We start from the raw sequence: 251073 nt of genomic DNA, 5'->3' as shown, positions 1-251073 counted from the left end.
TAAGAAAAAACTGTAAAATCCAGTTGTAATTGGCTTAACTAAAAAACTGGTAACACAATTTCGGGATACGAAGTTTCTTTAAATTTTTCTCAAATTTGGAAATACCTAAAGACGTCCCCATTTGATGCAACTTCAGCAAGAAAAAAGTTCCTATTTTCACGTTTAAATTTCTAGACATTTAGTTTTTTACAAACAAGTAATAACTCTAAGGTTTTACATCTTGCTTGTACTGTCTTTTGTAATTGAGCCGCGTAAGGGATATTGACCAAACTGAAGTATAGTTTCAATCGCCGAGTACAGCAAACAATCGTTTTCATTTATAAAAAGAGAGCCGAAAGATACCAAAGGGATATTCAAACTCATAACTCGAAAATAAAAAAATGAAAACAACACGTTATAAATTTCATGCGTCCAAAGCGTTTTTCTGGATTTACCTTCATCAGGAACGCTCAAAACGGATTATTTGAAATCCATGGCTGGATTAAACCGAAACAGTTGAGGAGGAGCTATATAACTAAAAAGGAACTAAAAATAGCCAAATCCATCTAAGGCCAACTCTGCCTGACAAATTACCAAAAACTAGAAGGTCGATCTCATATCGTAATCTTTTCTTGATATTGACAGAATTCGACGACTACAAATATGATGATTTCATCTTTTCAAAATATATACACTGTTTAAGAAAAAACAATCATAAACGGTCATTTAATAAAATCATATTGCTATTCTATAGTCTAATGGAAATTAAGACGTCAGTGTCGCGAAACTTCGCAACGAACTGGTCATAAAAGATACCGATTCAGACATCTATGTTGTATGCCTACGGGATTATTTGGATGTAGTTGTCCTGTAGTTTGCATATTTCAAGCACCATCTATTTGGTACTGCCTTTAAAACAACGATTCTTTTTTTATAAAAATATGAAGATGTGGTATGATTGCCAACGACACAACTCTCAGCAAGAGACCAAAAGACACAGAATATTAACAACTATAGGTCACCGTACGGCCTTCAAAAATGAGTAAAACCAATACCGCATAGTCAGCTATAAAAGGCCCCGAAATGAAAAATGTAAAACAATTCAAACGAGCAAAGTAACAGCCTATTTATGTACTAAATAATGAACGAAAAACAAATATGATATACATCAACAATCGACAACCACTGAATAACAGGCTCCTGACTTGGGACAGACACATACATAATGTGGCGGGGTTAAACTAGTTTGAAAGCGCCAACCCTCCCCTAACCTAGGACAGTGTTGTAACAGTACAACATAAGACCAAACTACATGTATGAAAATCAGTTGAAAAGGGCTTAACTCATCAGATCGATCGTAAGCAGAAATACACTTAACAAAAACACAGAGTATTAGTGGCATGGAACTTATACATCCCGACAACAGAAAGACACTAAGTGCAGATCTGATCTATCATGATTTAATGAAAAAAAATTCAACTGAACTTCTGATGGACTCTGGCAACAGTTACAATACACTGGACTTTAAGCAACCAACAATAAATCAATCAGTTACAATACATTGAAACTATCATTTATTTTCTTTTGATCAAAGGTATTGGTGATATGTAAACACTTCTAAAGCATGGAAGAACTGAAACTTGTATGTTTTCAAGTTTGCTTCTCCCTCAAAATTTTGGAAACCTTTATCATGGCAAATTCTTTGCCAATTCTTCTCCCAATGATGCTGATGTTTCGTTGACTTTTTCTAAAAACGTGCTTGTTTTGTTTTCACGAATTTGCAGTGATTTCCAATATTGCAATGAACATGACATGAAAATTAATTAATCAACTTTCGAAACAGAGATGAAGCAATTATATACTTGTCAAAACATTAGCTCAAAAAATTATTCTGTTTGCACGGCGTGAATATTTTCACCAAATGAAAGTTACACTTTATAACTTTATGTTTTATACATATTTATGTGATTTATATTGATTCGCAGGTTGTCTATCAATTTATGAAAGTGTGTCATTCTCTTATTAGAGCATCCTGGTGTTCTTATTCTGTGATCAATGCTTTTCAACGTTTCAAATCTTTTCGTATTTCCTTATTTTTTTTTTTTTAGTTCCATCAGTGAAAACATATTTTAAAATTAACATTCTATGCACCTAATTAATTGTGTACTTGGAGTTTGTATTTTAATTTTAGTTGTTTGTATCTTACTAGAAATAGATTTTTGATTATTTCGGTGTTCACGACTTTTTTTTTATAAATTGCACTTTTTAAGAAGATTTAATATATTTTTCTTGAAACAAATATAAACTTCAAACAATTTTTACAATTATGGTTTGACAAGGAAAGTATGATATTGGTTTTTTACCATTTTTCTTGATCAGATCAAAACAACGGATCTTCTTTTGGTTGAAACGACCTTTGCGCACAAGAGCATTTCATTCAACGAAAAAACCCAATACCGTATAGTCAGCTATAAAAGACCCCACCATCAGAAATTTTGATTTAAGAATAGCCCATTTTTCCGTTACCGAAATTGAGTCTTTTATTAGAATACTGTAGTCAAAAGGAAAACAACTACTACAACTACTACTACATGAGACAAACTGGTTTGTTGCGTTAAGCCACAGGAGCGTGTCTCTTATTATATCTAACCCCTACATCTTTATATAACGTCTAGGTTAAAAAATCTGAGACAAGTGCGTATGCATTAAACCTATACACAGGACGTATTAGTTTTGTTTTATTTTTTTATTCTAACGTACAAGTATTTTAAGTCTTTCGAATAAAAGATTGAAATTCAAAACTAGGAAGATGTCAAATTTCGGATTTCAAATGTTTGGCTTTGAGCGTTCCTGATTAAGGTAAATCCAGAAAACGCTTCGGACGCATGAAATTATTAAACGTGTTGTTTTCAATTTTTTTCCAACACCGACAGTTTCTGTAGAAGCAAGAAGCTTTATTTTCCTGTAAGCTATAAAGCAAAACGAACCAGTGGGGGAAAAAAGGCATCATAAGGAGGGACCAACGGCATAACATCGTTTTCAAATTGAAAATAAACAATAGGGAAAGAAAACCCGTCTCTTTTTAGTAAACATTGCATGCAGTTTTATCTGTGAAACTGAAATATTGAAACTAAGAAAAGGACAAATATTGTTCTTCATTTATATCTTTTGTTTTTAAAGTGTGTTTCCTGGAGACAAATGTCAGCTGTAAAATTAAAGCATTTTTGGTTACTTAAACCATACACATAATTAAGTGACCGTGTTATATTTTGTTACCTATCAAATAGATCAAGACGGATCTTTAAAGGGCTTGGCAAAAACAGGTGATTTATAACAATACCGTAAAAAAAATGTTATCAAAGTGACGCAATCCGTACCCATTGGAATATTACTTAAAATGTTTAACTTGATTACCGAAACGTACGTACACAATACAGTTGTTGTTAAGGACAAAAATGTATCATCTCATCACTCAAAGTGGTCTCTAGCTTATCAATTCTTATTTTCCTCGACAAAATTTCAGGAAAATACAATAATCGCATTGTGAGTCCGTCATTCCATCCATCCGTCTGTCCGTCTGTCCGTCATGTGTCCGAAACAAATGGTTTTCGGAAGACAACTTGAATATCCATTGCTAAATTTGAATGAAACTTACCGAGATGAAAAATACATGGAATGGAAAGAAGCCTATTGATATTTGGGCAATAAGTCACAGATCTAGGTCACTGTTACTAAAACACGGATGTTTTGGTGGAAAAAGGGTATCCAGATTAAAACTCTGAGGTCAATATGTCAATGGTTAAGGTAACTTTTGCTCTCAAACGACCTTCCTTGATTTTTGAATAAGACGGACTAACCTAAAATTAGATGTTCGCATTTTTAGTGTCAAATCCTGACATGTTTTTAGCCACGGAAGACATTTTTCCAGCGGACCATGAGTTAATGCATTGTTTCTGGTAACCTGGTTTTGTCAAGACGTCGCAGAGATCTTTCCAATGTCTTTGCGATCGTAGTTTTTTGCGGTCTCAGTGACGTCATATCGCGGTTGCAACGTCTATACAACTGGTGTTTTAGCAAAGGGGGAATATACAGTTTAGGACAAAAAGCTAATTTATTCAAGCAAAAAGCAATAATGGACTTTACGCAATGTCGTACAAAACGCAACGTCAACAAAACACAACGTCAGACAAAAAAGCAAATATTCGACAAAAAGCGGTGTAATAAAAGCATTGACCATACATTTGATGAAAATAGTGGTACTATGTATAATTGAATCAAAAACTAAAAATTAAAAATAAAATATAATTTTTTGTAAACGTTTTAATAGTATATACTATCTGTATTTCTATTTCAAGAGTTGTTTTATCAATGTACATATCACGATCTTGAAATATGGGAAATTACTATAAATTTGTGAATAGAAAACCATTCTTACGGTTGTTTTAAACAAATTAAAGGGGATTGGGGGAACCAACTTCATAACATACGAGTTATTAGTAACTCCATGAATTATCAGTGTTAAAATTTCACCTTAACGTTTTGTTTTTTTTATTAAAGGAAAATAATTAATGGTTCCATATTTATGTACCAGATCTAGAGCGCCAGTAAGTATTCGAATACGGAGACCTTTAAGTTAGATTGAATTGTTGATTTATAAGGCGATACGTTAGGCAATATGAAACAGATGGTGTTTAAAATATACATAATACAAGAAAATCTGACACAAATAATCATGAAGCAAACACGTTTGTACCGGTATCAATTATGTTTGTTTTAATAAATTCATTCAGATGATGCAATGCTTTTAAACAAACATAAGACTCTAGTTCACAATAGACATGCGATTTCAGTTTATATCATTAGTGTCCGATTGTAACCTTAAAACAGTGCATTCAAGTGCTGAATAGATTTAGAATGAATACCTATTTATTTAGAAGCATTAGATTTTCATGTCTTTGGAAATTCAATGAAAAAAAATAAATTTAAGTCGTTACTGAGGATGATCAGCAACAAAAAAAAATGTTAACACACAAATCTGAAGTATCAGAGTTTAAGCCTAGTATCTTTAATTAGTTGTTCCAACTAACGTGATGTTACAATATTAACTTATGGATGGCCCGGTAAACGTTGTGTTTTATGTCCAAAGAAAGTGTATGCCCATCCTTGTAAAAGGGTCTGCCGAGCAAAATTTATGGTGTATATATGGCTATGAACTGGTTGACACTGCTAGTAAAATCAGAATCTTCTTTTTTGAAGACTCAATTCTCCTAAACTATAATCATTGTAAGGAAATTGAAAAAAAAAAGTTTTATTTGAACTTCTTCAGGGTACTGCTATGTTTCGTTCTTCATTTGAATAGCGGTGTAATTTGTTCGTTTTACTCATTCTGCAGATTTCTGTGCAGTAATTATTTGTTGTTCTATTTTTGGACTGTGTTTATAGCTGTATTCTTTTTCATATTTGTATCCAAATATAAAGAAGATCTACATCCTATTTCGAATAAAACCACTTATTCATAGTCCCATTGCTTGCTATATTATGCCTTCTTCTAGCATTTATAGCTATTTTTTCTAAAGTTCAAATAAAGTTGCAGTTATTTCATAGAAAAACTATTCCTTATCCTGATATGTGCTGAATATTCAACATACCTTCCATTAAAAATATTGTGGAAAACTGTTGCCGCGCATTTATATGTAAACCGTAAAATAAGTTAAATACGAAAATATCAAGATATTTATGACGTCATGGTGACATCACAAATTACTGTTGTTCACTAAAGTAACAAGATTATATCAACCTGTTCGAGTATCAATAATATTCAGATTTTTCAAAGTTTGAGAGGATTTGCAAATATTTACATACAATTAACTAAACATTCGTGTTTTCCAACTGCAAATCAATCGACCACAACAATAATGATGGATTGATACATACAAAAAGTAATTAAGAGGAAACACAAATAAAGCTTTATTTATCTATCATTCATATCAATATTGATATCTTTCTTGTTTCAGTACTAATACAGATAGCCTTTGTTTCCCTAATATGAACTAATATCCTCCCCATGGACCGTTATTCCAGCCCTTATTCCAGCCATAACGTCCGTGATATCCATTGTATCCATTATAGCCATAGTAACCATTGTTGTATGGCCATGGTGCATTATATCCTAGATCATAACCCTGAAATTAAAAAAAAAAAAAAAACCATAAACTTTGAATTAATTATGATGTAGACATATAAAACAATTCAAAACCGATGCGTAACATCAGTTAATAAGATGAAGATATATTAACTATGTGGTCGATGATTTAAGTCAAGTCGAAAAAAGGAGACAAAACCATGGCAAAAACAAAACGTAAAAAGAAAAAAAGAAAAAAAGAAAAACAACAGTATACAAAACGCAACAGGGAATGAAGACTGACCAACACGAACCCCAACAAAAACCGTGGGGATCTCAAGTCCTCCTAAAGGGTAAGCAGACCCTGTTCCACATTTGGCATCCAACATGTTACTCATGAACGTACATATCTGGAGATAAATCGTATTCAGTAGGTCACATTCGAGAAAAAGAGGACGGGATTATGGGTACGACAATTTGTACATATCTGATGTCATCTGTGAACTAGATATTCCATAACAGTCAAACCAACTGGTGATGGCGTCCGTTAAATTTTAGAAGGGACGGTTTCAACTTCACTACTTGGAACTCTTTGTTTAATACCTCCAGGGAAATCATGATACCAAATGCAAGGTCTGGAATATCGTATCAACTAGGAGAATCATATCCATATACAGGCGCTAATTGAATGTTTCTACGAGAAATGGAAAGTTCACAATTAATATAAAAATCTGAAATCATCTCGTTGTTAAGTCTTTTTTTCAAACAATCCTCATTGTCAATTTTTATATGAAAGTCAAAATATGAGGCCGACTTAATAATAATAACGGTACCAATTTTGCTGCACTAGATGGGCATTTCGACAATAAATGTCTTTTCAGTGATGCTCGAATCCAAAATGTTTGAAAATTAAAAAAACTTATTAAAAAAATGAAGAGCTTACAAACTACAGAGGTCAACAAGTATAACCTTAACTGTATTTGTTGTATTCTTTATTTCATGTCATTGGGATACATGTGTTCAACAAAGTCATATTTTTTTTAATTATTCAGTGTGAGGACATCATCTTTATAGCGAAAGTGAAGTTAAAGGATAATGCTATCTTCTTTTCATTCTTCCTAAGAACCTCTTGAATGCAGTCAGCTTCATATAAATAAAAGAGGAACATGTCAGCAAAAAGAGGTGTACAGTTGGTTCCATCAAAATATTTATACATTAAAGGCGATGTGGCTTATACGTCAATCAATGGCAACACCAACCAATGCGACATATAGTATTTAAAATACCTTAAACAGTTGACAAATTTGTAAATACAATCTGTACCTAATCAAATCGCAGCTAAGCAGTAATGAAAACTATCAAACAGGGACGTAAAAATGTATTATAACATCAGATCCAAAGAAGGACATTACGATATACATATTAATCGATGACGAGGATTCTGATCATGAATTTGAAAAAAAACATTTGAACATAAAACAAGGTTAAACATTTTTTAAGCACATAACAAAAAGGCCATTTATGAAAATTTGAAGAGGTTTGCTTCCAAATTGAGACATCTATCCAACAAGACAGAAAGACAAAGACCGTACGGCATGCAACTCTAGTTTAGTTCATTTTTTTTTTATATATTTGAAAATATTTGAACATGAGTTATATACCCAATAATAGATAAGACTGTTATAGTTGATTGATATATTATTAATAAGTTTATAACGTGACGTTACCACTAACACCGTTTATTTTGAACAAATTATATCAACGTTACCTTCTTTGTTGCGAAGAGTAAATGTAACGTGACTTTACCACTAACAAAGTTTATTTTGAAAGATTGTATATATGTTTACCATGAATATCTTCCGTGAGGAGTGAAACCGGTAGTAACAATGTGAACAATGTAGACTATGTGAACGATTTTTGATACAACGATATATATGCATTTTCTTCTTTTTTTTCTCTTGTATATATATACTACTGTATAGAGTGCGCAATCTCACGTCTATAGTTTTTTTCAATATTACACACTGAGGGCTTATTGGTTGCAGGTTGATACGTAGAGTGCTATGGAAAAAAACCATCTCATTTGAAAAAGTGTTTGCCGTTTATTTATGTCCCTAAATTAGATGATTATCACGTATCAATTAGACTTTGTAACCGTGACTGAATCGTCACGGATGTTGGACACCGAACGATTTTCATTCATTGTATTATAAATAACGTTGACTTGTATTAACTGTTAAGTTTATGATAAAACTAAATATCTTGATGCCATACCATAACAAACTTCAAATATTTTTAAACTTACATAACCTGCATCTGAAAAAAAACGTTATCAATTATAATTAATCTTTATTTAGTCTTGAAAATAATATACTTGTAATCATTGTCTGAAACTTTTATCTTTAAATAAAAATATATTTCTTATTATTTATGTGCCAGTAAATGATAATTTGTATAATTTATATATAAGAATTATGGAAAACTTTAAGAAGACAAACAATAGCAGAGCTATAATACATAACAAATTTTTCAACAACATCAAAATAATGACAAATAGTCAGGAAAAAAATACTCACTTTAAGAAAACAAATTATAACTTTCTTCCTGTTTTCCCATCCCTTTGATGTTTTTGTAATTGCCTATTTTGGTAGGACATAAAGACTTAATTTAATTGTTTCAAGAGTTTGTTTGCTATTTTGAAAATGACGAAACCTGTTCACAACGAAATTGATAGCTAGTATTTTTGCATGTAGCTACTGTCTTTATTAAATAAAAAATCCGACATAACATATATATCAAGAGTTACGTACATACATATTGTTTGAAAATTAAAGAAAATATTAAGAAAATTAAATTTAATGAACCGCTTTAATAAGTCAAACCTTTACTTACCACTCTGAACGGCAAATAATCCAATAAGGACTAAAGCCAGCAAAACTGTGACACTGAATTTATTCATTGCTACTAAATCAAGTTTTCTGCAGGGATAATCTGATTGCTGAGAAATATTCTTTATATACATTTCGCAATCAAACCACTGCAAATCAAGAGGAAAAAACAATCACACTCATGTTCCTATTACAATAAGATTAAAATAAAAATAAAAATTTCAGTGTATTACATAATCCGTATTCCTTGTCATATTAGATGCAAGAATGAAAATAAAAAAAATAAAAAATTACCAAAAGAATGAAGAATATGTTAACTCTATGATTCATTCAAAGAAAAAGAAAATCATTAAACTGCTGTTGTAATAAAAAGTAAAATAAAAAAAAAAAAAAAAAAAACTGAACTCCAAAGGAAATTCAAAGTGGAAAGTTCTTTAATAAAGACAAAACATATCAGGCTCTAAACAAAATGGGGAAAATGATTAAAATTACCCAGAGAGAATGAGAGAGAGAGAATTCGTCTTGAAGTAAAAATTTATAACGATAAGCGTAGAGTTAAGCGTGCAAGTAACGACTGCATTGCGAAAACATTGACGTGCCTTTGATGATGCAAACTTAGAAGAATCGTTTGAAATTTCTATCGCTAAACAATCGCTATTTCTTTATATAAAACAGGAATCGTAGGAAATGAGTCCTTTTTTGTGTTTGGAAATAACCGTTTGGTAGCAGATGCAATAGAAATAGAAAAGAAAGGAAAAGTCCAAAAAGTATATACTGATTAACAATTTCTATAGATTATTTATACAATCTATTATACATAAAATAACACCCTGACTTTTCTTGTCGAGGATCACCATTCTAAACTAAAAGAGAGGCAAAAGAAACCATAGGGATATTCAAAACTCATAAGTCGAAAACAAAAGAGAGGTGAAAGATGCCAAAGGGACATTCAAACAGTCAAAAATAAACTGACAACGACATTGCTAAAAAAAAACCAACAGACAAACAACAGTACACAACACACAGCATAGAAACTAAAGACTGAGCAACACGAACCCCACCAAAAAACAGGGGTGATCTCAAGTGCTCCGGAAGGGTAAGCAGATCCTGCTTCACATCTGGCTACCAAACAGTGTCATGGCTAAAAAACGAAAAACGACGAGAAGACAAACAACATACACAAAACACATCTGAGTTTGCTACATTTGAAGAACTTAGCTTCGTTCTGATATGTTTATTTTACTTATCCATTCTTTTTCATTAGATGAAGAAAACAAAATTTAATTTAATTTTCTTTAGAATTGATAACGTATCGTCGGTTATCTTCAAGAAGGATGCCGTGCTCGCATAAGATATGGTATAGTTCTTACCAATAACATTTTAAAATTCACAGAGAAATAATTAGTAAGCTGAGCAATTTCATAAAAGGTTGTTATCGATTTTTTATATTGATTTCTTCATATTTGATAAACTTTCAATACCGTCAATCCTTTCTTTTCCCGACACAAACCACGAAAATAGAAAACCCTATAAAATACACACCTACATTATGATATGAGAAAAGTAATTAACAGTTTCAATTAAGTACACATTGTTCCGTGGCAAAACAGTTACTATACGAGTCCATCTTATTTTTTTTAAGTTAGATAGTAGGTAAAAATCGGTAAGATTTGCCAGTTCTTAGATATTCACAAATTTTAAAATCTCAGTCAGATATCATAAAGAAATTTTTAGTTGCATTCCATTATAAAGTTTGCAAATTTATTCATATCGTTCTTTGCCTTTAACAAGTTTGTTGAAATATATTCTACGCACTGCAAAATATATTCTGTGTCTTAATGCAATTTTGCAATTTTCAATGTTTATAACTTATCATGCTGCCATTTGAATTCTTCCCATACGAATGAAGCTGGTAAAATACAGAAGAAACGACCTGTCTTAATCTGTCTATGGACATTATAAGACCGTTGGGTGGGGTTTGTTTTGCTCGATCTTTAGTTTTCTGTATTGTGTTTTAAATACTTTAGCATGTCTTTAATTCGTTTTTCGTTTTCGTCATGACGTTCTCAATTTGTCATCGACTAATCAGTTTGAATATCTTTTTGGTATCTTTCACCACTCCTTTGATCACATATATAAAGCAATATTGATTCATAAAAATAATACAGTACCTTTCTGCATGTTTTTACTGTTTATTTTGAACTTAGAACAGAAAACCTATATTTTTTCTCTCTTTCAATCCTAAAAGGTCTTTTAATATGACATTAAAATTAAAAAAAAGACTAAAACAATATAAATTATAGTTAGTTTATGCAATTTTCAGGCTCACATTCAAGTACCTAGTCTAAGTGAATGAAATCTTACGTGTGATACCTACAAATGCTGTCAATGAAAAGAACTTTTCATCAAAGGTAAACGGTATTCGGCATGGAATTACAATGATTTTGGTCATTTAAATTATAAAGATCATTATCAAGCGAATATCTTTTTTGATTTAAGAACTTTATAGAAATCCCTTCTTATACAAGATCGTGTCATTTTTGTTGAGCCTACAACGAAAGTCACGGAAGCGAGACATAGCGATCGTACACCTCGTTGTCGTCGGCAACATTTATGTTTAATCTATGTTTGACAAGTTTTTCAGCATACATATCTCTGTTCAACTCTCTATGGAAACTGAGACAAACATTTCTTCTTTATCAAATGAAAGTCAGTTAAAAGAGTAAAAGAGGTAGGGTCAATTTCCCTTGCATTTATTTTACAACAGGTCCATATTCAAAAATGCTTTCACTTATGACTTTTATTCATGGTATCACCGCACAATGTGTGTAACGTTTTAAAACATAATGTCTCATTTCTTAACAAATCAACATATTATAATTTCCTGAATTAAGCCCAAAACTCAATTGTAATAGATTTTGCCAAAAATCAAGTATTTTTCCTAAAAATATTTAAAAATGAGTTCGGGAATTTGACCATTTTCATTTATCACTGACATACAATCGAACGATAAATTTTAAGACATAAACAACTGTGTTAGACCATCCATCCATGTTACGACACTGATACTGTAAATAAAGAAATAGCATCTAAACAAAAAAGCTTCTATTTTTTTCCTGTTTTTGGCAGTCAACTTTACACTTTTACACAGACAGAAGCAATCGTAGGCGAGACACGTCTGCCGCAAATACCTTTACGAATATTTGACAATGTAAACATGAAAAAATCGCTACTTCTATCCCTTTATCAAAATAATGTAGAACAGAACTCTGATCAATTAAAGAATTTTTAATTAGCAGAAAATAAAATGTTTTACCTACTGACTTCCTTATAACTTCGTCAAGTAAACAGCAGTACGTGATCGTATCTGTTGCTTTTATTTAAAGATATGACACGGGTCGGTTGAACAGCACTGTATTTATACAACAATACACACATATCATAGTAAGAATAATAAGGAAAACGCATTCATTTTCAAAATATAACTCCAATTACAGATCTCACAGACTAGTATTTTTGTCATTGTAAGACGGGTACATGTTTACCGAGGATAACGTATCATAAGATCCCATAATTACTTTTAAACTAAATATGCCGGAGAAAAGTTCCGAATCTTGGATAGAACAAACAAACACTGCCTTCCAAAGTGCGGACGTGACATAAGACACCTTTATGTAGAATTTACAAGAGCCAATAACAAATAATGATGAAAACAACGAACATTACATTTTCATACTGATACTTTGAAATAAGTATTTTCACCTACATGTAGATGGGCAAATGTGTCTCAGGATAATGATAAAATATCGCACAATATGAGTGCATATGCCTACCCAGCTGCTTCCAGTTATGTTTCTTGTATCTTAACAAATTATCCTTGGATTATTGTTTTTGAAACAAGAGACAGGATCATATGACACATTTTTGAATATAGATTTATCAAGGATGATTATGGCACCCTCAATGGAGTTGGGGTGACGTATTGTTATTCCACGTTTCTTTTTTTCTTCCACTTTTTTTGTCCAGCTTATATCTTAGAATTCTTTGAACCAAATGTTATGGACCTATACCATAATGTTAACCAGCATGTGCAAATTTGCAATCGGGATATGGCATTTTCAAGATGGCCGCCGTTAGCAAGGAAACAGCAAAAATGCGAAAAAAATCAAATTGTTCCAAACTGCAGGAAACTTCACAGATCTAGTGACTGGCATTTGCTGATTTGCAGTTTGACGTTGGAATTTTCAAAATGGCCGCCGTTACCATGGAAACCGCTAAAATGTCCAAAATTTGAAAATGCTTCAAACTTAATGAAACTTTACAAAATTGTTAATTTGGATGTGTAGATGCACTCTTTGACTTTGGAATTTCAAAATGGCTGCCGTTTCCCTAACAATGGGGTAAGGGTGTCATCCGTATTGCTAGCAACTACAAATCTACTTATTACTTAGTTTGGTTCCCATTGGCCAAGTAGTTTAAGAGGATTTTTGTAAAATTGAACTGACGACGGACGCCAAGTGATGAGAAAAGCTAACTAAGGCATTTTGTAAATTGAGCTAATAATGAAATGCACTGCTAATCTGGTGTTATTGGTTTTCATACTTACAAAAATCTGTATTTCTGGCCGGCAAATATTTCAAAAAAATATCAAGCCTTTATTAACAGTCAATAGGTTTAACCGTAAATGTGAATACATATTGTAAATCTGAAACGATGATAATTTCTTTGCAATAACATTGAGAATGGAAATGGGGAATATGTCAAAGAGACAACAACCCGACCAAAGAGCAGATAACACCAATCAGCCTTCAATGGACCGAGAAAATCCCGCACATGGAGGTGGGCCTCAGCTGGCCCCTAAATAAAAATGTGTACTAGTTCAGTGAAAATGGACGTCATACTAAACCCCAAAACATATAAATGAACTAAAATTAAAAAACATACAAGACTAACAAAGGCCAGAGGCTCATGACTTGGGACAGCCGCAACAATGCGGCGGGTTTAAACATGTTTCCTGAGATCTCAACCCTCCCCCTATACCTCTAGCCAATGTAAAATAAAGAAACACACAGCAATACGCACAGTAAAACTCAGTTAAAAAAAGTCCGAGTCCGATGTCAGAATAAGTAACAAAAGAAACTTAGGAAAATGACAATGATACATAAATAAACAAAGGACTACTAGCAGTTACTGACATGCCAGCTCCAGACCTCAATTAAACTGATTGAAAGATTATGTCTTCATCATATGAAGATAAAGCACAATCCCTCCCGTTAGGGGTTTAGTATCATACCATCATAAAATATATGAGAAGAACATAATCCGTATCATGCCAACAACTGGTTTTAGAATAAATGTGTTTATTTCCGATGCAAAGACCCTATCAGTGAATCAATATTAGTACCAAAATATGCCATTCTTAATGATTTGAAAAAAGTATCGTAGCTATATCCATTCTGAATAAGACTGTTTAAAGGTTTGGTTAGCTTTTGAGGTGATGCCGACATTTTTGTGCTTTGTAAAGAATATTACCATAAAAAATTGGATGTGAAATACCTGAACGTATAAGATATCTGCATGTTGATTTATATTTACGAATGATGTCCTTGTACCTATAAAATTTAGTAAATGTTTTGACTAGTTTGTGATATCGAAAACCGTGGTGTAATAATTTTTATAAATGTATTCCTAAAATAAACCATCCAAGTTTGATACAGATTTAACAATGAATTATTTGTAATTAATAAAAAACATTAAATTTTGTAAATTATTATTTGATATATTTTTTCGTAAAATATCACAAAGCTTTAGATGAGAAAAAAAAAATGGGTTTAATACCAACGGACAACACAAATAGTCATAATATTTGATAAATGCATCAGTTCAACATGCGATGTTATTTCATATTTTCATTTTTGAGAGTCAATAAAAACACATACATTGTAATTACAATAAAACAAAATTTCTAAGTTGATCTGAATTCTCCAATTTTTAGTTCTTTATTCAATGATACATACCTCTACCACTATTTTCATCAAATATAAGGTCAACGCCTTTGATAAAGCCTATTTGTTCGCTATTTGCTAATTTTATGATGTTGCATTTTGTCTGATGTTGCGCTTTGTCTGACGTTTTGTTTTGTCCGACATTGCTTTTTGTTATATATATATATAGACGTTACGATCGCGATATGACCTATCTGAGATCGCATTTAATTACAGTCGCAAAGAAACTTGAAAGATCTGTGCGATCTCTTGACTAGATTAGGTTACCAGAAAACAGTGCATTAAACCATGATCAGCTGAAAAAATATCTTCCATGGTTAAAAAAAAAAAGGGAAACATGTGATACTAAAACTGCAAAACATCTAAGTTTATGTAAGCTCGTCTTATTTTAAAATCATGGAAGGTCGGGAGCAACATTGACCTTAATCTTACCTTATTTACCTCTTATTAACTTTTCATCTGGAAACCATTTTCCCAACAAAAAATCCGTTTTAAGTAAAAGCGACCTTGATCTTTGACTTATTGACCCTAATATCAATAGGATTCTTTCCATTCCCCGTATTTTTCATCTGTATAAGATTAATCAAATTAAAGAAGGAATGGTCAAGTTGTATTCCGGAAACCATTATTTTCGGTCACACAACAGAAGGATGGAATGACGGATTGACAATTCTCTTGAAAATATTTCGAGGAACTTAAACATTTATACGTTAGAGACCACTATGAACGATGAGATGAATACATTTTGTCCCTTACAGCATCTATATTGTGTACGTACGTTCCCTATTCAATTTGTTAATTTTCAATTTGAAAACGATGATGTGCCTTTTGTCCCTTATTATGGTGCTTTATTTCCGTCCTGGTTCGTTATGCCCGCGTCAAAACAAAAGATAACAAAAATACCGAACTCCAAGGAAAATTCAATCGGAAAGTCCCTTATCAAATGGCAAAATCAAAAGCTCAAATACATCAAACGAATGGAATAGATAAAAGATACCAATAAACATGCTCTATATATATAACTGGTAAATTATCAAGTCAGGGATATTGCTACCACAAATGTAATTACACCTTTACTTGTCATGATCAATGCTATTGTTTTCACTAGTGGTGCATGATCTAAACCTTTCCCGAGCACCATCAATCATTTCTGTGGTTTTGTTGTTCTCAGTCTTTAGTTTTCTGTGTAATGCTTTGTAAAACTGTATTTTTCTCTTCAACTTAAAGTTTTTTTTATTGTAATCCTTTGGTTTTCAGTCTTCGTTTTTAAAAACAATATACCAAACGTTCCCTTACATAGAAAATAGTCGTTATATATTGATATTTTAAATTGAACGTTCTGAGGAGTAAATTTCATATTTCATTTTCAAATTACTATGGTAAGAACAATTAAGATTTACAATTTTGACCCGTCTTAATTGAACTACATTTTTCGAATTGGTCTGAAACACTCACGTTCATGACCCCTTTTTCTTTCTCAGCTTATGTGTTCTTTAGTCAGTTTTCTCTGATATTTCAACTTATTTTTCTTTATTCAATATTTGTTACTCTTGTTCTATTGCTTTATTTAAACTGCCAATGGCACGAAAAGATAAGTCTTTTATCAGTTGAATCGTTGGAGGTTGATTTTCCCGTGAAATGAGTGCACTGTCGGAACAAATCAACTGTATCATAGTCATAAACACTAGAAGATGTGTTATAATTGACAATGAGACAACTCTCCACAAGAGACCAAATGACGTAGAAGTTAACAATTTACTACAAGTTCTGATATGTATTCTCAATGCAAAGCATCTGCCGGAAACGAACGAATGTATGATATATAAATGTTTGTTCTTTCCTGTCTTGCGGAGCAAAAAGAGGGACAACATGATACCTTTATGTTTTGCATGATTGAATGCATAGAATCATGTACATATGAAATATGATCAAATAAGTTGAAATATATTTTTTTTACCAAATGCACAATAATATTTGAACAGATGAGACCATACATATAATTATTTAACTTATTTTCCGAGAAGGTCTTTTTGCAGGTAAAAAATTAAAGAACAAAAATACAGAACTCGGAAAGTCCTTTATAAGATGTCAAAATAAAAAGCTCAAACACACCAAACGAATGGAAGGCAACTGTCATATTAAAAGAGTATTTGTAAAATATGTTGGGGTCTTTGGAGTCATGTTTTAAAGCAATAATTCTTATCTTTCCCTGAGAACTTTTTAAATGTCGATCCTCTGTTCCAAAATTTCTCACAAATTTGTTGAATTCTAATCGTCATTAATACTTGATATATTGCCCTCTGTATTTAAAAAAATATATAAATACTTCTACCAGTTATACGGGGATCGTTTGATGCTTAAGAAATAATTATTTCATGCCATGCTCTATGCTCATTTAAATATGGGTAGGCATTATATTTGTCAATATCTTTATACCTAGCGTCAGCATACCCATGTTAAAATGAGCATAGAACATGACATGCTAGAATTATTTCGATTCTAATGGGGAAATTTAGAATTTTTGTACTTCAAAGTTGGCCTATAATAAACATTTGAAAGGCAGCCATTATGATTTATGAAGCCAAAACGATTTAGAAAATCTACCGTTTCAAGGTAGAAAATGAACAGATGCATGTTAACTTACTTTTAATATTACTTTTAATATTATTTTATTTAATTTCCTAGCGAGATACACCAACACAAATGTCCATTTTGTTTTCCGGCGTTGTTCAAAATACAGACTTCAATTTCAATTGTGACGTCAATCACGTGCATCCCATATTCTATTGCAATTATAACATTGGTTTGCTTCCAAAGCGAAAGAAGAACGTCATATTAGAACTATTTGTATTGATTTATTCGTCCGAGTAAACAGTACTATAGTACTTTGATAAGTCCCCTGCCGGAAAATCATTTTGTACGTTTCGTCATTTAGAATGTCCTTTCATATCATAAGAACGTATTAGATTGAGTTAAGTGCAGGTAAAGAATTTTGCATAAATTGTTACATTGGAAATACAAAATCGCTTTGAAAAAAAAAATGCTTGCAAATATAAATTTTTAATCTTTTTTTCTGTAATGCCCTAATCTATTGATATATTGTTTTCTATTCAATCACACAGTAAGAAGTTACAGCTGTAGTATTATTATACTTAAGATGTGGCCTGGGAAAAGGAATTTTGGTTAAAAATTAGGAGATTTAAGAATTGAGTACTTATAAATTTGCGAGTTTTAATTGGCGATTTGATGGTAACAAATTGAGTTGAGCAGCGACGCTTTGGTGTTCGGTATTTTGTCATAGTTTATGTTTAGCTTACTATGTGGTATGGGGTTTGCTCATTGTAAAATGTCGTACTGCAAACTGTTATTGTCATTGTTCACATCTTTGATGGTTGGTTTTTTTGGAAAGTTATCTTTTTGAAAATTATACTTAACCTCTTTATCTTTTGGTAAAGGGTAAAGTGTTGCTTTGTTCTAATTTTCGCAACGCTTATCACACAGTTCAATCGTTCATCTTAAATACGACATAAAAGGCTTAGTAAAGACGCTATATAGCGCAGAGAGCCAAAAGCGCGTGAACAAATAGTCATGAAAGTTAAAAAGTTTAATTATGTGGTGCGAACGCACAGTTTGTCTTAAAAAAATCTCCCGGCAATGTGGAATCTACATGTATCCAACATCGTAATGCCAAATATGACTAAAAGACGATTTTATAAAAAGTTAAAATTACCGAAAAATACATCTTCCCGATGTGTAAAAATCACATCACTTATTACCCGATTTAGCTTTAGCATATTTTCTTTTCAAACGTATATTCATATTGGTAGATACAGAAATAAATAGCGTTTATATATGTACCTTATATACAAATCCGTCTCATTGGTAAATACTCTTAAAATTCGAACACAGAGCTTGAAATAAATAAAACCAACAATTTATTAGACAGTTTATTTCCAATCACCGTCAAAGGGAAAGAGCCACTAGGTCAGGCTAACTGGTGTACTGCCTCAACTACGGGAAAATAGTTTCTGGCTGTGCCGAAGGGACACATATGTCCATGTTTTAATTAATGCAAGGTTTTCATCGTTGCTGTATATTTTTCAAATGAAATACCGAATATTAAGCTGGTCGGGATGTCTTCCTCCATCTTGGATTTTGAATAGCAGATAACAATAGGTCAAGATCTTTAATAATAAGTGCAAATTTCGAGAGTAGTATGTAATTAATTTTCGTGTTAATATAGAAAATAGTGTGTATTATCATATTTTACGGCTGTATTTTACAAAAAAAAACCAGAATGTTTTTGTTTGATTCAATTTTTTTCAACTGTAAGGGGAGATAACTCAGATAAAGTAACTTTTATAATAGAATGTGTTATGAATTTACCTATTCTATGATGTAGCAAGAAAACGAGTTCAATGACACCACTTTTTCTTTTTCTTATCTGAAAGCATATTATTAGAGCTATCTTCTCATATTTTATCTTAAAATTCTATGGTTTAGTTTTCTTTCTATCATAAAAAATGGGGTTTTACATGCATAATCTATACAAAATCTGACAATTTTGCACAACCTGTAGCTCGAAAAAAAGCCGCGTGACCTATACGTTTTATTATATTTTTGAAAAAAGCATGACATAAAGTACTTTTTGACAGATTATTAAAAAATTCTATGGATTTTAATTGAGACCCCCTTCCATCTACCTAAAACAGTATACTATTCTTCTTCAATGGGTCCCAAACGTTACTTCATTAGGGCGTGACGTCATGCATATCGAATGACGGCATTTTAAGGCATATAACGTCACAATTGTCCAGCTGTCGTATTTTCTGGCTGACGAAATGCAACCATATAACACTACCGGCAGGAAGAGGTTTAAAAAGTAGTTAATCAAAATATTTCTAACTTTCTTATGTGAATAAAACATTGAAACTAAAAGATGAAACTTTTGGTAGATTTTACTAATCAAATTATAAACCTTACCGGGTACCTTAAAATAAAATCCCTGATTGGTCGACACAAAGTTATTATGGTTTAAAAGTTTATGGCTACCAAAATTGCGTTTAGAGTAACGGTTGAGTCTAAATTTCCTGAAATTTAATCAATTTCTTTCACGTTAGTACATAAACATGAAGAGGTGTGGTATGATATATAGCTAATGGAACAACTTTCCACAAGAGTCCAAATGACGAGTCCACGAACCTACATTGGTTCAGTTATTAGAATCCTAAACAAATATTAGACATACTGGTTCGCTGCTCCTTACAAACTTGCATGAAAATAAAGCCTATTGCTTCTATAGAAACTGTCGGTGTTGGAAATTTTGTAACGCCCTAGATAGGAAACGCATGCTCTGTAAGATTATCTACACTGGGAGATATATAGTACACATATGAAGCCGCTGCTGGAATGTTGATACATAGAAATGGAAAGTTAACAATATGAAAGCTTAGATCATGTCTTTTATTGTAAAGTTCAGTTCTCAAACTATCCTCATTGTCAATTGCTAGATGTAGATTGAGATATAAGGCAGGTTATTTATATCAGTGGACTACCTTTATATTCAGTTCCATGGGATAGATGCGTTTAGCAAAGTCACCATATTTATCAGCTGTAAAATTTGCCAGAAAGTGTACCAAGACTACACAATAGCTGTATTGGATCGTATAATACATTATAAACAGATGGTGACTAAAAGACAAAAATTACACGACAAATGAAAGCGGATAATAATTTAAAACATGTAAGTGTTCGCTTGACTCTGCATGATTTTACAGTATTATTATAATAACATAATGTTTACATCATAATTATAGTGTTATCTATATTGTAAAACAATTCTAATAAAATTCCATTGTTTGATTATTCGACAAGGAAATTGTTCAAAACACGTGCTGGCATGGTTTCATTTCACTACAAATAATTCATTGTTAAATCTGTATCAAACTTGTATGGTTTATTTTAGGAATACATTTATAAAAATTATTACACCAGGGTTTTAGATATCACAAACTAGTCAAAACATTTACTAAATTTTATCATCGGTACAAGGACATCATTTGTAAATATAAACTAACATGCAGACATCTTATACGTTCAGGTATTTCACATCCAATCTTTTATGGTAATATTCTTTGCAAAGCACAAAAATGTCGGCATCACCTCAAAAGCTAGCAAAACCTTTAAACAGACTTATTCAGAATGGACATAGCTACGATACTGTTGTCAAATCATTAAGAATGGCATATTTTGGTACTAATATTGATTTACTGATAGGGTCTTTGCATCGGAAATAAACACATTTATACTAAAACCAGTTGTTTGCATGATACGGGTTATGTTCTTCTCATATATTTTATGATGATATGATACTAAACCGCTAACGGCAGGGATTGTGCTTGATCTTCCAATGATGAAGACATAATCTTTCAATCAGTTTAATTGAGGTCTGGAGCTGGCATGTCAGTAACTGCTAGTAGTTCTTTGTTTATTGATGTATCATTGTCATTTTCCTAAGTTTCTTTTGTTACTTATTCTGACATCGGACTCGGACTTCTTTTGAACTGAGTTTTACTGTGCGTATTGCTGTGTGTTTCTTTATTTTACATTGGCTAGAGTTATAGGGGGAGGGTTGAGATCTCAGAAAACATGTGTAACCCCGCCGCATTTTTGCGCCTGTCCCATGTCATGAGCCTATGGCCTTTTTTAGTCTTGTATGTTTTTTAATTTTAGTTCATTTATATGTTTTGGAGTTTAGTATGACGTCCATTTTCACTGAACTAGTACACATTTTTATTCAGGGGCCAGCTGAGGCCGACCTCCGGGTGCGGAATTTTCACGGTCCATTGAAGACTCATTGGTGACCTTTGGCTGTTATCTGCTCTTTGGTCGGGTTGTTGTCTCATTGACATATTCTCTATTTCCATTCTCAATGTTATTGCAAAGAAATTATCATTGATTCAAATTTACAATATGTATTCACATTTACGGTTAAACCTATTGACTGTTAATAAAGGCTTGATATTTTTTTTTTGAAATATTAGCCGGCCAGAAATACAGATTTTTGTTAGTAAGAAAACCAATAACACCAGATTAGCAGTGCATTTCATTATTAGCTCAATTTACAAAATGCCTTAGTTACCTTAGTTAGTTGACACTTGGTGTCCGTCGTCCGTTCAATTTTATAAAAATCCTCTTACACCACTTGGCCAATGGGAACCAAACTAAGTAATAAGTAGATTTGTAGTTGCTAGCAATAACGGATGGCACCCTTCCCCCATTGCCAGGGAAACGGCATCCATTTTGAAATTCCAAAGTCAAAGAGTGCATCTACACATCCAAATTAACAAATTTGTAAAGTTTCATTAAGTTTTGAGCATTTTAAAATTTTGGACATTTTAGCGGTTTCCATGGTAACGGCGGCCATTTTGAAAATTCCAACGTTCAACTGCAAATCAGCAAATGCCAGTCACTAGATCTGTGAAGTTTCCTGCAGTTTGGAGCAATTTGATTTTTTTCGCATTTTTGCTGTTTCCATGGTAACGGCGGCCATCTTGAAAATGCCATACCCCGATTGCAAATCTGCAAATGCTTGTTAACATTATGGTATAGTTCCATAACATTTTGTTCATAGACTTCTAAGATATAAGCTGGACAAAAAAAGTGGGATAAAAAAAGAAACGTGGAATAACAATACGTCACCCCAACTCCGTTGAGGGTGCCATAATCATCCTTGATAAATCTATATTCAAAAATGTGTCATATGATCCTGTCTCTTGTCTCAAAAACAATAATCCAAGGATAGATTTTTTAGATACAAGAAACATTACTGGAAGCAGCTGGGTAGCAATATGCACTCATATTGTGCGATATTTTATCATTATCATGAGACACATTTACATCAAGGTGAAAATACTTATTTCAAAGTATCAGTATGAAAATGTAATGTTCGTTGTTTTCATCATTATTTGTTATTGGCTCTTGTAAATTCTACATTAAGGTGTCTTCTGTCACGTCCGCACTTTGGAAATCAGTGCTTGTTTGTTCTATCCAAGATTCGGAACTTTTCTCCGGCATGTTTAGTTTAAAAGTAATTATGGGATCTTATGATACGTTATCCTCGGTAAACATATACCCGTCTTACAATGACAAAACTACTAGACTGTGAGATCTGTAATTAGAGTTATATTTTGAAAATGAATGCGTTTTCCTTATTATTCTTACTATAATATGTGTGTTTTGTTGTATAAATACAGTGCTGTTCAACCGACCCGTGTCATATCTTTAAATAAAAGCAACAGATACGATCACGTACTGCTGTTTACTTGACGAAGTTGTAAGGAAGTCAGTAGACAAAACATTTTATTTTCTGCTAATTAAAAAATCAATAATTGATCAGAGTTCTGTTCTACATTTTTTTGATAAAGGGACAGAAGTAGCGATTCGATGTAATTTTTGTAAATCTTGTTTACGTTGTTAAATATTCGTAAAGGTTTTCGCGGCATACGTGTCTCGCCTACGATTGCTTCTGTCTTTGTAAAAGTGTAAAGTTGACTGCCAAAAACACGAAAAAAAATAGAAGCTTTTTTGTTTAGATGCTATTTCTTTATTTACAGTATCAGTGTCGTAACATGGATGGATGGTCTAACACAGTTGTTTATGTCTTAAAATTTATCGTTCGATTGTATGTCAGTGATAAATGAAAATGGTAAAAATATAAAAAGTATTTAATCCTGCTAGACATTGAAAATACCATTATCTAAATTTTTTGGAAAAAATGGACAGGTCAATATATCATATACGTAACATATAATTTTTTACCAATTTTACTTTGTTCATTTCCATAAAATAAAAATGCTATTTTGCGCTACATGATCCTGTTTTAAGAATTTTGATATACAACTGAAATTCAAAAGGGGTTTTATTTATCAGATTTTGACATCAAAAGACATTGCTCACCAAAGTGAATTAATTTGTATATTAAAAACAATTCATGGCTTACTTTCAACAGAATTTAAGTTTTGGTTCCCGAACTCCTTTTTAAATATTTTTTAGGAAAAATACTTGATATTTGGCAAAATCTGTTACAATTGAGTTTTTGGCTTCATTCAGGAAATTATAATTTGTTGATTTGTTAAGAAGGAGACATTATGTTTGAAAACGTTACACACATTGCGCGGTGATACCATGAATAAAAGTCATAAGTGAAAGCATTTTTGAATATGATCCTGTTGTAAAATAAATACAAGGGAAATTGACCCTACCTCTTTTACTCTTTTAACTGACTTTCATTTGATAAAGAAGAAATTTTTGTCTTAGTTTCCATAGAGAGTTGAACAGAGATATGTATGCTGAATAATTTTGTAACCATAGATTAAACATAAATGTTGCCGACGACAACGAGGTGTACGATCGCTATGTCTCGCTTCCGTGACTTTTGTTGTAGGCTCAACAAAAATGACACGATCTTGTATAAAAAGGGATTTCTATAAAGTTCTTTAATCAAATAAGATATTCGCTTGATAATGATCTTTATAATTTAAATGACCAAAATCATTGTAATTCCATGCCGAATACCGTTTACCTTTGATGCAAAGTTCTTTTAATTGACAGCATTTGTAGGTATCACACGTAAGATTTCATTCACTAAGACTAGGTACCTGAATGTGAGCCTGAAAATTGCATAAACTAACTATAATTTATATTGTTTTAGTCTTTTTTTTAATTTTAATGTCATATGAAAAGACCTTTTAGGATTGAAAGAGAGAAAAAACATAGGTTTTCTGTTATAAGTTAAAAATAAACAGTAAAAACATGCAGAAAGGTACTGTATTATTCTTATGAATCAATATTGCTTTATATATGTGATCAAAGGAGTGGTGAAAGATACCAAAAAGAAATTCAAACTGATTAGTCGATGACAAATTGAGAACGTCATGACAAAAACGAAAAACGAATTAAAGACATGCTAAAGTATTAAAAACACAATACAGAAAACTAAAGATCGAGCAAAACAAACCCCACCCAACGGTCTTATAATGTCCATAGACAGATTAAAACAGGTCGTTTCTTCTGTATTTTACCAGCTTCATTCGTATGGGAAGAATTCAAATGGCAGCATGATAAGTTATAAACATTGAAAATTGCAAAATTGCATTAAGACACAGCTTATATTTTGCAGTGCGTAGAATATATTTCAACAAACTTGTTAAAGGCAAAGAACAATATGAATAAATTTGCAAACTTTATAATGGAATGCAACTGAAAAATTATTCATGATATCTGACTGAGTTTTCAAACATTTGTGAATATCTAAGAACTGGCAAATTTTACCGATTTTTACCTACTATCTAACTTATAAAACAAATAAGATGGACTCGTATAGTAACTGTTTTGCCACGGAACAATGTGTACTCAATTGAAACTGTTAATTACTTTTCTCATATTATATTGCAGGTGCGTATTTTATAGGGTTTCTATTTGCGTGGTTTGTGTCGGGAAAAGGAAGGATTGACGGTATTGAAAGTTTATCAAATATGAAGATATCAATATAAAAAATCGATAACAACCTTTTTTGAAATTGCTGTTTAAAATTAACTTTTTTCTATTTTGAATAACTGAATGGGTGTGGTAGCAAAGAAATGCTTAAAAGTAACTTTGCCTTTGTTTGAAATAAAAATGTGGTGTCACCTTATTATATAACAATGTTGACTGCTGTACTTCATTTTTTGACATTTTTACCTATTATGTTTGTTTGTTTTGCTCACACATTGTTGTCAATATAATGACATTCTATGCAACTGTCATACAAGTGAGATGTTTAGCTAGCTATAAAACCAGGTTTTATCCACCATTTTCTACATCAGGAAATGCTTGTACCAAATCCGGAATATGACAGTTGTTTTTTTTCCCATTCGTTTGATATGGTTGAGCTTTTCACTTTATTAAAGAACTTTCCACTTTGAATTTCTCTTTGAGTTCAGTTTTTTTTTTTATTCTTTTTTTTATTTTACTTTTTATTACAACAGCAGTTTAATGATTTTCTTTTTTTCTTTTAATGAATCATAGAATTAACATATTCTTAATTCTTTTGGTATTTCTAATTTTTTTATTTTCATTCTTGCATCTAATATGACAATGAATGGGGATTATGTAGTTCACTGAAATTTTTATTTTTATTTTAATCTTATTGTAATAGGAACATGTGTGTGATTGTTTTTTCCTCTTGATTTACAGTGGTTTGATTGCGAAATGTATATAAAGAGTATTTCTCAGCAATCAGATTATCCCTGCAGAAAACTTGATTTAGTAGCAATGAATAAATTCAGTGTCACAGTTTTGCTGGCTTTAGTCCTTATTGGATTATTTGCCGTTCAGAGTGGTAAGTAAAGGTTTGACTTATTAAAGCGTTCATTAAATTTAATTTTTTTAATATTTTTATTAATTGTCAAACAATATGTATGTACGTAACTCTTGATATATATGTTATGTCGGATTTTTTAAATAGAGACAGTAGCTACATGCAAAAATACTAGATATCAATTTCGTCATTTTTAAATTGGAAACAAACTCTTGAAACAATTAAATTAAGTCTTTATATCCTACCAAAATTGGCAATTACAACAACATCAAAGGGATGGGAAAACAGGAAGAAAGCTATAATTTGTATTCTTAAAGTGAGTATTTTTCCTTACTATTTGTCATTATTTTGATGTTGTTGAAAAATTTGTTATATATTATAGCTCTGCTATTGTTTGTCTTCTTATAGTTATAGTTTCCCATAATTCTTATATATAATATACAAATTATCATTTACTGGCACATAAATAATAAGAAATATTTTTATTTATTTAAAGATAAAAGTTTCAGACAATGATTACAAGTATATTATTTTCAAGACTAAATAAAGATTAATTATAATTGATAACGTTTTTTTTTTCTCAGATGCAGGTTATGTAAGTTTAAAAATATTTGAAGTTTGTTATGGTATGGCATCAAGATATTTGGTTTTATCATAAACTTAACAGTTAATACAAGTCAACGTTATTTATAATACAATGAATGAAAATCGTTCGGTGTCCAACATCCGTGACAATTCAGTCACGGTTACAAAGTCTAATTGATACGTGATAAACATCTAATTTAGGGACATAAATAAACGGCAAACACTTTTTCAAATGAGATGGTTTTTTTCCATATCACTCTACGTATCAATCTTCAACCAATAAGCCCTCAGTGTGTAATATTGAAAAAACTATAGACGTGAGATTGCGCACTCTATACAGTAATATATATATATAAGAAAAAAAAGAAGAAAATGCATATATATCGTTGTATCAAAAATTGTTCACATAGTCTACTTTGTTCACATAGTCTACATTGTTCACATTGTTACTACCGGTTTCACTCCTCACGGAAGATATTCATGGTAAACATATAGACAATCTTTCAAAATAAACTTTGTTAGTCGTAAAGTCACGTTACATTTATTCTTCGCAACAAAGGAGGTAACGTTGATATAAATTGTTCAAAATAAACGTTGTTAGTGGTAACGTCACGTTATAAACATATTAACTTATTAATAATATATCAATCAACTATAACAGTCTTATTTATTATTGGGTATATAACTCATGTTCAAATATTTTCAAATATATAAAAAAAAAAAAATGGACTAAACTAGAGTTGCATGCCGTACGGCGACTATAGGTCATTCACATCCTTGTCTTTCTGTCTTGTTGGATAGATGACTCAATTTGGATGCAAACCTATCAAATTTTCATAAATGGCCTTTTTGTTATGTGCTTAAAAAATGTTTAATCTTGTTTTATGTTCAAATGTTTTTTTCAAATTCATGATCAGAATCCTCGTTATCGATTAATAGATGTATCGTAATGTCCTTCTTTGAATCTAATGTTATAATACATTTTTACGTCCCTGTTTGATAGTTTTCATTACTGCTTAGTTGCGATATGATTAGGTACAGATTGTATATACAAATTTGTCAACTGTTAAAGGTATTTTGAATACTATATGTCGCATTGGTTGGTGTTGCCATTGATTGACGGATAAGCCGCATCGCCTTTAATGTATATATATTCTGATGGAACCAACTGTACGCCTCTTTTTGTTGACATGTTCCTCTTTTATTTATATGAAGCTGACTGCATTCAAGAGGTTCTTAGGAAGAATAAAAAGAAGATAGCATTATCCTTTAACTTCACTTTCGCTATAAAGATGATGTCCTCACCCTGAATAATTAAAAAAATTATGACTTTGTTGAACACATGTATCCCAATGACATGAAATAAAGAATACAACAAATACAGTTAAGGTTATACTTGTTGACCTCTGTAGTTTGTACGCTCTTCATTTTTTTAATAAGTATTTTAATTTTCAAATATTTTGGATTCGAGCATCACTGAAAAGACATTTATTGTCGAAATGCCCATCTAGTGCAGCAACATTGGTACCGTTAATATTATTAAGTCGGCCTCATATTTTGACTTGTATATATAAATTGACAATGAGGATTGTTTGAAAAAAGACTTAACAACAAAAGAGATCATTTCAGATTTTTATATTAATTGTGAACTTTCCATTTCTCGTAGCAACATTCAATTAGCGCCTGTATATGGTTATGATTCTCCTAGTTGATACGATACTCTAGACCTTGCATTTCGTATCATGATTTCCTTGAAGGTATTAAACAAAGAGTTCCAAGAAGTGAAGTTGAAACCCTCCCTTCTAAAATTTAACGGACGCCATCACCAGTTGGTTGACTGTTATGGAATATCTAGTTCACAGATGACAACAGATATGTACAAATTGTTGTAACCATAATTCCGTCCTCTTTTCCTCGAATGTGATCTACTGAATACGATTTTTGACCGGGTATGTACGTTCATGAGTAACATGTTGGATGCCAAATGTGGAACAGGGTCTGCTTACCCTTTAGGAGGACTTGAGATCCCCACGATTTTTGTTGGGGTTCGTGTTGGGCAGTCTTCATTCCCTGTTGCGTTTTGTATACTGTTGTTTTTCTTTTTTTTCTTTTTACGTTTTTTTTTGCCATGGTTTTGTCTCTTTATTTTCGATTGGACTTAAATCATCGACTACATAGTTAATATATTTTCATCTTATTAACTGATGTTACGCCATAAAAGCGGGAGGTCTGGCATGCCACAAAATCAGGTTCAACCCACCATTGTTTTCTTAAAATGTCCTGTACCAAGTCAGGAAAATGGCCATTGTTATATTATAGCTCGTTTCTGTGTGTGTGTTACATTTTAATGTTGTGTTTTTGTTGTGTCGTTGTTCTCCTCTTATATTTGATGCGTTTTCCTCAGTTTTAGTTTGTAACCCGGATTTGTTTTTATCTCTATCGATTTATGAGTTTCAAACAGCGGTATACTACTGTTGCCTTTATTTACGCATCGGTTTTGAATTGTTTTATATGTCTACGTCATAATTAATTCAAAATTTAATGTTTTTTTTATAATTTCAGGGTTATGATCAAGGATATAATGCACCATGGCCATACAACAATGGTTACTATGGCTATAATGGATACAATGGATACCACGGACGTTATGGTTGGAATAAGGGCTGGAATAACGGTCCATATTTAGGATCATATTCGGGAAACAAAGGCTATCTGTATTAGTACTGAAACAAGAAAGATATCAATATTGATATGAATGATAGATAAATAAAGCTTTATTTGTGTTTCCTCTTAGTTACTTTTTGTATGTATCAATCCATCGTTATTATTGTGGTCGATTGATTTGCAGTTGGAAAAACACGAATGTTTAGTTAATTGTATGTAAATATTTGCAAATCCTCTCAAACTTTGAAAAATCTGAATTTTATTGATACATGAACAGGTTGATATAATCTTGTTACTTTAGTAAACAACAGTAATTTGTGATGTCACCATGACGTCATAAATATCTTGATATTTTCGTATTTTACTTATTTTACGCTAAGTTTTTGGTCAACATATAAATGCGCAGCAACAGTTTTACACAAAAAGGCATTTTACAAACATTTTTGGGTAATTCGGTTAATCATACAAGTATCTAATAATAATCAAAAGATATCAAAATGAGGTTATTTTGGACACATTTACTGTTTTTGCACCAAATGTAATATGTTTGGAGCCCTATCTAGGAGATACATCAATTGCTCGAGTTTATCCATGTTATTACATATACAGAAAAGTGTGGTGTGCACCAAAAATATCCTTTTTCATAAAATAGGAGGGACAAAACTCTCAATTTTTTTTTCTGTTTGCACTTTTATATCTATATTCAATAACCAAATTCTGTTCAGATAAAGACTTAAGGTAAGAACAATATTGTTGAATGAGTAGATATTTATATACTATGACTCTTATTATTAATAATGGAAAAAGTCTCATATCGGTCACTACAATACTATCCATATGCTGTTTTCTTTGGACAAAATGTTGCTACCAGTTTATGAATTAAGTGAAACAATGTTGGTACACTTTTTTATGTACTTTTTTTTTGCTTGGAATAAAGCATAATGATATTGAGGAAAGGAGAAGTCAATGTAGCAAGTGTGGTTCTGTTTTAGGTATAGAACCACTAATCTGTGCTCGGTCACAAAGAATATACAAATTCACATAAAATAGTTCCTACGCATAGCTGCAACTTTGTCAAAGAGAAAACTGTTTGGATAATTTTAGTATCAAATGGAAGCTTATGGACTTTGGATCACTGTAGAACCATTTTTTAAATATTCTTTTAAATATTGAAATAGAAATATATGAAATTATGATATGATGCCATATTTGCACTGTTGCCAAGATCAGAAGTACCTGATTAGTACTACCAAACTTCCTGAAACCAGCGAGCCCTTATTTGTAATGGAAGGTATGTTGAATATTCAGCACATATCAGGATAAGGAATAGTTTTTCTATGAAATAACTGCAACTTTATTTGAACTTTAGAAAAAATAGCTATAAATGCTTGAAAGAGGCATACTATAGCATAGAAAGCAATGGGGCTATGAATAAGTGGTTTTATTCGAAATGGGATGTAGATCTTCTTTATATTTGAGTACAATAAACAGTCCAAAAATAGAACAAATGATTACTACACAGAAATCTGAAGAATGAGTAAAACGAACAAATTACAACGTTATTCAAATGAAGAACGAAACATAGCAGTACCCTAAAGATGTTCAAATAAAACATTTTTTTTTCAATTTCCTTACAATGATTATAGTTTAGGAGAATTGAGACTTCAAAAAAGAAGATTCTGATTTTACTAGCAGAGACAATCAGTTCATGGCCATATATACACCATAAATTTTGCTCGGCAGACCCTTTTGAAAGAATGGGCATACACTTTCTTTAGACATAAAACACAACGTTTACCAGGCCATCCATAAGATAAATATTGTAACATCACTTTAGTTTGAACAACTAATTAAAGATACTAGGCTTAAACTCTGATACTTCAGATGCGTGTTTTAACAGGTTTTTTTTTTGTTGTTGATCATCCTCAGTAACGAGTTAAATTTAGTTTTTTTTTTCATTGAATTTCCAAAGACATGAAAATCTAATGCTTCTAAATAAATAGGTATTCATTCTAACTCTATTCAGCACTTGAATGCACTGTTTTAAGGTTACAATCGGACACTAACAACACAATTTAATGATATAAACAGAAATCGCATGTCTATTGTAAACAAGAGTCTTATGATTATTTAAAAGCATTGAATCATCTGAATGAATTTATTAAAACAAACATAATTGATACCGGTACAAATGTGTTTCTTCATGATTATTTGTGTCAGATTTTTTTGTATTATGAATATTTTAGACACGATCTGTTTCATATTGCCTAAAATAATGCCTTATCAATCAACAATTCAATCTAACATAAAGGTCTCCGTTCCCGAATACTTACTGGCTCAAGATCTGGTACATAAATATGGAACCATTAATTCTTTTCCTTTAATAAAAAAAACAAAACGTTAAGGTGAAATTTTAACACTGATAATTCATGGAGTTACTAATAACTCGTATGTTATGAAGTTGGGTCCCCAAATCCCCTTTAATTTGTTTAAAACAACCTTGAGCATGGTTTTCTATTCACAAATTTATAGTGATTTCCCATATTTCAAGATCGTGATATGTACATTGATAGAACAACTCTTGCAACAGAGATACAGATAGTATATACTGTTAAGACGTTTACAAAAAATTATATTTTATTTTTAATTTTTAGGTTTTTCATTCAATCATACATAGTACCACTATTTTCATCAAATGTATGGTCAATGCTTTTATTACACCGCTTTTTGTCGAATATTTGCTTTTTGTCTGACGTTGTCTTTTGTTGACGTTGCGTTTTGTACGACGTTGCGTAAAGTCCATTATTGTTTTTTGCTAGAATAAATTAGCTTTTTGTCCTAAACTGTATATTCCCCCTTTGCTAAAACACCAGTTGTATAGACGTTGCAACCGCGATATGACGTCTCTGAGACCGCAAAAAAAATACGTCGCAAAGACATTGGAACGATCTCTGCGACGTCTTGACAAAACCTGGTTAGCAACAGTGCATTACCTCATGGTACGCTGGAAAAATGTCTTCCGTGGTTAAATATATGTCAGCATTTGACACTAGAACTGCGAAACATCTAATTTTAGGTTAGTCCGTCTTATTTAAAAATCAAGGAGGGTCGGTTGAGAGCAACAGTTACCTTAACCATTGACATATTGACCTCCGAGTTTTCATCTGGATACCCTTTTTCCACCAAAACATCCGTGTTTTAGTAACAGTGACCTAGATCTTTGACATATTGCCCAAATATTAATAGGCTTCTTTCCATTCCATGTATTTTTGATCCCTGTAAGTTTCATTCAAAGTTAGCAATGGATATTCAGGTTGTCTTCCGAAAACCATTTGTTTCGGTCACATGACGGACAGACGGACAGACGGATGGAATGACGGACTGACAATGCGATTATTGTATTTTCCTGAAATTTTGTCGAGGAAAATAAGAATTAATAAGCTAGAGACCACTGTGAGTGATGAGATGATTCATTTCTGTCCTTAGCAACAACTGTATTGTGTACGTACGTTTCGGTAATCAAATTAAACATTTTAAGTGATATTCCAATGGGTACGGATTGCGTCACTTTGATAACATTTTTGTTACGGTATTGTTATAAAATTACCTTTTTTTGCCAAGCCCTTTAAAGATCCGTCTTAATTTATTTGAAAGGTAACAATATATATCACGGTCGCTTAATGGTATGTATGCCATTGGTTTAAGTAACCAAAAATGCTTTAATTTTACAGCTGACATTTGCCTCCAGGAAACACACTTTAAAAACAAAAGATATAAAAGAAGAACAATATTTGTCCTTTTCTTGGTTTCAATATTTCAGTTTCACACATAAAACTGCATGCAATGTTTACTAAAAAGAGACGATTTTTCCTTCCCTATTGTTTATTTTCAATTTGAAAATGATGTTGTGCCGTTGGTCCCTACTTATGATGCTTTTATTTCCCCACTGGTTCGTTTTGCTTTATAGCTTACAGGAAAATAAAGTTTCTTGCTGCTACAGAAACTGTCGGTGTTGGAAATTTGGCATCTACCTAGTTTTGATTTCATTCGAAAGGCTTAAAATACTTGTACGTTAGAATAAAAAAAACAAAACAAAACTAATTCGTCCTGCGTATAGGTTTAATGCATACGCACTTGTCTCAGATTTTTTAACCTAGACTTTTTATAAAGATGTAGGGGTTAGATATAATAAGAGACACGCTCCTGTGGCTTAACGCAACAAGCCAGTTTGTCTCATGTAGTAGTAGTTGTAGTAGTTGTTTTCCTTTTGACCACAGTATTTTAATGAAAGACTCAATTTCGGTAACGGAAAAATGGGCTATTCTTCAATCAGAATTTCTGCTGGTGGGGTCTTTTATAGCTGACTATACGGTATTGGGTTTTCTCGTTGAATGAAATGCTCTTGTGCGCAAAGGTCGTTTCAACCAAAAGAAGATCCGTTGTTTTGATCTGATCAACAAAAATAATAAAAAACCAATATCATATTTTCCTTGTCAAACCATAATTGTAAAAATTGTTTGAAGTTTATATCTGTTTCAAGAAAAAAATATTAAATCTTCTTAAAAAGTGCAATTTATAAGAAAAAAGTCGTGAACACCAAAATAATCAAAAATCTATTTCTAGTAAGATACAAACAACAAAAATTAAGATACAAACTCCAAGTACACAATTAATTAGGTGCATAAAATGTGAATTTTAAAATATGTTTTCACTGATGGAGCTAGAAACAAAATAAGGAAATACGAAAAGATTTGAAACGTTGAAAAGCATTGATCACAGAATAAGAACACCAGGATGCTCTAATTAGAGAATGACACACTTTCATAAATTGATAGACAACCTGCGAATCAATATAAATCACAGAAATATGTATAAAACATAAAGTTATAAAGTGATATTTTCATTTGGTGAAAATATTCACGCCGTGCAAACAGAATAAATTTTTAAGCAAATGTTTTGACAAGTATATAATTGCTTCATCTCTGTTTCGAAAGTTGATTAATTAATTTTCATGTCATGTTCATTGCAATATGGGAAATTACTGCAAATTCGTGAAAACAAAACAAGCAATAGACGTTTTTAGAAGAAGTCAACGAAACATCAGCATCATTTGGAGAAGAATTGTGTATCATACATTTTCATTTGCCATGATAAAGGTTTCCAAAATGTTGAGGGAGAAGCAAACTTGAAAACATACAAGTTTCAGGTCTTCCATGCTTTAGAAGTGTTTACATTTCACCAATACCTTTGATCATAAGAAAATAAATGATAGTCTCAATGTATTGTAACTGATTGATTGATTGCTGGTTGCTTAAAGTCCAGTGTATTGTAACTGTTGCCAGAGTCAATCAGAAGTTCAGTCCGTTAAGGTAGATGGAAGGTCTAAATTTTTATTCATAGATTTTTTTATTTTCTTAGGAAACTTCTTAGTGATATGTACTTCGAAATTATCAAATAAAAACATGGTGTCACCAGTGTTCCAAGCTCAAAATTTTGATTTGAAAATTTAAGGTAAAATGAACATTTTGACGCAAATTTCATATAGACAATGAAGGAAAAAACGTTGATTGATACATTTATTGAATAAAAAGTGTCATTTCTAATCCATAGAATTTTCTTATTTTTTGTAATTGAATTCTCCAAATGTTAATTTAAAAGTTGAAATTAAAAAAAAATGGTAGGTCACCGTCCATATAAGAAAGATACGAGTTAATTGAGACAAGAAAATAGACAAAAAAGGGAGTTAATTTTTAATTCATAAATTGAATAAATTTGAAAATTAACTATTTTTCTTGTTCAAATTTTTATTTGTTTCTTTAGATATATCAATGGAATTTGGTATGTTAGTGTCTAATATTGAGAGGGTGAGTTGTGTACCAAAAAGACCACATTTTTAACTTGACCTTTGATTTCAAGGTCAAATAATTGAAACTTACGAAGTGTTATATTATAAACCTGTAGTTAATTGTGCGAGCCTTAACATTTTAGTCTTTTGAGATAAATCAATGATGTATTGTATGTTTTTGTAAAACCATGGGACAGCTTGTTATATACCATCATGACAGCTAGCAATTAAGCCTTGACATTTGGCTTCAAGGTTAAATAATTGATATTTCAAGTATGCATGATTGATTGGATGTCAACAATTTTGTTTGCATTGTTATATAAATTAATATGAAGTTTGTTATGTATGTGTATAATCAAATGAGGGTAGGTCATGTGCTAAGGACTGCATGTGTCCTTGACCTTTGAACCCAAGGTCAATAATTGATATTTTTAGTATTGACATGTGAAGCTAGAGTATTGCATTTTCATAAAAACAATTTTTGGTATATCCTTTTACGGGAAATAAGTGGACGCATTGTCAAAACCGTAGACAACCATCTTACTTCTGACTGTGTAATGACATTTGCATGTGCAATTTGTGGGTAAAACCAGGTTTACAGTGCACTTATCCAGTTTCTTATATAATTACTGGACGAATTCATAACAATCTTTATCACTCCTTCAACAACATCAAAAAGGGGGACTTAAGATCCGTCTTGAATATAATTGAATAGATAGTTTTGAAATGGGAAAAAAATGATAATTTTCTGTGATCAATTAATGTTTTGAGTAACAGCTACAGACTATAGTACACTGGATAAGTTTGGATATGTATCCTTCAGTCGGTGTGGAAGGAATTTAGTATTGTTGATCAGATCACACATGTCACACTCATTTTGTGTGTTTCTGAAATGAAATAAATGGCAACAGATTTGAACCATGTACGATTATTTATTTTCTCATCAGGAAATGAGGATATATTTGACATTTTCCAACAAATACAAAGCATATTTTTTTATACTATAAAACAGTCATTAGAAATTACATCATCATAAATCTTCTTATTTAAACCAAATAGAATTTATTTCTTGATTCTCAGACTCTACCTCATGTAAACTTTATCATGTTTATGGTTCAAAACATTTCTTTTTAATTTGGCAAAAACTTTTAATATTGAAAGAAAAGTTTGCTTTTTTAAAATTAATTTGGTGTAAAATGGACCCTCAAATACCCTAGATTCATTGCTATACCATGTATATGTCTAGGAAACAGACATATATACACAACAAGACAAATACTGGGTCAGGACCTGCGTCTGCATTCAATTGATTGAGGTAATATGTATTCCATAGCATAAATAATCAATCCCAGAACAAATATTAAATCATTTGCATTCTCTGTCATAAAAGCCAAGAAAACATTGACGAAAGTTTTCTATCCGTTGAACTCCAGTAGTATAAACTGAACCAATATCATTACATACAAATGTATAAGGATAAACATAAATGATGCTTTTTGCAACGCAGGTAAAAAATTAACCAAGATCAGGACATATGGAAGGACAAGGGTAAATCTAAACGGTCCTTTCCCTTTTTTTTCCTTCCTCCTGTATCATTTAGTAAACCTCAGAACCAGGTAATTTTTCATGACCTTATTGTTACATGTTATTTCAATCTTCATGCAGAAAATCAAACAGTTTTTGAATAACTCTTGTACATTTAGTTACTATCACACTTCCCTTGTTAGACCAATCAGCAAGTAAGGCTTTAAGTCCATCTATACCATCTCGATGTACTGCTAACTTTAAGTGAGACAATTTAAGGTTAGATTTTGATGCCTTCAGCGCACAAGATTTTGAAATAGCTTTACAATTTATAGCATGAGAAAAAGTGTTCAAGTTTTCTTGGATAACATGTGAATCATAAGGATAACTAACAGGTAATGAAAATTCTACCACATTATCTTGAAAATTCCCTCTTTCAATTACAAGTTTGTACAATACTTTGGTGTCATGTATAGCATTATGAGCACCTTAAGTTTCACCTAAGAGCTCTCTTACAAGAGATGTTTGGCTGTATGAAGACATACTAGGAACAACACTTTTGAATAAATCTAAGGTGTCACAGAAAGCACAAATCTGTAAGCAAAATTCATTCCACATGTTATGAATATACAATTGGTTATATAACACATGGCTGTCAAAGCGTTTGATATTATGACCTACAAGAATACATTTTCTAGAAACTTGATAAAAATATAATAAAGTTCATCAATGCTTCATGGGCCATCTTGTATTGGACTGCAGTACTGTTGTGAAACATCTGATTACCGTTCACAAAAATTTGTGTGACCTCTGATGCTTCTTTGGATATTGCCTGGGACGGAAAAATGTAAGTGCTAAAGTTCACTGTTTCTGAATAGGCTACTAATTGGGTAATGTCAGATTTCCTACCTACAATAGAACAATAAATAAAATGAATCTTTGATGACAAGGAGTAAGTGAAATATCAAAACAACTTTTATCTGGCTTCATACATACACATTTACACACTTATAAAGCCACAAAATCTTGCATTTAATTATTATTGACACATGCATGTCAAGGTGAATATAAAATATAATAAATAATGAAAATGGGCTATGTATGAAAGAGACAGCAACTAACCAAAAAAAAAAATGATGCATGTTTGACACTAAATCTGTTCTGGACAAACCAATTGACATCAAACAATAAACTCAAAAAGTTTCTATTTAATAGTGCACGCAACTTTGTGATTCAAATTTTCCTGTTGTATTAAAAATAAACAAATCGCTTTGTGCTGATAACAATTTTTTGTTCATGTACTGTAAGCAAAACATTTTTTAAACTCATGGACTTTTTTTTACCATGCATACAATATTCATGTACAAGTATAATTTGCATTTTTCACATCAAAGTGACGTGTATCACAAAATTAAACTTAGATTAAAACATTAGACGTTAATTTTACACTTACTGAGGCCAGTTGTCTCTAAATCAAAAATTACTACTGGTGCTTTGATAACCTTTTGTTCATTCAAAGAGATCTTTGTGATGTCTTGTATTTCAGGAATCTCCTGGGACTCCTTGTCTGTTACTTCAGGTTTTAATCCTATAATTTGATCATAAATTATTGAAGGATTAACATGTACATTGTGCACCTTGTATAATTCAAATAGCAGATAATATAATATGTAATGTACCACAGATTTTTATCCCTGCATAGAGTAAGTATCTATTGTAGTAATCCTCTTAAATTAACTTTTCTCATCGGCACCCATACCCCATCTCCTTATATCTTTTATTTAAATTTTGAAACAACATTTTTAATTAACTCAATACGTTTAAATAAAAAATTCACACAGACTGTAGTAATCACAAAGAAGAACCAGAAGTGGGAGTGTCTCTAAAATATTTACATACATGCATGTTTTTGACTTTTAACTAGCTGTCAGTAACTGCGAGTACTCTCAAATCGTACTTTCTTGTTTATTTGACCTGTTGATACTAATTGTAATGCTTTTTTGTTATTTAATGCTAATCAGGGTTATATCTGTTCTATATACCAGCTTTGATAAGTGTTTGGTATTACTATAAATTTTCACTTCTTCGTACTATGAACATCAAAATTATTAATTTTGTAAAAATATTTCCGTTCTCTATTTGAACTGTACATTATACCTAACAACAAAATTATTTTCATTTACCTATGTTTAAAGTAATTGCAAATGGCTGATATTTTTGTTCAAGGATATTGTTTTTCTTAAATTGTTTAACATTTCACAGCGGTATAACATGTTACTTTAATTATTCTTCCCTTAATTTATTTGTTTTGTATTTACATTGTATCATAGATCAAATTTTTTTGTTCAGTGTATGTTCACTGGTGTTAATATGTCTTTTGATTGAGTTAAGCCATTTCAATTGATATCTTATAGTGTGTCTTTCTATGTTGTGATGTTACACTGTTGTTTCAGATAAGGGTGAAGGTTTGGTACCATTAAAACATTTAAACCCGCTGCAATTGTTTGAACCTGTTCTAAGTCAGGAATCTGATGTTCAGTAGTTGTCGTTTGTTGATGTGGTTCATAAGTGTTTTCGTTTTTCGTATTTTATATACTAGTAGATTAGACCATTGGTTTTCCCGTTTGAATGGTTTTACACTAGTAATTTTTGGGGCCCTCTATAGCTTGCTGTTTGGTGTGAGCCAGGGCTCCGTATTGAAGACCGTACTTTGACCAATAACGGTTTACTTTTATAAATTTTGACTTAGATGTAGAGTTGTCTCATTGGCACTCATACCCCATCTTCTTATAACTATATTTTTCCCCTACACAAGACAACATTCTTTTAATATTTATTGATAACATACAAATGTATAAAACATGTGTATTGAATTGGCATAGTTGTGGTCATTTTTAAGATTCTGAAGATCTCATCGTATTTAGGCATATACATATGAAGATTGGTTGTTTCAACATTAAAATCTATAAATAAGCAAAGTCCCAATTCATCCAAATACAATTTTAAAGTTCATAATAACAGTATAAATAAATCTTACTAAATGAAATATTTAAGGTACAGGGCAAAAAAAGGGGGGGGGGAAGGGGGGGGGGGGGGGGGCGATGCAAACTAAAAAAAAATGACAAGGAGAGGGGGGCGCAGATTTTTTTGGTAAAATTATTGAAATTAAGCTTTGGACAACCCATACTTTACAAATTATAGGGGGCGCATGCCAACCACGCCCCCGCCTTATTCTGCCCTTGATGTTAGAAACTCTGTTCATTATGTAAGATTTATTTAAATATTATATTTCAGAAAACATTAATGGTGGCTTTTTAGTAGTAATATATACCTATTTCACTTTCGTAAGTTTTTCCTTCCCTTATTTCTTTACTAGAAGTCTTATATGTTCTTGTCTGCTCTTGGCTTCTTTGGTTTTTGCCTTTTTTTTTGTTGTTTTTTGTTCCTTTTCATGTTGATTCTGGAGCTTCTTTTTTTTTTTTTTTCCTTTCCAGGAGACAGTCCCATGGATGCATGAACCTTCAAAGATATATAAAATAAAGAAAATAAGACAAAGTTTTGAATTATATTTTTTCATACTGATTAAGATATGAATAGAGACATAGCATATAAACTTAGATGTAGTTGTAAATAAAGCGACAAGTCGTAACTGATGTAATATTCCATATCCATGCATTCAAGTTGATTTATCTTGCATATATTTTGTTGATATATCTGCCTAAATTTTTATTCACCTAATATGAAAAAAAAATGTTCTTTCTCAGACCATTCAAATAATTATCTCCATAGAGAATGTTTGTAGTTTTTTTCCAATGAATGAAAGTTATAACAACAAGCTTCAAGAAGCTTGAATTAATTGGTCACCTGGAAATCCGGAGCCACTGCAATAAATCGCAGTTATTAATATCGCATTAGCGTTTATTTCTCAAAAATCGCAATAATAAATGCATGCAATAATATCTGCATTTACAGTAGTTTGGGATTAAAAAACTGCTAAAAGTAATATTTCCAGAGTAGTAACTCTTAGACTGTAGTATACATTGATCATCTATCTTTTAAATTTTTCAAAGAGCTAATAAAAGGTGCATATAGTTACACCTCACTAACATAGGCATATCCTTCATTCTTTTGCAAGATAGAAGAATCTACCCTGTAGCCCAAGCTTGCTTATGAGGAGTAGTGCTTCGCTTTTGGAGCTTTTGCAGCAATCATGTTGTTAAAGTTTTCATTTGCTTGTGAGCTTGACAGTGATGCAAGCTTCCTTGGATTGACTGACTCATTCCCAAAAAATATCTTCTCCATGTCTGTCCGTAATGAATCAGACGTCAGGTCTTTTCCATGAGGTAAATTACTGTGCTTATATTGTTCTTCGTCTTTAAGAAATCCACACCATGATCTATTACAATTAGTGTGGTCCACATACATGTGCTCTACTATAGTTTTTAGGCCATTTTCCATTCCTTCAACATCACCTTTGTTTTGATCTATCATGAATGAAAAAATCTTTAGTAAAGAATTCATAACCATTTAAGAGAGCTGCTTAATATGTTTTAATTGCATATAACTTTATAATGACATTCGTTTTGACATGATTTCTGTCACTGGTTTTAATCATGTTTGATTGGAGATATGTCTTTTTCAGCCTGTCGAATCCAGTCGTATCATCATCACCTGCAATTTCATCTATGTTGATCCCTTTGTTCTTCACATCCATTACCATCTGAACTAGCATATCAGGCACCATAGCCTTCGCTGAGCCTGTCCAATTTTTCTTACAATTGTGCTCTTTATGCTGAATCCCCCTTTTTGTTGCACTGTCACAGATTCTGCATTGCTGACATCTTATTGCATGATGGACAACTCCTCCTGTATTTTTAGCGATCAATGTTGATACCCCTGAAATTATTTATTTCAATTTAAACTAGCTTAAATAAAATTTTGAGTTTAAAGGACATAAATGCCCCATATTGTAATATTGTAAGAAATAAGCAATATCTGCATTAGCCCAAACTATAATTATTTTGATCAAGCTCACAGAAGAAAACACCCTCCTCCTTGTCTATTCTGCCATTTATTGTCCAAGCTTTATATTTCTCGTTAAAATCAGTTAAAACCTTCAAGTTGAATTGTCTCCCCTTTCAAAAATTTCACAACATTATCTTCCCTTGTAATATTCTGACAAAAAATGTTTTCCTTCGTGTATATCTACATAATATGCCTTTCACGGAAATAAACTGTCATTATTATAAATTAGAAGGATTTGAAAACCAAAATTCATCTTCAAACTCATCTTTCATATAAAGGTTTCATGAAAATTCAGTTTAACTAAAATATTTGCAGAGAAATTATGAGATCTACAAGAGACTTTTGTATGACAGTTAAGAATGGTAATGTTAAGGATGTATTAATGTGAAATTAAAAAAATAAATAAGGACCAAATGACCTAATATATCTAGCTTAACAGAAAAATAGTTTTTATAATAAAATAAATTATCTGATTGTTTGTTCATGTTGTTTAAGCTCAATTAATATCATGCCTGACAAACTGTTATATGCCCTTCCAGAACCTTTTTTTTTGACAGCAAGTGTCTGCAGATACTGTGATTCCTTTTTTTCTTCATTTTCTATTGTATAAAAATAAAGCTTTCATCTATCATGTTTATATATATATATATATATATATATATATATATATATATATATATTCAAATTGTTACCATGACAGTAAAGATTGCATCTGTAATTTGACTATTAACTCTATTTGAAAATTATCCTGTACATTTGTATCAATATGCTGAAAATATGTATTACTGGTAATTTTTCACAAATTTGTAATGACGGTAGGTATACTGATCTCAAACTAAATCTTTGATGTATTATTAAAACTGCGTTCTTTTGTGCAATCTGTTCATTTGAACATATACCCGATTATGTCCCTTTTAACTTAACATGGTACTTTTTGAGTGAACAGAATTTCCTTATAAATTTTAATGTGGTTAATTATAACCACTTACATAACTTGAAAATAAACAAGGACTAAATTATGAAATTTTCGAAAAAGAGATCAATGGTACATGTATTATAGAGCTTTTGAAGGATTAAGGCGGAATATTGTCCAAAAAAGAATCTCATTTTGCATTAAAATTTTCAAAGCAAGCTTAAAAAATAAAATTTATTTTTGTTTTGTTGTTTATAATAGACGCAATTAATTTTTAAGGTATATTGCACTAGTGCAAAATGGGTATACAACATATAGGTCAATATATTATAGGAATTTGTTTCATACATTTTTGTTGTTGGTTTCGGTGCTATACAGAAAAAATAGTTCCTAGCATGTTTGTTGTTACAAATGATACCAGTGTATCCCAAACTTTCTGTCTGAACATATATATAGCATGTATAGTAGATAAAATGCTTCGCTGAGCGCAGCTGGATACGACCGCAGAGGTCCAACCCTGAACAGTTGGGGCGAAAAAGGACACAATATTCGCACTTGATACAGGTCTGAATTTGGATTGTAATTAAATATATGACACATAAACTTAGAATTGGTTATATGACTTGAATTTATATTCAATTTTTTGCTTTTGTGCAATACACTATGCTGTTGCAAATTGACCCTAAAAAAATAAATATTTGAAGAAGTTTTCTTTTTAATTTCTGAAATCTGAAATGAAAAAAAAAAAATTGCCCTCACAATTTCTTTTTTAACCCCCTCCCCCTTTTCAAAAAAAAATTCCTTCCATCAAGATATGGTCATAATCTCAATTCAAATTTCCAATGGAGTTTGCATCCATAATTACCAATTTCAATACATCATAAAAGTCTTAAATAGATAATTTGAAAGCAGTGTAAGGGAGGTAATCCAACATTGTACAACAGTGTACAATTTTTTTTTGTATTACCTACCTTACACTGCTTTTAAATTGTCCATTAACCAGGAAACCCTTGTTTTTTCCCAATTTGTGTCCCTAATTCCTAAACTGTTTGAGAAATAACCCCTAAAGCCAATCCTAACCATCCCTTTGTGGTATGAAAACCAGCGGTACCAGCGGTAAGGCATATGTGTGGTCAAGATTGACAAGAACCTCTACATGTACAGAAGGCATCTCAGAAGCTGTGTCTTCATTATGATAAGAAGTAGAGGGGTCTGAAAGTGAGTCTTTGTCGTCAGTGTTAATAAAATTATTTGCCCTAGAGTACGTTTTTGCTTTTTTGAATCTTCCTGATGGAGATCTTTCGGCCATAATTTGTAAGATTATTGCAGACGATACGATATAAATTATACTTACGGCAGGCAGTAACACAAAAAATCAAATCATCGTCGATGTTGTGATCCAGCCATATTCATAGCTAGTCTGATATTCTTTCTGACCATACTTTTTTCAATATTTTTTTCTCTTTTCATTTCCAATCTTACTATAAAATTTCGCAATACTGATGCAAATATTGATATTATAATCTTAGACTCTGTCAGATTTTTTTTATAAATATTTGCAATTGAATGGTATAAGCAAAAATGGAAAGGGAAATCGTCAAACAAGTAATATATTTTTTATATGCCATTAATAATAACTGGCTTAATAATTTTCCAGAAAGTGGCCTTGGAAATCCAATTTCTCAACAACAAAAATTAAAGAAAATAATAACTATTTTTTATCTAAATTGGTGTTCATTCTGTAGTAGAGAATTGATAAGAAGTAGTGGATTCGTAAACGATAATCAACGAGCGACTTTAGTCGCAAGTTGATTATCATTTCAACCAATTTTTTGATAAGTGTGACTAATTAATAAGAACTTGATTATTGACTTATGTCAGATGATACCCAGTCAACAGAGTAACAGTTGGCCAACGTTGGCAAATTGTCGGTCCGTTGGTCGACCGTTGGTGTTGGCTGCACAACATTGGCCCAACGTTGGCAAATTGTCGGTCCGTTGGTCGACCATTAGTTGTTGGCTGCACAACATTGGCCCAACGTTGGCAAATTGTCGGTCCGTTAGTCGCACGTTGGTGTTGCCTGCACAACATTGGTCCAACGTTGACCTGCTGTTGTAAATCCATATTATTATCTCATGTTGGTTATAAATAATCGGGCCAACGTTGGCATTACGTTAGTAGCAAAATAGGGCCGATATGAAATTTTGTTAATAAAAATTGATTATGAAATATTTTACGCTTTATTTCTCTTGGGAAGACGGATGATTTCGATTGCTGCATGCTTTATGAAAAGTTAATGTTATACCGAAAGGGTTCAACAACTGAAATTACATTTACAACTCTATGTTGGGCCAATGCTGGGCCAACGTTGATCCTATATTATACTCAATATATAAGTCAGGTAAAATTTATACTGGAATATCATTACTGTAATAAAAAAAAATATATCGTTAACATAGATTGCCTGGTTAAAAGTTTAAATTTATTGCAATCATTATTTATTATAACTTTATTCATTAAACGTTGTGAATCATAATGATTTAGCAATTATATACAGAGTGATATTTGATACAGCCAGTCTGTTAATCAAGCACATTCTGATAAGGTTGACCATATGTTAGACAAATTTCAAAGATAGTTGCTATGGTAATTAAGTTTATAGGCAATCTGAATGTAATGGGATGGTCACTTTTGTGGTTATTTCCTGTTGTGTATTTGTAAGAAAGCAGTGAAACGAAGAAAACAAAAAGAGAAAATCATATTATCTGAGGTTCAAAGAAAAAGAAAGTGACATGTAAGTAATAACTTTAAAAATTCTGTTATATATACGATTGTGAATGACAAACATATATGATTTTTTTTAATCTGAGGGATGTTGTTCAAAATTAAAACATATAATTTCTATCATTTTATAATGTTGATCTTGAAGTTTATACGTTTCTGGCGAAATATTTTCTAGATTTTGTTTAAACCATTTTAATCCTAAATAATCATGACATACTTGCCACTGAACATTAGTATCATCAAACAAATTGTATATTGCTAATATTTTAATGTTTTATTTGTGAAATCTATAACGATTGCATTTATCACTATTACTGAAGTTAATGGAAAAAATCTGTCTTAAGATGTACCTTGTTCCGTAATGTTTCAGAAATGTGGTATAATGATTTCTACTTCATAGAAATATAAATGAATTTGTTAGTTTTATTATTTCTAAATCGCATGCAAACATATACGATATATTTGTGAAACCTGATCATATACACACTTGCATGTGTAACAGTGTTTTAGATATCAAATAGAGTATTTATGTATCAAATTCATTGCAAGAATGTTGTAATTTATATATAATTATACGGACTCGACTGAATTTAGTTTTTTGTCCTCGGCAAAACTTTTTCAAAAGAAAACGGATATTTGAATAGTTTGTAGGAGTAAATATCAGTCACAAAAAGCTGACGCTTGAAATATAAAAAAAAATAAATAGGGGGGATGTAAAAAAAGACTATACCACACATAAGGATATTTATAAAAGAAAAAGACTATAAAGATTATTGTCTGAATTACTTGAAGTACCTTTTCTTTTTAATATACAATTTTACATTTAAATATAAATTTATAGGTTAGATATTTGAGTACTACAGAAGACAAAATAATTCAGAGGGCAAAAGGAATAATACAGAGCTAGGAATAATAGAAATTATTGACAACATCCTGGCTATAAAATGCATGGGAATGGAGATGGGAAAAATGCATTCTACCATTTGATAGCCCAGAATGAATAAGTTTAAGAAAGTAAGTTAACATAATAGCCATCATTTATGCTACATCGGATTCGAATTTCACAGATATATATGCATAAAATGTTTAATACTACCGTTAATGCTAGTGTATTTAGATTTGACTTTGTGTTTTTTTTTCAACTCGTTTTATTTATTTACTTAGAACGTTTTTTGACAAAGTTTCCTGTATCCATTTCTTCACTCAATTTTCCTGCTTAACCTAGCTTAGGCGAGGTTAAGTCTAGCCATTATAGTAAAGCATGCAATATGCCTTTTGCCTTGGATTGTATAGGCTAGGGCAAATATCAAAAAAGAGTATTTTTTCTAACTATTGTAATGTACCAGGACACCAGAAACAATGCATTTTTTGTCTCTTTGTTTATTTTTTAGGATTTAATATATTCTAAATATACATACATTGAGTACTCATTTATTCATCACTTTATTACAGAGGTACATGTAGTGAAATAACTTTTATGAAGATATGCTAAACTGGATATTAAAAGGATGTAACATTAGACGGAGCCAGAAATAGTGACAAAACAAAGTGTAGCAGAAAACAAAAGTAACACTCTTGTGAATAAAAACCATGTTGGAATACAGAACTAGAAAAATAGCTGTATACAATGAATTATCAAACCGTCATACAGTGCTTGGATATTGCAACATAAACTGTAATGATATTATACAAATGGGATAAATGAATTATCATGAATAGACTTTAAAATTTTCATTCTATAGATCTGATTTAGCAACGTATAGATACAAAAAAGACTTTTTTTTAAATTTGCTGGTTGTCTAGCTAATAATAAATTATATTTAATCATACCTTTGTATTTATATTATTTAAAAAAAATAGGTAACATGGATACGTTGATTAAGTTCATACAAATATAGGTATAAAATTCAGAAGTACAATTCCTGGAGAAAGATTGATTGGTTGTTGGTAACTGAAACGTCCATTGACAAATATTTCATGCATGTTCAGGAAGATTGAGAGAAAGTGGCAAAATACAAAATTTTCGGGTAGTATGTAAGACACAACATGGTATAGTGGATCTGTAAAACGCAATAATTGCAACATTTAAAAAAAGTATTACTTTCGCCATTTTGAGCTGATGTAAGAACTAGGAATTATTGCAGTTGTTGTCTGGAAGGGATTTTAGTATCGTTCATATGGATAGGAAAGTTTACAGATTGAACCAACGGAGTGCCAACGTTTGTTAACAGTTTGTTTTACTACGTTGGCCCAACGTTTGTTCAACATCGGCAAGTATTATTCCATCATTGGACCAACGTTGGGCCAATGTATTGTATAAAACCTTACAACGTTGTGCCAACGTTTAGCCATCACGTTGGGCCAACATAGGGCCACTTTGCACTTATACATTGGGCCAACGTTTAAAAACAACGTCGGGCCAATGCATGTAGGTACGTTGGGCCAATGTTGTGCCAACGTACCAATGTTGTCTGGGTAATGACACTGATTTTACTTGTGAAATAAAATTTGCTTGCATTTTTTTTACATATTTTTTTTTCATTTTTTGTCTTTTCTTTGAAAAAAACCCACATCTGATTAATCATTCAGCTAGCTAGCAAAATTAACAGAATATTTTAAATTAGTGTAGATCAAAATAAATAATACATTTGTAGGTTTACTATTAAGGTCAAGAATGTGTGTATTCAGTTAGGTGTGTAATAAATTGTGTCTATTTAATTACGTAACAGGTCATGAGATATTAACTGTGGTGAGTTAAGACTGGGGTTGTTTTTAATTAATACTGACACCTTTGAGTGTAATTATTTGAAAATCATGACAGTTGATAATCATACTGACTCTTACTTGCCTATGGAAAGAATTGGAGTAATACCATTTCAAAAAAGTGTGGGAATCAACTTAGATATATTTATACACATGTTGACCTAAATTTCATTGAACAATAACTTACTCAAGCATAAGATACTAATATAATACTTTCAAAATTATTATCAACTGATTCAATTGATGTACAAGTACTTTTTCAAATTAATTCATAAATAGTGAATCATAATAAATTTTGATTTACAAAGGAACTATATGCAAGTGTATATCTAAAATAAAAGGGTTGTTCGACCAATCTTTCCTTAATTTAAGGGCAAATAACATGTCAAAAGTTGTCAGTTCATGATTAAAATAGTGTAGAAAGTTTCTGCAAGTTGTAAAAACACATAATTAGTTCCATGATATATCTTCAACTTAGTATTCTGCACAATCTCCAAAACCAGAGTGATCGCATAGATCCAGCATGGTTGAATCAAAAATTAACTTGTTTACCTCAGATTTTTTCTGTCGTCTATTTTTTGTGCAGAATCTGTGTGGAATTGCTTCATACGCTACCAGGACGAAGATCATATTGTTAATATACAATTCTACATCACAGTATTTATCAAAAGCAGTCCACTGTATCACGATCACAGTTTATTTTTCATTTTTTTTTCCATTCTTGACCATGTTGTGCGGGTCGCCATAAACGGAAGTAAACAATTTGCAGCAATCAAACTGAAATGAGATTATTATTTTGATGATTGAGTGAATAAAATACTATTTAAAAAACGTTTCTGATAATTTTCACAGAAATTAAAAAATAATAAGTCATGGAATATCTTACTTTGTTCAGAACCAAATAATTTCCCCCCCCAAAAAGCCGCCTCAAATAAAAAGAACGAAATTAATAAAAACATTAAATTTTGTAAATTATTTTTTAATATATTTTTTGGTAAAATATCACAAAGCTTTAGATGAGAAAAAAATGGGTATAATACCAATGGACAACACAAATAGTCATAATATTTGATAAATGCATCAATTCAACATGCGACGTTATTTTATATTTTCATTTTTGAAAGTCGATAAAGCACACATAATAACTATAAAACAAAAGGTCTAAGTTGATCTGAATTCTCCAATTTTTAGTTCTTTTTTCAATGATACATACCTCTACCACTATATTCATCAAATATAAGGTCAATGCCTTTGATTAAGCGCTTTTTGTCCGCTATTTGCTAATTTTATGATGTTGCGTTTTGTCTGATGTTGCGCTTTTTCTGACTTTGATTTTTGTCCGACATTGCTTTTTGTTATATATATAGATGTTACGATTGCGATATGTCCTATCTGAGATCGTCTTTAATTACAGTCTCAAAGAAACTTGATAGATCTGTGTGATGTCTTGACTAGACCAGGTTACCAGAAAACAGTGCATTAAACCATGATAAGCTGAAAAAATATCTTCCGTGGTTAAAAAAAAAGGTAAATATATGATACTTAAACTGCGAAACATCTAAGTTTATGTAAGCTTGTCTTATTTTAAAATCATGGAAGGTCGGGAGCATTATTGACCTTAATCTTACCTTATTTACCTCAAACTTTTTATTCCGGAAACCATTTTCCCCAAAAAAAATCCGTTTTAAGTAACAGAGACCTTGATCTTTGACTTATTGACCCCAATATCAATAGGATCTTTCCATTCCCCGTATTTTTCATCTGTATAAGATTAATCAAATTAAAGAAGGAATGGTCAAGTTGTATTCCGGAAACCATTATTTTCGGTCACACAACAGAAGGATGGAATGACGGATTGACAATTCTCTTGAAAAAATTTCGAGGAACTTAAACATTAATATAGAGACCACTATGAGCGATGAGATGAATACATTTTGTCCCTTACAGCATCTATATTGTGTACGTACGTTCCCTATTCAATTTGTTAATTTTCAATTTGAAAACGATGATGTTCCTTTGGTCCCTTATTATGGTGTTTTATTTCCCTACTGGTTCGTTATGCCCGTGTCTGTAGTTACGTAAAAAAATAAGATAACAAAAAATACCGAACTCCAAGGAAAATTCAAATCGGAAAGTCCCTTATCAAATGGCAAAATCAAAAGCTCAAATACATCAAACGAATGGAATAGATAAAAGATACCAATAAACATGCTCTATATATAACTGGTAAATGATCAAGTCAGAGATATTGCTACCACAAATGTAATTACACCTTTACTTGTCATGTTCAATGCTATGGTTTTCACAAGTGGTGCATGATCTAAACCTTTCCCGAGCACCATCAATCATTTCTGTGGTTTTGTTGTTCTCAGTCTTTAGTTTTCTGTGTAATGCTTTGTAAAACTGTATTTTTCTCTTCAGCTTAAATTTTTTTTTATTGTAATCCTTAGGTTTTCAGTCTTTGTTTTAAAAAAAAGATACCAAGCGTTCCCTTACGTTAAAATTCATAGAAAATAGTCGTTATATATTAATATTTTAAAATGAACGTTCTGAGGAGTAAATTTCATATTTCATTTTCAAATTACTATGATAAGAACAATTAAGATTTACAATTTTGACCCGTCTTAATTGAACTACATTTTTCGAATTGGTCTGAAACATCCAAGTTCGTGACCTCTTTTTTTCTCAGCGTATGTGTTCTTTAGTCAATTTGCTCTAATATTCCAACTTATTTTCTTTATTCAATGTTTGTTACTCTTGTTCTATGGCTTTATTAAAACTGCCAACGGCACGAAAAGGTAAGTTTTTTATCAGTTGAATCGTTGGAGGTTGATTTTCCCGTGAAATGAGTCCACTGTCGGAACAAATCAACTGTATCATAGTCATAAACACTAGAAGAGGTGTTATAATTGCCAATGAGACAACTCTCCACCAGAGACCAAACGACGTAGAAGTTAACAGTTTACTACAAGTTCTGATATGTATTCTAAGTGCAAAGCATCTGCCGGAAACGAACGAATGTATGATATATAAATGTTTGTTCTTTCCTGTCTTGCGGAGCAAAAAGAGGGACAACATGATACCTTTATGTTTTGCAAGATTGAATACATAGAATCATGAACATATGAAATATGGTCAAATAAGTTGAAATATTATTTTTTTACCAAAATGCACAATAATATTGGAACAGATGAGACCATACATATAATTATTTCACTTATTTTCCGAGAAGGTCTTTTTGCAGGTAAAAAATTAAATAACAAAAATACAGAACTCGGAAAGTCTTTTATAAGATGTCAAGATAAAAAGCTCAAACACACCAAACGAATAAAAGAGTATTTGTAAAATATGTTGGGGTCTTTGGAGTCATGTTGTAAAGCAATAATTCTGACCCTTCCCTGAAAACTTTTTAAATGTCGATCCTCTGTGCCAAAATTTCTCACAAATTTGTTGAATTCTAATCGTTATTAATACTTGATATATTGCCCTATGTATTTAAAAACAATTAAAATACTTCTACCAGTTATACGGGGATCAGTAGATGCTTAAGAAATAATTATTTCATGCCACGCTCTATGCTCATTTTAATATTGGTAGGCATTATATTTGTCAATATCTTTATACCTAGCGTCAGCATACCCATGTTAAAATGAGCATAGAACATGGCATGATAGAATTATTTCGATTCTAATGGGAAAATTTAGAACTTTTGTACTTCGAAGTTGACCTATAATACACATTTGAATGGCAGCCATTATGATTTATGAAACCAAAACAATTTAGAAAATCTACCGTTTCAAGGTAAAATATGAACAGATGCATGTTAACTTACTTTTAATATGATTTTATTTTATTTCCTAGCGAGATACGCCAACACAAATGTCCATTTTGTTTTCAGGCGTTGTTCAAAATACAGACTTGCAACTTCAATTGTGACGTCAATCACGTGCAGCCCATATTCTATTGTAATTGTAACATTTTGATTCCAAAGCGAAAGAAGAACGTCATATTAGAACTATCTGTATTGATTAATTCGTCCGAGTAAACAGTACTATAGTACTTTGATAAGGCCCTTGCCGGAAAATCATTTTGAACGTTTTGTTATTGAGGACGTCCTTTCATATCATAAGAACTTATAAGATTTAGTTACGTGCAGATAAAGAATTTTGCATAAATTGTTACATTGGAAATACAAAATCGCTTTGAAAAAAAAAATGCTTGTAAATATAAGTTTTCAATCTTTTTTTCTGTAATGCCTAATCTATTGATATATTGTTTTCTATTCAATCACACGGTAAGAAGTTACAGCTGTTGTATTATAATTATGTGGCCTGGGAAAAGGAATTTTGGTTGAAAATTAGGAGATTTAAGTATTGAGTACTTAAAAATTTGCGAGTTTCAATTGGCGATTTGATGGTAACAAATTGAGTTGAGCAACGACGCTTTGGTGTTCGGTATTTTGTCATAGTTAAAGTTTAGCTTACTATGTGGTATGGGGTTTGCTCTTTGTAAAATGTCGTACTGCAAAATGTTATTGTCATTGTTCACATCTTTGATCGTTGGTTTTTTTGGAAAGTTATCTCTTTGAAAGAGGGACGAAAGATACCAGAGGGACAGTCAAACTCATAGATCGAAAACAAACTGACAACGCCATGGCCAAAACTAAAAAGACAAAGAGACAAATAATAGTACAGATGACACAACATAGAAAACTAAAGACTAAGCAACACGAACCCCACCAAAAACTGGGGCTGATCTCAGGTGCTCTGGAAGGGTAAGCAGATCCTGCTCCACATGTGGCACCCGTCGTGTTGCTTAGGTTTTTACAAATCCGGTAAATAGTCTAATTCGGTAAGTCACATTCGTGAAAAGGGAAGTGTATTGTAGTTACGACGTAAGGAACATATCCAATATCATTTGTGAAACGGTTATTCCATAACGGTCAACCAACTCGTGATGGCGTCCGTAAAATTTACGAAGGGATGATTTCAACTTCACCATTTGGAACTCTTGGCTTAATAGCTTCCTTGTGAGCAGCAATCCTCTATCAAGGAAATCATGATAGGAAACACAAGCCCGGGAATATCGTATCAATTGGGAGATATATACTCCGTATGCAGGCGCTGCCGGAATGTTGCTACATAGAAATGGAAAGTTCACAATTGGGAAGCTGAAATCATTGAAAGTTATACTTAACCTCTTCATTTTTTTAAATTGGAATAGGGTAAAGTGTTGCTTTGTTCTAATTTTTGCAACGCTTATCACACAGTTCAACTCGTTCAACTTAAATACAGCATAAAAGGCTTAGTAAAGACGCTATAGAGCGCAGAAAGCCACAAGCGCGTGAACAAATAGTCATGAAAATTTAAAAGTTTAATAATGGGGTGCGAACGCACAGTTTGTCTTAAAAAAAATCCCGGCAATGTGGAATACACATGTATCCAACATCGTAATGCCAAATATGACTAAAAGACGATTTTATAAAAAGTTAAAATAACTGAAAAATACATCTCCCCGATGTGTAAAAATCACATCAAATAAATTTCAACAATGTTTTCATACACTTATTACGCGATGTAGCTTTAGCCTATTTTTTTATAAAAAAAGTATATTCATATTGGTAGATACAGAAATAAATAGCGTTGGTATATGTACCTTATATACAAATCCGTCTCATTGGTAAATACTCTTAAAATTCTAACACAGAAACAAAGCTTGAAATAAATAAAATCAACAATTTATTAGACAGTTTATTTCCAATCACCGCCAAAGGGAAAGAGCTACTAGGTCAGGCTAACTGGTTTACTGCCTCCAACTACGGGAAAATAGTTTCTGGCTGTGCCGAAGAGACACATACGTCCATGTTTTAATTAAAGCAAGGTTCTCATCGTTGCTGTATATTTTTCAAATGAAATACCGAATATTAAGCTGGCCGGGGTGTCTTCCTCCATCTTGAATTTTGAATAGCAGATAACAATAGGTCTAGATCTTTAATAAAAAGTGCAAATTTGGAGAGTAGTATGTAATTCATGTGTAAGACTTTTCGTGTTAATATAGAAAAATATGTGTTTTATCATATTTTACGGCTGTATTTTACAAAAAAAAACAGAATGTTTTTGTTTGATTCAATTTTTTTCAACTGTAAGGGGAGATAACTCAGATAAAGTAACTTTTATAATAGAATGTGTTATGAATTTACCTATTCTATGATGTAGCAAGAAAACGAGTTCGGTGACACCACTTTTTCTTTTTTCTTATCTGAAAGCATATTATTAGAGCTATCTTATCATATTTTATCTTAAAATTCTATGGTTTAGTTTTCTTTCTATCACAAAAAATTGGGTTTTCCATGTATAATCTATACAAAATCTGACAATTTTGCACAACCTGTAGCTCGAAAAAAAGCCCCGTGACCTATACTTTTTATTATATTTTTGAAAAAAAACATGACATGAACTACTTTTTGACAAATTATTAAAAAATTCTATGGATTTTAATTTAGACCCCCATCTACCTAAAACAATATACTATTCTTCTTCAATGAGTCCCTAATATTACGTCATTAGGGCGTGACGTCATACATATCGAATGACGTCATCTTAAGGCATATGACGTCACAATTGTCCAGCTGTCGTATTTTCTGGCTGACGAAATGCAACCATATAAAACTACCGGCAGCAAGAGAGTTAAAAATTAGTTTTCCAAAATATTTCTAACTTTCTAATGTGAATAAAACATTGAAACTAAAAGATAAATCTTTTGGTAGATTTTACTAATCAAGTTATAAACCTTACCTTAAAATAAAAGCCCTGATTGGTCGACACAAAGTTATTATGGTTTAAAAATTGCGTCTAGAGTAACGGTTTGGCCTAAATTTCCTGAGATTTATTCAATTTCTTACACGTTAGTACATAAACATGAGGAGATGTTGTAATGGAACAACTTTCCACAAGAGTCCAAAATGACGAGTCCACAAACCTACATTGGTTCAGTTATTAGAATCCTAAACAAATATTAGACATACTGGTTCGCTGCTCCTTAAAAACTTACATGAACATAAAGCCTATTGCTTCTATAGAAACTGTCGGTGTTGGAAATTTGGTAACGCCCTAGATAGGAGACGCAAGCTCTGTAAGATTATATACACTGGGAGATATATAGTACATATGAAGCCGCTGGTGGAATGTTGAAATATAGAAATGGAAAGTTAACAATATGAAAGCTTAGATCATGTCTTTTACTGTACAGTTCAGTACTCAAACTATCCTCATTGTCCATTGCTAGATGTAGATTTAGATATAAGGCAGGTTATCTATATCAGTGGACTACCTTTATATTCAGTTCCATGGGATGAATGCGTTCAGCAAAGTCATCATATTCATCAGCTGTAAAAGTTGCCAGAAAGAGTACCAAGACTACACAATAGCTGTATTGCATCGTATAATACATTATAAACAGATGGTGACTAAAACAAACATTACACGACAAATGAAAGCGGATAATAATTTAAAACATGTAATTGTTCGCTTGACTCTGCATGATTTTACAGTATAATTATTATAACATAACATTTACATCATAATTATAGTGTTATCTATATTGTAGAACAATGCTAATAAAATTCCATTGTTTGATTATTCGACAAGTAAATTGTTCAAAACACGTGCTGGCATGGTTTGATTTCACTACAAATAATTCATTGTTAAATCTGTATCAAACTTGGATGGTTTATTTTTGGGAATACTTTTATAAAAAATATTACACCAGGGTTTTCGATATCACAAACTAGTCAATACCTTTACTAAATTTTATCATCGGTACAAAGACACATTCGTAAATATAAATCAACATGCAGACATCTTATACGTTCAGGTATTTCACATCCAATCTTTTATGGTAATATTCTTTACAAAGCACAAAAATGTCGGCATTCACCTCAAAAGCTAATCCAAACCTTTAAACAGACTTATTCAGAATGGATATAGCTACGATACTGTTGTCAAGTCATTAAGAATGGCATATTTTGGTACTAATATTGATTCACTGATAGGATCTTTGCATCGGAAATAAACACATTTATTCTAAAACCAGTTGTTGGCATGATACGGGTTATGTTCTTCTCATATATGTTATGATGGTATGATACTAAACCCCTAACGGAAGGGATTGTGCTTGTTCTTCATATGATGAAGACATAATCTTTCAATCAGTTTAATTGAGGTCTGGAGCTGGCATGTCAGTAACTGCTAGTAGTCCTTTGTTTATTGATGTATCATTGTCATTTTCCTTAGTTTCTTTTGTTACTTATTCTGACATCGGACTCGGACTTCTTCTTGAACTGAGTTTTACTGTGCGTATTGCTGTGTGTTTCTTTATTCTACATTGCCTAGAGGTATAGGGGGAGGGTTGAGATCTCAGAAAACATGTTTAACCCCACCGCATTTTTGCACCTGTCCCAAGTCATGAGCCTCTGGTCTTTGGTGGTCTTGTATATTTTTTAATTTAAGTTCATTTATATGTTTTGGAGTTTAGTATGACGTCCATTTCTCTGAACGAGTACACATTTTTATTTAGCGCCAGCTGAGGCCCACTTCGGATGCGTGATTTTCTCGCTCCATTGAAGACTCATTGGTGGCCTTTGGCTGTTATCTGCTCTATGGTCGGGTTGTTGTCTCTTTGACATATTCCCCATTCCCATTCTCAATGTTATTGCAAAGAAATTATCATCGTTTCAAATTTACAATATATATTCACATTTACGGTTAAACCTATTGACTGTTAATAAAGGCTTGAAATTTGTTTTGAAATATTAGCCGGCCAGAAATACAGTTTTTTTTTGTTAGTAAGAAAACCAATAACACCAGATTAGCAGTGCATTTCATTATTAGCTCAATTTACAAAATTCCTTAGTTAGCTTTTCTCATCACTTGGCGTCCGTCATCCGTTTAATTTTACAAAAATCCTCTTAAACTACTTTTCCAATGGGAACCAAACTAAGTAATAATCATCCTTGATAAATCTATATTAAAAAAATGTGTCATATGATTCTGTCCGCCAACCAACACGGTCGACATGGCTAGAAAATAACATGAGGATATAATACGTTTTGTGTTTACTTTCTTCAAAGCCCCTTCAGAATGAGAAAATCTGACTGGCAGAAATTTGCAATACAATTCGAGCTACCTACTGTCAATGTATATAAAATGGCGACTTCGTATAGAAGTGATTGCTGTTTAATTGCAGATTTTATCTTTTTTTAATTTTTGCCTATAATTTTGTAAACTAAAACAGATAAAGAAAACTTTAAGAGCAAAACTGATCAGAAGACAAGATCTACAGATAATCTGACATGGCTGATATCTGCAGAATACTCCTTAATAGAGTTATTGTCCTTAAATGACGATTTTTACCATTTTTTGGCGTTTTTGTCTCTTGTCTCAAAAACAATAATCCAAGGATAGATTTTTTAGATACAAGAAACATAACTGGAAGCAGCTGGGTAGGCCTATGCACTCATATTGTGTGATATTTTATCATTATCATAAGACACATTTGCCCATCTAGGTAAAAATACTTATTTCAAAGTAGTATGAAAATGTAATGTACGTTGTTTTCATCATTATTTGTTATTGGCTCTTGTAAATGCTACATTAAGGTGTCTTCTGTCACGTCCGCACTTTGGAAGGGAGTGTTTGTTTGTTCTATCCAAGATTTGGAACTTTTCTCCGGCATATTTAGTTTAAAAGTAATTATGGGATCTTATGATACGTTATCCTCGGTAAACATGTACCCGTCTTACAATGACAAAAATACTAGTCTGTGAGATCTGTAATTGGAATTATATTTTGAAAATGAATGCGTTTTTCCTTATTATTCTTACTATAATATGTGTGTATTATTGTATAAATACAGTGCTTTTTAACCGACCCGTGTCATATCTTTAGATAAAAGCAACAGGTACGATCACGTACTGCTGTTTACTTGACGAAGTTGTAAGAAAGTCAGTAGGTAAAACATTTTATTTTCTACTAATTAAAAATTCTTTAATTGATCAGAGTTCTGTTCTACATTTTTTTAATAAAGGGACAAAAGTAGCGATTCGATGTTATATTTTCTTGTTTACATTGTCAAATATTCGTAAAGGCCTTCGCCGCATACGTCTCTCGCCTACGATTGCTTCTGTCTGTGTAAAAGTGTAAAGTTGACTGCCAAAAACACGGCCCATTTATAAGTGAAACACGAAAAAAATAGAAGCTTTTTTGTTTAGATGCTACTTCTTTATTTACAGTATCAGTGTCGTAACATTGAAGGATGATCTAACACAGTTGTTTATGTCTTAAAATTTATCGTTCGATTGTATGTCAGTGATAAATGAAAAAACAACCTGAAAATTGAAAACAAAAATATGTTTTTAAATTTGGCCAAAAAATATGTCAAAGTAGGTAGGGCCAATTACTTCTGTATTTGATTTACTTACATGGTCAAAATATAAAAAGTATTTAATCCTGATAGACATTGAAAATACCATTATCTAAATTTTTTGGAAAAAATGGACAGGTCAATATATCATATACGTAACATATATTTTTTTTACCAATTTTACTTTATTCATTTCCATAAAATCAAAATGCTATTTTGCGCTACGTGATGCTGTTTTAAGAATTTTGATATACAACTGAAGTTCAAAAGGGGTTTTATTTATCAGATTTTTCATCGAAGGACATTGCTGACCATAATGAATTATTTTGTATATTAAAGACAATTCATGGCTTACTTTCAACAGAATTTAAGTTTTGGTTCCCGAACTCCTTTTTAAATATTTTTAGGAAAAATACTTGATATTTGGCAAAATCTGTTACAATTGAGTTTTTGGCTTCATTCAGGAAATTATAATTTGTTGATTTGTTAAGAAATGAGACATTATGTTTTAAAACGTTAAACACATTGTGCGGCGATACCATGAATAAAAGTCATAAGTGAAAGCATTTTTGAATATGGCCCTGTTGTAAAATAAATACAAGGGAAATTGACCCTACCTCTTTTACTTATTTAACTGCCTTTCATTTGATAAAGAAGAAATTTTTGTCTTAGTTTCCATAGAGATATGTATGCTGAATAATTTTGTAACCATAGATTAAACATAAATGTTGCCGACGACAACGAGGTGTACGATCGCTATGTCTCGCTTCCGTGACTTTCGTTGTAGGCTCAATAAAAATGACACGATCTTGTATAAAAAGGGATTTCTATAACGTTTTTTAATCAAATAAGATATTCGCTTCTTTTTTATCAACCAGTTGAGAGTTGAGTTAAATAGTAATGATCTTTATAATTTAAATGACCAAAATCATTGTAATTCCATGCCGAATACCGTTTACCTTTGATGCATAGTTCTTTTCATTGACGGCCTTTGTAGGTATACCACGTAAAATTTCATTCACTAAGAATAGGTACCTGAATGTGAGCCTGAAAATGGCATAAACTAACTATAATTTATATTGTTTTAGTCTTTTTTTTAATTTTAATGTCATATTAAAAGACCTTTTAGAATTGAAAGAGAAAAAAAATATAGGTTTTCTGTTCTTAATTCAAAATAAAGATAAAATAAAACATGCAGAAAGGTACTGTATTATTTTTATGAATCAATATTGCTTTTATATATGTGATCAAAGGAGTGGTAAAAGATACCAAAAGGACATTCAAACTGATTAGTCGATGACAAATTGAGAACGTTATGACAAAAACGAAAAACGAATTAAAGACATGCTAAAGTATTTAAAACACAATACAGAAAACTAAAGATCGAGCAAAACAAACCCCACCAAACGGTCTTATAATGTCCATAGACAGATTAAGACAGGTCGTTTCTTCTGTATTTTACCAGCTTCATTCGTATGGGAAGAATTCAAATGGCAGCATGATAAGTTATAAATATTGAAAATTGCAAAATTGCATTAAGACACAGCTTATATTTTGCAGTGCGTAGAATATATTTCAACAAACTTGTTAAAGGCCAACAACAATATGAATAAATTTGCAAACTTTATAATGGAATGCAACTGAAAAATTCTTTATGATATCTGACTGAGTTTTCAAAAAATTGTGAATATCTAAGAACTGGCAAATTTTACCGATTTTTACCTACTATCTAACTTATAAAACAAATAAGATGGACTCGTATAGTAACTGTTTTGCCACGGAACAATGTGTACTCAATTGAAACTGTTAATTACTTTTCTCATATTATATTGTAGGTGCGTATTTTATAGGGTTTTCTATTTGCGTGGTTTGTGGCTGTCATACAAGTGAAATGTTTAGCTAGCTATAAAGCCAGGTTTTATCCACCATTTTCTACATCAGGAAATGCTTGTACCAAATCCGGAATATGACAGTTGTTGTTTTTCCATTCGTTTGATATGGTTGAGCTTTTGACTTTATTAAAGAACTTTCCACTTTGAATTTCCCTTGGAGTTCAGGTTTTTTTTTTTATTCTTTTTTTTATTTTACTTTTTATTACAACAGCAGTTTAATGATTTTCTTTTTTCTTTTAATGAATCATAGAATTAACATATTCTTAATTCTTTTGGTATTTTTAATTTTTTTTATTTTCATTCTTGCATCTAATATGACAATGAATGCGGATTATGTAATTCACTGAAATTTTTATTTTAATTTTAATCTTATTGTAATAGAAACATGTGTGTGATTGTTTTTTCCTCTTGATTTACAGTGGTTTGATTGCGAAATGTATATAAAGAGTATTTCTCAGCAATCAGATTATCCCTGCAGAAAACTTGATTTAGTAGCAATGAATAAATTCAGTGTCACAGTTTTGTTGGCTTTAGTCCTTATTGGATTATTTGCCGTTCAGAGTGGTAAGTAAAGGTTTGACTTATTAAAGCGTTCATTAAATTTAATTTTTTAATATTTTTATTAATTGTCAAACATTATGTATGTACGTAACACTTGATATATATGTTATGTCAGATTTTTTAAATAGAGACAGTAGCTACATGCAAAAATACTAGCTATCAATTTCTTCATTTTTAAATTGGAAACAAACTCTTGAAACAATTAAATTAAGTCTTTATATCCTACCAAAATTGGCAATTACAACAACATCAAAGGGATGGGAAAACAGGAAGAAAGCTATAATTTGTATTCTTGAAGTGAGTATTTTTTCCTTACTATTTGTCATTATTTTGATGTTGTTGAAAAATTTGTTATATATTGTTTGTCTTCTTATAGTTTTCCATAATTCTTATATATAAATTATACAAATTATCATTTACTGGCACATAAATAAGAGGAAATATTTTTTTTATTTAAAGTTATAATTGATAACGTTTTTTTTTTCAGATGCAGGTTATGTAAGTTTAAAAATATTTGAAGTTTGTTATGGTATGGCATCAAGATATTTGGTTTTATCATAAACTTAACAGTTAATACAAGTCAACGTTATTTATAATACAATGAATGAAAATCGTTCGGTGTCCAACATCCGTGACGATTCAGTCACGGTTACAAAGTCTAATTGATACCTGATAGACATCTGATATAGGGACATAAATAAACGGCAAACACTTTTTCAAATGAGATGGTTTTTTTCCATATCACTCTACGTATCAACCTTCAACCAATAAGCCCTCAGTGTGTAATATTGAAAAAAACTATAGACGTGAGATTGCGCACTCTATACAGTAATATATGTATATAAGAAAAAAAAAAGAAGAAAATGCATATATATCGTTGTATCAAAAATTGTTCACATAGTCTACATTGTTCACATTGTTACTACCGGTTTCACTCCTCACGGAAGATATTCATGGTAAACATATATACAATCTTTCAAAATAAACTTTGTTAGTGGTAAAGTCACGTTACATTTACTCTTCGCAACAAAGGAGGTAACGTTGATATAAATTGTTCAAAATAAACGTTGTTAGTGGTAACGTCACGTTATAAACATATTAACTTATTTATAATATATCAATCAACTATAACAGTCTTATCTATTATTGGGTATATAACTCATGTTCAAATATTTTCAAATATATATAAAATAAAAAAAAATTGGACTAAACTAGAGTTGCATGCCGTACGGCGACTATAGGTCATTCACATCCTTGTCTTTCTGTCTTGTTGGATAGATGTCTCAATTTGGATGCAAACCTATCAAATTTTCATAAATGGACTTTTTGTTATGTGCTTAAAAAATGTTTAACCTTGTTTTATGTTCAAATGTTTTTTTCAAATTCATGATCAGAATCCTCGTTATCGATTAATAGATGTATCGTAATGTCCTTCTTTGAATCTAATGTTATAATATATTTTTACGTCCCTGTTTGATAGTTTTCATTACTGCTTAGTTGCGATATGATTAGGTACAGATTGAATATACAAATTTGTCAACTGTTAAAGGTATTTTGAATACTATATGTCGCATTGGTTGGTGTTGCCATTGATTGACGTATAAGCCGCATCGCCTTTAATGTATATATATTCTGATGGAACCAAATGTACGCCTCTTTTTGTTGACATGTTCCTCTTTTATTTATATGAAGCTGACTGCATTCAAGAGGTTCTTAGGAAGAATGAAAAGAAGATAGCATTATCCTTTAACTTCACTTTCGCTATAAAGATGATAACCTCACACTGAATAACTAAAACAATTATGACTTTGTTGAACACATGTATCCCAATGACATGAAATAAAGAATACAACAAATACAGTTAAGGTTATACGTGTTGACATCTGTAGTTTGTTAGCTCTTTTTTTTAAATAAGTTTTTTAATTTTCAAATATTTTGGATTCGAGCATCACTGAAAAGACATTTATTGTCGAAATGCCCATCTAGTGCAGCAAAATTGGTACCGTTAATATTATTAAGTCGGCCTCATATTTTGACTTGTATATATAAATTGACAATGAGGATTGTTTGAAAAAAAGACTTAACAACAAAAGAGATGATTTCAGATTTTTATATTAATTGTGAACTTTCCATTTCTCGTAGCAACATTCAATTAGCGCCTGTATATGGTTATGATTCTCCTAGTTGATACGATACTCTAGACCTTGCATTTCGTATCATGATTTCCTTGAAGGTATTAAACAAAGAGTTCCAAGAAGTGAAGTTGAAACCCTCCCTTCTAAAATTTAACGGACGCCATCACCAGTTGGTTGACTGTTATGGAATATCTAGTTCACAGATGACAACAGATATGTACAAATTGTCGTACCCATAATTCCGTCCTCTTTTCCTCGAATGTGACCTACTGCATACGATTTTTGACCGGGTATGTACGTTCATGAGTAACATGTTGGATGCCAAATGTGGAACAGGGTCTGCTTACCCTTTAGGAGGACTTGAGATCCCCACGATTTTTGTTGGGGTTCGTGTTGGGCAGTCTTCATTCCCTGTTGCTTTTTGTATACTGTTGTTTTTCTTTTTTTCTTTTTACGTTTTTTTGCCATGGTTTTGTCTCCTTTTTTTCGATTGGACTTAAATCATCGACTACATAGTTAATATATTTTCATCTTATTAACTGATGTTACGCCATCAAAGCGGGAGGTTTGGCATGCCACAAAACCAGGTTCAACCCACCATTTTTTTTCATAAAATGTCCTGTACCAAGTGAGGAAAATGACCATTGTTATATTATAGTTCGTTTCTGTGTGTGTGTTACATTTTAATGTTGTGTTTTTGTTGTGTCGTTGTTCTCCTCTTATATTTGATGCGTTTCCCTCAGTTTTAGTTTGTAACCCGGATTTGTTTTTATCTCTATCGATTTATGAGTTTCAAACAGCGGTATACTACTGTTGCCTTTATTTACGCATCGGTTTTGAATTGTTTTATATGTCTACATCATAATTAATTCAAAATTTAATGTTTTTTTTTTAATTTCAGGGTTATGATCAAGGATATAATGCACCATGGCCATACAACAATGGTTACTATGGCTATAATGGATACAATGGATACCACGGACGTTATGGTTGGAATAAGGGCTGGAATAACGGTCCATATTTAGGATCATATTCGGGAAACAAAGGCTATCTGTATTAGTACTGAAACAAGAAAGTTATCAATATTGATATGAATGATAGATAAATAAAGCTTTATTTGTGTTTCCTCTTAGTTACTTTTTGTATGTATCAATCCATCGTTATTATTGTGGTCGATTGATTTGCAGTTGGAAAAACACGAATGTTTAGTTAATTGTATGTAAATATTTGCAAATCCTCTCAAACTTTGAAAAATCTGAATTTTATTGATACATGAACAGGTTGATATAATCTTGTTACTTTAGTAAACAACAGTAATTTGTGGTGTCACCATGACGTCATAAATATCTTGATATTTTCGTATTTTACATATTTTACGCTAAGTTTTTGGTCAACATATAAATGCACAGCAACAGTTTTACACAAAAAGGCATTTTACAAACATTTTTGGGTAAATCGGTTAATCATACAAATATCTAATAATAATCACAAGATATCAAAATGAGGTTATTTTGGACACATTTACTGTTTTTGCACCAAATGTAATATGTTTGGAGCCCTATCTAGGAGATACATCAATTGCTCGAGTTTATCCATGTTATTACATATACAGAAAAGTGTGGTGTGCACCAAAAATATCCTTTTTCATAAAATAGGAGGGACAAAATTCTCAATTTCTTTTTCTGTTTGCACTTTTATATCTATATTCAATAACCAAATTCTGTTCAGATAAAGACTTAAGGTAAGAACAATATTGTTGAATGAGTAGATATTTATATACTATGCCTCTTATTATTAATAATGGAAAAAGTCTCATATCGGTCACTACAATACTATCCATATGCTGTTTTCTTTGGATAAAATGTTGCTACCAGTTTAGTGTTAACTTGAATTAAGTGAAACAATGTTGGTACAAATTTTTTATGTATTTTTTTTTTGCTTGAAATAAAGCATAATGATATTGAGGAAAGGAGAAGTCAATGTAGCAAGTGTGGTTCTGTTTTAGGTATAGAACCTCTAATCTGTGCTCGGTCACAAAGAATATACAAATTCATACAAAATAGTTCCTACGCATAGCTGCAACTTTGTCAAAGAGAAAACTGTTTGGATAATTTTAGTATCAAATGGAAGCTTATGGACTTTGGATCACTGTAGAACCATTTTTTAAATATTCTTTTAAATATTGAAATAGAAATATATGAAATTATGATATGATGCCATATTTGCACTGTTGCCAAGATCAGAAGTACCTGATTAGTACTACCAAACTTCCTGAAACCAGCGAGCCCTTATTTGTAATGGAAGGTATGTTGAATATTCAGCACATATCATGATAAGGAATGGTTTTTCTATGAAATAACTGCAATTTTATTTGAACTTTAGAAAAAATAGCTATAAATGCTTCAAAGAGGCATACTATAGCATAGAAAGCAATTGGGCTATGAATAAGTGGTTTTATTCGAAATGGGATGTAGATCTTCTTTATATTTGAGTACAATGAACAGTCCAAAAATAGAACAAATAATTACTACACAGAAATCTGAAGAATGAGTAAAACGAACAAATTACAACGTTATTCAAATGAAGAACGAAACATAGCAGTACCCTAAAGATGTTCAAATAAAACATTTTTTTTCAATTTCCTTACAATGATTATAGTTTAGGAGAATTGGGACTTCAAAAAAGAAGATTCTGATTTTACTAGCAGAGACAATCAGTTCATGGCCATATATACACCATAAAATTTGCTCGGCAGACCCTTTTAAAAGAATGGGCATACACTTTCTTTAGACATAAAACACAACGTTTACCAGGCCATCCATAAGTTAAATATTGTAACATCACTTTAGTTGGAACAACTAATTAAAGATACTGGGCTTAAATTCTGATACTTCAGATGCGTGTTTTAACAGTTTTTTTTTTGTTGTTGATCATCCTCAGTAACGACTTAAATTTTTTTTTTTTTTCATTGAATTTCCAAAGACATGAAAATCTAATGCTTCTAAATAAATAGGTATTCATTCTAAATCTATTCAGCACTTGAATGCACTGTTTCAAGGTTACAATTGAACACTAACAACACAATTTAATGATATTAACAGAAATCGCATGTCTATTGTAAACAAGAGTCTTATGTTTAATTAAAAGCATTGCATCATCTGAATGAATTTATTAAAACAAACATAATTGATACCGGTACAAACGTGTTTGCTTCATGATTATTTGTGTCAGATTTTTTTGTATTTTTGCATATTTTAGACACCATCTGTTTCATATTGCCTAAAATAATGCCTTATCAATCAACAATTCAATCTAACATAAAGGTCTCCGTTCCCAAATACTTACTGGCTCAAGATCTGGTACATAAATATGGAACCATTAATTCTTTTCCTTTAATAAAAGAAAAACAAAACGTTAAGGTGAAATTTTAACACTGATAATTCATGGAGTTACTAATAACTCGTATGTTATGAAGTTGGGTCCCCCAATCCCCTTTAATTTGTTTAAAACAGCCTTAAGCATGGTTTTCTATTCACAAATTTATAGTGATTTCCCATATTTCAAGATCGTGATTTGTACATTGATAGAACAACTCTTGCAACAGAGATACAGATAGTATATACTGTAAAGACGTTTACAAAAAATTATATTTTATTTTTAATTTTTAGTTTTTCATTCAATCATACATAGTACCACTATTTTCATCAAATGTATGGTCAATGCTTTTATTACACCGCTTTTTGTCGAATATTTGCTTTTTGTCTGACGTTGTCTTTTGTTGACGTTGCGTTTTGTACGGCGTTGCGTAAAGTCCATTATTGTTTTTTGCTAGAATAAATTAGCTTTTTGTCCTAAACTGTATATTCCCCCTTTGCTAAAACAACAGTTGTATAGACGTTGCAACCGCGATATGACGTCTCTGAGACCGCAAAAAAAAAAATACGATCGCAAAGACATTGGAAAGATCTCTGCGACGTCTTGACAAAACCTGGTTAGCAACAGTGCATTAATTCATTGTACGCTGGAAAAATGTCTTCCGTGGTTAAAAACATGTCAGCATTTGACACTAGAACTGCGAAACATCTAATTTTAGGTTAGTCTGTCTTATTTAAAAATCAAGGGAGGTCGGTTGAGAGCAACAGTTACCTTAACCATTGACATATTGACCTCAGAGTTTTCATCTGGATACCCTTTTTCCACCAAAACATCCGTGTTTTAGTACCAGTGACCTAGATCTTTGACATATTGCCCAAATATTAATAGGCTTCTTTCCATTCCATGTATTTTTGATCCCTGTAAGTTTCATTCAAAGTTAGCAATGGATATTCAAGTTGTCTTCCGAAAACCATTTGTTTCGGTCACATGACGGACAGACGGACAGACGGATGGAATGACGGACTGACAATGCGATTATTGTATTTTCCTGAAATTTTGTCGAGGAAAATAAGAATTGATAAGCTAGAGACCACTGTGAGTGATGAGATGATTCATTTTTGTCCTTAACAACAACTGTATTGTGTACGTGCGTTTCGGTAATCAAGTTAAACATTTTAAGTGATATTCCAATGGGTACGGATTGCGTCACTTTGATAACATTTTTGTTACGGTATTGTTATAAAATTACCTTTTTTTGCCAAGCCCTTTAAAGATCCGTCTTAATTTATTTGAAAGGTAACAAAATATAACACGGTCACTTGATGGTATGTATGCCATTGGTTTAAGTAACCAAAAATGCTTTAATTTTACAGCTGACATTTGCCTCCAGGAAACACACTTTAAAAACAAAAGATATAAATGAAGAACAATACTTGTCCTTTTCTTGGTTTCAATATTTCAGTTTCACACATAAAACTGCATGCAATGTTTACTAAAAAGAGACGATTTATCTTTCCCTATTGTTTATTTTCAATTTGAAAATGATGTGCCGTTGGTCTCTACTTATGATGCTTTTATTTCCCCACTGGTACGTTTTGCTTTATAGCTTACAGGAAAATAAAGTTTCTTGCTTCTACAGAAACTGTCGGTGTTGGAAATTTGGCATCTACCTAGTTTTGAATTTCATTCGAAAGACTTAAAATACTTGTACGTTAGAATAAAAAAAACAAAAATAAATAAAAAACAAAACAAAACTAATTCGTCCTGCGTATGGGTTTAATGCATACGCACTTGTCTCAGATTTTTTAACCTAGACGTTATATAAAGATGTAGGGGTTAAATATAATAAGAGACACACTCCTGTGGCTTAACGCAACAAACCACTTTGTCTCATGTAGTAGTAGTTGTAGTAGTTGTAGTAGTTGTAGTAGTTGTTTTCCTTTTGACCACAGTATTCTAATGAAAGACTCAATTTCGGTAAGGGAAAAATGGGCTATTCTTCAAACAGAATTTCTGATGGTGGGGTCATTTATAGCTGACTATACGGTATTGGGTTTTCTCGTTGAATGAAATGCTCTTGTGCGCAAAGGTCGCTTCAACCAAAAGAAGATCCGTTGTTTTGATCTGATCAACAAAAATGATAAAAAACCAATATCATATTTTCCTTGTCAAACCATAATTGTAAAAATTGTTTGAAGTTTATATCTGTTTCAGGAAAAAAATATTAAATCTTCTTAAAAAGTGCAATTTTTAAAAAAAAGTCGTGAACACCAAAATAATCAAAAATCTATTTCTAGTAAGATACAAACAACAAAAATTAAAATACAAACTCCAAGTAAACAATTAATTAGGTGCATAAAATGTGAATTTTAAAATATGTTTTCACTGATGGAGCTAGAAACAAAATAAGGAAATACGAAAAGATTTGAAACGTTGAAAAGCATTGATCACAGAATAAGAACACCAGGATGCTCTAATAAGAGAATGACACACTTTCATAAATTGATAGACAACCTGCGAATCAATATAAATCACAGAAATATGTATAAAACATAAAGTTATAAAGTGTAATTTTCATTTGGTGAAAATGTTCACGCCGTGCAAACAGAATAAATTTTTAAGCAAATGTTTTGACAAGTATATAATTGCTTCATCTCTGTTTCGAAAGTTGATTAATTAATTTTCATGTCATGTTCATTGCAATATGGGAAATTACTGCAAATTCGTGAAAACAAAACAAGCAATAGACGTTTTTAGAAGAAGTCAACGAAACATCAGCATCATTTTGAGAAGAATTGTGTATCATACATTTTCATTTGCCATGATAAAGGTTTCCAAAATGTTGAGGGAGAAGCAAACTTGAAAACATACAAGTTTCAGTTCTTCCATGCTTTAGAAGTGTTTACATTTCACCAATACCTTTGATCATAAGAAAATAAATGATAGTTTCAATGTATTGTAACTGATTGATTGATTGCTGGTTGCTTAAAGCCCAGTGTATTGTAACTGTTGCCAGAGTCAATCAGAAGTTCAGTCCGTTAAGGTAGATGGGGGGTCTAAATTTTTATTCATAGGTTTTTTTATTTTCTAAGGAAAACTTCTTAGTGATATGTACTTCGAAATTATCAAATAAAAAAATGGGGTCACCAGTGTTCCAAGCTCAAAATTTTGATATGAAAATTTAAGGTAAAATGAACATTTTGACGCAAATTTCATATAGACAATGAAGGAAAAAACGTTATTTGATACATTTATTGAATAAAAAGTGGCATTTCTAATCCATAGAATTTTTTTATTTTTTGTAATTGAATTCTCCAAATGTTAATTTAAAAGTTGAAAATAAAAAAAATGGTAGGTCACCGTCCATATAAGAAAGATACGAGTTAATTGAGACAAGAAAATAGACAAAAAAGGGAGTTAACTTTTAATTCATAAATTGAATAAATTTGAAGATTTACTATTTTTCTTGTTCAGATTTTATTTGTTTCTTTAGATATATCAATGGAATTTGGTATGTTAGTGTCTAATATTGAGAGGGTGAGTTGTGTACCAAAAAGACCACATTTTTCACTTGACCTTTGATTTCAAGGTCAAATAATTGAACTTACGAAGTGTTATATTATAAACCTGTAGTTAATTGTGCGAGCCTTAACATTTTAGTCTTTTGAGATAAATCAATTATGTATCGTATGTTTTTGTAAAACCATGGGACAGCTTGTTATATACCATCATGACAGCTAGCAATTAAGCCTTGACATTTGGCTTCAAGGTTAAATAATTGATATTTCAAGTATGCATGATTGATTGGATGTCAACAATTTTGTTTGCATTGTTATATATATTAATATGAAGTTTGTTATGTATGTGTATAATCAAATGAGGGTAGGTCATGTGCTATAAGGACTGCATGTGTCCTTGACCTTTGAACCCAAGGTCAATAATTGATATTTTTAGTATTGACATGTGAAGCTAGAGCTTGTATTGCATTTTCATAAAAACAATTTTTGGTATATCCTTTTACGGGTAATAAGTGGACGCATTGTCAAAACCGTAGACAACCATCTTACTTCTGACTGTGTAATGACATTTGCATGTGCAATTTGTGGGTAAAACCAGGTTTACAGTGCACTTATCCAGTTTCTTATATAATTACTCGACGAATTCATAACAATCTTTATCACTCCTTCAACAACATCAAAAAGGGGGACTTAAGATCCATCTTGAATATAATTGAATAGATAGTTTTGAAATGGGAAAAAAATGATAATTTTCTGTGATCAATTAATTTTTTGAGTAACAGCTACAGACTATAGTACACTGGATAAGTTTGGATATGTATCCTTCAGTCGGTGTGGAAGGAATTTAGTAATGTTGATCAGATCACACATGTCACACTCATATTGTGTGTTTTTGAAATGAAAAAAATGGCAACAAATTTGAACCATGTACGATTATTTATTTTCTCATCAGGAAATGAGTATATATTTGACATTTTCCAACAAATACAAAGCATATTTTCTTATACTATAAAACAGTCATTAGAAATTACATCATCATAAATCTTCTTATTCAAACCAAATAGAATTTATTTCTTGATCCTCAGACTCTACCTCATGTAAACTTTATCACGTTTATGGTTCAAATCATTTCTTTTTAATTTGGCAAAACTTTTTAAAAATTAAAAAATGTTGGCTTTTTTAAAATTTATTTGGTGTAAAATGGACCCTCAAATACCCTAGATTCATTGCTATACCATGTATATGTCTAGGAAACAGACATATATACACAACAAGACAAATATTGGGTCAGGACCTGCGTCTGCATTCAATTGATTGAGGTAATATGTATTCCATAGCATAAATAATCATTCCCAGAACAAATATTAAAATCATTTGCATTCTCTGTCATAAAAGCCAAGAAAACATTGACGAAAGTTTTCTATCCGTTGAACTCCAGTAGTATAAACTGAACCAATATCATTACATACAAATGTATAAGGATAAACATAAATGATGCTTTTTGCAAAGCAGGTAAAAAATTAACCAAGATCAGGATATATGGAAGGACAAGGGTAAATCTAAATGGTCCTTTCCCTTTTTATGATTGGGGCATAATAAAATTCCTTCCCCCTGTATCATTTGGTAAACCTGAGAACCAGGTAATTTTTCATGACTTGATTGTTACATGTTATTTCAATCTTCATGCAGAAAATCAAACAGTTTTTGAATAACTCTTGTACATTTAGTTACTATCACACTTCCCTTGTTAGACCTTTCAGCAAGTAAGGCTTTAAGTCCATCCATACCATCTCGATGTGCTGCTAATTTCAAATGAGACAATTTAAGGTTAGAATTTGATGCCTTCAGCGCACAAGATTTTGAAATTGCTTTACAATTTATAGCATGAGAAAAAGTGTTCAAGTTTTCTTGGATAACATGTGAATCATAAGGATAACTAACAGGTAATGAAAATTTTACCACATTATCCTGAAAATTCCCTCTTTCAATTACAAGTTTGTACAATACTTTGGTGTCATGTATAGCATTATAAGCACCTTAAGTTTCATCACCTAAGAGCTCTCTTACAAGAGATGTTTGGCTGTATGAAGACATACTAGGAACAACACTTTTGAATAAATCTAAGGTGTCACAGAAAGCACAAACATGTAAGCAAAATTCATTCCACATGTTATGAATATGCAATTGGTTATATTACACATGAGTGTCAAAGCGTTTGATATTATGACCTACAAGAATACATTTTCTAGAAACTTGATAAAAATATAATAAAGTTCATCAATGCTTCATGGGCCATCTTGTATTGGACTGCAGTACTGTTGTGAAACATCTGATTACCGTTCACAAAAATTTGTGTGACCTCTGATGCTTCTTTGGATATTGCCTGGGACGGAAAAATGTAAGTGCTAAAGTTCACTGTTTCTGAATAGGCTGCTAATTGGGTAATATCAGATTTCCAACCTACAATAGAACAATAAATAAAATGAATCTTTGATGACAAGGAGTAAGTGAAATATCAAAACAACTTTTATCTGGCTTCATACATACACATTTACACACTTATAAAACCACAAAAACTTGCATTTAATTATTATTGACACATGCATGTCAAGGTGAATATAAAATATAATAAATAATGAAAATGGGCTATGTATGAAAGAGACAGCAACTAACCAAGGAAAAATGATGCATGTTTGACACTAAATCTGTTCTGGACAAACCAATTGACATCAAACAATAAACTCAAAAAGTTTCTATTTAATAGTGCACGCAACTTTGTGATTCAAATTTTCCTGTTGTATTAAAAAATAAACAAATCGCTTTGTGCTGATAACAATTTTTTGTTGATGTACTGTAAGCAAAACATTTTTTAACTCATGGATTTTTTTTTACCATGCATACAATATTCATGTACAAGTATAATTTGCATTTTTCACATCAAAGTGACGTGCATCACTAAATTAAACTTAGATTAAAACATTAGACGTTAATTTTACACTTACTGAGGCCAGTTGTCTCTAAATCAAAAATTATTACTGGTGCTTTGATAACCTCTTGTTCATTCAAAGGGATCTTTGTGATGTCTTGTATTTCAGGAATCTCCTGGGACTCCTTGTCTGTTACTTCAGGTTTTAATCCTATAATTTGATCATAAATTATTGAAGGATTAACATGTACATTGTGCACCTTGTATAATTCAAATAGCAGATAATATAAAATGTAATGTACCACAGATTTTTATCCCTGCATAGAGTAAGTATCTATTGTAGTAATCCTCTTAAATTAACTTTTCTCATCGGCACCCATACCCCATCTCCTTATATCTTTTATTTAAATTTTGAAACAACATTTTTAATTAACTCAATACATTTAAATAAAAAATTCACACAGACTGTAGTAATCACAAAGAAGAACCAGAAGTGGAAGTGTCTCTAAAATATTTACATACATGCATGTTTTTGGCTTTTAACTAGCTGTCAAAAACATGTGTATTGAATTGGCATAGTTGTGGTCATTTTTAAGATTCTGAAGATCTCATCGTATTTAGGCATATACATATGAAGATTGGTGGTTTCAACATTAAAATCTATAAATAAGCAAAGTCCCAATTTATCCAAATACAATTTTAAAGTTCATAATAACAGTATAAATGAATCTTACTAAATGAAATATTTAAGGTACAGGGCAAAAAAAAGGGGGAGGGGCGGTGCAAACTAAAAAAAAAATGACAAGGAGAGGGGGGCGCAGATTTTTTTGGTAAAATTATTGAAATTAAGCTTTGGACAACCCATACTTTACAAATTATAGGGGCGCACATGCCAACTACGTCCCCGCCTGATTCTGCCCTTGATGTTAGAAACTCTGTTCATTATGTAAGATTTATTTAAATATTATATTTCAGAAAACATTAATGGTGGCTTTTTAGTACTAATATATACCTATTTCACTTTCGTAAGTTTTTCCTTCCCTTATTTCTTTACTAGAAGTCATATGTTCTTGTCTGCTTTAAGAAGAAACGTCTTCTCTTGGCTTCTTTGGTTTTTGCCTTTTTTTTTGTTTTTAGTTCCTTTTCATGTTGATTCTGGAGTTTCTTTGTTTTTGTTTCCTTTCCAGGAGACAGTCCCATGGATGCATGAACCTTCAAAGATATATAAAATAAAGAAAATAAGACAAAGTTTTGAATTATGTTTTTTTCATACTGATTAAGATATGAATAGAGACATAGCATATAAACTTAGATGTAGTTGTAAATAAAGCGACAAGTCGTAACTGATGTAATATTCCATATCCATGCATTCAAGTTGATTTATCTTGCATATATTTTGTTGATATATCTGCCTAAATTTTTATTCACCTAATATGAAAAAAAAATGTTCTTTCTCAGACCATTCAAATAATTATCTCCATAGAGAATGTTTGTAGTGTTTTTCCAATGAATGAAAGTTATAACAACAAGCTTCAAGAAGCTTAAATTATTTGGTCACCTGGAAATCCGGAGCCACTGCAATAAATCGCAGTTATTAATCTCGCAGTAGCGTTTATTTCTCAAAAATCGCAATAATAAATGCATGCAATAATTTCTGAATTTACAGTAGTTTGGGATTAAAAGCCAAAAACTGCTAAAGTTAATATTTCCAGAGTAGTAACTCTTAGACTGTAGTATACATTGATCATCTATCTTTTAAATTTTTCAAAGAGCTAATAAAAGGTGCATATAGTTACACCTCACTAACATAGGCATATCCTTCATTCTTTTGCAAGATAGAAGAATCTACCCTGTAGCCCAAGCTTGCTTATGAGGAGTAGTGCTTCGCTTTTGGAGCTTTTGCAGCAATCATGTTGTTAAAGTTTTCATTTGCTTGTGAGCTTGACAGGGATGCAAGCTTGCTTGGATTAACTGACTCATTCCCAAAAAATATCTTCTCCATGTCTGTCCGTAATGAATCAGACGTCAGGTCTTTTCCATGAGGTAAATTACTGTGCTTATATTTTTCTCCGTCTTTAAGAAATCCACACCATGATCTATTACAATTAGTGTGGTCCACATACATGTGCTCTACTATAGCTTTTAGGCCATTTTCCATTCCTTCAACATCACCTTTGTTTTGATCTATCATGAATGAAAAAATCTTTAGTAAAGAATTCATAACCTTTAAGAGCTGCTTCTTTTTGACATGATTTCTGTCACTGGTTTTAATCATGTTTGATTGGGGATATATCTTTTTCAGCCTGTCGAATCCAGTCGTATCATCATCACCTGCAATTTCATCTATGTTGATCCCTTTGTTCTTCACATCCATTACCATCTGAACTAGCATATCAGGCACCATAGCCTTTGCTGAGCCTGTCCACTTTTTCTTACAATTGTGCTCTTTGGGCTGAATCCCCCTTTTTGTTGCACTGTCACAGATTCTGCATTGCTGACATCTTATTGCATGATGGACAACTCCTCCTGTATTTTTAGCGATCAATGTTGATACCCCTGAAATTATTTATTTCAATTTAAACTAGCTTAAATAAAATTTTGAGTTTAAAGGACATAAATGCCCCATATTGTAATATTGTAAGAAATAAGCAATATCTGCATTAGCCCAAACTATAATCATTAGAAGAAAACACCCTCCTCCTTGTCTATTCTGCCATTTATTGTCCAAGCTTTATATTTCTCGTTAAAGTCAGTTAAAACCTTCAAGCTGAATTGTCTCCCCTTTCAAAAATTTCACAACATTATCTTCCCTTGTAATATTCTGGCAAAAAATGTTTTCCTTCGTGTATATCTACATAATATGCCTTTCACGGAAATAAACTGTCATTATTATAAATTAGAAGAATTTGAAAACCAAAATTAATCTTCAAACTCATCTTTCATATAAAGGTTTCATGAAAATTCAGTTTAACTAAAATATTTGCAGAGAAATTATGAGATCTACAAGAGACTTTTGTATGACAGTTAAGAATGGTAATGTTAAGGATGTATTAATGTGAAATTAAAAAAAAAAAATAGGACCCTATGACCTAATATATCTAGCTTAACAGAAAAATAGTTTTTATAATAAAATAAATTATCTGATTGTTTGTTCATGTTGATTAAGCTCAATTAATATCATGCCTGACAAACTATTATATGCCCTTCCAGAACCTTTTTTTTGCCAACAAGTGTCTGCAGATACTGTGATTCCTTTTTTTCTTCATTTTCTATTGTATAAAAATAAAGCTTTCATCTATCATGTTTATATATATATATATATATATATTCAAATTGTTACCATGACAGTAAAGATTGCATCTGTAATTTGACTATTAACTCTATTTGAAAATTATCCTGTACATTTGTATCAATATGCTAAAATATGTATTACTGGTAATTTTTCACAAATTTGTAATGACGGTAGGTATACTGATCTCAAACAAAATCTTCGATGTATTATTAAAACTGTGTTCTTGTGTGCAATCTGTTCATTTGAACATATACCAGATTATGTCCCTTTTAACTTAACATGGTACTTTTTGAGTGAACAGAATTTCCTTATAAATTTTAATGTGGTTAATTATAACCACTTACATAACTTGAAAATAAACAAGGACTAAATTATGAAATTTTCCAAAAGAGATCAATGGTACATGTATTATAGAGCTTTTGAAGGATTAATGCGGAATATTGTCCAAAAAAGAATCTCATTTTGCATTAAAATTTTCAAAGCAAGCTTAATAAAAATAAAATTTATTTTTGTTTTGTTGTTTATAATAGACGCAATTAATTTTTAAGGTATATTGCACTAGTGCAAAATGGGTATACAACATATAGGTCAATATATTATAGGAATTTGTTTCATACATTTTTGTTGTTGGTTTCGGTGCTATACAGAAAAAATAGTTACTTGCATGTTTGTTGTTACAAATGATACCAGTGTATCCCAAACTTTCTGTCTGAACATATATATAGCATGTATAGTAGATAAAATGCTTCGCTGAGCGCAGCTGGATACGACCGCAGAGGTCCAACCCTGAACAGTTGGGGCGAAAATGGACACAATATTCGCACTTGATACAGGTCTGAATTTGGATTGTAATTAAATATTTGACACATAAACTTAGAATTGGTTATATCATTTGAATTTATATTCAATTTTTTGCTTTTGTGCAATACACTATGCAGTTGCGAATTGACCCCAAAAAAAATAAATATTTGAAGAAGTTTTCTTTTTAATTTCTGAAATCTGAAATGAAAAAAAAAATTGCCCTCACAATTTCTTTTTTAACCCCCTCCCCCTTTTCAAAAAAAAATTCTTTCCATCAAGATATGGTCATAATCTCAATTTTTTTTTGTATTACCTACCTTACACTGCTTTTTAATTGTCCATTAACCAGGAAACCCTTGTTTTTTCCCAATTTTTGTCCCTAATTCCTAAACTGTTTGAGAAATAACCCCCTAAAGCCAATCCTAACCATCCCTTTGTGGTATGAAAACCAGCGGTACCAGCGGTAAGGCATATGTGTGGTCAAGATTGACAAGAACCTCTACATGTACAGAAGGCATCTCAGAAGCTGTGTCTTCATTATGATAAGAAGAAGAGGGGTCTGAAAGTGAGTTTTTGTCGTCAGTGTTAATAAAATTATTTGCCCTAAAGTACGTTTTTGCTTTTTTGAATCTTCCTGATGGAGATCTTTCGACCATAATTTGTAAGATTATTGCAGACGATACGATATAAATTATACTTACGGCAGGCAGCAACACAAAAAATCAAATCATCGTCGATGTTGTGATCCAGCCATATTCATAGCTAGTCTAATATTCTTTCTGACCATATTTTTTCCAATCTTACTATAAAATTTCGCAATACTGATGCAAATATTGATATTATAATCTTACACTCTGTCAGATTTTTTTTATAAATATTTGCAATTTAATGGTATAGACAAAAATGGAAAGGGAAATCGTCAAACAAGTAATATATTTTTTATATGCCATTAATAATAACTGGCTTAATAATTTTTCAGAAAGTGGCCTTGGAAATGCACTTTCTCAACAACAAAAATTAAAGAAAATAATAACTATTTTTTATCTAAATTGGTGTTCATTCTGTAGTAGAGAATTGATAAGAAGTAGTGGATTCGTAAACGATAATCAACGAGCGACTTTAGTCGCAAGTTGATTATCATTTCAACCAATTTTTTGATAAGTGTGACTAATTAATAAGAACTTGATTATTGACTTATGTCAGATGATAATGACACTGATTTTACTTGTGAAATAAAATTTGCTTGCATTTTTTTAACATATTTTTTTTTCATTTGTTGTCTTTTCTTTGAAAAAAAACCCATATCTGATTAATCATTCAGCTAGCTAGCAAAATTGACAGAATATTTTAAATTAGTGTAGATCAAAATAATTAATACATTTGTAGGTTTACTATTAAGGTCAAGAATGTGTGTATTCAGTTAGGTGTGTAATAAATTGTGTCTATTTAATTACGTAACAGGTCATGATATATTAACTGTGGTGAATTAAGACTGGGGTTGTTTTTAATTAATACTGACACCTTTGAGTGTAATTATTTGAAAATCATGACAGTTGATAATCATACTGACTCTTACTTGCCTATGGAAAGAATTGGAGTAATACCATTTCAAAAAAGTGTGGGAATCAACTTAGATATATATATACACATGTTGACCTAAATTTCATTGAACAATAACTTACTCAAGCATAAGATACTAATATAATACTTTCAAAATTATTATCAACTGATTCAATTGATGTACAAATACTTTTTCAAATTAATTCATAGATAGTGAATCATAATAAATTTTGATTTACAAAGGAACTATATGCAAGTGTATATCTAAAATAAAAGGGTTGTTCGACCAATCTTTCCTTAATTTAAGGGCAAATAACATGTCAAAAGTTGTCAGTTCATGATTAAAATAGTGTAGAAAGTTTCTGCAAGTTGTAAAAACACATAATTAGTTCTATGATATATCTTCAACTTAGTATTCTGCACAATCTCCAAAACCAGAGTGATCGCATAGATCCAGCATGGTTGAATCAAAAATTAACTTGTTTACCTCAGATTTTTTCTGTCGTCTACTTTTTGTGCAGAATCTGTATTGAATTGCTTCATACGCTACCAGGACGAAGATCATATTGTTAATATACAATTCTACATCACAGTATTTATAAAAAGCAGTCCACTGTATCACGATCACAGTTTATTTTTCATTTTTTTTCCATTCTTGACCATGTTGTGCGGGTCGCCATAAACGGAAGTAAACAATTTGCAGCAATCAAACTGAAATGAGATTATTATTTTGATGATTGAGTGAATAAAATACTATTTAAAAAACGTTTCTGATAATTTTCACAGAAATTAAAAAATAATAAGTTACAATATTATTTTGATAAAATTTAACGACAGATTGCACAATTGACAACACTATGCGCAACATGTTGCGCAGAAGGCGCTAAAATTTAAACACCCGATCTACCTTAAATGAAATATGCCTGAAGCCTAAGTGCCAATATGTAAGATAAAACTCAAAGAGCAATAAAGTGGCATTATCTTACCTTTTCTTTCTTATTTAAGGTCATGGACTATCTTATTTTGTTCAGAACCAAACAATTCTACAAAAAAAAAAGACGCATTAAACAAAAAAGACAACGAAATTAATAATAACATTAAATTTTGTAAATTATTAATATTTTTTATTTCATTTTTTTGGTAAAATATCATAAAGCTTTAGATTTAAAAAAAAATTGGGTATAACACCAATGGACAACAAAAATAGTCATAATATTTGATAAATGCATCAATTCAACATGCGATGTTATTTCGTGTGTATTCATTTTGGATTAAAAAGAGAAAACTAGTACTTTAATCACCTTTTTCTTTCATGTACATTGGAAAAAATGTCGATCAAGCACACCTAATTTACTATAAAAAAATTAAAATTTTCTTTTTTGGACGGTGATGTTGCTTTGGCACCGTCTTCCGGTGTTTATATATCACAACTCGTTCGCTATGCCCGTGTTCGAGTGAAGTTTTGAAATTCAATGAGTGTAATCTATGTATGTATTACTGGTAGATCATTAAGTCAGTGGTTACGATACCACAAATTACTATAATCTTTTTTACTAAATTCTATCATAGATACAAAGATTTTGTGTGTTAGTTTGACTGTATCTGTAGACGACTTATTTCAAACGGAAAAACACATACTAATTCTTACGAGGATGTTGTTTAACGAGCCCAGAAATTTAGATACGACCCGGGTAAACCTATCAATACTTTAAATAAACTTATTCTAAAAGGTTACGAATTCAACACTGTAATTTGATCTTTGAATAATGTTTTTATTGATATACATATTGATTTTGTTATCAGTAATATAAAAACCATACCAAATACTAATGTTACACACATATGCACATTCACGATAGTACAATCTGTTGATACCTACATTTTGGCATTCCACAAGGTCATGTTTTTTTCTGAGTGTAAATGACGTCTTTATACTAAATCTATTGGATGTTGGATGTGTACTTATCAATATGTAAGTCTTAGATACATGATTTGTTTTATTAGTTTAATGGCTTTGAACTAGCTCTCAGTACCTGCAAGTACTCGCGATCTTTACTTAGTCTTTTTTATTGTGGGATGTATAGATACGCTGCCACGTCCAACATGTGTTTTCGTTAGATTGGTTGTCGTTGGTTCAAGTCTATCATATTCTTTTTTGTAAATTGTTTTGTTATGAATAAGGCCGGTTGTTTTCTCAATTGAATTGTTCCATATTTTTCATGTTTGGGCCTGTTATAGCCGACTATACGGTATACGTTTTTCTCATTGTTGAAGGCCGCACGGTTGCCTATAATTGCTTACATCCACTTCATTTGAGCTTTGGTGGATAGTTGTCTCACCAGCAATCATACTACGTCTCCTTTTTCATAATGGTTTCACTTCACTACAAATAATGCATTGTTAAATATGTATCAAACTTGAATTGACTATTCTAGGAATACATTAAATATTGCAAAAAAATTATCCTCGTTTTTATTTTACAATATCTATTTAAATTTTTCTTTTAACCCATTTACTGTTCATAAGGCTTGATAAAGAGAATACTAGCCGTCAAGAAATACAAATGTTCGTTCGTACGAAAACCAATAACACCAGATTACCCTGGCATTTCAATCTACGTTAAATTGTCCAAAATTCCAAGTGCGATATTTTCATGACTTTGCGTCCGTCGTTCGTCATTGACCGTCGTCGTCATGCGTTTACTTTTACAAATAACTTCACCTTTCAACTTCTTGGCCAATTAGAACCAAACTAAGCCTCAAACCATCCTTGATAAATTTAAACGCAAAAAGTATCAAATGATCCTGTCCGCAAACCAACATGGTCGACATGGCTGAAAAAAAGACAACAGGGGCAAATGCAATTTGTGTTTAATCTTTTTAGCCACTATAAAATGGGAAAATCTGACGGGTAGAAATGTTCAAAATTTTGCGAGCTACATACTGTCTATTTATATCAAATCTGTCAGGCGAAGTCTTGCAGGAGTGATTTTTGTTTTTATTTTTGCCTCTTATCTTTACAACTATAACAGATAAAGAAAAAGTTTAAGAGCAAAACTGATTAACAAGACAATATCTACAGATAATCTGACATCGATTCCTTATTGGCGTTATTGTCCTGAAATGACAATTTGTACCATTGTTTGCATTTTTGTCTATTATATTGAAAACTGTTATCCATAAATAGATTTTTTAGATACAAGAAACAAGATCAGCAAGACATGATCCACAAATAAGTCAAAAGACCGAAATCGTCAGACGAATCCTTATAGGAGTTATTGTGCCTACATGCTTTTTTCTAATGGTTTGCGTATTTGCCTTTTATCTTGAAAACTATGAAGGATAAATAGAAATTTGAAAAAAAACACAACCAAATAACTGTGTTATCGGGCCAGTTAACTACAGTTTTTATTAGAATCCTTCGTCTGCACTACCTATTTTCATATCGGGACCTTTTTGTTATTGTTGGAGGCCGTATGGTTGCCTATAATTGCTTAAATCCACTACATTTGAATTTTGGTTCATAATGTCTCATTGGCAATCATACCACATCTCCTTATTTTTATAATAATCAGCAAGCCAGGATCTGCAAATAGGTCACCATAGAATGTGTCAGTTGTATTCTGATAGGAGTTATTGCCCTTAAAAGGAGTGTGTTTTAATCCTTTTTATGTTTTAGCAAAAACAATAGACGACACAGAGATACTGTTAGACAAAAATAATCAGCAATACAAGATCAACAAAAAAGAGAATGTAGTCATGATTTTTAATTCTGGTCTGCAATGTTGAAGATAGGACATTGATAATTATGCCCCTTGGTGTGGTGTCCGAATCAAGCTATTTATAGCCCTTCTTGATATTTTCAACAATTTTGTGATATTGTATATTCAGATCTCATTTTAACTGAAAAAGTCTTCTAAAAAAGACAAGCATAAAAAAGTATTATATAAAACGGTTAATCAGCAACGGAAACTTTAGTTAAAACCCCTTTGCAAAGTGCATGTAAGATATTCAGAGCCATCGTTGGCCAAGTTCCTGAAAAAAAAAAATCCCATGTGGCAAATTATTTTTAAGCCAGCACTCCACTATTTAACTAGATTAGAGGTGTAAAAATGTATCCCCGCATCATAATGGTTAAGTCAAAGAAGTTAAAGGCGCGAAACAAATGACATTCTGATAGATCGAATAGAACTTTGTAATAAACGTCCACTTCTAGGCGAAAATACTTTTTAAAGTTAAGAAAAAAAGAGCCGTTAAAACAAAACAATAACGTTTGGACAGAATATGTATCCTGACGTCATTTTGGAGTCATGCTATAGCCCACAATAGATATATTTTAATCAGTTTATATATGGGCAAGATCAATGAAAACAATAATTATTGAAAAAGCCGTGGGTTCAACACAGTTATCTCACTTCCCAAATTCTGTTAAAACCCGTTTAACAAGTGCTGGTTTTTAAATCAACTTTCTTCTCATTTTGAATAGGGTGAGATAGCAAAGAAATGCTTTCAGTAAAATTGCCTTTGTTTGAAAGAAAAAGGTTGTCACTTATTACAACAGCAGTATAATGATTTTCTTTTTCTTTTAATGAATCGTAAAGTTAACATATTCATAATTGTTTTGGTATTTTAAAAATTTTTATATTCATTCTTTCATCTAACATGACAAGGAATACGGATTATGTATACACTAAACTTTTTATTCTAATTTCAATCTTATGTAATAGGTTCATGTTTGTGATGGTGTTTTCCTCTTCATTTGCAGTGAGTTGATTGCTATATCAAATGTATATAAAGCGCAAAGATTTGTCAGCCAGAATAGAGAATATTTCTCATCAATCAGTTTATCCCTGCAGAAAACTTGACTTAAAAGCAATGAATAAATTCAGTGTCACAGTTTTACTTGCTGTAGTCCTTATTGGATTATTTGCCGTGCAGAGTGGTAAGTAAAAGCTTGGGTTATTAAAGCAGTTCATCAAGTTCAATTCTTTAAATATTTTCACTAATTGTCAAACATACTATATATACGTAACTGTTGAAATAAATGTATGTCGATTACATCATAATTGATTTAAATTTAATTGTTTTTCTTTATTTCAGGATTATTATCCAGGATATAATTCACCATGGCAATACAACAATGGTTACTATGGCTATAATGGATACAATGGATATCACGGACGTTATGGCTGGAATAAGGGCTGGAATAACGGTCCATGGGTAGGATCATATTATGGAAACAAAGGCTATCTGAATTAGAACTGAAACAAGAAAGATATCAATATTGATATGCATATGAATGATGAATAAATAATTTTTTATTTGTGTTTCCTTTTAATAACTTTTTGTTTGTAGCCATCCATCGTTACTGTTGTGTTGCATTGATTTGCAGACAGCAAAACACGAATATTTTATAAATTGTGTGTAAATTTTTGCAAAAGAAAACAATTTTTCTTGAAAAATCATTTCGTTAGATAACGCCTATCATTCAAAGGAGATCTAGGATAAGAGCAATTATGTGGCCCCTGATATCGCAAAAAAAAAGTAGATATCAAGCCTCTCAACTTATCTGAGTTTAATTGACAAATGAACAGGTTAATATAATCTTGACACTTTAATGGAAAACGGTAATTTGTGGTGTCACCATGACGTCATAATTATCTCGAAATTTTCGTAATTTACCTAAAACGGACATTGAAGCTTAGCTTTTGGTCAACATATAAATGAGTAGCAACAGTTTTTTTCACAAAAAACCATTTTACACACGATTGGGTTAATCTATTAATCATACAAGTATCTAATATCAATCACAAGATATCGAAATGAGGCTAATTTGACAGTGTTTGCTGTTTTGCACCAAAAAGAATACGTTTGAAGCCCTATCTAGGAGATACATAAATTGCTGAGTTTATCCAGGTAATCTTATACACAGGAAAAGTGTGGTGTGCACCAAAAATATTCGTTTTCCTACTTGCAGAAAACAGGAGGGACAAAAATCTCAGTTATTATTTTCTGTTTGCACCATGCACTATATCTGTATTCTATGAGCAAATTCTGATAAGATAAAGACTTATAAGTAAGAACATTGTTGAATGAGTAGATATTTACATACTTTTACTATTGATAATAGAAAAAGTCTCATATCGGTCACTATAATATTATCCATATGCAGTTTTCTTTGGACAACGCAAATGTTACTACCATTTATAGATATAAGAAGATGTGGTATGAGTGCCAATGAGACAACTCTCCATCCATGTCACAATTTGTAAAAGTAAACCATTATAGGTCAAAGGACGGCCTTTAACACGGAGCCTTGGCTCACACCGAACAACAAGCTATAAAGGGTACCAAAAATGACTAGTGTAAAACCATTCCAACAGGAAAAACATAAGTCTAATCCATATAAAAAAAAACAAGAAACGAGAAACACTTAGGAACCACATCGACAAACGACATACAGTGAACAACAGGTTCCTGACTTAGGACAGGACTTAGTTTGAACTTGAATTAAGAGAAACAATGTTGGGACAAACATTTTATATACGATACGATCCGGGTAAAATTATCAATTCTTTAAATAAACTTATTCCAAAAGGTTTTCTATTCAACACTGTAATTAAATCTTTTAATATTGTTTTATTGGTATAAATATTGATTTTGTTATAAGTAAATTAAAATCATACTAAATATTACACATATGTACTTTCACGGTACTACAACCTTTCGATACACATAGTTTGGCATTGCACAAGGTCATGTTTTTCTCTGATTGTTTAAGACGTCTTTACACTAAATCCATTGGATGTTGGATGTGTACTGATTGATAGTTTAGTCTTAGATACATGATTGTTTTTATTAGTTGTTATTGGCTTTGAACTAGCTATCAGTAACTGCGATAACAAACATGTTTAACCCCGCCACATTCTTTATGTGCCTGTTGTAAGTCAGGAGTCTGTAGTTCAGTGGTTGTCGTTGGTTCATGTCTGTCATATTTGTTTTTCGTAAAATGTTTTAATAGTTTTCTCAATTGAATTGTTTCATATTTTTCATGTCTGGGCCTTTTATAGCCGACCATACGGTATGGGTTTTTCTCATTGTTGAAGGCCGTGAGGTTGCCTTTAATTGCATACATCCACTTCATTTGAACTTTGGTGGATAGTTGTCTCATTGGCAATCATACCACATCTCCTTATTTTTATATATGTACTTTTCTTTGCTTGAAATAGAGCATAAATTTTATTGGCGAAAGGAGAAGTCAATGTAGCAAGTTTGGTTCTGTTATAGGTATAGAACCACTAGCCCGGGCCCACTCACAAAGAACATATAAATTCAAACAAAATAGTTCATACGCATAGCTGCAACTTTGACAAAAAGAAAACTGTTTGGATAATTTTGGTATAAAATGGAAGCTTTAGGACTTTGGATCACTATAGAACCATTGTTGAAAGTTTCTTTTGAATAATGAATTAAATATATGAAATCATGATAGGAGGGCATATTTGCCCTGTTGCTAAGATCAGAAGTACCTGTTTTTGTACTATCAAACTTCCGGGAACAAGTGCAACCTTATATGTAATGGAAGGTATGTTAAATTTTCATCACATGTCAGGATAAGGTAGAGTTTTTCTATGAAATGACTTGAACTCTAGACAAAATAGTTATAAATGCTTGAAAAAGGCATAATATAGGATATTATGTAAAATATTATTATATGAGTAGATCAATGGGGCTGTGAATTAGTGGTTTTCTTCTAAAAGGGATGTAGATCTTCTTTATATTTGAATACAAATATGAAAATGAATACAGCTATAAACACAGTCCCAAAATAGAACAACAAATAATTACTACACAGACATCTGACGAATGAGTAAAACGAACAAGCTACACCGCTATTCAAATGAAGAACGAAACATAGCAGTACCCTAAAGATTTTCAAGTAAAACAATTTTTCAATTTCCTTACAATGATTATAGTTTAGGCGAATTGAGTCTTCAAAAATGGAGATGCTTATCTACTAGCTGGGTCAATCGGTTCATAGCCATATATACACGAAAAATATTGCTCGGTAGACCCTTTTAAAGAACGTGCCATTAGATAAATATTGCAACATCTTTTCAACTAGCAAAAACTAATAAACGATACTAGGCTTAAACTCTGGTCAGTCAAATACGCGTATTAACAGTTGTTTGTTGTTGATCATTCTCAGTAACAACTTAAATTTTGTATTTGTCATTGAATTTTCAAAGATGCTGAAATCTAATGCTTCTAAATAAATAGTTATATATGTTAAACTATTCAGCACTTGCATGCACTGTTTTAAGGTTACAATCAGACACTGAACACACAATTTTACGATAGAAACAGCAAACGCAAGACTAGTGTGTACAAGAGTCTTATGTTGATTAAAAAGCAGTGCATCATCTGAATGAATTTATTAAAACCAACAGATGATACCGGCAAAAACGGCGTTTGCTTCATGATTATTTGTGTCAAATTTTCTTGTATAATTCATATTTCATACACCATCTGTTTGGTATTGGCTAAAGTTTTGCCATTTAGAATAACGATTCATGTAAGATTCAATCAAACATAAAGTTTTCCGTACTCGAATACTTACCGGCTGTACATCTAGTACTTAAACATTGATGCATTCATTCTTTTCCTTTAATATTAAAGCGTTATGGTTAAATTTAAACACTGATAATGCACGGCAGGGTTGGTTATTTGTATGTTGATGCACTTGGAATTTCACACCTCTTAACTTTATTAAAAAAAAAAACATATGGTTTCGTTTTTTAAAACTTTTATGTGATTTCTTAATTTCTAGAATGTGATATATACATTGTTAGAACAACTCTTGCAACATTGATACAGAAACTATATACTGATCAAGACTTTTACTGAATATAATATTCCATTTTAATGCAGAATACATTTTTACCGAGTTCGAGATGCGTATGATTTATATTTAAATTCTCCCTCATGAATTCGTCCGAATTTAAAACATTTCTATACTAAATACATGGCTAATTAAGAGACAAGTCATAATTTAGGTTTGTTTTGCTCGCAGTAACTTTCTTATTTTCTCAGCGAAACAACATTTAATATCTTGTAAACATTTTACAAATTACAAAAATATACCACAATTCCATCTATATACATTCACAATGTCCTCTAAATACATATCAATACAAACATAACTGTAATATATTATGCAGAGCTTAACGTTAACTTCGTCTATCAAAGTTACTGGAGCACATCGATAATAATCAAATGTAATCAGGACTTATATATGCCTATAAAACCCCACCCGTACTACCGCCCTCGAAATATTCGTGCAGAAAACAACAGTAACATCAGACCACTTCTGATTTACATACTAGCCAAACTTGTACCACAAGTCTAAAGATAGAAATAGAATAGGGAAATTCCAAATATAACGGAATAGAAATAAATATATATACATATAAAATTGCGGTTTTTTATCCAACGCAATCATAGGTTTGAACGTTGTTTTCAATTTAGACTTTTATATATTTTTTCGTTTGGGCTTGTATTATGTTTTCATTTGGGTTTATATGATCCGTTCATCCTATTTCGGCTCTTTAAAATTCAAGAGTCTATCCTTAATTGAAGTAAATTATATGGCCTTCCAAATACCGTTTCGATCCCTAACATCACTGACGAGATTGTCGAAATCCTGATATGGTGTACAAATTTTTTCACCTCATGTTTGCGGTATACCATCTTCTCCGCAAGTTTATTGTTTTCTGTTTGGTGTTAAAGTAATTATTAAGATCCATTTCGTTAGATCTGGTGATCAATTTATTTGGCAATCGCCAATGGCAGTCAGCAGAGTTTAAGAATATCAGTTGTTCGACCTGTTAGTCATATGCGTTTTGTTAAAATAGACTTTTTCACTTTTTTTGGTCTTTTTGGAAATTGTTGTTTGTGCTGTATTTAGACCCCTCTACCAAGAAATTTGTTTTACATGCACACGTATAGAAATTGCGGTTTTTATCCAACGCAATCATAGGTTTGAACGTTGTTTTCAATTTAGAATTTATATATTTATATATATATATATATATACATTATTGTGAATCATATCGATTTGCAAGTTGTCTATCACAAGGTTATAATCTATGAAAACGTATCTATATCTGATTTTATGGTCAACATCACAACATATCTAGTTGATTACAGAAACCATATAACACAGTCTCAGCTGGCTAATATCATACTGCAGAATTCTTTACCAAGTAATGTAGGAAAATATATTTTAGGTAGAACTGATGCTTATATCTAATTTTTTATGACAAGATATCAAAATGAAGCTTTTTATGACAGTTTTTGCTGTTTTGCGTTTAATGAAATAAGCTTGAAGACTTCATGCTTATATGTAAGACAAAACTCAAAGAGCCAAAAATAGCATTATCTTACCTTTTCTCTCTTAATTAAGGTCATGGAATATCTTACTTTGTTCAGAACCAAATAATGTCCCCCCAAAAAAGCCGCCTCAAATAAAAAGAACGAAATTAATAAAAACATTAAATTTTGTAAATTATTTTTTAATATATTTTTTGGTAAAATATCACAAAGCTTTAGATGAGAAAAAAATGGGTATAATACCAATGGACATCACAAAAAGTCATAATATTTGATAAATGCATCAATTCAACATGCGATGTTATTATATATTTTCATTTTTGAAAGTCGATAAAGCACACATAATTACTATAAAACAAAAGATCTAAGTTGATCTGAATTCTCCAATTTTTAGTTCTTTTTTCAATGATACATACCTCTACCACTATATTCATCAAATATAAGGTCAATGCCTTTGATAAGGCGCTTTTTGTCCGCTATTTGCTAATTTTATGATGTTGCGTTTTGTCTGATGTTGCGCTTTTACTGACGTTGAGTTTTGTCTGACATTGCTTTTTGTTATATATATATATATAGACGTTACGATCGCGATATGACCTATCTGTGATCGTCTTTAATTACAGTCTCAAAGAAACTTGATAGATCTGTGTGATGTCTTGACTAGACCAGGTTACCAGAAAACAGTGCATTAAACCATGATAAGCTGAAAAAATATCTTCCGTGGTTTTAAAAAAAGGTAAATATATGATACTTAAACTGCGAAACATCTAAGTTTATGTAAGCTCGTCTTATTTTAAAATCATGGAAGGTCGGGAGCAACATTGACCTTAATCTTACCTTATTTACCTCAAACTTTTTATTCCGGAAACCATTTTCCCAACAAAAAATCCGTTTTAAGTAACAGCGACCTTGATCTTTGACTTATTGACCCCAATATCAATAGGATTCTTTCCATTCCCCGTTTTTTTCATCTGTTTAAGATTAATCAAATTAAAGAAGGAATGGTCAAGTTGTATTCCGGAAACCATTATTTTCGGTCACACAACAGAAGGAAGGAATGACGAATTGACAATTCTCTTGAAAAAATTTCGAGGAACCTAAACATTAATATAGAGACCACTATGAGCGATGAGATGAATACATTTTGTCCCTTACAGCATCTATATTGTATACGTACGTTCCCTATTCAATTTGTTAATTTTCAATTTGAAAACGATGATGCTCCTTTGGTCCCTTATTATGGTGCTTTATTTCCCTACTGGTTCGTTATGCCCGTGTCTGTAGTTACGTAAAAAAATAAGTTAACAAAAAATACCGAACTCCAAGGAAAATTAAAATCGGAAAGTCCCTTATCAAAATGGCAAAATCAAAAGCTCAAATACATCAAACGAATGGAATAGATAAAAGATACCAATAAACATGCTCTATATATAACTGGTAAATGATCAAGTCAGAGATATTGCTACCACAAATGTAATTACACCTTTACTTGTCATGTTCAATGCTATGGTTTTCACAAGTGGTGCATGATCTAAACCTTTCCCGAGCACCATCAATCATTTCTGTGGTTTTGTTTTTCTCAGTCTTTAGTTTTCTGTGTTATGCTTTGTAAAACTGTATTTTTCTCTTCAACTTAAAGTTTTTTTTTATTGTAATCCTTCGGTTTTCAGTCTTCGTTTTTAAAAAAAAAGATACCAAGCGTTCCCTTACATAGAAAATAGTCGTTATATATTGATATTTTAAAATGAACGTTCTGAGGAGTAAATTTCATATTTCATTTTCAAATTACTATGATAAGAACAATTAAGATTTACAATTGACCCGTCTTAATTGAACTACATTTTTCGAATTGGTCTGAAACACTCAAGTTCATGACCCCTTTTTTTCTCAGCTTATGTGTTCTTTAGTTAATTTGCTCTAATATTCCAACTTATTTTTCTTTATTCAATGTTTGTTACTCTTATTCTATAGCTTTATTAAAACTGCCAACGGCACGAAAAGGTAAGTTTTTTATCAGTTGAATCGTTGGAGGTTGATTTTCCCGTGAAAGAGTCCACTGTCGGAACAAATCAACTGTATCATAGTCATAAACACTAGAAGAGGTGTTATAATTGCCAATGAGACAACTCTCCACCAGAGACCAAATGACGTAGAAGTTAACACTTTACTACAAGTTCTGATATGTATTCTCAGTGCAAAGCATCTGCCGGAAACGAACGAATGTATGATATATAAATGTTTGTTCTTTCCTGTCTTGTGGAGCAAAAAGAGGGACAACATGATACCTTTATGTTTTGTAAGATTGAATACATAGAATCATGAACATATGAAATATGGTCCAATAAGTTGAAATATTATTTTTTTAACAAAATGCACAATAATATTGGAACAGATTAGACCATACATATAATTATTTCACTTATTTTCCGAAAAGGTCTTTTTGCAGGTAAAAAAAAAAATAACAAAAATACAGAACTCGGAAAGTCTTTTATAAGATGTCAAGATAAAAATCTCAAACACACCAAACGAATAAAAGAGTATTTGTAAAATATGTTGAGGTCTTTGGAGTCATGTTGTAAAGCAATAATTCTGACCCTTCCCTGAGAACTTCTTAAATGTCGATCCTCTGTGCCAAAATTTCTCACAAATTTGTTGAATTCTAATCGTCATTAATACTTGATATATTGCCCTATGTATTTAAAAACAATTAAAATACTTCTACCAGTTATACGGGGATCAGTAGATGCTTAAGAAATAATTATTTCATGCCATGCTCTATGCTCATTTTAATATTGGAAGGCATTATATTTGTCAATATCTTTATACCTAGCGTCAGCATACCCATGTTAAAATGAGCATAGAACATGGCATGATAGAATTATTTCGATTCTAATGGGAAAATTTAGAACTTTTGTACTTCGAAGTTGGCCTATAATACACATTTGAATGGCAGCCATTATGATTTATGAAACCAAAACAATTTAGAAAATCTACCGTTTCAAGGTAAAATATGAACAGATGCATGTTAACTTACTTTTAATATGATTTTATTTAATTTCCTAGCGAGATACGCCAACACAAATGTCCATTTTGTTTTCAGGCGTTGTTCAAAATACAGACTTGCAATTTCAATTGTGACGTCAATCACGTGCAGCCCATATTCTATTGTAATTGTAACATTTTGATTCCAAAGCGAAAGAAGAACGTCATATTAGAACTATCTGTATTGATTAATTCGTCCGAGTAAACAGTACTATAGTACTTTGATAAGGCCCTTGCCGGAAAATCATTTTGTACGTTTTGTTATTGAGAACGTCCTTTCATATCATAAGAACTTATAAGATTGAGTTACGTGCAGATAAAGAATTTTGCATAAATTGTTACATTGGAAATACAAAATCGCTTTGAAAAAAGAACGTCATATTAGAACTATCTGTATTGATTAATTCGGTTCAAGTTTTCAATCTTTTTTTCTGTAATGCCTAATCTATTGATATATTGTTTTCTATTCAATCACACGGTAACAAGTTACAGCTGTTGTATTATAATACTCACGATGTGGCCTGGGAAAAGGAATTTTGGTTGAAAATTAGGAGAATTAAGTATTAAGTACTTAAAAATTTGCGAGTTTCAATTGGCGATTTGATGGTAACAAATTGAGTTGAGCAACGACGCTTTGGTGTTCGGTATTTTGTCATAGTTTATGTTTAGCTTACTATGTGGTATGGGGTTTGCTCTTTGTAAAATGTCGTACTGCAAACTGTTATTGTCATTGTTCACATCTTTGATCGTTGGTTTTTTTGGAAAGTTATCTCTTTGAAAGAGGGACGAAAGATACCAGAGGGACAGTCAAACTCATAGATCGAAAACAAACTGACAACGCCATGGCCAAAAATAAAAAGACAAAGAGACAAATAATAGTACAGATGACACAACATAGAAAACTAAAGACTAAGCAACACGAACCCCACCAAAAACTGGAGGTGATCTCAGGTGCTCCGGAAGGGTAAGCAGATCCTGCTCCACATGTGGCACCCGTCGTGTTGCTTATGTTATTACAAATCCGGTAAATAGTCTAATTCGGTAAGTCACATTCGTGAAAATGGAAGGATATTGTAGTTACGACATAAGGAACATATCCAATATCATCTGTGAAACGGTTATTCCATAACGGTTAATCAACTCGTGATGGCGTCCGTAAAATTTACGAAGGGATGATTTCAACTTCACCATTTGGAACTCTTGGCTTAATAGCTTCCTTGTGAGCAGCAATCCTCTATCAAGGAAATCATAATAGGAAACACAAGCCCGGGAATATCGTATCAATTGGGAGATATATACACCGTATGCAGGCGCTGCCGGAATGTTGCTACATAGAAATGGAAAGTTCACAATTGGGAAGCTGAAATCGTTGAAAGTTATACTTAACCTCTTTATCTTTTCAAATTGGAATAGGGTAAAGTGTTGCTTTGTTCTAATTTTCGCAACGCTTATCACACAGTTCAACTCGTTCAACTTAAATACAGCATAAAAGGCTTAGTAAAGACGCTATATAGCGCAGAAAGCCAAAAGCGCGTGAACAAATAGTCATGAAAATTTAAAAGTTTAATAATGGGGTGCGAACGCACAGTTTGTCTTAAAAAAAATCTCGGCAATGTGGAATATACATGTATCCAACATCGTAATGCCAAATATGGCTAAAAGACGATTTTATAAAAAGTTAAAATAACTGAAAAATACATCTCCCCGATGTGTAAAAATCACATCAAATAGATTTCAACAATGTTTTCATACACTTATTACGCGATGTAGCTTTAGCCTATTTTTTTATAAAAAAAGTATACTCATATTGGTAGATACAGAAATAAATAGCGTTGGTATATGTACCTTATATACAAATCCGTCTCATTGGTAAATACTCTTAAAATTCTAACACAGAAACAAAGCTTGAAATAAATAAAATCAACAATTTATTAGACAGTTTATTTCCAATCACCGTCAAAGGGAAAGAGCTACTAGGTCAGGCTAACTGGTTTACTGCCTCCAACTACGGGAAAATAGTTTCTGGCTGTGCCGAAGAGACACATACGTCCATGTTTTAATTAATGCAAGGTTCTCATCGTTGCTGTATATTTTTCAAATGAAATACCGAATATTAAGCTGGCCGGGGTGTCTTCCTCCATCTTGAATTTTGAATAGCAGATAACAATAGGTCTAGATCTTTAATAAAAAGTGCAAATTTGGAGAGTAGTATGTAATTCATGTGTAAGACTTTTCGTGTTAATATAGAAAAATATGTGTTTTATCATATTTTACGGCTGTATTTTACAAAAAAAAACAGAATGTTTTTGTTTGATTCAATTTTTTTCAACTGTAAGGGGAGATAACTCAGATAAAGTAACTTTTATAATAGAATGTGTTATGAATTTACCTATTCTATGATGTAGCAAGAAAACGAGTTCGGTGACACCACTTTTTCTTTTTTCTTATCTGAAAGCATATCATTAGAGCTATCTTATCATATTTTATCTTAAAATTCTATGGTTTAGTTTTCTTTCTATCACAAAAAATTGGGTTTTCCATGTATAATCTATACAAAATCTGACAACTTTGCACAACCTGTAGCTCGAAAAAAAGCCCCGTGACCTATACTTTTTATTATATTTTTGAAAAAAACATGACATGAACTACTTTTTGACAAATTATTAAAAAATTCTATGGATTTTAATTTAGACCCCCATCTACCTAAAACAATATACTATTCTTCTTCAATGGGTCCCTAATATTACGTCATTAGGGCGTGACGTCATACATATCGAATGACGTCATTTTAAGGCATATGACGTCACAATTGTCCAGCTGTCGTATTTTCTGGCTGACGAAATGCAACCATATAAAACTACCGGCAGCAAGAGAGTTAAAAAGTAGTTTTCCAAAATATTTCTAACTTTCTTATGTGAATAAAACATTGAAACTAAAAGATAAATCTTTTGGTAGATTTTACTAATCAAGTTATAAACCTTACCTTAAAATAAAAGCCCTGATTGGTCGACACAAAGTTATTATGGTTTAAAAATTGCGTCTAGAGTAACGGTTTGGCCTAAATTTCCTGAGATTTATTCAATTTCTTACACGTTAGTACATAAACATGAGGAGATGTGGTAATGGAACAACTTTCCACAAGAGTCCAAATGACGAGTCCACAAACCTACATTGGTTCAGTTATTAGAATCCTAAACAAATATTAGACATACTGGTTCGCTGCTCCTTAAAAACTTACATGAACATAAAGCCTATTGCTTTTATAGAAACTGTCGGTGTTGGAAATTTGGTAACGCCCTAGATAGGAGACGCAAGCTCTGTAAGATTATATACACTGGGAGATATATAGTACATATAAAGCCGCTGGTGGAATGTTGAAATATAGAAATGGAAAGTTAACAATATGAAAGCTTAGATCATGTCTTTTACTGTACAGTTCAGTACTCAAACTATCCTCATTGTCAATTGCTAGATGTAGATTTAGATATAAGGCAGGTTATCTATATCAGTGGACTACCTTTATATTCAGTTCCATGGGATGAATGCGTTCAGCAAAGTCATCATATTCATCAGCTGTAAAAGTTGCCAGAAAGAGTACCAAGACTACACAATAGCTGTATTGCATCGTATAATACATTATAAACAGATGGTGACTAAAACAAACATTACACGACAAATGAAAGCGGATAATAATTTAAAACATGTAATTGTTCGCTTGACTCTGCATGATTTTACAGTATAATTATTATAACATAACATTTACATCATAATTATAGTGTTATCTATATTGTAGAACAATGCTAATAAAATTCCATTGTTTGATTATTCGACAAGGAAATTGTTCAAAACACGTGCTGGCATGGTTTGATTTCACTACAAATAATTCATTGTTAAATCTGTATCAAACTTGGATGGTTTATTTTTGGGAATACTTTTATAAAAAATATTACACCAGGGTTTTCGATATCACAAACTAGTCAATACCTTTACTAAATTTTATCATCGGTACAAAGACACATTCGTAAATATAAATCAACATGCAGACATCTTATACGTTCAGGTATTTCACATCCAATCTTTTATGGTAATATTCTTTACAAAGCACAAAAATGTCGGCATTCACCTCAAAAGCTAATCCAAACCTTTAAACAGACTTATTCAGAATGGATATAGCTACGATACTGTTGTCAAGTCATTAAGAATGGCATATTTTGGTACTAATATTGATTCACTGATAGGATCTTTGCATCGGAAATAAACACATTTATTCTAAAACCAGTTGTTGGCATGATACGGGTTATGTTCTTCTCATATATGTTATGATGGTATGATACTAAACCCCTAACGGAAGGGATGGTGCTTGTTCTTCATATGATGAAGACATAATCTTTCAATCAGTTTAATTGAGGTCTGGAGCTGGCATGTCAGTAACTGCTAGTAGTCCTTTGTTTATTGATGTATCATTGTCATTTTCCTTAGTTTCTTTTGTTACTTATTCTGACATCGGACTCGGACTTCTTCTTGAACTGAGTTTTACTGTGCGTATTGCTGTGTGTTTCTTTATTCTACATTGCCTAGAGGTATAGGGGGAGGGTTGAGATCTCAGAAAACATGTTTAACCCCACCGCATTTTTGCACCTGTCCCAAGTCATGAGCCTCTGGCCTTTGGTGGTCTTGTATATTTTTTAATTTAAGTTCATTTATATGTTTTGGAGTTTAGTATGACGTCCATTTCTCTGAACGAGTACACATTTTTATTTAGCGCCAGCTGAGGCCCACTTCGGATGCGTGATTTTCTCGCTCCATTGAAGACTCATTGGTGGCCTTTGGCTGTTATCTGCTCTATGGTCGGGTTGTTGTCTCTTTGACATATTCCCCATTCCCATTCTCAATGTTATTGCAAAGAAATTATCATCGTTTCAAATTTACAATATATATTCACATTTACGGTTAAACCTATTGACTGTTAATAAAGGCTTGAAATTTGTTTTGAAATATTAGCCGGCCAGAAATACAGTTTTTTTTTGTTAGTAAGAAAACCAATAACACCAGATTAGCAGTGCATTTCATTATTAGCTCAATTTACAAAATTCCTTAGTTAGCTTTTCTCATCACTTGGCGTCCGTCATCCGTTTAATTTTACAAAAATCCTCTTAAACTACTTGGCCAATGGGAACCAAACTAAGTAATAATCATCCTTGATAAATCTATATTAAAAAAATGTGTCATATGATCCTGTCCGCCAACCAACACGGTCGACATGGCTAGAAAATAACATGAGGATATAATACGTTTTGTGTTTACTTTCTTCAAAGCCCCTTCAGAATGAGAAAATCTGACTGGCAGAAATTTGCAATACAATTCGAGCTACCTACTGTCAATGTATATGAAATGGCGACTTCGTATAGAAGTGATTGCTGTTTAATTGCAGATTTTATCTTTTTTTAATTTTTGCCTATAATTTTGTAAACTAACACAGATAAAGAAAACTTTAAGAGCAAAACTGATCAGAAGACAAGATCTACAGATAATCTGACATGGCTGATATCTGCAGAATACTCCTTAATAGAGTTATTGTCCTTAAATGACGATTTTTACCATTTTTTGGCGTTTTTGTCTCTTGTCTCAAAAACAATAATCCAAGGATAGATTTTTTAGATACAAGAAACATAACTGGAAGCAGCTGGGTAGGCCTATGCACTCATATTGTGTGATATTTTATCATTATCATAAGACACATTTGCCCATCTAGGTAAAAATACTTATTTCAAAGTAGTATGAAAATGTAATGTACGTTGTTTTCATCATTATTTGTTATTGGCTCTTGTAAATGCTACATTAAGGTGTCTTCTGTCACGTCCGCACTTTGGAAGGAAGTGTTTGTTTGTTCTATCCAAGATTTGGAACTTTTCTCCGGCATATTTAGTTTAAAAGTAATTATGGGATCTTATGATACGTTATCCTCGGTAAACATGTACCCGTCTTACAATGACAAAAATACTAGTCTGTGAGATCTGTAATTGGAATTATATTTTGAAAATGAATGCGTTTTTCCTTATTATTCTTACTATAATATGTGTGTATTATTGTATAAATACAGTGCTTTTTAACCGACCCGTGTCATATCTTTAGATAAAAGCAACAGGTACGATCACGTACTGCTGTTTACTTGACGAAGTTGTAAGAAAGTCAGTAGGTAAAACATTTTATTTTCTACTAATTAAAAATTCTTTAATTGATCAGAGTTCTGTTCTACATTTTTTTAATAAAGGGACAAAAGTAGCGATTCGATGTTATATTTTCTTGTTTACATTGTCAAATATTCGTAAAGGCCTTCGCCGCATACGTCTCTCGCCTACGATTGCTTCTGTCTGTGTAAAAGTGTAAAGTTGACTGCCAAAAACACGGCCCATTTATAAGTGAAACACGAAAAAAATAGAAGCTTTTTTGTTTAGGTGCTACTTCTTTATTTACAGTATCAGTGTCGTAACATTGAAGGATGATCTAACACAGTTGTTTATGTCTTAAAATTTATCGTTCGATTGTATGTCAGTGATAAATGAAAAAACAACCTGAAAATTGAAAACAAAAATATGTTTTTAAATTTGGCCAAAAAATATGTCAAAGTAGGTAGGGCCAATTACTTCTGTATTTGATTTACTTACATGGTCAAAATATAAAAAGTATTTAATCCTTATAGACATTGAAAATACCATTATCTAAATTTTTTGGAAAAAATGGACAGGTCAATATATCATATACGTAACATATATTTTTTTTACCAATTTTACTTTGTTCATTTCCATAAAATCAAAATGCTATTTTGCGCTACGTGATGCTGTTTTAAGAATTTTGATATACAACTGAAGTTCAAAAGGGGTTTTATTTATCAGATTTTTCATCGAAGGACATTGCTCACCATAATGAATTATTTTGTATATTAAAGACAATTCATGGCTTACTTTCAACAGAATTTAAGTTTTGGTTCCCGAACTCCTTTTTAAATATTTTTAGGAAAAATACTTGATATTTGGCAAAATCTGTTACAATTGAGTTTTTGGCTTCATTCAGGAAATTATCATTTGTTGATTTGTTAAGAAATGAGACATTATGTTTTAAAACGTTAAACACATTGTGCGGTGATACCATGAATAAAAGTCATAAGTGAAAGCATTTTTGAATATGGCCCTGTTGTAAAATAAATACAAGGGAAATTGACCCTACCTCTTTTACTTATTTAACTGCCTTTCATTTGATAAAGAAGAAATTTTTGTCTTAGTTTCCATAGAGATATGTATGCTGAATAATTTTGTAACCATAGATTAAACATAAATGTTGCCGACGACAACGAGGTGTACGATCGCTATGTCTCGCTTCCGTGACTTTCGTTGTAGGCTCAACAAAAATGACACGATCTTGTATAAAAAGGGATTTCTATAACGTTTTTTAATCAAATAAGATATTCGCTTCTTTTTTATCAACCAGTTGAGAGTTGAGTTAAATAGTAATGATCTTTATAATTTAAATGACCAAAATCATTGTAATTCCATGCCGAATACCGTTTACCTTTGATGCATAGTTCTTTTCATTGACGGCCTTTGTAGGTATACCACGTAAAATTTCATTCACTAAGAATAGGTACCTGAATGTGAGCCTGAAAATGGCATAAACTAACTATAATTTATATTGTTTTAGTCTTTTTTTTAATTTTAATGTCATATTAAAAGACCTTTTAGAATTGAAAGAGAAAAAAAAATATAGGTTTTCTGTTCTTAATTCAAAATAAAGATAAAATAAAACATGCAGAAAGGTACTGTATTATTTTTATGAATCAATATTGCTTTATATATGTGATCAAAGGAGTGGTAAAAGATACCAAAAGGACATTCAAACTGATTAGTCGATGACAAATTGAGAACGTCATGACAAAAACGAAAAACGAATTAAAGACATGCTAAAGTATTTAAAACACAATACAGAAAACTAAAGATCGAGCAAAACAAACCCCACCAAACGGTCTTATAATGTCCATAGACAGATTAAGACAGGTCGTTTCTTCTGTATTTTACCAGCTTCATTCGTATGGGAAGAATTCAAATGGCAGCATGATAAGTTATAAATATTGAAAATTGCAAAATTGCATTAAGACACAGCTTATATTTTGCAGTGCGTAGAATATATTTCAACAAACTTGTTAAAGGCCAACAACAATATGAATAAATTTGCAAACTTTATAATGGAATGCAACTGAAAAATTCTTTATGATATCTGACTGAGTTTTCAAAAAATTGTGAATATCTAAGAACTGGCAAATTTTACCGATTTTTACCTACTATCTAACTTATAAAACAAATAAGATGGACTCGTATAGTAACTGTTTTGCCACGGAACAATGTGTACTCAATTGAAACTGTTAATTACTTTTCTCATATTATATTGTAGGTGCGTATTTTATAGGGTTTTCTATTTGCGTGGTTTGTGGCTGTCATACAAGTGAAATGTTTAGCTAGCTATAAAGCCAGGTTTTATCCACCATTTTCTACATCAGGAAATGCTTGTACCAAATCCGGAATTTGACAGTTGTTTTTTTTCCATTCGTTTGATATGGTTGAGCTTTTGACTTTATTAAAGAACTTTCCACTTTGAATTTCCCTTGGAGTTCAGGTTTTTTTTTTTTATTCTTTTTTTTATTTTTATTTTTATTACAACAGCAGTTTAATGATTTTCTTTTTTCTTTTAATGAATCATAGAATTAACATATTCTTAATTCTTTTGGTATTTTTAATTTTTTTTATTTTCATTCTTGCATCTAATATGACAATGAATGCGGATTATGTAATTCACTGAAATTTTTATTTTAATTTTAATCTTATTGTAATAGAAACATGTGTGTGATTGTTTTTTCCTCTTGATTTACAGTGGTTTGATTGCGAAATGTATATAAAGAGTATTTCTCAGCAATCAGATTATCCCTGCAGAAAACTTGATTTAGTAGCAATGAATAAATTCAGTGTCACAGTTTTGCTGGCTTTAGTCCTTATTGGATTATTTGCCGTTCAGAGTGGTAAGTAAAGGTTTGACTTATTAAAGCGTTCATTAAATTTAATTTTTTAATATTTTTATTAATTGTCAAACATTATGTATATACGTAACACTTGATATATATGTTATGTCAGATTTTTTAAATAGAGACAGTAGCTACATGCAAAAATACTAGCTATCAATTTCTTCATTTTTAAATTGGAAACAAACTCTTGAAACAATTAAATTAAGTCTTTATATCCTACCAAAATTGGCAATTACAACAACATCAAAGGGATGGGAAAACAGGAAGAAAGCTATAATTTGTATTCTTGAAGTGAGTATTTTTTCCTTACTATTTGTCATTATTTTGATGTTGTTGAAAAATTTGTTATATATTGTTTGTCTTCTTATAGTTTTCCATAATTCTTATATATAAATTATACAAATTATCATTTACTGGCACATAAATAAGAGGAAATATTTTTTTTATTTAAAGTTATAATTGATAACGTTTTTTTTTTCAGATGCAGGTTATGTAAGTTTAAAAATATTTGAAGTTTGTTATGGTATGGCATCAAGATATTTGGTTTTATCATAAACTTAACAGTTAATACAAGTCAACGTTATTTATAATACAATGAATGAAAATCGTTCGGTGTCCAACATCCGTGACGATTCAGTCACGGTTACAAAGTCTAATTGATATCTGATAGACATCTAATATAGGGACATAAATAAACGGCAAACACTTTTTCAAATGAGATGGTTTTTTTCCATATCACTCTACGTATCAACCTTCAACCAATAAGCCCTCAGTGTGTAATATTGAAAAAACTATAGACGTGAGATTGCGCACTCTATACAGTAATATATGTATATAAGAAAAAAAAAAGAAGAAAATGCATATATATCGTTGTATCAAAAATTGTTCACATAGTCTACATTGTTCACATTGTTACTACCGGTTTCACTCCTCACGGAAGATATTCATGGTAAACATATATACAATCTTTCAAAATAAACTTTGTTAGTGGTAAAGTCACGTTACATTTACTCTTCGCAACAAAGGAGGTAACGTTGATATAAATTGTTCAAAATAAACGTTGTTAGTGGTAACGTCACGTTATAAACATATTAACTTATTAATAATATATCAATCAACTATAACAGTCTTATCTATTATTGGGTATATAACTCATGTTCAAATATTTTCAAATATATATAAAATAAAAAAAAATTGGACTAAACTAGAGTTGCATGCCGTACGGCGACTATAGGTCATTCACATCCTTGTCTTTCTGTCTTGTTGGATAGATGTCTCAATTTGGATGCAAACCTATCAAATTTTCATAAATGGCCTTTTTGTTATGTGCTTAAAAAATGTTTAACCTTGTTTTATGTTCAAATGTTTTTTTCAAATTCATGATCAGAATCCTCGTTATCGATTAATAGATGTATCGTAATGTCCTTCTTTGAATCTAATGTTATAATACATTTTTACGTCCCTGTTTGATAGTTTTCATTACTGCTTAGTTGCGATATGATTAGGTACAGATTGAATATACAAATTTGTCAACTGTTAAAGGTATTTTGAATACTATATGTCGCATTGGTTGGTGTTGCCATTGATTGACGTATAAGCCGCATCGCCTTTAATGTATATATATTCTGATGGAACCAACTGTACGCCTCTTTTTGTTGACATGTTCCTCTTTTATTTATATGAAGCTGACTGCATTCAAGAGGTTCTTAGGAAGAATGAAAAGAAGATAGCATTATCCTTTAACTTCACTTTCGCTATAAAGATGATAACCTCACACTGAATAACTAAAACAATTATGACTTTGTTGAACACATGTATCCCAATGACATGAAATAAAGAATACAACAAATACAGTTAAGGTTATACGTGTTGACATCTGTAGTTTGTTAGCTCTTTTTTTTAAATAAGTTTTTTAATTTTCAAACATTTTGGATTCGAGCATCACTGAAAAGACATTTATTGTCGAAATGCCCATCTAGTGCAGCAACATTGGTACCGTTAATATTATTAAGTCGGCCTCATATTTTGACTTGTATATATAAATTGACAATGAGGATTGTTTGAAAAAAGACTTAACAACAAAAGAGATGATTTCAGATTTTTATATTAATTGTGAACTTTCCATTTCTCGTAGCAACATTCAATTAGCGCCTGTATATGGTTATGATTCTCCTAGTTGATACGATATTCCAGACCTTGCATTTCGTATCATGATTTCCTTGAAGGTATTAAACAAAGAGTTCCAAGTAGTGAAGTTGAAACCCTCCCTTCTAAAATTTAACGGACGCCATCACCAGTTGGTTGACTGTTATGGAATATCTAGTTCACAGATGACAACAGATATGTACAAATTGTCGTACCCATAATTCCGTCCTCTTTTCCTCGAATGTGACCTACTGAATACGATTTTTGACCGGGTATGTACGTTCATGAGTAACATGTTGGATGCCAAATGTGGAACAGGGTCTGCTTACCCTTTAGGAGGACTTGAGATCCCCACGATTTTTGTTGGGGTTCGTGTTGGGCAGTCTTCATTCCCTGTTGCGTTTTGTATACTGTTGTTTTTCTTTTTTTCTTTTTACGTTTTTTTTTGCCATGGTTTTGTCTCCTTTTTTTCGATTGGACTTAAATCATCGACTACATAGTTAATATATTTTCATCTTATTAACTGATGTTACGCCATCAAAGCGGGAGGTTTGGCATGCCACAAAACCAGGTTCAACCCACCATTTTTTTCATAAAATGTCCTGTACCAAGTCAGGAAAATGACCATTGTTATATTATAGTTCGTTTCTGTGTGTGTGTTACATTTTAATGTTGTGTTTTTGTTGTGTCGTTGTTCTCCTCTTATATTTGATGCGTTTCCCTCAGTTTTAGTTTGTAACCCGGATTTGTTTTTATCTCTATCGATTTATGAGTTTCAAACAGCGGTATACTACTGTTGCCTTTATTTACGCATCGGTTTTGAATTGTTTTATATGTCTACATCATAATTAATTCAAAATTTAATGTTTTTTTTTTTAATTTCAGGGTTATGATCAAGGATATAATGCACCATGGCCATACAACAATGGTTACTATGGCTATAATGGATACAATGGATACCACGGACGTTATGGTTGGAATAAGGGCTGGAATAACCGTCCATATTTAGGATCATATTCGGGAAACAAAGGCTATCTGTATTAGTACTGAAACAAGAAAGTTATCAATATTGATATGAATGATAGATAAATAAAGCTTTATTTGTGTTTCCTCTTAGTTACTTTTTGTATGTATCAATCCATCGTTATTATTGTGGTCGATTGATTTGCAGTTGGAAAAACACGAATGTTTAGTTAATTGTATGTAAATATTTGCAAATCCTCTCAAACTTTGAAAAATTAGAATTTTATTGATACATGAACAGGTTGATATAATCTTGTTACTTTAGTAAACAACAGTAATTTGTGATGTCACCATGACGTCATAAATATCTTGATATTTTCGTATTTTACATATTTTACGCTAAGTTTTTGGTCAACATATAAATGCACAGCAACAGTTTTACACAAAAAGGCATTTTACAAACATTTTTGGGTAAATCGGTTAATCATACAAATATCTAATAATAATCACAAGATATCAAAATGAGGTTATTTTGGACACATTTACTGTTTTTGCACCAAATGTAATATGTTTGGAGCCCTATCTAGGAGATACATCAATTGCTCGAGTTTATCCATGTTATTACATATACAGAAAAGTGTGGTGTGCACCAAAAATATCCTTTTTCATAAAATAGGAGGGACAAAATTCTCAATTTCTTTTTCTGTTTGCACTTTTATATCTATATTCAATAACCAAATTCTGTTCAGATAAAGACTTAAGGTAAGAACAATATTGTTGAATGAGTAGATATTTATATACTATGCCTCTTATTATTAATAATGGAAAAAGTCTCATATCGGTCACTACAATACTATCCATATGCTGTTTTCTTTGGATAAAATGTTGCTACCAGTTTAGTGTTAACTTGAATTAAGTGAAACAATGTTGGTACAAATTTTTTATGTACTTTTTTTTTGCTTGAAATAAAGCATAATGATATTGAGGAAAGGAGAAGTCAATGTAGCAAGTGTGGTTCTGTTTTAGGTATAGAACCTCTAATCTGTGCTCGGTCACAAAGAATATACAAATTCATACAAAATAGTTCCTACGCATAGCTGCAACTTTGTCAAAGAGAAAACTGTTTGGATAATTTTAGTATCAAATGGAAGCTTATGGACTTTGGATCACTGTAGAACCATTTTTTAAATATTCTTTTAAATATTGAAATAGAAATATATGAAATTATGATATGATGCCATATTTGCACTGTTGCCAAGATCAGAAGTACCTGATTAGTACTACCAAACTTCCTGAAACCAGCGAGCCCTTATTTGTAATGGAAGGTATGTTGAATATTCAGCACATATCATGATAAGGAATGGTTTTTCTATGAAATAACTGCAATTTTATTTGAACTTTAGAAAAAATAGCTATAAATGCTTCAAAGAGGCATACTATAGCATAGAAAGCAATTGGGCTATGAATAAGTGGTTTTATTCGAAATGGGATGTAGATCTTCTTTATATTTGAGTACAATGAACAGTCCAAAAATAGAACAAATAATTACTACACAGAAATCTGAAGAATGAGTAAAACGAACAAATAACAACGTTATTCAAATGAAGAACGAAACATAGCAGTACCACAAAGATGTTCAAATAAAACATTTTTTTTTCAATTTCCTTACAATGATTATAGTTTAGGAGAATTGGGACTTCAAAAAAGAAGATTCTGATTTTACTAGCAGAGACAATCAGTTCATGGCCATATATACACCATAAAATTTGCTCGGCAGACCCTTTTAAAAGAATGGGCATACACTTTCTTTAGACATAAAACACAACGTTTACCAGACCATCCATAAGTTAAATATTGTAACATCACTTTAGTTGGAACAACTAATTAAAGATACTGGGCTTAAATTCTGATACTTCAGATGCGTGTTTTAACAGTTTTTTTTTTGTTGTTGATCATCCTCAGTAACGACTTAAATTTTTTTTTTTTCATTGAATTTCCAAAGACATGAAAATCTAATGCTTCTAAATAAATAGGTATTCATTCTAAATCTATTCAGCACTTGAATGCACTGTTTCAAGGTTACAATTGAACACTAACAACACAATTTAATGATATTAACAGAAATCGCATGTCTATTGTAAACAAGAGTCTTATGTTTATTTAAAAGCATTGCATCATCTGAATGAATTTATTAAAACAAACATAATTGATACCGGTACAAACGTGTTTGCTTCATGATTATTTGTGTCAGATTTTTTTGTATTTTTGCATATTTTAGACACCATCTGTTTCATATTGCCTAAAATAATGCCTTATCAATCAACAATTCAATCTAACATAAAGGTCTCCGTTCCCAAATACTTACTGGCTCAAGATCTGGTACATAAATATGGAACCATTAATTCTTTTCCTTTAATAAAAAAAAAAAAAAACAAAACGTTAAGGTGAAATTTTAACACTGATAATTCATGGAGTTACTAATAACTCGTATGTTATGAAGTTGGGTCCCCCAATCCCCTTTAATTTGTTTAAAACAGCCTTAAGCATGGTTTTCTATTCACAAATTTATAGTGATTTCCCATATTTCAAGATCGTGATATGTACATTGATAGAACAACTCTTGCAACAGAGATACAGATAGTATATACTGTAAAGACGTTTACAAAAAATTCTATTTTATTTTTAATTTTTAGTTTTTCATTCAATCATACATAGTACCACTATTTTCATCAAATGTATGGTCAATGCTTTTATTACACCGCTTTTTGTCGAATATTTGCTTTTTGTCTGACGTTGTCTTTTGTTGACGTTGCGTTTTGTACGGCGTTGCGTAAAGTCCATTATTGTTTTTTGCTAGAATAAATTAGCTTTTTGTCCTAAACTGTATATTCCCCCTTTGCTAAAACAACAGTTGTATAGACGTTGCAACCGCGATATGACGTCTCTGAGACCGCAAAAAAAAATACGATCGCAAAGACATTGGAAAGATCTCTGCGACGTCTTGACAAAACCTGGTTAGCAACAGTGCATTAATTCATTGTACGCTGGAAAAATGTCTTCCGTGGTTAAAAACATGTCAGCATTTGACACTAGAACTGCGAAACATCTAATTTTAGGTTAGTCTGTCTTATTTAAAAATCAAGGGAGGTCGGTTGAGAGCAACAGTTACCTTAACCATTGACATATTGACCTCAGAGTTTTCATCTGGATACCCTTTTTCCACCAAAACATCCGTGTTTTAGTACCAGTGACCTAGATCTTTGACTTATTGCCCAAATATTAATAGGCTTCTTTCCATTCCATGTAATTTTGATCCCTGTAAGTTTCATTCAAAGTTAGCAATGGATATTCAAGTTGTCTTCCGAAAACCATTTGTTTCGGTTACATGACGGACAGACGGACAGACGGATGGAATGACGGACTGACAATGCGATTATTGTATTTTCCTGAAATTTTGTCGAGGAAAATAAGAATTGATAAGCTAGAGACCACTGTGAGTGATGAGATGATTCATTTTTGTCCTTAACAACAACTGTATTGTGTACGTGCGTTTCGGTAATCAAATTAAACATTTTAAGTGATATTCCAATGGGTACGGATTGCGTCACTTTGATAACATTTTTGTTACGGTATTGTTATAAAATTACCTTTTTTTAGCCAAGCCCTTTAAAGATCCGTCTTAATTTATTTGAAAGGTAACAAAATATAACACGGTCACTTGATGGTATGTATGCCATTGGTTTAAGTAACCAAAAATGCTTTAATTTTACAGTTGACATTTGCCTCCAGGAAACACACTTTAAAAACAAAAGATATAAATGAAGAACAATATTTGTCCTTTTCTTGGTTTCAATATTTCAGTTTCACACATAAAACTGCATGCAATGTTTACTAAAAAGAGACGATTTATCTTTCCCTATTGTTTATTTTCAATTTGAAAATGATGTGCCGTTGGTCCCTACTTATGATGCTTTTATTTCCCCACTGGTACGTTTTGCTTTATAGCTTACAGGAAAATAAAGTTTCTTGCTTCTACAGAAACTGTCGGTGTTGGAAATTTGGCATCTACCTAGTTTTGAATTTCATTCGAAAGACTTAAAATACTTGTACGTTAGAATAAAAAAAACAAAAATAAATAAAAAACAAAACAAAACTAATTCGTCCTGCGTATGGGTTTAATGCATACGCACTTGTCTCAGATTTTTTAACCTAGACGTTATATAAAGATGTAGGGGTTAAATATAATAAGAGACACGCTCCTGTTGCTTAACGCAACAAACCACTTTGTCTCATGTAGTAGTAGTTGTAGTAGTTGTAGTAGTTGTAGTAGTTGTTTTCCTTTTGACCACAGTATTCTAATGAAAGACTCAATTTCGGTAAGGGAAAAATGGGCTATTCTTCAAACAGAATTTCTGATGGTGGGGTCTTTTATAGCTGACTATACGGTAAAAAACCAATATCATATTTTCCTTGTCAAACCATAATTGTAAAAATTGTTTGAAGTTTATATCTGTTTCAAGAAAAAAATATTAAATCTTCTTAAAAAGTGCAATTTTAAAAAAAAAGTTGTGAACACCAAAATAATCAAAAATCTATTTCTAGTAAGATACAAACAACAAAAATTAAAATACAAACTCCAAGTACACAATTAATTAGGTGCATAAAATGTGAATTTTAAAATATGTTTTCACTGATGGAGCTAGAAACAAAATAAGGAAATACGAAAAGATTTGAAACGTTGAAAAGCATTGATCACAGAATAAGAACACCAGGATGCTCTAATAAGAGAATGACACACTTTCATAAATTGATAGACAACCTGCGAATCAATATAAATCACAGAAATATGTATAAAACATAAAGTTATAAAGTGTAATTTTCATTTGGTGAAAATGTTCACGCCGTGCAAACAGAATAAATTTTTAAGCAAATGTTTTGACAAGTATATAATTGCTTCATCTCTGTTTCGAAAGTTGATTAATTAATTTTCATGTCATGTTCATTGCAATATGGGAAATTACTGCAAATTCGTGAAAACAAAACAAGCAATAGACGTTTTTAGAAGAAGTCAACGAAACATCAGCATCATTTTGAGAAGAATTGTGTATCATACATTTTCATTTGCCATGATAAAGGTTTCCAAAATGTTGAGGGAGAAGCAAACTTGAAAACATACAAGTTTCAGTTCTTCCATGCTTTAGAAGTGTTTACATTTCACCAATACCTTTGATCATAAGAAAATAAATGATAGTTTCAATGTATTGTAACTGATTGATTGATTGCTGGTTGCTTAAAGCCCAGTGTATTGTAACTGTTGCCAGAGTCAATCAGAAGTTCAGTCCGTTAAGGTAGATGGGGGGTCTACATTTTTATCCATAAGTTTTTTTATTTTCTAAGGAAAACTTCTTAGTGATATGTACTTCGAAATTATCAAATAAAAAAATGGGGTCACCAGTGTTCCAAGCTCAAAATTTTGATTTGAAAATTTAAGGTAAAATGAACATTTTGACGCAAATTTCATATAGACAATGAAGGAAAAAACGTTATTTGATACATTTATTGAATAAAAAGTGGCATTTCTAATCCATAGAATTTTTTTATTTTTTGTAATTGAATTCTCCAAATGTTAATTTAAAAGTTGAAAATAAAAAAAATGGTAGGTCACCGTCCATATAAGAAAGATACGAGTTAATTGAGACAAGAAAATAGACAAAAAAGGGAGTTAACTTTTAATTCATAAATTGAATAAATTTGAAGATTTACTATTTTTCTTGTTCAGATTTTATTTGTTTCTTTAGATATATCAATGGAATTTGGTATGTTAGTGTCTAATATTGAGAGGGTGAGTTGTGTACCAAAAAGACCACATTTTTCACTTGACTTTTGATTTCAAGGTCAAATAATTGAACTTACGAAGTGTTATATTATAAACCTGTAGTTAATTGTGCGAGCCTTAACATTTTAGTCTTTTGAGATAAATCAATGATGTATTGTATGTTTTTGTAAAACCATGGGACAGCTTGTTATATACCATCATGACAGCTAGCAATTAAGCCTTGACATTTGGCTTCAAGGTTAAATAATTGATATTTCAAGTATGCATGATTGATTGGATGTCAACAATTTTGTTTGCATTGTTATATATATTAATATGAAGTTTGTTATGTATGTGTATAATCAAATGAGGGTAGGTCATGTGCTATAAGGACTGCATGTGTCCTTGACCTTTGAACCCAAGGTCAATAATTGATATTTTTAGTATTGACATGTGAAGCTAGAGCTTGTATTGCATTTTCATAAAAACAATTTTTGGTATATCCTTTTACGGGAAATAAGTGGACGCATTGTCAAAACCGTAGACAACCATCTTACTTCTGACTGTGTAATGACATTTGCATGTGCAATTTGTGGGTAAAACCAGGTTTACAGTGCACTTATCCAGTTTCTTATATAATTACTCGACGAATTCATAACAATCTTTATCACTCCTTCAACAACATCAAAAAGGGGGACTTAAGATCCATCTTGAATATAATTGAATAGATAGTTTTGAAATGGGAAAAAAATGATAATTTTCTGTGATCAATTAATTTTTTGAGTAACAGCTACAGACTATAGTACACTGGATAAGTTTGGATATGTATCCTTCAGTCGGTGTGGAAGGAATTTAGTAATGTTGATCAGATCACACATGTCACACTCATATTGTGTGTTTCTGAAATGAAAAAAATGGCAACAAATTTGAACCATGTACGATTATTTATTTTCTCATCAGGAAATGAGGATATATTTGACATTTTCCAACAAATACAAAGCATATTTTTTTATACTATAAAACAGCCATTAGAAATTACATCATCATAAATCTTCTTATTTAAACCAAATAGAATTTATTTCTTGATCCTCAGACTCTACCTCATGTAAACTTTATCACGTTTATGGTTCAAATGATTTCTTTTTAATTTGGCAAAACTTTTTAAAAATTAAAAAATGTTGGCTTTTTTAAAATTTATTTGGTGTAAAATGGACCCTCAAATACCCTAGATTCATTGCTATACCATGTATATGTCTAGGAAACAGACATATATACACAACAAGACAAATACTGGGACAGGACCTGCGTCTGCATTCAATTGATTGAGGTAATATGTATTCCATAGCATAAATAATCATTCCCAGAACAAATATTAAAATCATTTGCATTCTCTGTCATAAAAGCCAAGAAAACATTGACGAAAGTTTTCTATCCGTTGAACTCCAGTAGTATAAACTGAACCAATATCATTACATACAAATGTATAAGGATAAACATAAATGATGCTTTTTGCAACGCAGGTAAAAAATTAACCAAGATCAGGATATATGGAAGGACAAAGGTAAATCTAAATGGTCCTTTCCCTTTTTATGATTGGGGCATAATAAAATTCCTTCCCCCTGTATCATTTGGTAAACCTGAGAACCAGGTAATTTTTCATGACTTGATTGTTACATGTTATTTCAATCTTCATGCAGAAAATCAAACAGTTTTTGAATAACTCTTGTACATTTAGTTACTATCACACTTCCTTTGTTAGACCTTTCAGCAAGTAAGGCTTTAAGTCCATCCATACCATCTCGATGTGCTGCTAATTTCAAATGAGACAATTTAAGGTTAGATTTTGATGCCTTCAGCGCACAAGATTTTGAAATTGCTTTACAATTTATAGCATGAGAAAAAGTGTTCAAGTTTTCTTGGATAACATGTGAATCATAAGGATAACTATCAGGTAATGAAAATTTTACCACATTATCCTGAAAATTCCCTCTTTCAATTACAAGTTTGTACAATACTTTGGTGTCATGTATAGCATTATAAGCACCTTAAGTTTCATCACCTAAGAGCTCTCTTACAAGAGATGTTTGGCTGTATGAAGACATACTAGGAACAACACTTTTGAATAAATCTAAGGTGTCACAGAAAGCACAAACATGTAAGCAAAATTCATTCCACATGTTATGAATATGCAATTGGTTATATTACACATGAGTGTCAAAGCGTTTGATATTATACCTACAAGAATACATTTTCTAGAAACTTGATAAAAATATAATAAAGTTCATCAATGCTTCATGGGCTATCTTGTATTGGACTGCAGTACTGTTGTGAAACATCTGATTACCGTTCACAAAAATTTGTGTGACCTCTGATGCTTCTTTGGATATTGCCTGGGACGGAAAAATGTAAGTGCTAAAGTTCACTGTTTCTGAATAGGCTGCTAATTGGGTAATATCAGATTTCCAACCTACAATAAAACAATAAATAAAATGAATCTTTGATGACAAGGAGTAAGTGAAATATCAAAACAACTTTTATCTGGCTTCATACATACACATTTACACACTTATAAAGCCACAAAATCTTGCATTTAATTATTATTGACACATGCATGTCAAGGTGAATATAAAATATAATAAATAATGAAAATGGGCTATGTATGAAAGAGACAGCAACTAACCAAGGAAAAATGATGCATGTTTGACACTAAATCTGTTCTGGACAAACCAATTGACATCAAACAATAAACTCAAAAAGTTTCTATTTAATAGTGCACGCAACTTTGTGATTCAAATTTTCCTGTTGTATTGAAAAATAAACAAATCGCTTTGTGCTGATAACAATTTTTTGTTGATGTACTGTAAGCAAAACATTTTTTAACTCATGGACTTTTTTTTACCATGCATACAATATTCATGTACAAGTATAATTTGCATTTTTCACATCAAAGTGACGTGCATCACAAAATTAAACTTAGATTAAAACATTAGACGTTAATTTTACACTTACTGAGGCCAGTTGTCTCTAAATCAAAAATTATTACTGGTGCTTTGATAACCTCTTGTTCATTCAAAGAGATCTTTGTGATGTCTTGTATTTCAGGAATCTCCTGGGACTCCTTGTCTGTTACTTCAGGTTTTAATCCTATAATTTGATCATAAATTATTGAAGGATTAACATGTACATTGTGCACCTTGTATAATTCAAATAGCAGATAATATAAAATGTAATGTACCACAGATTTTTATCCCTGCATAGAGTAAGTATCTATTGTAGTAATCCTCTTAAATTAACTTTTCTCATCGGCACCCATACCCCATCTCCTTATATCTTTTATTTAAATTTTGAAACAACATTTTTAATTAACTCAATACATTTAAATAAAAAATTCACACAGACTGTAGTAATCACAAAGAAGAACCAGAAGTGGAAGTGTCTCTAAAATATTTACATACATGCATGTTTTTGGCTTTTAACTAGCTGTCAGTAACTGCGAGTACTCTCAAATCGTACTTTCTTGTTTATTTGACCTGTTGATACTAATTGTAATGCTTTTTTGTTATTTAATGCTATTCAGGGTTATATCTGGTCTTTATACCAGCTTTGATAAGTGTTTGGTATTACTATAAATTTTCACTTCTTCGTACTATGAACATCAAAATTATTTATTTTGTAAAAATATTTCCGTTCTCTATTTGAACTGTACATGTATACCTAACAACAAAATTATTTTCATTTACCTGTGTTTAAAGTAATTGCAAATGGCTGATATTTTTGTTCAAGGATATTGTTTTTCTTAAATTGTTTAACATTTCACAGCGGTATAACATGTTACTTTAATTATTCTTTCCTTAATTTATTTGTTTTGTATTTACATTGTATCATAGATCAAATTTATTCGTTCAGTGTATGTTCACTGGTGTTAATATGTCTTTTGATTGAGTTAAGCCATTTCAATTGATATTTTATAGTGTGTCTTTCTATGTTGTGATGTTACACTGTTGTTTCAGATAAGGGTGAAGGTTTGGTACCATTAAAACATTAAAACCCGCTGCAATTGTTTGAACCTGTTCTAAGTCAGGAATCTGATGTTCAGTAGTTGTCGTTTGTTGATGTGGTTCATAAGTGTTTTCGTTTTTCGTATTTTATATACTAGTAGATTAGACCATTGGTTTTCCCGTTTGAATGGTTTTACACTAGTAATTTTTGGGGCCCTCTATAGCTTGCTGTTTGGTGTGAGCCAGGGCTCCGTATTGAAGACCGTACTTTGACCAATAACGGTTTACTTTTATAAATTTTGACTTAGATGTAGAGTTGTCTCATTGACACTCATACCCCATCTTCTCATATCTATATTTTCCCCCTACACAAGACAGCATTCTTTTAATATTTATTTATAACATACAAATGTATAAAACATGTGTATTGAATTGGCATAGTTGTGGTCATTTTTAAGATTCTGAAGATCTCATCGTATTTAGGCATATACATATGAAGATTGGTGGTTTCAACATTAAAATCTATAAATAAGCAAAGTCCCAATTTATCCAAATACAATTTTAAAGTTCATAATAACAGTATAAATGAATCTTACTAAATGAAATATTTAAGGTACAGGGCAAAAAAAAGGGGGAGGGGCGGTGCAAACTAAAAAAAAATGACAAGGAGAGGGGGGCGCAGATTTTTTTGGTAAAATTATTGAAATTAAGCTTTGGACAACCCATACTTTACAAATTATAGGGGGGCACATGCCAACCACGCCCCCGCCTGATTCTGCCCTTGATGTTAGAAACTCTGTTCATTATGTAAGATTTATTTTAATATTATATTTCAGAAAACATTAATGGTGGCTTTTTAGTACTAATATATACCTATTTCACTTTCGTAAGTTTTTCCTTCCCTTATTTCTTTACTAGAAGTCATATGTTCTTGTCTGCTTTAAGAAGAAACGTCTTCTCTTGGCTTCTTTGGTTTTTGCCTTTTTTTTTTTTTTTTGTTCCTTTTCATGTTGATTCTGGAGTTTCTTTGTTTTTGTTTCCTTTCCAGGAGACAGTCCCATGGATGCATGAACCTTCAAAGATATATAAAATAAAGAAAATAAGACAAATTTTTGAATTATGTTTTTTTCATACTGATTAAGATATGAATAGAGACATAGCATATAAACTTAGATGTAGTTGTAAATAAAGCGACAAGTCGTAACTGATGTAATATTCCATATCCATGCATTCAAGTTGATTTATCTTGCATATATTTTGTTGATATATCTGCCTAAATTTTTATTCACCTAATATGAAAAAAAAATGTTCTTTCTCAGACCATTCAAATAATTATCTCCATAGAGAATGTTTGTAGTGTTTTTCCAATGAATGAAAGTTATAACAACAAGCTTCAAGAAGCTTAAATTATTTGGTCACCTGGAAATCCGGAGCCACTGCAATAAATCGCAGTTATTAATCTCGCAGTAGCGTTTATTTCTCAAAAATCGCAATAATAAATGCATGCAATAATTTCTGAATTTACAGTAGTTTGGGATTAAAAGCCAAAAACTGCTAAAGTTAATATTTCCAGAGTAGTAACTCTTAGACTGTAGTATACATTGATCATCTATCTTTTAAATTTTTCAAAGAGCTAATAAAAGGTGCATATAGTTACACCTCACTAACATAGGCATATCCTTCATTCTTTTGCAAGATAGAAGAATCTACCCTGTAGCCCAAGCTTGCTTATGAGGAGTAGTGCTTCGCTTTTGGAGCTTTTGCAGCAATCATGTTGTTAAAGTTTTCATTTGCTTGTGAGCTTGACAGTGATGCAAGCTTGCTTGGATTGACTGACTCATTCCCAAAAAATATCTTCTCCATGTCTGTCCGTAATGAATCAGACGTCAGGTCTTTTCCATGAGGTAAATTACTGTGCTTATATTTTTCTTCGTCTTTAAGAAATCCACACCATGATCTATTACAATTAGTGTGGTCCACATACATGTGCTCTACTATAGCTTTTAGGCCATTTTCCATTCCTTCAACATCACCTTTGTTTTGATCTATCATGAATGAAAAAATCTTTAGTAAAGAATTCATAACCTTTAAGAGCTGCTTCTTTTTGACATGATTTCTGTCACTGGTTTTAATCATGTTTGATTGGGGATATATCTTTTTCAGCCTGTCGAATCCAGTCGTATCATCATCACCTGCAATTTCATCTATGTTGATCCCTTTGTTCTTCACATCCATTACCATCTGAACTAGCATATCAGGCACCATAGCCTTTGCTGAGCCTGTCCACTTTTTCTTACAATTGTGCTCTTTGGGCTGAATCCCCCTTTTTGTTGCACTGTCACAGATTCTGCATTGCTGACATCTTATTGCACGATGGACAACTCCTCCTGTATTTTTAGCGATCAATGTTGATACCCCTGAAATTATTTATTTCAATTTAAACTAGCTTAAATAAAATTTTGAGTTGAAAGGACATAAATGCCCCATATTGTAATATTGTAAGAAATAAGCAATATCTGCATTAGCCCAAACTATAATTATTTTGATCAAGCTCACAGAAGAAAACACCCTCCTCCTTGTCTATTCTGCCATTTATTGTCCAAGCTTTATATTTCTCGTTAAAATCAGTTAAAACCTTCAAGCTGAATTGTCTCCCCTTTCAAAAATTTCACAACATTATCTTCCCTTGTAATATTCTGGCAAAAAATGTTTTCCTTCGTGTATATCTACATAATATGCCTTTCACGGAAATAAACTGTCATTATTATAAATTAGAAGGATTTGAAAACCAAAATTCATCTTCAAACTCATCTCTCATATAAAGGTTTCATGAAAATTCAGTTTAACTAAAATATTTGCAGAGAAATTATCAGATCTACAAGAGACTTTTGTATGACAGTTAAGAATGGTAATGTTAAGGATGTATTAATGTGAAATTAAAAAAAAAAATAGGACCCTATGACCTAATATATCTAGCTTTACAGAAAAATAGTTTTTATAATAAAATAAATTATCTGATTGTTTGTTCATGTTGTTTAAGCTCAATTAATATCATGCCTGACAAACTATTATATGCCCTTCCAGAACCTTTTTTTTTGCCAGCAAGTGTCTGCAGATACTGTGATTCCTTTTTTTCTTCATTTTCTATTGTATAAAAGTAAAGCTTTCATCTATCATGTTTATATATATATATATATATATATTCAAATTGTTACCATGACAGTAAAGATTGCATCTGTAATTTGACTATTAACTCTATTTGAAAATTATCCTGTACATTTGTATCAATATGCTGAAAATATATATTACTGGTAATTTTTCACAAATTTGTAATGACGGTAGGTATACTGATCTCAAACTAAATCTTCGATGTATTATTAAAACTGTGTTCTTGTGTGCAATCTGTTCATTTGAACATATACCCGATTATGTCCCTTTTAACTTAACATGGTACTTTTTGAGTGAACAGAATTTCCTTATAAATTTTAATGTGGTTAATTATAACTACTTACATAACTTGAAAATAAACAAGGACTAAATTATGAAATTTTCCAAAAGAGATCAATGGTACATGTATTATAGAGCTTTTGAAGGATTAATGCGGAATATTGTCCAAAAAAGAATCTCATTTTGCATTAAAATTTTCAAAGCAAGCTTAATAAAAATAAAATTTATTTTTGTTTTGTTGTTTATAATAGACGCAATTAATTTTTAAGGTATATTGCACTAGTGCAAAATGGGTATACAACATATAGGTCAATATATATTATAGGAATTTGTTTCATACATTTTTGTTGTTGGTTTCGGTGCTATACAGAAAAAATAGTTACTTGCATGTTTGTTGTTACAAATGATACCAGTGTATCCCAAACTTTCTGTCTGAACATATATATAGCATGTATAGTAGATAAAATGCTTCGCTGAGCGCAGCTGGATACGACCACAGAGGTCCAACCCTGAACAGTTGGGGCGAAAATGGACACAATATTCGCACTTGATACAGGTCTGAATTTGGATTGTAATTAAATATTTGACACATAAACTTAGAATTGGTTATATCATTTGAATTTCTATTCAATTTTTTGCTTTTGTGCAATACACTATGCTGTTGCGAATTGACCCCAAAAAAAAAAATATTTGAAGAAGTTTTCTTTTTATTTTCTGAAATCTGAAATGAAAAAAAAAAATTGCCCTCACAATTTCTTTTTTAACCCCCTCCCCCTTTTCAAAAAAAAATTCTTTCCATCAAGATATGGTCATAATCTCAATTTTTTTTTGTATTACCTACCTTACACTGCTTTTAAATTGTCCATTAACCAGGAAACCCTTGTTTTTTCCCAATTTTTGTCCCTAATTCCTAAACTGTTTGAGAAATAACCCCCTAAAGCCAATCCTAACCATCCCTTTGTGGTATGAAAACCAGCGGTACCAGCGGTAAGGCATATGTGTGGTCAAGATTGACAAGAACCTCTACATGTACAGAAGGCATCTCAGAAGCTGTGTCTTCATTATGATAAGAAGAAGAGGGGTCTGAAAGTGAGTTTTTGTCGTCAGTGTTAATAAAATTATTTGCTCTAAAGTACGTTTTTGCTTTTTTGAATCTTCCTGATGGAGATCTTTCGACCATAATTTGTAAGATTATTGCAGACGATACGATATAAATTATACTTACGGCAGGCAGCAACACAAAAAATCAAATCATCGTCGATGTTGTGATCCAGCCATATTCATAGCTAGTCTAATATTCTTTCTGACCATATTTTTTCCAATCTTACTATAAAATTTCGCAATACTGATGCAAATATTGATATTATAATCTTACACTCTGTCAGATTTTTTTTTTAAATATTTGCAATTTAATGGTATAGACAAAAATGGAAAGGGAAATCGTCAAACAAGTAATATATTTTTATATGCCATTAATAATAACTGGCTTAATAATTTTTCAGAAAGTGGCCTTGGAAATGCACTTTCTCAACAACAAAAATTAAAGAAAATAATAACTATTTTTTATCTAAATTGGTGTTCATTCTGTAGTAGAGAATTGATAAGAAGTAGTGGATTCGTAAACGATAATCAACGAGCGACTTTAGTCGCAAGTTGATTATCATTTCAACCAATTTTTTGATAAGTGTGACTAATTAATAAGAACTTGATTATTGACTTATGTCAGATGATAATGACACTGATTTTACTTGTGAAATAAAATTTGCTTGCATTTTTTTTACATATTTTTTTTTCATTTGTTGTCTTTTCTTTGAAAAAAAACCCACATCTGATTAATCATTCAGCTAGCTAGCAAAATTGACAGAATATTTTAAATTAGTGTAGATCAAAATAATTAATACATTTGTAGGTTTACTATTAAGATCAAGAATGTGTGTATTCAGTTAGGTGTGTAATAAATTGTGTCTATTTAATTACGTAACAGGTCATGATATATTAACTGTGGTGAATTAAGACTGGGGTTGTTTTTAATTAATACTGACACCTTTGAGTGTAATTATTTGAAAATCATGACAGTTGATAATCATACTGACTCTTACTTGCCTATGGAAAGAATTGGAGTAATACCATTTCAAAAAAGTGTGGGAATCAACTTAGATATATATATACACATGTTGACCTAAATTTCATTGAACAATAACTTACTCAAGCATAAGATACTAATATAATACTTTCAAAATTATTATCAACTGATTCAATTGATGTACAAATACTTTTTCAAATTAATTCATAGATAGTGAATCATAATAAATTTTGATTTACAAAGGAACTATATGCAAGTGTATATCTAAAATAAAAGGGTTGTTCGACCAATCTTTCCTTAATTTAAGGGCAAATAACATGTCAAAAGTTGTCAGTTCATGATTAAAATAGTGTAGAAAGTTTCTGCAAGTTGTAAAAACACATAATTAGTTCTATGATATATCTTCAACTTAGTATTCTGCACAATCTCCAAAACCAGAGTGATCGCATAGATCCAGCATGGTTGAATCAAAAATTAACTTGTTTACCTCAGATTTTTTCTGTCGTCTACTTTTTGTGCAGAATCTGTGTTGAATTGCTTCATACGCTACCAGGACGAAGATCATATTGTTAATATACAATTCTACATCACAGTATTTATAAAAAGCAGTCCACTGTATCACGATCACAGTTTATTTTTCATTTTTTTTCCATTCTTGACCATGTTGTGCGGGTCGCTATAAACGGAAGTAAACAATTTGCAGCAATCAAACTGAAATGAGATTATTATTTTGATGATTGAGTGAATAAAATACTATTTAAAAAACGTTTCTGATAATTTTCACAGAAATTAAAAAATAATAAGTTACAATATTATTTTGATAACATTTAACGACAGATTGCACAATTGACAACACTATGCGCAACATGTTGCGCAGAAGGCGCTAAAATTTAAACACCCGATCTACCTTAAATGAAATATGCCTGAAGCCTAAGTGCCAATATGTAAGATAAAACTCAAAGAGCAATAAAGTGGCATTATCTTACCTTTTCTTTCTTATTTGAGGTCATGGACTATCTTATTTTGTTCAGAACCAAACAATTCTACAAAAAAAAAGACGCATTAAACAAAAAAGACAACGAAATTAATAATAACATTAAATTTTGTAAATTATTATTATTTTTTTTTTTCATTTTTTTGGTAAAATATCATAAAGCTTTAGATTTAAAAAAAAAATTGGGTATAACACCAATGGACAACAAAAATAGTCATAATATTTGATAAATGCATCAATTCAACATGCGATGTTATTTCGTGTGTATTCATTTTGGATTAAAAAGAGAAAACTAGTACTTTAATCACCTTTTTCTTTCATGTACATTGGAAAAAATGTCGATCAAGCACACCTAATTTACTATAAAAAAATTAAAATTTTCTTTTTTGGACGGTGATGTTGCTTTGGCACCGTCTTACGGTGTTTATATATCACAACTCGTTCGCTATGCCCGTGTTCGAGTGAAGTTTTGAAATTCAATGAGTGTAATCTATGTATGTATTACTGGTAGATCATTAAGTCAGTGATTACGATACCACAAATTACTATAATCTTTTTTACTAAATTCTATCATAGATACAAAGATTTTGTGTGTTAGTTTGACTGTATCTGTAGACGACTTATTTCAAACGGAAAAACACATACTAATTCTTACGAGGATGTTGTTTAACGAGCCCAGAAATTTAGATACGACCCGGGTAAACCTATCAATACTTTAAATAAACTTATTCTAAAAGGTTACGAATTCAACACTGTAATTTGATCTTTGAATAATGTTTTTATTGATATACATATTGATTTTGTTATCAGTAATATAAAAACCATACCAAATACTAATGTTACACACATATGCACATTTACGATAGTACAATCTGTTAATACCTACATTTTGGCATTCCACAAGGTCATGTTTTTTTCTGAGTGTAAATGACGTCTTTATACTAAATCTATTGGATGTTGGATGTGTACTTATCAATATGTAAGTCTTAGATACATGATTTGTTTTATTAGTTTAATGGCTTTGAACTAGCTCTCAGTACCTGCGAGTACTCGCGATCTTTACTTAGTTTTTTTTCTTGTGGGATGTATAGATACGCTGCCACGTCCAACATGTGTTTTCGTTAGATTGGTTGTCGTTGGTTCAAGTCTATCATATTCTTTTTTGTAAATTGTTTTGTTATGAATAAGGCCGGTTGTTTTCTCAATTGAATTGTTCCATATTTTTCATGTTTGGGCCTGTTATAGCCGACTATACGGTATACGTTTTTCTCATTGTTGAAGGCCGCACGGTTGCCTATAATTGCTTACATCCACTTCATTTGAGCTTTGGTGGATAGTTGTCTCACCAGCAATCATACTACGTCTCCTTTTTCATAATGGTTTCACTTCACTACAAATAATGCATTGTTAAATATGTATCAAACTTGAATTGACTATTCTAGGAATACATTAAATATTGCAAAAAAATTATCCTCGTTTTTATTTTACAATATCTATTTAAATTTTTCTTTTAACCCATTTACTGCTCATAAGGCTTGATAAAGAGAATACTAGCCGTCAAGAAATACAAATGTTCGTTCGTACGAAAACCAATAACACCAGATTACCCTGGCATTTCAATCTACGTTAAATTGTCCAAAATTCCAAGTGCGATATTTTCATGACTTTGCGTCCGTCGTTCGTCATTGACCGTCGTCGTCATGCGTTTACTTTTACAAATAACTTCACCTTTCAACTTCTTGGCCAATTAGAACCAAACTAAGCCTCAAACCATCCTTGATAAATTTAAACGCAAAAAGTATCAAATGATCCTGTCCGCAAACCAACATGGTCGACATGGCTGAAAAAAAGACAACAGGGGCAAATGCAATTTGTGTTTAATCTTTTTAGCCACTATAAAATGGGAAAATCTGACGGGCAGAAATGTTCAAAATTTTGCGAGCTACATACTGTCTATTTATATCAAATCTGTCAGGCGAAGTCTTGCAGGAGTGATTTTTGTTTTTATTTTTGCCTCTTATCTTTACAACTATAACAGATAAAGAAAAAGTTTAAGAGCAAAACTGATTAACAAGACAATATCTACAGATAATCTGACATCGATTCCTTATTGGCGTTATTGTCCTGAAATGACAATTTGTACCATTGTTTGCATTTTTGTCTATTATATTGAAAACTGTTATCCATAAATAGATTGTTTAGATACAAGAAACAAGATCAGCAAGACATGATCCACAAATAAGTCAAAAGACCGAAATCGTCAGACGAATCCTTATAGGAGTTATTGTGCCTACATGCTTTTTTCTAATGGTTTGCGTATTTGCCTTTTATCTTGAAAACTATGAAGGATAAATAGAAATTTGAAAAAAAACACAACCAAATAACTGTGTTATCGGGCCAGTTAACTACAGTTTTTATTAGAATCCTTCGTCTGCACTACCTATTTTCATATCGGGACCTTTTTGTTATTGTTGGAGGCCGTATGGTTGCCTATAATTGCTTAAATCCACTACATTTGAATTTTGGTTCATAATGTCTCATTGGCAATCATACCACATCTCCTTATTTTTATAATAATCAGCAAGCCAGGATCTGCAAATAGGTCACCATAGAATGTGTCAGTTGTATTCTGATAGGAGTTATTGCCCTTAAAAGGAGTGTGTTTTAATCCTTTTTATGTTTTAGCAAAAACAATAGACGACACAGAGATACTGTTAGACAAAAATAATCAGCAATACAAGATCAACAAAAAAGAGAATGTAGTCATGATTTTTAATTCTGGTCTGCAATGTTGAAGATAGGACATTGATAATTATGCCCCTTGGTGTGGTGTCCGAATCAAGCTATTTATAGCCCTTCTTGATATTTTCAACAATTTTGTGATATTGAATAATCAGATCTCATTTTAACTGAAAAAGTCTTCTAAAAAAGACAAGCATAAAAAAGTATTATATAAAATGGTTAATCAGCAACGGAAACTTTAGTTAAAACCCCTTTGCAAAGTGCATGTAAGATATTCAGAGCCATCGTTAGCCAAGTTCCTGAAAAAAAAAATCCCATGTGGCAAATTATTTTTAAGCCAGCACTCCACTATTTAACTAGATTAGAGGTGTAAAAATGTATCCCCGCATCATAATGGTTAAGTCAAAGAAGTTAAAGGCGCGAAACAAATGACATTCTGATAGATCGAATAGAACTTTGTAATAAACGTCCACTTCTAGGCGAAAATACTTTTTAAAGTTAAGAAAAAAGAGCCGTTAAAACAAAACAATAACGTTTGGACAGAATATGTATCCTGACGTCATTTTGGAGTCATGCTATAGCCCACAATGGATATATTTTAATCAGTTTATATATGGGCAAGATCAATGAAAACAATAATTATTGAAAAAGCCGTGGGTTCAACACAGTTATCTCACTTCCCAAATTCTGTTAAAACCCGTTTAACAAGTGCTGGTTTTTAAATCAACTTTCTTCTCATTTTGAATAGGGTGAGATAGCAAAGAAATGCTTTCAGTAAAATTGCCTTTGTTTGAAAGAAAAAGGTTGTCACTTATTACAACAGCAGTATAATGATTTTCTTTTTCTTTTAATGAATCGTAAAGTTAACATATTCATAATTTTTTTGGTATTTTAAAAATTTTTATATTCATTCTTTCATCTAACATGACAAGGAATACGGATTATGTAATACACTAAACTTTTTATTCTAATTTCAATCTTATGTAATAGGATCATGTTTGTGATGGTGTTTTCCTCTTCATTTGCAGTGAGTTGATTGCTATATCAAATGTATATAAAGCGCAAAGATTTGTCAGCCAGAATAGAGAATATTTCTCATCAATCAGTTTATCCCTGCAGAAAACTTGACTTAAAAGCAATGAATAAATTCAGTGTCACAGTTTTACTTGCTGTAGTCCTTATTGGATTATTTGCCGTGCAGAGTGGTAAGTAAAAGCTTGGGTTATTAAAGCAGTTCATCAAGTTCAATTCTTTAAATATTTTCACTAATTGTCAAACATACTATATATACGTAACTGTTGAAATAAATGTATGTCGATTACATCATAATTGATTCAAAATTTAATTGTTTTTCTTTATTTCAGGATTATTATCCAGGATATAATTCACCATGGCAATACAACAATGGTTACTATGGCTATAATGGATACAATGGATATCACGGACGTTATGGCTGGAATAAGGGCTGGAATAACGGTCCATGGGTAGGATCATATTATGGAAACAAAGGCTATCTGAATTAGAACTGAAACAAGAAAGATATCAATATTGATATGCATATGAATGATGAATAAATAATTTTTTATTTGTGTTTCCTTTTAATAACTTTTTGTTTGTAGCCATCCATCGTTACTGTTGTGTTGCATTGATTTGCAGACAGCAAAACACGAATATTTTATAAATTGTGTGTAAATTTTTGCAAAAGAAAACAATTTTTCTTGAAAAATCATTTCGTTAAATAACGCCTATCATTCAAAGGAGATCTAGGATAAGAGCAATTATGTGGCCCCTGATATCGCAAAAAAAAGTAGATATCAAGCCTCTCAACTTATCTGAGTTTAATTGACAAATGAACAGGTTAATATAATCTTGACACTTTAATGGAAAACGGTAATTTGTGGTGTCACCATGACGTCATAATTATCTCGAAATTTTCGTAATTTACCTAAAACGGACATTGAAGCTAAGCTTTTGGTCAACATATAAATGAGTAGCAACAGTTTTTTCACAAAAAGCCATTTTACACACGATTGGGTTAATCTATTAATCATACAAGTATCTAATATCAATCACAAGATATCGAAATGAGGCTAATTTGACAGTGTTTGCTGTTTTGCACCAAAAAGAATACGTTTGAAGCCCTAGGAGATACATAAATTGCTGAGTTTATCCAGGTAATCTTATACACAGGAAAAGTGTGGTGTGCACCAAAAATATTCGTTTTCCTACTTGCAGAAAACAGGAGGGACAAAAATCTCAGTTATTATTTTCTGTTTGCACCATGCACTATATCTGTATTCTATGAGCAAATTCTGATAAGATAAAGACTTATAAGTAAGAACATTGTTGAATGAGTAGATATTTACATACTTTTACTATTGATAATAGAAAAAGTCTCATATCGGTCACTATAATATTATCCATATGCAGTTTTCTTTGGACAACGCAAATGTTACTACCATTTATAGATATAAGAAGATGTGGTATGAGTGCCAATGAGACAACTCTCCATCCATGTCACAATTTGTAAAAGTAAACCATTATAGGTCAAAGGACGGCCTTCAACACGGAGCCTTGGCTCACACCGAACAACAAGCTATAAAGGGTACCAAAAATGACTAGTGTAAAACCATTCCAACAGGAAAAACATAAGTCTAATCCATATAAAAAAAAACAAGAAACGAGAAACACTTAGGAACCACATCGACAAACGACATACAGTGAACAACAGGTTCCTGACTTAGGACAGGACTTAGTTGGAACTTGAATTAAGAGAAACAATGTTGGGACAAACATTTTATATACGATACGATCCGGGTAAAATTATCAATTCTTTAAATAAACTTATTCCAAAAGGTTTTCTATTCAACACTGTAATTAAATCTTTTAATATTGTTTTATTGGTATAAATATTGATTTTGTTATAAGTAAATTAAAATCATACTAAATATTACACATATGTACTTTCACGGTACTACAACCTTTCGATACACATAGTTTGGCATTGCACAAGGTCATGTTTTTCTCTGATTGTTTAAGACGTCTTTACACTAAATCCATTGGATGTTGGATGTGTACTGATTGATATTTTAGTCTTAGATACATGATTGTTTTTATTAGTTGTTATTGGCTTTGAACTAGCTATCAGTAACTGCGATAACAAACATGTTTAACCCCGCCACATTCTTTATGTGCCTGTTGTAAGTCAGGAGTCTGTAGTTCAGTGGTTGTCGTTGGTTCATGTCTGTCATATTTGTTTTTCGTAAAATGTTTTAATAGTTTTCTCAATTGAATTGTTTCATATTTTTCATGTCTGGGCCTTTTATAGCCGACCATACGGTATGGGTTTTTCTCATTGTTGAAGGCCGTGAGGTTGCCTTTAATTGCATACATCCACTTCATTTGAACTTTGGTGGATAGTTGTCTCATTGGCAATCATACCACATCTCCTTATTTTTATATATGTACTTTTCTTTGCTTGAAATAGAGCATAAATTTTATTGGCGAAAGGAGAAGTCAATGTAGCAAGTTTGGTTCTGTTATAGGTATAGAACCACTAGCCCGGGCCCGCTCACAAAGAACATATAAATTCAAACAAAATAGTTCATACGCATAGCTGCAACTTTGACAAAAAGAAAAATGTTTGGATAATTTTGGTATAAAATGAAAGCTTTAGGACTTTGGATCACTATAGAACCATTGTTGAAAGTTTCTGTTGAATAATGAATTAAATATATGAAATCATGATAGGAGGGCATATTTGCCCTGTTGCTTAGATCAGAAGTACCTGTTTTTGTACTATCAAACTTCCGGGAACAAGTGCAACCTTATATGTAATGGAAGGTATGTTAAATTTTCATCACATGTCAGGATAAGGTAGAGTTTTTCTATGAAATGACTTGAACTCTAGACAAAATAGCTATAAATGCTTGAAAAAGGCATAATATAGGATATTATGTAAAATATTATTATATGAGTAGATCAATGGGGCTGTGAATTAGTGGTTTTCTTCTAAAAGGGATGTAGATCTTCTTTATATTTGAATACAAATATGAAAATGAATACAGCTATAAACACATCCCCAAAATAGAACAACAAATATTACTACACAGACATCTGACGAATGAGTAAAACGAACAAGCTACACCGCTATTCAAATGAAGAACGAAACATAGCAGTACCCTAAAGATTTTCAAGTAAAACAATTTTTCAATTTCCTTACAATGATTATAGTTTAGGCGAATTGAGTCTTCAAAAATGGAGATGCTTATCTACTAGCTGGGTCAATCGGTTCATAGCCATATATACACGAAAAATATTGCTCGGTAGACCCTTTTAAAGAACGTGCCATTAGATAAATATTGCAACATCTTTTCAACTAGCAAAAACTAATAAACGATACTAGGCTTAAACTCTGGTCAGTCAAATACGCGTTATAACAGTTGTTTGTTGTTGATCATTCTCAGTAACAACTTAAATTTTGTATTTGTCATTGAATTTTCAAAGATGCTGAAATCTAATGCTTCTAAATAAATAGTTATATATGTTAAACTATTCAGCACTTGAATGCACTGTTTTAAGGTTACAATCAGACACTGAACACACAATTTTACGATAGAAACAGCAAACGCAAGACTAGTGTGTACAAGAGTCTTATGTTGATTAAAAAGCAGTGCATCATCTGAATGAATTTATTAAAACCAACAGATGATACCGGCAAAAACGGCGTTTGCTTCATGATTATTTGTGTCAAATTTTCTTGTATAATTCATATTTCACACACCATCTGTTTGGTATTGGCTAAAGTTTTGCCATTTAGAATAACGATTCATGTAAGATTCAATCAAACATAAAGTTTTCCGTACTCGAATACTTACCGGCTGTACATCTAGTACTTAAACATTGATGCATTCATTCTTTTCCTTTAATATTAAAGCGTTATGGTTAAATTTAAACACTGATAATGCACGGCAGGGTTGGTTATTTGTATGTTGATGCACTTGGAATTTCACACCTCTTAACTTTATTTAAAAAAAAAACATATGGTTTCGTTTTTTAAAACTTTTATGTGATTTCTTAATTTCTAGAATGTGATATATACATTGTTAGAACAACTCTTGCAACATTGATACAGAAACTATATACTGATCAAGACTTTTACTGAATATAATATTCCATTTTAATGCAGAATACATTTTTACCGAGTTCGAGATGCGTATGATTTATATTTAAATTCTCCCTCATGAATTCGTCCGAATTTAAAACATTTCTATACTAAATACATGGCTAAATAAGAGACAAGTCATTATTTAGGTTTGTTTGCTCGCAGTAACTTTCTTATTTTCTCAGCGAAACAACATTTAATATCTTGTAAACATTTTACAAATTACAAAAATATACCACAATTCCATCTATATACATTCACAATGTCCTCTAAATACATATCAATACAAACATAACTGTAATATATTATGCAGAGCTTAACGTTAACTTCGTCTATCAAAGTTACTGGAGCACATCGATAATAATCAAACGTAATCAGGACTTATATATGCCTATAAAACCCCACCCGTACTACCGCCCTCGAAATATTCGTGCAGAAAACAACAGTAACATCAGACCACTTCTGATTTACAGACTAGCCAAACTTGTACCACAAGTCTAAAGATAGAAATAGAATAGGGAAATTCCAAATATAACGGAATAGAAATAAATATATATACATATAAAATTGCGGTTTTTTATCCAACGCAATCATAGGTTTGAACGTTGTTTTCAATTTAGACTTTTATATATTTTTTCGTTTGGGCTTGTATTATGTTTTCATTTGGGTTTATATGATCCGTTCATCCTATTTCGACTCTTTAAAATTCAAGAGTCTATCCTTAATTGAAGTAAATTATATGGCCTTCCAAATACCGTTTCGATCCCTAACATCACTGACGAGATTGTCGAAATCCGGATATGGTGTACAAATTTTTTCACCTCATGTTTGCGGTATACCATCTTCTCCGCAAGTTTATTGTTTTCTGTTTGGTGTTAAAGTAATTATTAAGATCCATTTCGTTAGATCTGGTGATCAATTTATTTGGCAATCGCCAATGGCAGTCAGCAGAGTTTAAGAATATCAGTTGTTCGACCTGTTAGTCATATGCGTTTTGTTAAAATAGACTTTTTCACTTTTTTTGGTCTTTTTGGAAATTGTTGTTTGTGCTGTATTTAGACCCCTCTACCAAGAAATTTGTTTTACATGCACACGTATAGAAATTGCGGTTTTTATCCAACGCAATCATAGGTTTGAACGTTGTTTTCAATTTAGAATTTATATATTTATATATATATATATATACATTATTGTGAATCATATCGATTTGCAAGTTGTCTATCACAAGGTTATAATCTATGAAAACGTATCTATATCTGATTTTATGGTCAACATCACAACATATCTAGTTGATTACAGAAACCATATAACACAGTCTCAGCTGGCTAATATCATACTGCAGAATTCTTTACCAAGTAATGTAGGAAAATATATTTTAGGTAGAACTGATGCTTATATCTAATTTTTTATGACAAGATATCAAAATGAAGCTTTTTATGACAGTTTTTGCTGTTTTGCGTTTAATGAAATAAGCCTGAAGACTTCATGCTAATATGTAAGACAAAACTAAAAGAGACAAAAATAGCATTATCTTACCTTTTCTCTCTTAATTAAGGTCATGGAATATCTTACTTTGTTCAGAACCAAATAATGTCCCCCCAAAAAAGCCGCCTCAAAAAAAAAAAAAACGAAATTAATAAAAACATTAAATTTTGTAAATTATTTTTTAATATATTTTTTGGTAAAATATCACAAAGCTTTAGATGAGAAAAAAATGGGTATAATACCAATGGACATCACAAATAGTCATAATATTTGATAAATGCATCAATTCAACATGCGATGTTATTATATATTTTCATTTTTGAAAGTCGATAAAGTACACATAATTACTATAAAACAAAAGATCTAAGTTGATCTGAATTCTCCAATTTTTAGTTCTTTTTTCAATGATACATACCTCTACCACTATATTCATCAAATATAAGGTCAATGCCTTTGATAAGGCGCTTTTTGTCCGCTATTTGCTAATTTTATGATGTTGCGTTTTGTCTGATGTTGCGCTTTTACTGACGTTGAGTTTTGTCTGACATTGCTTTTTGTTATATATATATATAGACGTTACGATCGCGATATGACCTATCTGTGATCGTCTTTAATTACAGTCTCAAAGAAACTTGATAGATCTGTGTGATGTCTTGACTAGACCAGGTTACCAGAAAACAGTGCATTAAACCATGATAAGCTGAAAAAATATCTTCCGTGGTTTTAAAAAAAGGTAAATATATGATACTTAAACTGCGAAACATCTAAGTTTATGTAAGCTCGTCTTATTTTAAAATCATGGAAGGTCGGGAGCAACATTGACCTTAATCTTACCTTATTTACCTCAAACTTTTTATTCCGGAAACCATTTTCCCAACAAAAAATCCGTTTTAAGTAACAGCGATCTTGATCTTTGACTTATTGACCCCAATATCAATAGGATTCTTTCCATTCCCCGTTTTTTTCATCTGTTTAAGATTAATCAAATTAAAGAAGGAATGGTCAAGTTGTATTCCGGAAACCATTATTTTCGGTCACACAACAGAAGGATGGAATGACGAATTGACAATTCTCTTGAAAAAATTTCGAGGAACCTAAACATTAATATAGAGACCACTATGAGCGATGAGATGAATACATTTTGTCCCTTACAGCATCTATATTGTATACGTACGTTCCCTATTCAATTTGTTAATTTTCAATTTGAAAACGATGATGCTCCTTTGGTCCCTTATTATGGTGCTTTATTTCCCTACTGGTTCGTTATGCCCGTGTCTGTAGTTACGTAAAAAAATAAGTTAACAAAAAATACCGAACTCCAAGGAAAATTAAAATCGGAAAGTCCCTTATCAAAATGGCAAAATCAAAAGCTCAAATACATCAAACGAATGGAATAGATAAAAGATACCAATAAACATGCTCTATATATAACTGGTAAATGATCAAGTCAGAGATATTGCTACCACAAATGTAATTACACCTTTACTTGTCATGTTCAATGCTATGGTTTTCACAAGTGGTGCATGATCTAAACCTTTCCCGAGCACCATCAATCATTTCTGTGGTTTTGTTGTTCTCAGTCTTTAGTTTTCTGTGTTATGCTTTGTAAAACTGTATTTTTCTCTTCAACTTAAAGTTTTTTTTTTATTGTAATCCTTCGGTTTTCAGTCTTCGTTTTTAAAAAAAAGATACCAAGCGTTCCCTTACATAGAAAATAGTCGTTATATATTGATATTTTAAAATGAACGTTCTGAGGAGTAAATTTCATATTTCATTTTCAAATTACTATGATAAGAACAATTAAGATGTATAATTGACCCGTCTTAATTGAACTACATTTATCGAATTGGTCTGAAACACTCAAGTTCATGACCCCTTTTTTTCTCAGCTTATGTGTTCTTTAGTCAATTTGCTCTAATATTCCAACTTATTTTTCTTTATTCAATGTTTGTTACTCTTATTCTATAGCTTTATTAAAACTGCCAACGGCACGAAAAGGTAAGTTTTTTATCAGTTGAATCGTTGGAGGTTGATTTTCCCGTGAAATGAGTCCACTGTCGGAACAAATCAACTGTATCATAGTCATAAACACTAGAAGAGGTGTTATAATTGCCAATGAGACAACTCTCCACCAGAGACCAAATGACGTAGAAGTTAACACTTTACTACAAGTTCTGATATGTATTCTCAGTGCAAAGCATCTGCCGGAAACGAACGAATGTATGATATATAAATGTTTGTTCTTTCCTGTCTTGCGGAGCAAAAAGAGGGACAACATGATACCTTTATGTTTTGCAAGATTGAATACATAGAATCATGAACATATGAAATATGGTCCAATAAGTTGAAATATTATTTTTTTAACAAAATGCACAATAATATTGGAACAGATTAGACCATACATATAATGATTTCACTTATTTTCCGAAAAGGTCTTTTTGCAGGTAAAAAAAAAAATAACAAAAAAACAGAACTCGGAAAGTCTTTTATAAGATGTCAAGATAAAAATCTCAAACACACCAAACGAATAAAAGAGTATTTGTAAAATATGTTGGGGTCTTTGGAGTCATGTTGTAAAGCAATAATTCTGACCCTTCCCTGAGAACTTCTTAAATGTCGATCCTCTGTGCCAAAATTTCTCACAAATTTGTTGAATTCTAATCGTCATTAATACTTGATATATTGCCCTATGTATTTAAAAACAATTAAAATACTTCTACCAGTTATACGGGGATCAGTAGATGCTTAAGAAATAATTATTTCATGCCATGCTCTATGCTCATTTTAATATTGGAAGGCATTATATTTGTCAATATCTTTATACCTAGCGTCAGCATACCCATGTTAAAATGAGCATAGAACATGGCATGATAGAATTATTTCGATTCTAATGGGAAAATTTAGAACTTTTGTACTTCGAAGTTGGCCTATAATACACATTTGAATGGCAGCCATTATGATTTATGAAACCAAAACAATTTAGAAAATCTACCGTTTCAAGGTAAAATATGAACAGATGCATGTTAACTTACTTTTAATATGATTTTATTTAATTTCCTAGCGAGATACGCCAACACAAATGTCCATTTTGTTTTCAGGCGTTGTTCAAAATACAGACTTGCAATTTCAATTGTGACGTCAATCACGTGCAGCCCATATTCTATTGTAATTGTAACATTTTGATTCCAAAGCGAAAGAAGAACGTCATATTAGAACTATCTGTATTGATTAATTCGTCCGAGTAAACAGTACTATAGTACTTTGATAAGGCCCTTCACGGAAAATCATTTTGTACGTTTTGTTATTGAGAACGTCCTTTCATATCATAAGAACTTATAAGATTGAGTTACGTGCAGATAAAGAATTTTGCATAAATTGTTACATTGGAAATACAAAATCGCTTTGAAAAAAGAACGTCATATTAGAACTATCTGTATTGATTAATTCGGTTCAAGTTTTCAATCTTTTTTTCTGTAATGCCTAATCTATTGATATATTGTTTTCTATTCAATCACACGGTAACAAGTTACAGCTGTTGTATTATAATACTTACGATGTGGCCTGGGAAAAGGAATTTTGGTTGAAAATTAGGAGAATTAAGTATTAAGTACTTAAAAATTTGCGAGTTTCAATTGGCGATTTGATGGTAACAAATTGAGTTGAGCAACGACGCTTTGGTGTTCGGTATTTTGTCATAGTTTATGTTTAGCTTACTATGTGGTATGGGGTTTGCTCTTTGTAAAATGTCGTACTGCAAACTGTTATTGTCATTGTTCACATCTTTGATCGTTGGTTTTTTTGGAAAGTTATCTCTTTGAAAGAGGGACGAAAGATACCAGAGGGACAGTCAAACTCATAGATCGAAAACAAACTGACAACGCCATGGCCAAAAATAAAAAGACAAAGAGACAAATAATAGTACAGATGACACAACATAGAAAACTAAAGACTAAGCAACACGAACCCCACCAAAAACTGGGGGTGATCTCAGGTGCTCCGGAAGGGTAAGCAGATCCTGCTCCACATGTGGCACCCGTCGTGTTGCTTATGTTATTACAAATCCGGTAAATAGTCTAATTCGGTAAGTCACATTCGTGAAAATGGAAGGATATTGTAGTTACGACATAAGGAACATATCCAATATCATCTGTGAAACGGTTATTCCATAACGGTTAATCAACTCGTGATGGCGTCCGTAAAATTTACGAAGGGATGATTTCAACTTCACCATTTGGAACTCTTGGCTTAATAGCTTCCTTGTGAGCAGCAATCCTCTATCAAGGAAATCATAATAGGAAACACAAGCCCGGGAATATCGTATCAATTGGGAGATATATACACCGTATGCAGGCGCTGCCGGAATGTTGCTACATAGAAATGAAAAGTTCACAATTGGGAAGCTGAAATCGTTGAAAGTTATACTTAACCTCTTTATCTTTTCAAATTGGAATAGGGTAAAGTGTTGCTTTGTTCTTATTTTCGCAACGCTTATCACACAGTTCAACTCGTTCAACTTAAATACAGCATAAAAGGCTTAGTAAAGACGCTATATAGCGCAGAAAGCCAAAAGCGCGTGAACAAATAGTCATGAAAATTTAAAAGTTTAATAATGGGGTGCGAACGCACAGTTTGTCTTAAAATAAATCTCGGCAATGTGGAATATACATGTATCCAACATCGTAATGCCAAATATGACTAAAAGACGATTTTATAAAAAGTTAAAATAACTGAAAAATACATCTCCCCGATGTGTAAAAATCACATCAAATAGATTTCAACAATGTTTTCATACACTTATTACGCGATGTAGCTTTAGCATATTTTTTTATAAAAAAAGTATACTCATATTGGTAGATACAGAAATAAATAGCGTTGGTATATGTACCTTATATACAAATCCGTCTCATTGGTAAATACTCTTAAAATTCTAACACAGAAACAAAGCTTGAAATAAATAAAATCAACAATTTATTAGACAGTTTATTTCCAATCACCGCCAAAGGGAAAGAGCTACTAGGTCAGGCTAACTGGTTTACTGCCTCCAACTACGGGAAAATAGTTTCTGGCTGTGCCGAAGAGACACATACGTCCATGTTTTAATTAATGCAAGGTTCTCATCGTTGCTGTATATTTTTCAAATGAAATACCGAATATTAAGCTGGCCGGGGTGTCTTCCTCCATCTTGAATTTTGAATAGCAAATAACAATAGGTCTAGATCTTTTATAAAAAGTGCAAATTTGGAGAGTAGTATGTAATTCATGTGTAAGACTTTTCATGTTAATATAGAAAAATATGTGTTTTATCATATTTTACGGCTGTATTTTACAAAAAAAAACAGAATGTTTTTGTTTGATTCAATTTTTTTAAACTGTAAGGGGAGATAACTCAGATAAAGTAACTTTTATAATAGAATGTGTTATGAATTTACCTATTCTATGATGTAGCAAGAAAACGAGTTCGGTGACACCACTTTTTCTTTTTTCTTATCTGAAAGCATATTATTAGAGCTATCTTATCATATTTTATCTTAAAATTCTATGGTTTAGTTTTCTTTCTATCACAAAAAATTGGGTTTTCCATGTATAATCTATACAAAATCTGACAATTTGCACAACCTGTAGCTCGAAAAAAAGCCCCGTGACCTATACTTTTTATTATATTTTTGAAAAAAACATGACATGAACTACTTTTTGACAAATTATTAAAAAATTTTATGGATTTTAATTTAGACCCCCATCTACCTAAAACAATATACTATTCTTCTTCAATGGGTCCCTAATATTACGTCATTAGGGCGTGACGTCATTTTAAGGCATATGACGTCACAATTGTCCAGCTGTCGTATTTTCTGGCTGACGAAATGCAACCATATAAAACTACCGGCAGCAAGAGAGTTAAAAAGTAGTTTTCCAAAATATTTCTAACTTTCTTATGTGAATAAAACATTGAAACTAAAAGATAAATCTGTTGGTAGATTTTACTAATCAAGTTATAAACCTTACCTTAAAATAAAAGCCCTGATTGGTCGACACAAAGTTATTATGGTTTTAAAATTGCGTCTAGAGTAACGGTTTGGCCTAAATTTCCTGAGATTTATTCAATTTCTTACACGTTAGTACATAAACATGAGGAGATGTGGTAATGGAACAACTTTCCACAAGAGTCCAAATGACGAGTCCACAAACCTACATTGGTTCAGTTATTAGAATCCTAAACAAATATTAGACATACTGGTTCGCTGCTCCTTAAAAACTTACATGAACATAAAGCCTATTGCTTCTATAGAAACTGTCGGTGTTGGAAATTTGGTAACGCCCTAGATAGGAGACGCAAGCTCTGTAAGATTATATACACTGGGAGATATATAGTACATATGAAGCCGCTGGTGAAATGTTGAAATATAGAAATGGAAAGTTAACAATATGAAAGCTTAGATCATGTCTTTTACTGTACAGTTCAGTACTCAAACTATCCTCATTGTCAATTGCTAGATGTAGATTTAGATATAAGGCAGGTTATCTATATCAGTGGACTACCTTTATATTCAGTTCCATGGGATGAATGCGTTCAGCAAAGTCACCATATTCATCAGCTGTAAAAGTTGCCAGAAAGAGTACCAAGACTACACAATAGCTGTATTGCATCGTATAATACATTATAAACAGATGGTGACTAAAACAAACATTACACGACAAATGAAAGCGGATAATAATTTAAAACATGTAATTGTTCGCTTGACTCTGCATGATTTTACAGTATAATTATTATAACATAACATTTACATCATAATTATAGTGTTATCTATATTGTAGAACAATGCTAATAAAATTCCATTGTTTGATTATTCGACAAGGAAATTGTTCAAAACACGTGCTGGCATGGTTTGATTTCACTACAAATAATTCATTGTTAAATCTGTATCAAACTTGGATGGTTTATTTTTGGGAATACTTTTATAAAAAATATTACACCAGGGTTTTCGATATCACAAACTAGTCAATACCTTTACTAAATTTTATCATCGGTACAAAGACACATTCGTAAATATAAATCAACATGCAGACATCTTATACGTTCAGGTATTTCACATCCAATCTTTTATGGTAATACTCTTTACAAAGCACAAAAATGTCGGCATTCACCTCAAAAGCTAATCCAAACCTTTAAACAGACTTATTCAGAATGGATATAGCTACGATACTGTTGTCAAGTCATTAAGAATGGCATATTTTGGTACTAATATTGATTCACTGATAGGATCTTTGCATCGGAAATAAACACATTTATTCTAAAACCAGTTGTTGGCATGATACGGGTTATGTTCTTCTCATATATGTTATGATGGTATGATACTAAACCCCTAACGGAAGGGATTGTGCTTGTTCTTCATATGATGAAGACATAATCTTTCAATCAGTTTGATTGAGGTCTGGAGCTGGCATGTCAGTAACTGATAGTAGTCCTTTGTTTATTGATGTATCATTGTCATTTTCCTTAGTTTCTTTTGTTACTTATTCTGACATCGGACTCGGACTTCTTCTTGAACTGAGTTTTACTGTGCGTATTGCTGTGTGTTTCTTTATTCTACATTGCCTAGAGGTATAGGGGGAGGGTTGAGATCTCAGAAAACATGTTTAACCCCACCGCATTTTTGCACCTGTCCCAAGTCATGAGCCTCTGGCCTTTGGTGGTCTTGTATATTTTTTAATTTAAGTTCATTTATATGTTTTGGAGTTTAGTATGACGTCCATTTCTCTGAACGAGTACACATTTTTATTTAGCGCCAGCTGAGGCCCACTTCGGATGCGTGATTTTCTCGCTCCATTGAAGACTCATTGGTGGCCTTTGGCTGTTATCTGCTCTATGGTCGGGTTGTTGTCTCTTTGACATATTCCCCATTCCCATTCTCAATGTTATTGCAAAGAAATTATCATCGTTTCAAATTTACAATATATATTCACATTTACGGTTAAACCTATTGACTGTTAATAAAGGCTTGAAATTTGTTTTGAAATATTAGCCGGCCAGAAATACAGTTTTTTTTTTGTTAGTAAGAAAACCAATAACACCAGATTAGCAGTGCATTTCATTATTAGCTCAATTTACAAAATTCCTTAGTTAGCTTTTCTCATCACTTGGCGTCCGTCATCCGTTTAATTTTACAAAAATCCTCTTAAACTACTTGGCCAATGGGAACCAAACTAAGTAATAATCATCCTTGATAAATCTATATTAAAAAAATGTGTCATATGATCCTGTCCGCCAACCAACACGGTCGACACGGCTAGAAAATAACATGAGGATATAATACGTTTTGTGTTTACTTTCTACAAAGCCCCTTCAGAATGAGAAAATCTGACTGGCAGAAATTTGCAATACAATTCGAGCTACCTACTGTCAATGTATATAAAATGGCGACTTCGTATAGAAGTGATTGCTGTTTAATTGCAGATTTTATCTTTTTTTAATTTTTGCCTATAATTTTGTAAACTAAAACAGATAAAGAAAACTTTAAGAGCAAAACTGATCAGAAGACAAGATCTACAGATAATCTGACATGGCTGATATCTGCAGAATACTCCTTAATAGAGTTATTGTCCTTAAATGACGATTTTTACCATTTTTTGGCGTTTTTGTCTCTTGTCTCAAAAACAATAATCCAATGATAGATTTTTTAGATACAAGAAACATAACTGGAAGCAGCTGGGTAGGCCTATGCACTCATATTGTGTGATATTTTATCATTATCATAAGTCACATTTGCCCATCTAGGTAAAAATACTTATTTCAAAGTAGTATGAAAATGTAATGTACGTTGTTTTCATCATTATTTGTTATTGGCTCTTGTAAATGCTACATTAAGGTGTCTTGTGTCACGTCCGCACTTTGGAAGGGAGTGTTTGTTTGTTCTATCGAAGATTTGGAACTTTTCTCCGGCATATTTAGTTTAAAAGTAATTATGGGATCTTATGATACGTTATCCTCGGTAAACATGTACCCGTCTTACAATGACAAAAATACTAGTCTGTGAGATCTGTAATTGGAATTATATTTTGAAAATGAATGCGTTTTTCCTTATTATTCTTGCTATAATATGTGTGTATTATTGTATAAATACAGTGCTTTTTAACCGACCCGTGTCATATCTTTAGATAAAAGCAACAGGTACGATCACGTACTGCTGTTTACTTGACGAAGTTGTAAGAAAGTCAGTAGGTAAAACATTTTATTTTCTACTAATTAAAAATTCTTTAATTGATCAGAGTTCTGTTCTACATTTTTTTAATAAAGGGACAAAAGTAGCGATTCGATGTTATATTTTCTTGTTTACATTGTCAAATATTGGTAAAGGCCTTCGCCGCATACGTCTCTCGCCTACGATTGCTTCTGTCTGTGTAAAAGTGTAAAGTTGACTGCCAAAAACACGGCCCATTTATAAGTGAAACACGAAAAAAATAGAAGCTTTTTTGTTTAGATGCTACTTCTTTATTTACAGTATCAGTGTCGTAACATTGAAGGATGATCTAACACAGTTGTTTATGTCTTAAAATTTATCGTTCGATTGTATGTCAGTGATAAATGAAAAAACAACCTGAAAATTGAAAACAAAAATATGTTTTTAAATTTGGCCAAAAAATATGTCAAAGTAGGTAGGGCCAATTACTTCTGTATTTGATTTACTTACATGGTCAAAATATAAAAAGTATTTAATCCTGATAGACATTGAAAATACCATTATCTAAATTTTTTGGAAAAAATGGACAGGTCAATATATCATATACGTAACATATATTTTTTTTACCAATTTTACTTTGTTCATTTCCATAAAATCAAAATGCTATTTTGCGCTACGTGATGCTGTTTTAAGAATTTTGATATACAACTGAAGTTCAAAAGGGGTTTTATTTATCAGATTTTTCATCGAAGGACATTGCTCACCATAATGAATTATTTTGTATATTAAAGACAATTCATGGCTTACTTTCAACAGAATTTAAGTTTTGGTTCCCGAACTCCTTTTTAAATATTTTTAGGAAAAATACTTGATATTTGGCAAAATCTGTTACAATTGAGTTTTTGGCTTCATTCAGGAAATTATAATTTGTTGATTTGTTAAGAAATGAGACATTATGTTTTAAAACGTTAAACACATTGTGCGGTGATACCATGAATAAAAGTCATAAGTGAAAGCATTTTTGAATATGGCCCTGTTGTAAAATAAATACAAGGGAAATTGACCCTACCTCTTTTACTTATTTAACTGCCTTTCATTTGATAAAGAAGAAATTTTTGTCTTAGTTTCCATAGAGATATGTATGCTGAATAATTTTGTAACCATAGATTAAACATAAATGTTGCCGACGACAACGAGGTGTACGATCGCTATGTCTCGCTTCCGTGACTTTCGTTGTAGGCTCAACAAAAATGACACGATCTTGTATAAAAAGGGATTTCTATAACGTTTTTTAATCAAATAAGATATTCGCTTCTTTTTTATCAACCAGCTGAGAGTTGAGTTAAATAGTAATGATCTTTATAATTTAAATGACCAAAATCATTGTAATTCCATGCCGAATACCGTTTACCTTTGATGCATAGTTCTTTTCATTGACGGCCTTTGTAGGTATACCACGTAAAATTTCATTCACTAAGAATAGGTACCTGAATGTGAGCCTGAAAATGGCATAAACTAATAATTTATATTGTTTTAGTCTTTTTTTTAATTTTAATGTCATATTGAAAGACCTTTTAGAATTGAAAGAGAAAAAAAAATATAGGTTTTCTGTTCTTAATTCAAAATAAAGATAAAATAAAACATGCAGAAAGGTACTGTATTATTTTTATGAATCAATATTATGTGATCAAAGGAGTGGTAAAAGATACCAAAAGGACATTCAAACTGATTAGTTGATGACAAATTGAGAACGTCATGACAAAAACGAAAAACGAATTAAAGACATGCTAAAGTATTTAAAACACAATACAGAAAACTAAAGATCGAGCAAAACAAACCCCACCAAACGGTCTTATAATGTCCATAGACAGATTAAGACAGGTCGTTTCTTCTGTATTTTACCAGCTTCATTCGTATGGGAAGAATTCAAATGGCAGCATGATAAGTTATAAATATTGAAAATTGCAAAATTACATTAAGACACAGCTTATATTTTGCAGTGCGTAGAATATATTTCAACAAACTTGTTAAAGGCCAACAACAATATGAATAAATTTGCAAACTTTATAATGGAATGCAACTGAAAAATTCTTTATGATATCTGACTGAGTTTTCAAAAAATTGTGAATATCTAAGAACTGGCAAATTTTACCGATTTTTACCTACTATCTAACTTATAAAACAAATAAGATGGACTCGTATAGTAACTGTTTTGCCACGGAACAATGTGTACTCAATTGAAACTGTTGATTACTTTTCTCATATTATATTGTAGGTGCGTATTTTATAGGGTTTTCTATTTGCGTGGTTTATGGCTGTCATACAAGTGAAATGTTTAGCTAGCTATAAAGCCAGGTTTTATCCACCATTTTCTACATCAGGAAATGCTTGTACCAAATCCGGAATATGACAGTTGTTTTTTTTTCCATTCGTTTGATATGGTTGAGCTTTTGACTTTATTAAAGAACTTTCCACTTTGAATTTCCCTTGGAGTTCAGGTTTTTTTTTTTTATTCTTTTTTTTATTTTACTTTTTATTACAACAGCAGTTTAATGATTTTCTTTTTTCTTTTAATGAATCATAGAATTAACATATTCTTAATTCTTTTGGTATTTTTAATTTTTTTTATTTTCATTCTTGCATCTAATATGACAATGAATGCGGATTATGTAATTCACTGAAATTTTTATTTTAATTTTAATCTTATTGTAATAGAAACATGTGTGTGATTGTTTTTTCCTCTTGATTTACAGTGGTTTGATTGCGAAATGTATATAAAGAGTATTTCTCAGCAATCAGATTATCCCTGCAGAAAACTTGATTTAGTAGCAATGAATAAATTCAGTGTCACAGTTTTGCTGGCTTTAGTCCTTATTGGATTATTTGTCGTTCAGAGTGGTAAGTAAAGGTTTGACTTATTAAAGCGTTCATTAAATTTAATTTTTTAATATTTTTATTAATTGTCAAACATTATGTATGTACGTAACACTTGATATATATGTTATGTCAGATTTTTTAAATAGAGACAGTAGCTACATGCAAAAATACTAGCTATCAATTTCTTCATTTTTAAATTGGAAACAAACTCTTGAAACAATTAAATTAAGTCTTTATATCCTACCAAAATTGGCAATTACAACAACATCAAAGGGATGGGAAAACAGGAAGAAAGCTATAATTTGTATTCTTGAAGTGAGTATTTTTTCCTTACTATTTGTCATTATTTTGATGTTGTTGAAAAATTGGTTATATATTGTTTGTCTTCTTATAGTTTTCCATAATTCTTATATATAAATTATACAAATTATCATTTACTGGCACATAAATAAGAGGAAATATTTTTTTTATGTAAAGTTATAATTGATAACGTTTTTTTTTCAGATGCAGGTTATGTAAGTTTAAAAATATTTGAAGTTTGTTATGGTATGGCATCAAGATATTTGGTTTTATCATAAACTTAACAGTTAATACAAGTCAACGTTATTTATAATACAATGAATGAAAATCGTTCGGTGTCCAACATCCGTGACGATTCAGTCACGGTTACAAAGTCTAATTGATACCTGATAGACATCTAATATAGGGACATAAATAAACGGCAAACACTTTTTCAAATGAGATGGTTTTTTTCCATATCACTCTACGTATCAACCTTCAACCAATAAGCCCTCAGTGTGTAATATTGAAAAAACTATAGACGTGAGATTGCGCACTCTATACAGTAATATATGTATATAAGAAAAAAAAAAGAAGAAAATGCATATATATCGTTGTATCAAAAATTGTTCACATAGTCTACATGTACATTGTTCACATTGTTACTACCGGTTTCACTCCTCACGGAAGATATTCATGGTAAACATATATACAATCTTTCAAAATAAACTTTGTTAGTGGTAAAGTCACGTTACATTTACTCTTCGCAACAAAGGAGGTAACGTTGATATAAATTGTTCAAAATAAACGTTGTTAGTGGTAACGTCACGTTATAAACATATTAACTTATTAATAATATATCAATCAACTATAACAGTCTTATCTATTATTGGGTATATAACTCATGTTCAAATATTTTCAAATATATATAAAATAAAAAAAAATTGGACTAAACTAGAGTTGCATGCCGTACGGCGACTATAGGTCATTCACATCCTTGTCTTTCTGTCTTGTTGGATAGATGTCTCAATTTGGATGCAAACCTATCAAATTTTCATAAATGGCCTTTTTGTTATGTGCTTAAAAAATGTTTAACCTTGTTTTATGTTCAAATGTTTTTTTCAAATTCATGATCAGAATCCTCGTTATCGATTAATAGATGTATCGTAATGTCCTTCTTTGAATCTAATGTTATAATACATTTTTACGTCCCTGTTTGATAGTTTTCATTACTGCTTAGTTGCGATATGATTAGGTACAGATTGAATATACAAATTTGTCAACTGTTAAAGGTATTTTGAATACTATATGTCGCATTGGTTGGTGTTGCCATTGATGGACGTATAAGCCGCATCGCCTTTAATGTATATATATTCTGATGGAACCAACTGTACGCCTCTTTTTGTTGACATGTTCCTCTTTTATTTATATGAAGCTGACTGCATTCAAGAGGTTCTTAGGAAGAATGAAAAGAAGATAACATTATCCTTTAACTTCACTTTCGCTATAAAGATGATAACCTCACACTGAATAACTAAAACAATTATGACTTTGTTGAACACATGTATCCCAATGACATGAAATAAAGAATACAACAAATACAGTTAAGGTTATACGTGTTGACATCTGTAGATTGTAAGCTCTTTTTTTTAAATAAGTTTTTTAATTTTAGTGCAGCAAAATTGGTACCGTTAATATTATTAAGTCGGCCTCATATTTTGATTTACATATAAAAATTGACAATGAGGATTGTTTGAAAAAAAGACTTAACAACAAAAGAGATGATTTCAGATTTTTATATTAATTGTGAACTTTCCATTTCTCGTAGCAACATTCAATTAGCGCCTGTATATGGTTATGATTCTCCTAGTTGATACGATATTCTAGACCTTGCATTTCGTATCATGATTTCCTTGAAGGTATTAAACAAAGAGTTCCAAGTAGTGAAGTTGAAACCCTCCCTTCTAAAATTTAACGGACGCCATCACCAGTTGGTTGACTGTTATGGAATATCTAGTTCACAGATGACAACAGATATGTACAAATTGTCGTACCCATAATTCCGTCCTCTTTTCCTCGAATGTGACCTACTGAATACGATTTTTGACCGGGTATGTACGTTCATGAGTAACATGTTGGATGCCAAATGTGGAACAGGGTCTGCTTACCCTTTAGGAGGACTTGAGATCCCCACGATTTTTGTTGGGGTTCATTTTGGGCAGTCTTCATTCCCTGTTGCGTTTTGTATACTGTTGTTTTTCTTTTTTTCTTTTTACGTTTTTTTTTGCCATGGTTTTGTCTCCTTTTTTTCGATTGGACTTAAATCATCGACTACATAGTTAATATATTTTCATCTTATTAACTGATGTTACGCCATGAAAGCGGGAGGTTTGGCATGCCACAAAACCAGGTTCAACCCACCATTTTTTTCATAAAATGTCCTGTACCAAGTCAGGAAAATGACCATTGTTATATTATAGTTCGTTTCTGTGTGTGTGTTACATTTTAATGTTGTGTTTTTGTTGTGTCGTTGTTCTCCTCTTATATTTGATGCGTTTCCCTCAGTTTTAGTTTGTAACCCGGATTTGTTTTTATCTCTATCGATTTATGAGTTTCAAACAGCGGTATACTACTGTTGCCTTTATTAACGCATCGGTTTTGAATTGTTTTATATGTCTACATCATAATTAATTCAAAATTTAATGTTTTTTTTTTTAATTTCAGGGTTATGATCAAGGATATAATGCACCATGGCCATACAACAATGGTTACTATGGCTATAATGGATACAATGGATACCACGGACGTTATGGTTGGAATAAGGGCTGGAATAACGGTCCATATTTAGGATCATATTCGGGAAACAAAGGCTATCTGTATTAGTACTGAAACAAGAAAGTTATCAATATTGATATGAATGATAGATAAATAAAGCTTTATTTGTGTTTCCTCTTAGTTACTTTTTGTATGTATCAATCCATCGTTATTATTGTGGTCGATTGATTTGCAGTTGGAAAAACACGAATGTTTAGTTAATTGTATGTAAATATTTGCAAATCCTCTCAAACTTTGAAAAATCTGAATTTTATTGATACATGAACAGGTTGATATAATCTTGTTACTTTAGTAAACAACAGTAATTTGTGATGTCACCATGACGTCATAAATATCTTGATATTTTCGTATTTTACATATTTTACGCTAAGTTTTTGGTCAACATATAAATGCACAGCAACAGTTTTACACAAAAAGGCATTTTACAAACATTTTTGGGTAAATCGGTTAATCATACAAATATCTAATAATAATCACAAGATATCAAAATGAGGTTATTTTGGACACATTTACTGTTTTTGCACCAAATGTAATATGTTTGGAGCCCTATCTAGGAGATACATCAATTGCTCGAGTTTATCCATGTTATTACATATACAGAAAAGTGTGGTGTGCACCAAAAATATCCCTTTTCATAAAATAGGAGGGACAAAATTCTCAATTTCTTTTTCTGTTTGCAGTTTTATATCTATATTCAATAACCAAATTCTGTTCAGATAAAGACTTAAGGTAAGAACAATATTGTTGAATGAGTAGATATTTATATACTATGCCTCTTATTATTAATAATGGAAAAAGTCTCATATCGGTCACTACAATACTATCCATATGCTGTTTTCTTTGGATAAAATGTTGCTACCAGTTTAGTGTTAACTTGAATTAAGTGAAACAATGTTGGTACAAATTTTTTATGTACTTTTTTTTTGCTTGAAATAAAGCATAATGATATTGAGGAAAGGAGAAGTCAATGTAGCAAGTGTGGTTCTGTTTTAGGTATAGAACCTCTAATCTGTGCTCGGTCACAAAGAATATACAAATTCATACAAAATAGTTCCTACGCATAGCTGCAACTTTGTCAAAGAGAAAACTGTTTGGATAATTTTAGTATCAAATGGAAGCTTATGGACTTTGGATCACTGTAGAACCATTTTTTAAATATTCTTTTAAATATTGAAATAGAAATATATGAAATTATGATATGATGCCATATTTGCACTGTTGCCAAGATCAGAAGTACCTGATTAGTACTACCAAACTTCCTGAAACCAGCGAGCCCTTATTTGTAATGGAAGGTATGTTGAATATTCAGCACATATCATGATAAGGAATGGTTTTTCTATGAAATAACTGCAATTTTATTTGAACTTTAGAAAAAATAGCTATAAATGCTTCAAAGAGGCATACTATAGCATAGAAAGCAATTGGGCTATGAATAAGTGGTTTTATTCGAAATGGGATGTAGATCTTTTTTATATTTGAGTACAATGAACAGTCCAAAATTAGAACAAATAATTACTACACAGAAATCTGAAGAATGAGTAAAACGAACAAATTACAACGTTATTCAAATGAAGAACGAAACATAGCAGTACCCTAAAGATGTTCAAATAAAACATTTGTTTTCAATTTCCTTACAATGATTATAGTTTAGGAGAATTGGGACTTCAAAAAAGAAGATTCTGATTTTACTAGCAGAGACAATCAGTTCATGGCCATATATACACCATAAAATTTGCTCGGCAGACCCTTTTAAAAGAATGGGCATACACTTTCTTTAGACATAAAACACAACGTTTACCAGGCCATCCATAAGTTAAATATTGTAACATCACTTTAGTTTGAACAACTAATTAAAGATACTGGGCTTAAATTCTGATACTTCAGATGCGTGTTTTAACAGTTTGTTTTTTGTTGTTGATCATCCTCAGTAACGACTTAAATTTTTTTTTTTTCATTGAATTTCCAAAGACATGAAAATCTAATGCTTCTAAATAAATAGGTATTCATTCTAAATCTATTCAGCACTTGAATGCACTGTTTCAAGGTTACAATTGAACACTAACAACACAATTTAATGATATTAACAGAAATCGCATGTCTATTGTAAACAAGAGTCTTATGTTTATTTAAAAGCATTGCATCATCTGAATGAATTTATTAAAACAAACATAATTGATACCGGTACAAACGTGTTTGCTTCATGATTATTTGTGTCAGATTTTTTTGTATTTTTGCATATTTTAGACACCATCTGTTTCATATTGCCTAAAATAATGCCTTATCAATCAACAATTCAATCTAACATAAAGGTCTCCGTTCCCAAATACTTACTGGCTCAAGATCTGGTACATAAATATGGAACCATTAATTCTTTTCCTTTAATAAAAAAAAAAACAAAACGTTAAGGTGAAATTTTAACACTGATAATTCATGGAGTTACTAATAACTCGTATGTTATGAAGTTGGGTCCCCCAATCCCCTTTAATTTGTTTAAAACAGCCTTAAGCATGGTTTTCTATTCACAAATTTAGAGTGATTTCCCATATTTCAAGATCGTGATATGTACATTGATAGAACAACTCTTGCAACAGAGATACAGATAGTATATACTGTAAAGACGTTTACAAAAAATTATATTTTATTTTTAATTTTTAGTTTTTCATTCAATCATACATAGTACCACTATTTTCATCAAATGTATGGTCAATGCTTTTATTACACCGCTTTTTGTCGAATATTTGCTTTTTGTCTGACGTTGTCTTTTGTTGACGTTGCGTTTTGTACGGCGTTGCGTAAAGTCCATTATTGTTTTTTGCTAGAATAAATTAGCTTTTTGTCCTAAACTGTATATTCCCCCTTTGCTAAAACAACAGTTGTATAGACGTTGCAACCGCGATATGACGTCTCTGAGACCGCAAAAAAAAAAAATACGATCGCAAAGACATTGGAAAGATCTCTGCGACGTCTTGACAAAACCTGGTTAGCAACAGTGCATTAATTCATTGTACGCTAGAAAAATGTCTTCCGTGGTTAAAAACATGTCAGCATTTGACACTAGAACTGCGAAACATCTAATTTTAGGTTAGTCTGTCTTATTTAAAAATCAAGGGAGGTCGGTTGAGAGCAACAGTTACCTTAACCATTGACATATTGACCTCAGAGTTTTCATCTGGATACCCTTTTTCCACCAAAACATCCGTGTTTTAGTACCAGTGACCTAGATCTTTGACTTATTGCCCAAATATTAATAGGCTTCTTTCCATTCCATGTATTTTTGATCCCTGTAAGTTTCATTCAAAGTTAGCAATGGATATTCAAGTTGTCTTCCGAAAACCATTTGTTACGGTCACATGACGGACAGACGGACAGACGGATGGAATGACGGACTGACAATGCGATTATTGTATTTTCCTGAAATTTTGTCGAGGAAAATAAGAATTGATAAGCTAGAGACCACTGTGAGTGATGAGATGATTCATTTTTGTCCTTAACAACAACTGTATTGTGTACGTGCGTTTCGGTAATCAAATTAAACATTTTAAGTGATATTCCAATGGGTACGGATTGCGTCACTTTGATAACATTTTTGTTACGGTATTGTTATAAAATTACCTTTTTTTGCCAAGCCCTTTAAAGATCCGTCTTAATTTATTTGAAAGGTAACAAAATATAACACGGTCACTTGATGGTATGTATGCCATTGGTTTAAGTAACCAAAAATGCTTTAATTTTACAGCTGACATTTGCCTCCAGGAAACACACTTTAAAAACAAAAGATATAAAAGAAATTTGGCATCTACCTAGTTTTGAATTTCATTCTTAAAGACTTAAAATACTTGTACGTTAGAATAAAAAAAACAAAAATAAATAAAAAACAAAACAAAACTAGTTCGTCCTGCGTATGGGTTTAATGCATACGCACTTGTCTCAGATTTTTTAACCTAGACGTTATATAAAGATGTAGGGGTTAAATATAATAAGAGACACGCTCCTGTGGCTTAACGCAACAAACCACTTTGTCTCATGTAGTAGTAGTTGTAGTAGTTGTAGTAGTTGTTTTCCTTTTGACCACAGTATTCTAATGAAAGACTCAATTTCGGTAAGGGAAAAATGGGCTATTCTTCAAACAGAATTTCTGATGGTGGGGTCTTTTATAGCTGACTATACGGTATTGGGTTTTCTCGTTGAATGAAATGCTCTTGTGCGCAAAGGTCGTTTCAACCAAAAGAAGATCCGTTGTTTTAATCTGATCAACAAAAATGATAAAAAACCAATATCATATTTTCCTTGTCAAACCATAATTGTAAAAATTGTTTGAAGTTTATATCTGTTTCAAGAAAAAAATATTAAATCTTCTTAAAAAGTGCAATTTTTAAAAAAAAGTCGTGAACACCAAAATAATCAAAAATCTATTTCTAGTAAGATACAAACAACAAAAATTAAAATACAAACTCCAAGTACACAATTAATTAGGTGCATAAAATGTGAATTTTAAAATATGTTTTCACTAATGGAGCTAGAAACAAAATAAGGAAATACGAAAAGATTTGAAACGTTGAAAAGCATTGATCACAGAATAAGAACACCAGGATGCTCTAATAAGAGAATGACACACTTTCATAAATTGATAGACAACCTGCGAATCAATATAAATCACAGAAATATGTATAAAACATAAAGTTATAAAGTGTAATTTTCATTTGGTGAAAATGTTCACGCCGTGCAAACAGAATAAATTTTTAAGCAAATGTTTTGACAAGTATATAATTGCTTCATCTCTGTTTCGAAAGTTGATTAATTAATTTTCATGTCATGTTCATTGCAATATGGGAAATTACTGCAAATTCGTGAAAACAAAACAAGCAATAGACGTTTTTAGAAGAAGTCAACGAAACATCAGCATCATTTTGAGAAGAATTGTGTATCATACATTTTCATTTGCCATGATAAAGGTTTCCAAAATGTTGAGGGAGAAGCAAACTTGAAAACATACAAGTTTCAGTTCTTCCATGCTTTAGAAGTGTTTACATTTCACCAATACCTTTGATCATAAGAAAATAAATGATAGTTTCAATGTATTGTAACTGATTGATTGATTGCTGGTTGCTTAAAGCCCAGTGTATTGTAACTGTTGCCAGAGTCAATCAGAAGTTCAGTCCGTTAAGGTAGATGGGGGGTCTAAATTTTTATCCAAGGGTTTTTTTATTTTCTAAGGAAAACTTCTTAGTGATATGTACTTCGAAATTATCAAATAAAAAAATGGGGTCACCAGTGTTCCAAGCTCAAAGTTTTGATTTGAAAATTTAAGGTAAAATGAACATTTTGACGCAAATTTCATATAGACAATGAAGGAAAAAACGTTATTTGATACATTTATTGAATAAAAAGTGGCATTTCTAATCCATAGAATTTTTTTATTTTTTGTAATTGAATTCTCCAAATGTTAATTTAAAAGTTGAAAATAAAAAAAATGGTAGGTCACCGTCCATATAAGAAAGATACGAGTTAATTGAGACAAGAAAATAGACAAAAAAGGGAGTTAACTTTTAATTCATAAATTGAATAAATTTGAAGATTTACTATTTTTCTTGTTCAGATTTTATTTGTTTCTTTAGATATATCAATGGAATTTGGTATGTTAGTGTCTAATATTGAGAGGGTGAGTTGTGTACCAAAAAGACCACATTTTTCACTTGACCTTTGATTTCAAGGTCAAATAATTGAACTTACGAAGTGTTATATTATAAACCTGTAGTTAATTGTGCGAGCCTTAACATTTTAGTCTTTTGAGATAAATCAATGATGTATTGTATGTTTTTGTAAAACCATGGGACAGCTTGTTATATACCATCATGACAGCTAGCAATTAAGCCTTGACATTTGGCTTCAAGGTTAAATAATTGATATTTCAAGTATGCATGATTGATTGGATGTCAACAATTTTGTTTGCATTGTTATATATATTAATATGAAGTTTGTTATGTATGTGTATAATCAAATGAGGGAAGGTCATGTGCTATAAGGACTGCATGTGTCCTTGACCTTTGAACCCAAGGTCAATAATTGATATTTTTAGTATTGACATGTGAAGCTAGAGCTTGTATTGCATTTTCATAAAAACAATTTTTGGTATATCCTTTTACGGGAAATAAGTGGACGCATTGTCAAAACCGTAGACAACCATCTTACTTCTGACTGTGTAATGACATTTGCATGTGCAATTTGTGGGTAAAACCAGGTTTACAGTGCACTTATCCAGTTTCTTATATAATTACTCGACGAATTCATAACAATCTTTATCACGCCTTCAACAACATCAAAAAGGGGGACTTAAGATCCATCTTGAATATAATTGAATAGATAGTTTTGAAATGGGAAAAAAATGATAATTTTCTGTGATCAATTAATTTTTTGAGTAACAGCTACAGACTATAGTACACTGGATAAGTTTGGATATGTATCCTTCAGTCGGTGTGGAAGGAATTTAGTAATGTTGATCAGATCACACATGTCACACTCATATTGTGTGTTTCTGAAATGAAAAAAATGGCAACAAATTTGGACCATGTACGATTATTTATTGCTCATCAGGAAATGAGGATATATTTGACATTTTCCAACAAATACAAAGCATATTTTTTTATACTATAAAACAGTCATTAGAAATTACATCATCATAAATCTTCTTATTTAAACCAAATAGAATTTATTTCTTGATCCTCAGACTCTACCTCATGTAAACTTTATCACGTTTATGGTGCAAATCATTTCTTTTTAATTTGGCAAAACTTTTTAAAAATTAAAAAATGTTGGCTTTTTTAAAATTTATTTGGTGTAAAATGGACCCTCAAATACCCTAGATTCATTGCTATACCATGTATATGTCTAGGAAACAGACATATATACACAACAAGACAAATACTGGGTCAGGACCTGCGTCTGCATTCAATTGATTGAGGTAATATGTATTCCATAGCATAAATAATCATTCCCAGAACAAATATTAAAATCATTTGCATTCTCTGTCATAAAAGCCAAGAAAACATTGACGAAAGTTTTCTATCCGTTGAACTCCAGTAGTATAAACTGAACCAATATCATTACATACAAATGTATAAGGATAAACATAAATGATGCTTTTTGCAACGCAGGTAAAAAATTAACCAAGATCAGGATATATGGAAGGACAAGGGTAAATCTAAATGGTCCTTTCCCTTTTTATGATTGGGGCATAATAAAATTCCTTCCCCCTGTATCATTTGGTAAACCTGAGAACCAGGTAATTTTTCATGACTTGATTGTTACATGTTATTTCAATCTTCATGCAGAAAATCAAACAGTTTTTGAATAACTCTTGTACATTTAGTTACTATCACACTTCCCTTGTTAGACCTTTCAGCAAGTAAGGCTTTAAGTCCATCCATACCATCTCGATGTGCTGCTAATTTCAAATGAGACAATTTAAGGTTAGATTTTGATGCCTTCAGCGCACAAGATTTTGAAATTGCTTTACAATTTATAGCATGAGAAAAAGTGTTCAAGTTTTCTTGGATAACATGTGAATCATAAGGATAACTAACAGGTAATGAAAATTTTACCACATTATCCTGAAAATTCCCTCTTTCAATTACAAATACATTTTCTAGAAACTTGATAAAAATATAATAAAGTTCATCAATGCTTCATGGGCCATCTTGTATTGTACTGCAGTACTGTTGTGAAACATCTGATTACCGTTCACAAAAATTTGTGTGACCTCTGATGCTTCTTTGGATATTGCCTGGGACGGAAAAATGTAAGTGCTAAAGTTCACTGTTTCTGAATAGGCTGCTAATTGGGTAATATCAGATTTCCAACCTACAATAGAACAATAAATAAAATGAATCTTTGATGACAAGGAGTAAGTGAAATATCAAAACAACTTTTATCTGGCTTCATACATACACATTTACACACTTATAAAGCCACAAAATCTTGCATTTAATTATTATTGACACATGCATGTCAAGGTGAATATAAAATATAATAAATAATGAAAATGGGCTATGTATGAAAGAGACAGCAACTAACCAAGGAAAAATGATGCATGTTTGACACTAAATCTGTTCTGGACAAACCAATTGACATCAAACAATAAACTCAAAAAGTTTCTATTTAATAGTGCACGCAACTTTGTGATTCAAATTTTCCTGTTGTATAAAAAAATAAACAAATCGCTTTGTGCTGATAACAATTTTTTGTTGATGTACTGTAAGCAAAACATTTTTTAACTCATGGACTTTTTTTTACCATGCATACAATATTCATGTACAAGTATAATTTGCATTTTTCACATCAAAGTGACGTGCATCACAAAATTAAACTTAGATTAAAACATTAGACGTTAATTTTACACTTACTGAGGCCAGTTGTCTCTAAATCAAAAATTATTACTGGTGCTTTGATAACCTCTTGTTCATTCAAAGAGATCTTTGTGATGTCTTGTATTTCAGGAATCTCCTGGGACTCCTTGTCTGTTACTTCAGGTTTTAATCCTATAATTTGATCATAAATTATTGAAGGATTAACATGTACATTGTGCACCTTGTATAATTCAAATAGCAGATAATATAAAATGTAATGTACCACAGATTTTTATCCCTGCATAGAGTAAGTATCTATTGTAGTAATCCTCTTAAATTAACTTTTCTCATCGGCACCCATACCCCATCTCCTTATATCTTTTATTTAAATTTTGAAACAACATTTTTAATTAACTCAATACATTTAAAAAATTCACACAGACTGTAGTAATCACAAAGAAGAACCAGAAAAGGAAGTGTCTCTAAAATATTTACATACATGCATGTTTTTGGCTTTTAGCTAGCTGTCAGTAACTGCGAGTACTCTCAAATCGTACTTTCTTGTTTATTTGACCTGTTGATACTAATTGTAATGCTTTTTTGTTATTTAATGCTATTCAGGGTTATATCTGGTCTTTATACCAGCTTTGATAAGTGTTTGGTATTACTATAAATTTTCACTTCTTCGTACTATGAACATCAAAATTATTTATTTTGTAAAAATATTTCCGTTCTCTATTTGAACTGTACATGTATACCTAACAACAAAATTATTTTCATTTACCTGTGTTTAAAGTAATTGCAAATGGCTGATATTTTTGTTCAAGGATATTGTTTTTCTTAAATTGTTTAACATTTCACAGCGGTATAACATGTTACTTTAATTATTCTTCCCTTAATTTATTTGTTTTGTATTTACATTGTATCATAGATCAAATTTATTTGTTCAGTGTATGTTCACTGGTGTTAATATGTCTTTTGATTGAGTTAAGCCATTTCAATTGATATTTTATAGTGTGTCTTTCTATGTTGTGATGTTACACTGTTGTTTCAGATAAGGGTGAAGGTTTGGTACCATTAAAACATTTAAACCCGCTGCAATTGTTTGAACCTGTTCTAAGTCAGGAATCTGATGTTCAGTAGTTGTCGTTTGTTGATGTGGTTCATAAGTGTTTTCGTTTTTCGTATTTTATATACTAGTAGATTAGACCATTGGTTTTCCCGTTTGAATGGTTTTACACTAGTAATTTTTGGGGCCCTCTATAGCTTGCTGTTTGGTGTGAGCCAGGGCTCCGTATTGAAGACCGTACTTTGACCAATAACGGTTTACTTTTATAAATTTTGACTTAGATGTAGAGTTGTCTCATTGGCACTCATACCCCATCTTCTTATATCTATATTTTCCCCCTACACAAGACAGCATTCTTTTAATATTTATTTATAACATACAAATGTATAAAACATGTGTATTGAATTGGCATAGTTGTGGTCATTTTTAAGATTCTGAAGATCTCATCGTATTTAGGCATATACATATGAAGATTGGTTGTTTCAACATTAAAATCTATAAATAAGCAAAGTCCCAATTTATCCAAATACAATTTTAAAGTTCATAATAACAGTATAAATGAATCTTACTAAATGAAATATTTAAGGTACAGGGAAAAAAAAAGGGGGAGGGGCGGTGCAAACTAAAAAAAAATGACAAGGAGAGGTGGGCGCAGATTTTTTTGGTAAAATTATTGAGATTAAGCTTTGGACAACCCATACTTTACAAATTATAGGGGGGCACATGCCAACCACGCTCCCGCCTGATTCTGCCCTTGATGTTAGAAACTCTGTTCATTATGTAAGATTTATTTAAATATTATATTTCAGAAAACATTAATGGTGGCTTTTTAGTACTAATATATACCTATTTCACTTTCGTAAGTTTTTCCTTCCCTTATTTCTTTACTAGAAGTCATATGTTCTTGTCTGCTTTAAGAAGAAACGTCTTCTCTTGGCTTCTTTGGTTTTTGCCTTTTTTTTTGTTTTTAGTTCCTTTTCATGTTGATTCTGGAGTTTCTTTGTTTTTGTTTCCTTTCCAGGAGACAGTCCCATGGATGCATGAACCTTCAAAGATATATAAAATAAAGAAAATAAGACAAAGTTTTGAATTATTTTTTTTTCATACTGATTAAGATATGAATAGAGACATAGCATATAAATTTAGATGTAGTTGTAAATAAAGCGACAAGTCGTAACTGATGTAATATTCCATATCCATGCATTCAAGTTGATTTATCTTGCATACATTTTGTTGATATATCTGCCTAAATTTTTATTCACCTAATATGAAAAAAAAAATGTTCTTTCTCAGACCATTCAAATAATTATCTCCATAGAGAATGTTTGTAGTGTTTTTCCAATGAATGAAAGTTATAACAACAAGCTTCAAGAAGCTTAAATTATTTCGTCACCTGGAAATCCGGAGCCACTGCAATAAATCGCAGTTATTAATCTCGCAGTAGCGTTTATTTCTCAAAAATCGCAATAATAAATGCATGCAATAATTTCTGAATTTACAGTAGTTTGGGATTAAAAGCCAAAAACTGCTAAAGTTAATATTTCCAGAGTAGTAACTCTTAGACTGTAGTATACATTGATCATCTATCTTTTAAATTTTTCAAAGAGCTAATAAAAGGTGCATATAGTTACACCTCACTAACATAGGCATATCCTTCATTCTTTTGCAAGATAGAAGAATCTACCCTGTAGCCCAAGCTTGCTTATGACGAGTAGTGCTTCGCTTTTGGAGCTTTTGCAGCAATCATGTTGTTAAAGTTTTCATTTGCTTGTGAGCTTGACAGGGATGCAAGCTTGCTTGTATTAACTGACTCATTCCCAAAAAATATCTTCTCCATGTCTGTCCGTAATGAATCAGACGTCAGGTCTTTTCCATGAGGTAAATTACTGTGCTTATATTTTTCTCCGTCTTTAAGAAATCCACACCATGATCTATTACAATTAGTGTGGTCCACATACATGTGCTCTACTATAGCTTTTAGGCCATTTTCCATTCCTTCAACATCACCTTTGTTTTGATCTATCATGAATGAAAAAATCTTTAGTAAAGAATTCATAACCTTTAAGAGCTGCTTCTTTTTGACATGATTTCTGTCACTGGTTTTAATCATGTTTGATTGGGGATATATCTTTTTCAGCCTGTCGAATCCAGTCGTATCATCATCACCTGCAATTTCATCTATGTTGATCCCTTTGTTCTTCACATCCATTACCATCTGAACTAGCATATCAGGCACCATAGCCTTTGCTGAGCCTGTCCACTTTTTCTTACAATTGTGCTCTTTGGGCTGAATCCCCCTTTTTGTTGCACTGTCACAGATTCTGCATTGCTGACATCTTATTGCATGATGGACAACTCCTCCTGTATTTTTAGCGATCAATGTTGATACCCCTGAAATTATTTATTTCAATTTAAACTAGCTTAAATAAAATTTTGAGTTTAAAGGACATAAATGCCCCATATTGTAATATTGTAAGAAATAAGCAATATCTGCATTAGCCCAAACTATAATTATTTTGATCAAGCTCACAGAAGAAAACACCCTCCTCCTTGTCTATTCTGCCATTTATTGTCCAAGCTTTATATTTCTCGTTTAAATCAGTTAAAACCTTCAAGCTGAATTGTCTCCCCTTTCAAAAATTTCACAACATTATCTTCCCTTGTAATATTCTGACAAAAAATGTTTTCCTTCGTGTATATCTACATAACATGCCTTTCACGGAAATAAACTGTCATTATTATAAATTAGAAGGATTTGAAAACCAAAATTCATCTTCAAACTCATCTTTCATATAAAGGTTTCATGAAAATTCAGTTTAACTAAAATATTTGCAGAGAAATTATCAGATCTACAAGAGACTTTTGTATGACAGTTAAGAATGGTAATGTTAAGGATGTATTAATGTGAAATTAAAAAAAAATAGGACCCTATGACCTAATATATCTAGCTTAACAGAAAAATAGTTTTTATAATAAAATAAATTATCTGATTGTTTGTTCATGTTGTTTAAGCTCAATTAATATCATGCCTGACAAACTATTATATGCCCTTCCAGAACCTTTTTTTTTGCCAGCAAGTGTCTGCAGATACTGTGATTCCTTTTTTTCTTCATTTTCTATTGTATAAAAATAAAGCTTTCATCTATCATGTTTATATATATATATATTCAAATTGTTACCATGACAGTAAAGATTGCATCTGTAATTTGACTATTAACTCTATTTGAAAATTATCCTGTACATTTGTATCAATATGCTGAAAATATGTATTACTGGTAATTTTTCACAAATTTGTAATGACGGTATGTATACTGATCTCAAACTAAATCTTCGATGTATTATTAAAACTGTGTTCTTGTGTGCAATCTGTTCATTTGAACATATACCCGATTATGTCCCTTTTAACTTAACATGGTACTTTTTGAGTGAACAGAATTTCCTTATAAATTTTAATGTGGTTAATTATAACCACTTACATAACTTGAAAATAAACAAGGACTAAATTATGAAATTTTCCAAAAGAGATCAATGGTAAATGTATTATAGAGCTTTTGAAGGATTAATGCGGAATATTGTCCAAAAAAGAATCTCATTTTGCATTAAAATTTTCAAAGCAAGCTTAATAAAAATAAAATTTATTTTTGTTTTGTTGTTTATAATAGACGCAATTAATTTTTAAGGTATATTGCACTAGTGCAAAATGGGTATACAACATATAGGTCAATATATTATAGGAATTTGTTTCATACATTTGTGTTGTTGGTTTCGGTGCTATACAGAAAAAATGGTTACTTGCATGTTTGTTGTTACAAATGATACCAGTGTATCCCAAACTTTCTGTCTGAATATATATATAGCATGTATAGTAGATAAAATGCTTCGCTAAGCGCAGCTGGATACGACCGCAGAGGTCCAACCCTGAACAGTTGGGGCGAAAATGGACACAATATTCGCACTTGATACAGGTCTGAATTTGGATTGTAATTAAATATTTGACACATAAACTTAGAATTGGTTATATCATTTGAATTTATATTCAATTTTTTGCTTTTGTGCAATACACTATGCTGTTGCGAATTGACCCCCAAAAAAATAAATATTTGAAGAAGTTTTCTTTTTAATTTCTGAAATCTGAAATGAAAAAAAAAAATTGCCCTCACAATTTCTTTTTTAACCCCCTCCCCCTTTTCAAAAAAAAATTCTTTCCATCAAGATATGGTCATAATCTCAATTTTTTTTTGTATTACCTACCTTACACTGCTTTTAAATTGTCCATTAACCAGGAAACCCTTGTTTTTTCCCAATTTTTGTCCCTAATTCCTAAACTGTTTGAGAAATAACCCCCTAAAGCCAATCCTAATCATCCCTTTGTGGTATGAAAACCAGCGGTACCAGCGGTAAGGCATATGTGTGGTCAAGATTGACAAGAACCTCTACATGTACAGAAGGCATCTCAGAAGCTGTGTCTTCATTATGATAAGAAGAAGAGGGGTCTGAAAGTGAGTTTTTGTCGTCAGTGTTAATAAAATTATTTGCCCTAAAGTACGTTTTTGCTTTTTTGAATCTTCCTGATGGAGATCTTTCGACCATAATTTGTAAGATTATTGCAGACGATACGATATAAATTATACTTACGGCAGGCAGCAACACAAAAAATCAAATCATCGTCGATGTTGTGATCCAGCCATATTCATAGCTAGTCGAATATTCTTTCTGACCATATTTTTTCCAATCTTACTATAAAATTTCGCAATACTGATGCAAATATTGATATTATAATCTTACACTCTGTCAGATTTTTTTTATAAATATTTGCAATTTAATGGTATAGACAAAAATGGAAAGGGAAATCGTCAAACAAGTAATATATTTTTTATATGCCATTAATAATAACTGGCTTAATAATTTTTCAGAAAGTGGCCTTGGAAATGCACTTTCTCAACAACAAAAATTAAAGAAAATAATAACTATTTTTTATCTAAATTGGTGTTCATTCTGTAGTAGAGAATTGATAAGAAGTAGTGGATTCGTAAACGATAATCAACGAGCGACTTTAGTCGCAAGTTGATTATCATTTCAACCAATTTTTTGATAAGTGTGACTAATTAATAAGAACTTGATTATTGACTTATGTCAGATGATAATGACACTGATTTTACTTGTGAAATAAAATTTGCTTGCATTTTTTTTACATATTTTTTTTTCATTTGTTGTCTTTTCTTTGAAAAAAAAACCCACATCTGATTAATCATTCAGCTAGCTAGCAAAATTGACAGAATATTTTAAATTAGTGTAGATCAAAATAATTAATACATTTGTAGGTTTGCTATTAAGGTCAAGAATGTGTGTATTCAGTTAGGTGTGTAATAAATTGTGTCTATTTAATTACGTAACAGGTCATGATATATTAACTGTGGTGAATTAAGACTGGGGTTGTTTTTAATTAATACTGACACCTTTGAGTGTAATTATTTGAAAATCATGACAGTTGATAATCATACTGACTCTTACTTGCCTATGGAAAGAATTGGAGTAATACCATTTCAAAAAAGTGTGGGAATCAACTTAGATATATATATACACATGTTGACCTAAATTTCATTGAACAATAACTTACTCAAGCATAAGATACTAATATAATACTTTCAAAATTATTATCAACTGATTCAATTGATGTACAAATACTTTTTCAAATTAATTCATAGATAGTGAATCATAATAAATTTTGATTTACAAAGGAACTATATGCAAGTGTATATCTAAAATAAAAGGGTTGTTCGACCAATCTTTCCTTAATTTAAGGGCAAATAACATGTCAAAAGTTGTCAGTTCATGATTAAAATAGTGTAGAAAGTTTCTGCAAGTTGTAAAAACACATAATTAGTTCTATGATATATCTTCAACTTAGTATTCTGCACAATCTCCAAAACCAGAGTGATCGCATAGATCCAGCATGGTTGAATCAAAAATTAACTTGTTTACCTCAGATTTTTTCTGTCGTCTACTTTTTGTGCAGAATCTGTGTTGAATTGCTTCATACGCTACCAGGACGAAGATCATATTGTTAATATGCAATTCTACATCACAGTATTTATAAAAAGCAGTCCACTGTATCACGATCACAGTTTATTTTTCATTTTTTTTCCATTCTTGACCATGTTGTGCGGGTCGCCATAAACGGAAGTAAACAATTTGCAGCAATCAAACTGAAATGAGATTATTATTTTGATGATTGAGTGAATAAAATACTATTTAAAAAACGTTTCTGATAATTTTCACAGAAATTAAAAAATAATAAGTTACAATATTATTTTGATAAAATTTAACGACAGATTGCACAATTGACAACACTATGCGCAACATGTTGCGCAGAAGGCGCTAAAATTTAAACACCCGATCTACCTTAAATGAAATATGCCTGAAGCCTAAGTGCCAATATGTAAGATAAAACTCAAAGAGCAATAAAGTGGCATTATCTTACCTTTTCTTTCTTATTTAAGGTCATGGACTATCTTATTTTGTTCAGAACCAAACAATTCTACAAAAAAAAAAGACGCATTAAACAAAAAAGACAACGAAATTAATAATAACATTAAATTTTGTAAATTATTATTATTTTTTTTTTCATTTTTTTGGTAAAATATCATAAAGCTTTAGATTTAAAAAAAAATTGGGTATAACACCAATGGACAACAAAAATAGTCATAATATTTGATAAATGCATCAATTCAACATGCGATGTTATTTCGTGTGTATTCATGTTGGATTAAAAAGAGAAAACTAGTACTTTAATCACCTTTTTCTTTCATGTACATTGGAAAAAATGTCGATCAAGCACACCTAATTTACTATAAAAAAATTAAAATTTTCTTTTTTGGACGGTGATGTTGCTTTGGCACCGTCTTACGGTGTTTATATATCACAACTCGTTCGCTATGCCCGTGTTCGAGTGAAGTTTTGAAATTCAATGAGTGTAATCTATGTATGTATTACTGGTAGATCATTAAGTCAGTGATTACGATACCACAAATTACTATAATCTTTTTTACTAAATTCTATCATAGATACAAAGATTTTGTGTGTTAGTTTGACTGTATCTGTAGACGACTTATTTCAAACGGAAAAACACATACTAATTCTTACGAGGATGTTGTTTAACGAGCCCAGAAATTTAGATACGACCCGGGTAAACCTATCAATACTTTAAATAAACTTATTCTAAAAGGTTACGAATTCAACACTGTAATTTGATCTTTGAATAATGTTTTTATTGATATACATATTGATTTTGTTATCAGTAATATAAAAACCATACCAAATACTAATGTTACACACATATGCACATTCACGATAGTACAATCTGTTGATACCTACATTTTGGCATTCCACAAGGTCATGTTTTTTTCTGAGTGTAAATGACGTCTTTATACTAAATCTATTGGATGTTGGATGTGTACTTATCAATATGTAAGTCTTAGATACATGATTTGTTTTATTAGTTTAATGGCTTTGAACTAGCTCTCAGTACCTGCGAGTACTCGCGATCTTTACTTAGTCTTTTTTCTTGTGGGATGTATAGATACGCTGCCACGTCCAACATGTGTTTTCGTTAGATTGGTTGTCGTTGGTTCAAGTCTATCATATTCTATTTTGTAAATTGTTTTGTTATGAATAAGGCCGGTTGTTTTCTCAATTGAATTGTTCCATATTTTTCAAGTTTGGGCCTGTTATAGCCGACAATACGGTATACGTTTTTCTCATTGTTGAAGGCCGCACGGTTGCCTATAATTGCTTACATCCACTTCATTTGAACTTTGGTGGATAGTTGTCTCACCAGCAATCATACTACGTCTCCTTCTTCATAATGGTTTCACTTCACTACAAATAATGCATTGTTAAATATGTATCAAACTTGAATTGACTATTCTAGGAATACATTAAATATTGCAAAAAAATTATCCTCGTTTTTATTTTACAATATCTATTTAAATTTTTCTTTTAACCCATTTACTGTTCATAAGGCTTGATAAAGAGAATACTAGCCGTCAAGAAATACAAATGTTCGTTCGTACGAAAACCAATAACACCAGATTACCCTGGCATTTCAATCTACGTTAAATTGTCCAAAATTCCAAGTGCGATATTTTCATGACTTTGCGTCCGTCGTTCGTCATTGACCGTCGTCGTCATGCGTTTACTTTTACAAATAACTTCACCTTTCAACTTCTTGGCCAATTAGAACCAAACTAAGCCTCAAACCATCCTTGATAAATTTAAACGCAAAAAGTATCAAATGATCCTGTCCGCAAACCAACATGGTCGACATGGCTGAAAAAAAGACAACAGGGGCAAATGCAATTTGTGTTTAATCTTTTTAGCAACTATAAAATGGGAAAATCTGACGGGCAGAAATGTTCAAAATTTTGCGAGCTACATACTGTCTATTTATATCAAATCTGTCAGGCGAAGTCTTGCAGGAGTGATTTTTGTTTTTATTTTTGCCTCTTATCTTTACAACTATAACAGATAAAGAAAAAGTTTAAGAGCAAAACTGATTCACAAGACAATATCTACAGATAATCTGACATCGATTCCTTATTGGCGTTATTGTCCTGAAATGACAATTTGTACCATTGTTTGCATTTTTGTCTATTATATTGAAAACTGTTATCCATAAATAGATTTTTTAGATACAAGAAACAAGATCAGCAAGACATGATCCACAATTAAGTCAAAAGACCGAAATCGTCAGACGAATCCTTATAGGAGTTATTGTGCCTACATGCTTTTTTCTAATGGTTTGCGTATTTGCCTTTTATCTTGAAAACTATGAAGGATAAATAGAAATTTGAAAAAAAACACAACCAAATAACTGTGTTATCGGGCCAGTTAACTACAGTTTTTATTAGAATCCTTCGTCTGCACTACCTATTTTCATATCGGGACCTTTTTGTTATTGTTGGAGGCCGTATGGTTGCCTATAATTGCTTAAATCCACTACATTTGAATTTTGGTTCATAATGTCTCATTGGCAATCATACCACATCTCCTTATTTTTATAATAATCAGCAAGCCAGGATCTGCAAATAGGTCACCATAGAATTTGTCAGTTGTATTCTGATAGGAGTTATTGCCCTTAAAAGGAGTGTGTTTTAATCCTTTTTATGTTTTAGCAAAAACAATAGACGACACAGAGATACTGTTAGACAAAAATAATCAGCAATACAAGATCAACAAAAAAGAGAATGTAGTCATGATTTTTAATTCTGGTCTGCAATGTTGAAGATAGGACATTGATAATTATGCCCCTTGGTGTGGTGTCCGAATCAAGCTATTTATAGCCCTTCTTGATATTTTCAACAATTTTGTGATATTGAATAATCAGATCTCATTTTAACTGAAAAAGTCTTCTAAAAAAGACAAGCATAAAAAAGTATTATATAAAACGGTTAATCAGCAACGGAAACTTTAGTTAAAACCCCTTTGCAAAGTGCATGTAAGATATTCAGAGCCATCGTTGGCCAAGTTCCTGAAAAAAAAAAATCCCATGTGGCAAATTATTTTTAAGCCAGCACTCCACTATTTAACTAGATTAGAGGTGTAAAAATGTATCCCCGCATCATAATGGTTAAGTCAAAGAAGTTAAAGGCGCGAAACAAATGACATTCTGATAGATCGAATAGAACTTTGTAATAAACGTCCACTTCTAGGCGAAAATACTTTTTAAAGTTAAGAAAAAAGAGCCGTTAAAACAAAACAATAACGTTTGGACAGAATATGTATCCTGACGTCATTTTGGAGTCATGCTATAGCCCACAATGGATATATTTTAATCAGTTTATATATGGGCAAGATCAATGAAAACAATAATTATTGAAAAAGCCGTGGGTTCAACACAGTTATCTCACTTCCCAAATTCTGTTAAAACCCGTTTAACAAGTGCTGGTTTTTAAATCAACTTTCTTCTCATTTTGAATAGGGTGAGATAGCAAAGAAATGCTTTCAGTAAAATTGCCTTTGTTTGAAAGAAAAAGGTTGTCACTTATTACAACAGCAGTATAATGATTTTCTTTTTCTTTTAATGAATCGTAAAGTTAACATATTCATAATTTTTTTGGTATTTTAAAAAATTTTATATTCATTCTTTCATCTAACATGACAAGGAATACGGATTATGTAATACACTAAACTTTTTATTCTAATTTCAATCTTATGTAATAGGATCATGTTTGTGATGGTGTTTTCCTCTTCATTTGCAGTGAGTTGATTGCTATATCAAATGTATATAAAGCGCAAAGATTTGTCAGCCAGAATAGAGAATATTTCTCATCAATCAGTTTATCCCTGCAGAAAACTTGACTTAAAAGCAATGAATAAATTCAGTGTCACAGTTTTACTTGCTGTAGTCCTTATTGGATTATTTGCCGTGCAGAGTGGTAAGTAAAAGCTTGGGTTATTAAAGCAGTTCATCAAGTTCAATTCTTTAAATATTTTCACTAATTGTCAAACATACTATATATACGTAACTGTTGAAATAAATGTATGTCGATTACATCATAATTGATTCAAAATTTAATTGTTTTTCTTTATTTCAGGATTATTATCCAGGATATAATTCACCATGGCAATACAACAATGGTTACTATGGCTATAATGGATACAATGGATATCACGGACGTTATGGCTGGAATAAGGGCTGGAATAACGGTCCATGGGTAGGATCATATTATGGAAACAAAGGCTATCTGAATTAGAACTGAAACAAGAAAGATATCAATATTGATATGCATATGAATGATGAATAAATAATTTTTTATTTGTGTTTCCTTTTAATAACTTTTTGTTTGTAGCCATCCATCGTTACTGTTGTGTTGCATTGATTTGCAGACAGCAAAACACGAATATTTTATAAATTGTGTGTAAATTTTTGCAAAAGAAAACAATTTTTCTTGAAAAATCATTTCGTTAAATAACGCCTATCATTCAAAGGAGATCTAGGATAAGAGCAATTATGTGGCCCCTGATATCGCAAAAAAAAGTAGATATCAAGCCTCTCAACTTATCTGAGTTTAATTGACAAATGAACAGGTTAATATAATCTTGACACTTTAATGGAAAACGGTAATTTGTGGTGTCACCATGACGTCATAATTATCTCGAAATTTTCGTAATTTACCTAAAACGGACATTGAAGCTAAGCTTTTGGTCAACATATAAATGAGTAGCAACAGTTTTTTCACAAAAAGCCATTTTACACACGATTGGGTTAATCTATTAATCATACAAGTATCTAATATCAATCACAAGATATCGAAATGAGGCTAATTTGACAGTGTTTGCTGTTTTGCACCAAAAAGAATACGTTTGAAGCCCTATCTAGGAGATACATAAATTGCTGAGTTTATCCAGGTAATCTTATACACAGGAAAAGTGTGGTGTGCACCAAAAATATTCGTTTTCCTACTTGCAGAAAACAGGAGGGACAAAAATCTCAGTTATTATTTTCTGTTTGCACCATGCACTATATCTGTATTCTATGAGCAAATTCTGATAAGATAAAGACTTATAAGTAAGAACATTGTTGAATGAGTAGATATTTACATACTTTTACTATTGATAATAGAAAAAGTCTCATATCGGTCACTATAATATTATCCATATGCAGTTTTCTTTGGACAACGCAAATGTTACTACCATTTATAGATATAAGAAGATGTGGTATGAGTGCCAATGAGACAACTCTCCATCCATGTCACAATTTGTAAAAGTAAACCATTATAGGTCAAAGGACGGCCTTCAACACGGAGCCTTGGCTCACACCGAACAACAAGCTATAAAGGGTACCAAAAAAGACTAGTGTAAAACCATTCCAACAGGAAAAACATAAGTCTAATCCATATAAAAAAAAACAAGAAACGAGAAACACTTAGGAACCACATCGACAAACGACATACAGTGAACAACAGGTTCCTGACTTAGGACAGGACTTAGTTTGAACTTGAATTAAGAGAAACAATGTTGGGACAAACATTTTATATACGATACGATCCGGGTAAAATTATCAATTCTTTAAATAAACTTATTCCAAAAGGTTTTCTATTCAACACTGTAATTAAATCTTTTAATATTGTTTTATTGGTATAAATATTGATTTTGTTATAAGTAAATTAAAATCATACTAAATATTACACATATGTACTTTCACGGTACTACAACCTTTCGATACACATAGTTTGGCATTGCACAAGGTCATGTTTTTCTCTGATTGTTTAAGACGTCTTTACACTAAATCCATTGGATGTTGGATGTGTACTGATTGATATTTTAGTCTTAGATACATGATTGTTTTTATTAGTTGTTATTGGCTTTGAACTAGCTATCAGTAACTGCGATAACAAACATGTTTAACCCCGCCACATTCTTTATGTGCCTGTTGTAAGTCAGGTGTCTGTAGTTCAGTGGTTGTCGTTGGTTCATGTCTGTCATATTTGTTTTTCGTAAAATGTTTTAATAGTTTTCTCAATTGAATTGTTTCATATTTTTCATGTCTGGGCCTTTTATAGCCGACCATACGGTATGGGTTTTTCTCATTGTTGAAGGCCGTGAGGTTGCCTTTAATTGCATACATCCACTTCATTTGAACTTTGGTGGATAGTTGTCTCATTGGCAATCATACCACATCTCCTTATTTTTATATATGTACTTTTCTTTGCTTGAAATAGAGCATAAATTTTATTGGCGAAAGGAGAAGTCAATGTAGCAAGTTTGGTTCTGTTATAGGTATAGAACCACTAGCCCGGGCCCGCTCACAAAGAACATATAAATTCAAACAAAATAGTTCATACGCATAGCTGCAACTTTGACAAAAAGAAAACTGTTTGGATAATTTTGGTATAAAATGAAAGCTTTAGGACTTTGGATCACTATAGAACCATTGTTGAAAGTTTCTTTTGAATAATGAATTAAATATATGAAATCATGATAGGAGGGCATATTTGCCCTGTTGCTTAGATCAGAAGTACCTGTTTTTGTACTATCAAACTTCCGGGAACAAGTGCAACCTTATATGTAATGGAAGGTATGTTAAATTTTCATCACATGTCAGGATAAGGTAGAGTTTTTCTATGAAATGACTTGAACTCTAGACAAAATAGCTATAAATGCTTAAAAAAGGCATAATATAGGATATTATGTAAAATATTATTATATGAGTAGATCAATGGGGCTGTGAATTAGTGGTTTTCTTCTAAAAGGGATGTAGATCTTCTTTATATTTGAATACAAATATGAAAATAAATACAGCTATAAACACAGCCCCAAAATAGAACAACAAATAATTACTACACAGACATCTGACGAATGAGTAAAACGAACAAGCTACACCGCTATTCAAATGAAGAACGAAACATAGCAGTACCCTAAAAATTTCAAGTAAAACAATTTTTCAATTTCCTTACAATGATTATAGTTTAGGCGAATTGAGTCTTCAAAAATGGAGATGCTTATCTACTAGCTGGGTCAATCGGTTCATAGCCATATATACACGAAAAATATTGCTCGTTAGACCCTTTTAAAGAACGTGCCATTAGATAAATATTGCAACATCTTTTCAACTAGCAAAAACTAATAAACGATACTAGGCTTAAACTCTGGTCAGTCAAATACGCGTTATAACAGTTGTTTGTTGTTGATCATTCTCAGTAACAACTTAAATTTTGTATTTGTCATTGAATTTTCAAAGATGCTGAAATCTAATGCTTCTAAATAAATAGTTATATATGTTAAACTATTCAGCACTTGCATGCACTGTTTTAAGGTTACAATCAGACACTGAACACACAATTTTACGATAGAAACAGCAAACGCAAGACTAGTGTGTACAAGAGTCTTATGTTGATTAAAAAGCAGTGCATCATCTGAATGAATTTATTAAAACCAACAGATGATACCGGCAAAAACGGCGTTTGCTTCATGATTATTTGTGTCAAATTTTCTTGTATAATTCATATTTCACACACCATCTGTTTGGTATTGGCTAAAGTTTTGCCATTTAGAATAACGATTCATGTAAGATTCAATCAAACATAAAGTTTTCCGTACTCGAATACTTACCGGCTGTACATCTAGTACTTAAACATTGATGCATTCATTCTTTTCCTTTAATATTAAAGCGTTATGGTTAAATTTAAACACTGATAATGCACGGCAGGGTTGGTTATTTGTATGTTGATGCACTTGGAATTTCACACCTCTTAACTTTATTTAAAAAAAAAACATATGGTTTCGTTTTTTAAAACTTTTATGTGATTTCTTAATTTCTAGAATGTGATATATACATTGTTAGAACAACTCTTGCAACATTGATACAGAAACTATATACTGATCAAGACTTTTACTGAATATAATATTCCATTTTAATGCAGAATACATTTTTACCGAGTTCGAGATGCGTATGATTTATATTTAAATTCTCCCTCATGAATTCGTCCGAATTTAAAACATTTCTATACTAAATACATGGCTAAATAAGAGACAAGTCATAATTTAGGTTTGTTTGCTCGCAGTAACTTTCTTATTTTCTCAGCGAAACAACATTTAATATCTTGTAAACATTTTACAAATTACAAAAATATACCACAATTCCATCTATATACATTCACAATGTCCTCTAAATACATATCAATACAAACATAACTGTAATATATTATGCAGAGCTTAACGTTAACTTCGTCTATCAAAGTTACTGGAGCACATCGATAATAATCAAACGTAATCAGGACTTATATATGCCTATAAAACCCCACCCGTACTACCGCCCTCGAAATATTCGTGCAGAAAACAACAGTAACATCAGACCACTTCTGATTTACATACTAGCCAAACTTGTACCACAAGTCTAAAGATAGAAATAGAATAGGGAAATTCCAAATATAACGGAATAGAAATAAATATATATACATATAAAATTTCGGTTTTTTATCCAACGCAATCATAGGTTTGAACGTTGTTTTCAATTTAGACTTTTATATCTTTTTTCGTTTGGGCTTGTATTATGTTTTCATTTGGGTTTATATGATCCGTTCATCCTATTTCGACTCTTTAAAATTCAAGAGTCTATCCTTAATTGAAGTAAATTATATGGCCTTCCAAATACCGTTTCGATCCCTAACATCACTGACGAGATTGTCGAAATCCGGATATGGTGTACAAATTTTTTCACCTCATGTTTGCGGTATACCATCTTCTCCGCAAGTTTATTGTTTTCTGTTTGGTGTTAAAGTAATTATTAAGATCCATTTCGTTAGATCTGGTGATCAATTTATTTGGCAATCGCCAATGGCAGTCAGCAGAGTTTAAGAATATCAGTTGTTCGACCTGTTAGTCATATGCGTTTTGTTAAAATAGACTTTTTCACTTTTTTTGGTCTTTTTGGAAATTGTTGTTTGTGCTGTATTTAGACCCCTCTACCAAGAAATTTGTTTTACATGCACACGTATAGAAATTGCGGTTTTTATCCAACGCAATCATAGGTTTGAACGTTGTTTTCAATTTAGAATTTATATATTTATATATATATATATATACATTATTGTGAATCATATCGATTTGCAAGTTGTCTATCACAAGGTTATAATCTATGAAAACGTATCTATATCTGATTTTATGGTCAACATCACAACATATCTAGTTGATTACAGAAACCATATAACACAGTCTCAGCTGGCTAATATCATACTGCAGAATTCTTTACCAAGTAATGTAGGAAAATATATTTTAGGTAGAGCTGATGCTTATATCTAATTTTTTATGACAAGATATCAAAATGAAGCTTTTTATGACAGTTTTTGCTGTTTTGCGTTTAATGAAATAAGCCTGAAGACTTCATGCTAATATGTAAGACAAAACTCAAAGAGCCAAAAATAGCATTATCTTACCTTTTCTCTCTTAATTAAGGTCATGGAATATCTTACTTTGTTCAGAACCAAATAATGTCCCCCCAAAAAAGCCGCCTCAAATAAAAAGAACGAAATTAATAAAAACATTAAATTTTGTAAATTATTTTTTAATATATTTTTTGGTAAAATATCACAAAGCTTTAGATGAGAAAAAAATGGGTATAATACCAATGGACATCACAAATAGTCATAATATTTGATAAATGCATCAATTCAACATGCGATGTTATTATATATTTTCATTTTTGAAAGTCGATAAAGCACACATAATTACTATAAAACAAAAGATCTAAGTTGATCTGAATTCTCCAAGTTTTAGTTCTTTTTTCAATGATACATACCTCTACCACTATATTCATCAAATATAAGGTCAATGCCTTTGATAAGGCGCTTTTTGTCCGCTATTTGCTAATTTTATGATGTTGCGTTTTGTCTGATGTTGCGCTTTTACTGACGTTGAGTTTTGTCTGACATTGCTTTTTGTTATATATATATATAGACGTTACGATCGCGATATGACCTATCTGTGATCGTCTTTAATTACAGTCTCAAAGAAACTTGATAGATCTGTGTGTTGTCTTGACTAGACCAGGTTACCAGAAAACAGTGCATTAAACCATGATAAGCTGAAAAAATATCTTCCGTGGTTTTAAAAAAAGGTAAATATATGATACTTAAACTGCGAAACATCTAAGTTTATGTAAGCTCGTCTTATTTTAAAATCATGGAAGGTCGGGAGCAACATTGACCTTAATCTTACCTTATTTACCTCAAACTTTTTATTCCGGAAACCATTTTCCCAACAAAAAATCCGTTTTGAGTAACAGCGACCTTGATCTTTGACTTATTGACCCCAATATTAATAGGATTCTTTCCATTCCCCGTTTTTTTCATCTGTTTAAGATTAATCAAATTAAAGAAGGAATGGTCAAGATGTATTCCGGAAACCATTATTTTCGGTCACACAACAGAAGGATGGAATGACGAATTGACAATTCTCTTGAAAAAATTTCGAGGAACCTAAACATTAATATAGAGACCACTATGAGCGATGAGATGAATACATTTTGTCCCTTACAGCATCTATATTGTATACGTACGTTCCCTATTCAATTTGTTAATTTTCAATTTGAAAACGATGATGCTCCTTTGGTCCCTTATTATGGTGCTTTATTTCCCTACTGGTTCGTTATGCCCGTGTCTGTAGTTACGTAAAAAAAGAAGTTAACAAAAAAATACCGAACTCCAAGGAAAATTAAAATCGGAAAATCCCTTATCAAAATGGCAAAATCAAAAGCTCAAATACATCAAACGAATGGAATAGATAAAAGATACCAATAAACATGCTCTATATATAACTGGTAAATGATCAAGTCAGAGATATTGCTACCACAAATGTAATTACACCTTTACTTGTCATGTTCAATGCTATGGTTTTCACAAGTGGTGCATGATCTAAACCTTTCCCGAGCACCATCAATCATTTCTGTGGTTTTGTTGTTCTCAGTCTTTAGTTTTCTGTGTTATGCTTTGTAAAACTGTATTTTTCTCTTCAACTTAAAGTTTTTTTTTATTGTAATCCTTCGGTTTTCAGTCTTCGTTTTTAAAAAAAAGATACCAAGCGTTCCCTTACATAGAAAATAGTCGTTATATATTGATATTTTAAAATGAACGTTCTGAGGAGTAAATTTCATATTTCATTTTCAAATTACTATGATAAGAACAATTAAGATTTACAATTGACCCGTCTTAATTGAACTACATTTTTCGAATTGGTCTGAAACACTCAAGTTCATGACCCCTTTTTTTCTCAGCTTATGTGTTCTTTAGTCAATTTGCTCTAATATTCCAACTTATTTTTCTTTATTCAATGTTTGTTACTCTTATTCTATAGCTTTATTAAAACTGCCAACGGCACGAAAAGGTAAGTTTTTTATCAGTTGAATCGTTGGAGGTTGATTTTCCCGTGAAAGAGTCCACTGTCGGAACAAATCAACTGTATCATAGTCATAAACACTAGAAGAGGTGTTATAATTGCCAAATGACGTAGAAGTTAACACTTTACTACAAGTTCTGATATGTATTCTCAGTGCAAAGCATCTGCCGGAAACGAACGAATGTATGATATATAAATGTTTGTTCTTTCCTGTCTTGCGGAGCAAAAAGAGGGACAACATGATACCTTTATGTTTTGCAAGATTGAATACATAGAATCATGAACATATGAAATATGGTCCAATAAGTTGAAATATTATTTTTTTAACAAAATGCACAATAATATTGGAACAGATTAGACCATACATATAATTATTTCACTTATTTTCCGAAAAGGTCTTTTTGCAGGTAAAAAAAAAAATAACAAAAATAAAGAACTCGGAAAGTCTTTTATAAGATGTCAAGATAAAAATCTCAAACACACCAAACGAATAAAAGAGTATTTGTAAAATATGTTGGGGTCTTTGGAGTCATGTTGTAAAGCAATAATTCTGACCCTTCCCTGAGAACTTCTTAAATGTCGATCCTCTGTGCCAAAATTTCTCACAAATTTGTTGAATTCTAATCGTCATTAATACTTGATATATTGCCCTATGTATTTAAAAACAATTAAAATACTTCTACCAGTTATACGGGGATCAGTAGATGCTTAAGAAATAATTATTTCATGCCATGCTCTATGCTCATTTTAATATTGGAAGGCATTATATTTGTCAATATCTTTATACCTAGCGTCAGCATACCCATGTTAAAATGAGCATAGAACATGGCATGATAGAATTATTTCGATTCTAATGGGAAAATTTAGAACTTTTGTACTTCGAAGTTGGCCTATAATACACATTTGAATGGCAGCCATTATGATTTATGAAACCAAAACAATTTAGAAAATCTACCGTTTCAAGGTAAAATATGAACAGATGCATGTTAACTTACTTTTAATATGATTTTATTTAATTTCCTAGCGAGATACGCCAACACAAATGTCCATTTTGTTTTCAGGCGTTGTTCAAAATACAGACTTGCAATTTCAATTGTGACGTCAATCACGTGCAGCCCATATTCTATTGTAATTGTAACATTTTGATTCCAAAGCGAAAGAAGAACGTCATATTAGAACTATCTGTATTGATTAATTCGTCCGAGTAAATAGTACTATAGTACTTTGATAAGGCCCTTGCCGGAAAATCATTTTGTACGTTTTGTTATTGAGAACGTCCTTTCATATCATAAAAACTTATAAGATTGAGTTACGTGCAGATAAAGAATTTTGCATAAATTGTTACATTGGAAATACAAAATCGCTTTGAAAAAAGAACGTCATATTAGAACTATCTGTATTGATTAATTCGGTTCAAGTTTTCAATCTTTTTTTCTGTAATGCCTAATCTATTGATATATTGTTTTCTATTCAATCACACGGTAACAAGTTACAGCTGTTGTATTATAATACTTACGATGTGGCCTGGGAAAAGGAATTTTGGTTGAAAATTAGGAGAATTAAGTATTAAGTACTTAAAAATTTGCGAGTTTCAATTGGCGGTTTGATGGTAACAAATTGAGTTGAGCAACGACGCTTTGGTGTTCGGTATTTTGTCATAGTTTATGTTTAGCTTACTATGTGGTATGGGGTTTGCTCTTTGTAAAATGTCGTACTGCAAACTGTTATTGTCATTGTTCACATCTTTGATCGTTGGTTTTTTTGGAAAGTTATCTCTTTGAAAGAGGGACGAAAGATACCAGAGGGAGAGTCAAACTCATAGATCGAAAACAAACTGACAACGCCATGGCCAAAAATAAAAAGACAAAGAGACAAATAATAGTACAGATGACACAACATAGAAAACTAAAGACTAAGCAACACGAACCCCATCAAAAACTGGGGGTGATCTCAGGTGCTCCGGAAGGGTAAGCAGATCCTGCTCCACATGTGGCACCCGTCGTGTTGCTTATGTTATTACAAATCCGGTAAATAGTCTAATTCGGTAAGTCACATTCGTGAAAATGGAAGGATATTGTAGTTACGACATAAGGAACATATCCAATATCATCTGTGAAACGGTTATTCCATAACGGTTAATTAACTCGTGATGGCGTCCGTAAAATTTACGAAGGGATGATTTCAACTTCACCATTTGGAACTCTTGGCTTAATAGCTTCCTTGTGAGCAGCAATCCTCTATCAAGGAAATCATAATAGGAAACACAAGCCCGGGAATATCGTATCAATTGGGAGATATATACACCGTATGCAGGCGCTGCCGGAATGTTGCTACATAGAAATGGAAAGTTCACAATTGGGAAGCTGAAATCGTTGAAAGTTATACTTAACCTCTTTATCTTTTCAAATTGGAATAGGGTAAAGTGTTGCTTTGTTCTAATTTTCGCAACGCTTATCACACAGTTCAACTCGTTCAACTTAAATACAGCATAAAAGGCTTAGTAAAGACGCTATATAGCGCAGAAAGCCAAAAGCGCGTGAACAAATAGTCATGAAAATTTAAAGGTTTAATAATGGGCATGACGTCATACATATCGAATGACGTCATTTTAAGGCATATGACGTCACAATTGTCCAGCTGTCGTATTTTCTGGCTGACGAAATGCAACCATATAAAACTACCGGCAGCAAGAGGGTTAAAAAGTAGTTTTCCAAAATATTTCTAACTTTCTTATGTGAATAAAACATTGAAACTAAAAGATAAAACTTTTGGTAGATTTTACTAATCAAGTTATAAACCTTACCTTAAAAAAAAAGCCCTGATTGGTCGACACAAAGTTATTATGGTTTAAACATTGCGTCTAGAGTAACGGTTTGGCCTAAATTTCCTGAGATTTATTCAATCTCTTACACGTTAGTACATAAACATGAGGAGATGTGGTAATGGAACAACTTTCCACAAGAGTCCAAATGACGAGTCCACGAACCTACATTGGTTCAGTTATTAGAATCCTAAACAAATATTAGACATACTGGTTCGCTGCTCCTTAAAAACTTACATGAACATAAAGCCTATTGCTTCTATAGAAACTGTCGGTGTTGGAAATTTGGTAACACCCTAGATAGGAGACGCAAGCTGTGTAAGATTATATACACTGGGAGATATATAGTACATATGAAACCGCTGCTGGAATGTTGATACATAGAAATGGAAAGTTAACAATATGAAAGCTTAGATCATGTCTTTTACTGTACAGTTCAGTACTCAAACTATCCTCATTGTCAATTGCTAGATGTAGATTTAGATATAAGGCAGGTTATCTATATCAGTGGACTACCTTTATATTCAGTTCCATGGGATGAAAGCGTTCAGCAAAGTCACCATATTCATCAGCTGTAAAAGTTGCCAGAAAGTGTACCAAGACTACACAATAGCTGTATTGCATCGTATAATACATTATAAACAGATGGTGACTAAATCAAACATTACACGACAAATAGAAGCGGATAATAATTTAAAACATGTAATTGTTCGCTTGACTCTGCATGATTTTACAGTATAATTATTATAACATAACATTTACATCATAATTATAGTGTTATCTATATTTGTAAAACAATGCTAATAAAATTCCATTGTTTGATTATTCGACAAGGAAATTGTTCAAAACACGTGCTGGCATGGTTTCATTTCACTACAAATAATTCATTGTTAAATCTGTATCAAACTTGGATGGTTTATTTTAGGAATACTTTTATAAAAAATATTACACCAGGGTTTTCGATATCACAAACTAGTCAATACCTTTACTAAATTTTATCATCGGTACAAGGACACATTAGTAAATATAAATCAACATGCAGACATCTTATACGTTCAGGTATTTCACATCTAATCTTTAATGGTAATATTCTTTACATGGTGTTTTACAAAGCACAAAAATGTCGGCATTCACCTCAAAAGCTAATCCAAACCTTTAAACAGACTTATTCAGAATGGATATAGCTACGATACTGTTGTCAAGTCATTAAGAATGGCATATTTTGGTACTAATATTGATTCACTGATAGGATATTTGCATCGGAAATAAACACATTTATTCTAAAACCAGTTGTTGGCATGATACGGGTTATGTTCTTCTCATATATGTTATGATGGTATGATACTAAACCCCTAACGGAAGGGATTGTGCTTGTTCTTCATATGATGAAGACATAATCTTTCAATCAGTTTAATTGAGGTCTGGAGCTGGCATGTCAGTAACTGCTAGTAGTCCTTTGTTTATTGATGTATCATTGTCATTTTCCTTAGTTTCTTTTGTTACTTATTCTGACATCGGACTCGGACTTCTTTTGAACTGAGTTTTACTGTGCGTATTGCTGTGTGTTTCTTTATTCTACATTAGCTAGAGGTATAGGGGGAGGGTTGAGATCTCAGAAAACATGTTTAACCCCGCCGCATTTTTGCGCCTGTCCCAAGTCATGAGCCTCTGGCCTTTCTTGGTCTTGTATATTTTTTAATTTAAGTTCATTTATATGTTTTGGAGTTTAGTATGACGTCCATTTCTCTGAACGAGTACACATTTTTATTTAGCGCCAGCTGAGGCCCACTCCAGGTGCGAGATTTTCTCGCTCCATTGAAGACTCATTGGTGGCCTTTGGCTGTTATCTGCTCTATGGTCGGGTTGTTGTCTCTTTGACATATTCCCCATTCCCATTCTCAATGTTATTGCAAAGAAATTATCATCGTTTCAAATTTACAATATATATTCACATTTACGGTTAAACCTATTGACTGTTAATAAAGGCTTGAAATTTGTTTTGAAATATTAACCGGCCAGAAATACATTTTTTTTTTGTTAGTAAGAAAACCAACAACACCAGATTAGCAGTGCATTTCATTATTAGCTCAATTTACAAAATGCCTTAGTTAGCTTTTCTCATCACTTGGCGTCCGTCATCCGTTTAATTTTACAAAAATCCTCTTAAACTACTTGGCCAATGGGAACCAAACTAAGTAATAATCATCCGTGATAATTCTATATTAAAAATGTGTCATATGATTCTGTCCGCCAACCAACACGGTCGACATGGCTAGAAATTAAAATAACATGAGGATATAATACGTTTTGTGTTTACTTTCTTCAAAACCCCTTCAGAATGAGAAAATCTGACTGGCAGAAATTTGCAATACAATTCGAGCTACCTACTGTCAATGTATATAAAATGGCGACTTCGTATAGAAGTGATTGCTGTTTAATTGCAGATTTTATCTTTTTTTAATTTTTGCCTATAATTTTGTAAACTAAAACAGATAAAGAAAACTTTAAGAGCAAAACTGATCAGAAGACAAGATCTACAGATAATCTGACATGGCTGATATCTGCAGAATACTCCTTAATAGAGTTATTGTCCTTAAATGACGATTTTTACCATTTTTTGGCGTTTTTGTCTCTTGTCTCAAAAACAATAATCCAAGGATAGATTTTTTAGATACAAGAAACATAACTGGATGCAGCTGGGTAGGCCTATGCACTCATATTGTGTGATATTTTATCATTATCATAAGACACATTTGCCTATCTAGGTAAAAATACTTATTTCAAAGTAGTATGAAAATGTAATGTACGTTGTTTTCATCATTATTTGTTATTGGCTCTTGTAAATGCTACATTAAGGTGTCTTCTGTCACGTCCGCACTTTGGAAGGGAGTGCTTGTTTGTTCTATCCAAGATTCGGAACTTTTCTCCGGCATATTTAGTTTAAAAGTAATTATGGGATCTTATGATACGTTATCCTCGGTAAACATGTACCCGTCTTACAATGACAAAATACTAGTCTGTGAGATCTGTAATTGGAATTATATTTTGAAAATGAATGCGTTTTTACTTATTATAATATGTGTGTATTGTTGTATAAATACAGTGCTGTTCAACCGACCCGTGTCATATCTTTAGATAAAAGCAACAGATACGATCACGTACTGCTGTTTACTTGACGAAGTTGTAAGAAAGTCAGTAGGTAAAACATTTTATTTTCTACTAATTAAAAATTCTTTAATTGATCAGAGTTCTGTTCTACATTTTTTTAATAAAGGGACAAAAGTAGCGATTCGATGTTATATTTTCTTGTTTACATTGTCAAATATCCGTAAAGGCTTTCGCCGCATACGTCTCTCGCCTACGATTGCTTCTGTCTGTGTAAAAGTGTAAAGTTGACTGCCAAAAACACGGCCCATTTATAAGTGAAACACGAAAAAAAAAAAGGTTTTTTGTTTAGATGCTATTTCTTTATTTACAGTATCAGTGTCGTAACATAACACAGTTGTTTATGTCTTAAAATTTATCGTTCGATTGTATGTCAGTGATAAATGAAAAAACAACCTGAAAATTGAAAACAAAAATATGTATTTGATTTACTTACATGGTCAAAATATAAAAAGTATTTAATCCTGCTAGACATTGAAAATACCATTATCTAATTTTTTGGGAAAAAATGGACAGGTCAATATATCATATACGTAACATATATTTTTTTACCAATTTTACTTTGTTCATTTCCATAAAATCAAAATGTTATTTTGCGCTACGTGATGCTGTTTAAAGAATTTTGATATACAACTGAAATTCAAAAGGGGTTTTATTTATCAGATTTTCCGTCAAAGGACATTGCTCATCATAATGAATTATTTTGTATATTAAAGACAATTCATGGCTTACTTTCAACAGAATTTAAGTTTTGGTTCCCGGACTCCTTTTTAAATATTTTTAGGAAAATTACTTGATATTTGGCAAAATCTGTTACAATTGAGTTTTTGGCTTCATTCAGGAAATTATAATTTGTTGATTTGTTAAGAAATGAGACATTATGTTTTAAAACGTTAAACACATTGTGCGGTGATACCATGAATAAAAGTCATAAGTGAAAGCATTTTTGAATATGGCCCTGTAGTAAAATAAATACAAGGGAAATTGACCCTACCTCTTTTACTCTTTTAACTGCCTTTCATTTGATAAAGAAGAAATTTTTGTCTTAGTTTCCATAGAGATATGTATGCTGAATAATTTTGTAACCATAGATTAAACATAAATGTTGCCGACGACAACGAGGTGTACGATCGCTATGTCTCGCTTCCGTGACTTTCGTTGTAGGCTCAACAAAAATGACACGATCTTGTATAAAAAGGGATTTCTATAACGTTTTTTAATCAAATAAGATATTCGCTTCTTTTTTATCAACCAGTTGAGAGTTGAGTTAAATAGTAATGATCTTTATAATTTAAATGACCAAAATCATTGTAATTCCATGCCGAATACCGTTTACCTTTGATGGATAGTTCTTTTTATTGACGGTCTTTGTAGGTATACCACGTAAAATTTCATTCACTAAGAATAGGTACCTGAATGTGAGCCTGAAAATGGCATAAACTAACTATAATTTATATTGTTTTAGTCTTTTTTTAAATTTTAATGTCATATTAAAAGACCTTTTAGAATTGAAAGAGAAAAAAACCATAGGTTTTCTGTTCTCAATTCAAAATAAAGATAAAATAAAACATGCAGAAAGGTACTGTATTATTCTTATGAATCAATATTGCTTTATATATGTGATCAAAAGAGTGGTAAAAGATACCAAAAGGACATTCAAACTGATTAGTCGATGACAAATTGAGAACGTCATGACAAAAACGAAAAACGAATTAAAGACATGCTAAAGTATTTAAAACACAATACAGAAAAGTAAAGATCGAGCAAAACAAACCCCACCAAACGGTCTTATAATGTTCATAGACAGATTAAGAAAGGTCGTTTCTTCTGTATTTTACCAGCTTCATTCGTATGGAAAGAATTCAAACGGCAGCATGATAAGTTATAAACATTGAAAATTGCAAAATTGCATTAAGACACAGCTTATATTTTGCAGTGCGTAGAATATATTTCAACAAACTTGTTAAAAGCCAACAACAATATTAATAAATTTGCAAACTTTATAATGCAACTGAAAAATTCTTTATGAGATCTGACTGAGTTTTTAAACATTTGTGAATATCTAAGAACTGGCAAATCTTACCGATTTTTACCAACTATCTAACTTATAAAACAAATAAGATGGACTCGTATAGTAACTGTTTTGCCACGGAACAATGTGTACTTAATTGAAACTGTTAATTACTTTTCACATATTATATTGTAGGTGCATATTTTATAGGGTTTTCTATTTTCGTGGTTTATGTCGGGAAAAGGAAGGATTGACGGTATTGAAAGTTTATCAAATATGAAGAAATCAATATAAAAAATCGATAACAACCTTTTTTGAAATTGCTCAGCTTACTAATTATTTTTCTGTGAATTTTAAAATGTCATTGGTAAGAACTATACCATATCTTATGTGAGTATGGCATCCTTTTTGAAGATAACCGATGATACTTAATAAATTCTCAAGAAAATTTAATTAAATTTTGTTTTCTTCATCTAATGAAAAAGAATGGATACGTAAAATAAACATATCAGAACGAAGCTAAATTCTTCAAATGTAGCATACTCAGATGTGTTTTGTGTATGTTGTTTGTCTTTTCGTCGTTTTTTGTTTTCTAGCCATGACATTGTTTGGCAGCCAGATGTGAAGCAGGATCTGCTTATCCTTCCGGAGCATTTGAGATCACTCCTAGTTTTTAGTGGGGTTCGTGTTGCTCAGTCTTTAGTTTCTATGTTGTGTGTGTTATGTACTGTTGTTTGTCTGTTTGTCTGTTGGTCTTTTTCTTTTTTAGCCATGTCGTTGTCAGTTTTAATTTTGACTGTTTGAATGTCCCTTTGGTATCTTTCACCTCTCCTTTGTTTTCGACTTATGAGTTTTGTATATCCCTATGGTTTCTTTTGCCTCTTTTTTAGTTTAGAATAATGATCCTCGACAAGAAAAGTCAGGGTCTTATCTTATGTATAATAGATTGTATAAATAATCTACAGAAATTGTTAATCAATATATACTTTTGCGACTTTTCCTTTCTTTGCTATTTCTATTGCATCTGCTACCAAACGGTTACTTCCAAACACAAAATAGAACTCCTTTTCTACGATTCCTGTTTTGTAAAGATATAGCGATTGTTTAGCGATCGAAATTGCAAACAATTTTTCTAAGTTTGCTTCATCAAAGGCACGTCAATGTTTTCGCAATGCAGTCGTTACTTGCACACTAAACTCTACGCTTATCGTTATAAACGTTTACTTCAAGAAGAATTCTCTCGCTCATTCTCTCTGCTTAATTTTAATCATTTTCCCCACTTTTTTTAGAGCCTGATATGTTGTAGAGCCATTAAACATTATTTGATCAAAAGTACAAACTGATGTTTGTTCTGTATAAAGGTTAGACGTCAACGTTAGAGGTCCATTACAAAAAAGCAGAAAACAGAACAGCGTATTTTAAACAGAAGGTACGATAGGAACTTATTTTGTACAAACTATGCTGGAAACAGTAGCTTTGTATTAGTTCTTTTCTGAAATTGCTAAAAGTTTAGAAAAAAGAACAAATAAAACAAAACAATAATGTTTGGGCAGAATTTGTACCCGAACGTCACTTTAGAGTCATGGACATATTCTAATCAGTTTATGTATGAGCAATATCAATAAAAACGTATAAATAATTATTTAAAAAAAGACACGGGTTCAACAAATACGGTTAATCCACTTCCCAAAATATGTTAAAATCTATTTAGAATATGCTGATTTTTAAATTAACTTTTTTCTATTTTGAATAACTGAATGGGTGAGGTAGCAAAGTAATGCTTTATAGTAACATTGCCTTTGTTTGTTGAAATAGTTATTTGTTTTTTATAGTGATTAAGATTATATAACAATGTTGACTGCTGTACTTCATTTTTTGACATTTTTACCTATTATGTCTGTATGTTTTGCTCACACATTGTTGTCAATATAATGACATTCTATGCGACTGTCATACAAGTGAGATGTTTAGCTAGCTATAAAGCCAGGTTTAATCCACTATTTTCTACATCAGAAAATGCCTGTACCAAATCCGGAATATGACAGTTGTTTTCTTTTCCATTCGTTTGATGTGGTTGAGCTTTTGACTTTATTAAAGAACTTTCCACTTTGAATTTCCCTTGGAGTTCATTTTTTTTTTTTTATTTTACTTTTTATTACAACAGTAGTTTAATGATTTTCCTTTAATGAATCATAGAGTTAACATATTATTAATTCTTTTGGTATTTTTAATTTTTTTATTTTCTTCTTGCATCTAATATGACAAGGAATACGGATTATGTAATACACTGAAATTTTTATTTTTATTTTAATCTTATTGTAATAGAAACATGTGTTCGATTGTTTTTTCCTCTTGATTTGCAGTGGTTTGATTGCGAAATGTATATAAAGAGTATTTCTCAGCAATCAGATTATCCCTGCAGAAAACTTGATTTAGTAGCAATGAATAAATTCAGTGTCACAGTTTTGCTGGCTTTAGTCCTTATTGGATTATTTGCAGTTCAGAGTGGTAAGTAAAGGTTTGACTTATTAAAGCGGTTCATTATATTTAATTGTTTTAATATTTTCATTAATTGTCAAACAATATGTATGTACGTAACTCTTGATATATATGTTATGTCGGATTTTTTAAATAGAGACATTAGCTACATGCAAAAATACTAGCTATCAATTTCGTTGTGAATAGGTTTCGTCATTTTCAAAATAGCAAACAAACTCTTGAAACAATTAAATTAAGTCTTTATGTCCTACCAAAATTGGCAATTACAACAACATCAAAGGGATGGGAAAACAGGAAGAAAGTTATAATTTGTTTTCTTTAAGTGAGTATTTTTTCCTTACTATTTGTCATTATTTTGATGTTGTTAAAAAATTTGTTATGTATTATAGCTCTGCTATTGTTTGTCTTCTTATAGTTTTCCATAACTCTTATATATAAATTATACAAATTATCATTTACTGGCACATAAATAATAAAAAATATTTTTTTTATTTAAAGATAAAAGTTTCAGACAATGATTACAAGTATATTATTTTCAAGACTAAATTAAGATTAATTATAATTGATAACGTTTTTTTTTTCAGACGCAGGTTATGTAAGTTTAAAAATACTTGAAGTTTTTTATGGTATGGCATCAAGATATTTGGTTTTATCATAAACTTAACAGTTAATACAAGTCAACGTTATTTATAATACAATGAATGAAAATCGTTCGGCGTCAAACATCCCTGACGATTCAGTCACGGTTACAAAGTCTTATTGATACGTGATAAACATCTAATTTAGGGACATAGATAAACGGCAAACATTTTTTCAAATGAGATGGTTTTTTCCATATCACTCTACGTATCAACCTTCAACCAATAAGCCCTCAGTGTGTAATATTGAAAAAACTATAGTCTACATTGTTCACATTGTTACTACCGGTTTCACTCCTCACGGAAGATATTCATGGTAAACATATGTACAATCTTACAAAATAAACGTTGTTAGTGGTAAAATCACGTTACATTTACTCTTCGCAACAAAGGAGGTAACGTTGATATAATTTGTTCAAAATAAACGTTGTTAGTGGTAACTTCACGTTATAAACATATTAACTTATTAATAATATATCAATTAACTATAAAAGTCTTATCTATTATTGGGTATATAACTCATGTTCAAATATTTTCAAATATACAAAAAAAAAGAAGACTAAACTAGAGTTGCATGCCGTACGGTGACTATAGGTCATTCACATCCTTGTCTTTCTGTCATGTTGGATAGATGTCTCAATTTGGAAACAAACCTTTTCAAATTTTCATAAATGGCCTTTTTGTTGTGTGCTTAAAAAATGTTGAACCTTGTTTTATGTTCAAATGTTTTTTTTTAAATTCATGATCAGAATCCTCGTCATCGATTAATAGGTATATCGTAATGTCCTTCTTTGAATCTAATGTTATAATACATTTTTACGTCCCTGTTTGATAGTTTTCATTACTGCTTAGCTGCGATTTGATTAGGTACAGATTGTATATACAAATTTGTCAACTGTTAAAGGTATTTTGAATACTATATGTCGCATTGGTTGGTGTTGCCATTGATTGACGTATAAGCCGCATCGCCTTTAATGTATATATATTCTGGTGGAACCAACTGTACGCCTCTTTTTGCTGACATGTTCCTCTTTTATTAATATGAAGCTGACTGCATTCAAGAGGTTCTTAGGAAGAATGAAAAGAAGATAGCATTATCCTTTAACTTCACTTTCGCTATAAAGATGATGTCCTCACACTGAATAATTAAAAATTTGATGACTTTGTTGAACACATGTATCCCAATGACTTGAAATAAAGAATACAACAAATACAGTTAAGGTTATACTTGTTGACCTTTGTAGTTTGTAAGCTCTTAATTTTTTTTAATAATTTTTTTTGATTTTCAAACATTTTGGATTCGAGCATCACTGAAAAGACATTTATTGTCGAAATGCCCTTCTAGTGCAGCAAAATTGGTAAATATTATTAAGTCGGCCTCATATTTTGACTTACATATAAAAATTGACAATGAGGATTGTTTGAAAAAAAGACTTAACAACAAAAGAGATGATTTCAGATTTTTATATTAATTGTGAACTTTCCATTTCTCGTTGCAACATTTAATTAGCGCCTGTATATGGATATGATTCTCCTAGTTGATACGATATTCCAGACCTTGCATTTCGTATCATGATTTCCTTGGAGGTATTTAACAAAGAGTTCCAAGTAGTGAACTTGAAACCCTTCCTTCTAAATTTTAACGGACGCCATCACCAGTTGGTTGACTGTTATGGAATATCTAGTTCACAGATGACAACAGATATGTACAAATTGTCATACCCATAATCCCGTCCTCTTTTCCTCGAATGTGACCTACTGAAAACGATTTATCACCGGGTATGTACGTTCATGAGTAACATGTTGGATGCAAAATGTGGAACAGGGTCTGCTTACCCTTTAGGAGGACTTGAGATCCCAACGGTTTTTGTTGGGGTTCGTGTTGGTCAGTCTTCATTCCCTGTTGCGTTTTGTATAGTGTTGTTTTTCTTTATTTCTTTTTACGTTTTTTTTTGCCATGATTTTGTCTCCTTATTTTCGATTGGACTTAAATCATCGACTACATAGTTAATATATCTTCATCTTATGAACTGATGTTACGCATCGGTTTTGAATTGTTTTATATGTCTACATCATAATTAATTCAAAATTTAATGGTTTTTTTTCATTTCAGGGTTATGATCCAGGATATAATACACCATGGCCATACAACAATGGTTACTATGGCTATAATGGATACAATGGATATCACGGACGTTATGGTTGGAATAAGGGCTGGAATAACGGTCCATGGGGAGGATATTAGTTCATATTAGGGAAACAAAGGCTATCTGTATTAGTACTGAAACAAGAAAGATATCAATATTGATATGAATGATAGATAAATAAAGCTTTATTTGTGTTTTCTCTTAATTACTTTTTGTATGTATCAATCCATCGTTATTGTTGTGGTCGATTGATTTGCAGTTGGCAAAACACGAATGTTTAGTTAATGGTATGTAAATATTTGCAAATCCTCTCAAACTTTGAAAAATCTGAATATTATTGATACATGAACAGGTTGATATAATCTTGTTACTTTAGTGAACAACAGTAATTTGTGATGTCACCATGACGTCATAAATATCTTGATATTTTCGTATTTTACTTATTTTACGGTTTACATATAAATGCGCGGCAACAGTTTTACACAATATTTTTAATGGAAGGTATGTTGAATATTCAGCACATATCAGGATAAGGAATAGTTTTTCAATGAAATAACTCCAACTTTATTTGAACTTCAGAAAAAATAGCTATAAATGCTTGAAAAAGGCATACTATAAGAAGCAATGGGACTATGAATAGGTGGTTTTATTCGAAATACGATGTAGATCTTCTTTATATTTGAATACAAATATGAAAAAGAATACAGCTATAAACACAGTCCAAAAATAGAACAACAAATAATTACTACACAGAAATCCAAATTACACCGGCTATTCAAATGAAGAACGAAACATAGCAGTACCCTAAAGAAGTCAAAATAAAACATTTTTTTTCAATTTCCTTACAAAGATTATAGTTTAGTAGAATTGAGTCTTCAAAAAAGAAGATTCTGATTTTACTAGCAGAGTCAATCAATTCTTAGCCATATATACACCATAAATTTTGCTCAGCAGAGCCTTTTAAAAGAATAGGCATACACTTTCTTTAGACATAAAACACAACGTTTACCGGGCCATCCATAAGATAAATATTGTAACATCACTTTAGTTGGAACAACTAATTAAAGATACTAGGCTTAAACTCTGATACTTCAGATGTGTGTTTTAACATTTTTTTGTTGTTGCTGATCATCCTCAGTAACGACTTAAATTTTGTTTTTTTTCATTGAATTTCCAAAGACATGAAAATCTAATGCTTTTAAATAAATAGGTATCCATTCTTAATCTATTCTGCACTTGAATGCACTGTTTTAAGGTTACAATCGGATACTAACAACACAATTTAATAATATAATCTGAAATCGCATGTCTATTGTGAACTAGAGTCTTATGTTTGTTTAAAAGCATTGCATCATCTGAATGAATTTATTAAAACAAACATAATTGATACCGGTACAAACGTGTTTGCTTCATGATTATTTGTGTCAGATTTTCTTGTATTATGCATATTTTAAACACCATCTGTTTCATATTGCCTAACGTATCGCCTTATACATCAACAATTCAGTCTAACTTAAAGGTCTCCGTTCTCGAATACTTACTGGCTCTAGATCTGGTACATAAATATGGAACCATTAATTCTTTTCCTTTAATAAAAAAAACAAAACGTTAAGGTGAAATTTTAACACTGATAATTCATGGAGTTACTAATAACTCGTATGTTATGAAGTTGGGTCCCCCAATCCCCTTTAATTTGTTTAAAACAACCTTTAGCATGGTTTTCTATTCACAAATTTATAGTGATTTCCCATATTTCAAGATCGTGATACAGTACTTGCAACCTTAGGCGTTACTGTTTTAGCGATCAATCAGCGGTCATCGATCAGTCACCGATCAGTCAAGTTCGCGTCAAACTCACGTCACCAATCCGTCAGACTTATAGTAAAAGTATTTGACTGATCGGACGGATCGGACGGATAGGACCGATCGACCTTTCTGACGGATTGAACTCTACTACGTCACATGATAAACTAATACAAATTACGAAATCTTAGTTTCGTTTCATTTAATTAAAATGGCGAGATGGAAAATACGAAACATTCAAGTACAAATGATCAACATTTTTTTTCATTTTTAATTATTTAGCACAGTTTTAAGAATATAAAAAGAAAAGAAATATGCATATAAAACTTAATTTATATATTACTATTAAAGAATGGTCATTTTCGTTTTAATTTTTTTCAAACCCGGACATCTCTAAAACGGTGTTTATCGCGATTTTCAGTGATTTTATTATTTTCCGCAAATGCTCTTGAAAATAAAATGAAATGATCTTTTATTGCAAATGTCGATGTATTATTCTTAAATATTTTAAAGGATTTTATCCTTATAATCTTAAAATTCTTTAAACAAACTTATCTCGAAGCCATTAAAATAACAAATGACAAATAAAAATGCTGCAAATTCTCCTAAAAATAAAAAAATATTGGTAATTTTAAACAACGAGAACAACATTATAGTATATTTTTTCTGATAGTCTTTTAACTTGATAAAAAATAATCAATCCTAAGCTATAAAAAGTACAAAAATCCAATGACGGTCAATAATTTCCATTCAAATAAAGGAATTATTGCATTCTATTTCAACAAAAACAAAAGTTTATGCATATTTATCCTTCTTTATTCACATTTTATTAAAAATTACTTATCTAAAGGCATTTATAATGACTGATAGCAATTGCATTGCACTATTTCTGATATAAAAGAAGAAATATTTGTATTTTTATGCAATGCGAATATTAAATTTAGTATCTGACTCCTTAAATTCAACATATTTTATGAAATGCAACCAATCCTGATGTACTAAAAGTACTGAAATCAATGGTGATTCATTATTTCTATCAAAATGAAGATATTATTGCATTCATTTTCAACACCAACAAAAGTTTAAGCCTTATTCTACTTACAGTATTAAAATTCTGATAAAAAATAATCTTGAAGCCTTTGAAATAACTAGTTACAAATAAGATTGCATTATTTTTTAACAAAACAAGAGAAATTGGTAATTTTAAACAATGCGAACAACATTAAAGGATATTTTTTATGATCTTCTTTTACTTTTATGAAAAAATAATCAATCCTGAGCTATGTAAAGTACAAACATCTAATGGCAGTCAATAATTTCCGTTCAAAAAAAGAAATTGTTGCATTCTTGTTCAACAAATACAAAAGTTTATGCATATTTATCCTTCATTTATTCACATTTTATTTAAAAATACTTATATAAAGGCATTTATAATGACTGATAGCAATTGACGTTGCATTATTTCTGATATAAAAGAAGAAATATTTGTATTTTTAAGCAATGCGAACATTACATTTATAATCTTTTCCCTTTATTCAACATATTGTATGAAATACAACAAATCCTGGACCATAAAAAGTACAAAAAGCCAAAGGTGTTCAATAATTTCCTTTAAAAAAGAGAAATTATTGAATTCTTATTTAATAAATTAAAAGCGTATGTATATTTATCCTTAAATAATTCATATCTTATACCAAAGTAATAATCTGAATGCATTAACTCTGACTGATTGCAAGTGAAGTTGCATTATTTCTGTTATAAAAGAAGAAATATTTGCATATTTAAGCAATGCGAACAAAAATTTAGTATCTTGTCCCAGAAGTTCAGCATATTTTATGAAAAACAACCAATCCTGATGTACAAAAAGAACCAAAATCCAATGACGGTTCATAATTCCTATCAAAATAAAGAAAATATTTCATTTGTATTCAATACAAAACAAAAGTTTAAGTATTATTCTCCTTACATTATCAAAATTCTAACAAAAAAATCTTATTGGAGAACTTTGAAATAACTAGTTACAAATAACATTGCATTATTTTTTATCAAAAGAAGAAAAAAGGTAATTTTAAACAATGCAAACAACAATTTAGTATATTATCTCAGATATTATTTTGATTTTTTAAAAAAACAACCAATCCTGAACCATAAAAAGTACAAAAAACCATAGGCGTTCTAATAATTTCCATTAAAAAAGAGATATGATTGAATTCTAATTTAATAAAAACAAAAGCGTATGTATATTTATCCACAATCTATTCATATCATCTTATACCAAAGTAATAATCTGAATGCATTAATTATGACTGATTGCATTTGAAGTTGCATTATTTCTGATATAAAAGAAGAAATATTTGCATATTTAAGCAACGTAATCAAAAATTTAGCATCTTTTCCCAGAAATTCAGCATATTTTATGAAGAACAACCAATCCTGATGTACAAAATGTACCGAAATCAAATGACGGTTCATTATTTCTATCAAAATAAAGAAATTATTTAATTTGTATTCAACACAAAACAAAAGTTTAAGTAAAATTCTCCTTACATTATCAAAATTCTTACCAAAAAAATCTTATTGGAGAACTTTGAAATAACTAGTTACAAATAACATTTCATTATTTTTTATCAAAAGAAGAAAAATTTGTAATTTTAAACAATGCGACCAACATTTTAGTATATTTCTCAGATATTACTTTGATTTTATAAAAAAAAACCAATCCTGAACAATAAAAAGTACAAAAAACAATAGGCGTTCCAATAATTTCCATTAAAAAAGAGAAATTATTGAATTTTTATTTAATAAAAACAAAAGTGTATGTATATTTATCCTTAAATTATTCATATCTTGTACAAAAGTAATTATCTGAATGCATTATGACGGATTGCAATAGACGTGCATTATTTCTGATATAAAAAAAAAAATATTTGCATTTTTAAGCAACTCGAACAAAAATTTAGTATCTTTTTCCTGAAATTCAGCAAATTTTTGTAAAAAACGACCAATCCTGATGTACAAAAAGTACAAAATAATGAAATGATTACATCTTTAATCAACAGAAATTAAAGTTTAAGTATTTAATACGTATTTTTTAAAATTCTATCAAAGAAACTTTTCTTGAGGCCTTTTAAATAACTAATCAGAAATAACATTGCATTATATGTTATAAGAAGAAGAAATATTGGTAATCTGGAACAAAAATTAAAACAACACTCTAAATTAATGAATCCAAACAAAGCTGTATGTATCTTTACTGTTATACTATTTTTATTTTCATCATCAAACGACAACAAATAGAGTACTTATTTTAAATGATAAAATGTTATCGCTTTTTAGTGGTACATTATTAACGAGTAAAGGTGTCTTCGTAGAGGTCCGCGTTAATCGACTGTAAATACTGTGGAGTTCGTTTTACATAAGAATTTTAATTATATACGTATCCGTCCGATCCGTGCATACAATTAATTTACTGATCGATCGCTCACCGTTGTCACGGTAACTCTCATATAGCCTATTTGACGTATCTGACGGATTCTATAGGTCATCGATCACCGATCAGTCATCGATCAGTCAAACACCCGTCACCGATCATTCACCGATCAGTCAAGTTCACGTCAAACAGTAACGCCTAAGGTTGCAAGTACTGTATGTACATTGATAGAACAACTCTTGAAACAGAAATACAGATAGTATATACTATATAAAACGTTTACAAAAAAATATATTTTATTTTTCATTTTTAGTTTTTGATTCAATTAGACATACTACCACTATTTTCATCAAATGTATGATCAATGCTTTTATTACACCGCTTTTTGTCGAATATTTGCTTTTTTGTCTGACGTTGTGTTTTGTTGACGTTGCGTTTTGTACGACGTTGCGTAACGTCCATTATTGCTTTTTGCTAGAATAAATTAGCTTTTTGTCCTAAACTGTTTATTCCCCCTTTGCAAAAACACCAGTTGTATAGACGTAGCAACCACGATATGACGTCTCTGAGACCGCAAAAAAATACGATCGCAAAGACATTGGAAAGATCTCTGCGACGTCTTGACAAAACCAGGTTACCAGAAACAGTGCATTACCTCATGGTCCGCTGGAAAAATGTCTTCCGTGGCTAAAAACATGTCAGGATTTGACACTATAAATTGCGAACGTCTAATTTTAGGTTAGTCCGTCTTATTTAAAAATCAAGGAAGGTCGTTTGAGAGCAAAAGTTACCTTAACCATTGACATATTGACCTCAGAGTTTTAATCTGGATACCCTTTTTCCACCAAAACATCCGTGTTTTAGTAACAGTGACCTAGATCTTTGACTTATTGCCCAAATATCAATAGGCTTCTTTCTATTCCATGTATTTTTCATCTCGGTAAGTTTCATTCAAATTTAGCAAGGGTGTCTTCCGAAAACCATTTGTTTCGGTCACATAACGGACAGACGGATGGAATGACGGACTGACAATGCGATTACTGTATTTTCCTGAAATTTTATCGAGGAAAATAAGAATTAATAAGCTAGAGACCTCTGTGAATGATGAGATGATACATTTTTGTTTTAATAACAACTGTATTGTGTACGTACGTTTCGGTAATCAAGTTAAACATTTTAAGTGATATTCCAATGGGTACGGATTGCGTCACTTTGATAACATTTTTGTTACGGTATTGTTATAAATCACCTTTTTTTTGCCAAGCCCTTTAAAGATCCGTCTTGATCTTTTTGATAGGTAATAAAATATAACAGGGTCACTTAATGATGTGTATGGTTTAAGTAACCTAAAATGCTTAAATTTTACAGCTGACATTTGTCTCCAGGAAACACAATTTAAAAACAAAAGATATAAATGAAGAACAATATTTGTTCTTTTCGTAGTTTCGATATTTCAGTTTCACAGTTATGCAAGTTACTAAAAAGAGACGGTTTTTCTTTCCCTATTGTTTATTTCCAATTTGAAAACGATGTTATGCCGTTGGTCCCTCCTTATGATGCTTTTATTTCCCCACTGGTTCGTTTTGCTTTATAGATTACAGGAAAATAAAGCTTCTTTCTTCTACAGAAACTTTCGGTGTTTGAAAAAAATTGAAAACAACACGTTTAATAATTTCATGCGTCCGAAGCGCTTTTCTGGATTTACCTTCATCAGGAACGCTCAAAGCCAAACATTTGAAATCCGAAATTTTGCATCTACCTAGTTTTGAATTTCAATCTTTTATTCGAAAGATTTAAAATACTTGTACGTTAAAATTAAAAAAAAACAAAAATAAATAAAAAACAAAACAAAACTAATACGTCCTGTGTATAGGTTTAATGCATACGCACTTGTCTCAGATTTTTTTAACCTAGACGTTATAAAAAGATGTAGGGGTTAGATAAAATAGGAGACACGCTCCTGTGGCTAAACGCAACAAACCAGTTTGTCTCATGTAGTAGTAGTTGTAGTAGTTGTTTTCCTTTTGACCACAGTATTCTAATAAAAGTCTCAATTTCGGTAACGGAAAAATGGGCTATTCTTAAATCAAAATTTCTGATGGTGGGGTCTTTTATAGCTGACTATACGGTATTGGGTTTTTTCGTTGAATGAAATGCTCTTGTGCGCAAAGGTCGTTTCAACCAAAAGAAGATCCGTTGTTTTGATCTGATCAACAAAAATGGTAAAAAACCAATATCATACTTTCCTTGTCAAACCATAATTGTGAAAATTGTTTGAAGTTTATATTTGTTTCGAGAAAAATATATTAAATCTTCTTAAAAAGTGCAATTTATAAAAAAAAAGTCATGAACACCGAAATAATCAAAAATCTATTTCTAGTAAGATACAAACAACAAAAATTAAAATACAAACTCCAAGTACACAATTAATTAGGTGCATAAAATTTTAATTTTAAAATATGTTTCCACTGATGGAGCTAGAAACAAAATAAGGAAATACGAAAAGATTTGAAACGTTGAAAAGCATTGATCACAGAATAAGAACACCAGGATGCTCTATTAAGAGAATGGCACACTTTCATAAATTGATAGCCAACCTGCGAATCAATATAAATCACATAAATATGTATAAAACATAAAGTTATAAAGTGTTATTTTCAATATTCACGCCGTGCAAACAGAATAATTTTTTGAGCTAATGTTTTGACAAGTATATATTTGCTTCATCTCTGTTTCGAAAGTTGATTAATTAATTTTCATGTCATGTTCATTGCAATATGGGAAATCACTGCAAATTCGTCAAAGCAAAACAAGCACGTTTTTAGAAGAAGTCAACGAAACATCAGCATCTTGGGAGAAGAATTGGCATAGAAACGGGAAAGATGTTTCGTGTATCATACATTTTTATTTGCCATGATAAAGGTTTCCAAAATATTGAGGGAGAAGCAAACTTGAAAACATACAAGTTTCAGTTTTTCCATGCTTTAGAAGTGTTTACATTTCACCAATACCTTTGATCATAAGAAAATAAATGATAGTTTCAATGTATTGTAACTGATTGATTTATTGTTGGTTGCGTAAAGTCCAGTGTATTGTAACTGTTGCCAGAGTCCATCAGAAGTTCAGTCAGTTGAACTTTTTTTCATTACATCATGATAGATCAGATCTGCACTTAGTGTCTTTCTGTTGTCGGGATGTATAAGTTCCATGCCACGTATACTCTGTGTTTTTGTTAAATGTATTTCTGCTTACGATTGATCTGATGAGTTAAGCCCTTTTCAACTGATTTTCATACATGAAGTTTGGTCTTATGTTGTACTGTTACACCACTGTCCTAGGTTAGGGGAGGGTTGGCGCGCTTTCAAACTAGTTTAACCCCGCCACAGTATGTATGTGTCTGTCCCAAGTCAGGAGCCTGTAATTCAGTGGTTGTCGATTGTTGCTGTATATCATATTTGTTTTTCGTTCATTATTTAGTACATAAATAGGCCGCTACTTTGCTCGTTTGAATTGTTTTACATTTTTCATTTGGGGGTCTTTTATAGCTGACTATGCGGTATTGGTTTTACTCATTGTTGAAGGCCGTACGGTGACCTATTATTGTTAATATTCTGTGTCTTTTGGTCTCTTGCTGAGAGTTGTCTCGTTGGCAATCATACCACATCTTCATATTTTTATAAAAAAAGAATCGTTGTTTTAAAGGCAGTACCAAATAGATGGTGCTTGAAATATGCAAACTACAGGACAACTACATCCAAATGATCCCGTAGGCATACAACATAGACGTCTGAATCGGTATCTTTTATGACCAGTTCGTTGCGAAGTTTCGCGACACTGACGTTTAATTTCCATTAGACTATAGAATAGCAATATGATTTTATTAAATGACCGTTTATGATTGTTTTTTCTAAAACAGTGTATATATTTTGAAAAGATGAAATCATCATATTTGTAGTCGTCCAATTGTGTCAATATCAAGAAAAGATTACGATATGAGACCGACCTTCTAGTTTTGGTAATTTGTCAGGTGAAGTAGGCCTTAGATGGATTTGGCTATTTTTAGTTCCTTTTTAGTTATATAGCTCCTCCTCAACTGTTTCGGTTTTATTCATCCCTGGATTTCAAATATTCCGTTTTGAGCGTTCCTGATGAAGGTAACTCCAGAACAACGCTTTGGACGCATGAAATTTATAACGTGTTGTTTTCATTTTTTATTTTCGAATTATGAGTTTGAATAACCCTTTGGTATCTTTCGGCTCTCTTTTTATAAATGACAGTACAAGAAAGATGTAAAACCTTAGAGTTATTGATTGTTTGTAAAAAACTAAATGTCTAGAAATTTAAACGTGAAAATAGGAACTGTTTACTTGCTGAAGCTGCATCAAATGAGGACGTCTTTAGGTATTTCCAAATTTGAGAAAAATTTAAAGAAACTTCGTATCCCGAAATTGTTTTACCAGTTTTTTAGTTAAGCCAATTACAACTGGATTTTACAGATTTTTCTTATGTTGTGGAGGGTTGGGCGTTCACAAACATGTTAAACCCCGCCATATTCTTTATGTGGCCGTTTCAAGTCAGGAGACTGTAGTACAGTGGTTGTTGTAAGTGCATGTCCGTCATATTTGATTTTCGTAATTTGTTTTATTGTAAATAAGCTGACCATACGGTAAAGGTGTTTCTTATAGTTTAAGGCTGTATGGTGGCCTATAATTACTTACTTCTACGTTAAGTCTGGTGGATAGTTGTCTCGTTGGCAATCATACAACATCTTAGCATTTGTTTATGTGCATCGAAACTAGCCATCGTACATATCCAAGTCTATAATATGGACGTTGGAATGGAAAATAGGCTATTGACATTGGAGCCTATCTAAACTGAATTGCGCAATAGTTTGACCCAGTTACTTGATCATATGCGTTATTTAACGAAATGAAGCCAGGCCCATTTCCTTCTTTTAAGATAGTGAATCAAATTTTCAGAATTATATATTTTTTGTTTTTTTATTATCAATATCCAATTAATTTAACATATTCATGGTAACTTTTTTTTCAAATTTCTAGAAAGGCTTTAAATGTTTGTATATTGTCCAATGCTGTCTGCAAACTAACCAATAACAACGATAACGATGAATAATAACTACAAACAAAAATTAAGTAAGTGGAACCATAAATTAAGCTTTATTTATTTATTTATCATTCATATCAACAAATCTGAAATGCAATCAATATAATAGTAATAATTTGTTTTTTTGGTAGACAATTTTTATACACTTACATATTGTTTCAACTTTATATCTTTTGATTCTTATCAATATTGTAATATAAATTAAGGCGATAGTAGATAACCGATTTTCAAATCTCGTTAATCGATTAATATGAGGCAAATCAAGGAATAAAACAAAAACTGACAAAATCACATGAACTCCAAAAGGGTGCGTCGACAAGGTAATCGTCTCCTACTATACATGCTTCAGCCGCTATGTATATTTAGTCTTATTCAAAATGTCACAATCGGGAGTAGGACACAATCGGTAAAACTACAGATCTCACTCCTTTACAGATCAGACTCCTTTACAGATCAGACTCCTTTACATGTATCTGAAGAACTAAGACTGCGAAAGCATGTCGTTATTGAGTTGAGACACCAACACGGTCCAAAACCTGTGTAGCGTCAATATCAGTCGTTTTTCCTCATAACTCTGTTTGAGCAGCTGTTGTGTAAGAAGTACACCGTTGTTAAAGAAGTCCGTATGCACATGCACAAGCGTAAATTATTAACTGGGATATGTAAACGCCATACGATTCAGCAAATGGTATTTAACTGCTAAGAAAGTGGAAGTTGACAATTTGTGTGTTAAAATCATCACGTCACGTTTGTCATAGATTTTAGTTTGAAGTCGTCCATCTGTGTCAATCGAAGAAACGACCAAGATATGAAGCAGACCTTCTACTTTTGGTTTGATAGTATCCTTAAACGCAAGTTCTGTGCGATATATAAGATGTAAGCACTTATTGAAGTGATGGTTATTGAGTGACAGATTATCATCAATATAGAATAGAATTTTAAAAATTAAAATTGTATACGGGGTTTGTCTTGGGAGAATGTAAGTTTTTGAATTAAGGGAAGTAATGGCCAGCATGTCATCTCGATATCAGGGTCATGATTATTAATGAATCCATGAGAATAAAGTGCATGCTATCTCTTCATATGGGGCCAGATGTCCTGGCAATCTCTCGATTCTACTTAATGCTACGGAACGTCATTTTGTCATTTTTGTTTCGTCAAGAAATATGAAGTTTTTAAATGTGGACAGAAGAATTTCGTTGAAAACAGATAGAAAGCGGTGTAAGATGAAGATGATGATGGATGGCTGCTAAACGTCCAGCGGCAAATTAATATGCATATTCAGGACGAGAACATGTTAATTTAATATGAATATTAACCCTGCTTTGTACTAGACCGATATGCTGAGTCGAATGTTTAACGTGCTAGTTCACAAAGTAGCAGTCCGCAGGAAGACAAATCACCTTAGCCGGACACATTATTCCGACTCCGAGCCAACCAGTCTTTGCTCTTACTTCTTAATACCGCGTGCTTAGCGGAGAAGCAGTCCAATTTTTAAAGACTTTCGTTTGACCTGGCTGGGGTTCAAACAAATGACCTCCGCACTCGAGGCGAATACGCTACCACGAGACCACCGAGGCGGTAGCGGTGTTAGAAAGATGTTCATGAAAAAAAGTTTAAGTGGCAAAACAAATTAATATCTTCTTCTTTCAAAAGTGAGAGTTTCTAAATTCAAATATATATCAAGAGAAATATCTTTTTGTGTTTTTGGTTTGTAGTTTCATGTACATTTAACTCATATCTTGCTTTATCATATGCAGACTGCAACATATACATAATTATACACAAAATGTGATGTTGCATTAGTACTGAATTAGGATACAGTTACAGTTACAGTTACTGCATCCTGACATTTTAGGCAATCACAGACGTGTTGTGTAAATACAACATACCGAAGTTAGAACAGACTTATGAAATTTAAAATTTAAAATAAGCTCCGTTTCAGTATATGATGTTGATTTATTTAAAGTGACATTAAATTGAGTTGAAATACATATCAATAGTTTTATAGATTCATACTTTATAATAACTGATTCCCATAAATTTTACGCCAAAAATAACTTACAAGGGACAAAATTTCCGTTGGTTATAAAAGGATTAAAAGTCAGAGAGATAAATAATGCTTTACGTACCACTGTTAACTCTTCGTGTGTCAGAAGAATATTTTCACTACTGGTTTAAAATCTCTACCAGTGGACAAAATAATCCCTCAAGATTCTTTCAGCTCGGTAACTTACCAGTATGCCTTTGAATACCGATAAAATATTGGTGTTTTTTTTTTATAACATTCGGGTTGGATATATCCTGGTGTACACACTTGTCTCAGTGATTCTACTGGACAGTAACTTTATACTAGCATTCAAAATTATTCTACCAGCTCTGTAGATTACAATGTAAGCTATATGTGCCTCTCTTTTAAACGGAAATATTTAAAGTGATATGTTGTATTCCACCAATATGATGTTTTGTCTTCCGAGTTCTATTCATATCTGTTCCTCGAAATATGAAAAGTTTTGATATCAAATTTTTTAGTGGTGAAGTGTTTTCCTTTCTAAAATGTATCAAGCCTTTGTATAACGACGAGAAAATGGAATTGACTGTAATAGTAGAGAAAGTAATTATAAGTATACGAGAGCAATACAGTTGCAAATATAATTCTTCTTGCTTGAAACTGGGATTAATACTTTAACATTGCATATCTATTAATGAAGTAGTTTAATTCAAGTTCATAACATATTTAACATTGCATTATTGGCTGTGAAATGAAACCATTCTAGCGTGAGTTGTGAACGATCACCTTGTAGAAATACAATCAAACAACGGAAACAACTTAAGATGTTTTTTCTTTAAATAAAAGTAACAATATAATCATGTTGTAAACCTACGTCTCTATATTTATGTTGTAAAACATCGTCTTACGATGAAAAGTCAAACGAGCACTTTCATGCATTGTGCATGTTTTACATTATAATCCTGTTGTTAATTTTTGCGTGCAATTACCATCTGTTTCATAATGCAATATAACAACAGAACAATTCAATTAAAGCTCATAGTTTTAGCCAACATGAAGCTTAGTTGTGTAGTCTTGGTGCTCTTTCTTTTAACTTTAGCAGCTTGTATCGGTAATTCTATATTTCCATAACACTGTTTTATCATATGATGTATAATGGACATAAATGAAAAACTATCTTCGATGATAACCAATTTAGATTTTTGTTTTCTTAATCAGCAACAGCAATGCTATTATCAAAAAATGTAAATGCAATCTTGTTAATATATTTGTTCATTAGAACATATTTCAGGTTTTCAACGTCCAGTTGAAATATTTCAGCCATATTCCGAACGACCAGTGCAAAGGGACAGTTACTACCCCTTGGAATACCTAATGACTCTCTGAATATTTATCTTACACATATTTCCTTGATAAGAAAAAAAGTGAAAGTTCTTTTTCGGTAAATTTGAGGTCGGAATAATTGTTGTTCTTTAAAAAACCGATAAAACGTTACATTCGATAACGGTCACATCCGTAACACAACTTTAGACATTGAGAGAAATATGTGAACTATCATTTGTGACACACTTACTATGAAACAATGAAATATGATGGTGACCGTAATATGTCATATGTTAGGTATTAACGCACGAGGTTTATTTTAATGAGCAGACCAGATAGTTTTCGAATTGACTTAATCAAATATTCCTGGACCAAATATTTTGTTAAATATAAAAGAAAAGTGAGATGTTAGATGATCGAAACAAACAGGGTTAAGAAATACAACAGTAAAAACCGTTGTCATCAATTTTGATTTGGCGAATAAAACCTTAGATTTTGTACAACACATAAAAAATCGACTATAACTTTTCATCTTTTATATCATAAGAGTATTATATCGCTTCATCTGACTAAAATATTCTGAACTGTGACAGTGATTTGTCTCATTTTACATGTCACTATAGGGGACAAATACATGCAAACCAACTATGGAGGTGGAGGCAAAAAACTATTTGGTCACGCCATAATTCCGTGTTCAGTTTCTAAATCGTTAGACTAGACGCGACTGTTATTTCAAATCATCTACAATTCTTTATACTTTGATTTATATATTACTTACATATAAGTTATTTTTTGCCTACATTAAGATGAAAATTTTTTTTCTTATCGGATTAAAAGCAAATGGAAATTATCATTTTTTTTTTAAATCAAATCCAATACTCATTTTGACCTTTGAATTATATTTTGTGTGTAATGTGTTTGTGACTCGATATTTCCCAATTTCCAACAACAAGAATAAAAATAAAATATTTAAGCGGAAATTTTCCATTATTTTAATTTTTTTTTATCGAGAAACAAACTTCTTTGGATGTATGAAAGGCAGATGTCGGTGCAAATGTTAGTTTTTATATTGAAAAGACAGTAATGATGACTAAAATTCATAATAATTAACCAATTTTAAACCAACATAATTATAAAGAAATTAATAACACACACTTAATAATGAAATAATATAAGGTACAAATCGTCTATATTTTTTGCATATCAAATATGTAGTGAATCATATAATGAATGATACATTTGTATGCATATCAAATATGTAGTGAATCATATAATGAGTGATACATTTGTATGAACTTTAATTTTGTATTTGATTTTGCCTTCAAAGAAAGGCGGAAGATACCAAAGAGATATTGAAAGTAGTAAAACTTATAAATTGAAAACAAACTGTCTACCCCATCGTTAAAAACGAAAGACCACCAAAAAACCATCAAAAGTCCACAAAACACAACATAAAAAACTGAAGACTGCGCATAAAAAACCCCGTAAAAACCTAAGGTTGATATCAGGTGATCCGGAAGTGCATACCGATCCTGTTCCAAATGTGACACACGTCATGTTGGTCATGTAAGTAAGTCTTATTCGGTAGATCACATTCGAGGAAAAGAGGACGGAATTGTAGTACCTTAATCGGAACATATCCAATGTTATCTTTGAAACAGATTTTCTATAATGGCCAACCAAATCGTGATGGAATCCTTAAATGTTCGAAAGAATGATTTGAACGTTACCACTTGGAACCTGTGGTTTAATAGCTCTTTCGTAAGCAGCAACATCTATAAAGAAATTCATGATAGGAAATACCAGCTCTGGAATATCGTTTCAACTTGGAGATATATACTCCATCTGCAATCGCTGCTGACATTTTGATACATAGAAATGGAAAGTTCACAATTGGGAAGATAAAATTGTATTGATTTGTGTGCCACTGATGAGTCTTAAGAGACAAATTGCCCATCAGGCATTGCAATTTATAAGCCTGATTTCTTTGATGATTTTACCAGCAAAGGATAACACCCTATCAACGCACTGAATCACTGGAAAAGTGCTAATTGCAGGATAAGATTATTTCTACTCCCATGTGTGTCTGTTTGTTTTTACGTCTATAATGTCAAAAAATGCTGGTATATCTCAATCGTATTAATCATGAGCAAATAGATATTGTTAATATAACTGTCTTTTAAAGCTTCCTGATAGAAATACATGACATGTGTACAAGGTTTTGACACGGCTTTGTTTTCATACTGTTTCGAGGACCTTTTCGGGTTATACTTTTATTTAATGATACACACCTTCGAGTCATTATCATTAGAAGAGAACTTATAACGGATGTATTTAAATCAGATTTTATTTAAAAAAAATGTAATTCATAAAGTTGCTGTTGCTGATTCTTTTACATCAACTTTGAAAGGCTATTGCACTGCAGTAACTGATGGAAAACACTTGTTGTTCAAATTCTTTTCCATCAAAAGCCGAATTGAAAAATAGAAATGATAACAATGAAAATATAGGAATTTATATTCCGTTGTATTAATCTTTGAAAATGGATGAATAGTTATGTCACTTTCTCCTTATCAGACCATACAGATTGTTTACAATTGACTTTTGTATCAGTAAATGTATACACAGTCTTCTTACAAAGTTAAGATACTGATTAAATTATTAACTCGTATACATGTATGGAAATTGCCGAATGATTTTTGAAATGCTTAATGTATATTGTAGATGTAGGCTCAGGATATGATGTAAGTATATTTTATGATTATTTTATTATATAATAGAATAATTCATACAGTCAAGATTGTGCTCACAAAAACATGTTTGCAGAAAATGGCAGCAGCACACGAAAGTACGTAGTTTTGACTTTTGAAATAATTCACTATATTTCCAACGATTCCGGACAAAATTTTATCAAAGAAAAAAATTTAGCCAAACTATTGGATAATCATTATAGAAACAACATACTATTCAAATCAAGCAATGAAAAAATCACGAAAGGCATGTTATCGTATATAAAGTAAAGGCAGCAACGCCGCTTATGAACTAGAAAATTTATGTAAATAAACGAAAGACCTGTATGTCACAAAATATTTTAAGTTAACTGTAGTTTTGCTTACTATATTCTCCATTTATGAAATAATCTAAAGCTTAATAATTAAATCGTATTAGATAAAGAAATATCAATAGCATGATTGAAGTCATACTAAAAAGACTTTGTTTAAATGTGGATTTTAAAAAAAAAATCATCAAACAGGTACTTCAAACACAGGCGCACACATTACAACCGACAGAGATACATTTCCTGACACGTAAAAGGTTTTTGCTAAAATAAATTGCGTTTGTTTTTGTCTATTATTAAAATGCAGCTTGTACGTTTAAATGAGCCTGCATCTTATGTTTCTTGTAATCAAAGATATTGTTTCAAAGGGGTTGTTCGTTTAAATAGACATATGCACTATTCCAGTAAAGGTATGCATGCATCACTCTTTAAAATAGGTGATACGTCTAGTTCGCATCGTCTAAGGTCATCTTTGCCTGAGTGTGTTGAAACATAAGTTTCTGAATATTATGCTCATACAAAAAAGTACAAAAACCATGATGAAGACAGGCGCTTGAGAAAATTTGGCAGTTGCTATTCAACCACCGGATCCTGTTGTTTTGCTCGTAGCAAGTAAATTACGATGCATGATTCCGGTTACTTTCCAAAATGTATCTTGGCAATTTATATTAGATAGGAAGTATTCTAAGTATCTGAGAGATATATAATGGTTAAACAAAAATCCAATTACGAATGGCCCGAATCAAATATTGCATATAGTTAACTAATTTCCGGATAAAAACAGATAATTTTTAACCTCCAGATTCGTTTTTCATTTATATATGTTTTTTTAAATGTGTGTAAAAACTTTTGAAAACTTTAAATCCAAATATGAAAAAAACTTACAGATCAATAAACCATGAACTGGTTAGTTTTTTTTTTCTATTAAGCTGAATTAAAACGTGCGTACGATGCTGTGGATCTATAAATCCTTTCCAACTAACAGGTAAAATCACAAAAATACTGAACTCCGAGGAAAACTCAAAAAGGAAAGTCCCTAATCAAATGGCAAAATCAAAAGCTCAAACACATGAAACAAATGGATAACAACTGTCATATTCCTGACTTGGTACAGGCATTTTCTTATGTACAAAATGGTGGATTGAACCTGGTTTTACAGCTAGCTACCCTCTCACTTGTATGACAGTCTCATCAAATTCCATTATATTGACAGGACGACCCTTTAGTGTTGGACATATAATAGCTAAGACAACCATCTACCAGTCGGCTTTTGTTTTGACGTCCTATCACTAATTTTAATCATTAATTTATTCTGAATATATGTTAAGATACGGATAGAACGGAGTCAGTTTACCCTTCCAGAGAGCCGCGCTCATCCGCTAATTTGGTCATAATAAATTGATTTCTCTAATATAGTTTACAAATTTACCCTTTATCGCATTCGTCACAGCCTTTTTTATCAGTTTATTCTTTCTTAGAAATAATGTTAAAGTATCCATTTGAATGGATATGTCTGTCTTAGAAATAATGTTAAAGTATCCATTTGAATGGATATGTTTTCAGTATTTTAATCATATACTGTAAATTCAGAAATTATTGCGTGCATTTATTAATGCTATTTCGACATGACAGACCAATATGTGAGAATAATTATTGCAAAAACAAGAAAAACTGCATACAAATATATGTGTCAGATTTCGGAATGCGAGTTCTTATTATTGCGATACTCACCTACTTGCATTATTCGCAAATTAAAAGGTATGACAATAATATATATTCAAAATATGAAACTAGAATGCAATAATATCACATGGATATGATTGTGTAAAAAATGTCTGGACAAATTGACATTTCAATATATTAACAAGCATATAAATAAATCAATCTGAATAGAACAATAGATATTGCATTCTACCGGATATCGCGTACTGTATGCATATATAATTGTGTAAAAGAATGTGTAGACAACGGGTTTATTTTAGACATTATATGTAATTCGGGATCTTCACAGGGGATATTGGCTCATATTCTCAGTAAGTTTTTATATCTCCTGAGCCGTCAAGCGAAAGATGTAATATACTTGAGTGTTATTTAAACAATAATTAACATTCAAATCACCGCTTTTGTTTACGGGGTATATGCACCATGAACCACCGAATACTTGCTATTAAATTTACTCACGTAGTGCATGATATTCGATGATGAAGTCAGTTATATGTAAACGGCACCATAACAACACAATTAGCAAACAAACAGAAATAAAAAAGACTCTTATTGAACCGCATACGTCCTTAATGAAAGAAAAGAAAATAGATATGAACCAATGACGAGGTTCCTTGCTTGGGGGTAGGCACATTAATTTCTAGCAGGATTATACAGTGTTAAAGTATATAACTTTTTTCTCTCTATTGATGAGTGGAATAACAGCAGTCAAAGAGAAGGACGTACATTAAAAAATGTATGGTTATTACAGGCGACAAATTGAGAAATCAAATCAAACAATATAAATAATGCCTTATCAAAGAAGGCTTGTTATTACCAAAGCAAACCTGTCATTGCTTAGTCTGCTTATACACCATTTGTGACGTCAGACGCAACAAAAAGAAATATTTCCCTTTATATCGTTAAATCAATTTATAAAAATTTTCTTTAGAATTGAATTACCATTCAAATCTGCGTTATATTGAAATATTCATTCGGTACAGTGTAATAGCAGGATTTATTTTCGACAGGATTACAGTGGCGCCTTTTACCCAGGCAATGCGTACTATCCATCTGGAAGTCATTGGCACGGATATCACGGGCATGGATACAAGGGAAAGTATTACGGAAAAGGAAGGAAATACTATTACAAATATAAGCGCACTGGAAAGTACAAATATCTTAAGAAAGCTAGAAAATACCACAGAAAAGATTACAAGAAATATTATGGAGGCGGTAGCAGTTAGTAAATAACTTCACCTAAACGAATTCCGCAAGTTTCAATAACAATGACCAGTCCATATCAAAATAAATATTAGAGATAAATTAGGTAGGGAAAAACTGATTACTTTTAAAAATTACAAACTAGGATAGAGAGTTGTCTCATTGGCACTCATACCACATCTTCTTGTATCTATTTAAGAAAACCATGATTAACAAACTTCAAATACCCTCACAAAATCTTATCACACACTAAAGACAGTAGGAAATAAATTTCAAAGGAACGTCAAAAAATGTACCGTAACACCAGACTCCAATAACAATATTTAGATAAGGCTATCAACCGCTGGAGATCATGAATTAGGACAGACATATAAACATTTATCAGGTTTATTCAGCCCCCATTACCAAACTATTATATTAAAAAGGCAGTGGACATTGATTTTTCTAGAATCCATATAACATATTATCAAGTGGTACGCTTGCAACAATTGAGACATTGATCAGATAAGACCTAAGAACAATTGATGTGAACAACGTAATGTCACAATACGACCTGAACAAGAAAATAACTTCCTTCGAAATACACTTATATTTTCAGATATTTAAAAACATTCAGACATTTCTTATTGAATCAATGGAAGATTGATCCAACTGATACAATTCATTTATGTGATTACTTGAAGTGGCTATACTTTCGTGTAAACAAAGGTTCTCATCTCTGTGTACCATCTCTATATTGTTCAATTTAGCCAATATTGTATTTTGTGTAAAGAATACCTCTTCAATTGATTATACTGTTTGTTATTGTTATATCACTTAAAACACTACAGGCATTTTTTAACTTACACCACCTGCATCTGAAAAAACATATCAATTACAAGTAATATCACATTAGTCTTGAAATAAATTGGTTGTCTCGTCCTTTATTTGAAACTCAAAAATAATATCTTAAAAAGACATGACTATATGAGAGTAGGGTAAGCAAATCTAATATATGACGCTACTTTTTCATATAGACTGCTATCAAAGACTTTTGCAATTACTAAACATTTTTAAAATCCGACATAGAATATATATCAGCAGACGCTTAGTCTGTTTGGAAATTAATAAAAAAAACTTTAAAGGATGGAAAATCATAATAAACAATATTTCTAAGACAAACGTTTACTTACCACTTTGCACAGCAAATGATCCGATAAGGACCAAAGCCACCAAAACTACGATACTGAGATTATTCATTGTTTTCTATTCAAACCGTTTGCAGGAAGAATCTGATTACTGAGAAGCTCCCTCTGTTCTAGCAGACAATTTTTTCCTTTATATATACTTTGTTCAATCAACTCACTGCAGATCTGAAAATAAGGAGGAAACATTTATCACACACATGTTCCTGTTACAATAAGATCAAAATTAAAATTAAAATATCAATGTATTACATAATCCGTATACTTTGTCAAATTATTTGCAAGAATGGAAATTAAAAAAAATAAAACAAAGACGAAAAAGAGAGGCGAAAGATACCAAAGGGAGATACAAACGCATAAGTAGAAAGTAAACTGACAATGATATGGCTAAACAAGAAAAAGTTCAACAGACAAAGAACAGTTCACAAAACACAACATAGAAAACTAAAGACTGATCAATACGAACCCCACCAAAACTAGGGGTGATCTCAGGTGCTCCGGAAGAGTAAACAGATCCTACTCCACATGTTGCATCCGTATCGTTACTCATGTTAGTACAAACCCGGTTATAAGTCTAATTCGGTAGGTCACATTCGTTAAAAAGGGGATGGGATGGTAATTAAGACAATTGGAGGATATCAGCTGTCATCTGTGAAACGGATATTGCATAACGGTCAACCAACTTGATGGCGCCCGTAAAATTTACGAAGTGATGATTTCAACTTCACCACTTGGAACTCTTGGTTTAATAGCTTCCCTGTCAGCAGCAACCCTCTATCAAGGAAATAATGATAGGAAATACAAGCTCTTGAACATCGTATCAACTGGAAGATATATACTTCGTATGCAGGCACTGCTTGAATATTGCTACACAAAAATGGAAAGTTCACAATTGGAAAAGTGAATCATCTCTTTTGTCGTAAAATTTTGTTTTCAATTTCTATATGTAATTCAAGATATGAGACAGACTTAACTGTATCTGTCGTATCCTTTATCCCAAGTTCAATTGCATAGATGCATAGATGCATAGATGCGTTCAACATACTAGTAGTCGACAAATTTTGAATTATGTAGTGATACAACATCATCTATATAGCGGAAAGTAAAGTTAAAGGATACTGCTAACTTTTTTTTCTTTTTAAAAAGTTCCTGTATGAAGTCAGCATCATATGAATAAAGAAACAAGTCGGCAAAAAGAGGAGCACAGTTGGTTCCCATGGGAATACCGATTGTTTGTTGAAAAACACGTCCCCCAAACGTAACAAGTATGTTGTTAATATCAGTTTCAGAGAACTTTTTTGTTTGAATCAGAGTTATTTTTTACAAAGTACGATTTATCCCTCCCTATGATAAGATTTGTATTTACATTGGCCATTCTTTTTTATGAAACAAAGCAGGACCAACTCTTTCAATTTTTCTTTTGGTTTGGAATTGGGAATACTTGTGTAAAGTGTAGAAAAGTCAAATGTTTTAATACTGTTGCAAGATGAAAGTACCTTAGATTGTATGTATTCTAAAAGATCTTTGGAATATTTTAGTATCCACATCTGATTCACGCCACCTTTAGAATAGGTAGTTTCACAATAACTTTGAAGCCCGGCTTTGATTGCTGTTAAAATTGATGATAATAATTTAGAAAGAGGTTTCGTGGAGCACTTGGAAGACCCAGCAATATAACGTTGTTTGTAAGGACACTTATGTAGTTTGGGTATCCAATACAGTGAGGGAATATCCAGTTCTTCATCTTTGGTTGAAATTCCAAAATAACATAGAACAGACCTATGATTATATAGGATTTCCTCCTTGGTAAGTGTCATGAGGGTATAAGTTGAGTTTCCAAGTGAATTGTTAATACCCAGTTCATTTATCAAGCAGTTAATATAATGTGGTTAACACGATGTTGTTTGGGGCTTTATCTGCAGGGACAACAACATATTTGTCATGGAGGTAGAACAGGTGTTTTGCAGCATTTGGGTCTTTAAAGATTGATGTAACATGGATATTCATAGACCCATTCAGTTTTTTAATTCTGATTTGTATCAATGACCTCACAGCCTTAACCCATTCGGAAAGATTATCTTCGTCTTCTTTCTCGCGTTTAACACATTGCCAGGTATAATCCTCGGCTGAATCCATCAGTATTTTGAAGTTGTGTTTCTAATTGATGGATTTCAGCTCACGATATTTCGGGCCTTCGGATAACACATTTCGCAGAGAAGTATTATTGACAATGTTTAGGTCACCAGTAATAACGTGGATAGCCGGATCATATATAAATTGGGAACAAAGGTGCAATCAGGAGGTTTAGACTCGAAGTCGTCAATATTAAGATCCTGCAACACGTGTTTGTAATTGAAATTTTAGTTACAATTGGTTTGGTATAGGTATAAAAATGATAGGTAGAGACTGATCTTTAAAATAGGGAGGTATTTTCAAGTGAACTGATTTATGATGAAGGATAGTGCCCAAGTTGATGGCATCGAGACCTTTGTTGGCGAAGGAAAGTTTTCGAAAGGATCTTTTCTCCTTTTCATCTTTTGCAATGCGAATTGGTTTGAAAAGTCTGTGACTTGAAATATCCGAGATGATAGCTGCAAGTTTGTATTGGTTTGAATGGGGGTTTGTAACAGTGGTTTCCAAACATGAGTTGTACAGAGAATGAAGTTTTGAAAGGGATAATACATAAAGCTTCGTGCGAATGTGATGAATACCTGATGGCTTTTGTATAAATGGCAGCAGGTCATTAATAGATACATCATGGATAGAAGGTGATGTATAATGACAATGACCTTGGCTGCGTCTACGTTGAGGAGTAAAGTTGAAAATGTTCATCACATTCACCGACCTACAGGAAGGACTAGATAGAATACCTATACCATCAATTTTGCCATTGCAACCATATGATGTCTAGTTCCCAATTGTCGGATCTATTAGTCTTCTTTTTGTCCACCGAGAGGTTTTGCAAGATGAGGATTATTAGTTAAGTGGTGCAACCAAGAGGATGAATTTCTCTGCTTTTCATACAAAAATCTGCACAACAAACTTTTTTTGTGAAAAAATGAAGCAATTCATCAAAATTTGTTCATTTTCTCAGTTTACAGGTTTTGTGTTTCTTACCTTGATTTGTGTCTTCATTTAGATGAGCTGATGAAATTCGATTAATTACTGGTTTTTTTTTAATCTATGCAAGACACCGTGTTTTTATAGAATGTTATATATTTTTTTCTTGTGTATCTGTATAAAATATAAAAATAAGTAGATGTGGTATGTGTTATTGAGACAACTTTCCACCATAGTTCAAATTTCAATTGTTCTTAGCATAGTAATTTGAAAATAAAATCTGAAATTTACTCCTCAGAACGTTCAATTTAAAAAAAAAATCATTTTTATATTAATTGTAATGTAAGGAAACGTTTTGTCTCTTTTGTAAAAACAAAGGCTAAAAATCAAAGAATAACAATGAAAAAAAAAACACACATCAAGCTGAAGAGAAAAATACAACAAGAACTAAAGGATAAACAAAATTAAAGTCTACGAAACATTACACAGAAAACTAAAGACCGAGAAACACAAAACCACAGAAATGATTGAAGGTGCTCGGGGAACATAATCAGATCCTGCTCCACTACTGAAAACAATAGCATTGATTATGGCAAGTAAAGGTTTAATTACATTTGTGGTAGTAATATCCCTGACTTGATAATTTACTAGTTATATATAGAGTATGTTTATTGAAATCGTTACGTAACTACAGACACGGACATTACGAACCAGTAGAGAAATAAAAGCACCATTAGAGGGGACCAAAGAAACATCGTTTTAAAATTGAAAATTAACAATAGGGAACGACATATTGTCTCTTTCTGGTAAATATTTGCATGCAGTTTCATTTGTGAAACCGAAATATTGAAAATCAGGAAAAAAGACAAATATTGTTCCTCATATCAAATCTATTTAAAGTCTGTTTCCTGGAGGTAAATGTCCGTTGTAAAATAAACGCATTCTTGGTTATTTAAACCAAAGGAATACATATCATGAAGTAACCATGTTGTAATTTTTTACCTATCAAATAGATTTAGATTTATAACAAAACAATAACGAGAAACATTCAGGAGAATGAAATGATCGCATTGTCAGTCCGTCATGTGACCGAAACAAATAGTTTCCGTAAAACAACTTGTGTATCCCTTGCTTAATGTAAAAGGAACTTATACAGATGGAAAATGTAAGAAGAGTATTGATATTGTGATCATTAAGGTAAAGATCAAGGTCACTGTTACCAAAACGCATTTTGTGGTCGGAAAATGGTAACGAACATTTTGAGGTTAATAAGTCAAAGGCTAAGGTCACTCTTGCTTTCGACCTTCCATGATATTTAAATAAGATGGGCTTACCTAAACTTAGATTTTTCGAAGTTTTAGTGTCACATGTTGACATTTTTTTAACCACGGAAGATATTTCTCCAGCTGTCCATTGTTTAATGCAATGTTTTCTTGTTATCTGGACCAATCAAGATGTCGCAGAGATCTTTCCAATTTCTTTGCGATCGTATTTTTTTATTGAGAGGTCATATCACGGTCGCAACGTCTATACAACTGGTGTTTTACTGTGCGCCTCTCCTTGTTAACCTCTTTTTTTTCATATGAGTCGAAATTCCTTCAGACACTTGTCAAAAACAAGAAGATCAATGAAGCCAGATCAATTAATTTCACATTCAGATATATTGATGATGTTCTTTCCATTAACAATCCTTTCTGTTTCAGTTCCATTAATATATCCTCCAAATCTAGAAATTAAAGAAACAACAGACACGGCTACCTTCGTCTCATTTTTAGACTTATAACTCGAATTTGACATAAGCGGTCATCTCAGTACCAGAATCTAAGACAAACGAGACGATTTTAATTGAAATTATAAATTTCCGCCACCTTGGTTGCAATATACCAACCTCACCTGCATATGCATTTCCCAACTCATTTGGTATTCAAGAGCTTGCAGCTGCTACTTTGACTTTATAAAACAACACCAGTGTCTTAGCAGAAAGTTGATGAACCAGGGTTATGTCAAAGAACATCTCGTCCTTTTTCTAAAAATTTCATCGGAAGATACCAAGACCTTGTTTATAAATATTCTGTATCAACTTCACATATAGTATATGATGGTCTTGAAGTATGGATTATAGGTACTGATGTTGTTAATCATCTCAATTAAGTGTTAAAGGGTTCTATTTATTTCTCTTTGTATATTTTTAACCTTTACTATTTAGTCCATGTTTGGTAATATCCTTTTGGCGTTGCTAGGTATTCATATATCCCGCCATTGTGTTATTGAACTATGGTCATTATTTGTATTCTTGTGTTTCATTTTTGTTTATGTGCTTTGTCTAAAGAGTATTTACATGCCATTTGGTTTTCGTTGTTGATATATTTGGGTTGTTTTATAGAGATTAAGATATAATAAAATGTTGACTGCTGTACCCCAATTTTTGACATTTTTACCTATAATGTCTGTTTGGGTTGCTCACACATTGATATAGAACAGTTTCGGACAAAAAGAATAAATTTCGGTCATATATCAAGTAGGATATAAAGTAACAGAAAAAAGCAATAATTTCGGGCTAAAAAGATAATAAAATTTAACAAAAAGCAGTGTCGGACAAAATGCAACGTCACACAAACATCAACGTCAGCCAAACGCAACGTCGCACAAAAAACAAATTGCGGACAAAAAGCGCTATATCAAACGCATTGATCTTATGTTTGATAAAAATGGTGATCGTGTATAATTGAATGACAAACTAAAATTCGGAGAAGTAAGATTAACTAAGAGCTGTTTTTTTAGTTAACCAGGGGTGCAATTTCAATTTTTTTTCAATGTTCATGAAAGATAAAGGTATTAAAAAAAATACAAAATGAAATAACATCTTATGTTGAATGGATGCATTTTCAAATATTTTGACTATTTTTGTTGTCTATTTTAAATTGAAAACTTTTGTGCCAACAAAACTGTGAGACTGAAAGAGGGACGAAAGATACCAGAGGGACAGTCAAACTCATAGATCAAAAACAAACTGACAACGCCATGGCCAAAAATAAAAAGACAAACAGACAAATAATAGTACAGATGACAAAACATAGAAAACCAAAGACTAAGCAACACGAACCCCACCAAAAACTGGGGGTGATCTCAAGTGCTCCGGAAGGGTAAGCAGATCCTGCTCCACATGTGGCACCCGTCGTGTTGCTCATGTTATCACAAAGTCGGTAAATAGTCTAATTCGGTAGGTCACATTCGTGAAAAGGGAACGGGATTGTAGTTACGACATAAGGAACATATCCGATATCATCTGTGAAACGGATATTCCATATATAACGGTCAACCAACTCGTGATGGCGTCCGTAAAATGTACAAAGTTATGATTTCAACTGCACCATTTGAAACTCTTGGTTTAAAAATGAAAAGGTCACAATTGGGCAGCTAAAATCATCTCTTTTGTCGTAAAGTTTTGTTTTCAACCGACCCTCATAGTCAATTTCTAGATACAAGTCCTAATCGAATGCCAAAATCAAAAGCTCAAACACATCAAACGAATGAATAACAACTGTTTTAAATGAATTTATTCGTTGCTTCTAAATCAAACTGTTAGAAGGAATAAACCAATTACTGAGAAATACTTCTATTATGGCTGAATATTGTCTGCGCTTTATATACATTTCGCAATCAACCCACTGCAAATCAAGATGAAAAAACAATGAAACACATGTTCCTATTGAGATTAAAAATGTAAATATATTACATAATCCGTAATTCTTGTCATTTTAGATGCAAGAATGAAAATAAAATTTAAAACTACCAAAAATCTGGAATATTTTATCTTTATGATTCATTAAAAGAAAGGAAAATCATTATATTGGTGTTGTAATAAGTGACAACACAAATGTTGTATTTTAAACAAAGGCAATATAATTGCAAAGCCACACTTTGCTACCTTACCCGTTCAGATATTTAAAATCAGCATATCTTAGATGTTTTTTTACAGAATTTGGTAAGTGGAAAAACGAATTTGTTGAAACCATGGCCTTTTACAATATTATATCTATTTGTACGTTTTCATTGATCTTTCCCATATTGATTAAAATATATCCATTCAGGGCAATATCAAAGTGACAACATGATACAAAGTCTGTCAAAATGTTATTGTTTTGTTGTGTTTATTTTTTTTCCCCAAACGTTTAGCAATTTCGGAAATTAACTGACACAAAGTTTATCATTTCATCATAGTTTGGACCAGTTCCTATCATACCTTGCTTTCAATTTCTTTGCCGTAACCATTAAGATACGGGGATACCCTTTTTATACCTCTTATCTTGATAAATATTGGAGTGATGGCTTAAAAATTATTTTAATTCACCATATGTTAATTTCCAGGAACTCTGTCATTGCTGGTTTTGAACAACTTACATGCACTTTTGCAAAAGAGGGACGAAAGTTACCAGAGGGACAGTCAAACTCGTAGATCGAAAACAAACTGACAACGCCTTGGCCAAAAATAAAAAGACAAATAGAAAAATAATAGTATAGATGACATACATAGAAAACTAAAGACTAAGCAAAAAGAACCCCACCAAAAACTGGGGATGATCTCAGGTGCTCCGGAAGGGTAGGCAGATCCTGCTCCACATGTGGCACCCGTCGTGTTGCTTATGTTATTACAAATCCGGTTAATAGTCTAATTCGGTAGGTCACATTAATGAAAAGGGAAGGGTATTGTAGTTACGACATAAGGAACATATCCGATATCATCTGTGAAACGGTTATTCCATAACGGTCAACCAACTCGTGATGGCGTCCGTAAAATTTACGAAGGGATGATTTCAACTTCACCATTTGGAACTCTTAGTTTAATAGCTTCCTTGTGAGCAGCAATCCTCTATCAAGGAAATCATGATAGGAAATACAAGCCCGGGAATATCGTATCAATTGGGAGATATATACTCCGTATGCAGGCGCTGGACAATAACTCCAATAAGGAGTCTACGGACGATTTCGATCATGGCAGATTATCTGTAGACAATGTCTTGTGGTTATGTTTTGCCTTTTAACTTTTCTTTATCTGTTATAGTTTTAAAGATGATAGGCAATAAGAAAAAGACCATGTCAGCAAGTGTTGTGAACAATTTAATTGTAGAATAATCAAAAAATGGAAGTACATGATTTTTAAATATAAATAACAATATAATAATGATGTAAACATTATGTTATAATATTTATACCATAAAACCATGCAGAGTCAAGCAACACTTACATGTTTTAAATGATAATCCGCTTGAATTTGTGTAACTTTTGATTTTAGTTACCATCTGTGCATAAAAATCGGTGCAATACAGGTACTGTTCATATTAATAGCAAGTATGACGCTTCTCTTTGTAGTCTTGGTACTCTTTCTTGCAATCTGTAGCTTATTAATTTGATGACTTTGTTGAACGGATCTATCCCATCGAAATTGATATAAAGTAGTCCACTGTTATATATAAATCGGCCTCATATCATAACCTACATCATATCGTAACCTACATCATATCGTAACCTACATTAAGCAATTGACAATGAGGATAGGTTAAAACTAAACATTACGACAAAAGAGATGAGTTAAGCTTTCTTATTGTTAACTTTCATTTTTATGTATCAACATTCCAGTAGCGCCTTTATATGTAGTATATATCTCCAAGTGTATATGATCTTGCAGATATTACGTTTCTAACCCTGATTTCCTTGATAATGTGTTGCTGCTTACTAGGAAACTATTGAACCAAGCGTTCTAATGGGTCAAGTTTTGTCTTTAGAAACTTTACAGACGCCCTCATAATTTTTTTGACCGTCAAAGAGAACATATTACAAGCTTTCAACAACTTGCACGGAAAAAAGCTACCTCCCACTGGAATATACTGTCCGAATATGAATTCACAGTCTCAATTACTGTTAATAAGTTTCCGATCAAGAGGTGGTGTATGCAATTTAATGATTTCTGCTTTGATAAAACTTTGTGTCTAAATAAAAATTTTGAACAAAGAAAATCTAATGTTACCACAAAAAAGAACATTTTTAAACTGGAGTAACCATCATTGATCTAAAATAAAGATATATCAGCAAAACCAAATTAACTCCCCCCGCTCTTTCCCTCAGCCAAAACAATTTTTTTTCTAAGTAAAGGTAATGATAATAAACATGATAAATACGATTATTGAAAATGAACCGATCAGTTATATAAAGGCAACAGTAGTATACCGGTTTTCAAAAGTTATAAATCGATTGAGAGAGAAAAAATCCGGGTTACAAATTAAAACCGAGGGAAACACATCAATTATAAGAGGAAAACAAAGGAACAACAGGAACACTGAAGTGCAACAAAAACATACGCCAACATGCATAGAAACGAACTATTTGATAACAACTGCCATATTCCTGACTTGGTACAGGGCATTTTCAATTATGTGAATAAGTGTTCAGTTATACAAAAACTAATTCAAAAATAAAAAAAATATAAAAAAAGTTGATATGCAATAAATTGAAATGAAATGAAATTAAGAAAAACAATTTGATAAGGAGTCAACTAATGCTGTTTTTCTTCTTCAATAAAACATTCCTTTAGACGCAAAATGTTTTGATTCGAGCGTCACTGATGAGACTGATGTACACAAAACGCGCGTCTATCGTACAAAGATATAAACCTTGCATCTTTGATAAGTTTTTACAACCACTGTGTCGATGCCACTACGTCTCCGAGGAAATCACAAGCCAAGTAGTAGGCACTTTTGTGTTGAAGTGAAATATCATTAATGTGTCCGTTTTTTAGCTCACCGGGGCCCGAAGGGCCCCATGTGAGCTTATGCCATCACTTGGCGTCCGTCGTTGTCCGTCGTCTGTCGTCGTCGTCTGTCGTCGTCTGTCGTCGTCGTCTGTCGTCGTCGTCGTCTTTTGTCGTCTATCGTCGTAAACTATTTCAAAAATCTTCTCCTCTGAAACTACTAGGCCAAATACATTCAAACTTAAACTAATTGTTCCTTAGGGTATATAGTTTATAAATTGTATCCGAAGTTTTGATCTATCAACAAACATGGCCGCCATGGCTAAAAATAGAACATAGGGGTCAAATGCAGTTTTTTGCTTACTAAAAAAGCTTTTAGATCAAATCTGACTGGGTAAAATTGTTCAATTGGTCAAGATCTATCAGCTCTGAAATTTTCAGACGAATCGAACAACCCATTGTTGGGTTGCTGCCACCAAATTGGTAGTTTTAACAAAATTTTGCAGTTTTTTGTTATTATGGCCGCCATGGCTAAAAATAGAACATAGGGGTCAAATGCAGTTTTTTGCTTACTAAAAAAGCTTTTAGATCAAATCTGACTGGGTAAAATTGTTCAATTGGTCAAGATCTATCAGCTCTGAAATTTTCAGACGAATCGAACAACCCATTGTTGGGTTGCTGCCACCAAATTGGTAGTTTTAACAAAATTTTGCAGTTTTTTGTTATTATTTTGAATATTATTATAGATATATATAAACTGTAAGCAGCAATAATGTTCAGCAAAGTAAGATCTACAAAAAAGTTAATATGACCATAATTGTCAATTGACCCCTTAAGGAGTTATTGCCCTTTAAAGACAATTTTACACAATTTGTTCATCAAGTTTGCTATTATTTAAAAATCTTCTCCTCTGAAAAAACTGGGCCAGTTACCTTCAAACTTTAACTAAAAGTTCCTTGGGGTATCTTGTTTATAAATTGTATCCGAAGTTTGTATCCATCGACAAACATGGCTGCCATGGCTAAAAATAGAACATAAGGGTCAAATGCAGTTTTTGGCTTATATCTTAAAAACTAAATCTTTTAGAGCAAATGTGACATGGGGTAAAATTGTTTAATTGGTCAAGATCTAAGATTATCAGACGCATCGAACAACCCATTGTTGGGTTGCTGCCACCGAATTGGTAGTTTTTACAAAATTTTGCAGTTTTTTGTTATTATTTTGAATATTATTATAGATATATTTAAACTGTAAGCAGCAATAATGTTCAGCAAAGTAAGATCTACAAAAACGTTTTATATGACCAAAATTGTCAATTGACTCCTTAAGGAGTTATTGCCCTTTAAAGACAATTTTACACAATTTTTTCATCAAGTTTGCTAACATTTAAAAATCTTCTCCTCTGAAATACAGGTGAGCGATTCAGGCTCTTGAGAGTCTCTTGTTTACTGTGCATTTACTGTTTATAAAATGATGAAATATTCGAAACACTAACGTACTTCCAACCCCAAGGTGTACATTACCTTAGATTTATTTGGCCAACCTTTTTGACTGTAAGTTTTAATGCTCGTCACCTTCGTATTGAACTTACAACTGTTTCGATTCGAGCTTCACAAGGGACTCTAATGTAGACGAAACGAGAGTCTTCCGTACACAACTATAATCCAAATATGTTTTATAAGTTTTTATAGAAATGCGGGTCCTGGCTTCACTTAAAGGATTTGACACTGCTTTGTTTAACTTTCTGTTTTGTGGATCTTCAAGTTTTACGATACACACCAACAAAAAAGGAGTTCTTCAAAATCTATTGCAATCACGGATTATACTAATTATACACATAACCATAAAATGAAAATGGATTCAGCGCTTTACATTGATGTTGAAAATAAGAATCAAGGAGATGTATTATTATTGGCAATGAGGCAATTATCCATAGAGAAAAATGACAATTATACTTACTGTTTTTTCTACTTACTAGTTCACTTGATATAATCAAAAACACGGTAATAAAATTTGCAAATGAGGTCTACAAAAATAGTGGAATTAATTACTTTTGGAGTGTCAAAAATTCGTTGGAAGTACGTGATAAATTGCATGCACATATTGGTGCTTTCCAATCTGTTAAAAATTTTGATTTAACTACCCTATGCACCACTCTTTGCCTCATAATCTCTATAATTTTCTTATCTTCGGGAGGGTTGTTGTCTCTTCGACACATTCCCCATTTCCATCCTCTATGCTAAAATGTGCGAAGACAGTTTTGATACAAAATTGCAAATTTTATTTGTTCATGCTGTGAAAAGTTGCATCCAAGAACCATCTAAACAAACTAAAAATTCATTTGTTAATGAAAACAAGGATAGCTTAACTTCGAATATAAATATACTTTGGCTAAACTTGTTCTCCATTATTCAGTTTGCAACAGTTACGAGAAGAAACAATCTACCATAGAAAAAAGAGAAATATTTAGGTCTGTAACATTTGTTACATGTTCAGAAATACGCCATAATGATATGTTCTTAAAGCTTTGAAGGTACAATTATTAAGCCTTCGAAAAAAAGTATAACAAAAATACTGAACTCCAACACTCTCTCGATAAAGTAAAAATTAAGTTAATAGAAATGCAAGGGTAAACAAAACAGAAACAACACTGTAAAACCCATATATGTCCGAATTGCACCTCAGGACGCTTGTGACGTTTTACAAAGTCTGAGTAGCAGCTGCAAGCTGTTGAATATAGTATGAGTTGGAACATGTACACTCCATACGAGAGTGACGTTGGAAAATTGCTGCTAAGGTGAGAAAAATTTATAATTCCAAAATTGAAATCGTCTCGTTTGTCATAGATTCTGGTACTGAGATGACAGCTGTTGTCATATTCGAGGTAAATGTCTAGAAATGATGCGGAGGAAGCTGTATCTCTAGTTTCTTTAAACTCTAGTTCAGGAGGATATATTAATGGGACCCAATCAGAAATGTTTGGATTGTTAATGGAAAGAACATCATCAATATACCTGTATGTGAAATTAAAAAATCTAAATTCTTTGATATGTTTGATCTTCGTGTTTTTCAAAAGTTTCTGATTGAACTCCGATTCATATGAAAATCAGAAAAGCTCGGTCAGGAGAGGTGCAAAGTTGGTTTCAATTGGAATGCCGATAACCTGCTGGAATATTCTACCTCGGCATTCAACAAATATGTTATCAATGAGAAACCCGAGCATACTGATCACTTGTTCTTTGGTGCATATTTATTTTCGTGCTCATTTTTAACTAATATGTCGATTTATATCCCAAAACAATAAATTTGTAATGTATGATACATAGGTTGTAAGGTTGTGTAAAGCGTGAGAAAATCGAATGTTTTGATTGAATTTATTTTAAAAAAATGACCGTGATTTTTTCATTTTCTAGAAGTTCTTTTGATGTCTTTTAAAGAATCCACATATGGTTAAAGCAACTACGTAAGTAAGCAGTGGCACATTATTTGTGTAATTCCTCTTTCACTGCGGACAAAATTTTGAATTGAATTACTTCTGAAAATGTCCTTCTGTGATAGAAATTTTTGTTAAATTAGCCCATCTTCAATCATTAGTTGACGAACTTATAACTAGTAAAAAAGTAATAATGATGTTTTTTAATATACTTGTATTAACTGTAATCAAATTCATAAAGTTTCTATTTCAGATGTTTTCTTTCAACTTTCAACGCATATTGCATTGTAGTAATTTGTATCAAACACACTTATGGCTCTAAGTCTTTTGAATAAAAAGAGGAATGGAAAAATAAAACTATAAAAATGAAAATAAAGAAATCGTATTTCATTTTAGTTGTATTGGTCTAATCAACCGAAATGGATATAGACCCATTATATGTTTTCCTTGTCAAACCATAAAATTGTTCATTGTTATAAGTTTATATTTGTTTCATGAAAAGTATTTTAAATCCTCTTAAATAGTGAAAACTATGGAAAAAATATGATGAACTCCGTCATAGAAATAGCTATTTTTACTAAAAAAAGGACGAAATACCAAAGGTATAATCAAAACTCATATTTTGATTAAAAACTGTATTATTCAAAAACACTTAGATCCAAACTTCAAGGTAACAAGTAATTAGTTGCATACAATGTGTTTTGTTTTAGATATATATTTGCCAAAGGAGGTTGAAGATATTTTATCCGAAAATACGACCAATAGGATGCTAAATTTAGTCATGGACACAATTTTATAGATTGTAAACCCTTTGATAGACAATCTGCGAATCGATATAAATCACAATAATATGTATAAAACATGCGCATCTGGACCTTAGTACTTATATATTCTTAGCATTAACTTTTGGTTTTGAGGGTTCATGATGAAGGCAAATCACGTAAGGTCTTTGCACGCATAAAATTATAAAAATATTATTTTCATGTCTAAAATTTTCACGCTATACAAATGGAAAATTTTAACCCATTTTTGGGCTATTATCATGAAAAAAATCAGTTTCACAATTAAAGTTTTTTTCATAATTTCACTTAACATGAAGAGGACCAATCTGAATAGATTTTACTTAAAAAAACTACAGATAGGTGTTAATATAAGAAAGTTTTATAGAATTTTGTTGCTTTTTCGTGTCAAATTTACCATGCTGTCAATTTTGTCAATTTGTGATTTTTCTTCTTCTTTTTTTTAGAACAAAAAGCACATTATTTCAACTTCTTTGCTATAAATGATTAAACAAATACATATCTAAGAAATTTGAAAAGAAAAATTGATATGGGATGTACATGTTTCTGATAAAAGCATTTCTTGTACCCTTCACCCATTTTCTCAACAATTTAGCTAATGAGACTGACTTGATTGGTTATAAAATTTGAAAATTTTATTACTCAAAAACTACTTATTGTAAATACACAATTTTTTCACAGATTTAATAGTTATCAAAGGTACCAGGATTATAATTTAATACTCCAGATGCGCGTTTCGTCTACATAAGACTCATCAGTGACGCTCAGATCAAAATAGTTATAAAGCAACATAAGTACAAAGTTGAAGAGCATTGAGGACCCAAAATTCCAAAAAGTTGTGCCAAATACGGCTAAGGTAATCTATTCAGGGATAAGAAAATCCTTAGTTTTCCGAAAAATTCAAAGTTTTGTAACAGGAAATTTATAAAAATTACCATATAATTGATATACATGTCAACACCGAAGTGCTGATTACTGGGCTGGTGATACCCTCGGGGACGAAACGTCCACCAGCAGCGGCATCGACCCAGTGGTGTAAGTAGTTATCAAAGGTACCAGGATTATAAGTTAAGTTTGATTATAATGTTTTTTTAAATTCATTGAAATTTTTCACTTGTATCACATGTTTTGGAAATAATTCTCGAACGAGATTTCAACGAGACCAAAACGTCAGAGGAATATATCCTTAAGGTTTCTGTCTACCACCTAAAGGTTTCTAAATTCATTCTTATATACTGTAAATTCAGAAATTATTGCGATGCTTTCATTATTGCGAAAAATGCGACAGGGTATAATCGCAATAATTTTTTTAAATGAATTAAAAAGGATTTTTTTCAATATCGCAAAAATTAAAATCGCATTTTAGTCTAAAATGACAAAATTGCAATAATAAATGCAAGCAATAATTCATGAATTTACAGTATAGCTTTATCAGGCTCGTGTCGTTATCCATATGTAATTGGATCCTAATGTAAAAATTTTGGTAGTTTATCGTAAAAATCGGACAAACAGATATAAGTGTGCTGTGTGAGTTGTATGACGTTCAAAATATATTCCTTTGATTTATCATAAAACTGTTTCTTCTCTTTCTTTCATTGAGTACCTTAGATTCAAGATTCCATAGCTGGTGCATTCAAAATATCTCTCTTTCTGTTTTCTATCTGTTTTTGCCATGGCGTTTTCGAGTTTGGATGTCCTTTTGGTATATTTCGCCTCTATTTTCTCTTATAATTTGAAAGTTGATATTTCAAGATATAATGCTCTGATTTTAATAGGTGTCTCGTGATGACTTTCTCCTTTTTGGGTATAAAATAATCGATTATTTCTTAATCTGATGTTAAATTATGTTTTAGTTTGTATCCGAGTTTTGTCAAATTAACCTTTTATATATTTTGGTTGCTTACCCCCTTTTGTGAATATAACGGAACTATAAACAATTGTCATACAAGATGGAGGTTTAGCAAGCTATAAAACCAGGTTTAATCCACTATTTCAAAAATGCCTGTACCAAGTTAGGAAAATGGCAGTTAGTTTTCACTTGTTCTGTTGATTAATAACATTTGATTTTGTCAGTTTTTATGCACTTCTCCTTTTTGAATTTGCCTTGGAGTTCGGTATTTTTGTTGTGCTGGTTTTGACTAACAAATTGCAGCTTCCAAATTACACGATTAAGAACATAAATACACTTTTACGTTTCACTTTTTGGGGCTGAAAAGAAATTGTTTTGCTTTTTTGTAACTGTGCTGAAGAATTTGTTTAAAGTGTTTGCGGCTTAACAGCTTTTACAATAACTTCCTAGTTGTTTCTGACACCGATTTTCGAGGTGTTGGTTTTTGTTGAAAAGGGTATGTATGATTTATTTGTATTTTGCTCAGTGCTGTCTTCCAATCAATTAACCACAACGATAAAGATATGATGAGTACATAAAAAAGGAATAACGAGGAAGCACAAATTAAGCTTTATTATCATCATTCATTTCCGTATAGATAGTTAATTTGTTTCTGTACTAATAGTTATGGAGATAGCTTGCTTCAATAATATTTTCGTCCCCATCGACCTTTCTTCCAGCCTTTATTCCAACCATAATTTCCTCTGGGATACCCGTTATATCTACCTTTGTATCCCCTTGGATAATTATATTTTGGATAATAATTCTGAAATATCGAAAAACGATAAAAGTTAGGATCAATTCTGATGAAGAAATAAAAAGAATTTCAAACTTAACGTAATATCAATAGTCAAATAAAGATGTATGAACAAACTTGCCGATGATTCAAGATTACTTTGGCTATTCTGTTTGTACCCATTTTTCTGGGTTTTTTGTTGGTTTTCAATTGTTTTGCTTTTTCCACAACATTAAGATATTCCGGAAACACATGCCTATATGACATGTTTACTGTATTTGATTGTTTTTGACCTTGCTGCAGCTGTCAAGAACAACAAGGAGAACAAAACATTAGACAAGATAGGAGAAAGATATCAGAGGGACACTCAAACTCATAAATCGAAAATAAACTGAAAACGCCATGGTTAAAAAGGAAAAAGACAAACAAACAAACAATAGTACACAAAACACAACATAGAAAACTAAAGACTATGCATCACGATCCCCACCAAAAACTGGAGTTAAAACAGTAGATATGAACGATTCTTTAAAAACCTGGTGGTCTCATGGTAGTGTTTTTGTCTCGAGTGTGGGAGATCCTTGGTTGAACTCAGGTAGGTTTAAATCAAAGCCTTAAAAATTGCTATTTGCTGCTTCACTGATTAGCACGCTAAGAGTAGTCGGTTCGTAGTCAGAATTATGTGTCCGGTTGGTTTACATGTCGTCAGTTTGACTGTTATCTTGTGAACTATCATGTCAAAATTCCGGCTCATCGTGTTGGTTTAGTACAAAGTAGGGTTTAATTTTTATATCATATAATCATGTTCTCATCCTGATTATGTATTTGATATGCCATTAAACATCCATCTATCCCTCCATCAATACATCCTCAAAGATTTTGTGCAATAGACACAATATAATGACAGTACAAAAATTGCAAATTCCAGAATCGCAAACTCGTCAAACGCCTGTATGTAAACATGTGGATATAAGTGGAAGTTGCATTTTTAAACTATCACGTTGTATGAATGCCCCAAAAGTGTAGAGAAAAAAATCCTGACTAAATATCAGCCACAAACAGAATGAACAACCGATATGCAATAGTTGTGCTTTTACCATTCTTCTTACTTCCAGTTGTGATATATGAATATTGCTATGAAATTTAGAAACACCTGACAATTGGGTTTAAATGAAGAACGTTGTTCAATACTGAAACTGGTGAATAAAGAAAGATGTGTCGCTTTACAATATTTTTCTATGATCTGTTGTGATTGTTTTTGAAATGATGTTGTTTTTCGCAAAGCTTATGATATCCATCTATTGTGTGTATATGGCAAGACTTTCTTTGATTCATAAACAATCAGATCATTGTATAATCTGCAAAGGTGAAACCAAATGTTCCTGTTATCTTTTGATTAAATCAGATCAATATGTTACAAAGGGATATCCAATTTCAATTTCGAATACCTGTATCGACCATGAATCTTTGAGTATATGAAAGAGTCAATCAAAAGTTTAAAATTAAAAGTTAATTGTAAATATGCACGCACAATGTGGCCAATACATGAGTGTACATACAGCAGCCAATGACACATTTAGTGGTCAAAATATTTGTCTTCAACGATTGACAAATATCTATATTCAATATATCAAACATTAAATCAAACGAATCTATAGGGTCTAACAATATTATTTATGGTTGATGAATCCGCCCTTAAAGTGATCAAAAATGACTTTTTATATGCAAAAAAGATCGGTTTTGTGCTTTCATTTGGATAAAATTAGAAAGATAACAACTTTATAAGACTGAAAAATGATGTTTGTTTTAAGACACACAAGCTTTAAATGTATCTCTATGTTCACTGACAGAAATAGCACGAACTCGTCCTATGTATAGTTCGATTGTCAATTATATTACAGAACAATTGTTTGTAAAAAGAAATGAAATTGAACCTGTTTTCAGATGAACAGAATATAACAATAGGCATTCAGATTTGGAACTTTCAAAAAAGTTAAATGATGACTTATCAAGTGTGAGGGACTGAATGCAGATATTCATTTCTGTATCTTAATCATAGGCCATTTTTCTCTATTCTTGATTTTGCTTCCCATCATTTACGAGTCTATAAACCTATTCAGACCCTGATGAAAATGGTTTTTTATCATATTTTTAAAAATAATCAATGAGTAAATTTGTTCGACATGAACCTTTAGAATAGAGAACAGAAAACTAAAGACAATTCATAATTAAAATTCTTAATCCAGAAACCAAAGCTATTTTATTATTTATGAAAGAATTTTCAACTTCAGAACTAAAGTTGACCTCACTGTCCTTATAAACCATAGTCGTTACGCAATAAAATGTCCGTTCTGACAAAAAATACGCAAGACAAATTTGAACAGGAAAACAGGTGAGATGAAGCAATAGTAACTTCATTCAATCGAATTTCGTAAGATTCAACAACACTGACTAGTCCATATCAAATTAAGTGTTGGAGGTAAATTTGGTAGGGAGAAAATGTCAGGTTTCATAACACTTATTGTAAATACTACAACACACTCATCACCCATACTTTTTGTCTGAAGTTAACAAAACTATATTTCTGTATTGGCATATTTTTTGCGATCTTCCCTTTGTATATTTAAAGCAATAAGAAGTCTGGGCTTCAAAATTCAACAACATTTTGACTTTATACAGAAAGTTTGCCTCCTTAAAGCGTTAACTGATTTACACAAAATACAGGGATACATAACAAAATCATTTCTTGAAATACTACACAAAATTTCATTTCGCATAGTAAGTGTTATTGGCAAAAAGTGCGTTTAAGGAATACCATCAAATTTCCTCACAAAATCTTATTACAAACTAAAGGCCACAGCAAATAAATCTCAAAAGAACGTCCAAGTTTGATTGTGACACCAGATTCCCACAACAATATTAACATAAAGCTATCTACCGCTAGAGATCATTAAAATGGACATACAAGTAAACATATAGCAGGGTTATTTAGTACCAATCACCCAAGGATTGTTTAAATGCGTCGGATATTGATTTTTAAAACTCCATATAAATTATTATCAAGTAGTACGCTTGCAACCATTGACACATTGATCAAAAAAGACATTAGGACAATTGATGTGAACAACGTAATGTCACAGTACGGCCTGTAAAAAGAAAATAATTTCCTTCGAAACACTTATATTTTCAGATATTTAAAAACATTAAGACATTTCTTATTGAATCAATGGAAGATAGATAAAACTGATACAATAGACCACTTCCGTGTTATGTCCTTCACCGGAAAAGTTCGTCAATTATGCAAGCCTTTATGAGGTCATTTAAAAGATAGAGGGGCCCTCCTGTATCCCTGTACTATTAAAGATCACCAAGAGTCTTCATGATCATCATTATGCAGGATAAACTAGAAATAATGTTTGTTCCGTAGGTACTTAATCACAATTCCCTAATGACAGCAGTGGTGATTATCAATTATAGGAATTTAATTTGCCAAATAATTCGTGTGATATAGCATCATATTTTTGTCAACCGCTCGCTCAACATTGGAAGGAAGTGATGATGCACCTAAACGCAAGAATGATGTTCACTAAAACCAAAGTTTTTGACGGAAATGCAACGAACTCGAAAGTGGTCTATCCACTTATGTTATTACTTGTAGATGCTATATTTCATTTAGCAAAGGTTCTCATCTCTATGTTCCATGTCTATATTGTTCATTTAACCAAATATTGTATACTGTGTAAAGGATACCTCTTCGATACATTATATTGTTTGTTATTGCTAGGTCACATAAAACACTAAAGGTTTTTTAAACTTACACCACCTGCATCTGAAAAAAAAAATATCAATCATTAATAATGTTCAATTAGCCTTGAAATTTATTTGTTGTCTAGTCTCAAATTGCAAAACAAAAATAATATCTTAAAACGACATGACTTTATGAGTGCAGTGTAAGCCAATCTAATAATATGAGTTCGTTATTTACCAGGAATGATGAATAGTACAAATTTAAATATGGAATAAATTCAGAATGAAAACAAGGAATGTGTCAAAGGGACAACAACTCGACCAAACAGCAGAAAACAGCCCTAGTACATCAAAAGTTCTTCCACACAGCGAAAAAAATACAGCGTCCGGAGGCGGGATTCAAATGACCCCTAAACAATAATGTATACTAGTTCATCGGAAATGGACGTCACACTAAACTCCGGAAAAAATATAAATGAACTAAAATTAAAAAGAGATAAAAGACTATAAAATGACAGAGCCTCATGACTGGGACTGAATGAATATTTTAATTTGGGAACAAACCTGCAATATACAGATATCTTTCAATTATCATTTTATCTAGATACGTTTTCACATTTATTTTGTCATATTTTGATCAAATGGTCAATAATGCACATTTACCTAGTTTGCATTTTATTTGTACGAATACAATGATGAATAAAGATACTTAAAATTGTAAAATAAGAGAGTAAAGAAAATTTGCATGTTTAATTTGCGCAAGCACACTATTTATTTTGTTCAGTTTTAGTAAGATAAAAAGACAAAAAATAATTCGTTTAAAATTGTATACTCTTTGGCCGATATTATCAATATGAGACTACTTTTTTATTTGCAATTACCAAAATGTTTTTAAAATCCGACATAGAATAGATATCAACAGATGCTTAGTCTGTTTGACATTTGATAAAAAACTGCAATGAATGAAAAAATAAAATTATGGATTATGGTTGTTTTTTTTTCAAACGAGAGGGTGTTTTTCAGCTACAATCTCATCAAAGGGCAACAGCCCTGAGATGAGATGTTGCCGAGAAACATTCTCGAGCTTTAAAGACCATTGGTAATCTGTTCATTGCTATTCTGCCTATGACGTTGTTGATGTTTACATTGACAAAGTGACCCTTAATTTCTTGCGATAATTTTCCATTGCAAGCGAGTAGCATGATATGAAAAAGATCAAAGGAAAAATGCACAAAACAGCGATAATAAACAATATTTCTAAGACAAATTTTACTTACCACTTTGCACAGCGAATGATCCAATAAGGACTAAAGCCACCAAAACTACTATGCTGAGACTCTTCATTGTTTTATATTCAAACCGTTTGTAGGAAGAAGCTGATTACTGAGAATTACCCAATATTCTAGCTGACTATTTTCTCCGCTTTATATATACTTTGTTCAATCAACTCACTGCAGATCTGTTAATCAAGAGGAAAAATTATCACACACATGTTTCTGTTACAATAAGATTAAAATTAAAATAAAATGTCAGTGCATTACATAATCCGTTTACCTTGTCAAATTATTTGCAACAATGGAAATTGAAAGAATAAAAAAATCCCAAAAAAGTAGATTATTTCATCATTATGCTTCATTAAGAGAAATATATCTATTGTAATAAGTGACAAAACCGTTTTTACTTTTTAAACAAATGCAATCCAATTACATAATATTACTTTGCTACTTCACCTAATCAGTTATTCAAATAAGAAGAAAGCACAACTATTCACTAATTCAAAATAGACGAACGCTCACCTATTCAATTATTCAAAATAGAAGAAAGCTTATTAAAAACTTACACGGTGGGTAAGGTTGTCATACCAGAGAATGTCATGTGCTGGTGATTTGGTCATGACCAATGCTGGTGATCGTTAAAATATGTGAACAAAAACAAAAAAGATGATTTCCGACGTTCTTTTCGAATAAAAATGAAAAGAAATAATTGAAAAAGTTTTAATTTTGTTTCTTATGGGTTTAAAAACAAGCAATGACTGTACAACATACAAAATGTTTATATTATGACATTTGGCTATTTTTCTTCTAACCTTTGACCTAGCACTTTAATTTGAAATATATAATAAATGAACATAATTTACTCGATAATAATTTTGATCTTTTGATTAGTAATGAATCAAGATAGCATTTACATATGATTTAGATCATATAATTTGTGAAAATGTACAATTAATTAATATTTTCTATAATTATACAAACAAAGTTCTTTTTTCATTTCCTGTTTGATTGATTTCTCCTATCAAAAGATCACCTGTAAAAAAAAGGTAACATGAACCTTTACATGTCCAAAATATGAATCAAAATAGTGAACCTGTGGCAGTAAAATTACACACATGGATGACCACCTGTTAATTGGCCCAGCAGGTAGCAATATTTCACTTCCCTAGCAGTTCATGGTTTATGACCCCCAATAAATGCATGTAATCCAATGTTGACTATGTCCCAGTGTGCACTGTTTACCGTGAAACGGATGTCTAAAGGTAAACATTGGAGCAAAAATACGATTGACTGCAATTTTTTGCCCAATGGTTTTGATTCTGTAATGCTTGATTCAAATCGCACTAACGTCTTGTCACAAATCACTAGCACCTTATCAAGACTCATCAGCACAAAGCTAAACTAAACTGAGAAAATGCACAATTTAATTTTTGATAAATTGTTACGGTTTCTCATTAAAAAAATTGTCGTGCAGATTTTTGTATAGGACTCTAGGAACCCTTCTGTTTATTTTGTTCCGTCCTAGATGTATTTGAAATGAGCACTTTTGTATTACGCATACTAAAACAGCGTAAATTATTTTTTTTTCACTTTTTATTTTGAAAAAATGCCTACAATCATCTTTTTCGTCTTTGTTTACACATTTTCAACTCTCTCCAGCACTGGTAATTACCAAATAACCAGCTTTGTTCCATTTTGAATAATTGATTATGTGAAGTAGCAAAGTAATGTTTTGTAATTGCTATGCATTTGTTTTAAAAACAGAAACAATTTTATCACTTATTACAACAGCTTTATTTTTCTTTTAAAGGATGATAATGATGAAATAATCTACATTTTTTTAATTTTTAATTTTTTTTAATATCCATTCTTGCAAATAATTTGACAATGTATACAGAGTATGTAATGCACAGCTATTTTTATTTTAATTCTAATCCTATTGTTACAGGAATATGCGTGTGATTATTTTTCCTCTTGATTAACAGATCTGCAGTAAGTTGAATGAACAAAGTATATATAAAGCTCAGACAATTGTCAGCTAGAGTAGAAGGTAATTCTCAGTAATCAGATTCTTCCAGTAAACGGTTTGAATATAAAACAATGAAAAATCTCAGTATTGCAGTTTTGGTGGCTTTGGTCCTTCTAGGATCATTTGCCGTGCAAAGTGGTGAGTAAAAGTTTGTCATAAAAAGAATTGTTAAAAATATTTCATTCTTCCAAGGGTTTTTTTTAATAAATGTCAAACAAATTGTTGAAATTTATTCTGGATTTCTTTTAAATTTTAGTAACTGCAAAAATGTATGATAACAGTCTATATGAAACAGTTGCATCATATTCAAAATAGCCGAAGTGTAAAATATCTGAAAAAAAATAGTTTTAGTCTTGTTATTTTAATAACACATGTAATAGAAAAAAAAACAATGTAATAGTGAGCTTGCGCACATTAAACATGTCACTTTTTATTACTTTCTTTTCATCAGGTTTTTATTCATCATAACATCCGTACATTTGAAATGCGAAGGCATTGTTTGAAACAGGACAAAATAAATCTGAAAACTTAGTAACAATAGAAATGGTTGTTAAAAGATATCTATATATTATGGAGATCACCCCCAGGTTTTGGTGGGGTTCGTGTTGCTCAGTCTATAGGTTGCAATTCTGTAAATACAGACAATGCAATTTCCCATAGGAACTCCCTATGCGGCTAAAACTGTGAAAAATAATATCCCAGAACGGAAAGTTTATATGCACTACTATTTTATTCAAAGGTCAAAATATAGGGCTGTGCGGCATATTTTCAACATTTATATGCCCTGAACTTCTAAGAGTTTAAACTTATACTAAAATTCTATACTACCCTTACCTCCATTTTTGGACCTCCTAAGAATTAAAATTTAGCCGCTACCATGTTCTTCTATACTGGTTACATTCCCAAGTGATTTCTCTATGAGATGAAACACAGAGATCATCAATGGGAACCAGTACGTTAACAAATTAACATACCTATGAATATTAAATATCTCCCCAAAAGAGGCGTGGTTTGAGAAACAGCTGTATTTACAAAGTGCAACCTATAGTTTTCTATAGTTTTCTTTGTTGTGTTTTGTGTACTATTGTTTGTCTGCTGATCTTTTCCTTTTTTAGCCATGGCGTTGTCAATTTATTTTCGACTTATGAGTTTGAATGTCCCTTTGGTAACTTTCGCCTCTCTTTTTCATGGTAAATGACGAATTCACATACTAGATTTACTTACAATACACTCATATAGTCATTTTTGTTTTTCATTCGCAAATAAAGTTTCAGACATTATTAACAAATAGATTTTACGACTAATGTGATTTTATTTATTTTTGCTTTTTTTCAGATGCAGGTGCTGTAAGTTTAAAAATACCTGTAGGTTTTTATCTCACATAACAATTACAAGCAATGTTATGGATCTTTTACACAGCATACAATTCTGGCTAAAATTAACAATATAGACATGGAACACAGAGATGAGAGCTATTGTATACATGAAACTTTAGCAACTACAAGAAATTACATAAATATATTATATCAGTTTTATCTATCGTACATTGATTTCATAACCAATGTCTTAATATTTTTAAAGATCTGAAAATATGAATGTGTTTCGAGGGAAATTATGTGTAGGCCGTACGGTGACCTTACGTTGTTCACATCAGTTGTCCTTATGGCTTGTTAGATTGATGTCTCAATTTTTCCATGCGTACTACACATTAATACTTCATACTTAGTCTAAAAAATCTATATCCACCTTGTTTCAAAACAAATCGTTGGGTTTGGGTCTTTAATTACTTAGCAATCTTATTATATATTTACATGGCTGTCCCAATTCATCATCTCCAGCGGTAGATTGCTTTATTTAAACATTCTTTTTGTTGGAATCTGGTGTAACAGTTGTAATGCATTTTTTTACCCTTCTTTGTGATTTATTCACTACTTTCTATAGTGTGTGATAAGATTTTGTGAAGCAATTAGTTGTTTGCTATATAATAGTTTTCTTTAACGCACTTTGTGGCAATGACACTGAATAAACACTTTTTTTTGTTCAGTATCCTAAGAAATGATTATGCTATGTATCCGTGTATTAGGTGTTAATAAATTAATACTTTGAGAAGGTGAATTTTCTGTATAAAGTTTTAAATAATTTTGATGAATTTTAAAGCCCAAACTTTCTTTTGCTTACAAACGCTAATGACAGATTGAAAAACTATACCAATAAATAATATATATGTTTTTAAAATTGAAACACAAAGTTTGGAAGATGAGTGTTTTGTAATATTTACCAAAAATTTTATTAAAAATCTATCATTTCTAAATACCCCAACATAGTTTACCCCTTATTCTAATATGGACTGGTCATTGTTGTTGAATCTTGCGAAATTCGATTTGGTGAAGTTATTATTGCTTCATCGTACCTGTTTACCTGTAACAAAAATTATCGTGCGTATCTTTTTACAGTACGATGAATTTAATTACGTAAAGATAATTGTTTATGAAGACAGGGATGGCAACTTTAGTTCGGAGGTTAAAAATTCTTTAAGAAATTATAAAATTGCTCTTGTTTGTAGATTAACAATGATAGTTATGATTTGTTTTTAGATTTCTGTTCTCTATCCTAACAGTTCAAGTCGAACAAATTCACTCATTGATTTTTATATAAAAAAAATACGTTAAAAAAATGTTCATAAACGTTAGGGTCTGAATAGGGGTACAATCTTACAGACTAAAGGATAAAAGGGGTACAATCTTACAGACTAAAGGATAATAGGGGTACAATCTTACAGACTAAAGGATAATAGGGGTACAATCTTACAGACTAGAGGATAATGGGCCAAATAAATAAAGAATTAAGAAAAATGGCCTAAAAATTCTAGAATGCAGACAAAAGACCCCCATGCATCCAGACCTTTATACTGAATAAGTCATAATTAAACTTTGTTGGAAGTTCTTAATCTGAATGCCTGTAAGATAAAATTATATTCTGTATATGTGAAAACAGGTTCATTTGCATTTCTTTTTACACACACGTGTTCAGTAATTTAATTAATCGTTAAACAGGACACTGGACAAGTTCATGTTATTTTTATCAATGAGACGCAAGGTATAAAAAGTTCGATTCGCCATTACTTACTTTTTCGTCACAATTTCGTATCACTGAGAAATTTTACAATACTGAAATAGCGCATTATTCAGAAATTTGAGAAACTTTACACATCAGGCGTTTTTCTTCTTTGAAAAAGTTATCAGTTTGAAGAAAGAAATTAAAATATATTTTACGCACGTCTACGCAAGTAAAAAAGTGTGTGTGTCTCAACTGAATATAGCATTTTTCAGTCTCCTTAAGTTGTGATCATTCCAATTTAATCCAAATGAAAGCCATGCGTAAATGAAGACAAAATATAACCGATCTGCCTATTTTTGCATTAAAAAAGTTAATTAGAGCATTTTAAGTCCGGATTCGTCTACCTCGCACAATTTTGTAAGGCACTATAGATTCGTTTGATTTAAGGTTTGACATATTGTACAGAGATTTTTGTCTATTTGTTTTAAAAATGAATGTTTATTTGTTGTCACTTCCGTATTTGCCACCTCGTTTTTTTTTTGCAAGCATATTTACAATTTCTATTCAATCTAGAACTTTTGATTGACTCTTTATTATGTTCTAAGATTCATGACCTATAAAAGTAATCAAAATTAAAATTATATATCTTTTTGTAACATATTGATCTGATGTTTAATCAAGAGATAACAGGCACATTTGGCGCGTGTTGTTGTTCCACATAATAAAATATATTTTCTATGATAATTGAGATTGATAATGATTCAAAGAAAACCTTGGCATAAACACACAATAGATAGATCTTGCGAAAAAAACACCTACAAAATATCAAAATACAAGGTTTAATTTAAATGATCATCATTACAAAAATAAATCACAAAAGATCATACATAATATCACAATATTATAAAGCGAAACATCCTTGTTTATTAACCGGTTTCATTATTACACAATGTACCTCATTTCAATGCAATTGTCATGTGTAACTAATTGTATATAAATAATCTTGTTTTAAAGTAGGACGTTATAACAACGGTAGAAAATACAGCTATTGCATATCGGTAGTTTATTCTGTTTTTGGCTGATATTTATTTAAAAGGTATTTTTATCTTTAAACTTTTTGGGCATTAACACAACCTGATGATTTAAAAATACAACTTCTACTTATATCCACGTGTTTACATACAGGTGTTTAACGAGTTCCCGGATCTGGATTTTTCTGTTTTTGAACTGTCATCTTTTACGTAAGGTCACCCATGTTTTGTCTAATAAAACCAATCATGGAGGATAAATTGATACATATCTAATGAATCTTTAACGTTCAGTGGAAAATAAAATGCATATTCAGGACGAGATAATGATTATGTGATATGAAATATAAACCTTGCTTTGTACTACGACACGTTGAGTAGCATTGGTCACGTGCTAGTTCGGTAGTAACAGTTCATAGGAAGACATACTACCCGGGCACATTATTCTGACTCCGAGCCGATCAGTTTTTTCAAGTCTTTGGTTTGACCCGGCCTGGATTCTAAAGCACACCCTTCAGAAATCAAGGCAAGCACGCTATCATGAGAACACCGAGCCGGTTCCAATCTTGGAGGAAAATATAATTATTAGTGTTTAATTTTTTTTTTGACAGTTACAACAAGGTCACCAACAATCAATAAGTAAACATGTCATATAAACATGTGTTTCGGAATATCTTTTATCATGGTTGCATTGTTTTCTGCCTTTTGGTCGGCTTGTTATCTCTTTGACACATTCCCCATTTCCATTCTCAATTTCAAAGTGTTGTGAAAGTCAAAGGCAAAAAAAATAAGAACCAAGAAAGAGGTCATACATGTAAACAGAATCATTGGCAACTGTGTTCATATATCTGTAAGCCAGAGTAGTCTTGAATCATTGGCAACTTTGTTCATATATCTGTAAGCCAGAGTAGTCTTGAATCATTGACAACTTTGTTCATATATCTGTATTTGTTTTATTGAAATCAAAAAAAAAAATTGCTTACTTTATATTTCTACATCAGAATTGATTTTCACTTGTATCGTTTTTCTATATTTCAGTATAAAGGCCCAAACTATAATTATCCATGGCGATACGGAGGTAAATATAACGGATACAAAGGATATCCCAGAGGTTATGGATGGAATAAAGGCTGGAATAAAGGTCGATGGGGACGAAAATATTATTGAAACAAAGATATTCTTATAAATATTAGTACAGGAAGAAGTAAACGGTCAATATTGATATGAACGATGAATAATAAAGTTTAGTTTGTGTTTCCTCTTAGTTCCTTTGGTATGCACTAATCAATTTTTATAGTTGTGATTGATTTATTGATTTGGAGGCAGTATTAAACAAAACACAAATAAAACATTTACACCCTTTTCAAGAAATTAAAGATTACAACAATCACTATCAAACAATACACGAAGGTGTATTAATCGTATGTAAACATTTATAAAATATTTCAATGAGTAACAAATCTGACGACAAATCTTGGTTATATTGGATACCTAATTCATAAACATAAAAAAAGGTAGATGTGGTATGATTGACAATGAGACAAATATCCACCAAAGTTAAAATAAAGTGGATGTAAGCAATTATAGGCAATCGTACGGCCTACAGAAGAAGGGATTACAGAAATACTGTTTACTCGCGTAGTGGCATTAACCATACGTCGATTCTAAAGAACTCAAAAAAACATCTGAAAATTTTTAATCTCGGTTATTCTCTCAACTGAATTCTATCAAAATCTCAATTTTCCACCCTTTACACCATCATACCACATGAAGATTTAAAAAACGGATTTCCTTCAGACAATTGTAAAATCAAAAAGATCAAAGAAGCTAGATCATTAAATTGCACATAATTGCACGGATATATTGTTGGTGTTCTTTCCATCAACAATCCAAACTTTTCTTAATTGGGTCCTAATAACATATCCTTCTTAACTAGAGATTAAATTAAATTAAACACAGATACAGCTTCTTCCGCCTCATTGTTAGACATCAACCTGTAATTTCAGTACCAGAATCAATGACAAACGAGACGATTTCAATGTAATTATAAATGTTCATCACCTTAGCAGCAATATACTAACTTCACCTACGTATGTAGTATACATTTCTCAACTCATCGGTGTCTGAGCAAAAACTGAACGAGCCAGGGTTTTGTCTTTTTTTCTCAAAAAGTTCATTCGAAAGAACCAATAACTTATAGATAAATATTTCACCAATAATACAAGATGGTCTTGAGTTATAGATTCTAGGTGCTGAAGTTGTATATCTTTTTATTTACTTAACATATTTCAATTTATTTTTTTTTTTCGTGCTAGAATGCTTCATTTTGTGGTATGATTTTTTACGTGACTTGTATTTATGCATCCGCTATCGAGTAATTGACTCTGGGTGTTCCTGGTGCAGGTTTGTCTTTAGTTTCGGACGAAGATGTTTTTACAGTGTTGTTTCAGTTTTGTTAATCCTTCTAATTATGTTTTACTTATTTTGTACTTTATCGAGAGAGTGTATACTTCATACGTAAACGATGAGTACTATCAACTACAAAAACTTTTTATCTGCGTCTTTGATGATTTACTATCAACTACAACATCTTTTTTGTTGGCGTCTTTGTTAGATTTATGTGTATGTTTTGGCTGCTGGATCCAAAGTATTGTCACATTAATTATCATAGCTGTTTCGGTTGCTCACCCAATAATGTAAATCTAACTGAACTATTAACAACTGTCATATAAGAAGGAGATTTAGCTAGCTATAAAATCAAGTTTAACCTACCATTTTCAATGAGAGGGAGGAGAAGCAGTTTTATGATAAATCAAAGAAATGTTACTTGAACGTCATACAATTCACATAGGACAAATGTTTATTAGAGTTGTATGATAAGCTTCAAAAAATTTCTATCAGAATTCCATTTTATATGGATAACAGCACGAGCTTGATGAAGCTATATATAAGATTTGATATAGAAATCTTTAGGTGGGAAGAAACATTTAAAAATTGGTAAACTACAGTTGACTATATTAGACACAAAACTGAGCATTAACAAGTCCATTCATCAGGTTATTTGTGCACCGTCCCTTCAAAATACTTACTTTTGCTAATATGCATTGTCAATTTCAAATTATGTCTTGTCCCTCAAATTTTCAACGATAAGGACTTTCCAAACTTCTAAACAAACACGTATATATCATAAGTCTATGCAGATTCTGTAGACACCGTTTTAGGATTACAAACTTAAACGGGAATCACAATTTTGTCATATGAATAAAAATCAAAGGATTATAAGCTCTTTAACGATATTACTTAGTTTTCGACTTTCAAATACTTTGCACTCGAGCATCACTGAACGACACCAATTGTCAAAATACGCATTTGTTACAGTAAAATTGGCACCGTCAATGTTATTGTAAAGTAAAGTCGTATGTAAATTTTAAAAATAGTGCAACATGGCAATGCAAATTTTAAAAAAAATAGACATACTGATACACACATTGTATGCTCTCGTGATCATTTGTTTGTGATTTTCCTGTATAATGCTTATTTTATACAAATGGTATTGACTTTAAAACAACGATTTTTTTCCAACCAATAGTTCTTTCGACTGGACTTATTATTGGCCCTATACTGTTACAATACATTGACACATTCACTCATGAAATACTATCAAAAGTATAAACATTGATAATTCTTTGTCCGTTTGAAAACTTTTATGATACAAAGGTTGTTTGCCCCTTTCACTCTTGTTTACATATTTTTAAGGGCACACAAAATGGATGATACACGGAACAACTTTTCCCTTTTCTATGCAAATGTTTCTTTTCATGATGCTGATGTTCCATTGGCTTCTTCCATAAGTAGTAATAGTTATTTCTCATACTTCAATGAACGTGAAATAAAAATTACTAAAACTACTTTTGTAACAGGCATTATACTAGCCAAAACGTTTGCTAAACGAAATGTTCCGTTTCAATGGTGTGAGGATTTTTTACATGAAAATAACACTTTATAATTTGAAGATTCCAAAAAGCTTTTCTAGATTTGCCTTTATTAAGAACGCTTTCAACCAAAAATGTAAAAGCTGAGGATGAAAAAAACTAAGTTAGGGATGTGTATGTTTAATACATGTTATTGTGATTTATATCGAGTCGCAGATTGTCTATCAAATGATTATGATATATAAAATGGTGTCGTACTTTGTGATCAATCCTTCGTATTTTTCTTATTTTGTTTCAAGCTCATTCGGTGAAAAATATATATAAAAAAACACATTTTTTTAACCTCATAGTTTGTATCATAGTTTTTGTACATTAAAGTTTTCAATCAACATATGAGTTTTGAATGTCTATTTAGTATTTGCCGCCTCTTGTTTTTAGTAGAAATAGCTATTTATTTTACGGAGTGCACAATTTGTTTTTAATAGTTTCCATTTTTTTAAAAAGATTATTTACTTTTCATGAATTTTATACATCTTTTACAAGTATGGTGTGACAAGTAAAACATAATATTGGTTTTTATCCATTTTGCTTGATCAGATCAATACAACGGAAAGTGAGTACAATTCCATTATTTTTATTGTATTGTTTAATTTTTTCTATTCATATTTCGATTGAAAAGACTTTGGGTCATAGTTTTATTTCATACCAATTACTACAATACAATTATGCTTTTAATATTTATATAAAAGATCTGCAATGGAAACTTTATGAATTTGATTATGTTTAATACAAGTTGATCAAAACAATCATTAGTTTTACTTTCTCTGTTGGTAGTAAATACGTCAACCAATGATTAAAGCAAGGCTAATTTTTCTTAGATTTCAAGAAGGGTCATTTGTAGAAGCTTTTCAATCCAGTGACGTTTTCATAACCTTATGACATATTCTGAATAAGTGAAAAAAATTACAGACCTAAAGATTTCTCAGTACTGCAGTTTTGGTAGATTTTGGTAAATTTTCCATAATTATCGCAAAATTTAATAAGGAGAACATCCTTAATCAAAATAAAATTCTTTGAAAGTAAGTTATGTATGGACAAAATGTAGGTTTATTAAGGATGTCTTGTATGCAACTTGAAACAACAAAGATATATAAGATTTGCAATTTTATATCAACACTGTCTTCACACAGGTTTGGCCGTTTGTTTTTATGAATGATATCATCATTGCCATATTGATATGTGTATAATGTTTGTAGACCTATAATTATTTAAACATTTAAATAATCAAATTCCAGCAGATTTAAACAAAGTTTGCATTTCGATTCTCTCCTGGAGGAAATTCCATTCTTTGTAGATGTTTATTATAAAACCCGAAGATCTCGAAAACAGAAAATTAAACAAAGCAGTGCCAGATCCTTCTAAGTGAAGTTTGGACCCATGATCCGTCTTTCAATAAAAAAAAAATCATCAATGATACCTGCATTATAATTTGAACGATACTTGAGTTTCATAAATTTAATAATTAACTTTTTACAAAACGTTTTTTAAATTACTAAGAACTTTCTACCCTAGGAATAGATAACATTAGCTGTGTCTGGCAAAACCTATCGGAATGTTTTTCCAAAATGCCCTTCAACTTCGTATATAACTTGTTTGATTCGAGCGTTACTGATGAGTCTTTTGTAGACGAAACGCCCGTCTGGCGTACAACAGTTTATTAACCCTGTTATCTTAGATTAGTATTTTTGTAGACGAAACGCCCGTCTGGCGTACAACAGTTTATTAACCCTGGTATCTTAGATGAGTTTTTTGTAGACAAAACGCCCGTCTGGCGTACAACAGTTTATTAACTCTGGTATCTTAGATGAGTTTTTTTGAAGACGAAACGCCCGTCTGGCGTACAGCAGTTTATTAACCCTGGTATGTTAGATGAGTTTTTTTGTAGAGGAAACGCCCTTCTTCCGTACAACAGTTTATTAACCCTGGTATCTTAGATGAGTTTTTTTAGTAGACGAAACGCCCGTTTTGCGTACAACAGTTTATTTACCCTGGTATCTTAGATGAGTTTCTGTGTCTACATAAGAGTCAACAGTGAAGCTCGAATTTATCAGTTGGGGGGTAGGGGGGGGGGTGTGGCAAATCAATTATGAAGTTGACGAGCATTAAGAAATTAAAAGTTAAACGTGTTGTGCCTAATAAGGGTGAGGCAATCTACACATAGGGGTAGTAAAAACCTTTCGAATAATTTTCAACATTTCATAAACAGTTGATTTACCGTTAAAAGAGCATATCAATGATATTTTACTGGGCTGGTGATTCCCTCAGGGAATGTCCACGAGTAGTGTCATCGACACAGTGGTTGTAAAAACATATTAAAAATACCAGGCTTATAATTGTGAACGCCAAACGCTCGTTTCGTCTGCATAAGACTCAGCAGTGACGCTTTAATCAAAACAGTTTAAATCTAAAAAAAATTATATTCATTTAAAAAAACATAGGTTTGCTCCTTAGCAAAATTGTATTTCTTAATTTCATTAATTTAATTCTATATCAGGTTTTATTTTTTATTGTTTAATTAGTTTTGTTTTGTAACTGAACACATACTTACACATAATTGGTTCATATTCAAAACACTCATATATAATTATTCTCTGTTTCAAACTAAAACCTAACTTTACATAATATCAATTGTCTTACATATTGTTCGAAATATTTTTTGGCAATGTAATTTTTAAATTCAAATAGATTAAGTGGGAATTGTTCTATTTGTGTTTAGATATATTTATCTTAGACCAGTATTACAAAAACCGGTTTTCAAATTTTTGTTTTTGTTTTTTTTTGAAGAAACGGTATTTGTCTAAAATAATTTAAACACAAAATTTAGTCAAGTGTACAAGTAAATCAGTAAAAACTTTCGTTAACCAAAGTAGAAATCATCAAATTACAGCACATTTTGATCGAAAACTTAATACTAGTACTTAAAATTACTTCAAAGAGACATTTGGTTTTCCACTGAGAAGTAACTTCTTTCGCGTACTGGCTGTTGAAAACCTGAAATATGTTTTCAATGACGGTTAAAAGAATCATGACGGCGTCCGTTGGTTTTCTTAAAGAGACGATATAAACTTGACAACCTGTGGTTTCATTGTTTCCTAGTAAGCAACAAACCTTTATCAAGGAAATCAGTATAGGAAACGCAAGCTCTGCAAGATCATATACACAATGAGATAATAGGAAAACTTAAGTCATCTCTTTTGTGGTGAGGTTTAGTTCTCGATCGATCCACCGGCTCTCATTGGCATTTGGTAGATGTAGGTTAAGGTATGACATAAGCTTAATTATATCAGTGGACCATTTTAGATCCGGTTGATGGGAAAGATGCGTTCAACATAAACACAACATTTAGTAGATGCAAATACTGCAAGGAAAGGTACCAAGACTACAAAAAGATACACCATGCTTGCTAAAGCTATAGAAGCTAACTGTATTGCTCCGAATTTTTAAATACACTAATGGTAACTTACAAAAAAAAGTAAAAGTTTCACGAATAAATCGGATCATAATTTAAAACATATAAGTGTTCGCTTGACATAATATTTACATCATGATTATATTGTAATTGATATTAATAAACCATTATATTGTAATTCCATTGTTTGACTATAGTTCTATAAGGAAGTTGTTCACAACACATGCTGACATGGTTTCTTTTCACTACAAATAATGCATTTTTAAATCTGTAATAAACGTAAAGGAACTATTTTATAAATACATAAGACATTGCAAATAAATTATCCTGTCTGCTAACCAACATGGGCGACATGGCTAAAAATAGAACACAGGTTTTAAATGTCATTTGTGTTTGTTATCTTGAAACCGCTATAGATTGAGAAAATCTGGCGGGCAGAAATGTTCAAAATGTTGCAACCTATATAATGTCCATTTAGATCACATCTGTTTTGCGACTTTTTATAAGATTGATTGTCGTTAAATAAAAACTTTTACCAATTTATTTTCATTTTTGCCTTTTATATTTTTATTAAGACTATAACAGATAGAGAAAAACGTTAAGAGCAAAACTGATCAGCAAGACAAGAACTACAAATAATCTAACATTACCGAAATCGTTCTTATTTGAGGTTTGTCCTTTAAAGACGATTTGTACAAATGTTTTGCGTTTTTGTCTTGAAATCTTTTATGCATAGGAAATAATTTTAAATATGAAACAGCAAGATCAGCAAGAAAAGATCTACAAAAAAGTCAATGACCGAAATCATGACTCCTTAAAGAAGACATTGCTTTTGCGTATTTGCCTTTTATTTTGAAAAGTATAATATGTAGAAATTTGAATAGAGAAAAGATCAGCAAAACTAGATCTACAAATAAATCATTATGACTGAAATGTTTAGTTAGCTCGTAATAGTTAAAACTCTTCACACTTTTAAGACCCTGATATATGTTCTAGGAGTCAACGTTAAGTCAAAGCAGAAGGTAGAAGCGAGTTTTGTATTCAAAATACAAGGTATGATAGGAACTTGTTTCGTACATACTATGCAGAAATCGGAAAACTTTGTGTAAGTTCTTTTCCGATAATGCTAACGTTTGGGGAAAAAGAACATACAGAACAAAACAATAACTTTGTTGGAATCATGATATTGCCTAAAATGGATAAATTTTAATCAGAGTACATATGGGCAAGACCAATGAAAAACTCATAAATAATTACCGGTATAGTATTGTAAAAAACCATGGGTTCAACAAAAACGGTCTATCCACTTACCATATTCTGTTGAAAACCATCTAAAATGTGCTGATTTTTAAATTAGCAGTCGTCTTTTTAAAAAAACTGTATGTGTAAGTGCATGCTTTGCAACGGCCTTTGTTTGAAACACAAAAATAAGGTTGTCACCTAAAAGCAATATAAAAATATGAATATGAATCATAAAGATAAAATAATCAACTTTTTTAATATTTCTTATATTTTTAATTTTCATTCTTGCATCTAACTTGACAAGGAAAACGGATTATGAAATACATTTACATTTTAAATCCTATTGTTATAGGAACATGTGTGTAATTGTTTTTTCTCTCGATTTGCAGTGAGTTAATTGAACAATGTATATAAAGCGCAGAAAATTGTCAGCCAGAATACAGGATAATTCTTAGCAATCAGCCTCTCCTTAATTTAGAAGCAATGAACAAATTCAGTCTTACAGTTATGCTGGCTTTAGTCCTGATTGGATTATTTCCGTGCAGAGTGGTAAGTAAAACTTTAATTGATAAAATTTGTTCACCATATTGTATTCTTTAAACATTCTTATCAATTGTCAAACATACTACGTAATTGTTGCCAAATATGGTATGTCGGATTTTTTTGATAAAGACATTCACTGCATGCAAAAATCTAAGTATTCATTTTCTTTGTGAAAAGGTTCAGAGATTTTCACAAAAACGCCAAACAATTGAATTAACTCTTTTTGGCATACAAAACCGGGCAGTTATAACAACAAAAGATGAAAAAAAAGAAGAAGAACGTGATAATATGCTTTCTCAAATTCAGCAACTTTTCACATATTCTTTAGTTTTCAATTTTATTGCATCAATATATTCAAAATGCATAAGTATTGTGCATTATTAACAATTTGAATGAAACCAGACGATAGAAATCTGAAAATGTAGGTACAAATAAAATGGTTGTTGAAAATGTTAAGTATATTTTAGCTCTTCTATTGTTTTGTCCTTTTAGTTTTCAATCAGTCTTTATATATAAATTGTAATTTATTATATTGTCTGGTACATGACGAATTCTTCTGGATTTTTTTTTACACTAAGACTCTTATTTACATTTCTTTTTCAAATATCATTTTTTATTTGAAGGTAAAATTTTCAGACAGTGGTGAAACATAATTTCTTTAAGATTAAATAAACATTAATTATAATTGATAATTTTTTTTTAGATGCAGGTCATATAAGTTTTTGAAATACCAGAAGTTTGTTATATGACATAAGAATTACAGAAAAAAAGTGTACTTTAAGAAATTCAGACAAACAACTTATTAATGTCATATCATTTATACAGTTTTCAATATTGGGTTTTATTATGAACTTTACAGTTAGTACAAGAATTTTTTTTTATAATACAATCAATGACATTCGTTCTGTGTCAGCCATCCGTGACGATATTGGAAAAGCCATATAATATTCTTTATAAATGTACACGATATACAAGGAATTGGGAGCTGAGTCCCATTTTATACAGTTATATATAGTAACTAATTATATACATGAACTGTGAAAGTGGTTTTTATGTTTTATTGGTTCCATACCACATATCCAAATATAGAAAAAAAAGTTTTTCGAATGAAATATACACTATACTGAAGTAGAGTTGCAGGTTGTACGATGACTTGAAGTCATTCATAACCTTTGAATCTTGTGTTATGATACTATTTTACGTCCCCATTTGATTTTTGCACAGATGTTTAGCTTCCAGTTTATTTAGTACTATATATATTGTATATAGAGAAATTAAAATAACAAAAATACCGAACTCAAATTCAAAAAATTCAAAACGGAAAGTCTATTATCAAATGGCAAAATATAAAGCGCAAACACATCAAACGAATGGAAACAACTGTCATATTCCTGACCTGGTAAGGCATTAGCTAGATTTGTCAATTGTAAAAGATAGTGTTTTGACCACTATATATCCCATTGGGTGCTGTCTTATTAACGAATACGCCACATCACTTGAGTGTATATTAGAAAGCGTTTCTTCTTAATTTATCTACCAGATTGAGTATAGAACAAAGTATAGCATTTTACGACTTTTTCAAATGTAACTAAATTTCGTAGCAATGTTCTTGTATTACAATAGGACACAATAACTTAAATACCAGAATTGCATAATGTGTCGCTTATTTTGGTTTTGCTGATATTTATTCGTATACATTTTGTCTTTACACATTCTGGGCATTGATACATCGTGATAAATTTAAAATTTAACTGCTTCATATATTCAAATGTTTACTTTCTATAAAAAGTTATTATTTACATAGCGTCACACATGTTTTGCCAATGGAAACCAATCTCGGGCAAAGTTGACTTTCGATGGATTTGGTTGGTATCATAGGTCCTGTTTGGTCATATAGATCTTCAACTGATTCGGTTCTAATACATTCTTGGCTTTCAAATATTCGGCTCTGAGAGTTCCGGATGAAAGTCAATCTAGACAACATGCTTCGGGCTCATGAAATTTACAGATTTTTTTTTCAATTTTTTTTTTATATATATATATATATATAATAAAAGTCTAAATTGAAAACAACGTTCAAACCTATGATTGCGTTGGATAAAAACCGCAATTTTTATACGAGTGCATGTAAAACAAATTTCTTGGTAGAGGGGTTTAAATACAGCACAAACAACAATTTCCAAAAGACCAAAAAAGTGAAAAAGTATATTTTAACAAAACGCATTTTACTAACAGGTCGAACAACTGATGTTCTTAAACCCTGCTGACTGCCATTGGCGATTGCCAAATATATTGATCACCAGATCTAACAAAATGGATCTTAATATTAATTTAATACCAAACAGAAAACAATAAACTTGTGGAAAAGATGGTTTACCACAAACATGAGGTGCAAAAATGTGTACACCATATCCGGATTTCGACAATTTATGTCTCTTCAGTGATGTTAGGGATCGAAACGGTATTTGGAAGGCCATATAATTTACCTCAATTTAGGAAAGACTCTTGAATTTTAAAGAGTCGAAATAGGATGAACGGATCATATAAACCCGAAGGAAAATATAATACAAGCCCAAACGAAAAAATATATAAAAGTCTAAATTGAAAACAACGTTCAAACCTATGATTGCGTTTGATAAATACCGCATTTTTTATACGTGTGCATGTAAAACAAATTTCTTGGTAGAGGGGTCTAAATACAGCACAAACAACAATTTCCAAAAGACCAAAAAAGTGAAAAAGTCTATTTTAATATAGCTTTGTAAAATATATTTTGTAGCCAAATATATTTTTGGGAAAAGCTTTAAATCTAAATATAACTAACAAGATATCAAAATGAGGCTATTTGGTCATGACCAATGCTGGTTATCGTTGAAATATGTAAACAAAGATGAAAAAGAAGATTTTTGACGTTTCTGCGAATTAACATGAAAAGAAATGATTAAAATATTTTAATTTTGTTTCTTATGGGTTCAAAAACAAGCAATGAAAAAATTGGCTCTCTACACTGTTTCACTATGCCTAACACAAAATTGCTTATTTTCAAAATATATGTACAAGATGGGAAGAAATTTGTTTTCCTAGAGTCCACTTTCTAGACAAAAATCTGTACCACAAACTTTTTCTGTGAAAAACTGTAGTTATTAATCAAAACTGTGCATTTTCTCATTTGACATGTTTTATGTCTTTTCGAGTTTGGTTTCGCATGGCGGTTGAAGCATGTGTAGCAGGAGATACTTTCGTTGTCGACGATTTCGTTGGAGTTTCTATAATCCCCTCATTTTTTTTTCTTGCCTCGATTTGTGTCTTCTTTTAAATGACCTGATGAAATTTAATAAATAACTGTTTTTACTAAAGTTCAATTTGTTTGTTAAAATTTTTTAGGGCATATCTGTATAAAAATTAAAATAAGGAGTTGTGGTATGATTGCCAATAAGACAACTACCCACTAGAGTTCGAATGAAGTGGATGCAAGCAATTAGAAGCAACCGTATGGACTACAACAATGACAAAACTCATAGCTTATAGTCGGCAATAACAGGCCCCGACATGAAAAGTTCATTTATATCTAAAATATCAAGATGTGAGGTAAAAACACATTCAATTGTTCTCTGAACAAATGGTTTTTAATTCTTTTCATATCTATTTTTACCTAACTTTACTAAGAAAAATTAGATTAGTAACATTTTGCACTGTAGTTTAGAGTACGTTTATTTTGAGGTCGACAACGACGACAACAGCCACTACGGACGCCATGTGATATCAATAGCACATATGTCCAGGTTTTACGTTATGTCTGCTAAGAACGATGTTTATGATACATTTAATACAATTGAATACAATCTTTGTTCAATTGTGTTGATTCTGTAACGTTTGATTCAAATCGGTCTTGTCACACATCACTAGTTTTGTTTAGAAAACAGACTCCAGGAATTCTTTTTTTTTTATATTTTGTCCGTCCTAGTTGTTTAAGAAATGAGAACATTTGTATTATGCACACTAAAACAATGTAAAGGGGAAATTTTTTATTTGCTTTTTTTTTAATCCATCAGAAACAAAATGAAAACCTTTCAATTATTTTTTAATGTTCTATTTGAGAAAACGTCTACACTAATCTTTTTCGTCTATGTTTACACATTTTCAAAATTCTCCAGCGTCGGTCATAACCAAATCAACAGCACAGAGCTTTCTATCGCTGGACAACCTTCCCCACCGTGAGATTTTTAAATTCGCTTTGTTCTGAATTACTGAAAAGGTGAAGTAGCAAAATTATGTTATGTAATTGCATTGCTTTTGTTAGAAAAACAAACATGGTTTAGTCATTTATTACAACAGCTATATTTCTCTTTTAATGAATCATATTGATGAAATAATCTACATTTTATGGATTTTTCCTGTTTCAATTTCCATTGTTGCAAATAATTTGACAAGGTATACGGATTATGTAATACACTGACATTTTTATTTTTATTTTAATCTTATTGTAACAGGAACATGTGTGTGATAATTTTTCCTCTTGATTAACAGATCTGCAGTGAGTTGATTGAACAAAGTATATAAAAAGCGCAAACTAATGTCATCAAGAACAAAGGATAATTCTGAGTAATCAGCTTCTTCCTGCAATCTGTTTGAAAGGAAAACAATGAATAATCTCAACGTCGCAGTTTTGTTGGCTGTAGTCCTTATTGGATCATTTGCTGTGCAAAGTGGTATGTAAAAAATTTTCTTGAATTGTTGAAAATATTTTGTACTTTCAACATTTTTTATTAATTTCAAACAGACTGTTGGAATTTATTCTATGTCTTTTTTTTAATTTTAGTAACTGCCAAAATGTATGATAACAGTCTATATGAAAAAAGTTACTATCTTTTCATGAAGTTAATATTCTTGATTCATCGTAGCATACGTACATTTAAAATGCAAAGGCATTGTTTGAAACCGGACAACATAAATTTGAAAACGTAGTAACAAATAAAGTGGTTGTTAAAAGATATCTGATATATTATAGCTCTGTTTCTTCATTAAACTTTTCATTACATATATTTGTACTATTTATCTTTCATAATAAATGACGAATTCATGTACTAGATTTACTTACACTACACGTATACAGTCATTTTTTAAGATATATTTTTTTGATTAGCAAATAAAGTTTCAGACATAATAAACAATTTTTTTGTTTAGAATTATTGAACCTAATTTATTTTTGCTTCTGTTTTTTTTCAGATGCAGGTGATGTAAGTTTTTAAATACTTTTATTTTTTTAAGTGACATAACAATAACAAACAATGTAATGTATTGAAGAGGTATCCTTTACACAATATACAATTTTGGATAAAATGAACAATATAGACATGGAACACAGAGATGAGCGCTATAGTATACATGAATTTATAGCAACTACAAGTAATAATACAAATAAATTATATCAGTTTTGTCTATCTATTGTGCGTTGATTCAATAACCGATGTCATAATGTTTTTTGTAATATCTGAAAATATGAATGTGTTTGAAGGAAACTATTTTGTGTACTAGATTTTCATGCCATAAGGTGACCTTACGTTGTTCACATCAGCTGTCCATGTGTCTTGTCGGATTGATGTCTCAATTTTTGCAAGCGCACTACATAATAATACTTGTTATTTAGCTTATCAAAATCAATGTCCACCGCATTTAAAAAAAAATCGTTGTGTTTTGGGGTGTTTAAATACTTAACAACCCCGTCATATGTTTATATGCCTGTCCCAATTCATCATCTCTAGCGGTATATAGCTTTATCTAAATATTATTTTTTTGAATCTAGTGTAACGGTTCTTATGAATTTTTTACGTCCCTTTGAGATTTATTTACTACTGTCTATAGTGTGTGATAAGATTTTGTGAAGCAATTCGATGTTTGCTATACCATGGTTTCCTTTCAACCACTGAATAAAAAAATATTTTTTTCAGAATTTTAAGAAATCATTTTGCTGTGCATTCGTGTATTATGTGTTAAAAATATACTTTACGAAGGCGAATGCTCTGTATGAATTATTGAATAATTTTGTTGTATTTTGAAGCCCAAACTTTCTATTGATTTTAAAACGCTAATGAGAGATCGAAAAACTATGCGAATAAAACATCTACATATTTTTTAAATTCAAATACAAAGTTTGGGTGATGAGTGTTTTGCTGTATTTACAAAAAATTGTATGAAACAAAATCTGTTATTTTCTCCCCACTCCTACAAAATTTAACCCTGACACGTATTTTGATATGGAATACTTAGTAGTTTTCGTTATTGAATATACATCAGCATTGATTCTCACTTTTATCGTTTTTCAATATTTCAGTATTATGGTCCAAACTATAATGATCCAAGGCGTTACAGAGGTAACTACAACGGATACAATAGATATCCCAGAGGTTATGGCTGGAATAAAGGTTGGAATAAAGGCTGGAATAAAGGTCGATCGGGAAGAATATATTATTGAAACAAAGCTATCTTTATAACATTTAGTACAGGAGGAAATAAACTGTCAATATTGATATGAACGATAAATAATAAGCTTAGTTTGTGTTTCCTCTTAATTTCTTTTTTATGTACTTATCAATCTTTATCGTTCTGATTGATTGATTTGAAAACAGCATTGACCAAAATACAAATAAAACATTTGCACCCCTTTCAAGAAAACCATCGCCCTCAAACACAAACACGAAGGTGAAATAAATCGTATGTAAACATTTGAAGAAAAAAATGTCTGACGGGTTTTCCATCTTAATCCCACGTACACAAACGTAACCTTTAAGGATGAGATCTTGCCACACCACAAATCCTTCTTGGCCTTATTGAATATTTCAATGAGCAACAAATCTGAGGACAAACCTTGTTTGTAATGGATACTAGTACCTAATTTACAAAGCTCCGTACAAATTACGGTTCATTGTCGCCTCATCTACACTTATAACCAAGGAATTGTCCGTAAAATGAACCAAAATGTTGTCGGCAGTGAAAGAAGGATTACAGAAATACTGTGACACTGTTTACCCGCGTAGTGGCATTATCCATGTGGATTCTAAAGAACTCAAAAGGACGTCTTGAAAATTTAAAATCTCGGTCATTCATTGAAATAAATTCTATCAAAACCTTTTGGTGGAATTTGGAGGTAGAATTTTCCAGCAGGTTATCGGCATGCCTATGGGAACCAACAGTGCTTCTCTAAAGACCGACAT

The 251073-nt window shown here is 31.5% G+C and overlaps 5 protein-coding genes and 2 long non-coding RNA genes across 13 annotated transcripts; 6 read left to right on the top strand and 1 right to left on the bottom strand.

The window, feature by feature from the left end:
• Nucleotides 1-26274: 26274 nt before the first annotated feature.
• On the top strand, nt 26275-145529 carry LOC127702690 (neuropeptide-like protein 30). Its single transcript, XM_052206992.1, has 3 exons — nt 26275-26373; nt 26937-26947; nt 145327-145529. Exons 1-3 carry the CDS (start codon nt 26307-26309, stop codon nt 145483-145485), a joined length of 237 nt encoding a protein of 78 aa, XP_052062952.1. The 5' UTR covers nt 26275-26306; the 3' UTR covers nt 145486-145529.
• Nucleotides 37602-157416, bottom strand: LOC127702704 (uncharacterized). Of its 5 annotated transcripts, none has more exons than XR_007982542.1 (4): nt 157015-157416; nt 115229-115428; nt 38424-38558; nt 37602-37879 (listed from the first exon to the last, which is right to left on the bottom strand). It is a non-coding gene; the product is annotated as an uncharacterized LOC127702704 (long non-coding RNA). The 5 variants fall into 5 exon arrangements; XR_007982541.1 differs by lacking the exon at nt 157015-157416 and adding an exon at nt 116548-116715; XR_007982540.1 differs by lacking the exons at nt 115229-115428; nt 157015-157416 and adding exons at nt 40302-40489; nt 116548-116715.
• LOC127702703 (uncharacterized) lies at nt 45432-47521 on the top strand. Of its 2 annotated transcripts, none has more exons than XR_007982536.1 (3): nt 45432-45702; nt 46534-46706; nt 47145-47521. It is a non-coding gene; the product is annotated as an uncharacterized LOC127702703 (long non-coding RNA). The 2 variants fall into 2 exon arrangements; XR_007982537.1 differs by lacking the exon at nt 45432-45702 and adding an exon at nt 45927-46345.
• LOC127702693 (neuropeptide-like protein 30) lies at nt 61249-64587 on the top strand. Its single transcript, XM_052206994.1, has 3 exons — nt 61249-61330; nt 61815-61825; nt 64364-64587. The coding sequence occupies exons 1-3, from the start codon at nt 61264-61266 to the stop codon at nt 64520-64522; spliced, it is 237 nt and encodes a 78-aa protein (XP_052062954.1). The 5' UTR covers nt 61249-61263; the 3' UTR covers nt 64523-64587.
• LOC127702692 (neuropeptide-like protein 30) lies at nt 101331-186172 on the top strand. Its single transcript, XM_052206993.1, has 4 exons — nt 101331-101431; nt 101916-101926; nt 104465-104673; nt 186087-186172. The coding sequence occupies exons 1-3, from the start codon at nt 101365-101367 to the stop codon at nt 104621-104623; spliced, it is 237 nt and encodes a 78-aa protein (XP_052062953.1). The 5' UTR covers nt 101331-101364; the 3' UTR covers nt 104624-104673; nt 186087-186172.
• Nucleotides 186173-199269: 13097 nt separating this feature from the next.
• On the top strand, nt 199270-205769 carry LOC127702696 (uncharacterized). Its single transcript, XM_052206998.1, has 3 exons — nt 199270-199500; nt 202437-202456; nt 205503-205769. Exons 1-3 carry the CDS (start codon nt 199392-199394, stop codon nt 205716-205718), a joined length of 345 nt encoding a protein of 114 aa, XP_052062958.1. The 5' UTR covers nt 199270-199391; the 3' UTR covers nt 205719-205769.
• Nucleotides 205770-230609: 24840 nt separating this feature from the next.
• LOC127702698 (neuropeptide-like protein 30) lies at nt 230610-235930 on the top strand. Of its 2 annotated transcripts, XM_052206999.1 has the most exons (3): nt 230610-230729; nt 231927-231937; nt 235715-235930. In XM_052206999.1, the coding sequence occupies exons 1-3, from the start codon at nt 230663-230665 to the stop codon at nt 235841-235843; spliced, it is 207 nt and encodes a 68-aa protein (XP_052062959.1). In that variant the 5' UTR covers nt 230610-230662; the 3' UTR covers nt 235844-235930. The 2 variants fall into 2 exon arrangements, 1 of the variants encoding a protein (XP_052062959.1); XR_007982531.1 differs by lacking the exon at nt 230610-230729 and having other exon boundaries at nt 231926-231955.
• Nucleotides 235931-251073: the final 15143 nt, after the last annotated feature.

This window comes from Mytilus californianus, unplaced genomic scaffold, assembly GCF_021869535.1.
Source record: "Mytilus californianus isolate M0D057914Y unplaced genomic scaffold, xbMytCali1.0.p SCAF_5, whole genome shotgun sequence".
Classification (NCBI taxonomy): Eukaryota; Metazoa; Mollusca; class Bivalvia; order Mytilida; family Mytilidae; genus Mytilus; species Mytilus californianus.
This window is presented reverse-complemented; position numbering and strand designations above follow the sequence as displayed.

What these genes read in the sequence shown, in the direction of transcription:
- LOC127702690 (XM_052206992.1), top strand. Translation starts at nt 26,307, where the DNA reads ATGAATAAATTCAGTGTCACAGTTTTGCTGGCTTTAGTCCTTATTGGA.
- LOC127702693 (XM_052206994.1), top strand. Translation starts at nt 61,264, where the DNA reads ATGAATAAATTCAGTGTCACAGTTTTGTTGGCTTTAGTCCTTATTGGA.
- LOC127702692 (XM_052206993.1), top strand. Translation starts at nt 101,365, where the DNA reads ATGAATAAATTCAGTGTCACAGTTTTGCTGGCTTTAGTCCTTATTGGA.
- LOC127702696 (XM_052206998.1), top strand. Translation starts at nt 199,392, where the DNA reads ATGCAATATAACAACAGAACAATTCAATTAAAGCTCATAGTTTTAGCC. An exon ending in AACTTTAGCAGCTTGTATCG is followed by an intron (nt 199,501 to 202,436) that starts GTAATTCTATAT and finishes TGTATATTGTAG; the next exon opens with ATGTAGGCTCAGGATATGAT. An exon ending in ATGTAGGCTCAGGATATGAT is followed by an intron (nt 202,457 to 205,502) that starts GTAAGTATATTT and finishes TATTTTCGACAG; the next exon opens with GATTACAGTGGCGCCTTTTA.
- LOC127702698 (XM_052206999.1), top strand. Translation starts at nt 230,663, where the DNA reads ATGAAAAATCTCAGTATTGCAGTTTTGGTGGCTTTGGTCCTTCTAGGA.